Raw genomic sequence first — 237460 nt, forward strand, 5'->3', positions numbered from 1 at the left:
GATATCTCTAAAGTCTGCTCCGGTGAGTCCAAAAACATAAACACCTGTCGCCGAAACGACATAACCTGTTTCAACGCCGGGTGTTTGCAACCCAACGGAACAACCTTAATTGAGCTTGCAAACTTCCCAAAGCGCAATAACTCGCGCTCCAATAGCTCATTTGGAATAAACGGTGGTACATTTGAAATAGTTACCCTTGTTGACGGAGAAAAAAGCGGCGTAACTTGAATAAACATTCCTTTAAAAAGTACGCCCTGCTCAACCATACGATCAACAAGGCGCTCTTCTTTAAGAAATACCACCACCGCTTTGTTCATCCGTGACGCATAAGCAATATTCTCATAGCCTACCTTCTCTCCTACGGCGACCAGAAAATCCTCCACCGTGACAGTAGCTTCAGTAACACACCTAAAGCCGTGCCGAAGTGACAGGGACGGCATTCCAATTCGGGAAGCCATCCCCGCCAAAATCAAGGTAATTTCGATACGAAAAAACCTAAATACTTAATTCTACCACACAAAAAAATATATATATAATAATCTTAATCATGCACAGAAGAAACCAAAGAATGCCACCAAGAAAGAGAAAACCGAAAGAAAGTTCTGAAAATCTAACTCCACACAACACACGCACTCCCTCGATCATACACTTTCCAGCATGCACCAAACACTCCCAGCATGCAGAGAGAGAGAGAGTGAGAGAGAGAGAGTGAGAGTGAGAGAGAGAGAGAGAGAGAGAGAGAGAGAGAGAGAGAGAGAGAGAGAGAGTTTCTCACATAAACACAATAACATGTTGTTGAGAAGAGTTACGCTCTCTGCACATGGGGTGTGATCACTCGTAAGTTTCTCGGGCAGATTCCAAGCTCACATTTAAAGACATCTTTCCTCGTGCTAAGGCGTGTTTACATTTGAGTGTGTGCTTTTTCTCTCCCTTGAGTGTCTGTTCAATAGGCAACTAGCCACACTGCCTTTTAAGGATGGATCGTGATAGTGTATCGTTGAAATGTGTAGAGAATCTCACACTTTATTGTGAGGGGTTGAATGTACACTTTGAGATAACATCTTAACAAGGGATTATGTAATTTAGAGTGTACTGAGAGCTTTTTAGAATGGACAGATACGATACACCGTACAGCTAGAGGTAGGCTATAATCTACACGCTAGATCATATTTTACTCTGTACACTACACCCCATAGGTGCTGACTTTATTGTTCATAATATGGATTGATATCCTTTTTTCCTCCCCTTCATGCGTAGATAGCAGGCTTAAGATCTAGGACACTGTGTGTGTTGTACTGTCAGTGAAGTGCCTAGCCTTGAATTTGATAGATCCCTCACTGAGCCTGGCGCGGGAGGCTTTGTGGATTCCACCAGGCTTATTAGAGAGGCTGTCAGAAACTGAGACCCTCCACGGAGGTCAGGATGTGTGAAATCACATGTTCCTTTGGCAGCTGTCAAAAACGGAACAACATCGTTTCCCCCCTCTGGATTTCCCCCCTTGAAGACTGACTAATAGTATCTGGTTATTGATAAGAGACACATTTCTTGGTTGTTTAGGGAAAGTCAAAATGTGAAGAAAAAAAGGTTTGCAATATGGTAAAAATACATTTAAAAAAAGAGCAAGGTGCATGAGAGAATACACTTTTGACACAATTGTACTTGCTTTATGTCTGAGTATTGAAAGTGAACTAACCAATTATCTCTCTTAGGAAATTGATACTCTTAACTTGTATGGCTGGCCTCCTATCAGAATCCTCCAGAAGCCTCTTCTCCCCTCTGATATATAACAGTACCCTGGCTTACAGAATGATCTGGTATACAGCTAATCCCTGGCATAGAGGATAGACAAGCACATATGAATTCCTTTCCTGGTACCGTTATTGTATCTCATTGAGCTCTAGTTGACTTCAATGTTCCTGTTTATAAGTAATGATGCCAATGTAAGCATTCCAGAGAGAGACGTTGTACTTTGACTTGTAATACTTTGAGTCGCTACTAAAGATGCCTCAATAAAAAGTGCTCTCCTCACTGCCTATCATAATAAAAGAGCACATACGAGGTTAGCCAGATTAATTATAGTGTACTGAAAAATGAAAAAAATACTCAAATTTTAAATACCAGATACTCAAATACATACACATGTATTTGAACCCAGGTCTGGTATATGTGGTATATGTCAGTCTGGCCATTGGTTATGTATACATCCACGGATGGGCTAAAAGTACAAAATACAATTACGAAATTCCATTAAGATCAATGTATCAAAATTCATTACAAAATATTTGTATTTTGAAATGTATTTAATTAAAATACCTTTATTTTATATTTTGAAATATTATTCGCAAGTTGCCAGCCCGAACAGAAACAACATTATCAGTAATGGTTACTGGCTATGACTGTGATATATTGTTGTTTATCTAGTTGAATGCACTAGTTGACTGTAAATCACTCTGGAGCAAAGTGTCTGCTTAATGACAAATGTATTATTATTGGCCTTGTTTCTTTCACGTCTTGGCCATAGAGGGGCTTTTATTCTCTATTTTGATTAGGCCAGGGTGTGACTAGGGTGGGCATTCTAGTTTCTTTATTTCTATGTTTTCTGTTTCTATGTTTTGGCCGGGGATGGTTCTCAATCGGGGACAGCTGTCTATCGTTGTCTCTGATTGGGAATCATACATAGGCAGCCTGTTTTTCCACCTTAGTTGTGGGTAGTTGTCTGTGTTAGTGGCCTGTATAGCCCTAGTCAGCGTCACGTTCGATTCTGTTGTTTCTTGTTTTGTTGGTGACATTTACAAATAAAAAGAGAAATGTACGCTCAATACGCTGCAAAGTGCCTTCAGTGCACCTTAGTCTGGTCATTTCCACCCTGATGACATCATGACAGTTTCGGGCACATATCTACAGTAGATGGGATACAGCTTAACTGAATTATCCTAACCTGCTACGTTAATTCTTCTAACCTGCTGCGTTAAAATAATACTCTGCATGCTTTGCAATTGTCAATTTTTACATACACGTTTATATTTAGTTACAGTGCCTTCAATACATTTTATAAAAAGATTTATAAAAACATGTTTTCCCTCTGTCATTATGGGGTTTAGTGTGGAGAAGGATGAGAAAAAAAATATTTAATTCATTTTGAATTCAGGCTCACACAACAAAAGATGTGAAGTAAGTCAAGGGGTTTGAATACTTTCTGAAGGCACTGTAATTTAGCAGATGCTCTTATCATACCATAGTACCATTGGACTTCAGATACCAATGCAGGGTGAAAGGGGACCACCAAAATCGTGAGCCGCTGTTAAGAATATTATAGAAAATGTTTTGCATTTTGAAAATACAAATTACAGCTCTCAAAAGTATCTTGTTACAAAATATATTGGAGTGTAGTTCAGCCCTGTGTAATACAAATGACAAAATACTACAAATCCATGTTTCAAATACACGTAACAGAAATACTTTTACTTTTCCCATTTCTGTGTACAGCTAAGCGCTCTGATCAATACCATGATTGTACATACACTACTGTTCAAAAGTTTGCCTAGAAGGCCACCATCCCGGAGTCGCCTCTTCACTGTTGACGTTGAGACTGGTGTTTTGCGGGTACTATTTAATGAAGCTGCCAATTGAGGACTTGTGAGGCTTCTGTTTCTCAAACTACACACCCTAATGTACTTGTCCTCTTGCTCAGTGGTGCAACGGGGCCTCCCACTCCTCTTTCTATTCTGGTTAGAGACAGTTTGCGCTGTTCTGTGAAGGGAGTAGTACACAGTGTTGTACCAGATCTTCAGTTTCTTGGCAATTTCTTACATGGAATAGCCTTAATTTCTCAGAACAAGAATAGACTGACAAGTTTCAGAAGAAAGGTCTTTGTTTCTGGCCATTTTGAGCCTGTAATCGAACCCACAAATGCTGATGCTCCAGATACACAACTAGTCTAAATAAGGCCAGTTTTATTGCTTCTTTAATCAGAACAACAGTTTTCAGCTGTGCTAACAATTGCAAAAGCGTTTTCTAATGATCAATTTGCCTTTTTAAAATGATAATCTTCGATTAGCTAACACAATGTGCCATTGGAACACAGGAGTTAAGGTTGCTGATAATGGGCCTCTGTACGCCTATGTAGATATCCATTAAAAATCAACCGTTTCCAGCTACAATAGTCATTTACAACATTATCATCGTCTACACTGTATTTCTGTTTTCAATTTGATGTTATTTTAATGGACAAAAAATTAGCTTTTCTGTAAAAAAAACATGGACATTTCTAAGTGACCCTAATCATTTGAATGGTAGTGTATCTAAGACATGCTCCAGAATTCATTAGTAGTAGAGGCACACCCAGTAGGGACTGATTAGTGCTTATTCACACTGGCAGGATTAGTTGTACTGCCCACTCAGCTCATGTCTCACTCTGTCAAGACCAGCTCATATTTAGTACTGTATGTGCAAACGTGCGCCTTGGGCTGGTATAGTCATAGTTGGAATTCAAGGAAATTTCAATCAAGGTTTATTATTATAAACTGCTATGTAGTTTAGTGCAATTGTATGTCATATCTGGTTCATGGTTTGAAATGGTGCCATCATTTCTCCCTGCAGCATCTGTAATGTTCTACGCTTTGAAGTACAAAAAACCTGCTGCACATCAGCCATGTAGGCAGGTGTTATGCTTTGGTGGTGCTAGGTGAATTCCCCCATAAACATTATTTAGTCATTATCATATTTTTATTGTTTTCATTTTTCTGGAGTGTCTTAAATTTTTTTTTTTTTAAATCAAGTCATGTTTTGTGTCCTGTGTTGTGGTGTTCAATCTTTGGTCTGGATACGTTTCTGATGATAAAAACAGAAATGGGCCAGATTCATCCATTGGGCAGTCAAAAAAAAGGTTATTGGATTTTTGACTTAATGCCTCAAAATGTCAAATAACAGGTTGTGTAAGGATGTGAAAAAAACTGACATTTGTTTGATAAAAACAGTAGGATAAATACACATGTAGGTAGAGTCCATTCTCATTTTTCTTTCTCTAAAAATACATGCCTGGAGACAGTTCATAGCCGCAGCTATTTAAAAGAGCATTCTGCGATTGGTACATCCATTTAGGATTGTTTTATGAATACCCATTGATTCTTGAAGAATGTAACTACAAATGCCTCATAAGATTAGTTAAACTGTCGTTCTCCATCATAACCCAAAATATGAGCTTGTTTACTTAATTGTTCGTAAACAATGTAACTGTAAACACAGATACCATGGGTAAAACTATAAGATTTGTTGTGTGACAAAAAGACAACAGTTTTCTCATCACTGTTATTAAGTGTCCCTGTGTTGTATCACACTTTCAAATTCTGACATTTGAGGGCCTGTATCTCTGACCCCATGGGGTAATTGTTTGGTGTGGTGGTTGTCCCTTGTCATGTTAAAGTAGGAATAATTCCCTTGGGACTCTGGCTTAGATCAACCACATCCTGTGAGTATGGTACAGTAGCCCCAGGGAGTCACAATCTCCCTGGGGATTGTGACTCTCTTCCACTTCTCTTCTCTCTCTCTTTGTATTTCTCTCTCTCTGTATCTCTTCTCTCTCTCTCTGTATCTCTTCTCTCTCTCTGTATCTCTCTCTCTCTCTCTGTATCTCTCTCTGTATCTCTCTCTCTCTCTGCTGACTTTGCCAACAAGCGTCGCAGATTCTAAAATGATCAATTCAACTTTTTTACTTTTCAAACTGTACTATATTTTAAGTCTCGTTTCATAGATACTGGTCTTCTCTCTCTCTGTATCTCTTCTCTCTCTCTCTCTCTCTCTCTCTGTATCTCTTCTCTCTCTCTCTCTCTCTCTGTGTATCTCTTCTCTCTGTATCTCTTCTCTCTCTCTCTCTCTGTATCTCTTCTCTCTCTCCCTTGTATCTCTTCTCTCTCTCTCTCTGTATCTCTTCTCTCTCTCCCTTGTATCTCTTCTCTCTCTCTCTCTCTGTATCTCTTCTCTCTCTCTCTCTGTATCTCTTCTCTCTCTCTCTCTCTCTCTGTATCTCTTCTCTCGGTCTCTGTATCTCTTCTCTCTCTCTCTGTCTCTCTCTCTCTCTCTCTTTGTCTGTCTCTCTCTCTCCCTCTTTGTCTCTCTCTCTCTCTCTCTCTTTGTCTCTCTCTCTCTTTGTCTCTCTCTCTTTGTCTCTCTCTCTCTTTGTCTCTCTCTCTCTTTGTCTCTCTCTCTCTCTGTATCTCTTCTCTCTCTCTCTCTCTCTCTCTCTCTGTATCCCTCTCTCTCTTTCTCTCTTTGTCTCTCTCTCTCTTTGTATCCCTCTCTCTTCTCTCTCTCTCTTCCACTTCTCCTCTCCTCTCTCTTTCTCGTTGTTTGTGTTTTTACTTTTTAATGAGAAGTTTAAGATGAAAGCTAATTTCCTAATGTTCAATCTGTAATCTTCACAGAGACACATTTTCTCTCTCAGGACTTTTGCCAATTTAAAGATGTTTAGCCATCATTAGCGACACCTTATCTTTTCACACATTCAGCGGAATTCACTTTGTGAACATTTACGTGCCTTGTTTGAGGTAAAGGCTTTCTTCTTTGTTTTTATCTTGATGTGAGTGTTTGAGAGCTAGTGGGGCAGGTATGGTGTGTGTGTGTGTGAGCGCATGTTACTCTCCTTTCCCTTGTGCAGCTCGGGCCGTTGGGGTATAGCAGCAGTGCACTGTGGGATGTTTGGATTTCTGACAAGTGCGAGGCCTGGGATAAAAGGAGGAGCTCCAGGGGGTGCTGCTGAGGGGGACAGGTGTTCCCACTGGTGCCAGGTCACCTCTAGTGCCCCTCACCTAGTCTGGCTCAGGGTAGCAGCTGAGATAACCTGGTCTTAGAGCATTTTGTACTATTCTGTACATAAATCCGAGACTAGTATGGTGACCTTATTACCGCCACACCAGCGTTCACGAGTTATGACAGCAGTCAATTTCCATGTGAACTTTTAGTCACGGTAATTAGACTTCTCCAACCTCTGATGCTGCTGATGGTCATTAGTGGGCTACCAAACTTGCTAACTGCCTGGTACTCAGGACTCTATTGTCCCTCTAATCAATCTGATATTAATGCAAATGTAATCGAAAATCTAATCTAAATATTTTGTGAGAGCCCATGAGTTGATGTTGCGCAACAATTCTATAGGCTTTGCAAATACGTGAAAAAAAGAGTGATGGCCTCTATTAAAAAGAGGGGGATCCTATCAGCTTTCTGTAGGCTAGGCCTACTATATTTATTTCTCAACTTTCCAAATATTGAGCACATTGCTTATATTTACAACAGGAGTATAGCCTACCTGGCTGGCATGAAAATTAAGCATGGGAAAAGCTTCCTGCATTTGCTATTTAAATGCATAGATGACATGTGTTTTTTTAGAGACAGGTGGGGGATAATGGTCGATTCAAAAAAAAGAAATGGCAAACATAATTTATTTTGTATATCTAAAGAAAATATTAAAACAATAATAGGGTGATAATATTAGCCTATCACTCACTGAATGATATATTACCACTTGTGAATGATGCCCAGCAAGATACAGCACATGCTTTTATTCTCTCAACTTTTTCAAATCAGTCACACACCTCATGTAGCCTAGCCCATAGGCCTATATGTTTTGATAATTATATTTTTATTTTTTTACCTTTATTTAACAAGGCAAGTCAGTTAGGAACAAATTCTTATTTTCAATGACGGCCTAGGAACAGTGGGTTAATTGCCTTGTTCAGGGGCAGAACGACAGATTTTTACCTTGGGGATTTGATCTTGCAACCTTTCGGTTATTAGTCCAACGCTCTAACCACTAGGCTACCTGCCGCCCCAAGGTGGTTTGTATCACAACTAAGTGGACAAATAATTTCTTAAATGAAGGAAGTTAATCTCCTTTAAAATGGGTGTAAAGCCTAGCTGTCATGCATACGCATCATGTGAGTTTCAAGTTTGGGGAAGATAATTTTCACCATAAAAAATGCACCTTTTATAATAAACTCATTCCATGCATAATCGCATTTGTGGTCACTTTTGAGGATGGTGTTTTCCTGCTATAAACATTTTACGATAATATTCTCATCTGTTGCGTCAGGATCATTGCTTCAAACAGTTTTTTATGCTAGTGGTTGTATTCATTTGGGATCTATCGCATCCCACAAATGTACCAGACTATGTTTGGAATATTTATTTATCGCAGAGAATAGGTCAACTTTTGTACTATGAGGAACAGTAGATTGACATAGGCTAGTACTTTTTCTGTTCGTTAGACCGACTTATCCTGTTGGCTGATGAAAAGTAAATGTGCACAGTTCTTCCAATATCTTCAATATGTGCCTTGGAATTGGATAGACACGTGCAGTTGCCTCCCCGATGTGTCTGTCTTCACTTGTAGCCTGTGAGAAAGACATGATGAGTGAGAGGTGCTTCGGCACGCAGCCGGGAGAAGGGAATTATAATTATTACATTCAGCCCAACAGCACGTCGGCCACTGGCCGCAAAACACAATATTTTTTTAGGGGGCATTACGGCCACACGAAGGGCATGCAGCCGGGAAATTCGAGGCATTATCAAGTTCTTGTCAAATTGTGAATGAGAGACTGATGAAGTGTGTACAGCTTGCGCAAAAAAACAAAGCAGAGCTCATGCCTTTCATGTGACTTTTTTCAAATCATCATTAGTCGCATCATGCAGCCTTAGAATGTATTAAAAATCAAAACATATAGACAAACATTTGTATCACAACTAATGTTACTTAAATAACTCTAAATTAAGCATATAGGAGTACCTGTTTCTTTGTTAACCACTCAACACAGAATAGCCGCACGCGTGAACACTCCCTCAAATCGTTTGGAGAAAATGTTCAATTGTATTCTTCATACTATAAAACAATATAAAATAATGCCATGGAATTCTAAGCAAATATTGTCTGCTAAATTAACTAGTTTAGCCCAGAGACATTATGGCATAGCCAGATAAGAGCATAACATGAGGACAACTCAGAGTATGCTACTCTGTTCTTCTAAAATAGACTACATTTCTTAATTTCATGTTTCTTTAGACCTGTCTAAAATAAATAATGGATTTATTGTGATGGTGTAGGCTATATTCAAAGGATGTATTATACTATTATACTAAAATGTAGATGTTCCTCAGTGGCCTGTAGGCTATGCTTGGAAGCCAGGAGATACTAAATGTGTTTATGTTAATTAATGGTCAATTACCGTGAGACCGGCAGTTATTTGCTTAACAATCACTGGCTAACAACATTTCATGACCGCCACAGCCCTATCCGAGACACTCCATTTAGTGATGTGTTACATTTTGCATGGTATGCATTAATTTGTGGATGTCCATCACTCATTTTGTATGATATGTTATGAATTACAATTCCTATTATATGGTACGAATTAGCAAAACCTACGATATGTTACAAATGTGCTAAATTTATGATAGGTTACGAATTCTGGCTAGGTGGCTAATGTTAACTAGCTCGCTAACGTTAGCTAGGCCAGGGGTTAGGGGAAGGGTTAGCTAAAAGGGTTACATTATATGTAGGTTTAGGGGAAGGATTAGCTAACTTGCAAAGTAGATGCAAAGTAGCTAAAAAGTAAGTGGGAAGTTAATTAGCTAAAATGCTAACGCTGTACGTGATGAGATTCGAACTCGCAACCATTGAGCATCTGTCTTTTGTAACCATACCAAACATAACATACAGTATCATTCTAAATGGAGTGTCTTGGATTTACATCCAGAATAATATGAAATGCTCTGAGACCAGGTTGGCTGAAAGGCCAACATACAAAGCCTTGATCAGAAACATCATAGAAAGTTCTATACAGAGTTAAACAACTCAAAGTGAAATTTTTAATTGTAATGGGTACCATTTTAGTATGGCATGAAAATAGTTCACATTTAAACGTTAAACTATTTCCATCCCTCTCCCAGCTAATATAATTTGGCAATTTCTTATTGAAATGGTATTTATAGTTACACCATCAGGTTGTCTGCCTGCCAAAGGAAGAACTCTCCTCAATGGTTTCATATCCAGTGGGCCATCACAGCAGTAGAATCCATTTAGCAAACATCCTTGGGAAAAGAAACAGCTCTCTGTGTTTTCAGACACAGAGACAGTGATATTCAGACGCAGAGCCAAAGAGCTGGGAGTGGGAATGCTCCCTCCATCCGTTTTCCCCTCTTCAAGCCCGTACTTGGTTTGCCCAAGAGACCCAGATGTAGACATTGTTGTGAGAGTGTGAGCACATAATGTGATGGAGTTCAGAGTGCTCTAGCTAGCTAATAACTTCATTCTCACTTAGATTCAGTCCTTGGCATTGTAAGGCGATTTTAGCCTCTCATCTTCTCCTCTCTCGACTTCAGCCTCCTTGTCTCCGCTCATTTCTTTCCAAAAGTTACATCAAGCACAAAGTTTGTTGTATTAAACTTTAGTTTGGAGGCTGTTTGCTTGCCTCACTCTTTGACTATAATTATAATTTTTTTATTAGGCATGTGAAGGTCAAATTCGCATTATCTTTTAATATCTCTTGAAATACAATTGAAATGTTTCTCTATATTTCCCTGTATTATGTACGCGTGTATGTGTGTGCTTGTATTATTCTGTCTGGGCCGGATAGGTATCTCTTCTAACACTCGCTGGCCACGACTGTCCTTGGGAAAGAGCCAGTAACATTCTATTCTGTAAGCTATCAGTGAGATTAACAGACAGGCCATGAATTCAGGTCGGATGGGACTGTGATTTATTTCACTGAGACACAGGAGCTGAATTTACATAATAGCCACCACCTGCATGCTAAGTCACACCAGTAGTCTGACAGGAGACGTTTCCAAGCCTTGGTGTTGTTTACAGCATTAGTGTAATTGTGTTTTTAAATATGCTTCTTACAATCAGATTGAGGCTCCGGATGCATCACAGGATGACATGTTGTGCTGCGATGCTGTCTTGGCAATTTGCAAGATGTCATCACAGGAATATGTTTTTGTAATGGACCCTCCAACAAAACATTGTCTAGATGAATGTGTCAAAATGTATTATTGCTTGTATAGTGTAACTGGGGAAAAATGTGTGTGTCAATGCATTTACCTGCAAAGGTTAAACACAACCTATGAATACAAATTGTTTACAAACAAGATAGTTTGACTAGAAAAGTGGGTAAACTGTAAACACCTTAACTGCCAGTCTACTTACAGTAAACGTAAAAAATAATAAAAATGAGCAAAAATGTGCTGTTAGCATCACCTACTGGAGCGACTTCTCAGTACAATACAGTGTAGTAATATATCTCTATCTGTGTTCTCCTCAGAATATGCCAGGACTTCATAATGAGCTCCAACAGCACAAACCCTGGCCTCTACCTGACCGTCAGCTCCCCAGGAATGGGCATTGATGACCCAGACACCAACTCTCTCCACAAGGACATCTGGCAAGAGCTAACCAGCCCCGATGACAATGACTCCATCAGTGGCCTCTTCAATTTTACAGGCTCGCACAACGAGACAGTGACCTCTCTGACCTATGACCCTCTTGGGGGTCACACAGTGTGGCAGGTGGTCCTCATTGTCTTTTTCACCGGCCTCCTGTCCCTGGTCACTATAATCGGCAACATCCTGGTGGTGGTATCCTTTAAGGTAAACCGCCAGCTCAAGACTGTCAACAACTACTTCCTGCTCAGCCTGGCTGTGGCTGACCTCATCATCGGGGTCATCTCCATGAACCTTTACACCACCTACATCATCATGGGCCAATGGGCGCTAGGCAACTGGGCCTGTGATCTGTGGCTGGCTATTGACTATGTGGCCAGTAACGCATCCGTCATGAACCTGCTGGTCATCAGCTTTGACCGCTACTTCTCCATCACCCGGCCCCTCACCTACCGGGCCAAGCGGACCACACGGCGGGCTGGCTTGATGATTGGCCTGGCCTGGTTCGTGTCCCTGGTCCTGTGGGCCCCAGCCATTCTATTCTGGCAGTACTTTGTGGGGGAGCGCACAGTGCCCCCTGATAAGTGCTACATCCAGTTCCTCTCAGAGCCCATCATTACATTCTGCACGGCTATTGCTGCCTTTTACTTGCCTGTCACTATTATGAGTGTGCTCTACTGGCGTATCTACAGGGAGACGCAGAACCGCGCACGGGAACTGGCGGGCCTGCAGGGCTCAGGGAGCCAAGGGAGGGGTGGAGAAAGGGCTCACTTTGTCCACCACCAGGCTGGGAGCGCCAGGAGCTGCAGCAGCTATGAGCTAAGCCAAGTTTCCCAGAAGAAGAGCCCCATCCAGGCGCTGGCCGCACGCTTCCACTGTTGGCCCATGATGCACTCCTGGAGGCCTGGCAGCGCCCGGCCCGTAGAGGGGGATGCCGACCACAGCAGCAGCGACAGCTGGAACAACAACAACGCCAGGCTGTCAGTGGACCACTCGGGCTCGTCTGAGGATGAGGAGAGAAATGGTAGAAGGATGATGCCCCAGGACCACGCCATCTTCTCCATAGTGCTCAACCTGCCAGGGATGAAGGCAGCCGTCAACTCCCACCTCACCTCCTGCGAGGACCTGGACATAGCCTCAGAAGAAGACCCCCTGAGGGGGGAGGAGGACAGTCGGGACAGCCTCTCTACCATCACCACCACCACCACTACTACCACCCCTGATGGGGCCAACACAGACACCAACAGCTACCAACAACGCTTTCCCTCCCAGATCTCCAGATTCCAGTCCATGCCTGCCATCCAGGCCACCAGAGTGGGGCCGCTCTCTGGCTCCCCTGCCACCACCACCAAATTACCCTCGATGCCGATCTCCTTCAGAGAGGCAGCTCTAGCCAAGAGATTTGCCTCCAGGGCACGGACGCAGATCACCAAGCGCAAGCGCATGTCTCTGGTAAAGGAGAAGAAGGCGGCACAGACCCTTAGTGCCATTCTGTTTGCCTTCATCATCACATGGACACCCTACAACATCATGGTGCTGGTCAACACCTTCTGTAATGGCTGCATCCCAGAGGCTCTGTGGGCACTGGGATACTGGCTATGCTACGTCAACAGTACCGTCAACCCCATGTGCTATGCCCTGTGCAACAAGACCTTCCGTACCACCTTCAAGATGATACTGCTCTGCCACTGGGACCAGCGCAAGCGGCGGCGGAAGCAACAGTTCCAGGCACGGCAGTCCGTAGTGTTCCACAGGAGAATTCCTAAAAACTCAACGTAGTGAGATATAGACCCAGTGGGAATTGGGTGATGAAGATGATGAGTCTAGAATCTGACAGCTCAGTGGATGGATGAGGCATCCTAAAGATTCTGTCTGTGGTTTTTAACTGCACAGAGATTCACAAGGAGGCAGTCATGTTGTTGCTGTGATGGCTGATGTTCTCATTCTGTTTGCCTTCATCATCACATGGACACCCTACAACATCATGGTGCTGGTCGTTTGCTGTGATGGCTGATGTTCTCTGTGTAGCCACAACCTCCCAAGTGACATATTCCTCTGTTTCTTCAGGAGAGCTCCTGTGGTGAAAGGTTCCTCTAGATTGATCATTGCAGAGAAGTGCAGCTAAAAAGACTGACAGTGAAAACCAATAGAGCAAGGACTTTAAATGCATTGGGGGGACAATTCAAAGTGCAATTGATACTTAGGGAGATTATATGATGTAACATTGTTATGGATTTGGGGTTTTCCATTTCTTACCATTTATTTTGTGGTAGTCAAATCTGTAACGTACAGAGCAGTTTGGGTTTTCAAAGTCAACTGCATCTGTACTGTAATATAGTATATAAAGCAAAGGCCAAAACATTTTGTGTCAATAGACTGCACTGTATTGATTTTGAGCTCCCTTTTGGCTAACTGAATTTGATTTCTTTGTTATATATGGGGCTTTTTTACTCTGACTTCTGTACATTGCCTTCCACTTGGATATAGCTTTCTTGTGTCTTATAAAATGAGAAGATATTAAACAAAACAGTGTCCTATTTGTGACGACCAGTTTTTCAAAGTTTTTGGTTGTTTTTGTATAATAAATTGGTCTATAGTTTTTCCTCTATAGATTCTGAGCCAGTCTGAAAAAAGTAAATTTTGACTATTCTACGGCACTTCAATGAGCTGCTCGTGTTCAATGTGAGTTGTTTACATGGTGGAGACAATAAGCGAATCAACTTATTCAATTGTTGTTTATGTTGAGCGTAATGGTATATTGCTATTTCTAACTTGATACCTAATGATTGATTGTACACTAAATAGATCAGTCACTATGAATTGTAATGTTTTGATTTATTAGGTTATATTTGAAAAGGTTTCTCCATTTCTTCTCACTGGCTGTCCAAATGTAATTCCCTAACTAAGATATTTGTCTGTGGTCCCTAGATGAACCCTCTCTTTCTCCTAGAGGATTTAGCAGTGCCACAGCAGCATCTGCTGGATGGATAGAATTCTACACTAGTAACTTCCAGCTTACTTCCATCAGGGAAATGCTGTTGTGGGGCAATAAGTGGGAGATTGGGTGGGTTGGTCAATGTCTGTACTCTCCTCGACTCCTCCGTGCGCCTCTCCTCCGTTACCTGGAAACCGAAAAGTGGTAGCCATACAGTGCATCCGGAAAGTATTCAGACCCCTTACATTACATACTTATTCTAAAAAAGATTAAATTGTTTATTCCCTCATCAATCTACATGCAATACCCCATAATGACAAAAACTGGTTCAGACATTTTTGCAAATGTATAAAAAAAACTTAAATATCACATTTACATAAGTATTCAGACCCTTTACTCAGTACTTTGTTGAAGCACCTTTGACAGCGATTACAGCCTAGAGTCTTCTTGGGTATGACGCTACAAGCTTGGCACACCTGTATTTGGGAAGTTTCTCCCATTCTTCTCTGCAGATCCTCTCAAGCTCTGTCAGGTTGGATGGGGAGCGTCACTGCACAGCTATGTTCAGGTCTTAGAGATGTTCAAGTCCGGGATCTGGCTGGGACACTCAAATACATTCAGAGACTTGTCCCGAAGCCACTCCTGTGTTGTCTTGGCTGTGTGCTTCGGGTAGTTGTCCTGTTGGAAGGTGAACCGTCACTCCAGTCTGAGGTCCTGAGCACTCTGGAGCAGGTTTTTATCGAGTATCTCTCTGTACTTTGCTCCGTTCATCTTTCCCTCAATCCTGGCTAGTCTCCTAGTCCCAGCTGCTGAAAAACATACCCACAGGATGATGCTGCAACCACCATGATTCACCGTAGGGATGTTTTCAGGTTTCCTCCAGATGTGACACTTGGCATTCAGACCAAAGAGTTCAATCTTGGTTTCATCAGACCAGAGAATCTTGTTTCTTTAGGTGCTTTTTGGCAAACTCCAAGCGGGCTGTCATGTGCCTTTTACTGAGGAGTGGCTTCCATCTGGCCACTCTACCGTAAATGCCTGATTGGTGGAGTGCTGCAGAGATCGTTGTCCTTCTGTCATCTCCACAGAGGAGCTTTGGAGCGCTTTCAGAGTGACCATCAGGTTCTTGGTCACCTCCCTGACCAATGCCCTTCCCCTGGATTGCTCAGTTCGGCCGGGCAGCCAGCTTTAGGAAGAGTCTAGGTGGTTCCAAACTTCTTCCATTTAAGAATGATGTAGGCCACTGTGTTCTTGGGGACCTTCAGTGCTGCAGATTTTTTGGGGTACCCTTCCCCAGATATGTGCCTCGACATAATCCTGTCTCTGAGCTCTACAGACAAATTCTTCAAGCTCATGGCCTGGTTTTTGCTCTGACATGCACTGTCAACTGTGGGACCTTATATAGACAGGTGTGTGCCTTTCCAAATCATGTCCAATCATTTGAATTTACCACAGGTGGACTCCAAGTTGTAGAAACATCTCAAGGATGATCAATGGAAACAGGATGCACCTGAGCTCAATTTCGAGTCTCATAGCAAAGGGTCTGAATTCTTATGTAAATAAGGTATTTCTGTTTTAAATTTGTAAATGTCTAAAAACCTGTTTTTGCTTTGTCATTGTGGGGTATTGTGTGTAGATTGAGGATTTAAAAAAAAAAAAATTAAAATAAGGCTGTAACTTAACAAAATGTGGAAAAAGTCAGTGTTTGAACACTTTCTGAATTCACTGTATGTAGGAGAGTTTCAATTTGTTAATAGGCAAACGGAGGAGTTTGCTCCTCTCCTCTGGCCAGAAATCCAATTTGAGATTCTCCCATAAAATGCCATTGCTGAGAACAGATACAAAACTCAAAAGAGTCTGGTTAGACTAGCTTAAACCTGCTACATATGACACACGGAGCTGAATAGTGGTGCTTTTCATTTCAGTGATTTCCAAAATTGAACATTTCTATCAATTGTACATAAAGTTATTTGGCTGTGCAAACAGTGTTATTTATGGTGATTTCTCTACATGTTTTAATATCACACAGTGCTAAAATAATGTAATAGTTACATTTTAATGTATTGTTATTATGTGATGCACAATGGTTCAGGCCTAAATGTGATGAATACTGTTCAACATTTTTTTTGCTGTTTAAGTGTATGTATTACACTTAGGTTTGTAAAGGGATAGTGAAAGCAAATACCATACATGTACCACAGATATGTTGAGTATGTGATATCGAGTAGAATAGCAGAATGCTACCATGTGGGGTAACACTTTATAATAACGATCAGACAGGAACGTTATTATAAAGTGTTACCCAATGGGGTATGTAAGCCAGATAATGATGAAAGATAAGAGAAATTATTCAGTGTCTGAATTGCCAATGGATATTTTAACTGCTTTCAACACCATGTGCTACGGTGTTATTATACTCCTGATCAAGGGAGGTTTTATGTTTGAGATGTGAACTACCTGAAGTAAGATCAAATGAATAATAAAATATTACTTTTATTGTTTTATGTTACATTTCAAGTATGCTAATCGTATCCATGTTATGTCAATAAACACACATATATTTATTGACAGAAGATAAAAATTGTATCATGTTTACTGGCCAAAAAACATTTATTTGAATGTTTATAAAATTGTATTCCTCCAGTGTCTGAGTGATATTTGTAATCACAGAATATTGAAGAAGATGACAGTGCAGTACAGTCCCGTAGGTCTACAGTACAATTTGTACAGATGATGATTGAATTGTTCGGGAACAAGAATCTCTGTTTTAGCATATTAGAGCATTTCAGTTACCACCCCTTCCCCGTGGGCCTAAAAGCAAATAAAGTAACAAAAGTCTAAATAAATATATATAATTGGTTTGTATGTGTGGGGCTTTAGCTAAGATTGTTCTTTATGAGGCAGCAGCGACAGGGCGTGGTGCTTGCTGAACACAGGAGCTAGATCGTGAAACTCGGGAGGAACTGATGACAGGTCCGGAGGTATTGGAATGAACTGGGGCACAGACAAGGCAGGGAGAAAGGCAGAATGTAAACAATTAGTGTCAAAATGAACTCCACGTGGTTACCTTTCCGGCGGTCCAGCCAATCTGTGGGTTGTGTAGCTTTAACCAAGGATTGCCAAGAACCAGGGGAGAGTAAGGACAGTCGATTATGTGGAAACTAATCTTTTCCTGGTGATTTCCAGAGAGACGGAGGGAGGGAGAAGGAGGACAATGAATGAGTCGTTTAGCTGCATCCTTACCGCAGACCGGGTGGTTGAAGACTTTCTTCATCTACTCCTTGAATCTGGAGTGGGAGAAGCAGATCGGGGACTGTCTTTCCAACACAGCCGTGGCCGAGGAAAGCACTGCTCCACCGAGGCAGCCAATCAGACAGGAAATCTTGGCCTGTTCGCTAGCATAAGAGTAGGGCTGTTGCTCAAATACTAGTGAACATTGTACCAAAAAGGCTCTGTAAGCTCCGAGGTTGCCATCGTAATGCTCGGGAGTCGGAACAAACGGCTCCCGGAGCGGAGAAGAAAGGCTTGGGACTGGTTGTGAGCTCTGGGCGAAGGTTCGGCCCTGTGAGTCAGACAGGCTCCGTGAAAACTCCTTGATGTGCTCCAGAAGATTTTTCAGAGCTCGGTCATGTTGCTCGAGCAGGGTGCTTTGGCCGGCGAGGGTTTGGTAAAGAGTATTTAAGTCTGCTGGGTTCATCTCTTTGGCCAGATCATACTTTTATTCGGAGTGGAACAGGGGAACCCAACAGCAGACTCAGATGAGGAGACTAGGATGACGTAACCAAAGTATTTATTGAAAACACGTTGGGAAGATGGAGTGCAGGCCAGGGGAAGCTTGGGCGGTTTACAGGAAACCAGGTGTGGAGGCTGAGGCGAGAGGGGTTGGGACAGGATAAGCAGGTCCAGAGGGGAATCCAAGGGAGTAGTAGAGTGGGGAATCCAGGACAGAGTAGCAGGATGACGAGACGTGGGACTGGAGACAGGGACCAGAGTCAGAGCGGGCAGAACTGTAGCGGAGAGGAAAACAACATCAGGCAAGGGAAGACAGGCACAACAGGATCTAAACATGAACAAAAGGCTAGAAACAGACTGACTCAGCAGAGATTACGATCTGGCAGCGTGGAAGTGGGGGGCTGAGTATTTGTTAGAGGTCTTGATTATGGAACAGGTTGCAGCTGGTAGGGATCTGTTCCAACTCCAGCACACCTGTCTCCGTCCACATAATCACAATCACATCCACACACACACATACACAGAGAGGGAGAGATTACTGGGGGAGTGGCAGCAGGTCAAGGAGACACAGGATGAGCAGTAGAGGGGCGTTGCAGGAGCAGATGTAACATAGTCACCTCATAAAAGTACTTGGGAGTATGGTAAGACCGTACACTGTCCTTCTCTCAGCAAATATCAAAGCTGCTGGCTAAAGTTAAATCTAGACTTGGTTTCCTCTATCGTAATCACTCCTCTTTCACTCCAGCTGCCTAACTAACCCTGATTCAGATGACCATCCTACCCATGCTAGATTACGGAGACGTAATTTATAGCTCGGCAGGTAAGGGTGCTCTCGAGCAGCTAGATGTTCTTTACCATTCGGCCATCAGATTTGCCACCAATGCTCCTTATAGGACAGCCTTATTCTAAAAAAACATTCCCTCATCAATATACACACAATAACCCATAATTACAAAGTGAAAACAGGTTTTAATCCATTTTGCACATTTCTTATTTAGATAAGTATTCAGACCCTTCGCTGTGAGACACGGAATTGAGCTCAGGTTCTATAACTTGATTGTAGTCCACCTGTGGTATATTCAATTGATTGGACATGATTTGGAAAGGCACACATCTGTCTATATAAGGTCCCACAGTTGACAATGCATGTCAGAGCAAAAACCAAGCCATGAGGTCGAAGGAATTGTCTGTAGAGCGCTGAGACAGGATTGTGTCGAGGCACAGATCTGGGGAAAGGTACCAAGACATGTCTGCAGCATTGAAAGTGCCCAAGAACACAGTGGCCTCCATCATTCTTAAAAGGAAGAAGTTGCGAACCACTAAGACTCTTCCTAGAGTTGGCCGCCCAGGCAAACTGAGCAATCGGTGGAGAAGGGCCTTGGTCAGGGAGGTGACCAAGAACCCCATGGTCACTGACAAAGCTCGATTTCCTCTGTGGAGATGGAAGAACCTTCCAGAAGGACAACGATTTCTGCAGCAGTCCACCAATCAGGCCTTTATGGTAGAGTGGCCAGATGAAAGCCACTCCCTAGTAAAAGGCATATGACAGCTCGCTTGGAGTTTGCCAAAAGGCACCTAAAGACTCTCAGACCATGAGAAACAAGATTCTCTGGTCTGATGAAACCAAGGTTGAACTCTTTGGCCTGAATGCCAAACTTCACGTCTGTAGGAACCCTGGCACCATCCCTACGGTGAAGCATGTGTGTTGGCAGCATCATGCGGTGGGGATGTTTTTCAGCAGCAGGGACTGGGAGACTAGTTGGGATTGAGGGAAAGATGAACGAAGCAAAGTACAGAGAGATCCTTGATGAAAACCTGCTCCTTCTCGCTCAGGACCTCAGACTGGGGTGAAGATTCACCTTCCAACAGGACAACGAACCTAAGCAAACAGTCAAGACAACGCAGGAATGGCTTCAGGACATGTCTCTTGACAGGATCTGCAGAGAAGAATGGGAGAAACTTCCCAAATACAGGTGTGCCCAGCTTGTAGCGTCATATCCTTGAAGACTCGAGGCTGTAATCACTGCCAAAGGTGCTTCAACAAAGTACTGAGTGTAGGGTCTGAATACTTATGTAAATGTGATATTTCAGTTGTAGTTTTTTACAACATTTGCAAAAGTTTCTAAAAACCTGTTATTGCTTTGTCATTATGGGGTATTGTGTGTAGATTGATGAGGATAAAAACAATTTTATACCTTTTTGAAGAAGGCTGTAAATAACAAAATGTGGAAAAAGTCAATGGGTCTGAATTCTTTCCGAATGCACTGTACGTAGCATTTCTGGTTGTTTTTTGCCATTTTTAATACAGTGCATAGAAAAAGTCTGCACACCCCTTGCACAGTCTTCAACATTTGCTATCTTGAAATGTTATCTAAAAAGGGATACAACCTACAATGCATTCAGTAATTATTCATACCCCTTGACTTAATCCACATTTGGTTGTATTACAGCCTGAATTCAAAATTGATTTAATAGATGTTTTTCTCTCACCCATCTACACATTTTTTCACTCAAATTTATTGAAAATGAAATACAGAAATATCTCATTTACGTAAGTATTCTTCAACCTCTGTCAAGTTGGTTGCTGATTATTGACAGCCTAACCAGCCATTTTCAAGTCTTGCCACAGATTGTCAAGCCAATATTAGTCAAAACTGTAACCAGACCACTCAGGAACATTCAATGTCATCTTGGTAAGCAACTCCAGTGTATATTTGGCCTTATGGTTCACCTTATTGCCCTGCTGAAAGGTGAATTTGTCTCCCAGTGTCTGCTGGAAAGTAAACTGAAACAGATTTTCCTCTAGAATTTTGCCTGTGCTTACCTCTATTCCATTTCTTTTTATCCCCAAAAACTCCCTAGTCCTTGCCAATGACAAGCATACCCATAACATGATGCAGCCACAACCATGCTTAAAAAATGGTACTCAGTGGTGCGTTGTGTTGGCTTTGTCCCAAAAATAAAACTTTGTATTCAGGAAAAAAAGATAATTGCTTTGCAACCTTTTTTGCCGTTTTACTTTAGTGCGATATTTGTTTTGGAATATTTGTATTCTGTACAGGTTTGTCATTTAGGTTAGTATTTCGGAGTAACTACAATGGTGTTGATCCATCCTCAGTTTTCTCCTATCACAGCCATTTAACTCGGTAACTGTTTTAAAGTCATCCTTGGCCTCATGGTGAAATCCCTGAGCGGTTTCCTTCCTCTCTGTCACGATCGTCATTGTAAGCATACTCAGACCAAAGCGCAGTGTGAAATCGGTTCGACATCTTTTTATTTAAGTGAACTAAACCAAAAAACAATAAAGAATACACGACTAGTGAAGTCTATGCGGTGCTCACAGGCAACTACACAGAAACAAGATCCCACAAAACACAGTGGGGAAATGGCTGCCTAAATATGATCCCCAATCAGAGACAGCGATTAACAGCTGCATCTGATTGGGGACCATACCAGGCCAACATAGAAAATAAAACACCTAGATAAGAACATCCCCCCCTAGTCACACCCGGACCTAACCAAAATAGAGACTAAAAAGGCTCTCTATGGCCAAGGCGTGACAGTACCCCCCCCCCCCCCCCCAAGGTGCGGACTCCAGCCGCAAAACCTGAAACCAACTGGGGAGGGTGGGGGGGTGACTAGTGTCGGTGGCGGCTCCGGTGTGGGTCTCTGCCCCCGCCCAGACCACGGGTCCGGCCATGTAGCCGGGTAGAACGCCGTGCCCGGACTGGGCATCGGCGCAGAGGAGGGCCCCCGCCATGGAGCTGGGCTGGACGCCGCACTCGGACTGGGCACCGGCACCGAGGAAGGATCCGGCCATGGAGCTGAGTTGGCCGCCATGCCTCGACTGGGCATCGGCGCAGAGGAAGGCTCCAGCCTTGGCGCGAGACTGGACGCCGTGCCTGGACTGGGCACCGGCGCAGAGTAAGGCTCCGGCCATGGAGCGGGACTGGACGCCGTGCCTGGACTGGACGTCGGCACAGAGGAAGGCTCCTGCCATGGAGCGGGACTGGACACCGTGCCTGGACTGGGCATTGGCGCAGAGGGAGGCTCCAGCCTAGGAGCGGGAATGGACGCCGTGCCTGGACTGGACATCGGCGCAGAGGAAGGCTCCGGCCTTAGAGCTGGACGTTCTGGAACGTGGACCGTCGCAGGAGGTTCCAGACCGTGGACCGTCGCAGGAGGTTCCGGACCATGGACCGTCATAGGAGGTTCCGGACCGTGTACCGTCGTAGGAGGTTCCGGACTGTGGACCGTCGTAGGAGGTTCCGGACTGTGGACCCTCGGCGGAAGCTCTGGACTGTGAACCGTCGCTGGAAGCTCTGGGCAGTGAACCGTCGCCGGAAGCTCTGGACTGTGGACCGTCACCGGAAGCTCTGGACTGGGGACCTTAGTAGGAGGTCCCGGACTGGGGACCGTCGCCTGAAGCTCTGGAATGGGTACCGTTGCCGGAAGCCTGGTGTGTGGAGCCGGCACAGGTGGCACTGGACTGGTGACACGCACTTCAGGGCAAGTGCGAGGAGCAGGCACAGGACGTACCGGGAAGGCGCACTGGAGACCTAGTGTGTGGAGCCGGTACAGGTGGCACCGGACTGGTGACACGCACTTCAGGGCGAGTGCGAGGAGCTGGCACAGGACGATCTGGGCTGTGGAGGCGCACTGGAGACCTGGTGCGTAGAGGCGGCACACATTGTTCCGGAACGATGACACACTCCGCACAGTGAGTGCGGGGAGCTAGCACAGGACGTACTGGGCTGTGGAGGCGAACTGGAGACTTGGTGAGTAGAGCCGGCACAAATTGTATCGGAACGATGACACACTCTGCACGGTGAGTGTGGGGAGATAGCACAGGACGTACTGGGCTGTGGAGGCGCACTGGAGACCTGGTGCGTAGAGCCGGCACAAATTGTACCGGAACGATGACACACTTCGCACGGCGAGTGCGGGGAGCTGGCACAGGAAGTACTGGGCTGTGAAGGCGTACTGGAGACTTGGTGCGTATAGCCGGCACACATGGTAACGGACAAATGACACGCTCCTCAAGGCGAGTGCGGAGAGCCGACTCAGGTGGCAGCAAACTGATGACACGCTCCTTAGGGCGAATGTTGTGCATCATACACCAACCCAACAACTCTCTCATTTCTCTCTCCTCCAGTTTCTCCATCAGCTCACTGACAGTCTCTGACTCTCTCCGTTCACTCTCCTCCAGTTTCTCCCTCTTCTCCCAGACTGGCTCTGGCTCACTCCTCGGCTCCGCCGACCACCCCGTGTGCCTCCACCCCCAAAAAATGTTGGGCTGTCTTTTGGGCTTTCTATGTGGCCGCGAACCCCGGCGTCGTCGCTGTCCTCCCTTCTCTCCTTGCGTCTGCTTCCACGGAAAGGCTTTTGTCTCCTGCCATAATTTCCTCCCAAGTCCAGGATGTCTTCTCCTCCTTTATCTCCTCCCAAGCCCAGGATACCTTCTCCTCCCGGGCACGCTGCTTGGTCCTGTTGTGGTGGGATTGTCTGTCACGATCGTCGTTGTAAGCATACTCAGACCAAAGCGCAGCGTGAAATCGGTTCTACATCTTTTTATGTAAGTGAACCAAACCAAAAAATAATAAAGAATAGACGACCAGTGAAGTTCATGCAGTGCTCACAGGCAACTACACAGAAACAAGATCCCACAAAACACAGTGGGAAAATGGCTGCCTAAATATGATCCCCAATCAGAGACAGCGATAAACAGCTGCCTCTGACAAACACCTAGATAAGAACACCCCCCCTAGTCACACCCCGACCGAACCAAAATAGAGAATAAAAAGGCTCTCTATGGTCACGGCGTGACACTCTCTGGCAACTGAGTTAGTAAGGATGCCTTTATCTTTGTAGTGACTGGATGTTTTCATACACCATCCAAAGGGTAATTAATAACTTCAGCATGCTCAAAGGGATATTCAATGTCTGCTTTTTTTATTTTACCCATCTGGCAATAGGTGCCCTTCTTTGTGAGGCATTGGAAAACCTCCTGGTCTTTGTGATTGAGTCTGTGTTTGAAATGCACTGCACAATTGAGGGACCTTCCAGATAATTCTATGTGTAGTGCACAGAAATGAGGTAGTCATTCAAAAATAATGTTAAACTATTATTGAGCCACATGCAACTTATGTGAATTGTTAAGCACATTTTTACTCCTGAACTTATTTAGACTTGCCCTAACAAATGGGTTGAATACTTAATGACTCAAGACATTTCTGCTTTTCATTTTTAATTAATTTGTAAACATTTAGAAAAACATATTTCCACTTTGACATTATGGGGTATTGTGAGTAGGCCAGTGATAAAAACGTCCATTTTAAATGCAGGCTGTAACACAACAAAACGTGGGAAAAGTCAAGTGTGTGAATACTTTCTGAAGGTATGTTGTATGTTGCCCTAAAAGTTGTCCAAGGTTAGTAGAATCTTAATCATAATTACTCACAGCTGTAATGGCTGCCAAAGGTGCTTCCATCAAGTATTAACTCTGAGGTGTGAAGACACGGAATCAATACATCCTCATTTAGTATTTTTTGTCACTTGGAACATTTTCTATAATTTTCTTTCACTTTGATTCAGAATCAAAACATGTGATGATGAACCTCACTTCTTCATGTGACCAAGGAAAAGGAAAAGCCCAGTGGAGATCACAGACACTTGATTGTGTTCCACTCAATGCTGGAGAGAAACCGCTAAGGCAAGGACTTTCTTTCTCTTCTCTCCTCTGTGTGTAGCGGAACTTCTACTATATATTGAAGGTATCTATATCTAGTATATATTTCATGTAAACTGTATTGTATATTTTCATTTTGGCCCATTGTGATAATTGTGGCATACAGCAGGTCAGCCACCAGCGGGAGACTCGTGCATACATCACGAGGCGATGGCTCCATCTGCTGGACGTGCCAGGTCTCGACGGGTGCTCCAGGCCAGGACTAATTGGGGCTGATTGGGAGTTGGTGAGTAATCAAGGGCTGATTGCTCACCAGCTGTGCAAGGCCCATAAAGCTGCCAGAAGGGCAACACACAGGGACAGAGTGGGGGAAGAAAGGACTCCCGTATAGTTGGGGACGGTTACAGAGGTAACAGGAGTGAGTGCAGTTTTGATCCCAACAGGATACAGCAAGACCTGGAGCCCAGAAGACGGTATCCCGGAGAGGGTCTCATGGGGGAGACCTACCCTTTTCTTTTTGATTTATTATTTAAATAAACACCCTTGAAACCAAGCTAATCCTACTCTGTCCGTGTCTGATCTGTGTAAACGTCTTGACCAAACTCCCTGGTCTGCCACATAATGTATACAGATAAACAGTAGCCTACTGCAGACAGTTGCTTGGTGATGTTTACTGGGCAAGTATTTTATTGGTTGGACTATACTGTATGCATAATATACAGTAGACCTAATGTAGTTTTGGTTTATTACTATGTAGAGAACAATTAATATTCATGATCAGAAAAGTGAAACTTCAAGTAATTATTTTCATAATCAAAAGTGATAATTCTCAGGTAATTGAATGTGCATTTTACATCTGAGTGCAATGCTAACCATTGATAGTTGTATCATAGTGGGCATTTTCTGCTACCAATGAGCCACACCCAAAGTTCAATTAGTTATCATTGTTTGAATTAACTAGATGTATTGATAACAGTGAACCTAGTGTGTCTAACAAAAGTGTCTAACAAGAGTCAACAGAATGTCCATGTATAAATACCTTGCAGGTGTAAATGGTAACTACTTAGATAAAACACAAGTGATGTGTTTCCTTCCAGTTCAACCTACTGTACTGAAGATGGCACTGTGGTATGTGTTAGGTCAGGATCAAAGTAATATCAAGCTCACTGGGTTTGTACTAGAACAAAGACAGGCAGGCTGGACCTAACACCACAGCTATTAATAGATATACAGGCTGTAGAAATTGAATTACGTGAATCATATTCTCACTCAGACTATAGGCATGACACAAACAACTGCTGACATATTTGTTACAGTACAGGGAATACGCAGGAGAAAAAAACGTGGGAACGAACAAGGCAGGGTTAATAACCACAATGGATATTTGAAATGTTTATAATGCTGTTGTAGCACAAACCAAAGAGCTATTATTATATTGTATTATTTTTCCAGACGATGGATTAATAATAATGGCAATAGCAGACACTTTGAAAGCATACATTATGGTCCGACTATATTATGTGACTAAAAGTGATAGGGAGTTTGAACAGGAATTTTCCATTGCGGTTTGTTTAGTGTCTTAGCTATTGGCTTCTTTGAAAACAAAATCCATCTCATCTGATTGTAAATATGTTTAAATATAAACTGAATGATTCCACTCTCTCTGTTAATTTAGACTGTCCAGCTTGTACCCTCCTGCAGACAGAATGCAGACCATACAGACCGTAGAGACCTAGGTGCTTTTCCTGATGGAGATCTTCTTCACCAGAGCCTTTAAAGACAGGGTGAAAATTAGTGTGACCAACATGTTCCGCAGACAGCAGCAACAACAACATCAACCTCACCGGAGGCTTCCGCCATTCTCTGGACGGGGAGGAGCCTCGCATTGAACATGCTTGGGTGGGTCGCTCATCCAGCAGCCATTATGCAACAGAGCAGATAGGAGGTGGGAGAGAGTGAGCCTGTCAGCCTCCTCTCAGCAACAGAATCCTCATAGCTGCTCGCAACACCGCTGAGCAGGCATGGATTAGTGCTGAGCTCCCAAAGAGCCAGTTCAACAACCCAGGAGCAGCAGCCCCAGCCCCAGCAGCATGGCCTGATTGTCAAGGGGGTCTGCCTGTTTAGGAAGATGGAGAACCAGGAGGCCAAGCAGAGGAAGGCAGCAAGGGAAGATGCCCCCTGTGATGGGGGAGTTGAGGACAGGAACCTGAGAGCTCCAAGAAAGGCAAGTCCAAAGAGGGAGATGGTGGCAAGAAAGAAATCTCAATCGGAAGCCAAAACCTCTGTGTTTTTGGGCATGCGAATCAGGAAGAGTCTGTCAAAGGCAAAGGGGCTGTCCAAGGAGGATATCCTGGATGGCAAGGGGTCCCAGTTGGAGGGAGCTGGTGGGGTCAACCTTAGCCTCTCTGTAGACGAGCTGGGAATGATGTCGGAGGGTGACCCAGAGTATGGCCACTTGACAACGTCGGAGGCGGAGGACGAGGGCCGGAGAACGAGCTCAGAATCAGACGGGGACCTCTACAGCTTCCACTCTGCTATGGATGAGCATGTGGATCTGCTCTCTGACATCCAGCAAGGTATCAGGGAGAATCATGGGAACACTGATGTGGTCCTGGATAGAGTCACTGTCCCTTTGGCTGAGGGGGTCACCTCCCCCACCACAGATGGTGATTTTAAACACCTAGCCCTTGACCCCTCTGACCCACAGGAGGTAGGCTCCACTCTGGGGTCAGACCTGGAAAAGGGACAGGTTGATGAGACACCTGTTGGTACTGATACTGCAGGACCAGACCAAAGTGCTGAGCATAGACAATCAGAGGCAGAGGGAAGGGTTGCATCTGGGGGGAGTCAGATTTAGGTTCACTAAGCGACAGTGTTCCTTCCTCGGCGGACATGGAGGGGAGCAGCGACAGCCCCCTGCCCAAAACCACCAGCACCTACAGCTTCCCAGACACCAACTCCACCACCACGTCCTATGAGAGCGCTGAGGAGACCCAGGACGACCTGGAGAACCCGGTGCTGACCTCCCAGATAACTCAGAGCCAGCGCTTTGGTGGGGCAGGTAGCGCCATCGAGGGGTCCAGGTGCATCAGGTTGGGACCGGACGCAGGTTCATCCAGAAGTGTGAGTAACATGGAACTGACTGTGGAGAGGGAGGAGGAGGGGGACATGGGGAGAGTCTTCCGGTCTCTGAGCAGGAGGAAGAGTAGCTATTCTGTCTCTCTGCTGAAGAGTTACAGTTCCAAAATATCTCTTTCCAGAAGGACGTCCTCCACTAGCTCCACTGTCAAGCCCTGTCCTCCCATCCACCCTACCTACATGAAGATCACCACCAGGCAGCTGACCTCACCCATAGGCTCACCAAGCCAGAGCCCTCGTAGGACGGAGCCAGGCTCTGGGGCAGAATTTGGGGGCCACAAGCCCCAGGGATGGAGAACCCCCAGGCATAGGTCCTGCAGTATCGCCGGGCCTTTCAGTCATTCTGCAGACTGGACCAAGGATCTGGAAGGCCTCAGATTGAGGCATGAGGCCACCACTGACCTCCGGGAGCATGGGGGGTCAGAGAGAGGCTTTCCAGGGGCGAGTCTGACCCTATGCACCAGACAATGCCTCTCAGCTGTCCAGACCACTACCACAGGACCCTATCAAGATGTCTTCTCTGGTAAGTGACTGAGCATAGAGGTACTTCATGAGTTATAGAGTAACATTGGTGGAAAGGAGGTAAATATTGCGGCTAGATGCCTTTTTGCCCAACAGGGATTATGGGATTGTGTAATTATAATTATCATCATGTAAAATTACAATAACCATTAATAAATATTTAGATGTAAATATTAAACATCACGTCATGTAATGTAATAATAATACAGTATATTGAATTTGAAGATCGACCCCTGTAAGAACATACTGTGCTGTTCCTTATTAAGCAGTATGTTGACATGAATATCCTCCTATCTCAGTATTAGTAGGCTACAGAATGCTGATGGTCTGAGGCTCAGCTGTTTTTGGCTCTCAGCTCCTGCAGCAGAGCAGGAAGTGTGAAAATGATCACTCACCCATTGCAATGTCATTCTTTGCCTGACTGTCTGGGAGGGATACACACACCCACAATCACACTCCTTCACATTTGCACAGCACTACTATAGCTACCTATTCAGATCATTCCTTGATACAGTGGTAGGTTGCTATGTCTTGCCCAAGATTTGAGCTGTCAAGCTTGATGATTAGTTTATCACTCTATCCGGTCAGCCAGACCATCTTGTTATCCAGTGTGGCCCTGGTTTACCTCAGCTATTGGAGTAATCAGTCATGTGACATGGATATGTTTCAGAGGACATCAATAGCAGAGTTTAAATTGGACAGGTCACTAGCCTATAAACTGTTTTGCTGGTGCTGTTGTTGTTCTTTGTTCATGTGTGTCACTTTTATTCCTTTGGATAAGGTTGTTCATCATAATACTGTATGTGTATCTAAAAGAGTGGTGGCTATTGCATGAAATAGGAGCAACATCATATTTTAGCAATCATTTCGATTTCTTCATGTTCTTTTAATCACACTGCTAGATAGCTAAAATAGCTTTTCATTTTTACCTGATCATAATCCAACAAACATCCGCTGCGAGGACCAGAATTAGTTTTATATCGCTAAATGTTTTTTTGCTACCTCGCGAACAAGATCCAATTGTATTCACAGCGCGGTTAAAACCTAGTTTGCAGCGTCGCGACGGATAAAACTTTTATATTCCTTCATTGTTAGTGGTATGTAATTGAAATTTGCCTCTATTTTCATTAAGAAATGTGACATTTAAACCTATTTTTTTTCCTGTGGCTCACATGTTTTAGCGCTAATTCAAGTTATAACATGTTTATAATAGCATTAGAGAGGATTTATAGTATGACTGTTTTAAATGAATCACCTGCCAGTAGAACATGGATCAGTAGGGGAGTATTTCTGCTCACCAAAGGCTCCTCTGGTCACAATGCCATGACTTGTGAGCTCTCTGGATTACAAAATCAGGCCTTCCCTGTCTCTGTCTAGGACTGTTCACAGATTTTTAGATTATCACAGTGATTTCTATAATAATTCCACCATCTACGACTCTATAATAATCCCATCATCTATGACTTTCTCCATCACTTTCATACCACACACAGCTGAGCAATGTGGTATGACTATTCCTCCTCTCCTCCTAAGGCGGATTGACCAGGATGGTCCTGATAAATAGTGTTATTTTGATGGTTTGTACAGTACTGTTTAAATGCCAACTGTTAATGTGAAGGTTAAACCGTGGCATTTGCAGAAAGACATTTTCATCATGTGATTTCTAAGAAGGTGCCCTCTTTTGGCCTCCTCAGGACCAATACATGTTGTGCAGAGCAGTTGAAAATACAGTATATATAAAATAATAATACCAACACAATACTGTTTTACAATACTATATTTAAGTGTTAATGCCAGAGAAAGCCGGTGTTTGGAGGATATATTTCCACGGGTGTTGTTAGGCACGAGACGAAATAACACACAGTGATACATTAGCTACTTAGTGGGAGCTAAAACTATCCATACAAATTGTATCTGGTTTTGTTTCAGCATTTTGTAGGATAATCAGCACATGTCCTCCTCTCTCCCCATGTAATGATGCAGATCAAAAGCTCGTGGCTGAATCTGAATCTGACATCTGACATATCACCCTAAAAAAGCCCACTGCTCTATCATCAATATTCATGTCTTTATCTGCAGTATCTATATCTTCATAACAGTGTCATCCCTAGATATCTGTTGTCTGAATCTCGCTTTCTTTCTTTCTCTCTCTCTCTCTCCCCCCAGGTCTCGCCCTGTTGGAGCGTCTATGTCTGCAGGAGGGGGAGGGAGCGAACGATGAGGCGGAGAGATTGTGTTGTCGTATGATGGGCCTGGGGCTGCTGCAGCCCCTTAGTGACATTTTCAGAGAGCAGCATGAAGACATTGTCAGTCCAGTCACAGCCACCTTTAATGTGAGATCCAACTCTTTACTTAAGCACATCGTTTCACTGTTGCCATTTCAACAAATATCACACTGATCATAGTTAGTATTGTTCACTGAATGAGAGTACATGAAAAAAATGGGTTATGTATCAACTACAGTATCGACCATCTACCACCCTATCTACTCTACCTTTTAATCTTTTAGCATTCCATTATGTTGAGAACTGTTCTTATGGACAGGCTTACCATATGAAAGCTGATTTCATTAATGTAAAAATTATTTTCCAAGTAACACTTCACAGATGTAATCTCATGTGTGTGATTATAATAAATCCTGCATAGTTCGTCAGGCACGCACGCTGTCAGTGCCATTTTTATCACATGCCCGTGGCAGCTGAATCCACTCAGGTGTAAGGTTCTTAGGCTGAGGATTCAAATATAGATTTCGCGACTTATTATTTTTTCATGACTAGAAATAGATGTCATATATTTTCTGTTAGCATGCATGTGTGTGTATGCATGCGTGTATAAGTGTGTATGGGTATGTGTGTGCTCCCTGTTGCAGTATCTTCATAGGGACTGAAATTTGTGTCGTGCAGCAATGGGTTGTCATGTTTCCTTCATTGGTGTGCCATGTTATCAGAGCTGCTTTTCTTTTGCTCAGCCACCAAAGCAGAATTCGTATCTGAACAGTTGAGCATTTGTCTGTGTGTGTCTGTGTGTGTCGTGTGTGTGTGTTTCACAGAATGACTGTTTGTAAGGCGTGAGTGTGTGTGTGTGTGTCACAGAATGACTGTTTGTAAGGCGTGTGTGTGTGTGTGTGTGTCTTGAATGAAAGCATGTGTCAATTTGTGCCTGTTTATATTGTACTATATTGGTGTGTGTGCATACATTTCAGGGACGTTCTGTATTTCTATGTGAGTTCGTGTGCATGTTATGTCTGAGTGTTTGTGACAATGTGTTTATGTACAGTGCCAGTCAAAAGTTTGGACACACCTACTCATTCCAGCAACCGTTTTCCATGATGACAGCTTTGCACAGTCTTGGCATTCTCTCTACCAGCTTCATATCAAATGCTTTTCCAACAGTCTTGAACGAGTTCCCACATATGCTGAGCACTTGTTGGCTGCTTTTCCTTCACTATGCAGTCCAACTCATCCCAAACATCTCAATTGGGTTGAGGTCAGGTGATTGTGGAGGCCAGGTCATCTGATGCAGCACTCCATCACTCTCCTTCTTGGTCAAATAGCCCTTACACAGCCTGGAGGTGTGTTTTGGGTCATTGCGCTGTTGAAAAACAAATGACAGTCCCACTAAGCGCAAACCAGATGGGATGGCGTATCGCTGCAGAATGCTGTGGTAGCCATGCTGGATAAGTGCGCCTTGAATAATAAATAATTCCCACGACAATGTCACCAGCAAAACACCCCCACACATCACACCACCTCTTCCATTCTTCACGGTGGGAACCACACATGCAGAGATCATCCGTTCACCTACTCTGCATCTCACAAAGACACGCGGTTGGAACCAAAAATCTCACATTTGGACTCATCAGACCAACGGACAGACTCCCACCGGTCTAATGTCCATTGCTTGTGTTTCTTGGCCCAAGCAAGTCTCTTCTTATTCTTGTTGTCCTTTAATAATGGTTTCTTTGCAGCAATTAGACCATGAAGGCCTGATTGACGCAGTCTCCTCTGAACAGTTGATGTTGAGATGTGTCTGTTACATTTATTTGTGCTGCAATCTGAGGTACAGTTAACTATAATGAACTTATCCTCCGCAGCAGACGTAACTCAGGGTCTTCCTTTCCTGTGGCGGTCCTCAAGCTAGTGTCATCATAGCACTTGATGGTTTTTGCAACTGATCTTGAAGAAACTTTCAAAGTTATTGAAATGTTCTACATTGACGGACCTTCATGTCTTAAAGTAATGATGGACTGTTGTATTACTCTTTGCTTATTTGAGCTGTTCTTGACATAATATGGACTTGGTCTTTTACCAAATAGGGCTATCTTCTGTATACCACCCCTACCTGGTCACAACACAACTGATTGGCTCAAACGCATTAAGAAGGAAAGAAATTCCACAAATGAACTTTTAACAAGGCACACCTGTTAATTGAAATGCATTCCAGATGTGCAAAGCTGTCACCAAGGCAAAAAGTGGCTACTTTGAAGAATCTCAAATATAAAATATAATTGTATATTCATAGTTTTGATGTCTTCACTATTATTTTACAATGTAGAAAATAGTACAAATAATGAAAAACCCTGGAATGAGTTGGTGTTTCCAAACTTTTGACTGGCACTGTACATAAACACATTGTCACAAACACTCAGACATAACATGCACACAAACTCACATAGAAATACAGAACTTCCCTGAAACGTATGCACACTAACAAACAGGCACACACATGTTTTCATTCAGTACCTACACACACACGCATGCATGCCTTAAACTGTCATTATGTGACACACACACACACACACACACATACACTGCTTGCGTAGAACATCTGCTTACCGCGTTGCATAAGAGCCCCATGTTCCCAGGGCTCAGGCTGCACTTACCCAGCAGAATGCTCACTGTGCCTGGGTTGGTAAAAGCATTTTGTCCCCTCTCACTGTCTCTACCTGGTCCAGGGATTGGACCCCCAGCTCTGGATTATTCAACTTGACCAGAGTCAACATCTCCCCGTGTCTTTTGACAATGCTGCTCTCTCTCACCCATTGTTCTCCCTTCTCTCTCTTTTGTCTCTCTCTCTCACTCAATCTCTTGCCCTTTTTTCTTTCCTTTCTCCTGTTTTTGTAATGCTACTCTTTCATTCTCTCTCTCTCTCTCTCTCTCTCTCTCTCCCTCTCTCTCACACACACTGTCCTCTCCCCTGTAAAAAATAGACAGCCTTGAATGACTCCATGAGATATAATCCCTCTCTAGTGATCAGCAATGTCTCTAGGGAGAAAATATGGATACCTTTTATTAAGGTTGATGTTTTAGAGTAGGAGGCTATGACAGGTTTTGATCATGTTTTCATCTGGGTCTGTTCTGTAGTTGTGATTCTAGCTTCAGCTAAAGCTGGGGTTCTGGTTAATGTTTTGTTCTGGCAATAACTGCACAGAGAAAGTGATACCTAAGGTCAGCTCTCAGACTGGAACAAATTGCGTATTTGTCCCTAAAGTGTAGACACACACTCATAAACACACACACACTTGACATGCACAGGGTTGGAATGGCTTGAGATTCTTACATAGATGGATAGTCATTATGTAATGGTCTCTGAATTATGATTTGGAATACGTTCAGATTCATACTAAATTGGGCCCTTAGAATTGCCCAATTCTATGTGGTTATGTAGTCAATATCATATTACTGTGCCGTGCTGAAACTGCTTGCTACAGTGGAAACCATTCACAGCCATTTCCCAGGAAAATAATTTGTTCAGTTGTTAAGGAATACACTCTCATGCATTAAGAGGAACTAATAGAATATACAGTAACAAGAACACTTTTCATACCTCAGATGAATGTGATTGGCTTTGAAGGTGGTGTTAACTTTTAGCTTCTCGCAATTTGCCAGAGGTTGCATTCTACTATAGGGAGCCTTGTGCTTAGCAAACACTGTACCTTACCTCACTTTTTAAAAGTAGACATTTGTATTCGTGCAATTCGGAAAGTAAAAGCCCTCTCTATTTGTGTCATGTCCTGACCGTAGAGAGCTTTTTATGTCTCTATTTTGGTTTGGTCAGGGTGTGATTTGGGTGGGCATTCTATGTTCACTTTCTATGTTTTGTATTTCTTTGTTGTTTGGCCGGGTGTGGTTCTCAATCAGAGGCTGTCTATCGTTGTCTCTGATTGAGAACCATACTTAGGTAGCTTTTTCCCACATGGTTTTTGTGGGTAGTTGTTTTCTGTTTTTGTGTCTGCACCAGACAGAACTGTTTCGTGTTGTTACATTTTGTTATTTTGTCTCAGCGTTCAGTTTTTTTAAATAAATAATCATGAACACTTCCCACGCTGCGCTTTGGTCCACACCTTCTTCATACGACGACCGTTACAATTTGGCATTGTTGGTGAATGTCATCTGAACTGGAATCAACAGACATTGGTCATCTGGATTGCTTTATTGATTTATTCCTTGAAGATAAGTAAATTTGATTTCCTGTTTGTCTGTCAGCTATTGACTGTACATTAAATAGATATCTGCCCTTTTGTCTGTCCGCTGTCCTCTTTTGGACAATTTCTTTATTTGTGTGTATAAGTAAACCAAATCAATTTAAATTATGTTGGTAAAATGTTCCGGTTATGATCACCTGTAGTATTCACCTGGTTATTATATGGTGTTACTACAGTATATGGTACTGTGTTACTGTGAATAAAATATAGATCTAAAAGTAGATGCTGAAAAATGCATGTTCATTGCCTTCTCTCCCCCAGGAGGACCAGCTATATACCTGGGCTACTTTTGGCCTGCCCTTCCACCTCTGGGTGCCCCATGAAGGGCATACCCCAGGCCGCATCAAGGCCTTGTGGCCCCCTCCACAGCCAGCTCAGGTATGTTATCAACACTGTTTTTGTTGTGTACCACCTCAAGCAGAGCTCCAGATAAGAACATTTGTTCAAACAGCATGACATTGTAAATGTTTTGCCACATTCAACTGAATGGATAATTACTGTGAATGGCTCAGGAGGATAACAGATCTTTGTAGTTTGCTCTTACAACTGTAAGTGAACGAATACCCAGTCCCAGACAGGTTTTGATACAATACTGTCCTCTTGTGGTTATATTTTGTATAATGACAGAGCATGTAGATATCACTCCTGTTCTTCCAACAGAGGTCAGGCTTATCCTATAATAACTATACAGGTTTCATAAGTATTCACCCACCTTGAATTTTTTCACATTTCTGTGTAATTACAAAATGGGATTGCTATAGATTTAATTGTGTTTTCTTTTTGCAATTGATCTACACAAAATAATCCATGATGTCAAAGTAAAAAGAAAGTTCTACAAAGGTTTATAAATTAATGTAAATTAAATAAATAAAACATAGTTGTTGCATAAGTATTCACCCCCTTTGTTTAGGTAAGCCTAAATTAGTTCAGGAGTAAAATATGGCTGAACAAATCACATAATAAGTTACATGGACTCACTCTGTGTGAAATCATAGGGATCGACATGATTTTTTAATGACTACCCAATCCTCTGTCCCCCATACTTACAACATCTGTAAGGTCCCTCAGTCAAGTTTTGAATTTCAAGCACAGATTCAACTACAAAGTAAGGGGAGCTTTTCGAAAGCCTCATGTAAAGAAGGGCAGTGATTGGTAGACGGGTAACAATAACAAATCAGACATTGAATATCTCTTTAATATATGGTCAAGTTAATAATTATGCTGTGGATGAAACCACCTAGACACAACAAAGATACAGTTGTCCTTGTGAGCTGAGCTGCAAGATAGGAAGGACACTGATCAGGGGTTCATGAAATCAATAATTTGCTAGTAACAGACATTCATATTCTGGCAATCTCTGAAACTCACTTAGATAATACCTTTGATGAAACAGTGGTAGCAATACATGGTTATACGATCTACAGAAAATACAGAAATGCCAAAGGTGGAGGTGTGGCTGTTTATATTCAGAACCACATTCCTGTAAAGCTTAGACAGGATCTCATTAAATACTGTTGAAGTAATATGGCTACAGGTTAATCTGTCTCATCTAAAGCCCATTCTGGTGGGAAGCTGCTATAGACCACCAAATGCTAACAGTCAGTATCTGGATAACATGTGTGAAATGCTTGATAATGTATGTGATATAAATAGAGGTATATTTTCTGGGTGATTTAAATATTGACTGGCTTTCATCAGGCTGCTCACTCAAGAGAAAGCTTCAAACTAGTGCCTGCAACCTGGTTCAGGTTATCAATTTTTTTTTAACCTTTATATAACTAGGCAAGTCAGTTAAGAACAAATTCGTATTTTCAATGACAGCATAGGAACAGTGCCTTGTTCAAGGGCAGATTGACAGAACGACAGATTTGTACCTTGTTAGCTCGGGGATTTGATCTTGCAACCTTTCGGTTACTAGTCCAACGCTCTGACCACTAGGATACGCTGCCACCCCAATCAACCTACCAGGTTAGTTACAAAAAGCACAGGACTGAAATCATCAACATGTATTGATAACATCTTTACTAATGCTGCAGAAATTTGTTAGAAAGCAGTATCCAAATACATCGGATGTAGTGATCGCAATATAGTAGCAATATCTAGGAAAACCAAAGTTCCAAAGGCTGGGACTAATATCGTTTATAAGAGGCCATACAATACGATTTGTAGCGATTCTTATGTTGCTGATGAAAATAATATTTGTTGGTCCGTGGTGTGTTATGAGGAGCTACCAGACGCTGCACTTGACACTTCTATGAATTTGCTTATCCCAGTTAAATAATAAGCATGCACCCATTTAAGAAAATGACTGTAAAACCTGTTAAATTATTAAAAAGAAGAAGCTACACTATGAAACAAAGATAAATTACATAAATAATGATTGTAAAAAGCTTTGGAGCACCTACGCTCCGTCATTGATTGAATCAGATGGCTCCTTCATCACAAAACCCACTGATATTGCCAACTACTTTAATCATTTTTTCATTGACAAGATTATTAAACTTAGGCATGACATGCCAGCAACAAGGCCAAGTATCAGACCAAATTATGAAAGACAAGCATTGATATTTTGAATTCCATAAAGTGTGGAAGAGGTGAAAAAATGATTATTGTCTATGAACAATGACAAGCCACCAGGGTCTGACAACTTGGATTGAAAATTATTGAGGATAATAGCGGACGATATTGCCAGTCCTATTTGCCATATCTTCAATTTAAGCCTACTAGAAAGTGTGTGACCTCAGGCCTGGAGGGAAGCAAAAGTTATTCCCTTACCTAAGGATAGTAAAGCCCCCTTTACTGTCTCAAATAGTTGACCAATCAGCCTGTTAACAACCTTTGTAAACTATTGGGGAAAATTGTGTTTTACAGGATACATGCCCGGCCTCTAGTTCACCAGGCTTATGGGGGCACACCTGTCACCATCATTACACGCATCAGCGCATAATGACACTTACCTGGACTCATCACCTCCTTGATTACCTACCCTATATATGTCACTCCCTTTGGTTTCTTCCCCAGGCGTCATTGTTTCTGTTTCGTGTCTGTGTGTTCGGGTTTCTTTTGTATTATGTTTTGTTTATTGATTAAATTATTCACTCCCTGAACTTGATGACAAACTTTCAGCACACGTTATAGGGAAGGACATTGAACAAGCACAGCACTATGACTGATGATTGGCTGATAGAAATAGATAATAAAACGATTGTTGGGCTGTTTGCCTCAGCAGCAGCTAATGGGGATCCATAATAAATACCATGAGGGCATGGTGACAGAGTTCAATGGCTGTGATGGGAGAGAACTGAGAATGCATCAACAACATTGTAGTTACTCCACAATAATGACCTAAATGCCAGTGAAAAGTGTCTTGTAGGCACTAAAGTTGTACTGCAAGAAAATACTGCAAAGGAATACACTTAATGTCCTAAATGCAAAGCCTTATGTTTGGGGCAATCCAACACAACACTTCACTGACTAACTGCCTCCTTATTTCCAAGCATGGTGGTGGCTGCATCATGTTATGGGTATGCTTGACATTGGCATAGACAGGAGTTTTTCAGGATAAAAAGAAATGGAATGGAGTTAAGCACAAGTAAAATCCTAGAGTAAAACCTGCTTCAGTCTGCTTTACACCAGACACCGGGAGAGGAATTCACCTTTCAGCAGGACAATAACCTACAATACAAAGCCAAATCTATACTGGAGTTGTGTACCAAGAAGACAGTGAATGTTCCTGAGTGGCCAAGTTATCATTTTGACTTGAATCTGCTTGAAAATCTATGGCCAGACGTGAAAATTGCTATCTAGCCATGAACCCCAACACCATGACAGCCACATCTTCAAGTTCTTCAAGCTCTATCTAATGAAAGTATATTAGTGTTTCATTCATCACTTTGACATTACATAGTTTTTTGTGTAGACCGTTGACAAAATATATATATACATTTTAAACCCATTTAGTAACACAATAAAATGTGAAGAATTCCATGATACGTAGGTCATTGTCAGAAGAAGGTCTATTCTTGATGTCCTGTTGAGCTTTTTAGCTTGTAATGGTATCCTGAACTTCACTTAAAAATATTTGAACTGTAAGCTCAACACAAACTGTAGAGTAACTATAGACATGGCTGGAATATGTGCATCTAACTCTGGGCTCTGCACTCTTCACAAGGCCTCTTTGCAGCTCATTGAGACTTTGATCGCCTTGTGGGTTAAATCTTCGAAGAGTCTCCCCATCTCTGTTCTATCTACCCAGGAGCTACAAGAATGGAGTCTAGACATGTGGCCTTCCCTGATCCTGACCTTACCCTCAACTTACAATGGTCCATAACCCTGCAACCAAACGCGCTCAGTTGTGGGTGTTTACCCTTTTCACTCAGGGTGTGGCGTGTCACATCCACTAGGTTTTAAGTCTGAGAAATTATTCAAAATATAGCTTTTTTGTGAGCATGTGGTATACTAGGCCTAGAAGGCACATTCCTTAAAGTGTTAATGTAATCCTGCTTGACAGTTTACATCCTTCAAGAAGGGCTTCAAAACATCACTTCATGTAATATTAATATGTACAATGTTTTGTATTTTTTATTGCTGCTGCTGGAAGAGTGGGTCTGAAATAATTTTTTCCTGACAGAATTCATCAAAGTCAGGGAATCTGTCACAAGAGGATAATGGCAGTGATATTCCAGGGCTGGAGCAGATCATCAATGACTTGAGGATAAAGATTGCAGCACTGGAAATACAGCATGCATCTCTGGAGATGGAGGTCCACTCTAAGGAGAGTGGGGATAGGGACAATACTGTGGCCTTAGGGGGTGTCAACCACACATGGAAGAAGAGGATGGAGGTGTCCGTACAGACATCACCTGTGAAGGAGGGCTTTAGATTTGAAGTGCCTTTCAAGGGAGGGTCAATCCCCTCAGCCTCTGTCCCACTGATCTCCTCCTCCTCCCTCCCCAACCCTGGCTTTGTCTGTATCTGCCAACAGCAGCAGCAGAGTGGTACCCAGCCACCACCTCCCCCCACCCCAGATATACCCCCTCCTCTTCTTCCTCCTCCCCCTCATCCTTTACCTCAGCTCTCTGGAGGGCCAACACCACCCCCTCTCTCTGGTGGGGCTGGTCCTCCTCCTCCCCTTCCTCCTCCTTTACCTGGTATGTGCAGAACCTGTCCCCCACCTCCACCCCCTCCCCTGCAGAGCTTTGGACCTCCACCCCCTCTACCAGGTATGGGCCCCCCTCCTCCGCCCACACCCCCCAGCAGTGGACCTCCATCTACCCCAGGCTTTGGCCCTCCTCCCCCTCCCGGAGGTTTCATGGCCTCCATGGCCCAGGAGGCTGGACCCCAGAAGGCCCCCATCGAGCCCCCCAAGCCCATGAAGCCTCTCTACTGGACCAGGATCCAGCTGCATTCTAAAAAGTAATTACTAGTCCACTTTAGTCCAATCACTTTAGATATACACTGAGTGTACAAAATAGCCTCAATTCGTCAGGGAATGGCATTCCACAGGGATGCTGGCCCATGTTGACTCCAATGCTTCCCACAGTTGTGTCAAGTTGACTGGATGTCCTTTGGGTGGTGGGCCATTCTTGATACACACGGGAAACTGCTAAGCGTCAAAAACCCAGCAACGTTGCAGTTCTTGACACAAACCGGTGCGCATAGCACTTACTACGATAACCCGTTCAAAGGCACTTAAATCATTTGTCTTTCCTATTCACCCTCTGAATGGCACAGATATAGTACACAATCCATGTCTCAATTGTCTCAAGGCTTAAAAATCCTTCTTTAACCTGTCTCCTCCACTTCATTTACACTGATTGAAGTCTATTTAACAAGTGACATCAATAAGGGATCATAGCTTTCACCTGGATTCACCTAGTCAAGGAAAGAGGTGTTCTTAATGTTTTGTACAGCCAGTGTATATGTTTATCCATAGCTACCTGTTTAGCTATATGAGAAAACCATCAACATAACTCATGAATGAGAATACAAAAGATAGAGATGGATCATTGACATTTATGGAGGCTTTCCTTACCAAACTATAGAAGGGGTTTTCTGCTGAAGATAAAGATTAGCCATGTTATAAAGATGGGAACCCAGTGTAAAATGAGAGAAAGATGTGGGAAAAGAGTGTGATGAGATGGTGTTTGAGTTGAAACGGGTGTTGTGATGTGCTTTGGTACTGATGTACTTGGTCCGACTTCACACATAAAGATGTCATGCATGCTATAATACTGTAGTACTGTGACATGTCAGAAAATAAGTCCACCTTATAATAACTAGTGGACATAGTGGTGGGTTTATAGGAAGTTATTGGAATTCTAATGTACTGTACAGTAATTGTCTGAAGAGGTACTGTGGTACTGCTCTCTGCATTCTGGGGCTCGGTAAAGCACAACATGTCAGACATTTTGAATTGTAAGTTTGAGGTACGCTCTTAGAAAAAAGGGTTCCAAAATGATTCTTTGGTTGTCCCCATTGGAGAACCCATTTTGGTTCCAGGTAGAACCATTTTGGGTTCCATGTAGAACCCTCTGTGGAAATGGTTTTATATGGAAGCGAAAACTGTTCAACCTAGAACCAAAAGTGTTCTACCTGGAACCAAACAGGGTTCTTCAAAGGGTTCTCTTATGGGGACAGCCGAAGAACCCTTTTAGGTTCTAGATAGCACCTTTTTTCTAAGAGGGTATACATCAACAGGACAAAGATCCAATGATAGAGATATAATACAGATCTTTCTGTCTTCTACTTGAGGGATGCGAGTGGTTCTCTGGTCTGGGAGAAGATCGAGGAGCCATCAGTGGATTTTGATGAGTTTGTCGAGTTATTCTCCAAAAGTGCTATGAAGGAGAAGAAGAAGCCAATATCAGACACCATCACCAAGTCCAAGGCCAAACCGGTACTGTACATTGTGTGTGCGTGCGTTTGTCTGTCTACCCTTGCCTGTTTTTGGTCCCATCCCTGTCTCTGTCTCTTGGTGTCCCTCTCTCCGTCACTCTAATCCCTTGCCTGTGAATGACATGAGGAAGGGATGTACTGTAGCCAGACAGGGATTATGTGGTGTGAGGTCTGGCTCCCCCTGGCTTCCAGGCCCAGTGAGGTGCAGAGCCAGTGAGTGGCGTGTGGCGAATAAACCCACACTGATGACTGGGAGACACTGTGGTAGGCCAGTCTGTCATGTGGTTCCTCCCCTGAGACTGCTGCTCTGTGGCTCTGACCCAATAGTCTTACATAGCTTCCCATCCTAAGTTTCTACTGTCCTTTTCTGTCAGCCACTGATCGAAAAGAATTTGATAGATTTAAGTACCATGGTAGAGCACTAGCCGAGCACTTCAGCTCTAAGTGGTCACAGAGGAAGCGAGGATATTAAAGAGGGGTTAGTAGAGTATTGGGACAGAGCCTTGTGTGTGCTCTTCCCTCTAGAGGGACTACCTCTGTGTATTCAGAGGTATACAGACAAACTTGAATGAACGACGAAGAGCAGAACCCCATGCTGATTCACTTTTCATACTCGCTCAGTCAGAGCTGCAGTGAAGAACATACACTATATATACAAAGTACACTACCGGTAGAAAGTTTTAGAACACCTACTCATTCAAGGGTTTTCTTTATTTTTACTATTTTCTACATTGTTGAATAATAGTGAAGACATCAAAACTATGAAATAACACATATGGAATCATGTAGTAACCAAAAATGTGTTAAATCAAAATATATTCAAATAGCCACCCTTTGCCTTGATGACAACTTTGCACGCTCTTGGCATTCTCTCAACCAGCTTCACCTGCAATGCTTTTCCAACAGCTTTGAAGGAGTTCCACATATGCTGAGCACTTGTTGGCTGCTTTTCCTTCACTCTGCGGTCTGACTCATCCCAAACTATCTCAATTTTGTTGAGGTCGGGGAATTGTGGAGGCCAAGTCATCTGATGCAGCACTCCAGCACTATCCTTTTTGATAAAATAGCCCTTACACAGCCTGGAGGTGTGTCGCGTCATTGTCCAGTTGAAAAACAAATTGCAGTCCCATGAAGCCCAAACCAGATGGGATGGCATATCGCTGCAGAATGCTGTGGTAGCCATGCTGGTAATAATGCCTTTAATTCTAAATAAATCACAGACAGTGTGACCAGCAAAGCACCCCCACACCATAAAACCTCCTCCTCCATGCTTTACGGTGGGAAATACACCGTAATATGCGGAGATCATCCATTTACCCACACCAAATCTCACAAGGACACGGTGGTTGGAACCAAAAATCTCCAATTTGGACTCCAGACCAAAGGACACATTTCTATCGGTCTAATGTCCATTGCTCGTGTTTCTTGGCCCAAGCAAGTCTCTTATTTTTATTGGTGTCCTTTAGTAGTGGTTTCTTTGCAGCAATTCGACCACGAAAGCCTGATTCACAGTCTCCTCTGAAAAGTTGATGTTGAGACGTATCTGTTACTTGAACTCTGTGAAGCATTTATTTGGCCTGCAATTTCTGATGTGCAGTTAACTCTAATGAACTTATCCTCTGAAGCAGAAGTAACTCTGGGTCTTCCATTCCTGTGGCGGTCCTTAGAGCCAGTTTCATCATAGTGCTTTATGGATTTTGTGACTGCACTTGAAGAAACATTCAAAGTTCTTGAAATTTTCCAGATTGACTGACCTTCATGTCGTAAAGTGATGATGGACTGTCGTTTCTCTTTGCTTATTTGAGCTTTTCTTGCCAACGTATGAACTTGGTCTTTTACCAAATTGCGCTATCTTCTGTATACCCCCCTTACCTTGTCACAACACAACTGATTGGCTCAAACGCAATAAGAAAGAAATAAACTCCACTAATTCACTTTTAACGAGGCACATCTGTTAATTGAAATGCATTCCAGTTGACTACCTCATGAAGCTGGATGAGAGAATGCCAAGAGTGTGCAAAGTTGTCATCAAGGCAAAGTGGCTACTTTGAAGAATCTCAACTATAAAATATTTTTATTTGTTTTACACGTTTTTGGTTGCTACATGATTCCATATGTGTTATTTCGTAGTTTTGATGTCTTCACTATTATTCTACAATGTGAAAACAGTAAAGATAAAGAAAAACTCTTGAATGAGTAGGTGTTTTAAAACTTTTGACCGGTAGTGTATGTGTACACCCATTCAAAGTATTTCAGCCACACCCGTTGCTGACAGGTGTATAAAATTAAGCACACAGCCATTCAATCTCCATAGAAAAGCATTGGCAGTAGAAGGGCCTTACTGAAGATCTCAGTGACTTTCAATGTGACACTGTCATAGGATGCCACTTTTCCAATAAGTCTGTTTGGAAAGTTTCTGCCCAGCTTGAGCATCCCCGGTCAACTGTAAGTGCAGTTACTGTGAGGTGTAATGTCTAGGATCAACAACGGCTCAGCCATGAAGTGGTATGCCACACAAGCTCACAGAACGGGACTGCCAAGTGCTGAAGCGCATAACAAATTCTGTCCTCTGTTGCAACACTCACTATTGAGTTACAAACTGCCTCTGGAAGCAATGTCAGCACAAGAACTGTTCGTTCTTGTGCTGACGGAGCTTCATCAAATGGGTTTTCATGGTCTTGCAGCTGCATACAAGCCTACGATCACCATGCGCAATGCCAAACGTCGGCTGGAGTGGTGTAAAGCTCACCGCCATTGGACTCTGGAGCAGTGGAAACGTGTTCTCTGGAGTGATGAATCACGCTTCACCATCTGGCAGTCCGATGGACAAATTTGAGTTTGGCGGAAGCCAGGGGAACGCTACCTGCCCGAATGCATAGTGCCAACTGTAAAGTTTGGTGGAGGAGGAATAAGGGTCTGGGGCTGTTTTTTCATGGTTCGGGCTAGGCCCCTTAGTTCCAGTGAATGGTAATCTTAATACAGCATACAATGACATTCTAGATGATTCTTTCCTTCCAATTTTGTGGCAACAGTTTGGGGAAGGCCCTTTCCTGTTTCAGCATGACAATGCCTCCGTGCACATAGCGAGGTCCACTGTCACGACTGTCCTCTCCTTGTTCGGGCGGCGTTCGGCGATCGACGTCACCGGCTTTCTAGCCATCACCGCTCCATTTTTCATATATCCATTTGTCTTGTCTTGTTTCCATACACACCTGGTTTTCATTTCCCCAATCAATCTACTTGTATTTAACCCTCTGTTTAACCCTCATGTGTAATTGTTTCATGTGATGTTAGTTTACGCGCTTTACTTTTATGTTCCGTTTTTTGAGTGCATTTGATTTATGTAGTGCTGTCGTTTTTTGGAACTATAATAAAAGTGTGCCTGTTCATTATACTCTGCTCTCCTGCACCTGACTTCGCCTCCAATACACCATAGCCGATCATTCAGAGTATCTCTACCGCTCCTGCTAGAGAGTTGAAAACAGCAGGTCTGTGAAAGGTAGCACGTCCGGTGAACAGGTCAGGGTTCCATAGCCGCAGGCAGAACAGTTGATACTGGAGCAGGAGCAAGACCAGGTGGCCCAGGGACAGCAAGGTGTCATCAGGCCAGGTAGTCCTGAAGGCATGTTCCTAGGGCTCAGGTTCTCCGAGAGAAAGAAAGAAAGAAAGAAAGAAAGAAAGAAAGAAAGAAAGAAAGAAAGAAAGAAAGAAAGAAAGAAAGAGAAAAAATTAGAGAGAGCATACTTAAATTCACACAGGACACAGGATAGACAGGAGAAATACTCCAGATATAACAGACTGACCCTAGCCCCCCGACACACAAACTATTGCAGCATAAATACTGTAGACTGAGACAGGAGGGGTCGGGCGATACAGAAATGGTTTGTCAAGATTGTTGTGGAAGAGCTTGACTGGCCTGCACAGAGCCCTGACCTTAACGCCATCGAACACCTTTGGGATGAATTGGAACGGCGAAGTCAGGCCTAATCGCCCAACATCAGTGCCCAACCTCACCGATGCTCTTATGGCTGAATAGAAGCAAGTCCCCACAGCAATGTTCTAACATTTGGTGGGAAGCCTTCCCAGAGGAGTGGAGGCTGTTATAGCAACAAAGAGGGGACCAACTCCATATTAATGCCCAAGATTTTGGAATTAGATGTTCGACGAGCAGGTGTCCACATACTTTGGTCATGTAGTGTATGGGTGGATTCAATCAACCAACCGACCATACAACATTCATCACTTTGATATGAACAACAACGTTTATGGTAATAATGTGATAACATTTGTAAAGCATGTGTATGCATTACTCGAAAATGCTAAACGTGTCTCTTACAGTATATCTTCTCATATCCCAGATTGTACTGGATAAACAGCATGTCTTGGTCGACAAATATATGTGTTGTTATCATCTTTCTGCCCTTTCTGACCTTCTCCCTTTGTTGTGGGTGAATGTGGACTGGCGACTTTACACTAAATTAGCCCACATTGTTATACTTAATGTTAGATGTGAAACTGTAGAGAAAGAATACTGTACTCAGGCCTTAAGTTTTAGTTGCATTATCAGAAGTCTGCGTTTCTCTTCTGCCTCTGAGTACTTTTTCACATTAACAAATGTTGTTTTGTTATAATTTATTCTCTTTTATGGTCTAACGGAGACCAAATTTGCCCTCTGGCATGTTATGCAGAGCTTTGTGGGTTTCGTAGAAATCGGTGTTGACCAACGATGAAAACACCGTATTATTGGAATGATTGACTCATGACATAAATAAAATATCAAAGGATGATTGATGTAAATTAAAGATCTTTTTAAACCAGGGATTCAAATTCTGCACGTGGTTTGTATGAAAACTGAAATCCTTTTTATTTTTATTATTATCAATCGAACCATATTCACATCAGGAAAATGTTTTTGAATGGTCAATTTGCTGTAAATTAATAAAAGAGTTTATGATTAAAATGTTATTATATTCTCCAGGGAAAGAGTTATTCTGTAGATCCTGTAAAAAATTATATACAATGTGATATAATGATCTTCACTATGAACACATCAGACAATATTATCTGCAGTGTAGTACCACCATTATGCACCTATAATTGCTCATGCTGTGTGTCTTTTAGCATTGAAATTAAATTATATTATGTCCACAGTGTGTTTGGAAACCATTTAGCTAGATATATAGGCAGGAGTTCAGTGATGTAACTGACTCCATGTTCAATTATTATATTTTTATCTCCACTGTGGGTTGGGTGATCTGGAGCACATCAAAGTGGTATGCCTGAGGCTGGGGTTTACTATCTACACTCACCACACACCCTTATTACCCAGCAGTCACTCTGCATACTCAGCCTGACTCTGGTCACAGGGAGAACCTACAGTAAACCATACAGGGGTACAATCTTAATTTAATCACTCTGTTGTCACAGACAATTGTCCTGAAGAACAGGAAATGCACACTTGTAGTGTATTCTAGGTTATAAAGGCCTCTAAAGTTTGTAATTTCCACTTTAAAATGTCAGACTTGATTTGTCCTAACTAAAAATGTCCTAACTAAAAATCAACCCCTACAAAAATGTCAATGAATTATAATCCACATATTAATTCAGATGCACATGTCCTGTTGCGGCAGGATTATTTTCATGTTGTGATAAACTGGTCAAATTAAGATCGAACATCTGTACTGTACATGACTGTCCATGGCTGTTGGTTTATTAATATATATTTAAATATATATTGAAACTTCATCAGCAGTTGTAAATGTATGTATGATTTACTTGGCACAATATAGTGGCATATAGTAAAAGAGAGTGATGATGGATAATTATTGTACAAGATAAACAATATTTTGAGACTCCAAAATCTTAAGCAGCTAACTTAATATATTTGTGATCTGCCAATCTATTCTCACATTGTTGTTGTGACATTTGACTTTTAAATACTCAAATGTCTTGCCATTGATACCCAGCCTGCAATTTGTGGTTTGTGTAAAACGTAATTTGATGAACATCTAATCACAGAAAAAAGAGCACAATGAATGTATACTACTGTATATTTAGTGGGCAATATTTGGAAATGCTTTCCTACTTGTCAGAATAATAGTAGAGAATTATTTATTTCAGCTTTTATCATCACATTCCCAGTGGGTCAGAAGTTTACATACACTCAATGAGTATTTGGTAGCATTGCCTTTAAATTGTTTAACTTGGGTCAAACATTTCGGGTAGCGTTCCACTAGCTTCCCACAATAAGTTGGGTTAATTTTGGCCCATTCCTCCTGACAGAACTGGTGTAACTGAGTCAGGTTTGTAGGCCTCCTTGCTCGCACACACTTTTTCAGTTCTGCCCACAAATTGTCTATACAATTGAGGTCAAAGCTTTGTGATGGCCATTCCAATACCTTGACATTGTTGTCCTTAAGCCATTTTGCCATAACATTGGATGTATGCTTGGGGTCATTGTCCATTTGGAAGACCCATTTGCGACCAAGCTTTAACTTCCTGACTGATGTCTTGAGATGTTGCTTCAATATATCCACATAATTTTCCTACCTCATGATGCCATCTATTTTGTGAAGTTCACCAGTCTCTCCTGCAGCAAAGCACCCCCACAACAGGATGCTGCCACCCCCGTGCTTCACGGTTGGGATGATGTTCTTGGGCTTGCAAGGCTCTCCCTTTTTCCAAACATAACGATGGTCATTATGGCCAAACAGTTCTATTTTTGTTTCATCAGACCGGTGGACATTTCTCCAAAAAGTATTATCTTTGTCAGGCTTGATCTTAGTCTGGCTTTTTATGGCGGTTTTGGAGCAGTTGCTTCTTCCTTGCTGAGCGGCCTTTCAGGTTATGTCAATATAGGACTCGTTTTACTGTGGATATAAATACTTTTGTACCTGTTTACTCCAGCATCTTCACAAGGTCCTTTGCTGTTGTTCTGGGATTGATTTGCACTTTTCACCCTAAAGTACGTTCATCTCTAGGAGACAGAACGCGTCTCCTTCCTGAGCGGTATGACGGCTGCGTGGTCCCATGGTGTTTGTACTTGCATACTATTGTTTGTACAGATGAACGTGGTACCTTCAGGCGTTTGGAAATTTCTCCCAAGGATGAACCAGACTTGTGGAGGTCTACAATTTTGTTTCTGAGGTCTTGGCTGATTTCTTTTGACTTTCCCATGATGTCAAGCAAAGAGGCACTGAGTTTGAAGTTAGGCCTTGAAATACATCCACAGGTACACCTCCAATTGACTCAAATTATGTCAATTAGCCTATCAGAAGCTTCTAAAGCCATGACATCATTTTCTGGAATTTTCCAAGCCGTTTAAAGGCATAGTCAACTTAGTGTATGTAAACTTCTGACCCACTGGAATTGTGATACAGTGAATGATAAGTGAAATAATCTGTCTGTAAACAATTGTTGTAAAAATTACTTGTGTCATGCACAAAGTAGATGTCCTAACCAACTTGCCAAAACTATAGTTTGTTTACAAGAAATTTGTGGAGTGGTTGAAAAACAAGTTTTCATGACCCCAGCCTAAGTGTATGTAAATTTCCGACTTCAACTGTAGGTGCAAGTCAGCCAATATTTATCCATATAATGCAACACACTTTGAAAGGTGATGACCAATAATGGTAACAATGAAGTACATTACTGTCATTGTTTTCAAATAAAATTGTAAAAAAGGTTTAAAAAAATTGCTTCTTATCAAAGTGACATTTCTGAAGCAAGAATTTTGCTAAAACTGTCTGGGAGTGGTCTGAGTGGGAAACAGAAAGTGGAAAACAGAAAACGCTGTGTTATTTGCAGAGATGTTTGGAACTCTTTTTTTATTATTGGTCTCTTAACTAATTTACCGCCTGGTGATGTCTCCTGACAGGCCAAAACTCCATTCCACCAAAACAGGTTGAAATTCCAGCTATTACATTTTTTATTTAACTAGGCAGGTCAGTTAAGAACAAATTCTTATGTTCAATGACGGCCTACCCCGGCCAAACCCAGACGATGCTGGGCCAATTGTGCACCGCCCTATGGGACTCCAAATCATGGCCGGATGTGATACAGGCTGGATTTGGAACCAGGGACTGTGATGACAACTCTTGCACTGAGATGCAGTGCCTTAGACTACTGCGCCACTCGGGAACGCTCTTTTAGTGTGTAAATATATATAAAACACAGAAAAATCACGTTTTTGTCTGCACTGGGTCTTTAAACCTAACCTATGACCTGACCCATCACCTTATGCATTGCTGCCCCACAGTGGAAAGAAGGGACATCGCAAAAACGACACATCATAAATGGCTCCTAGTCTCCCACGCACAGGCTACAAACGAAATAGAAATCTAAAACAAATAGATTTTTTTAAATAAAACTTTAATTAAAATAACTAGTAAATCAGATCAGAAAACAAACTTAAACTAAACTTAATTAAAAATAATAATAATCTTAAAAAGAATAAAAATAAAAGCTAATATTAAAGCACAAAACTATAAGCTTGATGTGTTACCCTCAACTGAGAGGCCTCATTATTGGGTTATAACTAGACTTTTATTAAGGATGTATGATTATCTTTGTCTCTGTGTTTCCATCTTTCATTTAGTTTACTATATTCTCTTTAATCCTGCTCTCTCTCTTTCTTTCTCTAATCTATTGTCACTCTGCTCCTTAGTCTAAATGACCTTGTTAAAGCGGAACTACTCCAGACTTTAATGAGAATGGATTCTCCTCCTGTTATAGTCCTCTGATTGCCTCGCCATTCATCCCTCATCCGTGTGTCTAGACACTGCTTACAGGATCTACGCTGGGGACGGTATGTCTATCGTATAAGTCCTCTCTATAGGCTTATCTCAACGGGAGAATGTGTTGAAATAAATTTAGAGGATGAAAAAATACTTTCAGTGTAAACTTAAACGACAAAAATCAAATAGAAACTATGTAGAAAAGATAATGAACCTATATATTTTTTTTATAATAGCCTATAATCTTTTGTTGCGTTACAAAGTGGGTGTGAAATAGATTGAATTCTATTTTTTTGTCTTTGATCTACACAAAATACTACATAATGTCAAAGTGAAAAGAAAACACACACATTTTTACAAATTAATACGTTTTTTAAAATTAAATAGTAATTTCGTAAGTATTCACCCCCTTTGTTTAGGGGGTGAATTAGTTATTAGTTCAGAAGTCAAATGTGCCTTAACAAATTACATAAGTTATATAGACTCACTCTGTTGGAAATAATAGGGGTTGACATGACTACCCCTTCCTCTGTACCCATAAATACAACATCTATAAGGTACTTCAGTCAAGTATTGAATTTCAAGCACAGAATCAACTACAAAGACCAGGGAGTTTTTCTAAAGCCTTATAAAGGGCAGTGATTGGAAGATGGGTAACAATACACAATTGGTCTCATGAAGCCATACTCAAATCTACATTCAGTTAAATGTTTTGCAGAAGTGGGCATTATTAATATATTTTGTACTTACTCTTTGGTCTGTGTATGTTTTTTCACCTCTTAACCCTTATGATGGGTTGCGACTCAAAAGACACCTCAATTGGTGGGTAACAGAGCAAAAAGGTTTGGAAACCCCTGGATTAGAGGTTACAGTATATCATGGGGGATGATATTGGGATGTTCAGAATGATGTGGGAATCATCCAGACTGTCACGATCGTCGTAAGAACATTCGGACCAAAGCGCAGCGTGATATGGGTTCCACATATTTATTGAAGTGAAACACACAAAACAATAAAGAACAAACGAAACGTGATGTCAATGAAGTGCTCACAGGTAACTACACATAAACAAGATCCCACAAAACACAGTGGGGCAATGGCTGCCTAAATATGATCCCCAATCAGAGACAACGACAAAAAGCTGCCTCTGATTGGGAACCATACCAGGCCAACATAGAAATAAATAACCTAGATTACCCACCCTAGTCACACCCCAATCTAACCAAAATAGAGAATAAAAATGCTCTCTATGGTCAGGGCGTGACAGTAGTCCCCCCCCCCCCCCCAAAGGTGCGGACTCCGGCCACAAAACCTGACTCTATAGGGGAGGGTCAGGGTGGGCATCTAGCGTCGGTGACGGCTCTGGTGTGGGACGAAGAACCCTCTCATCCCGCGGATCCATCCATGGATCCGGGCTGTCCGCCGTGCCTGGACTGGGCATCGGCGCAGAAGAAGGCTCCGGCATTGGAGCTGGGCTGGCCGCCGTGCCTGGACTGGGCACCGGGTGGAGAGGAAGGCTCCCGCCTTGGAGCTGGGCTGGTCGCCGTGTCCGGACTGGATACCGGCGCTAAGGAAGGCTCCGGCCATGGAGCTGGACTGGACACCGTACCCGGACTGGGCACCGGCGCAGAGGAAGGTTCCTGCCCTGGAGCTGGACTGGACACCGTGCCTGGACTGGGCACCGGCGCAGAGGAAGGCTCCCGCATTGGAGCTGGGCTGGTCGCCGTGCCCGGACTGGATACCGGCGCTGAGGAAGGCTCCGGAAATGGAGCTGGACTGGACACCGTACCCGGACTGGGCACCGGCGCAGAGGAAGGCTCCTGCCATGGAGCGGGACTGGACGCCTTGCCTGGAAGCTCCGGACCGTTGACCATCGCAGGAGGTTCCGGACCGTGGACCGTCGCTGGAGGTTCCAGACCGTGGACCGTCGCAGGAGGTTCTGGACCGTCGCAGGAGGTTCCGGACCGTGGACCGTCGCAGGAGGTTCCGGACCGTGGACCGTCGCAGGAGGTTCCGGACCGTGGACCGTCGCAGGAGGTTCCGGACCGTGGACCGTCGCAGGAGGTTCCGGACTGTGGACCGTCGCCGGAAGCTCTGGACCGTGAATGCGCACTGGAGGCCTAGTGTGTGGAGCCGGTACAGGGGGCACCGGACTGGTGACACGCACCTCAGGGCAAGTGCGGGGAGCAGGCACAGGACGTACCGGACTGGGAAGGCGCACTGGAGGCCTAGTGCGTGGAGCCGGCACAGGTGGTACCGGACTGGTGACACACACTTTAGGGCAAGTGCGAGGAGCTTGCCCAGGACGTACAGGGCTGGGGAGGCGTACTGGAGACCTGGTGCGTGGAGCCGGCACTGATTTTACCAGACTGATAACACGCTCCTTAGGGCGAATGTCGTGCATCATACACCAACACAACAACTCTCTCATTTCTCTCTCCTCCAATTTCTCCGTCTTCTCCCAGACTGGCTCTGGTTCACTCCTCGGCTCCGCCGACCACCCCGTGTGCCCCCCCCCAAAAAAAATTGGGGCTGTTTTTGGGAATTTCTATGTGGCCGCGAACCTCTGCGTCGTCGCTGACCTCCCTTATCTCCTTGCGTCTGCTTCCAAGGAAGGCTTTCATGTCCTCCCATAATTTCCTGCCAAGTCCAGGATATCTTCTCCTCCTTGATCTCCTCCCAAGTCCAGGATACCTTCTCCTCCTGGGCACGCTGCTTGGTCCTGATTTCCTGATTTCTGTCACGATCGTCGTAAGAATATTCGGACCAAAGCCCAGCGTGATATGGGTTCCACATATTTATTGAAGTGAAACGCACAAAACAATAAAGAGGAAACGTAATGTCAATGAAGTGCTCACAGGCAACTACACACAAACAAGTTCCCACAAAACACAGTGGGGAAATGGCTGCCTAAATATGATCCCCAATCAGAGACAACAACAAACAGCTGACTCTGATTGGGAACCATACCAGGCCAACATAGAAATAAACAACCTAGATTACCCACCCTAGTCACACCCCGACCTAACCAAAATAGAGAATAAAAAGGCTCTCTATGGTCAGGGTGTGACACAGACACTGTTTGGGATTTGTTCTCTAAGCCCTGCATCTAAAGAGAGAAAGGAGAAATAAACTTTTTCTGAATCAAAGTTTTTGATTTTATTTTTTTTGACTGTGGCATGGTTTTATAGATAGTCATGTTAGCTCTCCATTTGTGGTTATTTGGTCTTCTATTTGGCTGAAACTTTCATAAAACACTTCTGTGCGATGTAACCTTCCAGTAACGTTTTAGAGTGCTAATATTCATGCTAGGGGCCAGGGTTGGCGCCTTGCTCAGTGCGGTATGGAGGATGCTGGCAGATGGTGCTGGGTTTGGTCATGAATGGGACGTCTGAGAGATATGAAACAGGCCTTATCTGCTCAACCCAGTTTGAGTCAGTAACTAGAACCTAATAAGTGAGTGTGAAAGAGCAGGCGGAGAGAAATAGAGAGCATGCGCAGAGAGCCTGGCCCTGTGATGACTATGGAGGGAGAGAGAGTGTGAAAAGGTTGAGGGTGAAGCAATAAGCAGAGAGAGAAACTGGCAGACAGTGTAGGGTGTGAGAGAGATAGACATGGAGTATGTGATGGAGTCACAGGGGGACTGTGAAGAAGAGAAAGGTGGGTGAATATTATAGAAGACAGCTTTTTTGAGGATTGTTTATCTTGTCTCACAGCAATTTTCTGTTGACAGACAGACATGGGAAAGCAGAATGAAATAAATAACTGACCGTTTTACTTGTTTCGCCAGTCTGACCACAGTATAGAAATACCTAAAGGCCTTTACACAGCAACAATCCTTCATGATTTACGGCAGATTAAGGCCAGCCATATGAATGCTTGGAAGAAGATCACTGGGTTGATGCTGTGACTGAGTTCGTCGAACGTATCTATTCTTCACACAGAGATTGTAAGGGGTAAGGTAGTGAACAGTAGCTGCAAAGAATTTCACAGAACACTCATTCAACTGATTTATCTACAGTTATATTACAGAAAGGATTACAGTTTGTTTCTATTTTATAGGCGGTTCTGTGGAAAAGTTTCAGTTAGGCATGCATGTATCATGCAAGTTCATTGGCCCTTCATAATCAGAAGTACTGCAGGAGAGTATGAAAATGTCATATTTATTATATCCTGTTCCTTTGAGATGAGCTTTGTTACCGTACTACATAGATCTAAACGGTGTGAAAAGCCGATATGCGTACATGGTCTCACTGTGCTCAATTCCAGTGCATAACTCAACACCTCAGATTAAACAAGGTAGACTCACAGGGTCTGTTCGTCTTTAAACTTTCAAAGTATTATACTTACAGGTGTACCGTGACAGAACCCATATTTATATTTTAGCTTAAGACTTCCAGTGTTAAAGGGGATTGCTGAAAACTTTGAGACTCAGAGCCAATTGTATCTGCGGTGTGAGAAAGTAGTCTGTACTGCAGTGTGTGAGACAGTGACGTGCGGTAGATAACAATGTAGCCAAGATAAACAAACGATAGCCTCCGATGGCCGCATATTTCATATCCTCCGACAAAATGACATACTCAACTCAGCTCACCTCAGCTCAGTCATAGACCGATGTAGCATCGACAGTTACAACCAATAGGTGGCACTAAAATAACAATAAATGTAAACATTTCATCCGAATAATTTGCAACGCAAACTCCGTAGCCTTTCACAATGGATTTACAATTCTTCCAATTCACCGCACAAACATACACACACACACAATAATATTATTATGTGAAATATTATTACACGCACATATATAATAAATAATGTTCTAACGAAAGGTCCATATCAACAATCAAAATGATTGAAAATGCAGATCAAAACGTTAAAAAAAGTGTCTAATCAAAACGAAATTCTATCTTGATAAATCAAATGCATCAAAGGGATTTTGTCTATTCTCATGTTCATTGAACCTGCAAATTGCAAAGTTAAATGCATTTAGGCCTACCTATCCTTGTAAATGAAGTCCATTCATCATCCTTCACGGTGAACCTCTCTGTGATCCAACCGATCTTAGAAAGTGTCAAACTCTTGTCTCCGGGCATCCACAACTTGCATTAGGTCACTGATACTGTATGTGCACAGCAGAACCCCATTCCATTATTTTATTCTGCATAACACGAGAGTGCATCAGTTTACCTGAAAATCTCCCAATAGACCATCAGCAGGAAGACGGTTGATGCCTTTGACAGCCTGATATCATATCCAGAGGCCATCAAGCAGCGTGTCGTCCAGAATAATACCAAGTTTGCCTTGAAAATCCAACTTGGAAAATTATTTGGGGTGCAGTATAGTGTCCATTTGTCAGGTTGTTATTTCTAGCTAGCTAGATATGTTCAGTTCAAGGTATGCGATTACCAAACGATGTAGAAACGCCCACCTGTGCAGAGCTTACCCCAGGCTTACCTACACAACATGTTTAGTCAAAACGTATGCGCAAAATATGAAATCAGCTCAATGCAACAAATGAAGCTAGGCAAAGCAGCGAGACCCATGCTGACCCTGTTCATCAACAGTGACTGGAGTCAGTAACACGTGTCAACGATTTGAATGGATGGGAATGAAGGCATGCATACTCTGACACCTGTCCTGAGGTTTTGTATGCAGTTTTAGCAAATAGATTTTGAGAATTAAAAACACTAGAATCATTGAGGAAAAAATATTAGATAACAAGAAAGATTGACCATTCTTTATATAATTGTGGCTTTTCATAAGAGCTTTTTTTTATAACGTTTTATTATCACTGGTGTCACCAGCTCATCAGATGGTCAGCAAGAACGGCCCTGGTACAAACAACCTTAAACCCAATGTACTTTAGATATGGGTATTTGTTTTTGTACTGTAGATTATTCATGTGTTGAAGGCACAGCAACAGGCCAAAGTCTGTTTCTCATATTTGTCATGGAAAAAATCCAGGATCAATTTCTCCACATATTTTAATATCAGTATTTAGTAGGGAAATGGGACTGTAATCAGTTCAGATATCTTGACATGAGTTATCTTTCAGTCCAGCATGAATGATAACTCAGGGGGCTTAAGGTATGAGTTTATGGCAGGTCTACCAAGGTTGAAATACATTAAGTTGTTTTACTTGTCATGACTGGTTAAGAGTTCTTCGTGAGATGGGACCAAAATAATTTGTCCAATAGGAACTTAGTATAGATTATCTTTAAACACGATATATTCTTTCCCTTCCTTTACAGCCATTCTCAACATGGACAACACTGTAGTGGACCTTGAGACCTTGCAATCGCTGTATAGCAATGTAAGTTGTTTGTAATGTATTCATGATTATATACTATGCTTTTTTGTTGTAAGTGTTTAATGACAAGAACTTTCACTGAGTGAAAATAGTTTTTGTCAGTGTTTATGACGTGGAATATGAAAGATCAATCAATGGACAAGGAAACATGTCTACATTACCACAAGTCAGGTAAGATACATCAATTACATGTATGCACAACAATATCAAATCAAATTTTATTAGTTACATGCGCCGGATACAACAGGTACAACAGGTAGACCTTACAGTGAAATGTTTACATACGAGCCCCTAACCAACAACGCAGTTTAAAAAAAATATGGATAAGAATAGGAAATAAAAGTAACAAGTAATTAAAGAGCAGCAGTAAAAGAACAATAGCGAGACGATATACAGGGGGGTGCCGGTACAGAGTCCATGTGCGGGGGCACCAGTTAGTTGAGGTTGACTGAACTTTATATTTCTAATAAGCGGTTAGGTATTAAACAATCATTGTTAAAATGTTTGCTCATGATTCATTATTTTAAGTTTCATGCCATATAAAGTGGGGTCTGGAATGATTGACACCATTTTTTGACACCCTTTTTTGTAAAAAAAAAAAGAATATAATATGTTTCTAAACACTTCTACATTAATGTGGATGCTACAATGATTACGGATACTATTGAATGAATAGTGAATAATGATGAGTGAGAAAATTACAGACACACAAATATCATACCCCCCCAAAAATTGTAGTGGTGAGAGGTTAGCATGTCTTGGGGGTATGATATTTGTGCCTCTGTAACTTTGTCACTCATAATTTTTCACGATTAATTCAGGACTATTACTGAGTACCGCTCTACATATTTTCAAGCAAAGTGGTGGCGGCATCATGTTATGGGTATACTTGTAATCGTTAAAGAATGGGGAGTTTTTCAGGATAAAATATAAACGGAATGGAGCTAAGCACAGGCAAAATCCTAGAGGAAAACCTGTTTCAGTCGGCTTTCCACCAGACATTGGGAGATTAATTCACCTTTAAGCAGGACAATAACCTAAAACACAAGGCTAAATCTACACTGGATTTGCTTACCAAGAAGACATTGAATGTTCCTGAACGGCTGAAAATTGTTGTTTAGCACAACAACCAATTTGACAGAGCTTGAAGAATTTGAAAAGAATAATGGGCAAATGTTGCACAATCCAGGTGTGGAATGCTCTTAGAGATTTGCCAAGAAAGACTCACAGCTGTAATCACTGCCAAATGTGGTTCTAACGTGTTGATTCAGGGGTTGAATACTTATCTAATCAAGATATATAGTGTTTTATTTTCATGTATGTTTCATAAATGCTAGACTTTTTCCTCCGCTTTGACATTACAGAGTATTTTGTGTAGATCGTTGACAAAAAATGATAATTAAATACATTTTAATCCAATTTTGTAACACAACAAAATGTGGAAAAAGTCAAAGGGTGTGAACTTTCTGAAGGCACTGTAGGTATCCGTCTTTCGACGCCATTCTCGCCACTGGTGTGAATGGGCAAAGAGCTATATGTTCATCTCATCTGGCCATAGCAACGGTTCCAATCCAAGTGCCATTTAGCAAACTCCAGACATATACATTTGTTGGTTGCTCTCAATAAAGGCTTTCTTCCTGGCAACCCTTCCCTTAAAGCCTATTGGAATGGGGGTGGCGTCTATTTGTAGATTTGGTGAACCGAAGATGCTACCAGGTTATGTAATTCTCCAACTTTGGCCGTTAGATTTTTCTTTGCCTCCCTAACATCTTCCTCACTGTGTGTTGGGACAATATATGCATGTGACCAGTACCAGGCAAGTTTACCACTTTTCCAGTGGTTTTAAACGTCTTAGTTGTTGCCATAATAGTGGTAAGTGGTATATAGTCATTTCATAGCTTTTTTTTACCCATTGCCTGATTTATGAAGTTCAACAACCATGTGTCTCTCTTCGTTCGTGAGTGCTTTGCCTTTTCCCATAGTGATGGATGACAAAGGGATTTTAAATGCATGTCACCTCATGAAACAGGAATCCATGGAAGGCCACAATGCAGTTCCTTAAGATTGCCAATGTGAGTAAGACATTTAAGCGTGTTAACCCTCGCAAGGCTGGAGTGTTTATTGACATATTCAATCTCTCCCTATCCCAGTCTGTCCCCACTTGCTTCAATATGTCCAACATTGTTCCTGTACCCAAGAAAGCTAAGGTAACTGAACTAAATTACTATCACCCTCTGGCACTCACTTCTGTCATCATGAAGTGCATTGAGAGGCTAGTTATATCACCTCCACCTTACCCAACACCCTAGACCAACTACAATTTGCATACTGCCCCAACGGATCCACGGATGACGCAATCGCAATTGCACTGCACACTGCCCTATCCCATCTGGACAAGAGGAATACCTATGTAAGAATGCTGTTCATCGACTACAGCTCAACTCAGCCCCACCCTGTGCAACTGGATCCTGGACTTCCTGAAGGGCCGACCCCAGGTGGTAAAGGTAGGCAACACACCTCCGCTATGCTGATCCTCAACACGGGGGCCCCTCAAGGGAGCATTCTCAGCCCCCATCTGTTAACCCATGACTGTGTGGCCACGAACATCTCCAACTCAATCACCAAGTTTGCAGACGACACATCAGTGGTAGGCCTGATAACCAACAACGTCGAGAATGCCTACAGTGAGTAGGGGGAGCCCTGGCGGAGTGGTGCCAGGAAAATAACCTCTACCTCAACGTCAAAAAAAAGAAGGAGCTGATCGTGGATTTCAGGAGAAAGCAGAGAGAGCAAGCCCCCATTCACATCAACAGGACCTCAGTGAAGAGGGTGAAAAGCTTCAAGTTCCTCGGCGTGCACATCACTGACAACCTGAAATGGTCCACCCACACAGACAGTGTGGTAAAAAAAAGGGGCAACGGTGCCTCTTCAACCTCAGGAGGCTGAAGAAATTTGGCTTGGCCTTTAAGACCCTCATGAAATTATACAGATGCACCATTGAGAGGATCCTGTCGGGCTGTTTCACTGCCTGGTAAGGCAATTGCACCATTCGCAACTGCAGGGCTCTCCAGAGGGTGGTGCGGTCTGCCCAACGCATCACCGGGAGCACACTGCCTGCCCTCCAGGACATCTACAGCACCCGGCATCACAGGAAGCAGGAAGGCCAAGAAGGATTAAGTACCTCAGCCACCTGAGCCGCAGCCTGTTCACCCTGCTACCATCTAGAAGGTGGAGACAGTACAGGTGCATCAAAGCTGGGACTGAAAAACAGCTTCTATCTCCAGGCCATCAGACAGTTAATTATTCACCACTAGCTGTCCTCTGCCCAGCACCCTGCCCTGAACTTAGTCACTGTTACTAGCCGGCTACCACCCGGTACTCTACCCCAGTGGCGCCCCCAGACATTTTTCATAGGGGTGTCCAGATGGGGCCACTGAAAATCTTGGGGTGGTACACCACAACCAAAAGCCATAACTGAATTTCAGGAATTCTATTATGTTGTAGTATATAGGCTAGTTGAAAACTATGTCAATATGAGAGTTAAGGAATCACACACTGATATACTTTGGTTTCTTATTTTACAGTTAATGTTTTAATGTTACTAATTATCTGATGTGCAAAGACTAATACTGGTACAGTTAACGTTTTGAGTTCCACAACAAGCTTGTTTTAATGTGTTGTGTATCTGTATATACATGTGTTAGGCGAGTCATTGTTCTTCAAATAGGCTAGTTGTCCTTTTCCTTAAAAAGACAAATATACAGCTTTAATTTGAAGGAGTACATTGATTGTAAGGAGCAAAACATTTACTGGGAACAAGCCTACTCAAGTTTAAAAACACCACACAGAAGCCTCCAATTCTTTTCAATACAGCTTTATTCGGCTGTTGCTGTGTCTTTTTGTAAACTAAAATATTTTATTATATATGTCCAAAAATGAAGAAAAAAAAAGAAAAAAGCATTATCATTGTACATTTTACTATAGCCAATGCACAACCTATTCATATCCCTGCTTTATTAGGCTACATTCTTTTCAATACAGCTTTATTCACCTTTTGCTGTGTGTTTTGGCAAACACATCCATTAAAATCATCAACATTTATGGCCCTAGCCCTTCTTGACTCTACACCTAACACCCCCAAATTCCTCAATCTCTTGTCACTCATTGTATTTCTCAAGACAGTCTTGATTAACTTTAGCACAGAAAAACTGCACTCACATGCTGCAGTGCTCACAGGTAATGCAAGTGCAATTTTGAAAGGTTTAAACATCTCGTGGAACACCTCCCTATATGGCTCAAGGAAGACTGTGAGCTCTATTAAACTGGTTGGTTCCAAGCCACTAGTTTGCTTCCTATCAAGAATTCGCTTAAGCTGAGGGAGCTCATATTCTAGATCCTCAATGCTGCAGTTGTATTGTGAGGCAAATAGAAACACTACATTAATTAAGGCGTGTATCCTTTGCATTATGACACAATTTTCTTCAGAAAATCTTCTCTTCACCTCAGAGAGAAGCACATCAACAATTGGAATGAATGAACCTGCCCGAAATGACCTCTTTTCTGGGATGACCTGTCTTTGAACTACTGGAGTAGAAATGTAGTACCCTACAAGCCTAGAGCTTGGTGTGACCTGACGCCCTGGAGGGCCTGGAGGTGCAACACCGATGTTGCATTGCTCGGCAAGGGTCACAGTATCAGTCGTGCCCAAATTGACAGGTGTTTTATCTCACCAAAAACATTGGTGAATGTTACAAGGAGGCCAACAAACTGTAGATCTATTTGGACTAATAGACCTCTTGCCTCTACAGCTCTGTCACCAATTCTCTCTTCAGATATACATCTACTGAAAGAAATGATGGCTGGCAGTCTGTCCCTCACTGTCTTGCAAGCATTGTACCTACATACCCACCGTGTCTCCATCAGCCTTTGTAACTCTCTCGGGGCTCGCTGAAACATCTCCCTTTGTACCTCTAGCCACCTTTGGTGCACATATGACCATGACACAACGACATAGAGTTTCTGCAAAAGAAAAAAGAAACAATAGGCTCCAGGGATGCATTTCACACTGTCAACTAATACTACATTTAAGCAATGTGCATTGCAGTGAACATAAAAAGCTAATTGGGCCTCTGATTTAATTTGTGCTTGCACACCTGTGTTCTTTCCACTCATGACAAATGCACCATCATATGCTTGCCCTACTAGGTGGTTTCTGTAGTCAAGGCTTCTGCAGTATTTGTACAATTTTCTGTGCTGCAGCACTCTGCGGCTTCAAAGGTGAGGAAACTTTTAAATATTGACCCATTGTAATAGTATCGAATTACAAAGGACATCTGTTCCTTCTTGCTAATGTCTTTGGTCTCATCGACCATAACGCTGAAAGCCTCACTTTGTGCAACTTCACAAATGATTGAGGTGCGGACCATTTCAGCCAGGCAATCAATTATTTTGTTTTGTGTACTATGCCCAAGGTATGTTGCATTTCTTAGACTTGTCATTTTCTTTAGAATGTGTGATCATGCTTGGCTAGCAGTTCCATAATAGAGAGGAAATGTCCTTTATTCCGACCTTCTGTTTCTTCATGTGTTTCTCATGTGCAATGTTTTGTGTAGCTGTGAGGAGCAGGGTTTCTCCAACAGTTTTAATGTACTCTCTATTTTCCCTCACAAATGTATTATATTCTGCATTTAAGGAGGCTGTGAGAGATTATTTGCTTGCAGTTGACTTTTCATATTCTGCCTGTGCTAACATAGCATTAGTATGTGATTCTGATTTGGCATGACCTACAAATCCCCCATCTTTGTAAGCTGCTTTTTTCCAATTTTGTAACCCCTCTTCAGGTGTAAACACTGAATCACCTGAGGAGGGGAGAATGAAGTGCCGGCAGACATATCAGTAGGCAGAGTCTTTACTCCGAGAGTATTCCAGCCATTTATGCGTACTTGTACCACTCTTTCATGAAGCCCCGTCTTCTATCCCCCTGAAGGGGGGACCCCTCTGCTCTTGACTGGGATATATCTAGGATGAAACAAGAGGCAAAATCAGTTATTCTGATTTTAAAATAATAAAAGTAATAATAATAATAACATGAGTAGCTAGCCCCTCTCCATAGTAATTACCGATTACATTCCTAATATCAGCCTATAAACAATTCTATTCAGACCGCTTGGTTGTCAACATCTGTGACTGTTGTTGCTGCCTGTTCCTCACTTTCGTGCCATGCTGCTGTCTGTTGTTCTTCACTGTGCTCTGTCACTGATGCTGCCTGTGCCTGTTTGTCGCTGTCATGTTCTGCCTCTGTTCTGTCATGCTCTCTCACTGCCTCTGCCTGTTCATTGGCTTGCTCAATGATGTTATAATCATCTTCGACTGCATCCTCACTAACGTCCTATCCTCTGATGCTGGTCCCCTGTCGACTGCGTCTCCACTGTACTACTTTTCTTCTTAAAGAAAGAAGAGATATCCATGGACGTTCTCTTCATTGTCTGAAAATTGGCATAGCTACAGTGACCAATCATAGCTAGTAAGCTAACACTATACCAGCTCATAACGTCAGCTAGCTAGATACTCTGGCAGTCCTAAATTCATCAAGTGGTTTGAAATCATTCAAGAAAGCTACGATAACTTTAACTATAGTTAGCTACCACTCTCTGTGCTGCAGAGTAACCTTAAGACATAAACTAGCTAGCTAGCTAAACCCCCCCCCCCCCCCCCCCCAATCCTGATTTAATTAGGCCCGAGAAGGCTTCGAGGACATTATCACTTTTATACAACGGGTTACCAACATATTCAAATAATGATTGATATATTTTCACTTTTTTTTTATGAACACTCTTGACATTCTCTCAACCAGCTTAACCTGGAATGCTTTTCCAAAAGTCTTGAAGGAGTTACCAAATATGCTGAGCACTTACTGGCTGCTTTTCCTTCCCCCTGCGGTCCAACTCATTCCAAACCATCTCAATTGGGTTGAGGTCAGGTGATTGTGGAGGCCAGGTCATCTGATACAGCACTCCATCACTCTCCTTCTTGGTCAAATATCCCTTACATAGTCAGGAGGTGTGTTGGGTTATTGTAGTAGTGTTTTCTTTGCAGCAATTTGACCATGAAGGCCTGATTCACGCAGTCTCCTCTGAACAGATGATGTTGAGATGTGTCTGTTACTTGAACTCTGTGAAGCATTTATTTGGGCCGCAACTTCTGAAGCTGGTACCTCTAATGAACTTATCCTCTGCTGCAGAGGTAACTCTGGGTTTTCATTTCCTGTGCCGGTCCTCATGAGAGCCAGTTTCATCATAGCGCTTGATGGTTTTTGCAACTGCAATTGAAGAAACTTTCAAAGTTCTTGATATTTCCGGATTGAATGACCTTCGAATCCCAGAGCTGACAACATAAAAATCTGTCGTTCTGCCCCTGAGCAAGGCAGTTAACCCACTGTTCCCCGGGCGCCGAAGAGGTGGATGTTGATTATGGCAGCCCCCCGCACCTCTCTGATTCAGAGGGGTTAGGTTAAATGCAGAAGACACATTGAATTGACATGAATCACATTGACATGACTATATTCAGTTGTACAATTGACTAGGTATCTCCCTTTCCCTTTCATGTCTTAAAGTGATAATGGACTGTCGTTTCTCTTTGCTTATTTGAGCTGTTCTTCCCATAATATGGACTTGGTCTTTTACCAAATAAGGCTATCTTCTGTATACCACCCCTACCTTGTCACAACACAACTGATCAGCTCAAACGCATTAAGAAGGAAATAAATTCCACAAATACATTTTTAACAAGGCACACCTGCTAATTGAAATGCATTCCAGGTGACTACCTCACGAATCTGGTTGAGAGAATGCCAAGAGTGTGCAAAGCGGTCATCAAGGCAAAGGGTGGTTAATTTGAAGAATCTTAAATATAAAATATATTTTGATTTGTTTATCATTTTTGTTATTTATTATTTCATAGTTTCGATGTCTTCACTATTATTCTACAATGTATAAAATAGTAAAAATATAGAAAAACACTGGAATTAGTGGGTGTGTCCAAACTTTTGACTGGTACTGTATATATACATATATTTCGGACTCTGACATTGCTCGATCTGATATTTCTTTATTTTTTTCTTAGTATTTTTGGGAGTTATGTGTATTGTTTTGTTTTGTTCGGTATTACTGCCCTGTTGGAGACAGAAACATAAGCCTTTCGCTGCACCTGCGATAACATCTGCAAACTATTTGTACACAACCAATCAAATTTGATTTAATGTAATTGATTCATTAAAAAAAGTTGAACGTTAATGCAGATTGTATTTTGTTTGTTTTTATTTAGATGAATCTTTAAGGGTGCCAATCACTTTGACATGTATCTTTTTTTTGAGAAAAAAAATATTACTTCTTAATCAGGTAGGCAGGTAGCCTAGTGGTTAGATCATTAGGCCAGTAACCAAAAGGTTGCTAGATCGAATCCCTGAGCTGACAAGGTAAAAATCTGTCTATCTGCCCCTGAACAAGGCAGTTTAAACCACTATTCCTACAGTAGGCTGTCATTGTAAGTAAGAATTTGCTCTTAACTGACTTGCCTAGTTAAAAAAATATTATTTATTTTTTCTGAGAAATTGTACAATATAATAATTTTAAATTTTTTGGGACCGTACAATTTAGCTCAGTATTTGTATGATTTATTTTATATATTTTTTTCTGCTCATCTTTATCAAGGGAGCCAATAATTTTAGACCTGACTGTAGTTACAGAAAGCTATTATTTTATTATATAATGAAATATGTAATAGTCAATCCCCAGTACTAGCAACTAGTTGAAAATCAGTCAGTAATTTATTTTATTTTATTTGAACTACCAAACAAAAACCACAATTCCCATAAATGAAGTGGTCCTTCCTTGGAACATGTAGGAAGGTGGCCTTTTCATAACAGTCTTTTAATCTTTAGTTATTAACAGTTTAATGAATTGGTTCTGGTTGTCAGTTCCACAGCGTCTGCTCTGAACATTACTCTGTATCTGGAGTTTATGTTCCATCTGGTCCACTTGAAAGGCAAACTAAAGAAAATGTGCATTAAATACCAAAACAAACATGGAAACCACAAGCCCTACTGGTATATGTGGTGTTTGGCCACAGAGTCAGCCCCAGTGTACAGTATGTCTGCTGGAAGGAGGTATACAGTACTATTTCTCTAGTAAACATATTTTTAAGCAATAATGCACGAGGGGGTGTGGTATATGGCCAATATACCACGGCTAAGGGCTGTTCTTATACACAGCGCGGAGTGCCTGGATACAGCCATTAGCCGTGGTATATTGGCCATATACCACAAACCCCCGAGGTGCCTTAATGCTATTATAAACTGGTTACCAACGTAATTAGAGCAATAAAAGTAAACGTTTTGTCATACACGTGGTATACAGTTTAAAGGAAGAACCTCGGTCTGATATATCACAACTGTCAGCCAATCAGAATTCAGGGCTCGAACCACCCAGTTTATGGGTTGAAAGGTGTTGTCTCCGCTCTTATAAGACATGCATCAACATACAAGGGGAGTAGAGACATATTATCTGTATCGGATTTTAATGTATCCCTCTCCAATGTTATAATGGGCACTTTTAGTAAGTACAATGAGATAACGGGATAATGTCATAAAGTTTGTTATTATTTAAATGCTTTAGAATAAGACTCCCTAGTACAACCTGCTGGTTGTGAAGGTTCCAATAGCTACAGCCAAGCATTGTCATCAATAGCCCTGCATGACATTAAACCTGTCTCTTTCAGCAGAACATTCAGAGCCCGATGCATTGTTATGTCAATAAAGAGAAAAGCATGAAAAGGGGCATGTTTTTTCAATTTCAACCGTGATACAGTTTTAAGACGCTATGACATTCCTGAGAAGCTTTTGGCTGGACAACACAAGAGGCCCGTCCTTTGACTGCTAGAGCCACATTAATAATATTGATCATGTTAAAATTACTGGGACTTGAGACATGGTGTATTTTTTAGGAAATGTGTCACAACGGAGGATCAAAAGAGTCTTTTAGCGCTTAACCCACCCTCATCTCTCGCACCCCGCTCCCCGCGCCCTTCTCTCTCCTGCCTGAGGCTATGCTATTGAGTTGTGGAGCCAAATTGTTTCTATTTTGTATTGTGAGACTCCATCCTGTCTCCCGGTCTCTAAACCCTAACCACAGTTGGCAGCATAGCCACCATGACTTAGGAATGATGGGTTCTAATGGTTACACCCTCACAGTTCTAGAACACACACACAAACACAGAGCCATGGAGAAGTTCACTCCTCACTTCACAGTAAGAAATGGAGTCACCCTGTCTGTGGGCTCTTACAATAAAACCACTTCTGCTCTCACAACACAAACCCACAGGCAGGAAGGGGTCACTGTGAGGTACCCGTCCCCGCAAATATCAGGAGTCGGAACCTTCTGACACGACTCTTAGAAGTTCAGGGAACCACTCCCAACACCACATTACTTTGCACATGATAAGCAACAACATGACAAACCACAACAGTTACACTCATGAAATCTACACATAGGCTGTGACCACAGAGGCTGAGGGACATTATAACAACACTGTCACTTTGTATGGATAAACACAGAATTGATGACAATGACATACAGCACCAGTCAGAAGATTGGACACAGCTACTCATTCAAGGGTTTTTCTTTATTTTACTATTTTCTACATTGTAGTATAATAGTGAATACATCATAACTTTGAAATAACACATATGGAATCATATAGTAACCAAAAAAAGTGTTAAACAAATCAAAATATATTTGATATTTGATATTCTTCAAAGTAGCCACCCTTTGCCTTGATGACAGCTTTGCACGCTCTTGGCATTCTCTCAACCAGCTTCATGAGGTAGTCACCTGGAATGCATTACAATTAACAGGTATGCCTTGTTAAAAATGTATTTGTGGATTTTATTTGCTTTTTAACCTCTCTAGGGTATGTGGGACGGTAGAATCTCACCTCGTCAACAGCCAGTGAAACTGCAGGGCGCCAAATTCAAAACAACAGAAATCCCATAATTAAAATTCCTGAAACATACATGTCTTTTACACCATTTTAAAGATACACTTGTTGTAAATCCAGCCACAGTGTCCGATTTCTAAAAGGCTTTACGACGAAAGTAAACCAAACGATAATGTTAGGTCAGAGCCAAGTCACAGAAAAACAGCCAAAGAGAGGAGTCACAAAAATAAGAAATATAGATAAAATTAATCACTAACCTTTGATGATCTTCATCAGATGACACTCATAGGACTTCATGTTACACAATACATGTATGTTTTGTTCGGTAGAGTTCATATTTATATCCAAAAATCTGAGTTTACATTGGCGCGTTATGTTCAGAAGTTCCAAAACATCCGGTGATTTTGCAGAGAGCCACATCAATTTACAGAAATAGTCATCATAAATGTTGATGAAAATACAAGTGTTATACATGGAATTTTAGATCCACTTCTCCTTAATGCAACCGCTGTGTCAGATTTTTTTTTAAAGACGACAAATCAACCCAAAGAGATATCCGCCATGTTGGAGTCAACAGAAGTCAGAAATAGCATTATAAATATTCACTTACCTTTGATGATCTTCATCAGAATGCACTCCCAGGAATCCCAGTTCCACAATAAATGTTTGTTTTGTTCGATAATGTCCATCATTTATGTTCAAATTCCTCCTTGTTGTTTACGCGTTCAGTACACAATCTAAACTCACGACGCACGGGCAGGTCCAGGCAAAAGTTCACACGAAAAGTCATATTACAGTCCGTAGAAACATGTCAAACGAAGTATAGAATCAATCTTTAGGGTGTTTTTAACATACATCTTCAATAATGTTCCAACTGGAGAATTCCTTTGTCTTCAGAAATGCGATGGAACTCAAGCTAACTCTCACATGAACGCGCATGGTCAGCGCATGGTCAGCTCATGGCAGACCTTACTTAATCCCCTCTCATTCGCCCGCACTTCACAGTAGAAGCATCATACAAGGTTCTAAAGACTGTTGACATCTAGTGGAAGCCTTAGGAAGTGCAACATGACCTCATTTCCACTGTATCTTGGATCAGCAGAGAGTTGAAAAACTAAAAACCTCAGATTTCACACTTCCTGGTTGGATTTTTTCTGCCATATGAGTTATGGTATACTCACAGACATCATTCAAACAGTTTTAGAAACTGCAGAGTGTTTTCCATCCAAATATACTAATAATATGCATTTCATAGCATCTGGGCCTGAGTAGCAGGCAGTTTACTCTGGGCACGCTTTTCATCCAGACGTGAAAATACTGCCCCCTACCCCAAAGAAGTTAATGCGTTTAAGCTGATCAGTTGTGTTTTGACATGGTAGGGGTGGTATACAGAAGATAGCCCTATTTGGTAAAGACCAAGTCCATATTATGGCAAGAACAGCTCCAATAAGCAAAGAGAAATGACAGTCCATCATTACTTTAAGACATGAAGGTCATTCAATCCGGAAATTTTCAAGAACTTTGAAAGTTTCTTCAAGTGCAGTGGCAAAAACCATCAAACTGGCTCTCATGAGGAACGCCACAGGAAAGGAAGACCCAGAGTTACCTCTGTTGCAGAGGATAAGTTCATTAGAGTTACCAGCCTCAGAAATTGCAGCCAAAATAAATCATTCACAGAGTTCAAGTAACAGACACATCTCAACATCAACTGTTCAGAGGAGACTGCATGAATCAGGCCTTCATGGTCGAATTGCAGCAAAGAAACCACTAATAAAGGACACAAATATGAAGAAGAGACTTGCATGGACTGGTGGAAATCTGACCTTTGGTCTGATGAGTCCAAATTTGAAATTTTTGCTTTCAACCGCCGTGTCTTTGTGAGACGCAGAGTAGGTGAACGGATGATCTCTGCATGTGTGGTTCCCACCGTGAAGCATAGAGGAGGAGGTGTGATGGTGAGGGGGTGCTTTCCTGGTGACACTGTCTGTGATTTATTTAGAATTCAAAGCAAACTTAACCAGCATGGCTACCATAGCATTCTGCAGAAATAAGCCATCCCATCTGGTTTGCGCTTAGTGGGACTATCATTTGTTTTTCAACAGGACAATGACCCAAAACACACCTCCAGGCTGTGTAAGAGCTATTTGACCAAGGAGAGTGATGGAGTGCTGCATCAGATGACCTGGCCTCCACAATCACCCAAACTCAACCCAATTGAGATGGTTTGGGATGAGTTGGAGTTAAGGAAAACCAGCCAACAAGTGCTCAGCATATACAGTATGTAGGAACTCCTTCAAGACTGTTGGAAAAACATTCCTCATGAAGATGGTTGAGAGAATGCCAAGAGTGTCCAAAGCTGTCATCAAGGCTAATGGTGGCTACTTTGAAGAATAAAACATAAAAAATGTTGGTTACTACATGATTCCATATGTATTATTTCATAGTTTTGATGTCTTCACTATTATTCTACAATGTAGAAATAGTTTTAAAAAATAAAGAAAAACTATTGAATGAGTAGGTGTGTCCAAAATGTTGACTTATACTGTATTTCAGTGGTACAATAATAGCACCTCAATCTACGTTCTCATAAAACTCATTCATCAGAAAACAACATTAACTTGAAGTTTAGTGCCATACATGGGAAGTTTAGAAAAAAACTGAGTTGACCAGAAATGTGGGGATTGCGGTGACATTTGGTCCAAGTCATTTTCCAACAGTGCACCTTCCTCTGTATTTGAAATGCCACATGCAACTTTCTTTCATGCTGTTGTCGTGTCTTTGGCTATGCTGGATTAAGTGATATGACATGCTATTCTATAAAATCCTTTCTCTGTAATTAATATTACCTGTGTCCGCCTACCACGCTGCACCTTGGTCCGGTCATTTCCACCGAGACGACGGCCGTGACAACCTGATTGAGCTAATCATGTAAATGTAATTAACTAGAAAGTCGGGACACCACGAAATAGTGTTTATAGAGCTGTTATCTTCTGAATAAACTCTTAAAGACTTATAGCAGTCAATATTAATCGTCACCTTCACGAACCCTGGCTAACAAGTTGAATCAGCAATACAAAATTGGGTTTAATTATTTATTTACTAAATACCTAACTAATCACACAGAATTACATATACACAGAATGCAAATTATGTCATACAGAAAACGTCCCTGGTGGACGGAGCCGACATGACGGCTGGTTACACAAAGGAAAGGGGGTTGGGTTTGAGTGAAAGAGCGGGAAGACTGAGGAACAAAGGGAGAAGCTCTGCTATCGTAAATACAGTATCTTATGCATTCTAAAATTACCGCCCATTTGGAAAAGGGAAATGCATTAAATATTTACTCTGAGCTGCGCTTCGGTAGGTTGGTCGTAGATGCTGGCCGTGTTGCCCAACAGAGATCTTGCTGTCCTCGGAAGAATGTCTCTGGTGGTAAATGGTATACGTTGTAGTATCGTCGTTGTGTGTTAGACTGGATACGTCGTCCGTCCTTTCCTAGCCCATGTTTACAATGGCCGCTGCTAACTCAACGGCTAGGAGGTATCACTTCTGTAGTGAATAAGCGTTCAAAGTTCATACCATTCGCAACCAAAGCTCACGCTGAGGTTGGCTTAGTTCTGTAGTTATTATCTGAATCCTTCTGACATCGGACAGTCGTCCTAATGTACCCGGAACAGAAAGTTATTCGCCCTTTTAACGCAGAGGCTGCAGGCCTCGCGTACTCGGAACAGAAGGTTACATTTTCGTCAAGGGCTTATATAGTGGAGGGAGAGAAGGGTGTGTTTCATAGTTTATAACCCATGTCTCTTCACAGGGGCAGGCCACTGATTGAGCAGAGCTCTAACCTTATGAAAACCCAATTCTCTCATTTGGAAGCTAAAATTACATTTAATCTTTTCACAAATAGTTTCATATTCAAACATTTAAATTGCACAACAATTCCATGTGAATCTGATAACTAGAATGTGTAGACTTTCCCAGGTACAGTTTATGTCGTCCTGTCATCAGTCATAATGTCTCAGATGACAACCGAACTGACATCATATTCATTAAGTACCAACGCATATTTTCAACTGGTTCTATTATCGAAATATGGTTCCTTTCCCCCCACTTGTTTGATGTTCCCAGACTCTCTATGTTTAACAAAGGCTATCCAAGAGTCCTTCAGTAGAGTCAGAGAGAGAGGGAAGGGAGAAAGGTATTTATGGGGGGGTCATAAACCTTACCCACAGGCCAACGTCATGACACTGTCATAGCCAAAGACAAATGCACCAATTCACAGATCTCACCATCATATCTTCTTGTCCCCAAATTACTCCTCACATTGGTACAACCACAAGTTGAAAAAGGATATGTTTTGTGTTAGATGTATTTAAACATGTCGTAAACCAGAACCAGAGCTTGCCCTCGCGGACCCAAGGCTGAGTGTGTTGAATACTAATTTGCCCCGTGTTTGATGCCAATATTTGATGTGCTGCTGCTGAGTTATGCCTGGGCCAGACCCTGGAGTCAACGTCGGCTCCCCTAACCTGCTTCTCAGACGAGCCGGAACTCATGAGAGACATACAGAGTTTACATTTCGCTTTGTCGGACGTTTTGTGGTTTTGCCAGCCTGCACCAGGTCTGTCAACCTCTATTGTCTTTGTCTTTGTGAAATGAGAGGGCATCTCTGGCCTGGTTCATTTTGTATAAAACTGTGGTTTTGTGTCTGGAAAGTGGAAAACATGTTGGAAATCGAAACAATACTGTAGGTTTCACCCTATAGTGTTTATAAAGTATCTACAATGGCTGTATTTGCCAACATTCACTGAAAGTGAAAGAACAGGGTTTGTGTGCATGCATGGTATATCTCAAGTACAAGGTATATTTTGAGTGCCACTTACTGTTTACCCAATATCACACTCCTTACTTATTTCAGAGAGCCCAGCAAGATGAGATGGAGAAGATTGAGAAGCACATCAAATCATCCAAAGGCAAGAATGACGCAAAGCCATTGGACAAGCCTGAACAGTAAGAGCAAATCTTTCCTCTGTGCCAAGTCTGTCCTGTTTCTGTTTCTCGCTCAATTGTTGGTGATAGGAAAGGTCAGGAAAATGGCAATTTCTAAATAGGCCCTGTTTAAGTATTTTAACACTACAATTTTGTTATTTTTCTTTCCAATTTTCTAAGGTTTCTCTTCCAGTTGTCCCAAATCCCCAATTTCTCAGGAAGGGTGTTTTGCATCCTCTTTCAATCAACCTTTGTTGAATGTATCTCCTCCATCCTCCGGAAAGTAGAAATCCTTCAGAGAGTGTGTATGGTAAGTCTCCTCTCCTCTACATCTTTCTGAGAACAGCATGTCGTGGACAATGTAATGTACAGCCATGCATCGAGAGTGTTGAGAACATATGGAATGAGAGCCATTTTCTCTGCAGATGGCAAATATACAGTATGCCTCATTGATACTAGAGGCACTGAACTGAACTATCTCTCTCTTCTTCTGTTTGTCTGTTTACACCTCTGTCTCCTCTTTCTCTTACCAATTCTCTTTTTTATTCTCCTTCTTTTTTTGCTCCCTCTTCTCTACCCCTCTCTTATATATTCTGTCCCTCATTTCTCTACATCTTTCTCCTTTCCTTTCTCCTTCTCTTCCCTCTCTCCCTCCCCTTCCTCTACCTCCATGTCTTTCCCCATGCTGTGTGTCAGACTCTGCAGAGTGCTCAGTGTGTGTTGCAGGTGCTAGGCCTCATCTTAGCTTTTGGGAACTTCATGAACGGAGGGAACCGATCGCGTGGGCAGGCTGACGGCTTCACTCTGGAAATCCTGCCAAAACTCAAGGACGTCAAGAGCAGTGTGAGTGTGTGTTGAGCTCTGACCATAACTGCTCTATTATGGTGCTTAGGCAATTCTTTGCCCCTAAATGAGTGAGTGACTGACTGTTTATTAGATTTTAGTGTATGACCAGTGCTGTCATGTAAGAACATAGTGCTCAGTGTTTACGGTATTGGAATCCTAGAGAGATGCCCATAAAGAACATAAGACACGTTACAAGCTCTAAGTTATGACATTCTCCCCAGCAGAGATTTCACTTGTGTTTGATCCATTGCTTTGAGGTGATGAACTTTTAAGTCCTCTTCAGATATGTTCTACATACCAATCGAAACATTCTGCTCTAAAATGATTAGATTAATGACAAAAAGTAAAAAAATATATATATATTTGGATCTTTTTCCCCCCTCTCTCTTTCAGGATAACTGTCAGAGTCTTTTGTCATACATCGTTGCTTACAATCTAAGGAACTTTGATGAGGTATGTTTTGGTTCCTGTTTATTTGAATCCCTTTCTGATTTACTTAGATATCTATTCAACCACCTTTTCATCTTCTCTCTCACCCGAGGATAGCATGGCTATTCTTATCAAATTATTTATTTTCCTTATTTACAAAAGAAATGAATGTCTCCTTCCCAGTTCGCCTGGACCTGTAGTACGTTAGCTTCCACAGGATCCAAAGGAGGCCTATTGTAAATAATTAGGTTAGCCAGATGAGATGAACTCAGCCAAAAGTATGTTGCCAAAATCAACATACACAACGTGGTTCTGGGCTCCTAATGGCTCCCTAGTAATACTGATGGACATGACGAACGTATGCTTTGATTACAATGGCTCCACTCTAGCTGATGGCCATTACCACCATGCAACATTATCTTACTGGAAATGTTTGGACTACTGATAAGAATGGCAGCGACATCCATCCCAATCTTACCTGAGATGTATGCTGGAGAGGGCTGCTCTGATCTTTGATGATGATTGCCTTTGACTGTGTGTGTGTGTGTGTGTGCTCAGGATGCCGGTAGAGAGACCTGTGTCTACCCTCTCCCTGAACCCCAGGATCTCTTCCAGGCCTCTCAAATGAAGTTTGACGACTTTCAGAGAGACCTACGCAAGCTAAGGAAAGATCTTAATGGTGAGACTGGCTCCCACAAATATATTCTGGTCCATTTGTAGCTCTATTTATAAACCTTGAGCTATATATGTTGAACAGTAGGTAGTAAACCTGAATCAACGTTGATTATGACAGGTGTCACATCATGTTTATGATACCGTTGTGTAGGATTTATGAAAGTATTACTTATTTTAAATGCATTCCTGTATCTCTATAACGGAAAATTCTTCAAAGTTTGCCGAGACATAGTGATGTTTTGATCACAAAACAGGGTCAACAGATAGCATCTGTTTGTCATACAAACCCCCAAACTAGAACCAGATGGAGAGTCAGGAGCAGGCTCCTCTAGAATCTGCTAGGCGCTCTTTTACTGTCCTCACAACACAGAGCTCCAAAAAAAATGAAGGTTCAGGGTGCTTCTTCTACCTGTGTTCCAGCTCATGTCCCTCAGAGAGAGTCAAGGGCCTGGAGAGGCTGCTATGTATGCAGCACCCGCATATGCACATCACAAACCATAAGATCTGAAGGTCCCATAATAAAAACCATCAGTGTACTGTATGGGTAGCAATAATGTTTGACTGCCTTCTAGTTGACCAGGGAACAGAATATTTTTTGTAAGTCTGTGTATCCTTTTCATAATACTTCAAACCAAATACTAGGTCACTTCGCATATAATATGAGTCCAGGTAGCACTTATAAACATGTTAGAGGTTTACAGGGAATTACCTCGATCAGACTAGGGTTAGGCTGAAAGCCTTTCAAGTTTTTTCCCATGGTAACATGAGTCAAAAAGTAGGAATTAGGGAACAACAAAAATCCCTGATGAAGTGTGGAAATCAGATTAAACATTTAAAGCCAAGCTCATGGTTAAACAAATTCCCTATGAGACTGATTGAATGACTGAATGGGGAAACACGTACATTCATTACTCAGTTCTAACTCATTAACACGTTATAGGGGTCAGGTGGGGAAACATTAACGCTAATGGAGTACAACTTTTTTGTATGTGTCGATCAAGAATAATCACCCAAATCTCCTATTCTCTATCAGGTATCTTACCGTTAAACTAATCATGGCTTGTATTTTGCCAACTATGTTTTTTACTGCACTGCAATCAATCTTGTGAAGCCTCTCATTATTTGTGGTGCGTGAAGATCGAGTTGACCAGGTCCATTGGGATACTGACTTGCTTACTCATTCCGCAGGTTGACATTTATTGTCATGAATCTTGTCCTGGAGGCAGAACTGAGTGATTTCTCCTTAGATAGGCAAGCTGCCAAAAAAATAGCTTAATTTAAGGTTAGGCATTAGGGTTAGCAGTGTGGTTAGGGTTAAAGTTAGGTTTAAAATTGTATGACAAATTGTATGACTTTGCACCTGTGCCAGCTAGAGACCACTCTGCAGAGCTGCCTCCAGAACAAGATTCATGACGAAATACACTAACCTGCATGGCAGAGTACCATGATGGCGCATATAAATGCTTCATCACAAACTGTATAGGGTTCACTTTACAGGGACCAGCTGAGTGCTGTAACAGATGTGGGCTTCAATGACAGTTGCCTGGGGGTTAGGTTGAGTAGGCGTCCCATAGCAGTGGGCTTCGATGGCCCTCAGGACAACAGCTAGCTAACTACCTCCACAGAGGGGGCCATGTGGTCGAACAATTAGCTTCGGGAACTCTAACATGCACTTTTTGGATTCATCATGGGCGCTGATGGACCATGACTCTGGAGTGCTCCAAGGGATGCTTAAGGGGTCTGCAGGTTCCAAGGGCATCACTCATTGTTTGGAGAAAAGTAGTAGGGTGAATGGGAATGCATCATGACTGGTTAGCTTAGCCCGTTCCATTATGTTTGGTAACTCTAATTACATAAACAGGTAGAATGTAATACTGCAATGTCAAAAATGGTCTTATGATTTACAAGCTCATTCTTTTTTGGACAGAAAAACTAATTAAAACATGTTTTTCTTTCTTCCTCCTCCACTCCAGTATGCTCGGCCGAGACAGAGATGGTCAACCAGGTCTCTTCTGAAGAGCACTTGCAACCCTTTAAGGAGAAGATGGAGGAATTTCTGAGTGAAGGTGTCCCAGTTGTGGTTACTTTACAAATGACTCAATCACGGAGGCCATTTTTGGTTGTGGGTGAGGCAAATGGACCATTGATCAATGACAAGGGAAGCCATTTTGGTTTTTCAACTGAGAGTCATTGATCCCCCTTATCCTTGGTTAGCTAAACTATAGCTGCCCCAAAGACGAAGGCCAATGACTAATGCCTCAGATATCTCCCTGGATTATGTTCAGTGTCAGAATACCTGAAATGAGGAAGCCATCTTGGCTATGTATATAGAATAGAACGTAGAGATGGGCCATTGATCATCATGCTAACCCTTGGTTAGACTGCACTGCATCTGTGTTGCCAAGACTGATGTCTCAGTTGCTCTCCTGGTTAATGTACAGTGTTTGGAAGGAAGATGTGTACAGACCATCATTCAACTCAGTTTCCATGGGGACCTCTGCTTATCCCAGACTGTATTGAATAACTCAAGGCTATTGTTTCAACTTTTTCCATCTGTTATGATGGGTTGCAGCAGCACTTGGTAGTTGAGCCTTTGACCTCTGTCTGAAAGATATTTCAAGAGCAGACCTACATTTTAGTCATTTAGCAGACGCTCTTATTCGAGAGTGACTTACATTAGTGAATTCATCATTAGACAACAACGTATCACAATCCTAGCAAGTACATTTTCCCTCAACAAAGTAGTTATCTGCAAAGTCAGTGCTAGTAGGAAAAGACAAGTGAATGTTAGTAGTTTTTTTGTGGGGGGGGTTATTTAAGATACTCTTTAAAGAGCTAGTGATTCAAACATTTTCAGAAGATGGGCAGGGACTTTCCTGTTCTGACATTAGGGGGAAGCTTGTTCCACCATTGGGTGCCAGGAAAGAAAATAGCTTTGACTGGGCTGAGCGGGAGCTGCCATCCCATAGGGGTGGGAGGTCCAAAAGACCAGAGATGGCAGAACGGAGTGCTCGGGTTGGGATATAGGGTTTGACCATAGCCTAAAGGTAGGGAGGGGCAGTTCCCCTTGTTGCTCCGTAGGCAAGCACCAAGGTATTGAAGATTATGTGAGCTTCGACTGGAAGCCAGTGTAGTGTGCGGAGGAGCAGGGTAGCATGGGAGAACTTGGGAAGGTTGAACACCAGGTGTGCTGTGGCGTACTGGATAAGTTGCAGGGGTTTGATGGCACAAGCGGGGAGCCCAGCCAACAGAGTTGCAGTAGTCTAGACGGGAGATGACAAGTGCATGGATTAGTACCTGCAGCGCTTCATGTGTGAGGAAAGGTCGTACTCTACGGATGTCAATGCAGGGTCACGCCAAGGTTCTTTGCACTCTGGGAAGGGGACACCATGGAGTTGTCAGCCATGATTGAGAGGTCTTGGAGCTGGCAGGCCTTCCCCGGGAGGAAGAGCAGCTACATCTTGTCGAGGTTAAGCTTGGGGTGGTGGGCCGACATCCAAGCTGAGATGTCTGCCAGGCAATCAGAGATGTGCGTCGCCAGCTGGGTGTCAGAAGGGGGGGGGGGGGGGGGTAGTTCAGTGTCATCCACAGAGCAATAATAGGAGAGACCATGTGAGGATATGACGGAGCCGAGTGACTTAAATAACCGAGGACTGAAGGACACCAGTAGTGAGAAGCAGTTGGAGCAGACACAGATCCTCTCCACGCCTGCTGGTAGGAGCGACCTGCCAGGTAGGACACAAGGCAGGAGTGAGCCGAGCCTGAGATGCCCAGCCCTGAGAGGGTGGAGAGGAGGATCTAATGATTCACAGTGTTGAAGGCAGCAGATAGTTCTCGGAGGATGAAAACAGAGGAGAGAGAGTCAGATTTGGCAGTGTGGAGAGCCACGGTGATGAGGAGAGCGGTCTCATTTGAGTAAGCCACCTTGAAGCCACCTTGAAGCCTGACTGGTTAGGCTTGTCCTAAGAGCGATAACGAGAGAGTAGGTCATAGACAGCATGCTCAAGTGTTTTGGAACTAAAACACAGAAGGGATACCGTTTTGTAGTTTTTGACTTTGGAGGGGTCAGGTGTTGGTTTCTTGAGGATGGGAGCGACTCTGGCCATCTTGAAGTCAGAGGATGCAGCAAGTAGTCAGGTATGAATTGACGAGAGAAGTGAGGAATGCTAGGTCTTCAGAGATGGTCTAGAGAAGGGAAGAGGGGATGGGGATAAGTCGGGAGGTTGTCGGGCTGCCAGACATCATTAGTCGCAGGATCTTATCTGGAGAGAGAGGGGAGAAAGAGGTCAAGGTGTAGGGTAGTTCTGTTAGAGTGGGACCAGTGGAGTCAGTAGGCTAAGTGAACAACGAACAGATGTCGTCAACCTTTTTTTGAAATTGGTTGACAAAGTCATCTGCAGAGGGATGAGCAAGGGTTAGGAGGTGGTAGGCGAACAGCTTCTAGTAAAGATTAGCTCAAGCATATTGCCTGCCTTGTGAGTGGGAAGGGACTGGGAAAGAGTGAGGTCAAAAGAGGAAAGGAGTGGAAAGAAATTAAGTAGCTTATCAAGGTGTCGAGCTCATTGAACTCTCCAAGAGCACCTGGTGGACGATAGATGACAACAATGTTAAGCTGGAGTGGACAAGTGACAGTAACAGTATGGAATTCAAATGAGGAGAGAGACATGTGAGATGGGGGGAAAGAAAAGATCTCCACTTAGGAGAAATAAGTAGCCTTGTGCCACCACCGCGATGACCAGATGCTCTCCGACTATGAGAGAACACATAGTCAGATGACCAGAGAGCAGCTAGAGTAGCAGTGTTCTCTGGGGTTATCCATGTCTCCGTCTGGGCCAAAAAGTGTAGCGACTGAAGAGCAACATAGGCTGAGATGAATTCCGCATGGATTGTGCGCGCAGGGTATACTAAATTAGAAGGGGATGTAGCCAAGGGGTGGGGAGCGTCTGTAAAACCTACAGGGAGAGAAGCGAACAGGGATAGGAAACACACACATACTTGACAAAGCTGCAAAAGAGCAAAATGAGATCATCAGAAGATAACTAGGTAAGATACTCAAGTGAGAGAGTGATGTCGAGCCTTCCTCCTCTTTCCTTCCTCAAACCGCTTGGCAGAAAATCTTTGTTTCAGCGACAACACCACCGCTTGACAAGACCGCCAGCTGCCACTGAAAAAACACTCGAGACTGAAGCACTAACACTAATCGCTTATTGCCCAGAAGAGGTGAAAGATGCAGCTCTCAGCACTAATTGCTGATTGCCTGGTAGAGTTGAAGAAAACACAGAAAACACCCCCTACAACACAAGACGATTACTCAAATATGCCTGAAACTAAGTCAACAGAAACTGTCACAAATAATGAGCAATCAGACAGTTCAAACAGCAATGATTAAGTAGGCTACTAGGTAGGACAGCACTTGAATTCAATTGCCCTAGCAAGACAATACCAACAGATACTTATTGAATAAAAAACAGATACTTTTTTCTCTTGTAGGAGCTGATATCCTTCCAAACTATAAATGAGGTACATCCAGGACAAATATGAACACATAATGAGGGCTGTAGGCAGAATTGGACCCTGACAAGGTAGATAGTGTAATCTAGAGGTGAAAGATACAAACACCTATTTAGGCGAGGTGCTACTTAGCGGAGTAGAACACTTGAAAATTTAAAGGAGAGCCACACACTCTAGGAGCTCAGATGTAATAATTGAATAACCTAATATCCAACGTTTCAACAGACAAGCTGTCTTCATCAGGGTATAATGACAAACACTGCAGGGTGACTAGTTTACAGTATATAGTGTAGTGTCAAAGGACACACAAAGGTGTTTGTAATCATGGCCTGGGGTGGCCTGATATCATTGGTTAATTCTCCGATATATAAAAAAATAAGATACCATGAATGGATAGCATACGATCATAGATACAATTTGGTTACAGAGGCCTACAGACATTTACAATAGCAAAATCACAATAATCACAAGAATGGCTTCAGATCAAAGTCTGCATTGAGAACGAAGTGAGCAAGGGTCTTTAAATTAAAGATCCAGGCAACCTCTCATTTTAACAATAAATGGTCGAGTTCACCCCCTCTACTAGGGAGGGTGACATGTTCGATGCCGATATAACTTAGGTACAAAATCGAGTAGGCCGCAACTGGATAAGTTAAGTTTTTGCACCTAATGATGCTACGATGCTTTGAGATTCATACTTTTAATTTGTGCTTTGTTTTACCCACATAATTTTTATCACAAGGGCAAGTTATAAGATAAATACTGCCTTAGTGGAGCACGTGATAACACCTTTAATTGGGATCTGTTTCCCTGTTTGGGGGTGTTTGAAGGATCTACATTTATAAGTGCCATTGCATTGAGCACAGCCATTACACTCGTAGTTTCCATCCAGTAGGTGTCACGTTCCTGACCTGTTTTCTGTTATTTTTGTATGTGTTTAGTTGGTCAGGGCGTGAATTGGGGTGGGCATTCTATGTTTTCTGTTTCTATGTTTAGGTCAGGTGTAATTAGCCTTATATGGTTCTCAATCAGGGACAGGTGTTTGACGTTTCCTCTGATTGAGAACCATATAAAGGTTGGCTGTTCACACTGTTTGTTTGTGGGTGATTATCTTCCGTGTCTGTGTATGTTTGCACCATATGGGACTGTTTCGGTTTGTTCGTTCGTTTGATGTAGTCTGTTCCTGTTCGTGAGTTCTTCGTATTTATGTAAGTTCTTAGTTCAGGTCTGTCTACGTTCGTTTTGTTATTTTGGTAATCATTTCAAGTGTTTTCGGTTTTCGTCTTTTCTTTAATAAAATCATTATGTCAAATTATCACGCTGCGCTTTGGTCCAATCCCTACTCCTCCTCTTCATCCGAAGAGGAGGTTGACAGCCGTTACAGAATCACCCACCAACCATGGAGCAAGCAGCGTGATAGGAACCAGCAACAGCGGCCAAAAAACCAGAACTCGTGGACTTGGGAGGAAATATTGGCTGGAGAAGGACCCTGGGCTCAGACAGGAGAGAATCGCCGCGCTCGGGAAGAGAGGGAGGCAGCTAAAGCCCAGGAGCGGTGGTATGAGGAGGCAGCAAGGAGACGTGGCTGGAAACCCGAAAAGAAACCCCAAAAATGTCTTGGGGGGGGGGGCTTAAAGGGAGAGTGGCGAAGTCAGGTAGGAGACCTGCGCCTACTCCCTGTACTTACCGTGGAGAGCGAGAGTACGGGCAGACACCGTGTTACGCAGTAGAGCGCATGGTGTCTCCTGTACGTGTGCATAGCCCGGTGCGGTACATACCAGCTCCTCGTATCGGCCGGGCCAGATTGAGCATTGAGCCAAGTGCCATGAAGCCGGCTCTACACATCTGGCGACCAGTGCGTCTCCTCGGGCCGGCTTACATGGCACCAGCCTTACGCATGGTGTCCCCGGTTCGCCTACATAGCCCGGTGCGGGTTATTCCACCTCCCCGCACTGGTCGGGTGACGGGGAGCATACAACCAGGTAAGGTTGGGCAGGCTCAGTGCTCAAGGGAGCCAGTACGCCTGCACGGTCCGGTATTTCCGGCGCCACCTCCCCGCTCCAGGCAAGTACCACCAGTGCCTACACCACGCACCAGGTTTCCAGTGCGTCTCCAGAGCCCTGTTCCTCCTCCACGCACTAGCCCTATGGTGCGTGTCTCCAGCCCAGTACCACCAGTGCCTACACCACGCACCAAGCCTCCTGTGTGTCTCCAGAGCCCTGTACGCACTGTTCCTTCTCCCCGTACTCGCCCTGAGGTGCGTGCCCTCAGCCCGGTACCACCAGTGCCGGTACCACGCACCAGGCCTATAGTACGCCTTGAGAGTCCAGTGTGCCCTGTTGTTGTTCCCCGCACTAGCCTGATGGTGCGTGTCCTTAGCCCGGTACCTCCAGTTCCGGTACCACGCACCAGGCCTACAGTGCGTCTCAGCCGGCCAGAGTCTGCCGTCTGCCCAGCGGCGCCTGAACGGCCCGTCTGCCCAGCGGCGCCTGAACTGCCCGTCTGCCCAGCGGCGCCTGAACTGCCCGTCTGCCCAACGCCGTCTGAACTGTCCGTCTGCCAAGCGTCGCATGAACTGCCCGTCGGTACTGAGCCTTCAAAGCCGCCCGTCTGCCATGAGCCTGAAAAGCCGCCCGTCTGCCATGAGCCTACAGAGCCGTCCGCCAGACAGGAGCCGCTAGAGCCTTCCGCCAGACAGGAGCCGCTAGAGCCTTCCGCCAGACAGGAGCAGCCAAAGCATTCCGCCAGACAGGATCAGCCAGAGCCTTCCGCCAGACAGGATCAGCCAGAGCCGTCATCCAGCCATGACCAGCCAGAGCCGTCATCCAGCCATGACCAGCCAGAGCCGTCATCCAGCCATGACCAGCCAGAGCCGTCATCCAGCCATGACCAGCCAGAGCCGTCATCCAGCCATGACCAGCCAGAGCCGTCATCCAGCCATGACCAGCCAGAGCCGTCATCCAGCCAGGATCCGCCAGAGCCAGCCAGCCAGGATCCGCCAGAGCCAGCCAGCCAGGATCCGCCATCCAATCCGGTGTTGCCCCTCATTCCGGTGTTGCCCCTCATTCCGGTGTTGCCCCTCATTCCGGTATTGCCCCTTAGTCCGGTGCTGCCCCTTAATCCGGTGGGTTTAATTTGGAGGGTGGTCATTGGGAGGAGGCTACAAAAGCGGGGATTTATTATGGTGGGATGGGGACCACGCCCAGAGCCTGAGCCGCCACCGTGGACAGATGCCCACCCAGACCCTCCCCTAGACTTTTGGTGGTGCGTCCGGAGTTCGCACCTTGAGGGGGGGGTTCTGTCACGTTCCTGACCTGTTTTCTGTTATTTTTGTATGTGTTTAGTTGGTCAGGGCGTGAATTGGGGTGGGCATTCTATGTTTTCTGTTTCTATGTTTAGGTCAGGTGTAATTAGCCTTATATGGTTCTCAATCAGGGACAGGTGTTTGACGTTTCCTCTGATTGAGAACCATATAAAGGTAGGCTGTTCACACTGTTTGTTTGTGGGTGATTATCTTCCGTGTCTGTGTATGTTTGCACCATACGGGACTGTTTCGGTTTGTTCGTTCGTTTGATGTAGTCTGTTCCTGTTCGTGAGTTCTTCGTATTTATGTAAGTTCTTAGTTCAGGTCTGTCTACGTTCGTTTTGTTATTTTGGTAATCATTTCAAGTGTTTTCGGTTTTCGTCTTTTCTTTAATAAAATCATTATGTCAAATTATCACGCTGCGCTTTGGTCCAATCCCTACTCCTCCTCTTCATCCGAAGAGGAGGTTGACAGCCGTTACAGAATCACCCACCAACCATGGAGCAAGCAGCGTGATAGGAACCAGCAACAGCGGCCAAAAAACCAGAACTCGTGGACTTGGGAGGAAATATTGGCTGGAGAAGGACCCTGGGCTCAGACAGGAGAGAATCGCCGCGCTCGGGAAGAGAGGGAGGCAGCTAAAGCCCAGGAGCGGTGGTATGAGGAGGCAGCAAGGAGACGTGGCTGGAAACCCGAAAAGAAACCCCAAAAATGTCTTGGGGGGGGGGCTTAAAGGGAGAGTGGCGAAGTCAGGTAGGAGACCTGCGCCTACTCCCTGTACTTACCGTGGAGAGCGAGAGTACGGGCAGACACCGTGTTACGCAGTAGAGCGCATGGTGTCTCCTGTACGTGTGCATAGCCCGGTGCGGTACATACCAGCTCCTCGTATCGGCCGGGCCAGATTGAGCATTGAGCCAAGTGCCATGAAGCCGGCTCTACACATCTGGCGACCAGTGCGTCTCCTCGGGCCGGCTTACATGGCACCAGCCTTACGCATGGTGTCCCCGGTTCGCCTACATAGCCCGGTGCGGGTTATTCCACCTCCCCGCACTGGTCGGGTGACGGGGAGCATACAACCAGGTAAGGTTGGGCAGGCTCAGTGCTCAAGGGAGCCAGTACGCCTGCACGGTCCGGTATTTCCGGCGCCACCTCCCCGCTCCAGGCAAGTACCACCAGTGCCTACACCACGCACCAGGTTTCCAGTGCGTCTCCAGAGCCCTGTTCCTCCTCCACGCACTAGCCCTATGGTGCGTGTCTCCAGCCCAGTACCACCAGTGCCTACACCACGCACCAAGCCTCCTGTGTGTCTCCAGAGCCCTGTACGCACTGTTCCTTCTCCCCGTACTCGCCCTGAGGTGCGTGCCCTCAGCCCGGTACCACCAGTGCCGGTACCACGCACCAGGCCTATAGTACGCCTTGAGAGTCCAGTGTGCCCTGTTGTTGTTCCCCGCACTAGCCTGATGGTGCGTGTCCTTAGCCCGGTACCTCCAGTTCCGGTACCACGCACCAGGCCTACAGTGCGTCTCAGCCGGCCAGAGTCTGCCGTCTGCCCAGCGGCGCCTGAACGGCCCGTCTGCCCAGCGGCGCCTGAACTGCCCGTCTGCCCAGCGGCGCCTGAACTGCCCGTCTGCCCAACGCCGTCTGAACTGTCCGTCTGCCAAGCGTCGCATGAACTGCCCGTCGGTACTGAGCCTTCAAAGCCGCCCGTCTGCCATGAGCCTGAAAAGCCGCCCGTCTGCCATGAGCCTACAGAGCCGTCCGCCAGACAGGAGCCGCTAGAGCCTTCCGCCAGACAGGAGCCGCTAGAGCCTTCCGCCAGACAGGAGCAGCCAAAGCCTTCCGCCAGACAGGATCAGCCAGAGCCTTCCGCCAGACAGGATCAGCCAGAGCCGTCATCCAGCCATGACCAGCCAGAGCCGTCATCCAGCCATGACCAGCCAGAGCCGTCATCCAGCCATGACCAGCCAGAGCCGTCATCCAGCCATGACCAGCCAGAGCCGTCATCCAGCCATGACCAGCCAGAGCCGTCATCCAGCCATGACCAGCCAGAGCCGTCATCCAGCCAGGATCCGCCAGAGCCAGCCAGCCAGGATCCGCCAGAGCCAGCCAGCCAGGATCCGCCATCCAATCCGGTGTTGCCCCTCATTCCGGTGTTGCCCCTCATTCCGGTGTTGCCCCTCATTCCGGTATTGCCCCTTAGTCCGGTGCTGCCCCTTAATCCGGTGGGTTTAATTTGGAGGGTGGTCATTGGGAGGAGGCTACAAAAGCGGGGATTTATTATGGTGGGATGGGGACCACGCCCAGAGCCTGAGCCGCCACCGTGGACAGATGCCCACCCAGACCCTCCCCTAGACTTTTGGTGGTGCGTCCGGAGTTCGCACCTTGAGGGGGGGGTTCTGTCACGTTCCTGACCTGTTTTCTGTTATTTTTGTATGTGTTTAGTTGGTCAGGGCGTGAATTGGGGTGGGCATTCTATGTTTTCTGTTTCTATGTTTAGGTCAGGTGTAATTAGCCTTATATGGTTCTCAATCAGGGACAGGTGTTTGACGTTTCCTCTGATTGAGAACCATATAAAGGTAGGCTGTTCACACTGTTTGTTTGTGGGTGATTATCTTCCGTGTCTGTGTATGTTTGCACCATACGGGACTGTTTCGGTTTGTTCGTTCGTTTGATGTAGTCTGTTCCTGTTCGTGAGTTCTTCGTATTTATGTAAGTTCTTAGTTCAGGTCTGTCTACGTTCGTTTTGTTATTTTGGTAATCATTTCAAGTGTTTTCGGTTTTCGTCTTTTCTTTAATAAAATCATTATGTCAAATTATCACGCTGCGCTTTGGTCCAATCCCTACTCCTCCTCTTCATCCGAAGAGGAGGTTGACAGCCGTTACAGAATCACCCACCAACCATGGAGCAAGCAGCGTGATAGGAACCAGCAACAGCGGCCAAAAAACCAGAACTCGTGGACTTGGGAGGAAATATTGGCTGGAGAAGGACCCTGGGCTCAGACAGGAGAGAATCGCCGCGCTCGGGAAGAGAGGGAGGCAGCTAAAGCCCAGGAGCGGTGGTATGAGGAGGCAGCAAGGAGACGTGGCTGGAAACCCGAAAAGAAACCCCAAAAATGTCTTGGGGGGGGGGCTTAAAGGGAGAGTGGCGAAGTCAGGTAGGAGACCTGCGCCTACTCCCTGTACTTACCGTGGAGAGCGAGAGTACGGGCAGACACCGTGTTACGCAGTAGAGCGCATGGTGTCTCCTGTACGTGTGCATAGCCCGGTGCGGTACATACCAGCTCCTCGTATCGGCCGGGCCAGATTGAGCATTGAGCCAAGTGCCATGAAGCCGGCTCTACACATCTGGCGACCAGTGCGTCTCCTCGGGCCGGCTTACATGGCACCAGCCTTACGCATGGTGTCCCCGGTTCGCCTACATAGCCCGGTGCGGGTTATTCCACCTCCCCGCACTGGTCGGGTGACGGGGAGCATACAACCAGGTAAGGTTGGGCAGGCTCAGTGCTCAAGGGAGCCAGTACGCCTGCACGGTCCGGTATTTCCGGCGCCACCTCCCCGCTCCAGGCAAGTACCACCAGTGCCTACACCACGCACCAGGTTTCCAGTGCGTCTCCAGAGCCCTGTTCCTCCTCCACGCACTAGCCCTATGGTGCGTGTCTCCAGCCCAGTACCACCAGTGCCTACACCACGCACCAAGCCTCCTGTGTGTCTCCAGAGCCCTGTACGCACTGTTCCTTCTCCCCGTACTCGCCCTGAGGTGCGTGCCCTCAGCCCGGTACCACCAGTGCCGGTACCACGCACCAGGCCTATAGTACGCCTTGAGAGTCCAGTGTGCCCTGTTGTTGTTCCCCGCACTAGCCTGATGGTGCGTGTCCTTAGCCCGGTACCTCCAGTTCCGGTACCACGCACCAGGCCTACAGTGCGTCTCAGCCGGCCAGAGTCTGCCGTCTGCCCAGCGGCGCCTGAACGGCCCGTCTGCCCAGCGGCGCCTGAACTGCCCGTCTGCCCAGCGGCGCCTGAACTGCCCGTCTGCCCAACGCCGTCTGAACTGTCCGTCTGCCAAGCGTCGCATGAACTGCCCGTCGGTACTGAGCCTTCAAAGCCGCCCGTCTGCCATGAGCCTGAAAAGCCGCCCGTCTGCCATGAGCCTACAGAGCCGTCCGCCAGACAGGAGCCGCTAGAGCCTTCCGCCAGACAGGAGCCGCTAGAGCCTTCCGCCAGACAGGAGCAGCCAAAGCCTTCCGCCAGACAGGATCAGCCAGAGCCTTCCGCCAGACAGGATCAGCCAGAGCCGTCATCCAGCCATGACCAGCCAGAGCCGTCATCCAGCCATGACCAGCCAGAGCCGTCATCCAGCCATGACCAGCCAGAGCCGTCATCCAGCCATGACCAGCCAGAGCCGTCATCCAGCCATGACCAGCCAGAGCCGTCATCCAGCCATGACCAGCCAGAGCCGTCATCCAGCCAGGATCCGCCAGAGCCAGCCAGCCAGGATCCGCCAGAGCCAGCCAGCCAGGATCCGCCATCCAATCCGGTGTTGCCCCTCATTCCGGTGTTGCCCCTCATTCCGGTGTTGCCCCTCATTCCGGTATTGCCCCTTAGTCCGGTGCTGCCCCTTAATCCGGTGGGTTTAATTTGGAGGGTGGTCATTGGGAGGAGGCTACAAAAGCGGGGATTTATTATGGTGGGATGGGGACCACGCCCAGAGCCTGAGCCGCCACCGTGGACAGATGCCCACCCAGACCCTCCCCTAGACTTTTGGTGGTGCGTCCGGAGTTCGCACCTTGAGGGGGGGGTTCTGTCACGTTCCTGACCTGTTTTCTGTTATTTTTGTATGTGTTTAGTTGGTCAGGGCGTGAATTGGGGTGGGCATTCTATGTTTTCTGTTTCTATGTTTAGGTCAGGTGTAATTAGCCTTATATGGTTCTCAATCAGGGACAGGTGTTTGACGTTTCCTCTGATTGAGAACCATATAAAGGTTGGCTGTTCACACTGTTTGTTTGTGGGTGATTATCTTCCGTGTCTGTGTATGTTTGCACCATATGGGACTGTTTCGGTTTGTTCGTTCGTTTGATGTAGTCTGTTCCTGTTCGTGAGTTCTTCGTATTTATGTAAGTTCTTAGTTCAGGTCTGTCTACGTTCGTTTTGTTATTTTGGTAATCATTTCAAGTGTTTTCGGTTTTCGTCTTTTCTTTAATAAAATCATTATGTCAAATTATCACGCTGCGCTTTGGTCCAATCCCTACTCCTCCTCTTCATCCGAAGAGGAGGTTGACAGCCGTTACAGAATCACCCACTAACCATGGAGCAAGCAGCGTGATAGGAACCAGCAACAGCGGCCAAAAAACCAGAACTCGTGGACTTGGGAGGAAATATTGGCTGGAGAAGGACCCTGGGCTCAGACAGGAGAGAATCGCCGCGCTCGGGAAGAGAGGGAGGCAGCTAAAGCCCAGGAGCGGTGGTATGAGGAGGCAGCAAGGAGACGTGGCTGGAAACCCGAAAAGAAACCCCAAAAATGTATTGGGGGGGGGGCTTAAAGGGAGAGTGGCGAAGTCAGGTAGGAGACCTGCGCCTACTCCCTGTACTTACCGTGGAGAGCGAGAGTACGGGCAGACACCGTGTTACGCAGTAGAGCGCATGGTGTCTCCTGTACGTGTGCATAGCCCGGTGCGGTACATACCAGCTCCTCGTATCGGCCGGGCCAGATTGAGCATTGAGCCAAGTGCCATGAAGCCGGCTCTACACATCTGGCGACCAGTGCGTCTCCTCGGGCCGGCTTACATGGCACCAGCCTTACGCATGGTGTTCCCGGTTCGCCTACATAGCCCGGTGCGGGTTATTCCACCTCCCCGCACTGGTCGGGTGACGGGGAGCATACAACCAGGTAAGGTTGGGCAGGCTCAGTGCTCAAGGGAGCCAGTACGCCTGCACGGTCCGGTATTTCCGGCGCCACCTCCCCGCTCCAGGCAAGTACCACCAGTGCCTACACCACGCACCAGGTTTCCAGTGCGTCTCCAGAGCCCTGTTCCTCCTCCACGCACTAGCCCTATGGTGCGTGTCTCCAGCCCAGTACCACCAGTGCCTACACCACGCACCAAGCCTCCTGTGTGTCTCCAGAGCCCTGTACGCACTGTTCCTTCTCCCCGTACTCGCCCTGAGGTGCGTGCCCTCAGCCCGGTACCACCAGTGCCGGTACCACGCACCAGGCCTATAGTACGCCTTGAGAGTCCAGTGTGCCCTGTTGTTGTTCCCCGCACTAGCCTGATGGTGCGTGTCCTTAGCCCGGTACCTCCAGTTCCGGTACCACGCACCAGGCCTACAGTGCGTCTCAGCCGGCCAGAGTCTGCCGTCTGCCCAGCGGCGCCTGAACGGCCCGTCTGCCCAGCGGCGCCTGAACTGCCCGTCTGCCCAGCGGCGCCTGAACTGCCCGTCTGCCCAACGCCGTCTGAACTGTCCGTCTGCCAAGCGTCGCATGAACTGCCCGTCGGTACTGAGCCTTCAAAGCCGCCCGTCTGCCATGAGCCTGAAAAGCCGCCCGTCTGCCATGAGCCTACAGAGCCGTCCGCCAGACAGGAGCCACTAGAGCCTTCCGCCAGACAGGAGCCGCTAGAGCCTTCCGCCAGACAGGAGCAGCCAAAGCATTCCGCCAGACAGGATCAGCCAGAGCCTTCCGCCAGACAGGATCAGCCAGAGCCGTCATCCAGCCATGACCAGCCAGAGCCGTCATCCAGCCATGACCAGCCAGAGCCGTCATCCAGCCATGACCAGCCAGAGCCGTCATCCAGCCATGACCAGCCAGAGCCGTCATCCAGCCATGACCAGCCAGAGCCGTCATCCAGCCATGACCAGCCAGAGCCGTCATCCAGCCATGACCAGCCAGAGCCGTCATCCAGCCAGGATCCGCCAGAGCCAGCCAGCCAGGATCCGCCAGAGCCAGCCAGCCAGGATCCGCCATCCAATCCGGTGTTGCCCCTCATTCCGGTGTTGCCCCTCATTCCGGTGTTGCCCCTCATTCCGGTATTGCCCCTTAGTCCGGTGCTGCCCCTTAATCCGGTGGGTTTAATTTGGAGGGTGGTCATTGGGAGGAGGCTACAAAAGCGGGGATTTATTATGGTGGGATGGGGACCACGCCCAGAGCCTGAGCCGCCACCGTGGACAGATGCCCACCCAGACCCTCCCCTAGACTTTTGGTGGTGCGTCCGGAGTTCGCACCTTGAGGGGGGGGTTCTGTCACGTTCCTGACCTGTTTTCTGTTATTTTTGTATGTGTTTAGTTGGTCAGGGCGTGAATTGGGGTGGGCATTCTATGTTTTCTGTTTCTATGTTTAGGTCAGGTGTAATTAGCCTTATATGGTTCTCAATCAGGGACAGGTGTTTGACGTTTCCTCTGATTGAGAACCATATAAAGGTAGGCTGTTCACACTGTTTGTTTGTGGGTGATTATCTTCCGTGTCTGTGTATGTTTGCACCATACGGGACTGTTTCGGTTTGTTCGTTCGTTTGATGTAGTCTGTTCCTGTTCGTGAGTTCTTCGTATTTATGTAAGTTCTTAGTTCAGGTCTGTCTACGTTCGTTTTGTTATTTTGGTAATCATTTCAAGTGTTTTCGGTTTTCGTCTTTTCTTTAATAAAATCATTATGTCAAATTATCACGCTGCGCTTTGGTCCAATCCCTACTCCTCCTCTTCATCCGAAGAGGAGGTTGACAGCCGTTACAGAATCACCCACCAACCATGGAGCAAGCAGCGTGATAGGAACCAGCAACAGCGGCCAAAAAACCAGAACTCGTGGACTTGGGAGGAAATATTGGCTGGAGAAGGACCCTGGGCTCAGACAGGAGAGAATCGCCGCGCTCGGGAAGAGAGGGAGGCAGCTAAAGCCCAGGAGCGGTGGTATGAGGAGGCAGCAAGGAGACGTGGCTGGAAACCCGAAAAGAAACCCCAAAAATGTCTTGGGGGGGGGGGGCTTAAAGGGAGAGTGGCGAAGTCAGGTAGGAGACCTGCGCCTACTCCCTGTACTTACCGTGGAGAGCGAGAGTACGGGCAGACACCGTGTTACGCAGTAGAGCGCATGGTGTCTCCTGTACGTGTGCATAGCCCGGTGCGGTACATACCAGCTCCTCGTATCGGCCGGGCCAGATTGAGCATTGAGCCAAGTGCCATGAAGCCGGCTCTACACATCTGGCGACCAGTGCGTCTCCTCGGGCCGGCTTACATGGCACCAGCCTTACGCATGGTGTCCCCGGTTCGCCTACATAGCCCGGTGCGGGTTATTCCACCTCCCCGCACTGGTCGGGTGACGGGGAGCATACAACCAGGTAAGGTTGGGCAGGCTCAGTGCTCAAGGGAGCCAGTACGCCTGCACGGTCCGGTATTTCCGGCGCCACCTCCCCGCTCCAGGCAAGTACCACCAGTGCCTACACCACGCACCAGGTTTCCAGTGCGTCTCCAGAGCCCTGTTCCTCCTCCACGCACTAGCCCTATGGTGCGTGTCTCCAGCCCAGTACCACCAGTGCCTACACCACGCACCAAGCCTCCTGTGTGTCTCCAGAGCCCTGTACGCACTGTTCCTTCTCCCCGTACTCGCCCTGAGGTGCGTGCCCTCAGCCCGGTACCACCAGTGCCGGTACCACGCACCAGGCCTATAGTACGCCTTGAGAGTCCAGTGTGCCCTGTTGTTGTTCCCCGCACTAGCCTGATGGTGCGTGTCCTTAGCCCGGTACCTCCAGTTCCGGTACCACGCACCAGGCCTACAGTGCGTCTCAGCCGGCCAGAGTCTGCCGTCTGCCCAGCGGCGCCTGAACGGCCCGTCTGCCCAGCGGCGCCTGAACTGCCCGTCTGCCCAGCGGCGCCTGAACTGCCCGTCTGCCCAACGCCGTCTGAACTGTCCGTCTGCCAAGCGTCGCATGAACTGCCCGTCGGTACTGAGCCTTCAAAGCCGCCCGTCTGCCATGAGCCTGAAAAGCCGCCCGTCTGCCATGAGCCTACAGAGCCGTCCGCCAGACAGGAGCCGCTAGAGCCTTCCGCCAGACAGGAGCCGCTAGAGCCTTCCGCCAGACAGGAGCAGCCAAAGCATTCCGCCAGACAGGATCAGCCAGAGCCTTCCGCCAGACAGGATCAGCCAGAGCCGTCATCCAGCCATGACCAGCCAGAGCCGTCATCCAGCCATGACCAGCCAGAGCCGTCATCCAGCCATGACCAGCCAGAGCCGTCATCCAGCCATGACCAGCCAGAGCCGTCATCCAGCCATGACCAGCCAGAGCCGTCATCCAGCCATGACCAGCCAGAGCCGTCATCCAGCCAGGATCCGCCAGAGCCAGCCAGCCAGGATCCGCCAGAGCCAGCCAGCCAGGATCCGCCATCCAATCCGGTGTTGCCCCTCATTCCGGTGTTGCCCCTCATTCCGGTGTTGCCCCTCATTCCGGTATTGCCCCTTAGTCCGGTGCTGCCCCTTAATCCGGTGGGTTTAATTTGGAGGGTGGTCATTGGGAGGAGGCTACAAAAGCGGGGATTTATTATGGTGGGATGGGGACCACGCCCAGAGCCTGAGCCGCCACCGTGGACAGATGCCCACCCAGACCCTCCCCTAGACTTTTGGTGGTGCGTCCGGAGTTCGCACCTTGAGGGGGGGGTTCTGTCACGTTCCTGACCTGTTTTCTGTTATTTTTGTATGTGTTTAGTTGGTCAGGGCGTGAATTGGGGTGGGCATTCTATGTTTTCTGTTTCTATGTTTAGGTCAGGTGTAATTAGCCTTATATGGTTCTCAATCAGGGACAGGTGTTTGACGTTTCCTCTGATTGAGAACCATATAAAGGTAGGCTGTTCACACTGTTTGTTTGTGGGTGATTATCTTCCGTGTCTGTGTATGTTTGCACCATACGGGACTGTTTCGGTTTGTTCGTTCGTTTGATGTAGTCTGTTCCTGTTCGTGAGTTCTTCGTATTTATGTAAGTTCTTAGTTCAGGTCTGTCTACGTTCGTTTTGTTATTTTGGTAATCATTTCAAGTGTTTTCGGTTTTCGTCTTTTCTTTAATAAAATCATTATGTCAAATTATCACGCTGCGCTTTGGTCCAATCCCTACTCCTCCTCTTCATCCGAAGAGGAGGTTGACAGCCGTTACAGAATCACCCACCAACCATGGAGCAAGCAGCGTGATAGGAACCAGCAACAGCGGCCAAAAAACCAGAACTCGTGGACTTGGGAGGAAATATTGGCTGGAGAAGGACCCTGGGCTCAGACAGGAGAGAATCGCCGCGCTCGGGAAGAGAGGGAGGCAGCTAAAGCCCAGGAGCGGTGGTATGAGGAGGCAGCAAGGAGACGTGGCTGGAAACCCGAAAAGAAACCCCAAAAATGTCTTGGGGGGGGGGGCTTAAAGGGAGAGTGGCGAAGTCAGGTAGGAGACCTGCGCCTACTCCCTGTACTTACCGTGGAGAGCGAGAGTACGGGCAGACACCGTGTTACGCAGTAGAGCGCATGGTGTCTCCTGTACGTGTGCATAGCCCGGTGCGGTACATACCAGCTCCTCGTATCGGCCGGGCCAGATTGAGCATTGAGCCAAGTGCCATGAAGCCGGCTCTACACATCTGGCGACCAGTGCGTCTCCTCGGGCCGGCTTACATGGCACCAGCCTTACGCATGGTGTCCCCGGTTCGCCTACATAGCCCGGTGCGGGTTATTCCACCTCCCCGCACTGGTCGGGTGACGGGGAGCATACAACCAGGTAAGGTTGGGCAGGCTCAGTGCTCAAGGGAGCCAGTACGCCTGCACGGTCCGGTATTTCCGGCGCCACCTCCCCGCTCCAGGCAAGTACCACCAGTGCCTACACCACGCACCAGGTTTCCAGTGCGTCTCCAGAGCCCTGTTCCTCCTCCACGCACTAGCCCTATGGTGCGTGTCTCCAGCCCAGTACCACCAGTGCCTACACCACGCACCAAGCCTCCTGTGTGTCTCCAGAGCCCTGTACGCACTGTTCCTTCTCCCCGTACTCGCCCTGAGGTGCGTGCCCTCAGCCCGGTACCACCAGTGCCGGTACCACGCACCAGGCCTATAGTACGCCTTGAGAGTCCAGTGTGCCCTGTTGTTGTTCCCCGCACTAGCCTGATGGTGCGTGTCCTTAGCCCGGTACCTCCAGTTCCGGTACCACGCACCAGGCCTACAGTGCGTCTCAGCCGGCCAGAGTCTGCCGTCTGCCCAGCGGCGCCTGAACGGCCCGTCTGCCCAGCGGCGCCTGAACTGCCCGTCTGCCCAGCGGCGCCTGAACTGCCCGTCTGCCCAACGCCGTCTGAACTGTCCGTCTGCCAAGCGTCGCATGAACTGCCCGTCGGTACTGAGCCTTCAAAGCCGCCCGTCTGCCATGAGCCTGAAAAGCCGCCCGTCTGCCATGAGCCTACAGAGCCATCCGCCAGACAGGAGCCGCTAGAGCCTTCCGCCAGACAGGAGCCGCTAGAGCCTTCCGCCAGACAGGAGCAGCCAAAGCATTCCGCCAGACAGGATCAGCCAGAGCCTTCCGCCAGACAGGATCAGCCAGAGCCGTCATCCAGCCATGACCAGCCAGAGCCGTCATCCAGCCATGACCAGCCAGAGCCGTCATCCAGCCATGACCAGCCAGAGCCGTCATCCAGCCATGACCAGCCAGAGCCGTCATCCAGCCATGACCAGCCAGAGCCGTCATCCAGCCATGACCAGCCAGAGCCGTCATCCAGCCAGGATCCGCCAGAGCCAGCCAGCCAGGATCCGCCAGAGCCAGCCAGCCAGGATCCGCCATCCAATCCGGTGTTGCCCCTCATTCCGGTGTTGCCCCTCATTCCGGTGTTGCCCCTCATTCCGGTATTGCCCCTTAGTCCGGTGCTGCCCCTTAATCCGGTGGGTTTAATTTGGAGGGTGGTCATTGGGAGGAGGCTACAAAAGCGGGGATTTATTATGGTGGGATGGGGACCACGCCCAGAGCCTGAGCCGCCACCGTGGACAGATGCCCACCCAGACCCTCCCCTAGACTTTTGGTGGTGCGTCCGGAGTTCGCACCTTGAGGGGGGGGTTCTGTCACGTTCCTGACCTGTTTTCTGTTATTTTTGTATGTGTTTAGTTGGTCAGGGCGTGAATTGGGGTGGGCATTCTATGTTTTCTGTTTCTATGTTTAGGTCAGGTGTAATTAGCCTTATATGGTTCTCAATCAGGGACAGGTGTTTGACGTTTCCTCTGATTGAGAACCATATAAAGGTAGGCTGGTCACACTGTTTGTTTGTGGGTGATTATCTTCCGTGTCTGTGTATGTTTGCACCATACGGGACTGTTTCGGTTTGTTCGTTCGTTTGATGTAGTCTGTTCCTGTTCGTGAGTTCTTCGTATTTATGTAAGTTCTTAGTTCAGGTCTGTCTACGTTCGTTTTGTTATTTTGGTAATCATTTCAAGTGTTTTCGGTTTTCGTCTTTTCTTTAATAAAATCATTATGTCAAATGATCACGCTGCGCTTTGGTCCAATCCCTACTCCTCCTCTTCATCCGAAGAGGAGGAGGACAGCCGTTACAGTAGGGGTGTAAGTAGACGTTGTGCAGGGATATCTTGGGGTGGTAAATCAGAGTTTACCAATTGATCTCTGAGATTTCTGCCCCGCGAGAATATGACCAAGGAAGGGTCCGAAAACACATTGTCATCGGATCTTAGAATGTGCCAATGTTTGTGAACGATTCCCTTAATTTGTTCAGAGCACTTTGAATAGCGAGTAGTTAGAACATAAGAATGCTTCTTTTTGCGAGACTGTCCTTGAAAAAGATAATGTCTCGGTTTGCTTTGAATTTTCTCAATGGCAGTATTAATCTGTCAATTTTTGTACCCCTCTCTTATACCTTGATGAAGACAGCTTGTCTGTCGAAACGTTGGATATTAGGTTATTCAATTATTGCATCTGAGCTCGTAGAGTGTGTGGCTCTCCTTTAATTTTTCAAGGTAGATAGTGTAACCATAATGGTAACCTGGTTTGTCTTTGTTTTCCTCCTCCTGTTCATTCTTCACCTCTTTCACTCCCTCTGCTCTTACTATTCCCTATCCGGTCCTTGACCTCTACCCCAGTTTCACCTCTTTTTTATCCTCCTTCCTCAGCACTATCTGTCTCTCTCGATCTACCTTCTGAAGAAGCCCCTCTCTCACCGTCACTTGTTTACTCTCTGTTTATCTCCATTCCTCCCTCTATCATATCAGGAAATCAAATAAACACTTGGAGGGAGCTGTTTACCCTGGGAGCAGTTAAAACAGAGGTGATGAATTAGCAGTGGAATGAGGGTTGATGATGAATCCACCTTCCCTCTGCGATCGGCCATGTTTGTTTTCAATTGACCACAGTGTGTTTGTTATCGCCTTCCCACGAAGACCCAATCAACAACCTCCCGTGAAAGAGTACCTTTCGCCCCTGCATATCAGACCATTTAACTAACTTAACTCTGAAGTAAAGCCTCCAAAACTCTGTTAAAATAATGGGACTATTTTCATCATAACAGACAAAGTATTGTGTAAAGCCAAGATTCAAATGTTTATTGATGAATGTTTCACAACTCTTAAGTGTAAGGTTTGGTTGTCATGTCTATTAAAACATGTGGGATGTCTTTCTAGGCAGTTTTACATAGGCTTTGCGGCAGGCTATTTCTAGCTAACTGTTCCCATTCTTGTTGTAAGACTGAGCTCACTGACCCCTTCTCAAGTGCTTTTGTATTCAAATGAGAGTTGGTAATTTGTAACACATGTTCTTCCGCTTTGTCGCTCTCTGTCCTTGAGTCCAAGTTTAAAGGAAGCCTGGATGAAAGTGTCTCTCTGAAATAAATATTGGGTTTTCCCTTGAGGCAAATGACGAGGTTGTCCACAGAGAGAGGAATGTTCGATGTAACACTGACATGTGACTTGGAAGGCTCCAGACGAAATTCACTGGGTGCCTCCACTGCAGAAAAAAAGCAACAACAGCAATGTCTTATTTGTGTTATTTCTATCATTTCAGACCCCGGGGTTAAACAGTTTCTGGCTCCACAGTTTCGACCACTCTTGTTTATTTTCTGACCATGAAACTAACCACAGAATAACAGTGGAAGCGGACTCGTAGGAACGGCACTGTTTGGTCTAGCTCGATTTTCCCCACTCGTTTCACAGATTCTCATGCGTGCGATGCCTTTGATGGAGCCTCTATGCCTCTGAACAGAACATTGGCCATGTGATAATCTGTTTCTGATGTAAATAACGATTAGTTATACTCTCTTCAGGGGACTGACTACTGCCTTGGCTAGTAGAGTTGTCTCCAGGAGTAGGCCTAATCTACACGTAACATCATGTCAGATAAGATCTATTCATTGTTGTCCAAAATGTATTTTGAAACCTCTAGACTAGTACTGTAAAACTCAAATGGGTCACTATATCAGGCCGGTATCGATTCACAGCATCATGGATTCCATACTCCTTTGGTGACTGTTGTTGCATTGATCTGATGACATCTATCCTGTTCTGATTTCTGATTGGTTATTGATGAGCAATAGAAAGCATATGTAAAAATGGGGATCAGTTATAGGATGATTTAGTATGGGGAGCCGTGGACAAAAGTCATCGTCCCATTGGACATGTCAGGGTTCCTTAGATGTGGCTCTGGCTTCAATTACACACAGCGATTTGATATTCCCTGAATAAAGGCAGGCCAGAGATCCATGCCAGGAAAGATTCCTGATCGTCTGCTTTAGTGGATGTCTTGGAAAGCTATGAAGAGGTTATGGGTAATTTCAGACCAATAAACGCTTTTAGGCTGCTATGGATTTGGAATATGATCTTGAAAGCTACTAAGACATTTCTTAGAATTGTGTGTGAAAGCAAAACCAATATAACTGGAGAGACATGCACATGCGATAGGCTGGGTTTGAACCCGGGTCGTCTGCACACCAAAATACTGGGTTTTTAGCCCAAGCGCCATTGTGGTTCACTGAACCAACTCTCTTACACTTCACCTTAGCTTTAAAATGTTCTGCACACTACAAGACTGTTAGCCTGCTAGGCATTATCTCTGGGAGCTAATGCAAGTCAGGTCTCAAACAAAATTGGTTCACCGGACCACCTTGGCTACAGTAGCACAGACTTCCTCGATATCTCTATGAAGTTAGCTGGAAGGAGAGAGAGTTATGAAAAAATCCCTCCTAAGGCTAATGATATCCCCTGGAATTCCTCTGCCTATTTGAGGCTTTGCAAAATGTGATGTTGCTCTCTAATATCAAGTAATTTTTTTGATGAGTTTGAGGACATTTCACGATAATTTACTGAACTCAATAAAACTAAATGTACACAAAGAATACTTGCCCAGAAAACCATGGTGTTCATTTATCAGTGGTGCGACCACAATCATTTCAACACTCAATTACATGAACTAACCCTGAAAATGACAGCAAGTGTTATTAATGTTGATGTGTGAAATCCTGTGTAATCTTTCTGTATATGCAAAATCAATAATTCTTCCTTTATTAGAAATTGTTTAATCTATTCAGTACTGATAATAAAACCTTGTTCTATGCCTTATGTGTAACCACATTGTTATCATCACTGCAATGTAGCTTTATGTTTTCCATAATGACTTAACTAGTAACTAGCTCATGGGTTGGAGTGCCACATGTTTCTATAATGATCCATTACTGCTGTACTTGTCGTTACACAGCCTACTACTTAACTTTCTGATGTTGTCCTGTTGAGTGGTGTCACGTTCCTGACCTGTTTTCTGTTGTTTTGTATGTGTTTAGTTGGTCAGGACGTGAGCTGGGTGGGAATTCTATGTTGTGTGTCTAGTTTGTCTGTTTCTATGTCCAGCCTAATATGGTTCTCAATCAGAGGCAGATGGTAATCGTTGTCCCTGATTGAGAATCATATATAGGAGGCTTGTTTTGTGTTGGGATGTTGTGGGTGTTTGTTTCCTGTCTCTGTGATTGTCTGCACCAGATAGGTCTGTGTCGGTTTTTGCACATTTGTTATTTTGTATTGTTTGTAGTGTTTTACTTGTTCTTTATTAAACATGTTTAACACTAGCCGCGCTGCACTTTGGTCCTCTCCTTCACCCCTGGAAGAAAACAGTTACAAGTGGCTTGTTATCTACAGTATGCCTATATTCTGACTATGTTTTCTCTTATAGCAAAAACTGATCTGGAGGCACAAGAAACACAACTAGAGAACACTCATAAAATGTAAGAATAAACCTGATATGATTTTATCAGCTCACCGTATGATAACATTGGCTCAAAGGATAATGTTGTGTCAGAACAATTTTCAATACGGTGAGCTGAGTTCACTCACTTCTATTCTCTACTACTGCATGCCAGTACGTATCGGTCCTGTGTCGATGTTTAGATCCCGAGGCTACATGGAACCTCTACCTCTAGATGGCCTTGACTGCGGGTCCTATGATAGACTGAAGGCCTCCAGTGTCTGTGTTGTTTATCTAAGCAAAGCCAGAGTAGACAGCGTTGGCTCCAGGCTTCTGTTAACACTAGGCAGGAATGTTCCCTCCAAACAAAGGGTCCCCAACCTGTCCAGAGTATTGATCAAGCACAACACCAGGGCATTTGTCACTTTCACGTGTGCTCTCTCTTCCTCTATTTACCTTTCTCTCCTTTCTCTCTCTCTCTCTCCCTTTCTTTGTGTTTGTCCCTCTTGAGACTTGAGCACAGCAAGATTAATTTCCTTTTAAGGGTTTATAACCTGTACGCCTAGAATTGTATCTGTGGAGGGAAAATATTTATGTTATCAATTTAGGAAAGAATGCCATTGTGGCAGCTAATACATTCTAATATTTTTTATTACGAAATGGCCAGTTGCCTCCATTTAGTATACTTCCATATCAAGTTTAATGCATGAAATGGTCTTAAGATTAACTTTCACATTTCGCATATTTATTATAAGCATACAGGTTTCATAATGACTTAGTCTTTCTGTAATCTATTGCTGTGATTTTGGTATTTTAGGTTTGATTTCATGTTTTTGTTCTATCTATCCTCAGTTTCTTGGAGCTGAGCGTGTTCTTTTCAGCCAAGGCTAAGGCAGGTGAGAAGGAAGTGTCTCCCAACACGCTGTTCTCAGTGTGGCATGAGTTCTCCACTGATGTCAAAGACCTTTGGAAGAAGGAAAACAAACTGATGTTACAGGAACGGTAAGGACTGGTGTAAAATATGTTTTGCAGTCCTTTCATGTGTGTTGAGTCTATCCTATTCAATGAAAGCCACTCTTTCTTTGGGGATTGTTGTACTATGTATGTTCTGACCTTCTACAGACCTACCACAGAATGACTGTACATGTCAAAATGACATGTCTACTGCACCACTATATCCCCCTGCGCATGAACACAATGAACATACTGTTTCACATTCACCTTCAAGCACATTACCTTGACAAGCCAATTGAAGTCATCTGTCAGCTTAATGTGTAGAATAAAGCACCTTGACTGAGGTCAAATGTAGTACACGTTGAGCTCTTCAACTCCCTTTGAAACAATACAGAAGGGTGTGTTGTAACAACCACGGATGCTGTAGCAACCGAACACCATTAATCCCAGTATGTAATCATTTCGTAGCAGGGAGAAGCATAAGACAAACTAACATTTTGCTTCCTAAAGAAGTTAAAGATGGAATCTGCAGTAGGGGAAACAGCGCCACTGTCTGTCACACCGCCATTGTTATGGTTTTATTTTGTTGACGAAGTGGAGGTGTACTGCAACAAAAAATTGCAGTGCATATTCTGCTGTTCTGTCACGTGTGCAATGATGTCAGAGGGAAGAAAACAGTGTTTGTTGTTTGCAGTAACTTATTTGTTGTAATATCTTAAACGGATATGTCAGTTTCACAATTAAGGATTCCAGCTTCATATTGCTGAAAAGTTAAACCCACCCTGTTAGGTCAATATCAAGCAGAAAGTCAGGAGTTGTCATAGATGAGTGTTGAATCTTCAGTGTTGGAATGATCCCCAAACATGAGTTTCCAATAGCAGGCATCACATGTTCACTATTAGATCCTATCAGAGTCATTCAAATTCATAGATAAGATGAGAGAGAGAAGGGTTGAAATGACCCAGATCGGTTTCTTAACCCCACTAATAAAAAGAACACATGAGTGATTCTGTTAGCTTCCAGTGGTTTGTTGGGTTTAGAGATAGCATTTGAAATGCAAATTGTTTTGTTCTGCTGGATGTAGATTATAATTGTGATATGTATTTGCTCATTTGCTGGATAAGTAATAAAAACACATTTGTAATCATTAACTATTTGGCCTACAGTGTAACACCATCTATAAAATTGAGAGCTTTAAAATGATCCCTCCCGACTTACTATGAAGGCATACCAAATTTGGACAAACACGCACACACATTTGAATTTACTGGTCTAGAATTGGGATGGGCAACTGGCGGCCCAAGGCCTCCCTTTTATAGGCTCGTGGATACATTTCTGAAGACAAAAAAAAGTATATTGACAGTGTAATTTCAAAATTTGGTTGTGCATCAGATGTTTTTCTGTTGTTGTTAGTCACTAACAGTCACTTAATTAGCACGCCAGCAAAAATTGTTTAGATTGGTATGTTAGTCTAGTAGCCACCTATCTAAACTTGTAGAAATCGTGGTCAATTTACCGACTGGGGGGCCCCCATTGATTTCATTAGTCACTCTCAGTCAGATATCATATTTAAAACAGTTCTCTCTGCCCCATGGCAAAATGGGTAGAATTGCAGGAAATTAGTTGTAAAATTGCAAAATCTTCTCTCCGCCCCATGGCAAAACGTGTAGAATGGATGGGGGCGGACAAACTAAATTTCGCTTAGGGCCCCGAAAAGGCTAGGGCCGGCTGTATGTATGGGTAAGGATGTGGGTACGCAGAACTGCGAGCAACTGCGGCCTCCCATGATGAGTTTAGATTTTTTTTATAGCCCCCACCCCCATCAAAGTTGCCCATCACTGGTCTAGAATGTATCTTTTACCTCGTGCAGTGTGGAAAGTTGTGCCACTGAATGGTTTAGAGCTTGCACTATCGTTACAGTAGATCAGAAAGCAGTTTCTTAAAACAGTGAAACTGGTCACCCAAATCTTTCTTGTGTGTAAACAGCACAGACCCAAATCTTGCCTGGAGAACCTCATTGCTGAATTGCCTGACCTTTTACTACTGCAAACATACCCTATCTCCATTTCTAGGAGAAGATACATTTTAAATGGCTGAAACTATTGGTGTCTTTTCAGACTGAAAATGGCAGAGGTCTTCAATCAAGCCAGAGAGAAGGCCTCGTACAGCATCAAACCCAAACAGTCTTCTGGAATAGTGAGTTCTCTTTTTGTGTCTTTTGCCTTTGTCCTAACCCCTTTCCGTCTTTCTTTTGTCTTCTTATTCCTCGTATATTTCTCCCGTTCTCACTCGTTTTGAAAATCTCCGTATAAATTTCCCCCCACCCGTCACCACTTTGAGTGCATAGGATTCTCACATACGTTATTTTTGTTTGAAAATGCACGGATGAATTCATTTACGTGCACCATTGTAATGTCTGTAACTCACTTTCATCTGTTTTGTGTTCCACAGAAAGCCAAACTGGGTCAGAAGATCTGAGCCAATGGACTGGCCTTATCCAGGATCAGTTTGCACAAGTGAGATCAACACAACCTGAAATAGCTTTTTAGCTATTGTATTGTGTTTAAAAATATATTTATTATGTTATTTTCTTTTTTAATTGCTTCTTTCGGTCACCCAACTGGGTATATGTATGCCTGACAGGTTGTTACCTTGTTGGAAAGTGTGATATTAACACAGTACCATACTTTGTCGTAATCTGTCAATGATACATTTCCCCCAGTTCCAAACAGCGCATTCTGCTGTCCAAAGTAAGTATGTAGATTTAATTAAACAGCTAATCATTTTTGGACAGGTGCCATTGTAAAGAGAAATACATTGTTTTACAGTGAGACATGTGTTGTGGTATCAGCCTATCCCCTGTAGCTATAGATAAGACACCAGTTAAGACAATCATGTTTTACAGAGAAAATAAGCTATTTTTATCAATCTCTGCACTGCCTTCAAGTATAAAGAGGAGCACAAAAGTGGGCTTGTATATATTTGCCTACCAGACAGCAAGTGCCTAGTTAAAGACAAATGAGCCAATGAAATTCAACTAAATTACTCTGACAATACAACCTGTATGGAAACCAGTCCTGCTTAGTGAAAACCTGCATTGTGACAATCATCAGTTTATCATACACCATAGTTCAAGAATGATACGTGATGTACAGTTGTGGTTTATGCAATAAATCATGAAATGAACCGTGACTTGAGCTTAGCTGCTAAGGTATTTAGTATGTCATCAGGACTTCTCATCAGCCTGTATTTTTTTATTAGCTACAGCGCCTCACTGTTTCTACATTTTGTTGTGTTACAGAATGGGATTAAAATGGATTTAACTGCCATGTTTTTGTCAACGACCTACACAAAATACTCTGTAATGTCAAAGTGGCTTTTTTTTGGAACATTTGTAAAAGATTAATGAAAAATAAAACACTAATATCTTTATTAGATAAGTATTCACCCCCCTGAGTCAATACACCTTTGGCAGTGATTACAGCTGTGTGTCTTTTTGGGTATGTTTCTAAGAGTTTTCCACACCTGGATTGTACAACATTTGCCCATTATAATTTGTTTAATTCTTCAAGTTATGTCAAATTGGTTGTTGATTATTGCTAGACAACCATGTTCAGATCTTGACATAGATTATCAAGCAGATTTAAGTCAATACTGAAACTCGGCCACTCAGGAAGATTCACTGACTTCTTGGTAAGCAACTCCAGTGTAGATTTGGCCTTGTGTTTTAGGTTATTGTCCTGCTGAAAGGTGAATTCATCTCCCAGTGTCTGGTGGAAAGCAGACTGAACCAGGTTTTCCTTTTTTGCATGTGCTTTGCAACATTCCGTTTCCTTTTTATCCTAAAAAAACTCCCCAGTCCTTAACGATTACAAGCACACCCATAACATGATGCAGCCACCACTATGATTGAAAATATGGAGAGTGGTACTTAGTAATGTGTTATGTTAGGGACAAATCCAATAAAACACTTTGTATTCAGGACAAAATGTGAATTGCTTTGCCACATGTTTTGCAGTATTACTTTAGTGCCATGTTGTACCATGTTTTGTAATATTTTTATTCTGTACAGGCCTTCTTTTCACTCTGTCAATTAGGTTAGTATTATGTAGTAACTACAATGTCGTTGATCCATCCTCAGTGTTCTCCTATCACAGCCATTAAACTGTAACTGTTTTAAAGTCACCATTGGCCTCATGGTGAAATCCCTGAGCGTTTTTCTTCCTCTCTGGCAACTGAGTTAGGAAGGACGCCTGTATCTTTGTAGTGACTGGGTGTTTCGGTACACCATCCAAAGTGTCATTAGTAACTTCACCATGCTCAAAGGGATATTGGGGTTGATTACTTACTGACTCAATACATTTCAGCTTTTCATTTTTTATTATTTTGTAAAAACATAATTCCACTTTGACATTATGCAGCATTGTGTGTAGGCCAGTGAAAAAAATCTCAGTTTAATACATTTTAAATTAAGGCTGTAACACAACAAAATGTGGGAAAAGTCAGGTGGTGTAAAGGCTTTCTGAAGGCACTGTACATATTTAAATAATATTATATAGTGAGTAATACTGATGTAAAATAATTGAGCAATTTTTGTATCTATGTTACATGTCTAGTGATATGCAATCTGTATGTGACATATCCTGTTTGATTTGTATGTTTGAATTGCTCTCCTGATCTATGTTCTGTTGGAGCCTTGTAGAGCTGTTGGTGACTGTGTCCCCATGTCCAATAACTCCTTGGTTCCTGATAAAATACTATTAATTTAATATAAATCAGTTCGAAAGTCTTTATCTGAATACAACATAGCAACATAGCTCAAGCAGTAGGAAGCTCTCTCATCCATTTATATGCAGATGATACAGTCTTATACTCAGCTGGCCCCTCCACGGATTTTGTGTTAAACGCTCTACAACAAAGCTTTCTCAGTGTCCAGCAAGCTTTCTCTGCCCTTAATCTTGTTCTGAACACCTCCAAAACAAAGGTCATGTGGTTTGGTAAGAAGAATGCCCCTCCTCCCACCGGTGTGATTACTACCTGTGAAGGTTTACAGCTTGAGGTAGTCACCTCATACAAGTACTTGGGAGTATGGCTAGACGGTACACTGTCCTTCTCTCAGCACATATCAAAGCTGCAGGCTAAGGTTACATCTAGACTTGGTTTCCTCTATCGTAATCGCTCCTCTTTCACCATAGCTGCCAATCTAACCCTGAATCAGATGACCATCCTACCCATGCTAGATTACGGAGACATAATTTATAGATCGGCAGGTAAGGGTGCTCTCGAGCAGCTAGATGTTCTTTACCAGTCGGCCATCAGATTTGCCACGCTCCTTATAGGACACATCACTGCACTCTATTCTCCTCTGTAAACTGGTCGTCTCTGTATACCTGTCACAAGACCCACTGGTTGATGCTTATTTGTAAAACCCTCTTAGGCCTCACTCCCCCCTATCTGAGATACCTACTGCAGCCCTCATCCTCCACATACAACACCCGTTCTGCCAGTCACATTCTTTCTTTAGTCCCCCAAAGCACACACATCCCTGGGTTGCTCGTCTTTTATATTCGCTGCAGCTAGCGACTGGAACGAGCTGTAAAAAACACTCAAACTGGACCGTTTTATCTCCATCTCTTCATTCAAAGACTCAATCATGGACACTCTTACTGCTTCGCGTGATGTATTGCTGTCTCTACCTTCTTGTCCTTTGTGCTGTTGTCTGTGCCCAATAATGTTTGTACCATGTTTTGTGCTTCTACCATGTTGTGCTGCTGCCATGTTGTGTTGCTACCATGTTGTTGTCATCTTGTGTTTTCATATGTTGCTGCCATGCTATGTTGTTGTCTTAGGTCTCTCTTCATGTCGTGTTGTGGTGTCTCTGGTCGTGATGTGTGTTTTGTCCTATATTTTTATTTAATTTCTAATCCCAGCCCCCGCAAAAGGAGGCCTTTTGCCTTCTGGTAAATAAGAATTTGTTCTTAACTGACTTGCCTAGTCAAAATGTAAAGTAAAATGTAAAGTTGTTGAGCCTATTCTTATCAACCATCGTTAGTCAACCATATTCTTCAATGCCACAACATTGTTTGCATTCAGACCACACAGATGTTTCACATGAAATAGATTGTGTATATATTTATAGTGTCTTATCTTTTGACATATACTTATACAGTACCACAGTTATACAAAATATAATAATATAATTTCTTTACTGGTTAGCTTGATGTTTGTCTGAATTATTTCACAGGCGGCTCTTGAATCCAAAGGCAGATACTTAGACAGGCTAGGGGGCTTTCTCTCAGTCCGTAGCCTTATTGGCTGGAGAGTTCCCCCAGGTAAACCCAGTAAAACATGACACAGCCAGCTTAAGAGCTCCACTTTCAGTCTAGAACTTGATGCTTTGTTTGTGGTTTTATATGTATGTTCCTTCTAGAGCCAACAGCCAGATGAGAGGGGCCATCAGTCCATGGCCCTAGGTAAGGTAAAAAAAAAATATTTGATTTGATCACAACCTGTATGAGCTTATAGAGAGTCGAAGGACCCAGTTGCTTCATATGATTGACTGTGTTGAACTGAAACATGTCTGTGCTTCAGTTGGTGTTGTGCTATGCATCCATCCATTTATGTCTGCACATTGTAGTTTTCACCATAGCTGTCCATATAGTCAAAGGTCTTATAGCTGGGCCACTCTGTACTATCAGTACCTGTCAGGTTCATTTTGTGTGACCAATCAAAGTGATTATGCAGAATAATCCAATATAAGGGAGAAGTACTAGCATGTCCCCTGTCATATCTACGCTATTCATGTTCATGTTATTGTTCACTTTCACTGTCACATTAGTATCCATGGTGACTGTCATGGTATGATTCCAAAGAACTCCTCACAGTTTCCCGTTACCAGTCACGTCCACCGACATACAGCGACACTGTTTGACACGCTGTACCTTGCGATGGCGAAAGGTAGGTTGCAGGCCCGGACATTCCAGCTGAACAGTGAGCTGGGTAAAACGGTGTGGCCTGCAGAAGGAACAGGACTGGAAGGGCTCCTGGACCTTGTTGTGGTTTTTCCGGCTGGACCCTGGGCCTCGATTTGAGCTGGGGCCCATGAGGTGGGGGATGTAGAAGGAATTACACTGGCCGTAGCAGAAGCGGTTGACCACCGTACGACTTCGGCAGCCCTCCTCGCTCACCGTCTGGCGGAGGGGTTGCGTCTTGCACCAGTCACGTCGGAGGTACCGGCGCTCGGTGACCACCAGGGCCTCCCGACTTGACGAAAGGACTTCGGGTTTCCGCGGCAACAGGCGCTGACGATCTGACAGGTTGCCTTTGGTCTTGAAAGGTGAGGGGATGGAGCCTTGGGGGCGGGGCTTCCTTGTATCTGTGGCTACGCAGAGTACCCCAGCCAGTAGGACTGGAAGAGTGATTCTCCAAAACATTCTGGGAAAGAGAAGACAGAAAGATTAGTAACAATGCTACTAAACCAAGATTGAGCCTTGTACCTTTACAGTATAAGCAGTGAATGTACCGTGAGTAGTATCTATTGGTTTAAGAATGTAGCGAGGTTAGGTCTACTAGGTATCTATCAATCCTTAAGCTATTCCAGTGTAATAGCACTCCGTCAGTGTGTGTATGTTTTGGTGTTTAGCCGATGTATGTGTGTGAACGTGCCCTTTTCAGTCTCGCCTTTCAGGCATCATTGAGGATATCAATCTATCATCTGCAACTCCATTTGTCAATGTGTCTTTGTCATTACTTCTATGTGCTTTCTTCTCAGCTATAGAACTTTATCCAAAAATAAACACTGGATAAAATAATTAGGCGTTATTAATAAAATAATTAGGCGATGCTTACTCTAGTTATAAACTATGCCGCAGATATGTAAACATGCATTAGCAGGCCAATCTTAATGCTATTAGGGGAGTGAAACATTACCCTGTGGGTCCAGATCCCCACTCTGTGACCAAGCCCTATAGAGCACAATGAACTGAGAGTGACCTAGCAAGTCTATGTCTCTCTCCACACTGCCGATTGACAGATGTGAGACTGAGATGAAACCCTCCGTAAACACACACACACACAGACATACATATACATATACACACACAAAAACATACATACACAACCACACACACAATTCACAATGTCATCTGAAAAGTTCTTTAGAATTTGACTTTCTGATTTGTGTTGAGAAAAGTATGCTTTAAGTTGAATATCTTTGTTGGGACTCAGAGGATTACTGGTATGCACGTATCTGTACATAACTGTCAGTGTTAATGCCAGTACAATTTGTCAATCACTCAAGAATCTTTGCAACAGATGTTGTTCTTGAATTGCATATATAGTATAAAGTAACAATTCTGAATGTGGACCAAAACGCCCCAAGGTCATTGGCCGTTCCTATTCCCTATAAGACTTTTACATCCCTTCTCCATTTCCTGGACTTGCACACATTTTGACGGTGGACAATGACTTTATCATAATCCACTTTGGGTTTCTGTCTCTGTTTAGTTTCTGCTCTTGACCCTGGGTCATGGCGCTCTACCCTGTTAAGCTCTCTCAGTCTCAATGAAACTGTTCTAATGTTCACAGTAATCTATTGAGCAGCTGGGTCTACTGGGTCTTTGACCAGAGAGTAATTAAGTATGGAACAGTATACACAGGAACCATGAGGCTGGTGGAGGGCTAGGTACAGTATACCCAGGAACCATGAGGCTGGTGGAGGGCTAGGTACAGTATACCCAGGAGCCATGAGGCTGGTGGAGGGCTAGGTACAGTATACCCAGGAGCCATGAGGCTGGTGGAGGGCTAGGTACAGTATACCCAGGAACCAGGATGGTAGTGGCAGGTTTAGAGAAGACTGAATGAAAGGTGTATTGTGGATAACGGTGGTCATGAGAAGGACAAGGGAAGTCGAACCTCACCTATTCAGTGTCATCCAGAGAAGAATGCTTTTTTTAACGTAATTTATGCGTTGATGTCAGTAAGATATTTATGTTACGCACGACTGAGTCTGGCTCAACTCTAGCATGAAGACAAACCTCCTACATACACATACACACTCGACCACACAGTGTCAAACCTAATCATGATTTTTCCTTCTGTCCCCACTGCATCTCGTTGTCTTAACCCCCATCCATAATTCTGTAATTTATTCACCAGTTAAACAAATGCAATTTGCCCTAAAAATGTTGAGTGAATACTGATCATAATGTATGAACTCAGTCCTGGAAGGTGTTGTCTCTCTATATCCCCTTCATTAGTTAAGACTATCCCAGGTCTAGTGAGTTACAAGGCCCTGGGGGTTGGAGGGATATCCTGACTGTGTACACAGCAGATGACATATGTTATACAGTCACGGCTTCAGTCCCTCTCCCACTTCCAAACTTTGCCTATGTATGATACAGCCGACCCTGCCAGCTATCGTCATCATTCTCCCAGCTAGACAAATTGTGGTTTGGAAGTTGGGGTGGAAGTAGGGGGGTTAATGATAGTGTACAGAGAGACTGTTGGAAAACAAAACAAACTCTTTAGCCCTGACTTTAGTACTTGAGGCCTCCCTCATCCACCCCCCTGACTCTCTCTCTCTCTCTCTCTTACTAATCATCATGGAGACTGAGCCGGAGGGAGACTATTGCTTTTGTTTTTATCAGTGAGACAGAGCTAAACTGGACCACGCTATTATTGCACAATTACAAATACTAGGGTCTATATGCTTGAATGAACAGTCTCAGTCCTCGGGTCTACAAATACTGGACTTCAAAAACAAAACTGGGATAGCCATCTCCCAGAGTAAGAATTGCCAATGGCAACTTGAGCTTTACTGACTCCAGTGGGCAGCAACACTTGGATGGACATTCCGTCTGCACCACAGTACCTAGTTCCTTTATTGGAGCAGATCAACCATGTCAGGTCAAGGGTCCTTCAATAATCCAATCCGCTAATTATTCCGTCAATAAGTTAAAAGCAGTAACTTACACATGGGCCCTGAAATAAAGTGCTACCAATGACAAGAACCGGCCTAAAAAGACAGGCCAAAACAAAGCCTGAGCCAGACTATAATTATAGCTAGGTGCGCCAGGAAGTTTCATAGACAGATAACTCACGTCAATTATTGTATTCAATTCAACAGGCCAAAGCTCACACACAGACAACAAAACTCTGTGTTTTTACATGAAAGCAATTACATTAGGGGCAAGCATGTCATTATCTTAATTTGTGGCTTGTATTTCCCAAAACTGGCCTCTTCCGGCTCATTAAAAGTGAAAACTTCCATTTTGAAGAAATTTGGGTGAATGTGTCGAATGCCAACATGCCATGAGGGGCCCTGAGCTGTTTGGACAGCCATTTGTCACCACAATCCATCTTCATAATTTCTACCAGCTGAGAGATGCTATACTGGTCTATTACAGTTAGGAGAAGCAGTTTGGACTCCATAACCCTCAGTATTGGTGGAGATATTTACCCTACTCTGTACAGTACACACACACAGAATGAGAACAACATATCGTAGCAAACAGCAGGGCAGAGAAGTGAACCTGGGTCACTGGCATGAAAGACAAACAACCAGAGGCATTGCACCAATAGGGTTTAACCCACATTGTGGGAATTGTAATGTGGCTCATATAGCGAGGATCGCTACAATATCATTGAAAGGGTGTTCCCCACCTAGAGGGAGTTAATCACGGCATAACATAACCAACCCTAAATTGGAGCTGAACACACAACGACAGGCCTGTACAGTCCCTACCAGTGTCTGTTTGGATAACTTAAATCTGTCAAGTGAGCACAGGAGGTTGATGGCACCTTAATTGGGGAGGATGGGCTCGTGGTAATGGCTGGAGCGGAATAGGTGGAATGGTATCAAATACATCTCAAACATGTTTTGATGCCATTCCATTTGCTCCGTTCCAGACATTATTATGAGCCATCCTCCCCTAAGCAGCCTCCACTGCAAGTGAAAAAAACAGTGTAAAAAAATATACTGATTACTAGTCTAGAGAAGGTGGTATTTAAATAAATTAAACTTGGGAGATTCAGTGAGAATCAATTGCTCTACTCCAACAAGGCAAGGCATTGTTTAAATATTACAAACAGAGAGTGTTTGGAAATGTATATTTAATATGTATTTTAAATCTGGTTGTTTGGATCCTGGATACTGATTGGACAAGCAGCATTCCCCAACCGTGCTGTATTGGAAGTCACAGTCACACTACGGCTGCTAACAGTTCCATCTGAAAATGATCGCTGCGCCTCCATAAGAATATCATGTTCACGTTGCCATCCAAATCATTTCTTGTATTTATCACTACTCGCACATTATTTCACCTTGCCTCCAGCCTAGCATTTAGTTTGGTAGAGCGGGCTTAATATAAGACTTACAATACATAGGGTAAACAGTGCCCAGACTAGACGAGACAACTTCTTATGAACCAGGTGAAATCACACATCAATGTCATTATCATGGACATATCCAAGTAAATGACAATAGAAAAAAAGCTCAAACAAACAAAATATACAGCTAACGTCAGTGTACTGTCAGTGTACTGTCACTCCAGGTTCAATGTTTGACGTGACTGAGTTAGGTGAATTTGGCTTGCTAGCTAAAACATGACAATAACATTATCCAGCCTGCACAGCAAACATTCTGTTTAGAGCTGATGACCAGTCCTTTTGCATAGCAACTATGCAAAAATAATTTGTAGCAACATGACCAAAATAACTAACAACCAGATTTTCGTCTGGACTATCTCTTCTCGTGGAAGAATGACATTATATGAATTTACTTATCAAAATGACGTTTTAATGAAAATATGTAATTCATTGTTATTTGTATATGTTGGTAACAGTTTTATAAAAGCAATAAGGCACGAGAGGCAGTGCTGCATCATGAATATCGCGCCGGGCCGAACAACGCCATTTACCTGTGACTGTATTCATGATACAGCACTGCCTCTTGGGCCTTATTGCTTAATTAACAAAGAGCTTGTTGGATTAAATTGGATATAATAAGAGTGTGGGAAGGGTTTATATCAGGACAAAGATGTGTGTCCTGCCTAAAAATCCTCTTTGGAATTGACATTTCAGCAGACACTCTTATCCAGAACAACTTACAGTAGTGAGTGGATACATTTTCACCCTGGTCCCCCATGGGAATCAAACCCACAACCCTGGCATTGCAAGCACCATGCTCTACCAACTGAGCCACATGGGAATCAGAGTCTTTGACGCAAGGTGGAGCAGTAACCAGAGCGGTGAGTCAGATCAGAAGCCATGCTCGCTACTCACACAACATTCACTCATGTCACACACATTATTAATGTCTCTCACATATTCACACTCTCTCTAATAGACACATGCACAGTGTTGGATTTACACTTTGACACAAAGTTACATTCTCACCTTAATGCTACCACACATCTCACACCTACCCACATCAAATCATTGCTTACTAATAGTCTTTAATTCATTAGCCAAATCAGCAATCACCCACACACCCATTAACTCACTGACAGCTCTCACGTCCATTAACATTCAGGAAAATGCTTCCTATGATTGAATCGCACCCTCTGTACTTGTCTCTCTCCAGCCTGAATAACTGACCAGCCACCAAGGACCACTGCATGTCCTGAAGGAGAAAGACAGTGACTGTACCTCTTGCCAGTGTCCTGGGACAGTGGGGTGATCCTGTCTCCGTTAGGGGTAGCTGTCCACCCTTACCAGTCCTGGAGAGTGAATCCTGGTGTTGGTTTCCATGGGAACAGCAGTGGTTGCTGAGGTGGATTGTCAGTTGAGTGTCCCAAGGTCTGTGGTCCTGTTTCTCTCCACTGAGTCTGTATTTTTGAGTTTATTAATAATCCATGTCTATCTCATATCCATCTCAAATATATATGATCTAATAATCCATGTATTTATCTCTTTCTCCTTTCTCTGTAATCTTTCTTTCCATGCCAATGGGTTTCTATGTCTGTGTATCCTAGTTCTGTGTCTGTAGGTCTGTGCGTCTCTGTATGTCTCCTGCTGGGTTTGGACTCTCACTTCTGCTTCCTCCTAGACATAGACGGGGGCTTTCTATTGGCTCTGATCACAACATGAATTAAACCAAGCCTCACCTCTCTCCCTTCCCTACCTCTTTTTCTCAATACTTATCCCCCCTCCTCTTTCCACAAACATACTAACTGCTGACTCTCCAGTCTTGAAATCCCCTGTCAGTCTTTTGCTCTCTCCCTCCCGGTTCCCTTCTTCCCTCTATTACTCCCTCTCTTAGTCTGATACCCCAAATCCCTCTTGCTCTCCCACCATCTCCCCTTCACGCAATTTCCTCCCTGGCTTATCCTTCGTCTCTAGCTCACTTTCATACTCATCTCTCTCTCTCTCTCTCTTTCCATCTATCCACCTTTCTTCTCACCTGAACATGAGGTGGGTTCAATGATTAGGGGTGTTCCAGTGCCACTGGAAAGCCTTCAATACAGCTCTCTTTGGGTGTGTGAAATCACATAATCCATAAATCATTCTTACTCCTGCATCGACTCCATACTCCATATGTCGACACGACTCTTTGAAATTGCCATTCCCAATCCTTTGGTTTAGGCATACAGAAGTAAGACAATTATGTGTGTGGTTCTGATTTCTGACCACTGGAACTAAGACAAAAAACACTGTCTGTCATTCACCATCAAAGATCTGAAACGTCTACAAAAAAATACAAAAAAACATCAGACTCGCCAAACAATAACTATTTCATCATACCAGTAGAGAATGGCACGACACTACAGCAGCAGAATTCGGGCCTCAGTCTTTGTCCATACTTTGACTAATGTCTTTAGTCATGGTTTCTCATTGCTTAAATATACTGAGTGGCCTAAAATATACTGAGTGGCCTAAAGGTTATGGTTCGTGAAACTCTGAATATGGTATTAGAATTAAGCCTTACTTTTTGTACAGTATAGGAAATGTCTACATTTTTGACAACAAATTTGAACAAAATCAAGCAAAGCATTATTTGTTGTAAACATAAAACGTATTCCCTTAAGTTATAGTAAAATAATAGAAAACGAGCTACTGCTCTGTTAAATCTACCACCATCTAGCTGTAACAACTAAAACTGCAGATGACAGTCTGTCACCTCAGCAGACAGAGCAGAGAGAGATTAATAATGATCTATTACAATGACCCCAGATCAGTATGTCCATCTACTCTTTGCTGGCCAGTACAAAATGTATTGATTCATTACCAGGACAGTAAAAACAGATAAAGGGACAACTTTAATACATTTTTAAGTGTCTTTAAATATGGTATAAAAATAAATGCAGGAGAGAGTAACAAAGAATTACGTTTTACATAAGACAGAAAACACCTTTTCTTACAGCTCAAATGTGACTTTACAAGTGTAATGAAAACTGTGCTAATTATTGTAGTGCAATAAAATCAATGCAAAATGAACATAATAATTTACATTTATGCATACCGCACAACACTTCCCTTAGCGTGACCAAAGTATCTGTGATTACAGATCGAGTACTGTATAGTGATGATATTTTGAATAGATTTTACTGTTAAGCTAACGTTTCCTTCATTTTTTATTTCTGACATTATTAGATCAGCTGGAGAGGGACATACGTGTCCATCAGATATGGTGTAAGTAACTGGACACTGACTTTCTGTAAAGGCATTATCCAGCCCCAATATTTGTAAAAGTCTCCAAATGCCTCTCCTTTCCAATAGTAGACATAGATCAGGTAAAAGGAATAACAAGTCTTCTCCTTGGACATGCAACATCTGATGTACTGTCCAGCTCATCGTCTGAGTGGAAAGCAAACGGCGATGACGTAGAAATGATATGGTCCTCCTCTATATCCGAGAGTGGCTATGTTTTAGCATGATGGCACAAGACTGGTCAGCCTCTTTGATGTAAGGGATTTCCCCTGTCAGAAGAAGAAGAAAATAGGGATTGAGAAAGAGAATGAGAGAGGATAAGATACAGTAGAAAATGTAATCATAGATCCATCCTGACACCATCCTATAATCTAGCGTGTGGAAAAGTCATACTGTATGTCAGCAGAGGGTGTGAGAGTTCTACCAGTTTGGAATATGGAAGTGTGTGTGAGGTAATGTCTGGGTTATACTGACATCCTATGGGCATCAAGTGTACAACTTGATATTGCATCATACTGTGTTATGTGATGTCAGACATGCTGTAGGTTCCTGAATCTGAGTAAAGTTCATTCAATTAATACAGTTTACATCAAGAGCTATCAAGAGCTTTATTAATGCACTAATGTGAGGGAAAACACAGGATGACAGTAAGTGAGGTGAGCAACCACATGCAATTTACTGTAACACTCGGCACTGAGCTTTGGCATTATTACCTGGAAGCAAAAATCCTTCAAAACAAGTTCTTACTTTTCTGTGGGGACAAGGAGAGAACACAGAATGAGGGAGGACATTTTGGCAGGTTGGTTTCAGAGGCCAAAATGTGAGACATGCAGGAGAGGTCACATGCCTCTGTCCTGAAACAGCTCAGCTGACACATCTAACTCTCAGAAGAGTTAACTCATCAAATGCAGCATTCTGTAGCAAACTACATTAATTAATAAAACGTGATTTCACAAGAATAGACGGGTTGGTTGTTCACCACAAAACCGACATTTGCGCAACTATGGGGCCAAACAGACGGGGTTGGTTTAGACTGTTGACAACATGTAAACTATGTTTAATCTCCAAATTAGCACTTGTTTGCACAATGAGCACTTTATGTCTCTCAAATACATCGTTACAGTTGTTGGTTAGTTAGCTTCTGAATTTTTGCCAAATTAGCATAGACATGACATCAGTCAAAACACCTTAAAACAAGACATGGTATCAATAACAAGATACGAGCTGAAACGAGCTACATATGATACCCCACATGGCAGCTTCTTGTAATTGTTGCTAGCTATCTGACGGTTCAGAATCATATCAATGCACGCCTTCCAGCCACAGCGATGCGCGTGCATCATTTTCGTGACGTTGCCTGCCATCCCCTCTACTGTATAAAAAACAATATCATGTCCAAATATACACTGCCGTTCAAAAGTTTAGGGTCACTTAGAAATGTCCTTGTTTTTGAAAGAAAAGCACATTTCTTGTCCATTAAAATAACATCAAATTGATCAAAATACAGTGTAGACATTGTTCATGTTGTAAATGACTATTGTAGCTGGAAACGGCAGATTTTTTATGGAATATTTACATAGGCGTACAGAGGCCCATTATCGGAAACCATCACTCCTGTGTTCCAATTCTGATTAGCGCTAGTTTGTGCTGTTCTGTGAAGGGAGTAGTACACAGCGTTGTACGAGATCTTCAGTTTCCTGGCAATTTCTCGCATGATAATGGGCCTCTGTACGCCTACGTAAATATTCCATTAAAAAATCTGCCGTTTCCAGCTACAATAGTCATTTACAACATTAACAATGTCTACATTGTATTTCTGATCAATTTGATGTTATTTTAATGGACAAGAAATGTGCTTTTCTTTCAAAAACAAGGACATTTCTAAGTGACCCTAAACTTTTGAACGGTAGTGTACTTGTGCTCCTATTGCATCTAGCTCTTGAAATGTAATGGTGAATGTCTAACTACCATTGTTGCAAAATTATTGTTTTCAATATTAAATGTCTTATCAATCAGTTAATCATGAAATATATAGGCACTTTTCTCAAATGAAACACAATAATTGTGTTCAAAGGAACAAATCTCTTAGGGCCGGATTCAATTAGATCCGCTTAAGCCGACATCCGCATAGCTGATGTTTCGATGGTGTTGGAGGTGGAACTGCTTTAGAGCTGTCAAATCCACAAGCAGCTCCCGCCATTATACACTGGAATGTGAGATATAATTTACACATTGATTAGGCTGATAGAAATCCTCATTATTTAGTTTAATGATTTTCAATTTGAGCATCATTATTATAATTTTTATTTTGGGTGGGATTTTGTTTCTCCAATTATTCAACAGAACAATACAATACAGCAAGAGTAGGTACTACTACAAAAGGTAATTCAATCCTCTCCACCCCACAAAATATAAAATAAATTAAAACAAATTACAAAATTGAATTAGAATAGTAATAATAATAATAATGACTAAATATGACAAATGACAAGAGAGACCAACATATTCACAAAGCAATACAAACAGTAAATTACAAAGAGACAATAGCTACATCGATCTACAAGCTCACATCCACCAACCCCATTGGAAGTGTTTCCATATAGTCCAGGAAGGGCTGTCATATTTTCAGGAAGTTGTTGAATTTATTTCTTAAAGCATAGGTAATCTTCTCCATAGGAATACTCTTATTCATTTCAGAGAGACATCTTGTAATTGGGAGGGGAATCTGATTTCCATGTCAATGCAACATATTTTCTTGCAGTGACAGGGCGATTTCTGTACATTTGATGTTGAAGTTATTCCTCATCTTAGGCAGAACGTTCATCTTAATTCAGCTAATTCTCCCAAATAATGTAAGAGGCAGATCTATCCACCTATTCAATCCACCTATCCACCTAGACTTTGTAACCTGACATAGAGCTGTATGTACCCAAAAACTTTTGTAGTTTTGAGAGTTTTGAACAATAAGATCTTGTGCGTTATCTGGCCTACCTGAAAGCCCTTTAGGCCAGGATCTGTTCTTATGGCCTCTGCAAGGGGTTCTATGGTTAGCACAAAAAGGAGTGGGGAAAGTGAACAGCCCTGTCTACTACCTTTAAAGAGTGGGAATGTGGCTGACATCATGCCATTAGTGGTGATCTTAGCTTGCGGTTTTTGGTATAAAGTCATAACCCAGTTGACAAACGAAGGACCAAAGTTAAATTTACCAAGGACCTTGAATAGGTATGGCCACTCCAGCCTTTTCAGTGTCTAGAGATACTGTTATACTATGATCACTCCTCACACTGTGAATTACGTTGAATAACCTGCACAAATGATTGGTGGAGGATCTTTTCTGTATAAAGCCTGTTTGATCGGTTGTAATCAGGTTTGGCAAATATTGTCCTAATCTGTTAGCCAACATCTTAGAAATCGATTTATAGTCGGCATTGAGGAACAAGATCGGCCTATAGGAAGAGCATTGTAGAGGATCTACATTTTTTTATGTATCTTTTATAAAAGCCGTGGAAGGGTCTGCGTCTCAGCATTTAGAACATCCATCAAGAGAGCAATAAGCAAATCCTTCAACTCCCTATAAAACGATTTCTGTTTTTGTAAAGGGCAGATCTAGTTCGTTTTGGTCTTCAATTGTAGACAGAAATGTGTATATCATTGCTGTTTCCGTTCCATCAGAAGTGTCTAACTTAGAATAGTATTGTTTAAATTAATCATGAATCTCTTCCAGGTTGTGAGACACTTGACTGTTATGTGTTTAATAGAGTTGATGGTTCTCGAATTCTCCTCAGCTTTTATCTGCAAGGCTAAGACTTTATGTGTTTTCTGCCCCAAAAATATCTTTACCACGTTCTAAGAATAGTCTTTTCAGTTTTGTATTCACCAATGAGTGGTCCGTTTCTTTACAGACAGATTTTTGGTGTTCTTTTTGTAGTAATAGGATTTAATTCACCAATTAATTCAATTCAGCAGTGCATTTCTTTTTGAGACCTTTGGTATAGGAAACTATTTGACCCCTAAGACAGGCCTTCAATGTATCCCAGAATACAAAACTATTGGGAGTGGACAGGTAGTTTGTTTCACAGAAAAATATAATTTGGTCTCTGATAAATTGACAAAATTCTGCATGTTTCAAAAGAACTGGGTTTAGGCACCATCCGGCATCCAAACAGAAAGTGTGAGGGAAGAATTATCTGAGATAGTTCTGAATAAATACTCAGTTTCCACAACTCTATGGGTTACCTGTGCTGAAAGGAGAAAATAATCAATCCGGGTTTGAGAGTTATGCGAACAAGAGTAGAATAGTAATCCCTATCTTGGGGACGGAGCTGTCTCCATGTGTCTTTCAAATGTAAGTCTTTCATAAATGATAGAGTGCATTTGGGTAACTTTAATTGAGGATCTATCCATAATCGGATCCAGACAAAAATGTAAGTTGCCCCCAACTAAGAGTGAAATTCCTCTACCTTGAGGAATCAGACCTTACCGTGAAATGCTTACTTACAAACCCTTAACCAACAGTTCAAGAAGAGTTAAGAAAATATTTACCAAATAAACTAAAGTAAAAAATTAAATAAAACATTTATAAAAAGTAACACAATAACATAACAATAACGAGGCTATATACAGGGGGTACCGGTACCGAGTCAGTGTGCCGGGTTACAGGTTAGTTGAGGTAATTTGTACATGTAGGTAGGGGTGAAGTGACTATGCATAGATAAACAGCGAGTAGCAGCAGTGTACAGTACAAAACAAATGGAGGGAGGGGGGTTCAATGTAATAGTCCGGTGGCATTTGAGTCTTATGGCTTGGGGGTAGAAGCTGTTAAGGAGGCTTTTAGTCCTAGACTTGGTGCTCCGGTACCACTTGCCGTGTGGTAGCAGAGAAAACAGTCTATGACTTGGGTGACTGGAGTCTCTGACAATTTTATGGGCTTTTCTCTGACACCGCCTATTATATAGGTCCTAGATGGCAGGAAGCTTGGCCTCAGTGATGTACTGTGCCGTATGCACTACCCTCTGTAGCGCCTTACGGTCAGATGCCAAGCAGTTGCCATACCAGGCGGTGATGCAACCGGTCAGGATGCTCTCAATGGTGCAGCTGAAGAACTTTGAGGATCTGGGGACCCATGCCAAATATTTTCAGTCTCCTGAGGGGGAAAAGGTTTTGTCGTGCACTCTTCATGACTGTCTTGGTGTGTTTGGACCATGATAGTTTGTTGGTGATGTGGACACAAAGGAACTTGAAACTCTCGACCCGCTCCCCTACAGCCCCGTTGATGTTCAGCCCTAAAATGTCCTGTTGTCCACGATCAGCTCCTTTGTCTTGCTCACATTGAGGGAGAGGTTGTTGTCCTGGCACCACAACTGCCAGTTCTCTGACCTCCTCCCTATAGGCTGTCTCATCATTGTCGGTGATCAGGCCTACTACTGTTGAGTCATCAGCAAACTTAATGATAGTGTTGGAGTCGTGTTTGGCCACGCAGTCATGAGTGAACAGGGAGTACAGGAGTGGACTAAGTACACACCCCTCAGGGTCCCAGTGTTGAGGATCAGCGTGGCAGAGGTGTTGTTGCCTACCCTTACCACCTTGGGGCGGCCCGTCAGGAAGTCCAGGTACCAGTTGCAGAGGAAGGTGTTAAGTCCCAGGGTCCTTAGCTTAGTGATGAGCTTCGTGGGCACTATGGTTTTGAACGCTGAGCTGTCGTCAATGAACAGCATTGTTAAATAGGTGTTCCTTTTGTCCAGGTGGGAAAGGGCAGTGTGGAGTGCGATTGAGATTGCGTCATCTGTGGATCTGTTGGGGTGGTATACGAATTGGAGTGGGTCTAGGGTATCAGGGAGGATGCTGTTTATGTGAGCCATGACCAGCCTTTCAAAGCACTTCATGTCTACCAACGTGAGTGCTCCGGGGCGGTAATCATTTAGACAGGTTACCTTCGCTTCCTTGGGCACAGGGACTACGGTGGTCTGCTACATAACGTCCCAGGGATCAATAATTGTTTTCATTGCACAGAAGGGTAAATTCTTATTAGTCTTTGTGTTTTATGAAGAGGCAAAGACCTGTCCTACCCATTGCCTCCAACTTTTTATGTTCTGCCCCTGCTGTGTTTCTTGTAGAAATGCAACATCAGTCTTTAGCTTTTTCAAGTACATAAGGACTTGTTTTCGTTTAACAGGTCTGTTCAGTCCATTAACGTTTAATGATGTATGATTTACTATCTTAACCATATTGTTCACTCAAAAAAATAATGCAAATGTCAGGAGTTAGTGTAAAATATTCTATTGCCTATTTTGGGTGAGCCTGTAGTCAAACACATATTATAAAGTGAAGGTCTCTCACAAAACAATTCCCCTCCTCCCCACAGTGCTGTTCTTGAATACTCCCTGCACAAACCCCCTAAATGAAATTTCTAACATGAAGACAAACGTGAAGGTGAACCTGGAGCTCGAGCCCAGTAAATTAACAAAAATTTAGAATTCTTCACCCATCCTTATATGATGCAAGTCAAAAACCAAACCAATAACGGGAGTACTGATCGCAACACACCTACTATGACAGAATGCAAAATACAAATGTAAGCCATCATGGCTTAGCCATATAAAATAGTCTCACAAATCATTTTGATGCCTCTGAGGACCATGACTGTCCCAAATAACAACTTAAAAACAATGTCACTCTGGTAAAAACAAATAGTTTGTTTCCATGGATATTGGGATCTTAGCTCATTGATCTGTCAGTAAACTATAGTATAATCCAGCAAAGCAGTCTGAACCAGTTATGCAAGTAATAAGGCAGGCTAGTGGGACACAGCCCAGCTAGAAGTGAAATTAACCCAGTCCACTAACCAATCAACCATGTCCTGAGCCAGTCGCCTGCAGTCAACAGAGAAATGTTGCGACTTCTTTGGGCGTTTTGAAGAATCTTCTCTGTCCGCCATGGATGATTCTCATTGTTGCATGTTGAAGCAGTGCAAAGGGAATGTTCTTGGAGGTAAGTTATTTTTTCACCTGGTCAAATTCCTTCCTGTGTTTGACCATCATGGGACTCATGTCTGGAAATAATTTAATTGCCTCCTTGTTGTGCAGCATCACTCCTTTCTCCTTGAAGTGTTTGGCTGCGGGATTGTGGTTTCTGATTAGGTGATGGGCGAGTGACCTGTGTGCCCATTCGACAACCAGGGATCAGCGAATTGTTCTTTGCCCAGTAGGGTGGGAATAATGGCAGCGGAGAAATCAATGGGGTCTGTCCCCTCACAGCCCTCAAGGAGGCCGATAATTCTAATGTTGCTTCGCCTACTGTAGTTTTCCAAATGGTCGACCTTATTCATCAGGTATTCGTTGTTTTTGTTTCGCAGTTTCTGTAGTTCCGTCCCCATTCCGTCTAGCCTGTCCTCAGCATTGCTGATGCACTCTTCAGCTTCTTCCATTCGTGATCCTAGCGTGCTGATGGACGTTGCCAAACCTGAGATGGAGTTTTTGATTTCAGCCAACTGTGCTGAGATGGAGCAACTGAACTCAGTTGTTTACAAGTTATATTGTGTTGTAAGGGAGTCATTGCCTTCTTTGATCACTTTGAGGATGTGAGCTAGCCTAGCTTCTTCCTGAGATGTCATGATGCCATCTTGGGTTTCCGAGGAGGCCATGGTTATGGGTTCTTTCTCCATCGTTTCTTGGTCTGTTTCAGTGCTTCCCTTGCCTTTTTTTGTCTTGTAGGCATATCACCACTCTTGGCTACAGTGTGGTAATCAGTATGGGTGAAGTTATCAAGTTTTAGGATAAGTTTGTTAAAGATTTTTCGGGAGCTCTTGGTCACGCTTCTTCCTTGCTTCGCTGCATCACGTGACCCGAGCATCATTATTTCTAAATAGCTTACACTTTCTCACTCTGAACTTCTAACGTGAGTGGAACGTGTGGCTGGTGCCAATGATCAAGAGCATTTGCCAAACCATCAGATAAGCGGGTGTTGGCTATTGCCGGTTAACGCTTGACCTGATTGAATCTAGGCGAACTTGGCGACATAATTGCAACATAAAAGTACAAAGGGATGGAAAGGAGAGGTAAATATTGACAAGGTCCTGAAAAAGATGGTCATGAAACGTCAATATGTCAGTGTCCATGACAGGGCCCAGAGGTGAAGGAGGGAAGGAGGGAGCTTTATCTGAACAGGCCCGTTGGTCGACCAGAAAAAGCCATGTCCTCTTACCACATTTTGAGTGAATTTCTCAAATGAACGGTCCTGAATGCCTCCCTACTTAACCAAAAAAATTGGAGAAAAGAAACAAAAATAAAGGGAAAGACAGAAAAGAAAGACAGAGCTGAAACTGAAAAGTGAAGGAAACGAACTAATCTGTGAGGAGAGTCCCTTTGAGAAATAATAGCGAATATAAGGAAATGCTGATGTATTTACGATGAGAATTATACAATGATACTTAACATAACACAAACCATAAGCCCAGCCTGGTCTCAGAGCAAAACGTATATTATTTTACAGAAATCCGTGCCGCTCCATTTTAGTATGATATATTACGTTACGTTAGGTAAAATTGCATTGGCCTACCTTAATCTGGGATATTCAAATTGGTATGATCTGTTACTTTTGGGTTGACAGTAGATTACTTAAGGAAAAACAAAAGGAGGGTGGTTGGTCAGGGTGGATGGGTAGGCATATAATGCAAACAACTAGCAACCTAAAGGTTGTGTGTTCAAATCTCATCACGGACAATTTTAGCAACTTTGCAACTACTTAGTACTTTTTTGTTATTTAAAACTACTTAGCATGTTAGCTAACCCTTCCACTAACCCTAACCCTTTAACTTAACTCTTAACCCGAACCTTAACCCCTAACCTAACGTAGCACATCATACTAAGGCAGTCAAATGTAATATAAAATACTAAAGCAGTCGAAAGTAATATATCATACTAAACAGGTCAAGACATAGGATACTATACTTCCTACAATTCGTATTATATTGTATGACTGCTATTACATTGGTAGGCCAATGTTATGTAACCTAAAGTAAAGTAACATATCATACTACATGGCGTGGCACAGATTTTTTTTTACATATAATATGCTTGGCTCTGAGACCATGTTGATAAGCCATATTTTGCAAATCATGAAGGAACTATAATTTGAATTTCCCCATCATCACAACCAACCTTACAGGCTTATGAGGCATTTTCATGGCATGTGCAAATGCTGCTAGTAATTCCTTCACTGCTGGAGGCACTAATGTCATTATTCCAGGCCCCAGGCAGAGAAGAGCAGGGCAGACAGCCTGGCAGGTTAAGGCTTTGAAGACCTTACCTTCTTCTTGGCCTGTAACAGCTCCTGATAGGCACTGGAACGGATGAAGCGGCTATAGGAGTCACTCTTCATCAGCTTGAAGATGTGATCCTGTCAACCACAAGGAAATGGTTCAACCACAGGTCACGTAGTAAGAACCCTTGATACGATTCAACGTTCCAGAATACTTTCTGTTCTGATGAATGTACTGAACAGTATAGTAGCTTATTCAGCTGATACATAAGTCAGTAACTTGCCTATGTAAAGTTCACTGACATATTATTATAGCGTTACCTGTGCGTCTTCAAAGGCATAGCGTCCAGGGTCCTTGACATTCTGGGTGGTCTTGTCGTAGCTCTTAGAATCAACGTTGATGGCACTGGGAGCTCCAGAGGCCAGGAACTCCTGCCAGATCTCCTGAACCCGGGTCGGGACCTCCCGAATCGGCCTCTTCTTCACCTCCTGAACCGCCAGCCAGAACCTGCAAGACACAACACAGGGAGTGTGTAAAAAAAAAATATATATATAATTTATATACAGTAACAGTCAGAAGTTTGGACACTCATTCAAGGGTTTTTCTTTATTTTGACTATTTTCTACATTGTAGAATAATAGTGAAGACATCAACACTATGAAATAACACATATGAAATCATGTAGTATGACTTGATGACAGCTGTGCACACTCTTGGCATTCTCTCAGCATCAGCATCATGAGGTAGTCACCTGGAATGCATTTCAATTAACAGGTATGTCTCGTTAAAAGTACATTTGTGGAATTTCTTTCCTTGTTAATGCGTTTGAGCCAATCAGTTGTTTAATGACAAGGTAGGAGTGGTATACAGAAGATAGCCCTATTTGGTAAAAGACTAAGTCCATATTATGGCAAGAACAGCTCAAATAAGCAAAGAGGAACGACAGCACATCATTACTTTCAGACATAGTCAGTCAATCTGGAAAGTTTCAAGAACTTTGAAAGTTTCTTCAAGTGCAGTTGCAAAAACCATCAAGCATTATGATGAAACTGGCTCTCATGAGGACCGCCACAGGAAAGAACGGCCCAGAGGTACCTCTGCTGCAGAGGTTAAGTTAGAGTTACCAGCCTCAGAAATTGCTGCCCAAATAAATATTTCACAGAGTTCAAGTAACAGACATACAGTTGAAGTCGGAAATATACATACACTTAGGTTGGAGTCATTACAACTCGTTCTTCAACCACTCCACACATTTCTTGTAAACAAACTATAGTTTTGACAAGTCGGTTAGGACATCTACTTTGTGCATGACACAAGTAATAATTCCAACAATTGATTACAGACAGATTATTTCACTTATAATTCACTGTATCACAATACCAGTGGGTCAGAAGTTTACATACACTATGTTGACTGTGCCTTTAAACAGCTTGGAAAATTCCAGAAAATAATTTCATGGCTTTAGAAGCTTCTGAAAGGCTAATTGACATAATTTCAGTCATTTTGAGGTTTACCTGTAGATGTAACATCTCAAGACATCAGTCAGGAAGTTAAAGCTTGGTCGCAAATGGGTCTTCCAAATGGACAATGACCCCAAGCAAACTTCCAAAGTTGTGGCAAAATGGCTTAAGGACAACAAAGTCAAGGTATTGGAGTGGCCATCACAAAGCCCAGACCTCAATCCTATAGAAAATTTGTGGGCAGAACTGAATGTGTGTGCGAGCAAGGAGGCCTACAAACCTGACTCAGTTACACCAGCTCTGTCAGGAGGAATGGGCCAAAATGCACACAACTTATTGTGGGAAGCTTGTGGAAGGCTACCCAAAACATTTGACCCAAGTTAAAAAATTTAAAGGCAATGCTACCAAATACTAATTGAGTGTATGTAAACTTCTGACCCACTGGGAATGTGATGAAAGAAATAAAAGCTGAAATCAATCAATCCCTCTCTCTACTATCATTCTGACATTTCACATTCTTAAAACAAAGTGGTGATCCTAACTGACCTAAGACAGGGAATTTTACTAGGATTAAATGTCAGGAATTGTGAAAAACTGAGTTTAAATGTATTTGGCTAAGGTGTATGTAAACTTTCGACTTCAACTGTATCTCAACATCAACTGTTCAGAAGAGGCTGCGTGAATCAGGCCTTCATGGTCGAATTGCTGCAAAGAATCCACTACTAAAGGACACCAATAAGAAGAAGGGACTTGTGTCATGACTGTCCTGATCAGGTCAGGTTACAGGAGACCACAACCCTACAGATTATCTCTCACCCCCAACAGAGGAGGAGAGATCTAGGGGTATGAAGATGTAGGGGTTTTATGACCCCTCACGGCCATTGTAAATCTTAGGCAACAGACAAAATTCCTTTGTCCTCTCACTATGGAGAACCGGCCTCAGAACATTAAACATTCAATAAATGGACTTTGGAACAATGGTTTCCGTCAGCCACAATGGTGGTAATGACGATAGATGTAATATGAAAATGTATGTCATTTTTGTTTTGGTATTAAAGGTTAAAGGACGACGTTATTACGAAAACATTGAAACTTCAAGAGTTTTCCTAGTATATGCTTGATGTTTATACATTGTACAGTGTGTTGAAAATGTCCAAATCAAAGAGAATGTTTTGGTAAAGATGAAATGTTTAGTTAGTTGTCTAAAATTGGATTTGAGTCAAATCTAGACTTTGCCTCTTAACTTGGTACACCCAGAGAATTGTCCCAAAGGCGGTTACGCCCACTTCCGACCCGAGGGTATAAGACATGTGAGTTAAGAATTAACATACCAGACTAAGTGACCCAAGCTGCAGCAAAGGTCTGAGTAGTCAACGAACCCAAAACGCAACACGAGGTTGAAGACAAAGGAATCCCTTTCTACCCATGCTACGGATGAATAGCTGCGTCTAAGCGGGTGAATTCAAACCATACCACCCCCCATCGAATCGTGGTATCTACACTGTTTTCATTCCTACGCTGTGAGCCCTGAGCTACAGGGCTGGCTGTCCTCAGAAGAACCCTTTCAGAATAAGGGCGAGGAATCAGACCACTAAGCAAAAAGGACACTGACATCGTGAGGACAACCAGAGAAGTGCGCCATCCGAGAAGACGAAACGGTCCACGCAGAGACCCACAGCGGAGACCTTCAACACGTATTTACATCATTATATTCTGACCCATAAGAGCGGCAGTTCGGGGCAAGGTTAGGGTTAAAATAAGCATAGCTGACAATTGCACCCAACTGTATATTTCTCTCGCATACTTTCTCTTTTCTCTCTCTTTTAAATCCCCATTTTGGGTAACACGTGCCAGAGTGTGTTGGCCCGTTGTACTAAGTTCTAATCAATAGCCTAGACTGTGTTTTTGTGTATGTGTATCTTTTATTTTCATTTTAGCTTTCTAGTAAATAAATAATCAACTAAAATTGGTGTGGTACGGACTCATTGGTGGGACTCGGGTTTGTGCAGATTCCCGGATTATGCGACGTTCAGAATGTGACTGTAGAGGAAATTGATAAATTAGCAACTATTGTATAATCGATATTCTGATCGATATTCTAAAACTAATTTTCACATGGTGCCCCAGGTTAATGAGTTCATATTTGCCTGATTAATTTAATCACGCAATTATAAACCGCTAATCATTTGATGAGCAGCAGTCGTCACATTAACTAATACAATGTCACGACACTTGCTTGGGCCAAGAAACACAAGCAATGGACAGACAGTATGAAACATTTCTGGGATCTTTCATTTCAGCTAAACATGTTGCGTTTATTTGCGTTTATCATTTTAACTCCTCTATTTTGCCTTTCTCTATCACTCTTGAGGCTAATATAGGACTACCAACATATTACATGTGTGCATGCTTGTGCATGTCTAGTCTAGGAAAAGCCGTTTTCTCACCATGGATTCTTAAAGGAATTTCTGTATATTATTAGAGATTTTCTCTGGAAATATTTGTCTGATATACAGTTGAAGTCGGAGGTTTACATACACCTTAGCCAAATACATTTAAACTCAGTTTTTCACAATTCCTGACATTTAATCCTAGTAAAAATTCCCTGTCTTAGGTCAGTTAGGATCACCACTTTATTTTAAAAATATGAAATGTCAGAATAATAGTAGAGAGAATGATTTATTTCAGCTTTTAATTATTTGATCACATTCCCAGTGGGTCAGAAGTTTACATACACTCAATTAGTATTTGGTAGCATTGCCTTTAAATTGTTTAACTTGGGTCAAATGTTTCGGGTAGCCTTCCACAAGTTTCCCACAATAAGTTGGGTGAATTTTGACCCATTCCTCCTGACAGAGCTGGTGTAACTGAGTCAGGTTTGTAGTCCTCCTTGCTCGCACATGCTTTTTCAGTTCTGCCCACACATGTTCTATAGGATTGAGGTCAGGACTTTGTGATGGCCACTCCAATACCTTGATTTTGTTGTTCTTAAGCCAATTTGCCACAACTTTGGAAGTATGCTTGGGGTCATTGTCCATTTGGAAGACCCTTTTGCGATCATGCTTTAACTTCCTGACTGATGCCTTGAGATGTTGCTTCAATATATCCACTTAATTTTCCTGCCTCATGATTCCATGTATTTTGTGAAGTGCACCAGTCCCTCCTGCAGCAAAGCACCCCACAACATGCTTCACGGTTGGGATGGTGTTCTTCGCCTTGCAAGCGTCCCCCTTTTTCCTCCAAACATAACGATGGTCATTATGGCCAAACAGTTCCATTTTTGTTTCATCAGACCAGAGGACATTTCCCCAAAAAGGATGATCTTTGTCCCCATGTGCAGTTGCAAACCGTAGTCTGGCTTTTTTTATGGGGGTTTGGAGCAGTGGCTTCTTCTTTTCTGAGCAGCCTTTCAGGTTATGTTGATATAGGACTTGTTTTACTGTGGATATTTATACTTTTGTACCTGTTTCCTCCAGCATCTTGACAAGGTTCTTTGCTGTTGTTCTGGAATTGATTTGAACTTTTCACACCAAAGTACGTTCATCTCTAGGAGACAGAACACGTCTCCTTCCTGAGCGGTATGACGGCTGCGTGGTCCCATGGTGTTTATACTTGCGTACTATTGTTTGTACAGATGAACGTGGTACCTTCAGGCATTTGGAAAGTGCTCCCCAGAATGAACCAGACATGTGAAGGTCTACAATTTTGTTTCTGAGGTCTTAGCTGATTTCTTTTGATTTTCCCATGATGTCAAGCAAAGAGGCACTGAGTTTGAAGTTAGGCCTTGAAATACATCCACAGTTAAACACCTCCAATTGACTCAAATGATGTCAATTAGCCTATCAGAAGCTTCTAAAGCCATTACATCATTTTCTGGAATTTTCCAAGCTGTTTAAAAGCACATTCAATTTAGCGCATGTAAACTTCTAACCTACTGGAATTGTGATACTGTGAATTATATGTGAAATAATCTGTCTGTAAACAATTGTTGGAAAAATTACTTGCGTCATGCACAACGTAGATGTCCTAACCGACTTGCCAAAACTATAGTTTGTTTGCAAGAAATGTGTGGAGTGGTTGAAAAACAAGTTTTAATGACTCCATCCTAAGTGTATGTAAACTTCCGACTTCAACTGTATTTTAATTCATTTTCAGTACTCAGTTATGTCTTTTGCTGGTGATAACATCACATCTATCTAATTATAGGGTAATTCATGTGACGTATTAGGTGTAAAATTTCACCTCTGACTCTCACTCAGTTAGATAATATCAACTCTCACTTAGTTACATTACCAGATGGACCTAAAGATTACCCCTGGGCAAAACAGTTCAGAGAAGTACCAGCAGAGGGAGTACAGGAAACGTGAAAGTTTATGCAAGGATACGTTATGATTGTGTGAGAGAAAGGAAGTGAGTGTATGCATGTGGGGGTGTACGTGCATACATGTGTGTTATGTGTATATGTATGCACTGTATCCCCTACCTCAGGTTCTCTGAGCTAAACTCAGACTCCAGGAACTTGAGGAACTGCTCCCTCCCCACCTGATCCTTGAGAACCTCATTGATTCCGAACGCCCACCTCTTCACCCTCTGCTGACCTGGCTCCTTACTGGGAAGAGACACACGCAGTCAGACACCACAGTGTATAGAGGGAAACCTCAGTGAACAGTACACACTACACAGCTACAAATCATTATATTATTACCTGACATCCCTCAGGAGATGGTTTTCAGCAGTGCAACTTACAAAGCATTTTCTGGTACCACACACTATACTTGTACCAGTGTAAAACAACACAGATTAAAAAAAAGTAAAAAGTAAAAAAGACAGTCCAAGAAGACAAACCTGGCCTCCAGCTCCCACACAGTGGTGTCGTCTGAGATCCAGGGGTTGGAGGGGTCGGTTGGTGTGATGAAGGGGTCATATTCCACATATTGCTCTGTATAGGCCAACAAACTGGGAGAAAGAAAACAAACTATTCAGTTCAGTCAGGTAAAGTGGACAGAAAAGGGAACAATGTATCATGCCGCCTGGGGAACTCAGGATATGACTAAGAGCAGTGCTATTCGAAGATAGCAGGAAGTGAAGTAATGTAGCATATTTACTCTAACACAATAGTGAGTAACCCAGGACACTAAGGATGGGAATCTACACTCTGTTCAGTGTTACGGCACAGGAAATGACAAAAAGCCTTAGTGCTGATGATACACATCCGGGTATTGTTTGGACTAAACACTTTAAGGTTGTCTAAATTCTTAATTACTGGCTACAATAAACATTAAAGAGTTCAACAATGGATCAATGGGGGGGGGGGGGGGGTGAAGAGAAGGAGAACTTAGCTCACCTCTCGGCCACTTTGGACATTTTCAGTCGATGTCTGTCTAATTGCCCTCCCCAATAAGTGATCTGGAACAACAAGGGGAAATAATATTTTGTGAATTTCGGGGAACTAGTCAAACTGACAAGACAGTAACAGTGTTGCCATCATAAGTGTATGTTTTGAAAGAACATTTTCCTTCCAAACATGCATTCTTGCAATGCAAAAGAAAAGCAACCAGGCAGTCCAGCACCCCCTACATTACCTGGTCCTGTAGCTCCTCCTCTGTGGCCGGCTTGGCCTCTGGGGCAGGGGTGTGGGTGGGGCTGTGGGTGCGCACATCATTCTGAGGCCCATATACAGACTGAGGCAGAGAGACAATCAAACAGAACCCACCAAAGTCAAACTCGAACAACAGTGTTTTCAAGTGACCTGTTTTTCAGAAGTAATGGATTTATCAGACACTCTAACCTTTCTTGTCTTGTGGGGGTTTTTCATTCTGGAGGACTTCTTTATGTCAACTTCTGTTGTGTTTACACATCCGGGCTGGAGAGCAACAAAAATTAGCAGTATAAATTAATAAAATAAAGACTTTCAGAGAGCATTCTCTGCTTGTTCTTATTGATTCACTAGCAGCTCAGGTAGGACTGTTTAGTGAACCCAGCAAACCATAGCCTACTTCTTCTATTGCAATTTGCTACATGCGTAGTCAAACATGGTCTTGTGAAATATGAATGTAAAAATTCGAACAAAAATTCTAAACAATCAATGTATCACTGAGAAATAAAACATATTGTCGGTACATCCTGCATGGGTAAACAAAGGGTACAATCAAGGCATCCTCCAGGATCACGGTGGTTAAGTGGTTTGACGAGGCTGCTGTGAAATCAGAAAGGAACCTGATTATAATGCTCCGAGAATGCATAAATTAATCCTGTTATTTTCCAATTAAGCTCATGGCTAGAGAAGCAGATCCATTCCCGAGTGTAAGCTAATGCTAAGAAGGATATGTGTCTGAATGGATGATGAGGTCAAACAGACCACTGGAGAGCTCTACGTTCATTTTTTTTTGGGGGGGGGGGATTGACAGTACAGTAATAACATTTAGATATTACGGCAGACAAAGAAGAAAGAAAAAATCTTTGCCTTTACCAAGCTCTGAAAATGTGACTATTATCCAAACCCATTACATTATTCACACTGAACGGTGAAGGAAATTGCTTTGTAGACTGAAAAAAGCACAGGTTACGTTCTTTGTCATTTTATAAAAAAACATCTAATAAAAAATCCATGCCAATTACTACAATTTCTAAGATAAGAACAACTTAGGTTTTTGACAATTAATATTTCTAAACATGTATGCATGACAAACGACAACAATATTGCACAAAGGAATACTAAGTTTACTCGATTGAATACCTATCGTGGAAGTTCAGCGCTATAGCGCGATTTAAATTTAAAGGCAATGTTCCCGTGTTCGCGGAGACTGCATTCACAGTAAACGCTGCATATGTCAGCTCAATCGGAAATTAACTTAAAATTTTAATTATGCTACAAAGCTGAACTTCAGCGATATGGATTTAATTTGAGCACAGCCTCCAGGTAACTGAATACTGCAGTGGAAACTTTGCCCAAATACTGTAGCTAAATGTTATGTTATGAAAATAATGTGACTCTTGTAGCATGAGATTTTAAAAGCACAATAAACTCACCACAGGTCTGTGCACATCCCAAAATGCTCTTTCTTGACTATCGAGAATTTTCCTCTCAATCTTATCCCTTTTCTTGTCAACTCTGAGGAGATACACAGTACAGGCAATTACTTTTTTGGTATTTTACATAAACATATTTTGTGTAATTATTACTGTTTTTTCTTTGCCACTTCCCCTGGCCTAAAATATGGTGTTATTAGGAAACTGATGAGAAGTGGTAGTTAGAGATGAGGGCATATCAACGCATACAGTACTACATTTGTTTCATTTGGAAACTTACTTTGCTTGGGCTTCTGCTTGCATAAATATGAACTCCCATTTTCTGGCAAATGCTCTCTGTAGCCTCGCTAAGCTCTCCTGAATCAACAATAAGCATAAAAAATCCAGGCAGTTATCCCATGACATACAGTGGCTTGCGAAAGTATTCACCTGCCCTTGGCATTTTTCCTATTTTGTTGCCTTACAACTTGGAATTAAAATTGATTTTGGGGGGGTTTGTATCATTTTATTTACACAACATGCCTACCACTTTGAAGATGCAAAATATTTTTTATTGTGAAACAAACAAGAAACAAGACAAAAAAACAGAAAACTTGAGAGTACATAACTATTCACCCACCAAAGTCAATACTTTGTAGAGCCACCTTCTGCAGCAATTACAGCTGCAAGTCTCTTGGGGTATGTCTCTATAAGCTTGGCACATCTAGCCACTGGGATTTTTGCCCATTCTTCAAGGCAAAACTGCTCCAGCTTCTTCAAGTTGGATGGATCCCGCTGGTGTATAGCAATCTTTAAGTCATACCACAGATTCTCAATTGGATTGAGGTCGGGGCTTTGACTAGGCCATTCCAAGAGATTTAAATGTTTCCCCTTAAACCACTCGAGTGTTGCTTTAGCAGTATGCTAAGGGTCATTGTCCTGTTGGACGGGGAACCTCCGTCCCAGTCTCAAATCTATGGAAGACTGAAACAGGTTTCCCTCAAGAATGTCCCTGTATTTAGCGCCATCCATCATTCCTTCAATTCTGACCAGTTTCCCAGTCCCTGCCGATGAAAAATATCCCCACAGCATGATGCTGCCACCACCAGGCTTCACTGTGGGGATGGTATTCTCGGGTTGATGAGAGGTGTTGGGTTTGCGCCAGACATAGCGTTTTCCTTGATGGCCAAAAAGCTCAATTTTAGTCTCATCTGACCAGAGTACCCTCTTCCATATGTTTGGGGAGTCTCCCACATGCCTTTTGGTGAACAGCAAACGTGTTTGCTTATTTTTTTATTTAAACAATGGCTTTTTTCTGGACACTCTTCCATAAAGCCCTGCTCTGTGGCGTGTACGGCTTAAAGTGGTCCTATGGACAGATACTCCAGTCTCCGCTGTGGAGCTTTGCAGATCCTTCAGGGTTATTTTTGGTCTCTTTGTTGCCTCTCTGATTAATGCCCCCCTTTCCTGGTCCGTGAGTTTTAGTGGGAGGCCCTCTCTCTGCAGGTTTGTTGGGGTGCCATATTCTTTCCATTTTTTAAATAATGGATTTAATGGAGCTCTGTGGGATGTTCAAAGTTTCTGATATTTTTTTATAACCTAACCCTGATATGTACTTCTCCACAACTTTGTCCCTGACCTGTTTGGAGAGCTCCTTGGTCTTCGTGGTGCCGCTTGCTTGGTGGTGCCCCTTGCTTAGTGGTGTTGCAGACTCTGGGTGTAACGAATGTCGTCGGGAGAAGGAGAAGAGGACCAAGGTGCAGCGTGGTAAGTGTTCATATTTTTTATCACTAAACTGAACAAAACAACAAAAGACGACAAACGAACAGTTCTGTAAGGTGACGACACACACAAAACAGAAAATAATCACCCACAACTCAGTGGGAAAACAGGTTACCTAAATATGGTTCTCAATCAGAGACAACGATAGACAGCTGCCTCTGATTGAGAACCACACACGGCCAAACACAAAGAAATAGACAACATAGAACACCAGACATAGAATGCCCACCCAAACTCATGCCCTGACCAACCAAAATAGAGACATAAAAAGGATCTCTACGGTCAGGGCGTGACAGTACCCACCCCCCAAAGGTGCGGACTCCGGCCGCAAAACCTGAACCTATAGGGGAGGGTCTGGGTGGGCATTTCACCGCGGTGGCGGCTCTGGTGCGGGACGTGGACCCCGCTCCACCTTAGTCTTGACCCACTTAGGTGGCGCCTCTGGACCGGGGACCCTTACCGCCGACCCCGGACCGGGGACCCTCGCAGCGGGCCCCGGACAGGAGGGCGACTCTGGCTGCCCCGGACAGGAGGGCGACTCTGGCTACCCCGGACAGGAGGGCGACTCTGGCTGCCCCGGACAGGAGGGCGACTCTGGCTGCCCCGGACAGGAGGGCGACTCTGGCTGCCCCGGACAGGAGGGCGACTCTGGCTGCCCCGGACAGGAGGGCGACTCTGGCTGCCCCGGACAGGAGGGCGACTCTGGCTGCCCCGGACAGGAGGGCGACTCTGGCTGCTCCGGACAGGTGGGAGACTCTGGCTGCTCCGGACAGGAGGGAGACTCTGGCTGCTCCGGACAGGAGGGAGACTCTGGCTGCTCCGGACAGGAGGGAGACTCTGGCTGCTCCGGACAGGAGGGAGACTCTGGCTGCTCCGGACAGGAGGGAGACTCTGGCTGCTCCGGACAGGAGGGAGACTCTGCCTGCTCCGGACAGGAGGGAGACTCTGGCTGCTCCAGACTAGAGGGCGTCGCTGGAGGCTCCGGACTAGAGGGCGACGCTGGAGGCTCCGGACTAGAGGGCGTCGCTGGAGGCTCCGGACTAGAGTCTGACGCTGGAGGCTCCGGACTAGAGGGCAACGCTGGAGGCTCCGGACTAGAGGGCGTCGCTGGAGGCTCCGGACTAGAGTCCTTCGTTGGAGGCCTCGTGCCGTAACTCCTCACTGGAGGCATCGTGCCATGGATCACCACTGGAGGCTTCTTGCCATGGATCATCACTGGAGGCTTCGTGCCATGGATCATCACTGGAGGCTTCGTGCCATGGATCACCACTGGAGGCTTCGTGCCATGGATCACCACTGGAGGCTTCTTGCCATGGATCATCACAGGAGGCTTCGTGCCATGGATCATCACTGGAGGCTTCTTGCCATGGATCATCACAGGAGGCTTCTTGCCATGGATCATCACTGGAGGCTTCGTGCCATGGATCACCACTGGAGGCTTCTTGCCATGGATCATCACTAGAGGCTTCGTGCCATGGATCATCACTGGAGGCTTCTTGCCATGGATCATCACTTGAGGCTTCTTGCCATGGATCATCACTGGAGGCTTCGTGCCATGGATCACCACTGGAGGCTTCTTGCCATGGATCATCACTGGAGGCTTCGTGCCATGGATCATCACTGGAGGCTTCGTGCCATGGATCATCACTGGAGGCTTCGTGCCATGGATCCTCACTGGACTGGAGAGACACACAGGAGGCCTGGGTCTGGGAGAAGGCACAGGACTCACCAGGCTGGGGAGACATGCAGGAGGGCTTAGCACAGGCACAGAACTCACCAGGCTGGGGAGACATGTAGGAGGCCTTGTCCTTGGCCGAGGCACCGGATGCACTGGACCGGGGAGGCGCACTGGCGGTCTCGAGCGCAGAGCTAGCACCACTCGTCCTGGCTGGATCCCCCCTGTAGCCCGGCAAGTGCGGGGAGTTGGAACAGGCCGCACTGGGCTGTGCTGGCGAACTGGGAACACCGTGCGTAGGGCTGGTGCAGTATACCCCGGGCCGAGGAGACGCACTGGAGACCAGATGCGCTGAGCCGGCATCATCCCTCCTGGCTCGATGCCCACTCTAGCCCGGCCGATTCGAGGAGCTGCGATGTAGTGCACCGGGCTATGCGTGCGCACTGGGGACACCTTGCGCTTCCCCGCATAACACGGTGCCTGCCCAGTCACTCTCTCGCCACGGTAAGCACGGGGAGTTGGCTCAGGTCTCCTACCTGAGTCCGCCAATTTCCCCGTGTTCCCCCCCACCCCCCCCCCCCCACCCAAGAAAAAAGAAAAATATTCTGGGGCTGCCTCTTGTGCACTTTTCCTCGAGCCAACTCCTCATAGCGTCGCCGCTCCGCCTTAGCTGCCTCCAGCTCCCTTTTCGGAAGGCAATACTCTCCCGGCTGTGCCCATGGTCCTTTGCCGTCCAAGATTTCCTCCCATGTCCAGGAGTTCATTCCACCACGCTGCTTGGTCCCTTGTTGGTGGGGGGTTCTGTAACGAATGTCGTCAGGAGAAGGAGAGGAGGACCAAAGTGCAGCGTGGTACGTATCCATAATTACTTTTAATCAAGATGAATACACGAACAAAAACAACAAAACGACCAACGAACAGTTCTGACAGGTGCAACAACCACTAACCAGAAAATAACCACCCACAAACAAAAGTGGGAAAACAGGGTACCTAAGTATGGCTCTCAATCAGAGACAACGATAGTCAGCTGCCTCTGATTGAGAACCATACCAGGCCAAACCCATAGAAATAGAAAACCTAGACCTACAACATAGAATACCCACCAACATCACACCCTGACCAAACTAAAAATAGAAACATACAAAGCAATCTACGGTCAGGGCATGACACTGGGGCCATACAGAACATGTTTATACATACTTAGATCATGAGACATGTAGTGTCTTAGCTCTTATTACTTATTTATATAATAAGAAAGACTCTGAATACAAGAAATGGTACTGGAGCTTCACATTTTACTGGAATCAGTTAGTACCAGAATAACATAGAACAACACTGCGCATGACCAAGGATGCTCCATTCTTAAAGGGGACATCAGTAATTAACAGAACATAACATTCCCTCTCTTATACAATCAGAGTTACTTTTACCAAACCACAACTGAAACACTTCCCAGAACTTGTTGTGGTTATTTTGCATCTTTTAATTTGAACAGTTAGTTTTTGTTTGTTTGTTTATAAGTCCAGTCTGTCTGGTGGACGGTGCCTTCGTTCTGGGTAGCGCCTAGGATTGTCTGGAGGCTCCTGAACATCCTCAGTGTGTGCTTGCTCCCTTATAGGTTCTGCTATAGCAGCACCTTCATCAACACGTTCCCTTCTTTCAGCCTGGGGTCTCTTTACTGCTCCACCGCCCTCTACAGTTCCCTGTGTGTCACTCTCAGGAGCTCTCTGTGCCTGTTCTCTCTCGATTGTTGTGCTGTTTTCCGTGGAATGCATTTGGTTAATGTGACGCCGCCACATTATGTCTGGGCTCACTTGAACCTGGTAAGTTCTGGGTCCCGTTTGTGTATGTACGGTCCCTCTTGTCCATTTCCCTCCTCTTCTGTAGTCTCGCACCATCACTTCCTGTCCTGTTTGGAGATGGCGCTCCCGGCCACCGGAGAGCATCTTGGCTTGTTTGTTCAGCACTTCATTACGCCTGTTAGGCTTCATGATGTCCAGCCGTGTGCGGAGAGGCCTCCCGAACATCAATGCGGCTGGGCTTTCATTTGTCGTGGCATGTGGGGTGTTTCGGTAGGAGACCAGGAACTTGGCCAGTTTTGTTTGCAAAGTCCCTTCGTCTCGTTTTGCTGCCCGGAGTCCTTGCTTTAGGGTTTGCACAAAGCGTTCTGCCAGCCCATTGGTGGCAGGGTGGTACGGAGCTGAGGTTGAGTGTTTGATTCCATTTACTGACATGAATCTTGTAAACTCGTCACTTACAAAAGCTTGCGCGTTGTCACTTACTAGCTGCAGCGGCAATCCGAAGCGTGCAAACGTTGTTCTGAGACACTCTATCGTCTGAGCTGAGGTGGAGGAGTCAGTGCAAAACACCTCTGGCCATTTGGAATGGGCATCAACTATAACCAGAAACATGTGCTTTTCAAAAGGACCAGCGTAGTCCACATGAATTCTCTGCCATGGCTCTGTGGGCCATTCCCAAGGGTGGACTGGGACAGGAGCAGGCATGTGAAGGGTTTCCAAACATCCGCTACAGTTCTTTGCCATATTTTCTATCTGTTGATCCAGACCTGGCCACCAGAAGTGGCTCCTTGCGAGCAGCTTCATTTTGACAATTCCAACATGACCTTCATGTAGTTGCTGCAAAACCTGATGTTGGCATTTCTGGGGTATCATGACTCTCATTCCCCACATCAAACATCCTTGGTATGTTGTAATTTCATTTCTCCGCTGGAAATACGGAGTCAGCTCCTTTCTGCCAGTAGCTGGCCATCCTGACATGGTGTAGGTGTACACTTTTGACAAGGTCACATCTTTCCTTGTCTCCTGTTTGATAACTGTGCTTGTGACCGGTAGTGCCTCGAGCTGAGCGGTATGGAAAATGTCCACTGCATCCACACTCCTTTGTCTTTCTCTTGTACACGGCAGTCTGGATAATCCATCTGCATTTGTGTGGAGGGACGACGGCTTAAACTCAATGTCATACATATGACTGGCAAGGAACAAGGCGTATCGCTGTAACCTGGCTGCTGTCATTGCCGGAATGCCTTTCTTTGGACTGAAAATGGAAAGCAACGGCTGGTGATCCGTAACCAGTGTGAAACGCTTGCCATATAGGTATGCGTGGAATTTCTTGACGCCCCACACTAGCGCCAGTGCTTCTTTGTCGATTTGTGAGTAGTTTTTCTCTGCATCGTTCAATGTTCGTGACGCGAATGCAACTGGCCTCTCTGACCCATCTTTCAGTGTGTGTGAAAGGACGGCCCCTAAGCCATAAGGGGACGCATCACAAGCCAACTTCACTGGCAGTTCAGGGTCGTAATGCATCAGGACCTGTTCAGATGTGATGAGCCGTTTTGCCTCCAGAAATGCATTTTCACACTGTTCTGTCCACCGCCATGTCCTATTCTTTTCCAGGAGCTGATTTAGAGGCTGGAGTACTGCTGAAAGGTTTGGAAGGAATCTTCTGTAGTAATTGATCAGTCCCGCAAAAGATCGCACTTCTGTGATATTTTGTGGTCGTGGTGCCTGTACCACTGCCTCGATTTTGTCCTGTGTTTTGTGCAATCCATTGCGGTCAATTTCATGTCCACAGAAGACAATCTTGTCTTTGAAGAACTCACACTTCTGTAAGTTTGCCTGTAGACCATACTCTTTCAGTCTTTTCAGGACCTCTTCCAGGTTAGCTAGGTGTTCTTTGTCGGTGCGTCCTGTTATGATCATGTCATCCAGGATACACTGGGTTCCTGGGATTCCTTGCAAAATCTGGTCAATAGTTCGTTGCCAAATGGCTGGGGCCGATGCGATGCCAAAAACCAGGCGGTTATACCTGTATAGACCTTTGTGTGTGTTTATTGTCAGGTACTGTTTGGAGCTCTCTTCAACCGGTAGCTGCAGGTAAGCCTGTTTCAGATCGATTTTACTGAAGTGTTTCCCACCAGCTAGTGCAGCAAAGATGTCCTCCAGACGTGGCAAGGGGTATTGGTCCACATGCAACATTGAATTCACAGTTACCTTGAAGTCCCCACACATTCTAACAGACCCGTCTTTCTTCACAATAGGAACTATGGGTGTGGCCCATTCGCTTCTGTCCACTTTCGTCAGGATCCCTGTATCCTGCAAGCGATCGATTTCCGCTTCCACCTTTGGTCTCAGGGAGTATGGAACCGATCTGGCTTTGCAGAATTTTGGGGTTGCGTCATCTCTCAGTACAAGTTTTGCTGTGAAGCCTTTTACTGTTCCCATCTGATCACTGAAAACTGTGTTGTATTTCTTCCGCAAGTGTTCCAGTGTTTGTTCTGTGTCTTTCTCTTTGGACTGGAACGTGTGGAGCATTTTCAAATCACACCAGTTCAGCTTTATTTTTGAAAGCCATTCCCTGCCAAATAATGGGGGGCCAGTTCCAGGCACCACATACAGCTGTAACTGCTGTGTTTGCCCCCCATAGCTCACTCTGACCTGCAACGCCCCCATTGGGCTCAATCTCTCTCCTGAGTAGGTCTTCAGCAACACATTTGTGTTCTTCAGCTTGATAGCCTTGAAGTGCTCATTGTAGACAGTAGTGGAAATTATAGACACTGCAGATCCTGTGTCCAGCTCCATTTTGAGGGGTTTGCCTTCGATATCTGGTGTCACCCATATTATGCTACTGCTGGGAGAAGTCACTGTGTTTAACTCCATTGTACCAATTAATCGTTCATCTGAATCACTGCCACTGTTCTCTGCTAGTGCATTCACAGACCCTTTAATTTTCTCAGTTTTCCTGTTGTGACTGAATTTTGCTCTGCATGCTCTTTGAATGTGCCCCCTTCTACTGCATTTGTGACAAATTTCGTCTTTGAAACGGCAGTCCTCTGCTCTGTGACCATCTCTGTCACACCTGTTGCATTTTTCGGCCAAACGGGGGCGCTGTCGGCTGCGCGAAAACTTGTGCAGGGAAGTTTGTGATAGGTCAGTATTTCTTTTACTTTGCAACTCAAATGCATCTTTCGTCGCGATTTCCATAGTCACAGCAATTTCAACAGCCTTTGCAAACGTGAGATCTGATTCTGTGAGCAAACGTTTTTGAATGTGTTCATGTTTCAGTCCACAAACAAATCTATCCCTTAATGTGTCATTTAGGTTCTCTCTAAACTGGCAATGTTCAGACAGTTTCTTCAACTCTGCTACATATGTACTAACACCCTCACCCTCATTCTGATCTCTCTTGTGGAAACGAAAACGTTCCGCGATGAGGAGTGGTTTAGGTGATAGGTGATTTTGCAATATCTCCACAATCTCTGTGAACGTTTTATTTGAGGGCTTCAGAGGGGCAGTCAGATCTCTTAGCAAACTGTACGTTTTTGGGCCAATTAAACTCAACAACGCTGGTACTCTCTTGTTATCAGCAATGTCGTTTGCAATGAAGTACTGTTCCAGTCGTTCAATGTAAGTTGCCCAGTTTTCTTGCGTGTCCTCAAACACATCTATTTTCCCGATGCTAGCCATTCTCTTTACCTCCGGCTCCACGGGTCTTTGATCTGCCGCCTCGTTCTCGTTAGCTCTCCCCTCGTCGTCACTGCTTGCTAGCTGTTGTGCTACAGGGTCAAAATCTTCCTCTCTTCCTACGAGCTCCATCTGCATTCGTGATGCACACTGCAGGTATCCCATCCTCGTCGCCATTGTAGTGTCTTAGCTCTTATTACTTATTTATATAATAAGAAAGACTCTGAATACAAGAAATGGTACTGGAGCTTCACATTTTACTGGAATCAGTTAGTACCAGAATAACATAGAACAACACTGCGCATGACCAAGGATGCTCCATTCTTAAAGGGGACATCAGTAATTAACAGAACATAACAAGACAGATCATGTGACACTTAGATTGCACACAGGTGGACTTTATTTAACTAATTATGTGAATTTCGAAGGTAATTGGTTGAACCAGATCATCTTTAGGGGCTTCATAGCAAAAAAAATACATTTGCACAAACCACTTTTCGTTTTTTTTTTTTAAACAAGTTATTTTTTCCATTTCACTTCACCAATTTGGACTATTTTGTGTATGTCCATTACATGAAATCCAAATAAAAATCAATTTAAATTACAGGTTGTGATGCAACAAAATAGGGAAAACGCCAAGGGGGATGAATACTTTTGCAAGGCACTGTAATACAATAACACCAACAGAACAAAAGGCTTTCGCTGTGAGGATACAAATCAGGCTGATATCAATATTAATTACTCTACTGCTAACATAATAAAGAGAGAATTACGATATGAACCAGAGAAGACCTCTTACCGCCTCATAATCTGCTAGCTCCAGACGAGCTTTGTTTTGCATTGTTCTTTTGCACAGGTAAACAGCTGAGAGACAGAACAAACGTATCAGAAAACAGAGAAAACTACTGTTGACAGATGCTGGCTGATCAAGTTTTACTTTGCCAAACCCTTCCTGCAACAGCTGCAGACTAGGCCACAACATTGAGATGCCTGTGGAAAAGTAATTCCCTATGACCAGAGTACAATGTGGATTGTTAATGCGCCTTAACAAAATCCTTAACTGGTCCTAACCTGTTTACCGAAACCACTCAATGGCCAATCTAAACTAGCCTGTAAATTACACAGGTCAATAACCATAGCACGTCTGTGAAATTGAACAGGGACTTGGATGGAAACACCTTCCCTCCCATTCCATCACTATTACTCCAACCCTCTATCCCTCTCTACACTGACCATCTGTAGAGATTCCATTATTCCATTACCCCTGTACGTGTATTCATTAGAAAGTGTCAATCATGCCAGTCTGTTGTCTACTACAAAGTAATTAGAGGTTCCCTAATGCTATGGCTATTCCCGTTTCATTCATTAGTCTTCCTACCCCAACACAAAAGGAGAGGAAATGAATGTGCTTGGTGTTAGCTATGTGCTACAGGTGTTTAATAAACTCAGCTTTATTTCCTCTTTTATCGGTTTACACAATCAAACATCTCCCTCGGCTGGTCAATCCCTTCCCCCCCATCTCCATTTCCCTCCATGTAATCAGCACTTCAACAACACAATAGGGATTAATCAAAGAGCTGCATTGGGGATGCAAATGGCTATATGGCTGGTGTGGTTCTTGCAACTCACATACAAAATAAGACTCAAATTAACATAACCCTATCTTTTCCATTAAACCCCCATTTATGGTTCTGTTTTCATCTGCTAAGCCGGAGCATTGGGCTACAATGTACAGCATGTCAGATGCTATACAAATGTGTGCCTAGATTCAATCCAAAGGTTTGTAGATCCGTGCTAAAGCGCAATTGAAATTTAAAAGCAATGTTCCTGCGTTTGCGGGGACTGACTGCATTGATGGTAAACGACGGCTCAATATGACGGCTCAATCAAAAATACTATTTTAATTCCAATCACGCTTTAAGGCGTATCTTCCGTGCTACGGATTGAAAGTAGCCCAAAATCTATTTTATCTATATATGGTTACATTCAATGCACCATCCAGCCTTCCATTGTGTAATACTATTCACTTTTGCTAAGGCTCTTACCATAGTCTGTATTTTCTGGCTCCCAGCAGTTTGATGGCCAGAAGTAGGGAGTCTGAGAAGAGCGATTGTAAGAAGAAAAGAGTGAGGGACGAGGCAGCTAAAGAACTGACACACCTTTATCTAAGAACTGTTCTAAGAACTGAGACACATTAATCTAAGAACTGTTCTAAGAACTGAGTCACCTTGATCTAAGAACTGATCTAAGAACTGAGACACCTTTATCTAAGAACTGATCTAAGAACTGAGACACATTGATCTAAGAACTGTTCTAAGAACTGAGACACATTGATCTAAGAACTGATCCAAGAATTGAGACGCCTTGATCTAAGAACTGAGACACCTTTATCTAAGAACTGATCTAAGAACTGAGACACCTTGATCTAAGAACTGATCTAAGAATTGAGACACCTTTATCTAAGAACTGATCTAAGAACTGAGACGCCTGGCTAAAATTCACATTAGGCCCTTGAGCGAGGCACTTTAGTTGCCTCGGTAAAACATCTAGCAATATAAATGGATTAAGTGTAAAAGATATAGCACTCAACAAAGACGTATGGATTGAGTCCTCCCTGTGTGGTCTGATATGGATTGGATGAGATAAAGAAGGAGTACATTATAGAACATATAAGAGCCATACAGCCTATGAATTCACTGTACCTGAAACCTGTAGAAAGTGCCGTCGTCTTTGAGTGTGAGTACGTGGTCTGAGATAGGGAAGAAGTAGCCATGGGCAGCCATCAGGGTCCCTAGGTGAAGGGCCTCCACTGGACAACACAAACAACATCATATAATTTTCCACCACAGCACCCCTAATATTCCCATTGTCCCCTTTTAAACATCCCGCTTCCCCCCTCCACCGGGGTATGGCATATGAGGTCAGCATAGTACCTTTAGGGACAGCCTGAAAGGCAAATCTGACCTCATATGCCAAATCCGCTACCCCTCCTAATGTAAAATGAAACACATTATATTTTTATCACTATTTCCACCTTGTCTCTCTGTATCTAGAATGTGTACGACTCAGCTATGCATTAATAAATGATCACTCATTAATGTTTAAAGATACACTATCCATACAAAATGGGCACCCTTTCAAATTAGTGGATTCTGCTATTTCAGCCACACCCGTTGCTGACAGGTGTATAAAAAAATTGAGTACACAGCCATGCAATCACCATAGACAAACATTGGCAGTAAATTGGCCTTACTGAAGAGCTCAGTGACTTTCAACGTGGCACCTTCAGTTCGTAAAATGTCTGCCCTGCTAGAGCTGCCCCGGTCAACTGTACGAGCTGTTATTGGGAAGTGGAAACGTCTAGAAGCAGCAACGGCTCAGTCACGAAGTGGTAAGCCAGACAAGATCACAGAACGGGACCACAGAGTGCTGAAGCGTGTAGTGCGTAAAAATAGTCTGTCCTCGGTTGCAACACTGACTACCGAGTTCCAAACTACCTCTGGAAGCAACGTCAGCACAAGAACTGTTCGTCGGGAGCTTCATGAAATTGGTTTCAATAGCTGAGCAGCCGCACACAAGCCTAAGATCACCATGTACAATGCCAAGCGTCAGCTGGAGTGGTGTAACGCTCGCCGCCATTGAACTCTGGAGCAGTGGAAACGCATACTCTGGAGTGATGAATCACGCTTCACCATCTGGCAGTCCGACGGACAAATCTGAGTTTGACAGATGCCAGGAAAACGCTACCTGCCCCAATGCATAGTGCTAACCGTAAAGTTTGGTGGAGGAGGAATAATGATCTGGGGCTGTTTGTCATGGTTCGGGCTAGGCCCCTTAGTTCCAGTGAAGGGAAATCTTAACACTACAGCGTACAATGACATCCTAGACAATTCTGTGCTTCCGACTATGTGGCAAAAGTTTGGGGAAGGCCCTTTCCTGTTTCAGCATGACAATGCCCCAGTGCACAAAGCGAGGTCCATACAGAAATGGTTTGTTGAGATCCGTGTGAAGAAACTTGACTGGCCTGCACAGAGCACTGACCTCAACCCCATCGAACACCTTTGGGATGAATTGGAATGCCGACTGCAAGCCAGGCCTAATCGCCCAACATCGGTGCCCGACCTCACGAATGCCCTTGTAGCTGAATGGAAGCAAGTCCCCGGCAGCAATGTTCCAACATATAGTGGAAAGCCTTCCCAGAAGAGTGATTATAGCAGCATAGGGGAGACCAACTCCATATTAATACCGATGATTTTGGAATGACATGTTCAACGAGCAAGTCTCCACATACTTTTGGTCATGTAGTGTATGTTTAGCTTACTCATAAATGTGAGTGCCCTTTCAGTGTATTTGTGTGTGGATGTGTGTGATATGTTTTATGCATTGTATGCTTGTGTGAGATTCTTAGTCTGCAATTTGCATACAGTGTTTTGAACCAAAACAGCAAAATTGTTATAGATAAAGCAATTACAGAAAGAAAGAGACAGATATTCTCTTCTGTTGGGAAGCTACACAGATTGCATAGTGTATATTCAGGAATTCTGAAAGAGGATTTGCACATTCATCTATATTACTGTCTGGTTAGAGCTTCAGACACAGTGGATATCAAACAGGCTTAAAGACGAATCCAGTCACCCCCGAAAATAACTTTTAACAACTTTATGGATTGTTAGCACATAGCCCTAAGTGCTAAAGTATGCATTTATATCCACCAACTGTGGTTAAAAGTGTCTAGAACCAAGAGGTACATAGCTGCTTTGTAGGCTAATCGGATTCATATCCTAAACTCCAGAAGAAAAAAGATGGAGCAGGAGAATAAAAAACATCCTTTCTTAAACTGAAAAAGAAATGAGTGTCTGGCTTGGGGAGTGTCCTCAAATTGTTATTCCCTAGCTAATGTAAAGCTATCTGACTTTTTGACCCCCCGACTCCACTCGTATGCCCTGTAATCACCTTTACAGTGACTCAGCCATTAGCTAGGGAATAACAATTTGAGGACACTCCCCGTGTACTGTCCTCGTGAATACCCTGGCCTGCAGATTATAATTAATTTGAGGTCATTTCTGTACTAGAATGTTCTAATGAGCGTATTGGGACTTTTGTGTTCTATAACATTTGTAATCAAATTTTTCTCACAGGACCATTGGGACCTCAAACAAGATTCTCTCAAGCTTAAATGTGTTTCTGTGCAATTTCCTGCTCTTGTCAGACCTTGTGAGTGACGACACAGTGCAATGAGATTCCTCAATCTTGAAGTAAAGGAAACAGAGATTCAGTCTGAACCTGTTTTCTGCTGAAGCATAGGCGCAGGTATTTCAGCCTGACTGCAGTGCTTTTGAGAGTTCTCCAGTGCTCCATGCGCACTTTGTGGAGTGCTGTTGAGTCAGCTTTGTTTTAAAAAGTGAAAATAAAATTACTAATGCGGGTGAATCGACCTTTCCATACCAACGCATGCACCAGAATGTACCCATAGGATAACACACACACACAGCAAGGGCTCTTTGTGCTTGTCTTATTGAACAGGCCTTGTGTGGAGCTGTTAACTGAGTGCTTTGAAAACAGGTAGGTAGACGAGGAAATACAATAGAGTCTCAACAGACTTTTGCCGGTATGGAGCCTGAGGGAGAGAAGACAGGCCGATTCTTTTTCTGTCCAGCACTCAAAGGCTTCCCCTCTCCTCTAAATCAGTGACATGGGTTATGCCTTTTGCCTCCCTCTGTCCGCCATTGAAAACCTTCCGCCTTCCTCTCACTCCATGGCAAAGTGATAATGACCAACCTTTTGAAACATGTTGTTCCCTTCGAGTGACGTGACCTAACATGCACCTACTAGGTTATATAATCAAATCAATTGCTTTAGAAAAGCACTGCTACCGAATGCATTGAGGTTTTAGAGAAACAAAGTCTGACTTTGGGCTACTTTTCAACTAATGTTACAATGATTCTAATTAGCCATGGACATGTTAAACATGGAAGGAACTTCTCAAGAATAAGGGTGTTGTATGTAACATAACTGTAAATGACTCACTCTTTCACATGTCTAGTGTCACATAAGTAAAGACATAAGAGGACACTAATGAGCATACATTACCTTGATCATCAATGTTTAGGTTTTTGATCATCCACTGTACAATGTCAGAACCTGGAATGGAAAACAACATACATAAATACACCCAAAGCATACTGTACAGCACCTTTTAGCACAGTGATGTAAATTATAGTCTCTTTATTACATGCAAATTCCTCTCAGGTAGAACAATTGTGAGTGGGTAATTGTCAATCCAAAAAAATATGCTTTTATTACAGCCATTCGAGAGCTTGGGACTATAAGGTTTTATCTGCATTTTTGTCCAAATGTAGTCATTGACATAGCCTTGTTCTGTTCAATGTTCTCTACCTATATAGTACTCTAAATATCCCAATGCATGTTGTTAAATTCAAAAGAATACCAGATAAAAATTGCTGACACCATTCAAATCAGAACGTTAAAGCCAATTATCTCAGAATCATCTTTTTGCAGATAGAACCTTAGAGTCCCAAGCTCTCTCACTAGAAACCACCTAACTCTGTTCCCATTAATACAAATTACACCCCTGATAAGAGTGGCTGGAACAGTCATGGCATAACCTGTCTAACTAACGCTAAGGAGGACACCTTAATACATATACACTGATTATACCAAACATTAGGTGCCCTCAGAACAGCCTCAATTCATCGGGGGATGGACTCTACAAGGTGTCGAAAGCGTTCCACCAGGATGCGGGATCATTTTGACTCCAATGCTTCCCACAGTTGTGTCAAGTTGGCTGGATGTCCTTTGGGTGGTGGACCATTCTTGATACGCACGGGAAACTGTTGAGCTCGAAAAACCCAGCAGCGTTGCAGTTCTTGACACAAACCGATGCGCCTGGCACCTACTACCATACCCTGTTAAAAGGCAGTTAAATATTTTGTTTGCCCATTCACCCTCTGAATGGCACACATACACAATACATGTCTCAATTGTCTCAAGTCTTAAAAATCCTTCGTTAACCTGTCTCCTCTCCTTCATCTACACTGATTGAAGTGTTTTGTCACATACAAGTGACATCAATAAGGGAGCACAGCTTTCACCTGGTCAGTCTATGGTTATGGAATGAGCAGGTGTTCTTAATGTTTTGTATACTCAGTGTATAGTGTAATGCTGAAGAGTCACCTACACTCAATGAGACATCTTATCTGCAGTACATCAGTGTTACCGAACAACAAGGCAATATATGTAAGTTAAGTAATTGATGTCCTTCAGTACTTTTTGCAGAGTTTTTTTTTGTCACGAAATTGGTCTGCCATCTCCAAAGTACACTCAAAAAGGCAATAGTTCTGAACTGGACTTGATTTCATTTTTGTTTTAATTATTAACATTTTGTTAATTATCTTTTAAACTTCCATTGGTTAATCTATTGCTCAGTAATCACTTGGCTCGTGTAAATAATTCTGTAGTTGTCCCTTTAAACATCCGAAGATGTTTAAATTGTTCACATTTCTCTCAAGTAAATGTTGTAGTTATATAAAAAATCATAAAAAGATTCAACACAAAAAACACAACAAAGCGCATATGCAAAGCCATAATTCTGTCACTCAAAAACGTATTCCAGTGTCTGCCTGCCAGCTGAAGATCTATTCACATTAGATTTATTAACTACAACAAAGTAAGACATTTTTATTTTATTTATTTCCAGGTGAAGCTGGTTGAGAGAATGCCAAGAGTGTGCAAAGCTGTCATCAAGGCAAAGGGTGGCTACTTTGAAGAATCTCAAATATATTTTGATTTGTTTAACACTTTTTTGGTTACATGATTCTTACTATATGTGATATTTCATAGTTTTGATGTCTTCACTATTATACTACAATGTAGAAAATAGTAAAAATAAAGAAAAACCCTGGAATGAGTAGGTGTGTCCAAACTTTTGATTGATACTGTATGTACATAGCTTCCTCAATTACATCATACCCTGTACATCGACTTGGTATTGGTACTCCCTGTATATACTGTAGCTATGTTATTTTGACTCGTTATTGTTACTCTTTATTCATTTTGTATTTATTCCTCGTGTCACTATTTCAATGTTATTGTTTTTTATATTGAACTCTGCATTAGACCCAAGCCACCCCCTGTACCCAGACTTGGAACTACTCCCCTCTGGGTGCAGGTATAGGGCACCCCTCGGCAGGAAAAACACAATTAGACAATCATTTGTGCCAGGTGTGAAATCCCTCCTAAATAACTCGGGCTAATGTTCCTATCGACTCAGTAAGGCCAGCAGGCTAGTCTTTTTTAAAAATGTTTTATTGGTATGTAACTGTTATGAAAGTTATATTGTCAATTTTGTTTTGTATTTAAACGCCACTTTAAGTGTGTACATGACACTGCAACAAAATTTCCCCATGGGGCAATAAAGTCAGTAAGTAAGTATTGTTGGAAAATTACCTGTAAGTAAGCATTTCAGTGTGAGTTTACAAAGCATGTGACAAATAACATTTGATTTGATTTGCTCCTTTGAGACCCCTCTTTCAAAGTCACTGATATCTCTTCTTCTGGCCATGGTAGCCAAAATAATGGCCAACTGGGAATTTTTATACATGACAATAAGCAAGATGGGATGTTAATTGCTTAATTAACTCAGGAACCACACCTGTGTGGAAGCAGCTGCTTTCAACATACTTTGTATCCCTCATTTACACAAGTATTTGCTTTATTTTGGCAGTTACCCGTATGTATGAAAATACCCTCAAATAAAAGGTGACATTCTGTACTTAAATCCAAAATGCTGGAGTATAGAGCCATGTTTAAAATATGTAGCTTCACTGTCCAAATAAATCTGGAGGAGAGTATGTGTGTCTCAATTAACACACTATTGAACTGTGGCTATTACTAAATAGAGGGCACTTCATTTTAACCGAATGCTGAGCAACACTGAATAAGAATGAACAGAACAGCTCATCCATTCATCATGTGGCTGTGCTATTCATTTAGTCATCTTGGCCCCGGAGTACTTTACTGTTCCAGGAACCCTACTCGCATTACATCAACTGTTCTGTTTGTATACTCTGGGGAAAGTCACTAGTGACATACTTAATTTATAATGCCTGAGAAGCCGCTGTTTGGAGGATATATTGGCACGGGTGTTGTTAGGCCTGAGATGAAGTCGAGGGCCGCCAAACCGTGCCAATATATCCTCCAAACACCGCCTTTGAGGGCATTATCATTTTGTTACAACGGGTTACCAACATATTCAAATAATGGTTGACAGATGTTCATTAAAAACATTATTTTTATGAATTAATTCATACTATTTCATCCTTCCACAAGATATAATCCCGAAACAAATCTAGGTTTGCTACCCAAGCCGGCTGGTTGTTCGTTCTATTTGTTCGTTTGCCAGAGACGCAACCCAGTCATTCAGTCTTTTTGTTCTGTATCTATTGACACGACTCAGTTGTTCATTCTAAATGTTTCATTGCCATTCTGGCTGGCAACTTTCTTTTCCTTGCTAGCCAACTACGGCTAACTTAGTCACGTCAAACAGTGCAGACAGAATAACAACAGTAGCTGCATTTGTTTTCTAGTGACATTTATTTGGATACATCCATAACAATGAGCTAATGAGGCACAATTTCGCCTGGCATAGAGAATGTGCTCTCTCATTAGGACAGTGTTGTTCAGAGGAGCTAGCCAACAACACAGCTAACACAATAAATTCAAACTGACGCCGGAAGGACTGCAAACTAGCTGCACATGTTTCGTTTGACACTTTTTCAATTTACATTTCTTTGTATATATCCATAAAAATGATGCCAGCTGATTCATGATTTCGACTGGCTGAGAAACACTGCCTGCTTCTCTGTCTCATCCCGACATCCGACTCCTACACGTGCATTACAATGGGACACTTGGAGATCGAATTTGAATATTGAAACAATGTGACAAATGTCGGAGAGCCAGACAACAAAGTTTATACAAATCTCCGCTGTTGAAAACTAAATGTTATTCTGAAAGAAATGTGAGATAATGTCTCGATGCATTTTATAGTGGAGATCAAGTTTATAACTTGATCTCAGCCTGACTGGGCTGATGAAACAGTGGATTGCGCAGTCAGATTGACAAAGTAAATAAGCATTTTAACGTCATAGATTTAGCCGGTGGTAACTTGTGAAATAGACACCGGCTGGAATGCGCTTTCAACCAATCAGCATTCAGGATTAGACCCACCCGTTGTATAATGAATAATGACAACTAAGAGAGACCCTGGCCGATTCCAGATCATATCTGTTGTTTGCAGTACTGCAAAGGGAATAAGCATACCACTTTTGAATAAGGTGTTATAGAGAACAAGCCACATTTATAATGCTATCTAGCCTTTCAAATTTCCATAAGCATTGTTTTTAGTTTTGAGTTTTTGTTGCTCAACCTTTTCAGAACTCTGGACAGTTCCCTGCAACATTATTCTGTCTACTCTCTGGTTTACGTAAATTAGTTTTCAGAACCACCGACGGCTCTCCAAGTCAGTCAGAATCCAAAAGTCCTTATTACCTGGCATTACCATTTCAATATACACTGAGTATACAAAACATTAAGAACACCTGCTCTTTCTATGACATCGACTGACTAGGTGAGTCCAGGTGAAAGCTATGATCCCTTATTGATGTCACTTGTTAAAGCCACTTCAATCAGTGTAGATGACGGGGAGGAGACAGGTTAAAGGACTTTTAAGCCTTGAGACAAGTGAGACATGGATGTGTATGTGTGCCATTCAGAGGGTGAATGGGATAAGACAATCGAAGTGCCCTTGAACAGGGTATGGTAGTAGGTGCCATGTGCACCAGTTTGTGTCAAGAACTGCAGCGCTGCTGGATTATTCAACCTCAACAGCTTCCCTTGTGTATCAAGAATGGTCCACCATGCAACTCAAGGTGTTCCTAATGTTTGGTATACTCCATGTATTTGCACAAAAGCTAGTTAAATCAAGACTTTTACCTGAAAAAACACTTGGAATCTTGGATAAAAAACTTTTCACAGTGCGGATAGGAATTCCATTCTTCTCATCCTGCATGCGCGCTATTACGTCCTCCATCTGGAAGAAATGAGAGAAGACATTATTTAAGATAACATAGCATTATTATTGTCTGGAGGAGAGACTGAGGAAAGAGGCTGAAAAAGAGGGAGTGGTGTCTTACTGAGTTCTGAATGGCCTCTGTGACACAGATCTGGGTTGGATATTTGCAGCAGAGACACTTCTCATATCAATGTCAGTCTATGTTATTGGATTAGTGCTAATTGAGTTTATCAACTCTTACAGCAAAGTTTCTGCCTAATGTTTCCCCATCCTACGTGTCTTAAAACAAACAGGACAGAACCAAATGTCACAAAAACGGTGATGAATAAAATCACACCTTTGAGCTAAAACCTAAAAGAAATGTGACATCAAATCAAAGTGTATTTGCCGCGTGCGCCCCGAATACAACAGGTGTAGACCTTACAGTGAAATGCTTACTTACAGGCTCTAACCAACAGTGCAATTTGTAAGTAAAAAAAAAAAGGTATTAGATGAGTAAAGAAATAAAAACAGTTAAAAAAGACAGTGAAAAATAACAGTAGCGAGGCTATATAGAGCACCGGTTAGTCGAGCTGATTGAGGTAGTATGTACATGTAGGCATGGTTAATGTGACTATGCATATATGATAAACAGAGAGTAGCAGTAGCGTAAAAGAGGGGTTGGCGGGTGGTGGGTGGCGGGACACAATGCAGATAGTCCGGGTAGCCAATAGTCCGGTTGTGTCACGCCCTGGCCTTAGTTATCTTTGTTTTCTTTATTATTTTAGTTAGGTCAGGGTGTGACATGGGGGATGTATGTGTTTTGTATTGTCTAGGGGTTTTGTATGTTTATGGGGCAGTGTCTAGTATAGGTGTTTGTATGTCTATGGCTGCCTAGATTGATTCTCAATTAGGGGCAGCTGTTGATCATTGTCTCTGATTGGGAACCATATTTAGGCAGCCATATTCATTGGGTATTTCGTGGGTTATTGTCTATGTCTATGTTGCATGTTAGCACATTGTTTATATAGCTTCACGTTCGTCGGTTTGTTGTTTTGTTTAGTTTGTAAAGTGTTCTTCGTTTCGTGTCATTAAACGAGAAGAATGTATTCTAACCACGCTGCGCTTTGGTCCTCCTCTCTTCCACCATACGACGATCGTGACAGGTTGGTCGGGCTAATTGAGGTAGTACGTACATGAATGTATAGTTAAAGTGACTATGCATATATGATACACAGAGAGTAGCAGCAGTGTAAAAGAGGGGTTGGGGGGGGCACACAATGCAAATAGTCCGGGTAGCCATTTGATTACCTGTTCAGGAGTCTTATGGCTTGGGGGTAAAAACTGTTGAGAAACCTTTTGGTCCTAGACTTGGCACTCCGGTACCGCTTGCCATGCGGTAAAAGAGAGAACAGTCTATGACTGGGGTGGCTGGGGTCTTTGACCATTTGTATTGCCTTCCTCTGACACCGCCTGGTGTAGAGGTCCTGGATGGCAGGCAGCTTAGCCCCAGTGATGTACTGGGCCGTGCGCACTACCCTCTGTAGTGCCTTGCAGTCGGAGGCCAAGCAGTTGCCGTACCAGAAAGTGATGCAACCAGTCAGGATGCTCTCGATGATGCATCTGTTGAACCTTTTGAGGATCTGAGGACCCATGCCAAATCTTTTTAGTTTCCTGAGGGAAAATAGGCTTTGTTGTGCCCTCTTCACGACTGTCTTGGTGTGTTTGGACATGACAACCTGGCTCAAAACAGACATGCCACAGAAAGACAGATCTGCATTACAACTCTCCAAGACAGGAGCACTGCTCTGCACCATGGCTCAGCTGCCCTGGCAGATGGCCCTATTTCCAGGAACAGACAGGACGGAGTGGAGCAGAGCATGGCCCGAATTTGTCAGCCTTCACGGATGGATGCCAAGAGATATCCCAAACCAGCCCTGTGGCATGAATAAATACAGGCTAACAATGTGACACATACACACACAATGCAAGGCCTGCTGCTCTATTTCTTCTCCATAGACTACAATGCACTGCCCATATACTGTATCATATTGGATAGTAATTGGGAACCATTAAGGTTTATTGGTTAGTGTTGGTTACAAAAGCTCATTGTCTATCCTCGTAGAATGCATTTTGCTAATTTGACGGGCTTCCCTGTGCCTCATCAACTTTCCCCCTAAGTCTGTACAGTATCTTGACAACTACACTCTGTAAAGATTTTCTCCTGGCAGCTCTGGAAGGGATTGTGTAGGCAACATAACCATAAAACTGTTTTCTATGGTAACTTGCAAAAATGCTGTGGCTGTACTCTTAGCCTGAGTACCTGAAGTTGCCATGTAAGTCTCAGTTACCTAAGCACTGGGTCTTTGTACCATAGAGTCTAAAATAGAGGTACTTACTGCAAAATGCTGTTCAATCATCAGATATGTTGTATTTCATTTAAGATCTTAAGTGAAGGTCAGGATTTTATATTTTAGTTCTAATCGACTATTGTGATGTCCTAAGAATTTGCTGACGAGAACACATAATTGCAAATGCTAGATACTGTACCATAGCAATTTAGGATGTACCAATGTATCAACTGAAATATATTTAATATGGAACAGTGGAGAGCAGACTCCACTGTAATCAATAATAATCAACTATAGATAAGTAAACATACAAGGCCTAAAAATCAATTAAATATTTTTAGAAAATGGGACCGGCATCTTACAAAAAGAGTTTGCCCTATTTCAAGTACACTGAAGCCAAAACCTATTGAGTAATTGGTTTGTAATGGACTGATAGAACACGGACATAGAACATAAAGAGCTGTAGGCAGAGTATGGGGTTACAGAGATGCCTATCTAACATGAGATCAGATTTATAAATATGTATGTCCTCCCCACTTAACAGGTGAAATTGGTGCCAGACAGAGGATTGAGAGCAGTGCTGGACAGCTCTCATCAGATCATTTTGAGTAGTCGAACAAAGCACTGTCACTATGACAAACAGATATCCTTAGGTCAAAGACAGCCACTTCCAGTATTCACATTGCCAATAGATCAGCCATAGCTAAATGACAGCTGGCAGATTGACATCACATTGGCTGACACTTTTTAGAACTTAGTTACGTAATTCACTGAGCTAACCAGCAGGATAACAGAGTGATGATCGATACTTAACACTGTCTCTCCCTCCCACTCAGTGTAAAACGCCATCAGCCTGAATATTTTGAATTTAAGATATTCATGCGTGTACATGTCATGAAGAAGAAGTGTTTGTCTCTTAGACAGACTATAACTAGATCCTGCTGCCTTTCTACAGCAGAGGGTATGTTTTCTGAACAGTGATTTATTAAATATTGTAACGTCTGCTTCCAACTCACACCCTCAAACACGTAGATCCCCTGAACGCAGCTCACTTTCCAGCTCACACTCTCAAACACCTAGATCCCCTGAACGCAGCTCACTCTCCAGATCCCAATCACCTGAACTCTAATAACCTGTTCACACACCTGTGTCATTATCACACACTATTTAGTTCAGTTCTTTGCACCCCATCACTGTGAGGTCTGATCACTCAGACATGCTCGCTGGGCACTCACCTTCACCGTCACCTATCTGTCTGGAAAGAAAAATGTGAAGGCTGATTCCTTATCCCGTCTATTTGACCCCCCTTCCTCTAAGCCAGCTCCTGAGCCCATGCTGTCTCCGGCTTGTGTCGTGGGACCCATACAGTGGGCAATCCAAGCAGCCGTCCAAGTGGCCCTATGCCACGACCCAGCACCCCCTGACACCCCTGCAGGCAAGACCTACGTTCCTGCATCCATCAGACCCCAACTAATGCAGTGGTGCCATACCTCTCTGAGTTCTGGCCATCCCGGAATCACCCGGACCACGGAGTACTGACACGTGAGTTCTGGTGGTCATCCCTAACAGAAGACACCCGAGATTACGTTCTTTCCTGTCCCGTCTGTGCTTGGGCAAGGAGCCCTCGCCAACTACCTACCGGTAAGCTTGAGCCTTTACCTACACCACACAGACCATTGTCCCACATCGCCATGGATTTCCTCACGGATCTGCCGGACTATTCGGGCTTCACAACTATTTTAGTTCTAGTGGACCGCTTCTCCAAGATGTGCCGACTCATCCCCCTTCCGCATCTACCTAATGCATGGAAATGGCCGAGTGCATGTTCCAACATGTGTTTAGTCTGTATGGGATCCCGAAAGACATCGTTCCAGATCGGGGACCCCAGTTCATCTCCAAGGTGTGGTGAGCCTTCCTTGACCGACTGGGGGTCTCCATCAGCCTATCCTCTGAATATCATCCCCAAACCGATGGGCAGACGGAACGCCTGAATCAGGAAACAGGGAATTACCTTCGCCAACACTGCACCCACCAACCCCTTGAGAGGCGTCACTATCTAACCTGGGCCGAATACGCACAGAACTCCCTGGTGCAAACCTCACTCCATCTCACTCCTTTTCAATGTGTGTCCTCGGATACCCCCCGCGTTCCCATGGGAGACAGAGCCCGGAACTGTGCCTGCCGTCGATGAGTGGTTTCGACGGAGCGAGCATGTTTGGGAGACCACACATCGGTACCTCCATCAAGTTTCCCTCTCCCAGAAACGGTTCGCTGACCGGCGTCGCCGACCTACTCCACTCTTCCACCCTGGGCAATGTGTGTGGCTCTCTACCCGGGACATCCGGCTTCGTGACACCTGCAAAAAGTTCAGTCCTCGGTTCATTGGTCCCTTCAAAATAAAACACTGCATCAATCCTGTCACCTACCGTCTCCAGTTGGCCCGCCATTACCGGATCTCCTCATCCTTCTCAAGCCTGTGAGGTACAGCCCTCCATCCTCCTGTGGTGCACCCCTCCATTTGACGTCGGCGGTGCACCGGCTTATTCTGTCCAAGCCCCCCTTGACTTCAAGCGCCTGGGTGGTCGCATCCACTACCTGGTGGATTGGGAGGGGTACAGACCTGAAGAACGGTCCTGGGTCCCTGCCCAGGACATCCTTGACCCAGCCATGATCCTTGTTTTCCACCGTAACCGTCCTGACCGCCCAGCTCCACGCCCCCGGGGGAGGCCCCCTGCTCAGCTTCCTAGGCTGTCAAGAGCCGCCCATGGGGGGGGGGGGGGTACTGTAATGTCTGCTTCCAACTCACACCCTCAAACATGTAGATCCCCTGAACGCAGCTCACTTTCCAGCCCACTTTCCAGCTCACACTCTCAAACACCTAGATCCCCTGATTTCCTTATATCTACCTATTGCCTGATCTCCCGGACTAGCCTTTCCCTGCCTGTACTGTTGCCCTTTTGGACCCCCTGTGTATGACCTTCTGCCTGCCCCTGGACCCAGCTACCTGCCTCCTCCTGTGGTCCTTTTCAATAAACACCTGCTGCGTCCTGCGCTTGAAACCAGCTCTCTGTCTCCCCTCGTGTTCATTACAAACATGACTAAACACAAGTCTACAAATATGGCATGACCAACAAAAGCTCCAAATATAACAGAGGCATCCATGGTGCTATACCAACTACTTCGTAATGTGTCTCAGAATTTTCAGGGAGCCCCAATGAGCATTTGAGACAAAAGAACAAACGTTCACTTTTTAATGGACTACTAGACTTCTTACTCTGCTTCAGTCATCTAAGTGCTTCATACATCTATCTACTCACTTGAACTGCTTGCTACCAGGAAAAAGACAGAGAAAGTAAAGAATAATACATTCGAAGAAATATTGATCCAATTCCATTATGAATGTCTAATAAGCCGTTCAGGTCTGTTTGTGGTTTACACAGAGAATAAAGCCCTAGCAGCAGGCCCACTGTAATGAAATGAACAGCCCTTCCATTATTCTCCTACTCTGTGATAGATAATTGTCCAACTGCAATGCTGAAACAAAGGTGGGTGAATGGAATTATCCAGCTGCTGTTATCTGAGTACACAAGCGTATAGAATTTCACACAGCTAGAGACCCCACAAACACTCCACACAGAGACTGACACCTTACACACTATAGAAAAGCAACATTTTGGAGTACCACACAGTACACCCCACATTATGGAGCATAAAGGCAGATGTAATGCAGATTTGAGTGGGAGTTGGTCAAGTACACTTCTTCTTCCCATAACATTTTTAAATCATCCACTGCATTCAGAAACAGAGGATTGTTCATAATACTTTGGCAAAATTAGTGATGTTATGATTTAGAACACAGTATTTTGACAAGCAATAGTAAACACAATGTTGAATAGTGTGATGCATTTGCGTATTGACTCATTCCAAAAACAATTCTCACCATACCTTAGGGCAGGGGTCATCAACTAGATTCAGCCGTGGGCCGATGTCTTTCTTATGCGGATGGTCAGGGGGCCGGAACATGATTACAAATCATTCGTAGACTGTAAATTGTCCGCAAGAATCCCAAACAGATATAATATTTGACTAAAACATAATAATTTCAAACCTTGCTGACATTTGTATACGGTCACAATTATCTCTCTATTATGCGTGGGAATACTTTGGAACATACTTTCAAATTAAAATCACTTGGAGATGATTTTCTGGTGTTTTTACAGTCTTTAATGTCCCAAAAATGTAAGAAACAAATTAAACAAGTAGTATTTTTTGCTCAGAAAAGCTGGGGGGCCCACGGGCTGCCAGTTGGGGGACCCTGCCTTACGGCATATGAGAAAGTCACATCTTCACTGGCAAAACAGAACATAGGCTTGTTTGTGATCCTCATTCAAATGTACAGGCCATATGAATAGATCTAAAGAATAGAGTTAAATATGAATAGATCAAATATCTGATTTGGTGGCTATAGCTAAATCCATCCAAGACTGTGCCCTTTAAAATAAACATTCAAGCTCATATAGTGTAAAATATATGGAGAAATAAATTATATATTTACTAGCCAGTGTTATAGAGGTGTTTTAATACTTTAAGCACAGCTTTCATGATAATCATGCAATATTAGCTTGTTTGGTTTTCATAAAATTCCTTTCTATTCATCAAAGTTTAAGTGAATCTGTCCCCCACATTTTAACCAAGCAACCATTTTCTCCTCATTTTAACAGGATAATTCACTTTCAAACATATCAGGCTTGAAGCTGTCCTTCTCTGAGAGAACAGTCAGACAGTGGTATGAGCTCACTGTTTTGGGGAGAGACATCATATCAAACCCCAAATTATGAATTATATAAACTCAGCAAAAAAAAGAAACGTCCCTTTTTCAGGACCCTGTCTTTCAAAGATAATTTGTAAAAATCAAAATAACTTCACAGATCTTCATTGTAAAGGGTTTCAACACTGTTTCCCATGCTTGTTCAATGAACCATAAACAATTAATGAACATGCACCCGTGGAACGGTTGTTAAGACACTAACAGCTTACAGACGGTAGGCAATTAAGATCACAGTTATGAAAACTTAGGACATTAAAGAGGTCTTTCTACTAACTCTAAAAAACACCAAAAGAAAGATGCCCAGGGTCCCTGCTCATCTGCGTGAACATGTCTTAGGCATGCTGCAAGGAGGCATGAGGACTGCGGATGTGGCCAGGACAATAAATTGCAATGTCCATACTGTGAGACGCGCTACAGGGAGACAGGACAGACAGCTGATCGTCCTCGCAGTGGCAGACCACGTGTAACAACACCTGCACAGGATCAGTACATCCGAACATCACACCTGCGGGACAGGTACAGGATGGCAACAACAACTGCCTGAGTTACACCAGGAACGCACAATCCCTCCATCAGTGCTCAGACTGTCTGCAATAGGCTGAGAGAGGCTGGACTGAGGGCTTTAGGCCTGTTGTAAGGCAGGTCCTCACCAGACATCACCGGCAACAATGTTGCCTATGGGCACAAACCCACCGTCGCTGGACCAGACAGGACTGGCAAAAAGTGCTCTTCTCTGACGAGTCGTGGTTTTGTCTCACCAGGGGTGATGGTTGGATTTGCGTTTATTGTTGAGGGAATGAGCGTTACACCGAGGCCTGTACTCTGGAGCTGGATCGATTTGGAGGTGGAGGGTCCGTCATGGTCTGGGGCGGTGTGTCACAGCATCATCAGACTGAGTTTGTTGTCATTGCAGGCAATCTCAACGCTGTGTGTTACAGAGAAGACATCCTCCTCCCTCATGTGGTACGCTTCCTGCAAACTCATCCTGACAATGCCACCAGCCATGACAATGCCACCAGCCATACTGCTCGTTCTGTGCAGGATTTCCTGCAAGACAGGAATGTCAGTGTTCTGCCATGGCCAGCGAAGAGCCCGGATCTCAATCCCATTGAGCACGTCTGGTACCTGTTGGATCGGAGGTTGAGGGCTAGGGCCATTCCCCCCAGAAATGTCCGGGAACTTGCAGGTGCCTTGGTGGAAGAGTGGGGTAACATCTCACAGCAAGAACTGGCAAATCTGGTGCAGTCCATGAGGAGGAGATGCACTGTAGTACTTAATGCAGCTGGTGGCCACACCAGATACTGAATGTTACTTTTGATTTTGACCCCCCCTTTGTTCAGGGACAAATTGTTCCATTTCTGTAAGTCACATGTCTGTGGAACTTGTTCAGTTTATGTCTCAGTTGTTGAATTTTGTAATGTTCATACAAATATTTACACATGTTAAGTTTGCTGAAAATACACGCAGTTGACAGTGAGAGGATGTTTTTTTTGCTGAGTCTATATTTAAAAAAATAATCAACTACTTTGATCCTAATATTGTCCAAATCAAATCAAATTTGTATTGGTCACATATACATGGTTAGCAGATGTTATTGCGAGTGCAGTGAAATGCTTGTGCTTCTAGTTCCGACAGTGCAGCAATATCTAATAAGTAATGTCTAAGAATTCCACAACAAATACCTAATACACACAAATCTAAGTAAATTGGAATAAGAATATCTAAATATATAGATGAGCAATGTCAGAGCGGCATAGGCTAAGATGCAATAGATAGTATAGATTAAAGTATATACACTACCGTTCAAAAGTTTAGGGTCACTTAGAAATGTCCTTGTTTTTTAAAGAAAAGCTAATTTTTTGTTCAATAAAATTACATCAAATTGATCAGAAATACAGTGCAGACAGACATTGTTAATGTTGTAAATTACTATTGCAGCTGGAAATGGCAGATTTTTTATGGAATATCTACATAGGCGTACTGAGGCCCATTATCAGCAACCATCACTCCTGTGTTCCAATGGCACGTTGTGTTAGCTAATCCAAGTTTATCATTTTAAAAGGCTAATTGATCACTAGAAAACCCTTTTGCAAATATGTTAGCACAGCTGAAAACTGTTGTTAAAGAAGCAATAAAACGGGCCTTCTTTAGACTAGTTGAGTATCTGGAGCATCAGCATTTGCGGGTTTGATTACAGGCTCAAAATGGCCAGAAACAAATAACTTTCTTCTGAAACTCGTCAGTCTATTCTTGTTCTGAGAAATAAAGGCTATTCCATGCAAGAAATTGCCAAGAAACTGAAGATCTGGTACAACACTGTGTACTACTCCCTTCACAGAACAGCGCAAACTGTCTCTAACCAGAATAGAACGAGGAGTGGGAGCCCCCGGTGCACAACTGAGCAAGAGGACAAGTACATTAGAGTGTCTAGTTTGAGAAACAGACGCCTCACAAGTCCTCAACTGGCTGCTTCATTAAAAAGTACCCGCAAAACACCAGTCTCAACGTGAACAGTGAAGAGGCAACTCCGGGATGCTGGCCTTCTAGGCAGAGTTGCAAAGAAAAAGCCATATCTCAGACTGGCCAATAAAAATAAAAGATTAAAATGGGCAAAAGCACACAGACCCTGGACAGAGGAACTCCTATACACTTCTTGATAAACTCAGTGACCATCTCGGTGAACACGTCCATATTATTCTCAGAAGCTACCCAGAACATATCCCAGTCTGCATGATCAACCCAATCTTGAAGTGTGGGTTCTGATTGGTCAGACCAGCATTAAACTGTCCTTTACACGTGTGCTTCCTGTTTAAGTGGTAAGCCAGACAAGGTCACAGAACGGGACCACCGAGTGCTGATGCGCATAGCGTGTAAAAATCATCTGTCCTCAGTTGCACCACTCACTACCCAGTTCCAAACAAGCCTAAGATCACCATACGCAATGCCAATCATCAGCTGGAAAGGTGTAAAGCTCGTCGCCATTGGACTTTGGATCAGTGGAAACGCATACTCTGGAGTGATGAATCACGCTTCACCATCTGGCAGTCCGACGGACGAATCTGGGTTTGGCGGATGCCAGGAGAATGCTACCTGCTCCAATGCATGCCAACTGTAAAGTTTGGTGGAGGAGGAATAATGGTACGTGGCTGTTTTTCATGATTCAGGCTAGGGATGAATTGGAACGCCGACTGCAAGCCAGACCTAACATCAGTGCCAACCTCACTAATGCTCTTGTGGCTGAATGGAAGCAACTCCCCGCAGCAATGTTCCACGATCTAGTGGAAAGCCTTCTCAGAAGAGTGGAGGCTGTTATAGTAGCAAAGGGGGGACCAACTACTTATTAATGGCCATAATTATGGAATGAAATGTTCGAGCAAGTGTCCACATGGTTTTGGTATTGTAGTGTAGTACCTTCCAACCCATACGGCAAAGCAATTCAGCAATTCAAAATAATCTTTCTTTCCTATCTTTCTTTTCTTTTTTTGTCTCTTTTTGTAACTCTCCTTCATTGGACACAACATTTCCCCTCTGGCTGAGAAATAATTACATTTTAACTGACAACATGAACTCACACAACACCCTGAAAAGTTGGCATAAAATGTGCAACAGGGTGAGAGAGCTAGAAACATTTTGCTTCACCTGCCACAATAAACAATAACCTTTGATTTTGATTTGAAAGTTCTACCCCAGTTCACAGTTAATAATATATTATTGTGATTTCTACGAGGGTTTTGACAGATGGCATTCTCACTTTCTGTATTCCATTTAGCTTGTGCCCCAGATGGTTGTCGACAGACTGACACCAACGTTCCTATTTGGCTTTGAAGCTTTCCCAGAAGTATCACTGATGATCTGTTGGCAACTTTAACTGATCTAATCAAACACAGTGTATTAGCCATGCTAAAGTAAATTGAGATGAGAGAATAATATGAAAGTAATGCTGGGTTATTTTTTATGTGAGTAGAGGTATAGATAGATAGATGTAAGTTGTTAGAGATTGTTCACCCTCCACCTCAGCCAATCACCCATCTCTTTGAATTGTCAAACCAGTGTATTTTCATCAAAGGCAAGCATTTGGAACATGTTGCCCCCATTTTCACATCTCTCCTACGTATGAGCTTTCAGAGACACAGAGAGAGAGAGACAAAGAGAGAGGAGAGAGAGTGAGAGAGGAGACTCCCTGGGGCTACTAACAAAGCTCACAAGATGTGGTTGATCTAAGAGTCCAGAGGGAATAAGCCAAATGTCTGGATACCTACAGGGAAATGTTGAATTCTCTCTCACCCGTCCCCAGGGAATTCCATGTATTGGAAGCTGAGCTGTGGCGCATGGATGAGAGGTAAGCCTGCTGCCTGGAAAAACGGCAGCATTTATCCTCATTTGACATTTTTTGGGGTTAACACAGTTCACAGGTGAGATACACTGCCTTCAGAAAGTATTCATACCCCTTGACTTATTCCACATTTTGTTGTGTTACAGCCTGAATTCAAAATGGATTAAATACTTTTTTTATCACCCATCTACACACAATACCCCATAATGACAAAGTGAAAACATGTTTTAACATTTTTGGCCAAATTTATTGAAAATGAAATACAGAAAATGTAATTTACATAAGTATTCACACCCCTGAGTTAATACATGTTAGAATCCCCTTTGGCAGCAATTATAGCTGTGAGTCTTTCTGGGTGAGTATCAAAGAGCTTTGCACACCTGGATTGTACAATATTTGCCCATTATTGTTTTCAAAATTCTTCAAACTTGCTAGACAACCATAGATTTTCAAACAGATTTAAGTCAAAAAATGTACTGTCTTCTTGGTAAGCAACTCCAGTGTAGATTTGGCCTTGTGTTTTAGGCTATTGTCCTGCCGAAAGGTGAATTAATCTCCCAGTGTCCGGTGGAAAGCAGACTGAACCAGGTTTTCTTTTAGGATTTTGCCTGTGCTTAGCTCCATTCCATTTATTTTTTATCCTGAAAAACTCCCCAGTCCTTAACGATTACAAGCATACCCATAACATGATGCAGTCACCACTATGCTTGAAAATATGAAGAGTGGTACAAAGCAATGTGTTGTATTGGCTTTTCCCCAAACATAACACTTTGTATTCAAGACAAAAAAAGTTCATTGCTTTGCCACATTTGCAGCTGTATTACTTTAGTGCCTTATTGCAAACAGGATGCAGGATTTGGAATATTGTCATCATCTATAGCAGGTATTCCCAAAAGTATGCGGTATGCCGCCGGGGGTACGCCAAATAAAAATGTGATTCACTTTTTTTTTTTATCGTTCTCCACATTTTCAAACAGTCCATTTATATTTTCCCAACGGGGCTATACATTTGAGTGAGTTTTTTTTCTCACTTGAATACCCTTGTTTCACTGCCAAATATAAAATTCAACCATCTAGTGTTCAGCGAAATAACAACACAATGTCAAATACAGGTAGCCTAGTCAAATAATTAACATCCAATCATATTAACCGTTACTCTCTCGCGGGAATTCCACTAACGGTCCATATGTAGCCAAATGTAGCTCATTCCGTTTGCTCAAAAATTGATAAATGGTTAAAAAAAAAGTAGGGCCCGCGTCCATAGAGACACATACCAGCTCTAGTGGTAGTACTGCTATTACCAGCAGTACTACACCTGCACCTGTCGACGACACAAGTTGTTCTGCTTCCATGAGCACATCCAATGCTAGCATCAGTAATTCTACATTTGTTAGCCATGCTAGCATGGACACTGACAGTTGTGAATCTGATGCAGCCAAAGAGATACTACCCCCTTACCCGGGAAAACACCGAACAACAGACAGGGACGTTGGACCATCAAAGAGGCCAAATATGATGAGAACTACATCGATTTGGGGTTAATTTATATTGGGAGTAGTGCCTTTCCCTAGCCACAGTGTGTTATATGTGCAAAAGTACTATCTCACAACTCAATGAAACCTTCACTCTTGCGCAGACATTTAGAAACAAAACATGCCAGTATTTTGAGCGAGAATTAAGACGACTTTCGAGTAGTAAGACATGTATAAAAGTAACAGATACCATTAATAAGAAGGGGCTAGAAGCACCTTATATAGTATGGGGTTTGCCTGCTAGGACAGGCAAACCCCATACTATTGCAGAGGACTTAATTCTTCCTGCTTTCGTGGATATGGCTGGGACAATGCTGGGGGGAAAGGCCAAAAAAACTATACAGACAATTCCTTCATTAAACAAGACTGTTTCACGACGCATCAGTGACATGGCAGGAGATGTTTTGAAACAATTATTGCATCGCATACCAGCCAGTGAATTCTATGCGTTACAGCTGGATGAGTCAACAGACGTGGCGGGCCTTGCACAGCTCCTGGTATATGTCCGTTACGTTTATGGGGGGTCAATTAAGGAAGACATCCTTTTTTGCAATCCACTGGAAACCAGGAAATACATTTTTTAGGTACTGGACAGCTTTGTGACATCAAATGGACTTTGGTGGTCAGGGTGTGTTGGTATCTGTACTGTTGGCGCAAAAGCCATGACAGGGAGACATAGTGGTGGTAACGCGCATCAAGCAGTTGCTCCCGACGCCACTTGGGTACACTGCAGCCTCCACCGAGAGGCTCTTGCTGCCAAGGGAATGCCTGATGGCTTCAAAGACGTTTTGGACACTACAGTGAAAATGGTTAAGTTTGTCAAAGTAAGGCCCCTGAACTGTCGTGTATTTTCTGCACTATGCAATGATATGGGCAGTGACCATGCAATGCTTTTACAACATACAGTATTGACAAAAACATTTTTATTGACAGAGGAGCTTAAAGTTTTCTTTACTGACCATAATTTTCACTTGTCTCACCGCTTGCATGATGACGCGTTTCTCACACGACTGGCCTATCTGGGTGATGTTTTTTCTTGCCTGAATGATCTGAATCTAGGATTACAGGGACTCTCCACAACTATTTTCAATGTGTGGGACAAAATTGAGGCTATGATTAAGAGGTTGGAGATCTTCTCTGGACAACACACAGGTCTTTCCACCATTGTAAGATTTTTTGTGTGCAAATGAACTCAAGCTTACGGACAATGTCAAATGTGATATAGTCAAGCACCTGAGTGAGCTGGGTGCACAATTACGCAGGTACTTTCCCGAAACGGATGACACAAACAACTGGATTCGTTATCCCTTTCATGCCCTGCCTTCAGTCCACTTACCGATATCTGAACGAGAGCCTCATCGAAATTGTAACAAGCGGTTCTGTGAAAATTTTATTTAATCAGAAGCCACTGCCAAATTTATGGATCTGGATTGGGCTGCGACTCAAGATATTTCAGATTTTATTTTTTAATTAATTTGTTAAAATTTCAAAAAACATTATTCCACTTTGATATTATGGGGTATTGTGTGTAGGCCAGTGATGAAAAAAAATACATTCAATACATTTTACATTCAGGATGTAACACAACAAAATGTGGAAAAAGTCAAGGGGTGTGGTATATCATGGCTCTGCGGTTTCTCTTCCTGACACTACTATTTCAGTTACGGTCCCAATACTCAATTTTGCTGATTCTAATGCATTTTTTTGTAACCATAGTAATTGCTTCTATAGCCAAGTCTGCCTTTACAACCACTGTTTATAACTCCAATGCTGTCTCTATTGTTTTCTGTTGTTCTTTATACGCTGTCGTACATTATTGCGTATAGGTTCAGTGTTGTTGTTTTCTATTGTTTGGCTTGCTGTCTGTATAATGCCTCTGGCTGGGTCTGTGCTCTCTGTTGTTGTTTCTACTGTTTGGATGGCTATCTCCCTGGTTGATGGTGGGATAGAGATCCTGGGGCAAGGCCTATCTCTCTCGATGTGTTTCATAGTGGGCGGACGGTGGGCGAAATGACTAAGCCAAGGTTGGTCGTGTGCTGGAACAAATTCTACTGAGAGCATATATCGCTGCCCACCTACTGTGGTTTAATCACTCAAACACACGGCTGAAAATAAAAAAAATAAAGTAAAAATAAAAGCTGCATATTTTTGGGATCCAGGCAACATTTTCTGCAGTGACTAATTAAGCGGGCTGATTTGCACTGTTGAAGAATCAGCCACAAGAGATAATGATGATTAAGAAATCCGAGAAAAGGAAAATACCTACCGTGACCATGTTTATAAGGGTATTTACAAAACAAATATAAACCCTGGCCTGTCCTGTAAATGTATTTTATATTATTGCTGCTACTGTACGTGTTCATCTACAATGTATTCTATCAATCAATTCATCAAAAGTCGTTTTATAATGATGTAGCAGCATGGGGCATTAGCTATGTACAGTGCATTCGGATAGTATTCAGACACATTTACTTTTTCCACATTTTGTTAAGTTACAGTATATTAACTTTCAAAGTTTACCTGTAAACTACCAGCATTTTGGTAACTTTCAAGGATTTCATGGCATTTTATCTCCAGCGAATCTCACGGGGATCGGGACATGGTCGGGTGTCTGCAATATATCCCTGGCGTCCGACTCATTGAAGAAGAACTCCTCGTCCAATCTGAGGTGAGTAATCCCAGTTCTGATGTCCAGAAACTCTTTTCGGTCATAAGAGACGGTAGCAGCAACATTATGTACAAAACAAGTTACGAACAACGCGAAAAAACAAACAAAATAGCATGATTGGTTGAGAGCCAATAAGACGGCAGCCCTACCCTCCGGCGCCAGGAGTCTGTAATTATCTATGGCCCTCTGTGTGGCCTTATCACCTGGAAACGAAAAAAAATCATCAAATATAATTTATTTAAAAAAATGAATGACAAAGCTGTAAAACATTATCCTAAATATAAACCATCAATTTAGTGAATACCATTGGTGTTTAATATGAGGGTTTCAGCATGGATTATCCTTTGTATATTTGTTTACATACTTGTATTTATTTTCCTATGTCAATATGTCTTTGTTGTAAATGTTTTGGCACCAAACTGGTGGCAGTAGTGAAGAAAGGTTAATAGTTGGAAGAGTTAAAGCGTTAATTGAAAAGAATGGCATTGTTGATTAGATGCTTTTTTCATTAATAAGCATATTTTCTCTTGAACCATATGGTCTATCCAATAGAAACTCATGGACAATATGGACACAGATATAAAAAATGAAAACTATATATGAATTTTAAAAAACAAGTTATTCAAGTATAAATTACTAAAATTACCATAGATTGCCTTAGATTACCTGTTTATTATCAAAATTACAGAAAATTATATTAACTTTGGTAAATTACTGGTAGTTTTGGGGGAGGGGGGGTGGGGGTCATCAACCCCAGTTTAAAGATTCAGAGATGGTTGCATTTTAACAGTTGCTGATAATTTGAAACAAGGAAATGTAACACAGCAGTGGGTTTTAATGAATACCCAGCTAGCAGTGAGGAATCGGCCCAGAAGCGGCCCACTTCTGGGGGGGCCGGAACTGATTGAATCGGTCCGGAATCGGGTGTCGAACTCAGCCTGGAATCTAAATGAATGACTGCCCAGAATCGGCTCAAGTACATCGGGCAGTTTCCATCTACCGGAATTCAGCCGACTTTGCCGGCATCTTACCAGAATCCCCCCAGAAGAAGCCTGATGTAAATTTAATAAATACAAATTATACCCATCCACAAAAAAAACATTTTGTGTCGGAGGAAACTCCATACACCTGGTGACCATGTCAGCGTGCTTGCGCCTAGCCCGCCACAGGAGTCGCTACAGCACGATGGCACAAGGACATCCCAGCCGGCCAAACCCTCCCCTAACTTGGACGATGCTGGGCCAATTGTGGGTCGAGTCGTGGGTCTCCCGGTCGCGGCCGGCACGGGTCTCAAACCAGCATCTGTAGCAACGCAGTTTGCACTGCGATGCAGTGTCTTAGACCGCTGCGCCTTAGGTTCTAGCCACAAAGTTTTTAATGCTTATCAATTGCCTTGCACAAAGTATCAAAATACTCAAATACTACACAGAACTCTTAAATAATTGTATTTAAATGTTGATTGTATTTTTTGATCACAGAAACAATGAGGAAAATATGGAAAAATAAATAAATAATGAAATGTTAATTATATAAAGCAGCCCATGTAATCATCTGCCAGAGTGTAGCCCCAATCGGCCCGAGCCCCAAGTAATACATTCGGGCCAGATAACTCATACCGGAATCGGCCCGAGCTCAATCCCCGCATCCTAGTCATAAGTAATACTGCCGAAGACGGCCCAGACTCAGGCCACATGATGTCGGCCGAGTCTGACTCTCAGCCGAGTGTCCCGACTCTCAGCTGGAATCGGCCCAGATCCACTGTGCTAGCTGAGTATGGCTTCACCCAAATTGGGGCAAGTGCGTAACTACAGTCTAAATAGTCTGGGTATAGATGTGAAGAGTCTTATCTGTGAACACCAGCCATGTTTACTGAGACAAAACAGACAAAGAAGGAGAAGGAGGGAAGTAGTAGAGGAAAACAGAGATGCATTGGGATTGGAGGGAGAGGGGGGATGGCTTCTATTTTTAGATCCTAATAACATGAGGGAGAGGGAGAGAGGGAGAGAGGGAGAGAGGGAGAGAGGGAGAGAGAGAGAGAGAGAGAGAGAGAGAGAGAGAGAGAGAGAGAGAGCATCTCTAGCCCAGCCAAGCACCTCCTTGACACGTGTAACAGACGCTCGGGAATGCGCTGTCTCCCGAATACCAATGAGTTGGAAGCAGCTGGATCCCGATTGGCATTCCAGGCCACATCCCTGTCTCTGGAGAGAGAGACGGGACTGAGAGTCAGATTGGACAGACACACAGCCACTAATGTTATACTGACAGGAAAAATAATGCATAAACTGTGAAGCAACTGTATAGAGATCATAAGCTTTTTGATACATACTATTGATACATCTACACTGAGGATACAAAACATTAAAAACACCTGCTCATTCCATGACATAGACTAACCAGGTGAATCCAGTTGATGTCACTTGTTAAATCCACTTCAATCAAACTGTAGGTATGAATCACGCTTCACCATCTGGCAGTCCGACGGATTAATCTGAGTTTGGTAGATACCAGGAGAACGCTACCTGCCCCAATATATAGTGCCAACTGTAAAGTTTGGTGGAGGAGGAATAATGGTCTGGGGCTGTTTTCATGGTTCGGGCTAGGCCCCTTTCTTCCAGTGAAGGGAAATCTTAACGCTCCTGCATACAATGACATTCTAGACGATTCTGTGCTTCCGACTTTGTGGCAACAGTTTGGGGAAGGCCGTTTTCTGTTTCAGCATGACAATGCCCCCATGCACAATCCGAGGTCCATACAGAAATGGTTTGTCGAGATTGGTGTGGAAGAACTTGACAGGCCTGCACAGAGCCCTGACCTCAACACCATCAAACATCTTTGGAATGCATTGGACCACCGTCTACGAGCCAGGCCTAATGGCCTAACATCAGTGCCCGACCTCACTAATGCTCTTGTGGCAGAATGGAAGCAAGTCCCCGCAGCAACGTTCCAACTTCTAGTGAAAAGCCTTCCCAGAAGAGTGGAGGCTGTTATAGCAGCAATGGGGGGACCAACTCCATACTAATGCCGATGGACCCCAGTTAGCTGTTGAAATTGGCGTTGGGTAATGGGAATCCTAATAAATCAAATCAATTTCAATCAAAATGTCCATGATTGTGGAATGAGATGTTCGACGAGCAGGTATTCACATACTTTTGGTCATGTAGTTTACGTATTCATATATATACAGCTCTGTAAAAAATGTAGAGACAACTGCAAAATTATCAGTTTCTCTGGTTTTACTATTTATAGGTATGTGTTTGAGAAAAATGAACATTTTTGTTTTATTCTTTAAACTACTGACAACATTTCTCCCAAATTCCAAATAAAAATATTGTCATTTAGAGCATTTATTTGCAGAAAACTACAACTTGTTAAAATAACAAAAAAGATGCAGTGTTGTCAGACCTCAAATAATGCAAAGAAAATACGTTCAAAATGAACACACACACACACAAACCCTGACACATTGCTCACTCCCTCAGTTAGCCAGGGATCTGTCGGACATCCTGTGTTGGAGTGTTGGAGATAATAGCGTTTGACTGAGTGCTGGTAGTCATGGGAATTCTATCCATCAGTAACCCCAGTGGAGCGTGGAGCAGAGTGAAAAAGCACAACTTTCCCAGACACTAGTATAGTCCACTGGAATGTCACTTTCCAATCAGTAGATAACCAAGACAAGGAGACTGAAACACTATGTGAAACAAATAATGACAAGACATGTCACATGGAAGAATGACTTGCATTTTCCTATGGTGGTTCCATTTTGTGAAATCTTGAAAACTTCCTAAAGCATTTCTGCAACTGTTTAACCATCCTGAATGGAGCCCCTGTCATTAGCTTCAGGAGAATTTCCAGGGATTTATACAGAGTTGCACACTGCCATCTACTTTAACTATGGAGGCTGTAATTAATTGCACCATGTTAACTGAATGAAAAGACAAATTATTTTGATTCCAATTATAATGGTTCATGTTTAACAGAGTTGTTCATTAATTTAATCACATTGCAAGTATGATTGCATCTTCAAACTTATTCAGGAATTTACTTGCATGATTTGAGTATACAGTGGGGAGAACAAGTATTTGATACACTGCCGATTTTGCAGGTTTTCCTACTTACAAAGCATGTAGAGGTCTGTAATTTTTATCATAGGTACACTTCAACTGTGAGAGACGGAATCTAAAACAAAAATCCATAAAATCACATTGTATGATTTTTAAGTAATTCATTTGCATTTTATTGCATGACATAAGTATTTGATCACCTACCAACCAGTAAGAATTCCGGCTCTCACAGACCTGTAAGTTTTTCTTTAAGAAGCCCTCCTGTTCTCCACTCATTACCTGTATTAACTGCACCTGTTTGAACTCGTTACCTGTATAAAAGACACCTGTCCACACACTCAATCAAACAGACTCCAACCTCTCCACAATGGCCAAGACCATGGAGCTGTGTAAGGACATCAGGGATAAAATTGTAGACCTGCACAAGGCTGGGATGGGCTACAGGACAATAGGCAAGCAGCTTGGTGAGAAGGCAACAACTGTTGGCGCAATTATTAGAAAATGGAAGAAGTTCAAGATGACGGTCAATCAGCCTCGGTCTGGGGCTCCATGCAAGATCTCACCTCATGGGGCATCAATGATCATGAGGAAGGTGAGGGATCAGCCCAGAACTACACGGCAGGACCTGGTCAATGACCTGAAGAGAGCTGGGACCACAGTCTCAAAGAAAACCATTAGTAACACACTACGCCGTCATGGATTAAAATCCTGCAGCGCACGCAAGGTCCCCCTGCTCAAGCCAGTGCATGTCCAGGCCTATCTGAAGTTTGCCAATGACCATCTGGATGATCCAGAGGAGGAATGGGAGAAGGTCATGTGGTCTGATGAGACAAAAATAGAGCTTTTTGGTCTAAACTCCACTCGCCGTGTTTGGAGGAAGAAGAAGGATGAGTACCCCAAGAACACCATCCCAACCGTGAAGCATGGAGGTGGAAACATCATTCTTTGGGGATGCTTTTCTGCAAAGGGGACAGGACGACTGCACCGTATTGAGGGGAGGATGGATGGGGCCATGTATCGCGAGATCTTGGCCAACAACCTCCTTCCCTCAGTAAGAGCATTGAAGATGTGTCGTGGCTGGGTCTTCCAGCATGACAACGACCCGAAACACACAGCCAGGGCAACTAAGGAGTGGCTCTGTAAGAAGCATCTCAAGGTCCTGGAGTGGCCTAGCCAGTCTCCAGACCTGAACCCAATAGAAAATCTTTGGAGGGAGCTGAAAGTCCGTATTGCCCAGCGACAGCCCCAAAACCTGAAGGATCTGGAGAAGGTCTGTATGGAGGAGTGGGCCAAAATCCCTGCTGCAGTGTGTGCAAACCTGGTCAAGAACTACAGGAAACGTATGATCTCTGTAATTGCAAACAAAGGTTTCTGTACCAAATATTAAGTTCTGCTTTTCTGATGTATCAAATACTTATGTCATGCAATAAAATGCAAATTAATTACTTAAAAATCATACAATGTGATTTTCTGGATTTTTGTTTTAGATTCCGTCTCTCACAGTTGAAGTGTACCTATGATACAAATTACAGACCTCTACATGCTTTGTATGTAGGAAAACCTGCAAAATCGTAAGTGTGTCAAAGTTCTCCCCACTGTATATTGTAGACTGGAGACTGAAAATCCCTACATAAATGAAAGTTTATCAAAGTAGTTTGCTTTTGTAGTAATAATATTGTCATCAATATCAAAACCATGGTATATATACGAACACGAAACACAAATAATATTACAGGAAGACATTCTATGGGTGAACAGAGACAAAGCAGAGAGCTTGGATGGAGAATGGGTAGTTGAGGTGAGCTAGGGCTGCCAAACTGAACTAATGGCATGAAGCTGTGAGCTGGGTTGCTAGTGCTGTGACCGCTGGCCCATGAATAATGTGACTTTCCATATTGAGGTCTCAAATATTTTACAGCATTCAACACTGCACTGGAATTTGTATGGTGAATAAGTATACTGAACAAAAACATAAACTCAACATGCAACAATTTCAAAGATTTTACTGAGTTACAGTTCATCGGTCAATCAGGAAATCAGTCACATGACTGGGCATACCGATATGCATCTGTTGGTCACAGATACCTTTAAAAAAATCGGCCTCACAATGGGCCTCAGGATCTCGTCACGGTATTTCTGTGCATTAAAATTGGCATCAATAAAATGCATTTGTGTTTGTTGTCCGTAGCTTATGCCTGCCCTTATCATAACCCCACAGCCATCATGGGGCACTCTGTTCACAAAGTTGACATCAGCAAACCCGCTCGACCACAGCTTTGGAGGTGGCTTTTTGGTAGAGAAATTAAGATTAAAATCTATTGCATCAGCTCTGGTGGACATTCCTGCAGTCTGCATGCCAATTGCATGCTTCCTCAAAACTTGAGACATCTGTGGCATTGTGATGTGTGACAAAACTGCACATTTTAGAGTGGCCTTTTATTGTCCCCAGCACAAGGTGCACCTGTGTAAGGATCATGCTGTTTAATCAGCTTCTTGATATGCCACACCTGTCAGGTGGATGGATTATCTTGGCAAAGGAGAAATGCTCACTAACATGGATGTAAACAAATTTGTGCACAAAATTTGAGAGAAATTATATTTTTGGAAAATTTCTGGGATCTTTAATTTCAGCTCATGATCCATGGGACCAACACTTTACATGTTGCACTCATATTTTGGTTCAGTGTAATATAATTGTCATAGGCATGATGCAATACAGTATTTATTCAAATTTGACTGTTAGTTATTCCATTTGGTTGGAGGACTGACATGTTAAAAAAAGACATCATAGAACAGAAGTAAGACCCTCAAATAACAGTTTTGATGAAACTGCAACAAAAAAGGTAGTTTAGTGTTCCTACCAAAAAAAGCTGTTACTCATGAGCGAATCAACATTTCATATAGGCGGAAAAATAATTGTGCTACGCAACACCTAAATACAATCTCTCTCTTTCTCTTTCTCTTGACTTCACACTTGGGTAAGAGAGAGAGAGAGGGTAGAAAGAATGAAAGAAAGGAGAGCAAGAGGGAGAGAGAGAGTGAGGGGGGGAGAAGAGGTGGTACCAGAAAGAGGAGCATGAGTGAAAGTGAAAGAAATAAAAGGCAAGAGATGGAGAGAAAGAAAATCAAGTCATGGTACCGATATTAGCATTTGTCATGAATCATGTTCAAACCACATCTATAAGTGACTATGTTATTCACAAATCAATTTTTGATTTTTTCAACTTTATTTAACCAGGTAGGCAAGTTGAGAACAAGTTCTCATTTACAATTGCGACCTGGCCAAGATAAAGCAAAGCATTTCGACACATACAACAACACAGAGTTACACATGGAGTAAAACAAACATACAGTCAATAATACAGTAGAAAAATAAGTCTATATACAATGTGAGATACTTTTGGATGATTTGGACAAGATGCACAAAAAATGCTTATGTTGGTACCATGACTTGAATAGGATTTGTGCCCCAAATGCTAAAATGTTAGCATTTAAAAACAGTGCCAGTCATACGGTGTCCATAGACTGCTTACAGGGTAAGGAAACCAATGTGTCATTTTGTAATTTGAGTGAACTATCCATTTAAGCCAATCCGTGAACTTTTCTCCCTCTGTGCAGTTGTTAAGAGCTGACCATCTACAAGCTCATTAAAGATGGAATCCGCAGTAGGGGAAGCAGTGCCACTGTCTGCCTCATGGCATTGTTATTGTTTTGTTGACAAAGCAGAGGCAGAGCGGAGATGGGGAGCACTGTAAGAAAAAATATGTACATATTCTGCTGTTCCATCGCACTTGCAATGCTGTCTCACGTATAAAAAATAATAATTGTGGTTTGCAGTAACTTCTTTGTTGTAGTAATATTGCAAACGGACATGGCAGTTTCACCATTAAAAAGGAACTGCACCTGCTGATTTGACTTTTTTTTGGCTTGCTCCTCGAGAAATGCTGGCGGCCATGACAGAAGCCAAATGTGAGTTGGCTCGGGGGTGTGGTTTGATGTGGGTGTTTCTTGGGTGTGTTCTTGCCACCACCGACACACACTCATCTGTCAGAATATTGCCCACTGCTGTTTCCCCCCACTCAATCACAACAAACAAACCTCCTGCAGGTTGAGTTCAATAACTACAGGCAGATGTACAGTGAGATGCCAGAGGAAGCTTTGAATAGGTCAGTAGCCTACAGAGTCATATGATTACTGAATTACTGAATTTATGTATTCTAAACCAAGTGTTTTGATAACTTTCAAATGTAGCAACAAGTCCATATAGAATAAACAAACCTTTACATAATAACGTAGAAACAGTTTCTGCTAATATAACAATGTGCACCTTTCACCTTTCATTTTCATTCCCAGCCGATACAGATACTGTGCCTATCTGCATTTTGTCTATTGCTAATGGTGCTACCTTGTGGTCATACCTTCTGAGTGGTCATACCTTCCTGTGTGGTGTCTCGTTAAATACCTTCTATTCTCACTTCAAGGCTAGCAACACTGAGCCATGCATGAGAGCACCAGCCCGACGGACGACTGTGTGATCACGCTCTCCATAGCTGATGTGGGTAAAAACTTGTTCTCAACTGGCCTACCTGGTTAAATAAAGGTGAAATCAAAAAATAATCAAAAATAATATTTTTTTTAAACATTCACAAGGCCGCAGGCCCAGACAAATTACCAAGACGCGTACTCAGAGCATGCACTGACCAGGTGGCAAGTGTCTTCACTGACATGTTCAACCTCCCTTGACCCAGTCTGTAATACCAAAAATGTTCAAGCAGACCAGCATAGTCCCTGTGCCCAAGAATGCCAAGGTAACCTGTCTAAATGACTATCGCCCCATAGCACTCACATCTGTAGCCATGAAATGTCAATGGCTGTCAATGGCTCACATCAACACCATCATCCCAGACACCCTGGACCCCTCCAAGCTCATCACTAAGCTAAGGACCCTGAGATTAAACATCTCCCTCTGCAACTGGATCCTGGACTTCCTGACGGGCTACCCCTGGTGGTGAGGGTGGTGCATGCTTAGTCCCTTCCTGTACTCCCTGTTCACCCACAACTGCATGGCCGGCACGATGCCAACTCCATCATTAAGTTTGCCCACAACACGACGGTGGTATGCCTGATCACCACCGACGATGAGACAGCCTACCGGGAGAAGGTTGGAGACCTGGCAGTGTGGTGCCAGGAAAACAACCTCTCCCTCAACATCAGCAAGACAAAGGAGCTGATCGTGGACTACAGGAAATGGGCCGATCACGCCCCCACCCACATCAGCGGGGCTGTAGTGGAGCAAGTCGAGTGTCCACATCACTAAGAAATTATCATAGTCTACACACACCAACACAGTCTATAAGAGGGCACGACAACACTTCTTCCCCCTCAGGAGAAGAGCCGAGCTCCCTGCCATCCAGGACCTCTATACCAGGCAATGTCCAGAGGAAGGCCCTACAAATGTTCAAAGACTCCAGCCACCCAAGTTATAGACTGTTATCTCTGCTACCGCACGAAAAGCAGTACCGATGCACCAAATCTAGAACCAATAGGACCCTGAACAGATTCTATCCCCAAGCTATAAGTCATGTTTTAATGTGCTCCTTCTCTGGTGCAGGCTGTTGAAGAGCTCCAGACTGTTTTTCAGTCACTGCAGGCCTCCCTTTATAGTCTCAAAATGGTCTTGAATGTACAAAAAAACTAAAATCATGACCTTTATCAGAGCTAGAACTCTGTCAGAGAACTTTAGCATTGTCACATCTGGTGGCTTATCCATTGAAAAAGTGTCATCCTACAAATGCCTAGGTATTTGGTTGGATGACAAGTTGTCCTTTAAAGTTCATGTGGATAATCTTGTGACAAAGCTTAAATTGAAATTGGGTTTTATTTTCGTAATAAGGCTTGCTTCCCGCTTATGGCTAGAAAGAAGCTTGTTCAGGCTACTTTTCTCTCTGTAATTGATTATGGTGACTTGTTGTATATGCATGCAACCTCCTCCGTCTTAAAGAAACTGGACTCTGTTCATCATGCATCCTTGCGCTTTATTACAAATGCCAAGTCACTCCCCCACCATTGCACATTGTACTAAATGGTAGGTTGGACCTCACTTTATATGCGCAGAAAGATACATTTGTATGTGTTCATCTACAAAGCCCGTTTGTGTAAACTCCCTCTTTACCTCTGTAGTCTGGTCTCCTTCACCACCAGCAGTTACCATACCCACTCTGATAGGTGGTTGCTACTTAAAGTCCCCAGGACATTCACAGTATTAGGCAAGACTGCCTTCTCTTCTTGTGCACCAAACGCATGGAATAGTTTACAATTCATGATTCATCTAGATATGTTAGTGTCACTGAATTAATAAAACATATTGATGGGAGACTCTGTTACAGAGGAGCGTAAATGCTTTTTTAGTCTGGATCATGTTGTTGTATTGTATTGTTGTATGTTTTAATTATGTAATGTATTGATTGTTGCTGCCTTCTTGGCCTGGTCTCCCTTGAAAAAGAGACTCTGGGTCTCAATGGGCTTTTTACCTGGTTAAATAAAGGTTAAGTAAATGTAAAAAAATAAGACCGCTAAATAGTTAAATAGGTAACCAATAGCTACCCAGACTATCTGCATTGACACTTTTTGCACTAACTCTTTTGGCTTATCACATTTGCTGTTGTTACTGTTACTATTATGTTGCCTATTCACTTTATCCCTACCTGTATGTACATATCTACCTCAATTACCTCATACCCCTGCACATCGACTCGGTACTGGTATAGCCAAGTTATCGTTACTCATTGTGTATTTATTCTATTATAATTTGTCTATTTTTCTGTTATTTCTATTTTCTTATCTCTGCATTGTTGGGAAGGGCCTGTAAGTAAGCATTTCACTGTTAGTCTACACCTATTGTTTACAAAGCATGTGACAAATACCATTTGATTTAATTTGTATACAACAGGAGTTCCCTGATCCGGGTGTAGAATGCACAGGGTTCTCCCTCCCCATATTGACTGATACCATTCAATTCAATAATTGAAAAAAGACAATACAAGTAAAAGTTGTGTCTAGTAAAATTTTAATGCCGAGTGCCAGGTCTCTTTCCATTTACATACATCAGTATCAAGCCCGTCTGTCAGTCTGGACTTCATCACATCATCAAGTCTCTATGTGCTGGTTCCATACATGTTTCTGTGAACACATACACATATAGTCACTGTTCTATTACCAATGGCAGTTAGTATAGGTCATATCTGACACACAAACAGGTACTATGTTGAAGTTTGAATAGGTCAGATAAAACCTATCTGTCTCCCCATCAAACAACCGAGGATGGCGTCTGGCAAAAGCATCTACAGCCCTCTCCATCTGTAGAAATAGGCAGAGTTGAGGCAGAGTTCAACAGTGACACAAGGAATGGAAAAGGTGTTGCAAATACTGGACATTTCTGATGTACTGTATTATTAGTAATCACCTTCAGTCCCACATTGGGGATGTGTTGAGTGCAAGGCCTTTCTCCATTCAGAGACATCAGCATCAAGCCTGTCTGTCGGTCAGGACTCCATCACATCATCTTGCAAGTATCCAAGTGCTGGCTCCATTGACGCATCTGTGAACACATATACAGTCAATGTTGTAATACCAATGGCAATTAGGATAGGTGATATCTGACTAATGAACATATACTATCTTGATGTTTGAACAGGTCAGACTAAACCTACCTAATTCTGGTCTCCCCATCGACGACCGTTGGTGAGTAGGCAAGAGGTGAGGATGGTGGTAAGGTCTTTGCCAGCACCCCATTGATGGGCATAGCAGCGTAGATCATCTTCTGTGCCCTCATCAAAGATACTGGTCGGTCACACACAAACACACACACAGAGTACTGATTACATTATCAATGGTGGCTATGATTAGCATGGTGGAACCAACCTGATCGATGCATTCACTTTTTTATTTCACTTCTCTGTGCTGCTGTGCTGTTTGTTGCTACTTTGTTGATACTTGGCTACCTGCCAACTTTATGGTTTTTACTTTCTATAACCGTTTAATCAAAATCTTAATTTTATACATTTACCAACGTTACGTTTTTTCCTCGCTCTACTTTTTTCATGCAACTTTTTCACCCGGGACGCTTAATCTGGACATGGTTCTACAGGACCTCCACCAGCCAAAGCTAAGTAGTAACATTAACACTATGCCATCTAATTGCAGTCGCTGTACTCATAATATACAGAAAAACTGTCACCTTATGGTGAGGATAGCCGTGCTACAAGCCCAGCTTCAGATGCAATCATTAGGCAACGGTAATTTAAGTGTAGGAAAGTATGAAACTGAGTCTGTGCCGCCAGTAAGTACAGATAGCAGTATAAATCCCCTCACACAGTCCCCACAGCCAGACAATTTTCTCAAGGCTTCTGGAAGGAAATACTGTCGGCATGCTCAACCGGTGTCGCTCATTCAGCCGACAGAAACTTTCAACCAGTTCTCCCCATTAAGCAATGAGTCGGAGTCAGAGGCCGAGCCTTCTCTGGTCTCTCCTCCACCCATTACAGGGTCTGAGCCGCCCAAGCCTCCCGCTCCTTGAGAGCGGGTTAGAGTCCCGCTCCTTGAAAGCGGCAGCTCTACCCTTTAGCTCAGTGCGGACGTTGACTGTAATCTATGGCTTCTGGTTGGGGTATGTGCATACAGTCACTGAGGGGACAACGTCATTGATGCACTTATTGATGAAGCCAGTGACTGATGTGGTGTACTCCTCAATGCCATCGGAAGAATCCCGGGAACATATTCCACTCTGTGCTAGCAAAACAGCCCTGTACCTTAGCATCTGCTTCATCTGACCCCTTTTTTATTGACCGAGTCACTAGTGCTTCCTGCTTTAGTTTTTGCTTGTAAGCAGGAATCAGGATAGAATTATGGTCAGATTTGCTAAATGGAGGGCAAGGGAGAGCTTTGTTCGCGTCTCTGTGTGTGAAGTAAAGGTGGTCCAAAGTTTTTTTCCCTCTGGTTGCAAATTTAACATGCTGGTTGAAATGAGGTAAAACGGATTTAAGTTTCCCTGCAATAAAGTCCCCGGCCACTAGGAGAGCCACCTCTAGATGAGTGTTTTCCTGTTTGATTATGGCCGTATACAGCTTATTGAGTGTGGCCTTAGTGCCAACATCAGTTTGTGGTGGTAAATAGAAGAATACAGATGAAAACTCTCTTGGTAGATCTATAGCTTATGGTTCCTCTCTAGGTTTCTTCCTAGGTTCCTACCTTTCTAGGGAGATTTTCCTTGCCACCGTGCTTCTACATCTGCATTTCTTGCTGTTTGGGTTTTAGACTGGGTTTCTGTATAGCACTTTGTGACATCGGCTGATGTAAAAAGGGCTTTATAAATACATTTGATTGATTATCATGAGATACTCTACCTCAGGCAAGCAAAACCTTGAGACTTTCTTAGATATCATGCACCAGCTGTTGTCTTACCAGAGGCTGCTGTTCTATCCTGCTGACACAGTGTATAACCCGCCAGCTAAATGTTATTCATGTCGTCGTTCAGCCACGACTCGTGAAACATAAGATATTACAGTTTTTAATGTCCCGTTTGTAGGATATATTGTAGTTTGTTCACTTTATTATCCAGCGATTGTACGTTGGCCAATATAACTGATGGCAAAGGCAGATTAGCCACTCGTCGCCGGCTCCTTACCAGGCACCCCGATCTCCTTCCGCGATATTTCGGTCTCTTTCTCCTGCGAATTACGAGGATGAGGGCCTTGTTGGGTGTCTGGAATAAATCCCTCTCGTCCGACTCATTAAAGACAAATTCTCCGTCCAATTCAAGGTGAGTAATTGCTGTCCTGTTGTCCAGAAGCTCTTTTCGGTCATAAGAGACAGTAGTTGCAAACACTGTGAAAAAAACAGTGATGAATTCAACAGTGATGAATTCATTAACTTCCTGAAAAAAAAGATCATGATCAATAGAAAGCAAATTACGGACTCTTTGAATCTGCGTATTTCTCCAAAGCTCAGTTGTCCTGAGTCTGCACAACACTGCCAGGACCTAGGATCAATGGAGACACTCAAGTTTATCCTATTTCTCTTGACACATTCATGAAAATAGTCATGGCCTCTAAACCTTCAAGCTGCATACTGGACCCTATTCGTGATAGAGCCCGACAGGATGCTCTCAATTGTGTATCTGTAAAGGTTTGTGAGGGATTTAGGTGCCAAGCCACATTTCTTCAGCCTCCTGAGGTTGAAGAGGCACTGTTGCGCCTTCTACACCACACTGTCTGTGTGGGTGGACCATTTCAGTTTGTCAGTGATATGTACGCCGAGGAACTTGAAGCTTTCCACCTTCTTCACTGAGGTCCCGTTGATGTGGATAGGGGGGTGCTCACTCTGCTCTTTCCTGAAGTCCACGATCAGCTCCTTTGTTTTGTTGACGTTGGGTGAGAGGTTATTTTCCTGGCACCATACTCCCAGGGCCCTCACCTTCTCCCTGTAGGCTGTCTCGTAATTTTTTGTAATCAGGCCTACACCTGTTGTGTCGTCTGCAAACTCGATGATTGAGTTGGACGCCTGCGTGGCCACACAGTCATGGGTGAACAAGGAGTACAGGAGGGGGCTGAGCACGCATCCTTGTGGGGCCCCAGTGTTGAGGATCAGCGAAGTGGAGGTTCTGTCTTACCTTCACCACCTGGGGGCGGCCCGTCAGGAAGTCCAGGACCCAGTTGCACAGGGCGGGGTTCAGACGCAGTCAGTATCTGGTGTGGCCACCAGCTGCATTAAGTACTGCAGTACATATCCTCCTCATGGACTGCACCAAATTTGCCAGTTCTTGCTGTGAGATGTTACCCCACTCTTCCATCAAGGCACCTGCAAGTTCCCGGACATTTCTGGGGGGAATGGCCCTAGCCCTCAACCTCCAATCCAACAGGTACCAGACGTGCTCAATGGGATTGAGATCCGGGCTCTTCGCTGGCCATGGCAGAACACTGACATTCCTGTCTTGCAGGAAATCACGCACAGTACGAGCGGTATGGCTGGTGGCATTGTCATGCTGGATGGTCATGTCAGGATGAGCCTGCAGGAAGGGTACCACATGAGGGAGGAGGATGTCTTCCCTGTAACGCACAGCGTTGAGATTACCTGCAATGACAACAAGCTCAGTCCGATGACTCTGTGACACAACGCCCAAGACCATGACGGACCCTCCACCTCCAAATCGATCCCGCTCCAGAGTACAGGCCTCGGTGTAACGCTCATTCCCTCAACAATAAACGCAAATCCGACCATCACCCCTGGTGAGACAAAACCGCGACTCGTCAGAGAAGAGCACTTTTTGCCAGTCATGTCTGGTCCAGCGACGGTAGGTTTGTGCCCATAGGCGACATTGTTGCCAATGATGTCTGGTGAGGACCTGCCTTACAACAGGCCTAAAGCCCTCAGTCCAGCCTCTCTCAGCCTATTGCGGACAGTCTGAGCACTGATGGAGGGATTGTGCATTCCTGGTGTTGTTGCCATCCTGTACCTGTCCCACAGGTGTGATGTTCGGATGTACCGATCCTGTGCAGGTGTTGTTACACGTGGTCTGCCACTGCGAGGACGATCAGCTGTCCACCCTGTCTCCCTGTAGCGCTGTCTTAGGTGTCTCATAGTACGGACATTGCAATTTATTGCCCTGGCCACATCTGCAGTCCTCATGCCTCCTTGCAGCATGCCTAAGGCACGTTCACGCAGATGAGCAGGGACCCTGGGTATCATTCTTTTGGTGTTTTTCAGAGTCAGTAGAAAGGCCTCTTTAGTGTCTTAAGTTTTCATAACTGTGACCTTAATTGCCTACCGTCTGTAAGCTGTTAGTGTCTTAACGACCGATCCACAGGTGCATGTTCATTAATTGTTTATGGTTCATTGAACAAGCATGGGAAAAGTGTTTAAACCCTTTACAATGAAGATCTGTGAGGTTATTTGGATTTTTACAAATTATCTTTGAAAGACAGGGTCCTGAAAAAGAGATGTTTCTTTTTTTGCTGAGTTCATTTCCTGTGTAAAGGCTCTCCATACCTGTTTTCTTTTATTATTTATAATGATGATGAAACTATCCAAGCAGTCGATACATCTCCTTTTAATGTTAATATTTGGTTGCATTGTCAATCAAAAACAATTCAATATTGCTTTTGTAATAGAGTAAATAGCCTAAAGTTAAGGCTATTTTACAAACTAATGTAACATTCAAACTTAAAATGAGTAAGACGTCCATGGCCACATTTTGAAGTTACCGTAACTATAAATGTCTTCTTATGTAATCATATAAAGTGTGCATGTTCAAGATATAATACATAGGTTGTTGCAGGTCTGTGGAGATCTTTAAAATATCTCAATAATCTGTGCAGAGTGTTGAACAGCATTGATCACTTGTACCATGTACATTTAATGTAATCTCAACTGCAATCCAGGTCATTTGGTTCTGCTATTAGATTAAGCACAGAGATAACACTTTAATCTGTCGTATAAATAAACAAAATATCTGACATTATATTCCCATTTGAACTTTGCTGTGCTTTTAAATGGTTCAAAGCACAGGGATAGACATTTGAGTGACAACTAAATAAAAAATGAGACATTGTTTTTCCATTGGAAAATTGTGCTTTTAAATGGTTGAAAGCATAGTGATAACACATTGGAAATTGAACTCATTTTTGGCTGTCTTTTTGAGTGGGTGAATACAGGTTGTAATCTCATCGATCAATGTCTCAACCAAATATTACCCAATTACCCACGTTGAAATGACATGGTGTGCCCAGTTGGTAGTCATTTCCGCTGGCCTACATAACACACAAAGGGCTTCACACAAAGGTTCCTCTGATCTTCCAATTAATGAGCCTCTCACTGATTGCTGCTTGGGGAGCTTGGCACTTCACAGCTCTTCACTCGGTTTCATATGTACAACTGCAAGGGCCTGAATAGACCTGATAACCAGCTGATGATTCACTGTAGTATCTGTAGACAAGATACATTTTCCACAGCTGTATTAGTGTGACGAAGACAAACCTAGGCTTGTTCCTACATAATGACCTGCTTACACATTATGCCCTCATCAATCAACAAATCAATAACATAGTGTACAATTAATTAACACATGGGTCATTCTATAAATAATGGTGTAAATGTCTGACATTGGGATTAACGTTTCAAAATGGTTTTAAACAAAAGGATTTTCATGCAGTTCCACATGTGTACTTACAGGAATAGAAGTATAAATATTTGCAAATTGACCCATAACTCCAGCTATACAACAACATAGGCCTAGGACTATACATCCTTCAGGCAGGGTTCATACAGACATTGGCAAGTCAAATTCAAGGACTGTCAGGGACTTTTTCAAGCACTTAATTTTGGTCTTACTTTAAATGCCATTCAGCTTATAAAGGCTTCATAAAGCCTTCATAATAACTACATGCATGTCTTAGAAATATGTATGTCATGGTTTATAAAGCGTGCATAAATGTGGCATAACTGTGACATAATCGCCAATGTAAAATGTGACATAACCCTCTATGTCAAATATGATATAAACATGTGCTTTATAAAGGGTGAGATGTTGTGCTGAAGGACGGCACACATTCTAAATTGAAGTCATGTTAGTCACATTACACCTAATCTTGTTCCCAGACATGTTAGGGTTAGGTTTAAAATAAAATGACAGATGAGAAATTGTGGAAATAGGCAGGGTTCAGCCATAATGATGACTTTGTGGCTGTGTTAACTAGTGATGACCAGGGAGAATGTTTTTGCTAACAAAGGACATAGCCTGATGACAAATAATTCACTTAGTAAGGTCACTCCCATAGAATTCTATGGTCACTCCCACTAAGGCCAACTATGAATGGTTGATATCCCAGGCTTTTATGTGCTGTGTGAGCAATAGCCTGGGGATGACATTACACCAAGAAACACTTACCTTGATGAAAGTCCCCAACATAAGGAAATTGAATGTGGCTTTCTTCTGAAAACAAGTTACATGTTCCTCAATGATTTTATGACTTAACGACCGGTCCTAAACTCTCTCTCTCTTGCACTGCAGTATGGAGAAGTAAAAAAATCCTTTGTGTGTAGAGAGAGACTCTGCCAAAACTTTAACATCAAAAGATTGGACATTGAAACAATATTTCTAACATAAAGAATGTGTGAAATGGTCGGTGGGGATCTAAACAATAAATGCTGTCAAATGTTTATTGTTTTGCAATATGATTACTGCTTACGCGCCTCAGCGAGGCCAGGCACTAAAATATAAATATGTTCTATTTGTGACGCTCAACACGCTGCGGGTCCGGCCTCTGCCATCTCCTCATTGTTTTTTTAGGAGCATATACACATGTGGGTGATTGATAGATAAACTGACGGTTGTAGTAATGCACCGTAAAGTTGGTTGCCAACCACCATATAAAGTCCAAAGAAGTAAAAAAGAAGTCTGAGGAAGGACGAGAGATGACGAGAAAGGAATTCGGTTTACCATTTTATCTGTGGATTAATTGTCGGAGTAGAGGACCTTGTGCATTTCAGGTACAACCCAATGTTTATATCCCAGGACAAATTAGCTAGCAACAGCAAGCTAGCTAGCTAAATCACCATAAATGTTTAATGCTTTTTGACCTTTCGTCAAATTAATATAATTGGTTCAGAGTTTGTTTTGATATTTCAACCTGTGTGTCAACATGCATGCGATGGGGTGCGTGTCTGGTTTGGTCAGCATGTTACAGTCACGCCTGCTTACATTTGTATGTATGGGTGGTCCCGGCAATCTAACCCACTATCCTGGCATTGCAATGCTCTACCAGGATGCATGACAAGGTTAAAAATGTTTTGTGAAGCCTCAATTTAATCTGATTTATGTTTGAGGCTTTATGAAGGCTTTATGAAGGCTTTATAAGCTGCACATAATTTAAAGTGGGACCATGATTTTCAAGGACATCATTGTTATACAATTGCATAATTGTGACCCGTTCCAAAAAGCTAGGCGTATGTCACATTTCATTACTTCACAGGAGAGGTATTGGAAATATTCTTTTTTTTGGTTTATCCAAACGTGTTTTTTGGCAGAAATGCCTTCTGGAACATGTGAACTTTCATGTGCCTTCATAACAAAAGTATATGCCATCTGTAAATACGAATAACATTGTTAAATTATGAGCCTAGTTGGTTTAGCCACGGAAAAATACAGGAACCTTCTCGATAGCCATGATTGGCTGAGCTAACGGACAGGCTGGATATGCCGAGAGATGAGTTCGGATTGGTCTGCCATGTAGCATGCTCCTGTCTATAATATGAGCTGCTCAGTATGTGTGGACAATTCTTTCTACCGTCACTTTTTTTTAAGATATCATGAAGAAATTAAAAAGTTTTGCTGGGCTACTTTTTTTTTCTAAAAATGAATCAGACAATGAGGAAATCCCTGATTTAGGTAAAAACATTTTCATTGAACCAAACATTGTAGAGTCTTCTGATGACAGTAGTGGGGAAGAAATGGTGTCGTTGTCACGGAAGAAGTTTACCAAGTTTTGAAATCAATAGAATGCACGTTGGAAGCAGAGATGATTGCCAAATGTGGAGAGAGTCCAAAAGAGAACACAGAAGGCTGTTGTATAAAACACCTTCTCCGGATTACATCTTCAAACTAAGGGCAACCAAGCGTTCATCCATGTATACAGGTAAGAGTCTAGCTACATTTTCAGATATTATACGTTTCTAATTTTGGCAGAAAGTTGTTTTCATTGCAAGTTAAAGCGTACTGTTAGCTCGCTAGCTAATGTTATGTGTATGATCTGTGTAGTAATATCATTTTATACCCCCTTTTTCTCCCCAGTTTCGTGATATTCAATTGCGATCCAATTACAATCTTGTCTCATCGCTCCAACTCCCCAACAGGCTCGGGAGAGGCGAAGGGTGAGTCATTCGTCCTCCAAAACATGGCCCGTCAAAGCCCGCTTCTTAACATCCACTCGTTTAACCTGGAAGCCAGCTGCACCAATGTGTCGGAGGAAACACCGTTCAACTGACTACCGAAGTCAGCCTGCAAGTGCCCGGTCCGCCACAAGTAGTCATTAGAGCACGATCAGCCTTGTTTCAGGCTTCTACTGTGAAGGGGGAGAGAATAAGAGCTGTTTCAATCAGGTGTCTGGCAGAAGGCCATGAGCTGGTCATGCGCGTTACCGTGAGAGCGACCTGCGTTCCATTGCATTTCTAAAGACAAAGGAATTGTCATTATTGAAACATTATTGAAGATTTATGTTAACAACATCCTAAAGATTGATTCTATACATCGTTTGACATGTTTCTACGAACTGTAATATAACTTTTTGGACTATTCGTCGGAACTTTCGCCTGGACTTGCCCGTGCCTCATGAGTTTGGATTTGTGAACTAAACGCGCTAAAAAAAGGAGGTATTTGGACATAAATTATTGACTTTATCGAACAAAACAAACATTTATTGTGGAACTGGGATTCCTGGGAGTGCATTCTGATGAAGATCATCAAAGGTAAGTGAATATTTATAACGCTATTTCTGACTTTTACTGACTCCACAACATGGCGGGTATCTGTATGGCTTGTTTTTGTGTCTGAGCGCTGTACTCAGATTATTGCATGGTGTGCTTTTTCCGTAAAGCTTTTTTGAAATCAGACACAGCGGTTGCATTAAGGAGAAGTATAGCTTTAATTCTGTGCATAACACTTGTACCTTTTATCAAAGTTTATGTTGAGTATTTCTGTAAATTGATGTGGCTCTGCAAATTCGCCGGATGTTTTCGAGGCACAACATTACTGAACATGAGATTTTTGGATATAAATATGAACTTTATCGAACAAAACATACATGTATTGTGTAACATGAAGTCCTATGAGTGCCATCTGATGAAGATCATCAAAGGTTAATGATTAATTCTATCTCTATTTCTGCTTTTTGTGACTCCTGTCTTTGGCTGGAAAATGGCTGTATGTTTTTTGTGACTAGGCTCTGACCTAACATAATAATATGGTGTGCTTTCGCTGTAAAGCCTTTTTGAAATCGGACGCGATGGGTAGATTAACAAGAAGTTAAGCTTTAATTTTGTGTATTGCACTTGTGAATGTATGAAAGTTAAATATTTCAAAAAAATATTTTTTTATTTCGCGCTCTGCCTTTTCAGCGGATGTTGTCGAGCGGAACCCCTAGCCTTAAGAAGTTTTTAATGACAGTATCGATATATGTTTTAAGTATCAAGGTACGGTGACTCTTTCGGTTAGAAGCATTCGATTTTGCAAAGCATTTATTCTTTTGGATTTGTGTGCCCATGAGGCACACACACAGACACACACACACACACACACACACACACACACACTCACACTCACACTCACACTCACACTCACACTCACACTCACACACACACATATGGCTGTGGCCTGGCTCTGGCTACTGGGGGAGGATGTTGTTCTCTCCTCCGTGTGACTCTGTACTGAGTGCCTCGCCAGGGCTGTTTTTGGCCCACATGAAAAATTCAATACTCTCTCTTTGCATCATTCGGCCTAGATACAGAACACAGCAGAGCATTATTCATCATAGCACATGTGACCAAGCTTAGAGAACCACACTCACAACCGTGATATATGATATAGCCATATGTTTTATATATGATTGGGAAGAATACATCAGAGGGAGTAGACAATGATTGGGCTGTGACTGGAAACACCACAAATTGAAGTACCAATGTAGTACCGGTCTTCATTTGAGCAGTTTGTTACATCAGGAAAATAATCCTGCAACAACAGGAAATGTAAATTATTATGAGGATTATAATGAATGGACATTTTTATAGTGGTCCATACAAAATCAATTGTGAAATTTCAAAGTAGAAATTACAAACATCAGAAGCCTTTTTAAACCTCAAAGTTCTCCTGCAACAGGGTGATCAAATGAAGGTCCTACATCTATCTGTATGTGCATCTACCAAGCATCATAAAGGAGATGTTGTATCGGATACTGTAGCGTTCTCCTTGTTGAAACCTACTGGACAAAATATTCAAAGAGCAAATGTTCCATAACCTGGAGGTAGAAAAGATTGAGTTTTGCTCTTTTCTATAACCTACGGGGTTATATGTATGGTCTAATTAATACAAAAATAGTTTTAAGTCAAATATTAGCTTTTGTCTGAAGCTGAACAATACAGAAATGTCCAAATTTAAAGTAAATAGCTTTAGCTAATTTAACAGTGAAGGGATGCTGGCCTTCTAGGCAGAGTTCCTATGTCCAGTGTCTGTGCACTTTTGCCCATCTTAATTTTTTCTTTTTATTGGCCAGTCTGAGAGAAGGCGTTTTCTTTGCAACTCTGCCTAGAAGGCCAGCATCCCGGAGTTGCCTCTTCACTGTTGACGTTGAGACTGGTGTTTTGCGGGTACTATTTAATGAAGCTGCCAGTTGAGGACTTGTGAGGCGTCTGTTTCTGAAACTAGACACTCTAATGCACTTGTCCTCTTGCTCAGTTGTGCACCGGGGGCTCCCACTCATCTTTCTATTCTGGTTAGTGCCAGTTTGCTCTGTTTTGAGAAAGGAGTAGTACACAGCGTTGTACGAGATCTTCAGTTTCTTGGCAATTTCTTGCATGCAATAGCCTTCATTTCTCAGAAGAAGAATAAACTGACGAGTCACAGAATAAAGTTAATTGTTTCTAGCCATTTTGAGCCTGTAATCGAGCCCACAAATGCTGATGCTCCAGATACTCAACTAGTCTAAAGAAGGCCAGTTTTCAGCTGTGCTAACATATTTGCAAAAGGGTTTTCTAATGATCAATTATCCTTTTACAATGATAAACTTGGATAAACTAACACAACATGCCATTGGAACACAGGAGTGATGGTTGCTGATCATGGGCCACTGTATGCCTACGTAAATATTCCATTAAAAATCAGCCGTTTCCAGCTACAATAGTCATTTACAACATGAACAATGTCTACACTGTATTTCTGATCAATTTAATGGACAAAAAAAAAATGCTTTTCTTTCAAAAACAAGGACATTTGTAAGTGACCCCAAATTTTTTACGGTAGTGTACATTTTACAGACAGTATATTTTACATGTTATCTTGTTGTTATTAGTCCCACCCTTCAGCTTCATTCAACCCCTCCCATCTATCTCTTAACACCATCCGTATTGGATTTCTATTTGCCATATATTTTTCAACTGTGCTGTGATGTTTCACAAAAGTGGTAGCAAGATCTTATCTATTTTTGCTAACTTTATATTAAAATGGATTGGAGTGAGATCATTTCTTTCTTTCGGGATATGTATACCAAGTATGTCCACATCCCCGTCAGACCATTTTATTGATAAACTACACGGTAATGTAAAAGTTGTATTTTTTAGTGATCCAATACGTAATATACACACATCATCATTTGGTTTAATCCAGAGAGGTGAGATAAAGTATTTAGATCCTCTATGAGGCTGTGGAGGGATTCTAATTGTGGATTTAAAAGAAAACATGAATCATCAGCATACAATAACACCTTTGTTTTTAAGCCCTGGATTTCTAATCCCTTAATATTATTGTTGGATCTGATTTTAACAGCTAACATTGATGGCAATAATAAATAGATATGCCGATAGTGGACAACCTTGTTTTACTCCTCTTGACAGTTTAAAACTTTCTGAGATGTAGCCATTATTTACTATTTTACACCTAGGGTTACTGTACATAACTTTAACCCATTTTATAAGAGATTCTCCAAAATTGAAATATTCCAGGCCTTTTTATATAAACTTCAGTCGTACTTTATCAAAGGCCTTTTCAAAGTCCGCTATGAATACCAGGCCTGGTTTCCCAAATATGTCATAGTGTTCTATTGTTTCCAGTACTTGTCTTATATTATCTCCAATGTATCGTCCATGTAAAAACCTGTCTGATTAGGATGCATAATATCCGACAATACCTTTTTAATTCAATGCACTAAGCATTTAGCTATAATTTTTGCATCACAACACTGAAGAGTAAGAGGAATTTTCTTTTTATGGACTGGATCTTTTATATTTACCACTTGGATCCTGTATCAGTAATAATGAAATCAGACCTCGTTTGGTGTCCGATAATCTACCATTTATATAGGAGTGGTTAAAACATGCTAATGACGGTCTTCTGAGAATATTTAAAAAAAGTTTGGTATACCTCCACTGGTATACCATCCAGCCCTGGAGTTTTCCCAGCTTAAAGGCTTTAATTGCATCAAGAAGTTTCTCCTCTGTATTTTGGCCTTTACATGAGTCTTTCTGTACAGATGTTCATTTTACATTATTAATCGGGGGGGGGGGGGGGGGGGGGAAACATACAATTAGCTTCGGTTAGTGGAGATGGAGGAGACTGAAACGACAATATTTGCTTAAAGTACTTTACTTCCTCTTTCAAAATATTGTTTGGTGAATCATGGGTTACTCCATCATTTGTAACAAGATTCAGTAAATTATTTTTGGTAGCATTTCTATGTTGATTATTAAAAAAGATTTTTGGTGCATTTTCCCCATATTCTATCCAGTTCGCTTTATTTTTCTGATCTATTATACTGGATCTTTCTTGAATAAGTTCCCCCCTTTTCATTTTGTTTTTCTTCTAACTTATTCTGAGCCTCTATGGTACAGTTTTACTGCTATATACCTGTACTGTTAGTCCTTCCATTTCCTTTGTTAATATGGACTCTTTTGACCTAAATTGCTTTTGTTTTATAGATGAGTACTGAATTGGATGGCCTCTAAAGGCTTATTTAAAAGCGTCCCATACAATAAGGGGATCTGCTGTACCTATGTTATGTTGGAAAAAAACAGTTATCAATTCTTCTGTCCTTGTTCAAAACAAGTTATCATCCAATAGACTTTGATTAAATTTCCAATATCCTCGCCCAAGTGGAAATTCTGTAAAAGTAATATACACTGCTCAAAAAAATAAAGGGAACACTAAAATAACACATCCTAGATCTGAATGAATTAAATATTCTTATTAAATACTTTTTTCTTTACATAGTTGAATGTGCTGACAACAAAATCACACAAAAATGATCAATGGAAATCAAATTTATCAACCCATGGAGGTCTGGATTTGGAGTCACACTCAAAATTAAAGTGGAAAACCACACTACAGGCTGATCCAACTTTGATGTAATGTCCTTAAAACAAGTCAAAATGAGGCTCAGTAGTGTGTGTGGCCTCCACGTGCCTGTAGGACCTCCCTACAACACCTGGGCATGCTCCTGATGAGGTGGCGGATGGTCTCCTGAGGGATCTCCTCCCAGACCTGGACAAAAGCGACCGCCAACTCCTGGACAGTCTGTGGTGCAACGTGGCGTTGGTGGATGGAGCGAGACATGATGTCCCAGATGTGCTCAATTGGATTCAGGTCTGAGGAACGGGCGGGCCAGTCCATAGCATCAATGCCTTCCTCTTGCAGGAACTGCTGACACACTCCAGCCACATGAGGTCTAGCATTGTCTTGCATTAGGAGGAACCCAGGGCCAACCGCACCAGCATATGGTCTCACAAGGGGTCTGAGGATCTCATCTCGGTACCTAATGGCAGGCAGGCTACCTCTGGCGAGCACATGGAGGGCTGTGCGGCCCTCCAAAGAAATGCCACCCCACACCATGACTGACCCACCGCCAAACCGGTCATGCTGGAGGATGTTGCAGGCAGCAGAACGTTCTCCACGGCGTCTCCAGACTCTGTCACGTCTGTCACGTGCTCAGTGTGAACCTGCTTTCATCTGTGAAGAGCACAGGGCGCCAATGGCGAATTTGCCAATCTTGGTGTTCTCTGGCAAATGCCAAACGTCCTGCACGGTGTTGGGCTCTAAGCACAACCCCCACCTGTGGACGTCGGGCCCTCATACCACCCTCATGGAGTCTGTTTCTGACCGTTTGAGCAGACACATGCACATTTGTGGCCTGCTGGAGGTCATTTTGCAGGGCTCTGGCAGTGCTCCTCCTGCTCCTCCTTGCACAAAGGCGGAGGTAGCGGTCCTGCTGCTGGGTTGTTGCCCTCCTACGGCCTCCTCCACGTCTCCTGATGTACTGGCCTGTCTCCTGGTAGCGCCTCCATGCTCTGGACACTACGCTGACAGACACAGCAAACCTTCTTGCCACAGCTCGCATTGATGTGCCATCCTGGATGAGCTGCACTACCTGAGCCACTTGTGTGGGTTGTAGACTCCGTCTCATGCTACCACTAGAGTGAAAGCACCGCCAGCATTCAAAAGTGACCAAAACATCAGCCAGGAAGCATAGGAACTGAGAAGTGGTCTGTGGTCACCACCTGCAGAACCACTCCTTTATTGGGGGTGTCTTGCTAATTGCCTATAATTTCCACCTGTTGTCTATTCCATTTGCACAACAGCATGTGAAATTTATTGTCAATCAGTGTTGCTTCCTAAGTGGACAGTTTGATTTCACAGAAGTGTGATTGACTTGGAGTTACATTGTGTTGTTTAAGTGTTCCCTTTATTTTTTTGAGCAGTGTATATATATATATATGCCAATGATCAAAATCAAATCACATGGTATTAGTCACATGCGCCGAATACAACAGGTGTAGACCTTACAGTGAAATGCTTACTTACGAGCCCTTAACCACCAATGCAGTTTTTAAAAATACGGATAAGAATAAGAAATAAAAGTAACAAGTAATTAAAGAGCAGCAGCAAAATAACAATAGCAAGACTATATACAGGGGGGTACTGGTACAGAGTCAATGTGCGGGGGCACCGGTTAGTTGAGGTAATATGTACATGAAGGTAGAGTTATTAAAGTGACTATGCAGACTATGCAGCGGTGTAAAAGAGGGGGAGAGAGGGGGGGGGGGCAATGCAAATAGTCTTGGTAGCCATTTGATTAGGTGTTCAGGAGTCTTATGGCTTGGGGGTAGAAGCTGTTTAGAAGCCTCTTGGACCTAGACTTGGCGCTCCGGTACCGCTTGCCGTGCGGTAGCAGAGAGAACAGTCTATGACTAGAGAGGCTGGAGTCTTTGACAATTTTTAGGGCCTTCCTCTGACACCGCCTGGTTTAGAGGTCCTGGATTGTAGGAATCTTGGCCCCAGTGATAAACTGTGCCTTACGCACTACCCTCTGTAGTGCCTTGCGGTCGGAGGCCGAGCAGTTGCCATACCAAGCAGTGATGTAACCAGTCAGGATGCTATCGATGGTGCAGCTGTAAAACCTTTTGAGGATCTGAGGACCCATGCTAAATCATTTCCGTCTCCGTAGGGGGAAGTCTCCATAGGTTTTTTCGTGCCCTTTCCAACTGTCTTGGTGTGCTTGGACCATGTCAGTTTGTTGATGATGTGGACACCAAGGAACTTGAAGCTCTCAACCTGCTCCACTGCAGCCCTGTCAATGAGAATGGGGGTGTGCTCGGTCCTCTTTTTCCTGTAGTCCACAATCATCTCCTTTGTCTTGATCACGTTGGAGGAGAGGTTGTTGTCCTGGCACCACACGGCCAGGTCTCTGACCTACTCCCTATAGCCTGTCTCGTTGCTGTCGGTAATCAGGCCTACCACTGTTGTGTCATCTGCAAACTTAATGATGATGTTGGAGTCGTGCCTGGCCATGCAGTCATGAGCGAACAGGGACTACAGGAGGGGACTGAGCACGCACCCCTGAGGGGCCCCTGTGTTGAGGATCAGCATGGCGGATGTGTTGCTACCTACCCTTATCACCTGGGGGCAGCCCGTCAGGAAGTCCAGGGTCCTTAGCTTATTGATGAGCTTTGAGGGCACTATGGTGCTGAACGCTGAGCTGTAGTCAATGAATAGCATTCTCACATAGGTGTTCCTTTTGTCCAGGTGGGAAAGGGCAGTGTGGAGTGCAATAGAGATTGCATCATCTGTGGATCTGTTGGGGCGGTATGCAAATTGGAGTGGGTCTAGGATTTATGGGATAATGATGTTGATGTGAGCCATGACCAGCCTTTCAAAGTACTTCATGGCTACAGACATGAGTGCTACGGGTCGGTAGTCATTTAGGCAGGTTACCTTAGTGTTCCTGGGCACAGGCACTATGGTGGTCTGCTTAAAACATGTTGGTATTACAGACTCGGACAGGGAGAGGTTGAAAATGTCAGTGAAGACACTTGCCAGTTGGTCAGCGCATGCTCGCAGTACACATCCCGGTAATTCATCTGGCCCTGCGGCCTTGTGAATGTTGACCTGTTTAAAGGTCTTACTCACATCGGCTGTGGAGAGCGTGATCACACAGTCTTCCGGAACAGCTGGTGCTCTCATGCATGTTTCGGTGTTATTTGCCTCAAAGTGAACATAGAAGTAGTTTAGCTCATCTGGTAGGCTCGTGTCACTGGGCAGCTCTTGGCTATGCTTCCCTTTGTAGTCTGTAATACTTGGCAAGCCCTGCCACATCCGACGAGCGTCAGAGCTGGTGTAGTATGATTCGATCTTAGTCCTGCATTGAAGCTTTGCCTGTTTGATGGTTCATCGGAGGGCATAGTGGGATTTCTTATAAGCTTCATTGAAAGTGGCAGCTCCACCGTTTAGCTCAGTGCGGATGTTGCCTGTAATCCATGGCTTCTGGTTGGAGTATGTATGTACGGTCACAGTGGGGACGACGTCATTGATGCACTTATTGATGAAGCCAATGACTGATGTGATGTACTCCTTAATGCCATTGGAGTAATCTCGGCACATATTCCAGTCTGTGCTTGCAAAACAGTCCTGTAGCTTAGCATCTGTTTCATCTGACCAATTTTTCATTGATCTAGTCACTGGTGCTTGCTGCCTTACATTTTCCCTGTAAGCAGGAATCAGGAGGATAGAATTATGGTCAGATTTGCCAAATGGAGGGCGAGGGACAGCTTTGTATGTGTCTCTGTGTGTGGAGTAAAGGTGGTCCAGAGTTTTTTTTTCCTCTGGTTGCACATTTAACATGCTGATAGAAATTTGGTAAAACGGATTTAACCCTTTCATGCGTGAGTTCCAAATATTTCTAACAGTCGTCCCAGCGTGAGTTTCTTTATGCAGTGATGTTAGAACGTTCTCTCCATTCCAGAATGTGATTGTTATGCAACAGTACATTTAATTCCATGCTGCCCTCAAACCAAGGCACGCAGCCTGTTTTTATTTATAGGCTATTTTCAACTTGTTAATTTCAAATTATTTTCGAACAAGTTTTTTTTTCTAAGAACAGTTTGAATTGAGATGTGTTCCACCTCATGCATTCACATAAAAGTAGTAATTTTTACTTTTGCGGAACAATACATTTTTTGGACATTTCTGACCCTGACAAAATTCCCCAAACACTTCCCAATTGTTTGTGCAGTTCAAGTCTGCAGAAATTTGCTCATCTCTCGTCCTGCACACACATGTTCACATTTTCCGTCTGTTGCATCGCAGTCATAGTTGTTTTTGTTACCAATAATAACTTTGAAAATGTGTGAGTTTCTAACAAAGTAAATGCCTTATTACGTTATAATAGTTTCTGCATGTCGTGTTATGTCATTTCTACTGTAGCATAATATTTTGTGTATATTCATTATAACCGCGGACACGCGAGGTAACGCTACTCATTTCATAACCTTTATGGTGTTATACTCAATGCTTAGGTAGCTAGCTACATTCTTCTATTAGCTCTGGAAAACAATGCTAATTGCGTCAGAGAAGTATTGGCTTGTTGTATTTTGAAGCTACCCTGGAAAAAAAATTATATATCTTCTTATACCACTTGGTCGTTTTCTGAGTGCATTCCACAAAGCTGTTTATCATGTCCGCAATATCCACTGTCCCCATTTTGAGGTTATAGTCAAGTACGCAGTCTGGTTTAATTTTTCTCTCTCCCGTCAGGTGATCCACCTTCCCTGTGGCCGACATGGTTGCTGTATGGACAGTGGAGAGGACATGGATGTCTCGTTTGTCATGCCACTTTCCTGCCAGCTGTTAACATTTCTTATTTTGTATAACGGGTCATTTAGGATGGCAGTAGCATTGTTGATGAAATGCAGTCATTGCAGCAGAACTAGGAAGCAGTCTTGGGAAAAGATGGTGGCAAAGAAGGGAGTTGCAAACATAGGATCTGTGCCCCAGTATTCTCTTAGGGAGTTCTTCTTTACTATCCCCATGAGAAGGACTGTCACCAGGAATGTATACATTTCACTAATTGTGGTTGTCCCCCCACTCCTGGCTCTCTCTTCTCCTGTAGCTCCAAGGCATAACGATTGGTCTCTGATATGTCTCCCACCAGCTCCTCTGTCAAAAACAACTTAAAGCACTCTCCCTCAGATGGAAATGGCAAGGGGAATGGCACTCCAGACTGGGACTCATCAAAGCAAACAGCAGGGTCAGGAGGGGTGAAATGGCCGGCAGCCTTCCAGCTACCACAGAACTCCTGTACTTCATCCACTGTCGGTCTGCCTCCATCACCACCAGCATCTTCAAAGGGAACTGGGACTTTGTCAGTGGACAAGGAGTCTTCAGATTCAGGGTTCTCAATGGCTGGGGGGAAGCTCCCCACTGTCACTGGCAGAATCTGATTCCTGACTTTCAGACTCATTGTCAGATTTTTTTTAATTCTTCAGAATTTCCGCATTTGTGAGCTGTCTCCTTTTGAAAGACATTGCTAATGCTACAGCTTAGCTCACTAGCTACATACATAAACAACAACACTAAATGGCTCAGTGAGAGGGAGTGAGAGGTTACGTGATTGACTGCCTGCAAGCGCCATTTGTATCATTAAATCACTATCAGAGAATATTTTGTGTGGTAATTATTGATATATTTACTGTTTTATTCACATGTTTTTCAAGTCCTGGTGATAAATCATGCATTCCGATTCTTGTATAGATTGTAATGGCATATAATATGTGTGTAAAATACTTTTTTGAAGGTTGTACTGATTATGATGAGCTAAGCTAATTCCAGCTATGTGTGGAGCCATGTTTGTTGACATACAATGCATTCTGGGTTTCACGTAATCGTCTGTCAGACCAAAGATGCTATAACAAAATAAAATGAGGTGAGTAAGGGTTTACTCATTTTTTGAGAACTTCAGGAAGTGAATGGTGGAATGTGAACGATGGTAGACGACACACCCCTTCAACATGCATACTATAAACAGACCAAACTCATCTAGTCTTCTCTTATTATCTTTGGTTTCTGTGAGGAAAAAAAGCATGGCGGCACGCTGAAACTAATCAGCGTCGGATTACTTTCGATTTCTAGAAAGTGTTTTACTCAATTATTTTGACAATGGTGAGCTCACCCGTGATGTGATTAATTATAGTCATTTCTATTAGCTAATTCATATTGTAGTTTATGTCAGCCGAGAGTTATAAAATATGACCGCTTGTGTTGCATCAATCTTTCCTCAGTTAGCCTACATTTTTCCGGTTTGGATAATTCTGTTATGCTATATGTGAATATATGAATATGTGAATATCTGAACATTGCATCCAAAAATAAACTGCTCACATTCTGGACATAACTTTGTAAGGACTGTGTTTGTGTAAATAGTTTCTGAAAAAAGTGTGGCCAGCACAAATGCTGATTGTTGCGTCATTCGAAACTGGCCGTTCTAAATAAGCATTCTAATCACACGGGTGTGATCGTACGCTTCAGGGACCACTGTAGCACGATCACACCCATGTGATGGTACGTGTGAAAGGGTTAAGTTTCCCTGCATTAAAGTCTCCGGCTACTAGGAGCGCCGCCTCTGGGTGAGCGTTTTCTTGTTTGCTTATTGCGGAATACAGCTCATTCAATGCTGTCTTAGTGCCAGCCTCTGACTGTGGTGGTATGTAAACAACTATGAAAAATACAAATGAAAACTCTCTCGGTAGATAGTGGGGTCTACAGCTTATCATGAGATACTCTACCTCAGGCGAGCAATAGCTCAAGACTTCCTTAGATATCGTGCACCAGCGGACATAGTCCGCCGCCCCTTGTCTTACCAGACGCCGCTGTTCTATCCTGCTGGTGCAGCGTATAACCAGCCAGCTGTATGTTGATTGTGTCGTCGTTCAGCTACGACTCCGTGAAGCATAAGATGTTACAGTTTTGAATGTCCTGTTGGTAGTTTAATTTTCAGCGTAGGTCATATATTTATTGTCTAAAGATTGTATGTTAGCCGGCAGAATGGAAGGAAGTGGGGATTTATTTGATCGCCTACAAATTCTCAGAAGGCAGCCCGCCCTCCGGACCCTTTTTCTCCGCCTCCACTTCACACAAATCACAGGGATCTGAGCCTGTTCCCGAGAAAACAGTATATCGTTCACGTGGGGCTCGTCAGACTTGTTAAAGGGAAAAAAGGATTCTGCCAGTCCGAGGTGAGTAATCACAGTCCTGATGTCCAGAAGTTATTTTCGTTCATAAGAGACGGTAGCAGCAACATTATGTACCAAATAAGTTAAAAAATAAGTTACAAACAACGCAAATAAACAAACAAAAAACACAATCGGTTGTGGGCCCGTAAAATGTCTGCCTTCTTCTCCGACGCCATTATGTGATGGTCCGACCGCATTCTGTCCCCTATCAACACTTTTTAAAACTTTTGGTGCCAGAGAGAATGACTTAAGAAAGTAATCAAGATGTATATCTCACTAAGTCAGGGTTTTAAGCCTCCATATATCCGCTAATTCCAATATATCCATGACATTCATGATTTCCTTAAGTGCATGATGGTGATAGTTTGTAGTGTGATTTCCTTTATGGTCTGTAGAGGTATTTAAACCATATTAAAATATCCCACTTCATCTAAAATTGTTGAATGAATTTCCTGTAAACAATATACATTATATTCCTTCTATTTTAGCCAGGTAAATACTGACCGTCTTTTCTTATTATCTGCTAAGCCGTTACAATTATAACTGGCTATAGTTATTTCACCATTTACCATAATGAAATACAAGTTTCAAATCTATAGATCATAATATATGTTTGTAAACTCACCATTAAAAGTACTATAGTGATTGAGTGTCCATATAGCTATACCATGATATTTGCATTGCTACTAAGTAAACCTCCAATTTGTCCCCACTATTCCACATGCTAAAACCCCTCCCCATCCCGAGTTGGGTTGTCCTCCCAGTGACCGGCAGACCACCCTTGTACCCCCGGATCCCAGGGCCCCCAAGAGACCGGGACACATCCTTCGAAAAGAGCACACAGTGCCACCCACAGAACAGAAGCAGATCAGCCGCCAAAAGCATTTCCATCGCCCTCACCTCGATTTGTATTATATATAGCTATTAGAAAATATGTATAAATAAAAAATCCTGCTTTTCTTAATTTTCATAATTAACAATTCATATTTGTAATAATGTAGGTAGTTCATGCAAATGATTGTTACCTCTTTCCAGGATTGCCGTTACAAAAATTACATTTTGGCAAGCAATTATTATTTTAGCAAACAATTATTGTGATTCATCCTATATTGTCCCTAACTTCTTTACTCCCTAGCAACAGTTGTGGGATACACACACACACACACATATACACACTCAACCCCGTCCCCCACAAACAACCATGAACTCAGATGCGCAACAGCTGTTCCATCCCAGAGCTCAACTCAAGAAAGGCCTTGATTTAGAAATTCATATACAGTTGCAGCTGTATGAGAAGGCCTGCAAAATTGAGCAAAAACTGCAAAAATGGGGAGATTTGATTAACCATTGTCAAGTCCTAGGTGATTGAGATCAGATACACCCCCTTCCCCTGAAACACCCATGTTGGTAGTTAAATACTTTCTCTAATCTCTATGGAGGACCTTGATGAAGAAGGAAAGGGTCAGTTATTATCTTTACAACTAGAAATGGACCGAATGTATGAAGAGAGAGCAAAAGGGGCATTTGTAAGATCAAGAAGGAGATGGTTGGAGGAAGGTGAAAAAATACAAAATACTTTTACAATTTAGAAAGAAATAATTCTGAATTTAATCTATTCATAAGCTTAATATAGATGGCAAAGAAAATGAAAACTCCAAAGATATTTCAAAATATGTTTCAGAATTCTATGGTAACCTTTATACCAGTAATGCCTGTCCTACTAGTGACATATTGTCACGACTCCGACCGAGGGTGACTCCCCTTCCCGTTCGGGCGGGGCTCGGCGGTCGTCGTCACCGGCCTACTAGCTGCCACTGACTCTTTTTCCTCCCCCTCCTTATGTGTTTATTTGGTACACCTGTGTTGAGGTGATTTATAATTAGTGGGGCTTTATTAGTCAGCCAGCCCGTACGGTTCTTTGTGCGGGATTGTTCAGCTGTATGTTAGATTCGGGAGTAGATGAACGTTTGTTTGTTTCGTTTCATCAATTGTATTTTGGACTGGGTTTTTTGTCCTCCGTGTAGGGGACATTTGTTTGTTGCACCCAGTGTTTATTCGTGTGGACATTGTTTGCCAGTTGTGCATTAAAAGCACCATATTTGAACTGTCTGTTGTTCCTGCGCTTGACTTCACACCCCCCGACACCCAGAGCGTTACAGAATCCCGCACCTGCAGAAATAGAGTCAGCAGGAGCAGCAGCCAACCCTCTCCCCTCGATGGAGGAACGGGTTCTCCACCACACCACCGTCCTCCATCGGATCGGATCAGCCATGGACCAAATGATGGAGAGAATGGACCGATGGGAGAGGAGTGGGTTCCTCTCTCCACCTTCGGTTTCCCCTCCTCAGGACTCTCCATCTCCCGGCTCCAGCGCGCTCCGTCTTACGCTCCCGAGGGATTATGATGGAGCGGCGGCGGGGTGTCAGGGGTTCTTACTCCAACTGGAACTATACCTGGCCACCGTTAGCCCCACTCCCTCGGGAGCGGAGAGGGTGAGTGTCCTCGTCTCCTGCCTAACGGGTCGTGCTCTGGAGTGGGCAAACGCAGTCTGGAATGGCCCAGACTCAGCGAAGGAGCACTACCCAGAGTTTACCCGCCGTTTTCGTGCACCAGCTGTGGTCGGAGAGGACACACGGCCGATCGGTGCTGGGGGGGTCCCGTCTGGGAGTCGAGATGGCAGGCGGAACGCTTCTCGATCACCCCAGGTGAGTCAGCACCAGACTCACCAAAAACCCCCTGTTGGTCACATGTTTGTCTTGATTTTTTTTCTTAAATTTTTTCCCTCTTCCCAGCATAGGGCGCTAGTCGATTCAGGTGCAGCTGGGAACTTTATGGATCGCGGACTCGCCCGTAAGTTGGGCATTCCGCTTGTGCCGATAGATTCTCCCTTTCCCGTGCACTCCCTAGATAGCCGGCCATTAGGGTCAGGGTTGGTCAGGGAGGCCACAGTTCCACTGAACATGGTGACGCAGGGGAATCATAGGGAACGGATCAGTCTCTATATTATTGATTCGCCTGCGTTTCCAGTGGTGCTGGGAATTCCCTGGCTGGCCCGGCACAATCCCAGTATTTCGTGGAGACAGGGGGTTCTCCAGGGGTGGTCAGAGGAGTGTTCTAGAAGGTGTCTGGGAGTTTCCATCGGTGCTACGTCGGTGGAGAGTCCAGACCAGGTTTCCCCGGTGTGCATTCCCCCCGAGTATGCCGATTTGGCAATCGCTTTCTGTAAAAAGAAAGCGACGAAATTACCACCCCATCGACCGGGAAGGGATTGTGCGATAGATCTCCAGGTAAACGCTGCGCTTCCCAAGAGTCACGTGTACCCCTTGTCCCAAGAGGAGACGTTGGCTATGGAGACATATGTCACGGAGTCTCTGGGACAGGGGTACATTCGGCCCTCCATCTCACCCTTCTCCTCGAGTTTCTTTTTTGTGAAGAAAAAGGGGGGAGGTTTGCGTCCGTGTATTGATTATAGAGGTCTAAATGCCATCACAGTGGGGTTTAGTTACCCACTACCTCTCATCGCTTCGGCGGTGGAATCATTTCACGGAGCACAGTTCTTTACAAAACTGGACCTCAGGAGCGCGTACAGTCTGGTGCGTATTCGGAAAGGAGACGAGTGGAAAAACGCATTTAGTACCACATCGGGCCACTATGAGTACTGCTTCATGCCGTATGGGTTAAAGAATGCTCCAGCCGTTTTTCAATCCTTTGTAGACGAGATTCTCAGGGACCTGCACGTGCAGGGGGTGGTTGTGTATATCGATGACATTCTGATCTACTCAGCTACTCACGCCGCGCATGTATCTCTGGTACGCAAGGTGCTTGGCAGACTGCTGGAGCATGACCTATACGTCAAGGCTGAGAAGTGTGTGTTCTCCAAACGAGCCGTCTCCTTCCTGGGTTATCGCATTTCCACCTCGGGGGTGGTGGTGGAGAGTGACCGCATTAAGGCCGTGCGTAATTGGCCGACTCCGACCACGGTAAAGGAGGTGCAGAGGTTTTTGGGTTTTGCCAACTACTACCGGAGATTTATCCGGGGTTTTGGCCAGGTAGCGGCTCCCATTACCTCACTGCTAAAGGGGGGCCCGGTGCGGTTGCGGTGGTCAGCAGCGGCGGATGGAGCTTTCAACAGGTTGAAGGTTCTGTTCATGGATGCGCCCGTGTTGGCGCATCCGGACCCCTCTTTAGCATTCATAGTGGAGGTGGACGCGTCCGAGGCTGGGGTGGGTGCCGTGCTATCACAGCGCTCGGGTACGCCACCAAAACTCCGCCCCTGCGCTTTCTTCTCTAGGAAGCTCAGCCCAGCGGAGCGTAACTATGATGTGGGGGACCGGGAGTTGTTAGCGGTGGTCAGGGCTCTGAAGGTGTGGAGACACTGGCTTGAGGGGGCTAAGCACCCCTTTCTCATCTGGACCGACCACCAGAATCTGGAGTATATTCGGGCAGCTAGGAGACTGAACCCACGTCAGGCAAGGTGGGCCATGTTCTTCACCCGGTTCCGGTTTACCTTATCCTATAGACCAGGCTCCCAAAACGTAAAGGCTGACGCACTGTCCCGCCTTTACGACACGGAGGATAGGTCCACCGAACCCACTCCTATCCTTCCCGCCTCGAGGCTGATAGCGCCAGTGGTATGGGAGGTGGACTCGGACATCGAGCGGGCGCTACGGGCGGAACCCGCGCCTCCTCAGTGTCCGGCGGGGCGGAAGTACGTGCCGCTTGGTGTTCGGGACCAACTGATTCGGTGGGCTCACGTCCTACCCTCCTCGGGACACCCTGGGGTGGCGAGGACAGTGGGGAGCCTTCGGGGGAGGTATTGGTGGCCTACCTTAGCTCGGGACGTTAGGGTTTATGTCTCCTCCTGTTCGGTATGCGCCCAGAGTAAGGCTCCTAGGCACCTTCCTAGAGGGAAGTTGCAACCCCTCCCCGTTCCACAACGGCCATGGTCTCATCTGTCCATAGATTTCCTGACCGATCTTCCCCCGTCTCAGGGAAACACTACGGTTCTGGTGATTGTGGATCGGTTTTCTAAGTCCTGCCGTCTCCTCCCGTTGCCCAGTATCCCTACAGCCCTACAGACTGCGGAGGCCTTATTCACCCACGTCTTCCGGCACTACGGGGTGCCGGAGGACATCGTTTCTGATCGGGGCCCCCAGTTCACGTCCCGAGTATGGAGGGCGTTCATGGAGCGTCTGGGGGTCTCGGTCAGCCTGACTTCCGGGTATCACCCCGAAAGTAATGGGCAGGTGGAGAGAGTGAACCAGGAGGTGGGTAGGTTTCTGCGGTCGTATTGCCAGGACCGGCCAGGGGAGTGGGCGAGATACATTCCCTGGGCCGAGACGGCCCAGAACTCACTACGCCACTCCTCTACTAACGTATCCCCCTTTCAGTGCGTGTTGGGGTACCAGCCGGTCCTGGCACCATGGCATTCGAGCCAGACCGAGGCTCCTGCGGTGGAGGAATGGGTACAGCGCTCTAAGGAGACCTGGAGGGCCGTCCAGGAGTCCCTCCAACAAGCTGGGAGAAGGCAGAAGAGGAGTGCTGACCGCCACCGCAGTGAGGCCCCCGTGTTTGTACCGGGGGACAGGGTCTGGCTCTCGACCCGAAACCTGCCCCTCCGCTTGCCCTGCCGGAAGCTGGGTCCGCAGTGTGTAGGGCCCTTCAAAGTCCTGAGGAGAATAAACGAGGTGTGTTATCGATTACAACTCCCTTCCTATTATCGTATTAACCCCTCGTTTCATGTGTCTCTCCTCAGGCCGGTGGTAGCTGGTCCCCTGCAGGACGGTGAGGTGCCAGAGGCCCCTCCTCCCCCTCTGGACATCGAGGGGTCCCCGGCGTATACGATACGGGCCATTCTGGACTCGAGACGCCGGGTGAGGGGCCTGCAGTACCTCGTGGACTGGGAGGGGTACGGTCCGGAGGAGAGGTGCTGGGTACCGGTGGGGGACATTTTGGATCCGTCAATGTTGAGGGATTTCCATCGCCTCCATCCGGATCGCCCTGCGCCTCGCCCTCCGGGTCGACCTCGAGGCCGGTGTCGGCGCGCTGCGGGAGCCGCGCGTCAGAGGGGGGGTACTGTCACGACTCCGACCGAGGGTGACTCCCCTTCCCGTTCGGGCGGGGCTCGGCGGTCGTCGTCACCGGCCTACTAGCTGCCACTGACTCTTTTTCCTCCCCCTCCTTATGTGTTTATTTGGTACACCTGTGTTGAGGTGATTTATAATTAGTGGGGCTTTATTAGTCAGCCAGCCCGTACGGTTCTTTGTGCGGGATTGTTCAGCTGTATGTTAGATTCGGGAGTAGATGAACGTTTGTTTGTTTCGTTTCATCAATTGTATTTTGGACTGGGTTTTTTGTCCTCCGTGTAGGGGACATTTGTTTGTTGCACCCAGTGTTTATTCGTGTGGACATTGTTTGCCAGTTGTGCATTAAAAGCACCATATTTGAACTGTCTGTTGTTCCTGCGCTTGACTTCACACCCCCCGACACCCAGAGCGTTACACATATCTGCCTTTCTAGACTCTGTCAAAGACTGTGTAAAATTCATAGATGAAGACTTCCAAAAGTCTTGTGATGAAATGATTTCTATCAATGAAATAAAAAAATGTATCAGCAAGTTAAAAGAGAACAAATCTCCAGGGAATGATGGCATTATCAGTGAATTCTATAAATATTTTCAGGAGGATATTATTGAATTTATATTTTAAGCAATCAGGCCCGAGGGGGTGTGGTATATGGGGCCAATATACCCCGGTTAAGGGCTGTTCTTACGCACGACGCAACGCAGAGTGCTTGGATACAGCCCTTAGCCGTGGTATATTGGCCATATACCGCAAACCCAGAGGTGCCTTATTGCTATTATAAACTGGTTACCAATGTAATTAGAGCAGTAAAAATACATGTTTTGTAATACCCATGGTCTGATATACCACAGCTGTCACCCAATCAGCATTCAGGGCTCGAACCACCCAGTTTATAATGTAGTATTTAGTGTATTCTACAATATACTAAACAATTCTATAGCAAGTAGTAGACATGATCAAGGGATACTACAGTGTGTAGTATAGTATTCTACAGTATTGAAAGATTATTGGGATCTCTGTGTGTGTAGCCAGACAGGTAAGATGGCTGACAATGGTGAAGGTGAACAGATGGTCACGGGTCAGGTGACTGAGAGGAATGGAGGAGACTGAGGCAGAAATTAATTTAACCACAAAGTGGTATATTTAGTTGATTCATGGACGCACACAATGTCTGGATTAGACGGAGTTAAGGGAGAGAAAGCAGTAAGGTCGGGCGTTGGCGATTTCCTCCTTTTAATGAGTTGAGATCTGTCGGACATTCCCACCTGACCTAATTAAAGTGCTCTGGCCCAGCTGCTTAAGTGGCTATGAATTAAAGGGCGATTCCACCGACTCCATGGGCCTTTTCCATAAGTACACTGCAGTTTACTACAGAATTCTATAGTAAGCACTATAGTATTCTATAGTAAACTGTGGTATTTTCTTCATGTGGGATATTCTATGCAATTAACATCAGTGTCAACCAAGAGTATTGTCAATAAATCAGGTAATCACAGTGCATGCTATTCATATGTGTGTGAAGGAAAAGCTGCACACAGCTCCCCAGTAATCAGGTCAGCACCTCTACCCCTTTTCCATCCATTTTCATTAGAGGTAAACAACTAGAGCTGAGAGAGGATATGGAGTGTTACTCCGAAATATAGTCCCTGTAAAACCTCCATTCACTATCAGAAAGTGTATCTTTATTTGATGCCTAGTGAGCAGAGACCAATATCTCATGAAACTCTTTGCATGAATGGAATTTGACGATGACCTACAATACATTTTGAAAAAGGCAATTCAGACAACTGAGAAATGGCATGATTGTGCAAATATTGTGCAAGGAATGGATTACGTAAGGAATTATGAGAATAGTGACTAGTTGGGTTCTCTGACAACATTGTAGAGCTTACCAAGCTTACTCATAAAAGTTATTGCACATGAAAGTAAGTGCATCTTAGCCACTTGAAAATATTCCTTCCTATTGAGGGCCAGACTACCAATACATGTCCATGTGAAAGCACTTGGGTCATCAGTTCACCCAAACACACTCCACAGTACTTTTCTAATTTGAGTTAGCTCTCTTAGAAATGTCTTCAGATGTGGGTCATCCAGTATTTCGTGGCTGTGTAGTGGCCACATGTGGTCAAGAAGTGACCGAATGGAAAAGTATATGAGATCAGGAAAGATCACAGTCATAGAACAGAAATAGATCTGATAATACATTGATATCGAAGCCAAGTGAAAGGAGGTTGCTTAGACATATATTTTACAGACGCTACTCATTTATTCACATTACCATACCAATTTTATACCCTGACGAAAATTAAGGTTCAATTTCATAGTCGTGAGGATGAGATGTGTGGAAGCCTGAGGTGTGGGGGCTAAATGTTGATATAGAAGGACAAAAAGGAGACCAGAGATTTGCACTTAAACAATTGGCCAGAACTGCACAGGATGAAATATTTTGTAGAATTGCATTTTTACATTATTATATCCCATGACCAATCATTAAGTGATTAAAAAGGGTTTGAGATCAATAGTGGGAGGAAGGAAGAGACATCATGTGTGTAATTGAGTAGCCAAAAAGACCACAAATCAATAGGAATGCTCTTAGAGGATGCTATGGTTTTCTGCCTGGGAGTCTTTGATACTGTTTCTCCAAACTGCTTCCTTTGTTTAATCAAATAAGTAACAAAATGTCCCTCCCACACTCCGGCTAAAACAAATGTAGATTTGTAACAAATATACCCACCCAACCCTCCAACCCTTAATATTTTCCCTACTTTTCAAACAGTCAAACGTTGAATGCCATTCTCTTCCAGTGGAGTAGGAGGCTGCTGTAGGAGGAGGATATAAAGTACTGTACCATTGTTTTTCACTAGCTACAGCATGAAAGGAGACACTTTGAAAAATACTAAACAGCTGATCCAGGAGGACCATGCAAAACGGGCACTAGAGAGCTATAGGTGCCAGCGGATAAGGTTCAGCCACCACAATTTAGATGTCTTCAGAACAGGTTTATTAATGATAAAGGTTCACCCACACCACACTGAGTCCTCTGTATTGACAGCTCACAGAAGTGACAGTTTTCTATGGAAAGATAGAATAAAATAATACCCATAAGTAGAGGTTGAGGGTAGAGGAAGGACAGGACTAAAAACAAACCAAATATAACTATTGTAAAATAGATTGTCTCCGTAAAATGTATATAGTGTGTATAAGCTGGAAGTAGAAGCCTAAGTGTTGTTGTTCATTAGTTTACTCTAATTAGCGGAGGAGTGGTGGGGTTAGTGGAAAATAATGAAGGAAAATATATTTTTAAAAGATATGTATATATATATATATGTGTATGTGTATATGTATATGTTTGTGTATATGTATATATATTTATATGTATGTACAGTGCATTCGGGAAGTATTACGACCCCTTGACTTTTTCCACATTTTGTTATGTTACAGCCTTATTCTAAAATTGATTAAATCGTTTTTTTCACCTCATCAATCTAAACACAATACCACATAATGACAAAGCAAAAACAGGTTTTTAGACATTTTGGCAAATGTCATAAAAATAAAAAACGGAAATTTCAAATTTACATGTAAGTATTCAGACCCTTTACTCAATACTTTGTTGAAGCACCTTTGACAGCCTGAAGTCTTCTTGGGTATGACGCTACAAGCTGGGCACACCAGTATTTGGGGGGTTTCTCCCATTCTTCTCTGCAGATCCTCTCAAGCTCTGTCAGGTTGAATGAGGAGAGTTGCTGCACAGCTATTTTCAGGTCTCTCCAGAGATGTTCGATAGGGTTCAAATCCGGGCTCTGGCTGGGCCACTCAAGGACATTTAGAGACTTGTCCCGAAGGCAGTCCTGCATTGTCTTGGCTGTGTGTGAAGGGTCGTTGTCCTGTTGGAAGGTGAACCTTCACCCCAGTCTGAGGTCCTGACTGCTCTGGAGTAGGTTTTCATCAATGACCTCTCTGTACTTTGCTCCGTTCATCTTTCCCTTGATCCTGACTAGTCTCCCAGTCCCTGCCGCTGAAAAACATCCCCACAGCATGATGCTGCCACCACCATGCTTCACCGTAGGGATGGTGCCATGTGTCCTCCAGACGTGACACTTGACATTCAGGCCAAAGAGTTCAATATTGATTTAATCAGACCAGAGAGTCTTGTTTCGCATGTTCTGAAAGTCCTTTAGGTGCCTTTTGGCAAACTCCAAGGGAGCTGTCATATGCCTGTTACTGAGGAGTGAATTCCGTCTGGCCACTGTACCATATAGGCCTGATTGGTGGAGTGATGCAGAGATGGTTGTCCTTCTGGAAGGTTCTCCCATCTCCACAGAGGAACTCTGGAGCTCTGTGTGAGTGACCATCAGGTTCTTGGTCACCTCCCTGACCAAGGCTATTCTCCCCATATGGCTCAGTTTGGCCGGGCGGCCAACTCTAGGAAGAGTCTTGGTGGTTCCAAACTTCTTCCATTTAAGAAGGATGGAAGCAACTGTTTTCTTGGGGACCTTCAATGCTGTAGACATTTTTTGGTAGCCTACCCCAGATCTGTGCCTCAACACAATCCTGTCTCGGAGCTCTACGGACAATTTCTTCGACCTCATGGCTTGGTTTTTGCTCTGACATGCACTGTCAACTGTGGACCTTATATAGACAGGTGTGTGCATTCCCAAATCATGTCCAATCAATTGAATTTACCACAAGTTGACACCAATCAAGTTGTAGAAACATCTCAAGGATGATCAATGGAAACAGAATGCACTTTAGCTCAATTTCGAGTGTCAGAGCAAATGGTTTGAATACTTATGTAAATAAGATATATATTTTTATTTATTTATTAAATTTTCAAAAATGTATAAAAACCTATTTTCGCTTTGTCATTATGGGTTATAGACTGATGTGTAGACTGATGAGGGAAAAAAGTAATTTAATCAATTTTAGAAAAAGGCTGTAACGTAACAAAATGTGGAAAATGTCAAGGGGTCTGAATACTTTCCGAATGCACTATATTTTAGTCCAAGTCAAGCACAGATAAGAAGTAATCAGGTAGGCCTATTTTATGATGTTTCCACTGGATCAGAGCATGACATTTTTCCCTTTCACGCTGAGTGGTTATCGAAAGGGAGAGAGCTGGAAAGATTTTTCAAATACATTGAGGAACTATTGTAATTCTTAATGGAAGTAAAAACAGACTTTGTTTGCCTTTGCTGTTTGAGGTTAAGAAAACATTTTACTTTGAGAAGCTCCACAGGTCATTAGTGGTGGTGCGTTAAGCCAATCAGAAATACTATCAGATCCCAAAATGGGCACATTGATATGCCTATATTTACGAGCAGGCCAAGGAGCCTATAGGCCTACTTCTATGTGTGCATGTCCTTACTAAACATTGACAGGAGCGCTCCAAACAAAAGACAATGACTAAATAGACAAAACTCCAAAATGGAATGGACTTAACCTAAAACTTGTTTCTCACAAGCTTAGCATAGGTTGTGAACTCTGCAAACAATGTCCACTCCAACAATGATAACGGGAAGACTACAATAATAATAATATTGAATGCATTAACTGAAATTACCATAACCAATGTAACAAACATTGTAGATTATAAATTATAGGAATTAACGGTAAATGTACTACTGATACTGTAATGGGGAATTGACATACACCAACAATCAAACACAAACAATTCACACAATGAAGTTATGAAACAATGAATGTGCACAAATTGGCGAGAGAGAGCGCATTCTGGAGAGAAGTGCATTGTCCATCTGGGCGCATGGTCAATCCGATGTCTGCATTGGCCATCCAGCATTTACGATGATACGGCCACAGCAGGAATCAGGGCATTCATACTTCTTGCACTTCGCGGAGCAGTACAATTGCATCACACCCTCCATATTGAGCCAATGACCACATTTTGGCTATTAGTCTAGGGCTCCGCAATGGATTTGTTCACTGAGAAGGCCGCAAATACAGACAGATTATTTAACTTATCATTCACTGTATCACAATTCCAGTGGGTCAGAAGTTTACATACACTAAGTTGACTGTGCCTTTAAACAGCTTCTGATAGGCTAATTGACATCATTTGAGTCAATTGGAGGTGTACCTATGGATGTATTTCAAGGCCTACATTCAAACTCAGTGCCTCTTTGCTTGACATCATGGGAAAATCAAAAGAAATCAGCCAAGACCTCAAACAAAATGTTGTAGACCTCCACAAGTCTGGTTCATCCTTGGGAGCAATTTCCAAACGCCTGAAGGTACCACGTTCATCTGTACAAACAATAGTACGCAAGTATAAACACCATGGGACCATGCAGCCGTCATACCGCTCAGGAAGGAGATGCGTTCTGTCTCCTAGAGATGAACGTACTTAGGTGCGAGAAGTGCAAATCAATCCCAGAACAACAGCAAAGGACCTTGTGAAGATGCTGGAGGAAACAGGTACAAAAGTATATTCACAGTAAAACGAGTCCTATATTGACGTAACCTGAAAGCCGCTCAGCAAGGAAGAAGCCACTGCTCCAAACCGCCATAAAAAAGCCAGAATACGGTTTGCAACTGCACATAGGGACAAAGATCGTACTTTTTGGAGAAATGTGGCCAAACAGAAATGTGGCCATAATGACCATCGTTATGTTTGGAGGGGGAGGCTTGCAAGCTGAAGAACACCATCCAAACAGTGAAGCACGGGGTGGCAGCATCATGTTGTGGGGGTGCTTTGCTGCAGGAGGGACTGGTGCACTTCACAAAATAGATGGCATCATGAAGCAGGAAAATTATGTGGATATATTGAAGCAACATCTCAAGACATCAGTCAGGAAGTTAAAGCTTGGTCACAAATGGGTCTTCCAAATGGACAATGACCCCAAGCATACTTCCAAAGTTGTGGCAAAATGGCTTAAGGACAACAAAGTCAAGCTATTGGAGTGGCCATCACAAAGCCCTGACCTCAATCCCATAGAAAATTTGTGGGCAGAACTGAAAAAAGTGTGTGCGAGCAAGGAGGCCTACAAACCTAACTCAGTTACACCAGCTCTGTCAGGAGGAATGGGCCAACATTCACCCAACTTATTGTGGGAAGCTTGTGGAAGGCTACCCAAAACGTTTGACCCAAGTCAAACAATTTAAAGGCAATGCTACCAAATACTTATTGAGTGTATGTAAACTTTTGTCCCACTGGGAATGTGATGAAAGAAATAAAAGCTGAAATAAATCATTCTCTCTACTATTATTCTGACATATCACATTCTTTAAATAAAGTGGCGATCCCAACTGACCTAAGACAGGGAATTTTTATTAGGATTAAATGTCAGGAATTGTGAAACACTGAGTTTAAATGTATTTGGCTAAGGTGTATGTAAACTTCCGACTTCAACTGTATATTTGTTACTGCTCGACTAAAACAATCTCGGTCGACCAACAGCCTAACGACCAAACAATCGACCAGTTGACTAATTGGGGTCAGCCCTACACACAAGTCATAGACTGTTCCCTCTGCTACCCACAGCATGCGGTACCAGAATGCCAAGTCTGGGACCAAAAGGTTCTTGAACAGCTTCTACCCCCAAGGCATAAGACGGCTCAACAGTTACTCAAATGGCTACCCTGACTATTTGCATTGACCCCCTTTTGATTTGCACTGACTCTTTGCACCGACTCTATGCACACTCACTGGACTTTACCCACACACTCACACATACAACACTGACACTCCCACACACTACATATGCTCACACACACAAAACACACACACAAATGCATATTGACGCCACACACACTCACAAATAGACACTCTTTCACACTCTTCACATACGCTGCTGCTACTCTGTTTATTCTCTATCCTGTTTGCCTAGTCACATTTACCCCTACCTACATGTACACAGTACCTCAATTACCTCAACTACCTCGTACCCCTGCACATACTCCATGTATATAGTCTCGTTATTGTTCTTTTATTGTGTTACTGTTTGTTTCAGTATTATATGCAAATGTTTCTATTTTTTTTACTTTGCATTGTTGGGAAAGAGCTCGTTACTTTTCATTACGTTTTTCAAGCTATTTTGAAGCTTGAAGTAAGAATATATTCCAGTAAGACGATATCTTGACAGAACATCAATACATTTATCTTTCTCAGGGGGGAGTTGCATTGATGGACTAGATTCCACAGCTGAATCTAAAGAAATACTGCACTGACAACATACTAGACATTCTAATCCCATTTCCTTTCTTTTGCTCCAAAATATGTAACTCAATTGGTTCAAAATGGCTGAATGTCATACATATAGAACCAGAGCAACTAGAACAAACCAGAGCATGTGACCTGAGTGTGTCGGCATGCAAGCACAAGTGTCTGTCTATGCATGTTTGCAACTGTGCACCCGGTGACAGTCATTTGCAACTGTGCACCCGGTGACACCCCTGTCACACGCTCATTCGAAGCACACATAGCTAGCTCACGCTACAACACCAAATCAAGGACATAATTCCAGTACAGTCAAAGCCTTTTAGTTCTACATGTGTAGACTTTAGCATTTCATTTGTATCAACCTATAAGGTGTCACCACTAAAGTACAGCACACCAAAGTGCACTGAGGTTGAATGGATTTTCACCCAATTTAACCCTTTACACTCGTATATGTATACAGGTTGAAAATGGCTGATTTGGGCACTGATACACGCCTATATTGGAATGCAGTGGCTGTACAGTAACGAGCTATACATGATGTCAGAGCCCTGTCTCTGCGCTTCACAGCGCTGTGTGGGTTTTGACTGACAGCCGTTCTGAACTTGAGCACCTTGTGCGACAAGAAGTTGCCCCTATCCCTTCTCCTAATTTTTTGTTGTCTGAGTGAGGGAAATACTGTAAATTAAGAGGACAATGTATTTTCGAAGAGGAGACGTTGAGGATTATAATAAATACAGCTTTGATGTCATACAAGCAAGACAAACACCTTTGAGTCCAAATGTGCACTTCACATTTCCATAGCATAAAATGCATGTCATTTAGAGTGTCAACGTTTATGATCACTATGTTTGATATGCAAGATGACATGACTTCATACACTGGGTTGTTCTGAACAGAATGAGCCTATGTTTGTCTATTGTGAAGAAATTTGGACTAACGGCTCCTTTCTATGCACACAGAAATTATGATTTGTTTCCCTGAATTGCATTCTGAAAGCCTAACACTGCAATATTGAATTGTATAACTTAGCTAGTCATGTTGGCAATAGAACAAGCTTTCAAATGATGCCCACCTGACCCAGATTACAATTTATAATGGACCATTTTTGGACTTCGTAAACAACAACAGTAATTGTTTGATGGTGGGGATCCAGTGTTCTGTTCCAAACAAAACAACTTCAAGTGTGCTTCCTCTAGTTCCTCAACAGCACAGCTAGGAGAGCTCAAAAAAGCACCTTATAGTTGAAGACTCTTCTTTGAGTCATAAAAGTGCATTGAAATTACTTAGGAACGGTGCAAACTTGGAGACACCAGTTAGTCCTCTCACTCAAACCCTTTTAATTGTTTTGTCTTGTTGCACCTACCCCATCTTTTCCAGGAATATTCTTATCATGTTACTGAATGTATCCAGAATATTTTCAGATATCAACAAATTCAAGAAAAAGTACAATAAATGTAAAATGCACACAAAATCAACAGTGCAATGTTTGGATTCAGTCTTGGTCAGGTCGACTGTTGTGTTCTCACCTTTGGTCTAATCATTTTCCCATAATATACAAACTGTTCCCTTTCATTTGCTACCATGGTTATGCATTTCATACTTCTTCTGTAAGAAACATTTCAGTTTTGCCCTATCCATATAGGCCAATTCCCACGAGTGTAAAGGGTTAAGCACTGTTCTGCACATCTTACCTTTCTGTATACAATCATGTTCGGCGATTCATCGGCTACTCCATTGCTCCCCTGCCCCACGCTGTTGGTCTGTGCCATGATCCAGAAGGGTGAACAGTGTCAGCAATGATCAGGTGCTGAAGCAGAGAGATTGGACAGTGGAGAACATTATAACATGGATACATTATAGAAGAATCCGCAAAAAAACTAAATGCCCAATGCAACTCTCTCCTTTGCATGACTATGCACATTTAAATAACCTATCAGTTGTGAGTCTGTTTTTAATCATAGGCTAACATGGTAGAAATGTTAATGGTGATCAACTAATTGATGTATTAACGACATGTTATGGCTGGTTCATTTTAGTACAAATGGTAGTAATTACAGTGATGTGACCGTCATCATTATTATTCTTGTCTTCTGTCATTATTAATTCCTTCAGTATTCCACCTTATTAAACAAATGCATAATGTCTAGCTTAAATGAAAGCTTATACAAAGACATTATTGATTTCTGTATTCATTATCATATGTAGCCTAAGATGACTGCTATAGGATAGTGCTTATTGACATTGGAGAATTCAATAGCCTGGGATCCGAGAAGGCAGCACACACCGTGGCAAGATAACATGCACCCAAGCTCTAAATCGAAAATAGGCCCGAGTTGTTACACAATTATTTCATTTAGTGTCATTGTAAGATAAAACGTATATATAAAGGATACAAAAGACCGTTTAATTACAGACCGTGAGAAATGTTCGATGGTATTCTGTGTGCATCCGAGGTTCAGCATCTTAATCGTCACCCCCAAAGACACCCACAACATCCTTTCAAGGATGCTTCCGATAAAGACAAAGCTCTCATCATCACATAGCTAATAGTCAATGAAATGTCTCCTTCAAGACAAGACCCCTATGATATCAGGAACATGGACAGATACTGCAAAAATGCCCGCTCCCTTTATCGACCGTTAATCTATGGCGAATAAAATGAAAATAAATACATAAGAAATCGTTCTTTGATGATTTACCTGAAAATCACACAGCCTGCGAATATCCTGTTTCTTTGCAGAACTGGTGTGCCGTGCGTGCAGTATGTCAACTGGAAGACATAGGAATGCGAGGACAATTCATTGGTGATGTGAAAAGGCAGGCATACGATGCAGACTTGGTTGTTACTTTTACCGCTTCCCTCCTCTCCACAATGACGCTGAAGCATGGACGCGCAGAATAACGTGAACGTGCATCGATCCATGACCAATCATGTGCAAGAAATCCAAACCCCTATCGGGCAAATTTACAGGGGACCATCAGCTTGAAGTAGGATAGCGCTATGTTGTTATAAAACAGTAATGATGATGATGACGATGATGATGATGATTGGGAATACACATTTAGTAAATTGCATTTAATAGTGTAATGAGTACCGACAAAAACCAATAAATAAATGTATCCCTGTAGACTTTATGTATTGATTATATTTCTGTACACACTGTAACATTTTACATATTCAAGAGTCATTTTAATTTGTCTTTTCTAAGCATACATTGCTAGAATGTTAATCATATTGACATAGCCTAGAGTTAATAGTGTAATGAGTACCGACCAAAACCAATAAATAAATGTATTCCTGTAGACTTTATGTATTGATTATATTTCTGTACACACTGTTACATTTTACATATTCAAGAGTAATTTTAAGTTGTCTTTTCTAAGCATACATTGCTAGAATGTTAATCATATTGACATAGCCTAGAGATATCTGATTAGCATTTAGGTCGTTAAATCTAAAAAAAATTCACCTTTATTTAACCAGGTAGGCCAGTTGAGAACAAGTTCTCATTTACAACTGCGACCTGGCCAAGATAAAGCAAAGCAGTGCGACACAAACAACACAGAGTTACACATGGGATAAACAAACGTACAGTCAATAACACTATAGAAAAATCTATATACAGTGTGTGCAAATGTAGTAAGATTAGGGAGGTAAGGAAATAAATAGGCCATAGTGGTGAAATAATTACAATTTAGCAATTAAACACTGGAGTGATAGATGTGCAGAAGATGAATGTGCAAGTAGAGATACTGTAGAGATGCAAAGGAGCAAAAAAAACAAAAACAATATGGGGATGTGGTAGTTGGGTGGGCTATTTTCAGAGGGGCTGTGTACAGGTGCAATGATCGGTAAGCTGTATATGGGGCTTTGGTGACAAAACGGATGGCACTGTGATAGACTGCATCCAATTTGCTGAGTAGAGTGTTGGAGGCTATTTTGTAATTGACATCGCCGAAGTCAAGGATCGGTAGGATAGTCAGTTTTACGAGGGTATGTTTCGCAGCAAGAGTGAAGGAGGCTTTGTTGCAAAATAGGAAGCCGATTCTAGATTACATTTTGGATTGGAGATGCTTAATGTGAGTCTGGAAGGAAAGTTTACAGTCTAGCCAGACACCTAGGTATTTGTAGTTGTCCACATACTCTATGTTAGAACTGTCCAGAGTGGTGATGCTAGGCGGGCGGGTGCGGGCAGTGATCGGTTGAAGAGCATGCATTTAGTTTTACTAGCATTTAAGAACAGTTTGAGGCCACGGAAGGAGTGTTGTATGGCATTGAAGCTCATCTGGAGGAATGTTAACACAATGTCCAAAGAAGGGCCAGAAGTATACAGAATGGTGTCGTCTGCGTAGAGGTGGATCAGAGAATCAGTAGCAGCAAGAGCAACATCATTGATGTATACAGAGAAAAGAGTCGGCCTGAGAATTGAACCCTGTGGCACCCCAAAAGAGACTGTCAGAGGTCCGGACAACAGGCCCTCCAATTTGACACACTGAACTCTATCTGAGAAGTAGTTGGTGAACCAGGCGAGGCAGTCATTTGAGAAACCAAGGCTGTTGAGTCTGCCGATAAGAATGCAGTGATTGACAGAGTCGAAAGCCTTGGCCAGGTCGATGAATACGGCTGCACAGTAATATCTCTTATCGATGGCGGTTATGATATTGTTTAGGACCTTGAGCGTGGCTGAGGTGCACCCATGACCAGCTCGGAAACTAGATTGCATAGCGGAGAAGGTACGGTGGGATTCAAAATGGTCGGTGATCTGTTTGTTAACTTGTCTTTCGAAGCCTTTGAAAGGCAGGGTAGGATAGATATGTCTGTAACAGTTTGGATCAAGAGTGTCTCCCCCTTTGAAGAGGGTGATGACTGCGGCAGCTTTCCAATCTTTAGGGATCTGAGACGATACAAAAGAGAGGTTGAACAAGCTAGTAATAGGGGTTGCAACAATTGCGACAGATAATTTTAGAAAGAGAGGGTCCAGATTGTCTAGCCCAGCTGATTTGTAGGGGTCCAGATTTTGCAGCTCTTTCAGAACATCAACTATCTGGATTTGGGTGAAGGAGAAATGAGGGAGGCTTGGGCAAGTTGCTGTGGGGGGTCCAGAGCTGTTGACCGGGGTAGGGGTAGCCAGGTGGAAAGCATGGCCAGCCATAGAAAAATGCTTATTGAAATTCTCGATTATCGTAGATTTATCGGTGGTGAAATTGTTTCCTAGCCTCAGTGCAGTGGGCAGCTGGGAGGAGGTGCTCATTTTCTCCATGTACTTTACAGTGTCCCAGAACTTGGTTGCCTACAATACATCTCCATTTACTTCATTATGCATGCACAGTATGTATAGCTTTCGGGTTTAGCTGACACTGGGTCCAAACTTTTTTTTTTGTCTTCCATCCTGTTTGCTGCTATGGTCAAATAAATACATTGTACTCAGTCCTGAATATCCAGAAATATTGAACAACCTCTTTCACTGCAGCATCTTTGACTGGGAGGCACACCACTGTCAGAGCACAAGGATTTGCACAGAAATGAGCTTCAAGACTCATGTGTCTCATCCCAACCCACACCCTGTTCCTCAATCTCACTTTCATATTTCCCCTAAACTTCATATAATGAAACATTTTGTTCAAAGGATCATAATTATTCAATAAGATGGTCCTTGAAGACTGTGAGTACACCTTGCACAGTGTCATACATTTGTTGGCATGTATAAATCGACTGATACTTTGTATTTCCATAGACATTATGTTTAGGGTGCATGCAGTTAACCCAGGATGCCTAGAACTGGCAATCTATCACCAACAGTTTGTCTACAATCATATCTAGGGGCCTCTCACTTCATCAAGCAGAACTGTCTTTTAAAACCCTTTCTCCCTCTCCCATCATTCCTTATCTATTCGAGGTGCCATACTCAGTTCCGGTGAGCTCCTACCCAAGTCAGGCACTGCCTCTATGCAGTATTGACTGCATGTTACTGGGGATCTCCCTATATTGAACACCTCTGTATAATTAACTACAGAGTCATGCCTGGTCAACTGGGCCACCTGGGTACCTTCTGAGAACTGCAGCCCATCCTGTGAGAGAACCCTGTGGGTTTAACATATGTCACATTCCCTGCATCCTTCTTACCCACTTGCCAAGACTGATCTATCCACAAAAGTCAGATACAACTGAGTGCAGCAGTCCTAGGGGGACCATATGGAGCTCTGGAGGTAGATGCTATCACTGTTCGCTGCAAAATGTATGCAAGTATTTATCGTATGACCAAGATGAAAGCAAAGTATTTGCTCATTATAATAGAAAATAGAAATAGAAAAACAAATGCAATAAATGTTTCCTCAAAATTTGATGAAACAGTGGAGGATGTACTTTAAGCTTATGTTCTTTTATTTCAGATGTCTGCGTTTTTTCACAGGATCATACACAGTTCAGGGAATTCACACAGTAAAGAACATTAGAGCCATCTGGTGGTTCAAGACAGAACACTTCCCAAACTAGTGCAATGATAATAGAATAGTGATTACGGCTAGCCAACAACCAGACATAGTTTTAGAATATGCCAGACGTGCCTTATTTGACTTATCTTTACACATTTAGATCTACAGTTGAAGTCGGAAGTTGACATACACTTAGGTTGGAGTCATTAAAACTCATTTTCAACCACTCCACAAATGTCTTGTTAACAAACTATAGTTTTGGCAAGTCGGTTAGGACATCTACTTTGTGCATGACACAAGTAATTTTTCCAACAATTGATTACAGACAGATTATTTCACTTATAATTCACTGTATCACAATTCCAGTGGGTCAGAAGTTTACATACACTTCCAGTCCTTCCAGTTCTCTGCTGCCAATGACTGGAACGAACTGCAAAAATCTCTGAAGCTGGAGACTCTTACCTCCCTCACTAGCTTTAAGCAGCAGCTGTCAGAGCAGCTCACAGATCACTGCACCTGTACATAGCTCATCTGTAATTAGCCCATCCAATCTACCTCATATTGCTTCTAGGTTAGATTACTGCAATGCTCTACTTCCCGGCTACCCGGATAAAGCACTAAATAAACTTCAGTTAGTGCTAAATACGGCTGCTAGAATCCTGACTAGAACCCAAAAATTTGATCATATTACTCCAGTGCTAGCCTCCCTACACTGGCTTCCTGTTAAGGCAAGGGCTGATTTCAAGGTTTTACTGTTAACCTACAAAGCGTTACATGGGCTTGCTCCTACCTATCTTTCCGAGTTGGTCCTGCCGTACATACCTACACGTACGCTACGGTCACAAGACGCAGGCCTCCTAATTGTCCCTAGAATTTCTAAGCAAACAGCTGGAGGCAGGGCTTTCTCCTATAGATCTCAATTTTTATGGAATGGTCTGCCTACCCATGTGAGAGACGCAGACTCTGTCTCAACCTTTAAGTCTTTATTGAAGACTCATCTCTTCAGTAGGTCCTATGATTGAGTGTAGTCTGACCCAGGAGTGTGAAGGTGAACGGAAAGGCTCTGGAGCAACGAACCGCCCTGTCTCTGCCTGGCCAGTTCCCCTCTCTCCACTGGGATTCTCTGCCTCTAACCCTATTACAAGGGCTGAGTCACTGGCTTACTGGTGCTCTTCCATGCCGTCCCTAGGAGGGGTGCGTCACTTGAGTGGGTTGAGTCACTGACGTGATCTGCCTGTCTGGGTTGGCGCCCCCCCTTGGGTTGTGCCGTGGCGGAGATCTTTGTGGGCTATACTCGGCCTTGTCTCAGGATGGTAAGTTGGTGGTTGAAGATATCCCTCTAGTGGTGTGGGGGCTGTGCCTTGGCAAAGTGGGTGGGGTTATATCTTTCCTGTTTGGCCCTGTCCGGGGGTATCATCGGATGGGGCCACAGTGTCTCCTGACCCCTCCTGTCTCAGCCTCCAGTATTTATGCCGCATTAGTTTATGTGTCGGGGGGCTAGGGTCAGTTTGTTATATCTGGAGTACTTGTCCTGTCTTATCCGGTGTCCTGTGTGAATTTAAGTATGCTCTCTCTAATTCTCTCTTTCTCTCTTTCTTTCTCTCTCTCGGAGGACCTGAGGCCTAGGACCATGCCTCAGGACGACCTGACATGATGACTCCTTGCTGTCCCCAGTCCACCTGTCCCCAGTCCACCTGGCCAACTGTTCTGCCTGCGGCTATGGAACCCTGACCTGTTCACCGGATGTGCTACCTGTCCCAGACCTGCTGTTTTCAACTATCTAGAGACCGCAGGAGCGGTAGAGATACTCTTAATGATCGGCTATGAAAAGCCAACTGACATTTACTCCTGAGGTGCTGCACCCTCGACAACTACTGTGATTATTATTATTTGACCATGCTGGTCATTTATGAACATTTCAACATCTTGGCCATGTTATAATCTCCACCCGGCACAGCCAGAAGAGGACTGGCCACCCCTCATAGCCTGGTTCCTCTCTAGGTTTCTTCCTAGGTTTTGGCCTTTCTAGGGAGTTTTTCCTAGCCACCGTGCTTCTACACCTGCATTGCTTGCTGTTTGGGGTTTTAGGCTGGGTTTCTGTACAGCACTTTGAGATATCAGCTGATGTACGAAGGGCTATATAAATACATTTGATTTGATTTGATCCCCATACTGTATTTATTTATTTATCTTGCTCCTTTGCACCCCAGTATCTCTACTTGCACATTCATCTTCTGTACATCCTACCATTCCAGTGTTTAATTGCTATATTGTAATTACTTCGCCACCATGGCCTATTTATTGCCTCACCTCTCTTATCCTACCACATTTGCACATGCTGTATATAGATTTTTCTGCAGTATTTTGATTGTATGTTTGTTTATTCCATGTGTAACTCTGTGTTATTGTATGTGTCGAACTGCTTTTCTTTATCTTGGCCAGGTCGCAGTTGCAAATGAGAACTTGTTCTCAACTAGCCTACCTGATTAAAGAAAGGAGAAATAAAAAATAAAATAAAAAACACTAAGTTGACTGTGCCTTTAAACAGCTTGGAAAATTCCAGAAAATTATGTCATGGCTTTAGAAGCTTCTGATAGGCTAATTGACATAATTTGAGTCAATTGGAGGTGTACCTGTGGATGTATTTCAAGGCCTACCTTCAAACTTAGTGCCTCTTTGCTTGACATCCTGGGAAAATCAAAAGACATCAGCCAAGACCTCAGAAAAAAGTTGTAGACCTCCACAAGTCTGGTTCATCCTTGGGAGCAATTTCAAAATGCCTGAAGGTACCACGTTCATCTGTACAAACAGTAGTATGCAAGTATAAACACCATGGGACCATGCAGCCATCATACCGCTCAGGAAGGAGACGCGTTCTGTCTCCTAGAGATGAACGTACTTTGGTGTGAAAGGTGCATATCAATCCCAGAACAGCAAAGGAACTTGTGAAGATGCTGGAGGAAACAGGTACAAAAGTATCTATATCCACAGTAAAACAAGTCCTATATGGACATAACCTGAAAGGCCGCTCAGCAAGGAAGAAGCCACTGCTCCAAAACTGCCATAAAAAAGCCAGACTATGGTTTGCAACTGCACATGGGGACAAAGATTGTACTTTTTGGAGAAATGTCCTCTGGTCTGATGAAACAAAAATAGAACTGTTTGTCCATAATAACCATCGTTATGTTTGGAGGAAAAAGGGGGAGGCTTGTAAGCCGAAGAACACCATCCCAAACGTGAAGCACGGGGGTGGCAACATCATATTGTGGGGGTGCTTTGCTGCAGGAGGGACTGGTGCACTTCACAAAATAGATGGCATCATGAGGCAGGAAAATTATGTGGATATATTGAAGCAACATCTAAAGACATCAGTCAGGAAGTTAAAGCTTGGTCGCAAATGGGTCTTCCAAATGGACAATGACCTCAAGCAAACTTTCAAAGTTGTGGCAAAATGGCTTAAGGACAACAAAGTCAAGGAATTGGAGTGGCCATCACAAAGCCCTGACATCAATCCCATAGAAAATGTGTGGGCAGAACTGAAAAACTCATGTGTGAGCAAGGAGGTCTACAAACCTCACTCAGTTACACCAGCTCTGTCAGGAGGAATGGGCCAAAATTCACCCAACTTATTGTGGGAACCTTGTGGAAGGCTACCCGAAACATTTGACCCAAGTTAAACAATTGAAAGGCAATGCTACCAAATACTAATTGAGTGTATGTAAACTTCTGACCCACTGGGAACGTGATGAAAGAAATAAAAGCTGAAATAAATCATTCTCTCTACTATTATTCTGACATTTCACATTCTTAAAATAAAGTGGTGATCGTAACTGACCTAAAACAGGGAATTTTTACTAGGATTAAATGTCAGGAATTGTGAAAAACTGAGTTTAAATGTATTTGGCTAAGGTGTATGTAAAGTTCCGACTTCAACTGTATGTAGTAGGTCCGCTCAGTCACGAAAGATCAATGAGAGAAAGTTTTTTTCTAACTGTGTAGAAAAGCATGATCTGGGCCTCCCGAGTGGTGCAGCGGTCTAAGGCACTGTATCGCAGTGCTAGAGTCGTCACTACAGACTAGGGTTCGATCCTAGGCTGTGTCGCAGCCGGCTGCGACCTTGAGACCCATGAGGTGGCACACAATTGGCCAAGTGTCATCCGGGTTAGGGGAGGGTTTGGCTGTCCTTGTCCCATCGTGCTCTAGTGACTCCTTGTGGCGTGCCAGGCGCATGCACGCTGATTTTGGTCACAAGCTGTATGGTGTTTCCTCCAACACATTGGTCCGGCTGGCTTCCGGCTTAAGCTAGCAGTGTGTAAAGAAGCAGTGCGGCTTTGTGAATATTCACTCTTTTGAGAGTTTTCCTCATGTCAGCCTTGGAGAGAAAAAGCACCTGGTAATCCAGAGCAGCGAGAGTTTTCCTGGATGACTCGTTATCGTCTGCCTCAAAGCAAGCATAGAATGTGTTAAGCTCCTCTGGGAGGGAGGCTTAGGTGGGCACCACACAGCTGGATTTGTCTTTGTAGTCCGTGATAACCATGCGTCGCGAGTCTGAGTTGTCGAACATCGATTCATGTTTGAGTTTGTATTGTCTTTTTGCGTCCTTAATGGATTTGCGGAGCTCATCCCTGTTTGCCTTGTACGCGTCTCGCTCCATCGAATTTTCACATACACATATTTAGCAGATGTTATTGCGGGTGCAGTGAAATGCTTGTGTTCCAAGCTCCAACAGTGAGGGTAATATCTAACATATTACAACAATACACACAAATCTAAAAGTAAAATAATGGAATGAAGAACTATAAATATTAGGACAAGCAATGTCGGAGAGGAATTGACTAAAACACAGTAGAATAGAATACAGTTTCACAGGGAGGGGTTCAGACCCAGGGCCACATTCTTACATAGGTATTCCTCTTGTCCAGATGGGATAGGGCAGTGTGCAGTGTGATGGCGATTGCATCGTCTGTGGACCTATTGGGGTGGTAAGCAAATTGAAGCGGGTCTCTCGGGTGACAGGTAAGGTGGAGCTGATATGATCCTTGACTAGTCTCTCAAAGCACTTCATGATGAGAGAAGTGAGTGCTACGGAGCGATAGTCATTTAGTTCAGTTACCTTTGCATTCTTGGGTACACTATTACATGGTTTGCTGATTCTTCAAATACCTATCCAGGCCTTGTAATATCTGGCATACATCAGGAACGCCTGTGCTGAGGCCGCGCCCAATATATTACTTGCAGCTGTCTAGAGTGTACTGTCACTTTAACAGGCTGATGTTAGAAGTAAAAACTATAATCCCCAGAATGCACCGCGGTTTGCTTCCTCGAACAAAAAGCGGAAACAAAATAAATTATACATATCTCAAAACTAATTTTTGTGAGCTGAGCCGAGAAACGGGTATACCACTGACAGTGTCCCGTCGTTACACCATACATCTGAAGCAGGGGGCTGACATGGCTTTGAAAAGAATACAGAAGGTAAGTGTGTCCATATATGTTTTTACGTCGTCATGCTAATAAACGGTTGGTCGATGTCCTAACACAAAATCCAACGATAGCATAACGTTAGCTAGTGGCTATTGGTCTGTATGCTCTGTGCTACAACTAGCTAGCCTAGTTAACGTTAGCTAGCTAGTTACGTTAACTACCAGCATCAGTCAATCAGTAACTAATTTAGCCAGTTACTGATTTGATAATTCATTAACTAGCTTTCGGTGTAACTTTAGTTAGCTAGATAAATTAGCTAGCTTTCGGTAGTTATGTCGATGTTCTGGTTATTTCTGTCTATGATGAGCAATGTGGGCCTGAATAAAAACGCTTCTGGAACTGCGATCATCACGAGTGGCCTATTGTATATCTGCTTGGTTTACTTTCAGTGTATATTTCAACATAACATATCAGCAATGCGCCTTAAATGATGTCATTCATTACATTTTGCAGTAAGTTATTGATATGGGGATCAATTCCAATCTACAGATATAAGCTAGCTATAGCAAGGCCTCCTTGAATCTGTATAAAGTCATAGACCACAAGACTGGCTTGTCAAAGTAACAACATTGTTAAGTAGTCAATGCACATGTATGGAATTTCCCCCCTATACAGAATTCATTGTGCTACCATACTTTTTTTTGTTGCTTTTTTTTTTAACAGGAGTTGCATGACTTGCAAAGGGACCCTCCTGCTCAATGCTCAGCCGGACCAGTTGGAGAGGACTGTAAGTTCCAGTACAGTTGTTGTGGCCACCCCAAATAAAATCAAAAGTTATGCAGAAATAAAATTGGATGAATACGAACTTTGTATGTGACTCAGTTAATAGGAAATGAGGGGGAGTTTACCTGGTCAACTCATTCCTTTTAGATTACTATTTGCGTTGTATTATTGTCAATAATTATGATTTATTCTGTCTCATCTTTATTTTAGTGTTTCATTGGCAAGCCACCATCATGGGACCTGTAAGCCCTTTTCTAAATTCACATTTTTTTCTAGTATAATTGTCAACATTATGTTGATTGCTGGTAGAAGTTCTTTATTCTGCATTGATCCCATTTGTTATAAGCTCAACCTTTTTGCACCACCAAAGGAACAAGCGTTAATGGTCTCCTTGTCTTACTGTATAGCCTTCTGTAACTGAGTTACTTACATGATATGCTTGGATGTGTATCGTCTCCAGTAAACCCCCATCACAGTCTTGTTGCTGTAAATAATGACACGTAAAGTGAGGTTGACTGTGGGCTTTAACATTATATGGAGTATTGGATGTTACTTTATGGTTCACATCACTGGTTTAACAATTCACCTTTCATCTCTCTTTTAGACTGACAGCCCATATCAGGGAGGAGTGTTCTTCCTCACCATCCACTTCCCTACAGACTATCCCTTCAAACCACCAAAGGTTAGAAACACCTCACAGCTCCTGTTATTACTCAATATTCCCCTGGGTGTGGAGTACCCTCAACCACATATTTAGGCCTGACATTTTTTCTCTGCATGTATTGTCTTTCCATAGGTAGCCTTCACAACGAAAATCTATCACCCAAACATAAACAGTAATGGTAGCATCTGTCTGGACATTCTGAGGTCACAGTGGTCCCCAGCACTTACAGTTTCGAAAGGTAAGACAAACTGGCTTACATTCACAGTTTGTAAACCAACTTTGTTTTGTCTCGTTTCCACCCAATTGCACAATATAAAATAATTAAAGCAAAATGCATCTCAAATGTTTTCCTAATTTGTTCAACTGTTGCCCTTGACAATATTGTGATGGTGTAATTGCAAAATAAACTCATCCTGGTTATCCTCACTTTTTGTTCTTCCAGTTTTATTGTCCATATGTTCTTTGCTATGTGACCCAAACCCAGATGACCCGCTAGTCCCAGACATAGCACACATCTACAAGCAGGACAAAGAAAAGTAAGTTAACTCTCACACACACACACCATCCCTCTTTTAGCAGGAAAATGTGTGTATATTTATTTTACCTTTATTTAACTAGGCAAGTCAGTTAATAAGAACAAATTCTTATTTTCAATGACAGCCTAGGAACAGTGGGTTAACTGAATTTCTTTCATGTTTACAGCTTCTAGTCAGTTAAAGAATAAACATATATTCTGAAAGTAGACACTCCTACCAGGATATGTACTGTATAATGATATGGCTGCTGAAACAACAAGACTTGCTGAATGTACGTTTTGGCTGTAGATTGCGCAATAAATCTTTGTTAAACCTGGTTTTAATTTTCTTTTGTTTTTACAGGTACAACAGATTAGCAAGAGATTGGACTCAAAAGTATGCAATGTAAAGGACTGAAGTTTGAGACAACGGAAAAAGCTTAAGCCATTTCATTTCCTGGACACCTCTGAAAACAAAGTACTGTTGCCACCCCTCATCCACACTGGTTCAAGAAAGTGTTTTATAGGGGAAGCACTTTCTATGCCCAAATTAACTGTTTTTATGCTTTGAACTCATTATTTTCTTTGACATTCCCAATGTTATATAAATTATTATTCAGTTATTGCTGAGATGGCCATAAAGATTTAAAAAATATATATATATGAATCCAGTCCCCCCCATCCCTCATCTTATAGGTAATTCTTTCTTTCTTTTAGATATTTTTATTGTATAGTATCAAGCTATACTTAATCTATTTTTATTATTTTGCATTAAAAAGTAAAACAAATGGATCTTGTCTTTATTGTGATACTAGAGATGCGTTGTATTGTGATTTCTAGTTCTGGGCCTTGGTGTTTAGAGAAGTGTAGTATTTCTTTCCCATTGTGCATCAACCCTTTAACTGAAGTGATTGAAAAGGAAGCTACATTATGGCAACATCAAAAAGCACCCATTTATCATATCAGAGGGGGAATTGGGGCTTCTACCACATTGCTTTTTATACCTGTCCATTTCTTTCAGATCTAAGGCTTTTTCTGGTCAGGGCAGCAGATTTCAGAAATTGTCCCCATGCCATTTTTTTACTTCACCACTAGATGACAGCATTTACCTGTTCTCACCTGCTATGCTCGGTTTAATGGCAAATTACACCAATCAATTAGTTACCTTGTTTTTCCTAATCAATACCTCCACAGTTAATGGCATGGTATGTTTGCTTACTTCTGCAACTCTCAGGTTTAGTTATTTGACAGGGACTTCTGTCTTTACAGAGGCTCTCTAGGCCTAGGTGAGGATAAAAGTTGACATTGTGAACTTAACCATTGAATTATAATAAAATGTTCAGTCCCCTTGATGTAGCCTATGCACTACCTGAATTGCTGTGGAATAGAGCTGTAAAATGTAAACCTAAATTAAATTGCGCATAAATGTTTCAATTTCAGAGGTAATTCAGCTCTTTACTGGTATCGACAATGTTATCTCACGGTATCAACTTGTACAGAAGCAGTTGAAAGATTAAGGCACTTGTTCCTGTATTGCAGGGTTCCAATAGGTGGCCGTGGGTGATTTTATTTGGCCCCCAAAGTTTTCTGAGCAAAAAATATATTTTTTTATTGTTGGCCAAAGGACTATAAAATTACCAGGAAATCGGCTCAGCGATTTTCATTTATTTAGGAAATCTGTTCCTAAGTATTCCCATGGATAAATAGAGGCATATGTGCTCATATCCCAATGTAATCAAGCTTTGAAATGATTGTTTTCAAGTACTATATCTGTTTGGGCTTCTTGCGGTTATTTTGCAGTGTATATATTATTTATGTTCTGGCCTCCCGACATACCACTCAAGAAAAAAATGTGCCTTGGCTGAATGTAATTTGTGCCCACTGCCTCAGGATGCTTTAGAATGTGAATTGCTTCTTAAATGTTTCATGAATAGAAGACATAAGCTGAAGCCTGCATTGTTGGGACACTTTTTGGTAGATAAATCACTCTACCACAAATCAAGTTATGTTTAGTTCAATTAAGGTAATATCTACATTTTTTTTATGAAACAAGAATTTATTATTCAGTGGAAGCTACAATCCCTAAAACATAACCCTACTTTTGCTGAAGTGTGTCTTTCAGTGTTAGTGGCACACTTAAGTACATGAAGCGGACACTTTTCTCATTAGAAATACATTTGTGTCCCACTTTACCTGGCACTTGTGAAATCGTCAATAAGACTTTGTAGAGGCTTAGATAAACTGTCTGTTTAAAAATGACAACCTTTCACTAGACCCTCTCCATGTCCTTGTAAAATTGATTTGGGGACATTCCAAGCTCTTGGTGAAAATCTAATTAAAGGAGTCTGCACAGCTTTTAATTGATACTGAAACACCTCTATTACCCCCCCAAATGCTGTCCACTTTCATAAATGTAGCCTCTTTTCTATCCTCCCTTATATGTAATTGAGAGAATCCCAATTGCATAGGCCTACTCCTTGAGTTCTCTTTTCTTGCCTCCTTCTCAAACCCCATTGGATCAGATAGCTAGAGGTCCCACCAATCTGAGCTTCTTCTCCAATGGTTCTGAGAAGGTGAGGGACTACATGAGGACCATGCAATTGATATTCTCCAATTGTTCTTTCCTTTCCGACTCTTATTTCCTTCTAATTCCTTCCAATGTCATCCTATGCTTTTTATGTGCCTTCAAAAAGTATTCATACCCCTTATTACACGTTTTGTTGTGTTACAGACTTAATTCAAAATGGATTACATATTTCTCTCACCCATCTACACACAATACTCCATAATTACATGTTTTAGAAATGTTTGCTAATTTATTGAAAATTAAATACAGAAATATCTAATTTACATCTCAATTTAATCAATTCACACCACTGAGTCAATACTTTGTAGAATAACCTTTGGTGGAGATTACAGCTGTGAGTCTTTTTGGGTAAGTCTGTAAGAGCTTTGCACACCTGGATTGTACAATATTTGCCCATTATTCTTTTTACAATTCTTCAAGCTACGTCAAGTTGTTTTTTGATCATTGCTAGACAGCCATTTTCAAGACTTGCCATAGATTTTCAAGCCGATTTAAGTCAAAACTAACTAGGCCACTCAGGAACATTCAATGTCATATTGGTAAGCAACTCCAGTGTAGATTTGGCCTTGTGTTTAAGGTTATTGTCCTGCTGTAAGGTGAATGTGTCTCCCAGTGTTTGTTGGAAAGTAGACTGAAGCAGGTTTTCCTCTAGGATTTTTCGTGTGCTTATAGCTGTACTCAGTTTCTTCTATCCTAAAAAACTCCCCAGTCCTTGCTGATGACAAGCACACCCACAACATGATACAGCCACCACCATGCTTGAAAATTATGGGATTATAATGATGACAGAACAAGGTGAGTTAGTATTTTGAATTTTGTGGTCTCATATTGAGATGTGGTTGCAAGTACGTTTCGCTAATGTGTAATTTAATTTTGCAAGCTTGTATCATGACGTGTGAAAGATTTAACAACTTGTTGCTCAAATCAAATCAAAGTTTATTTGTCACGTGTGCTGAATACAACAGGTGTAGACCTTACAGTGAAATGCTTACCTACAGGCTCTAACCAATAGTGCAAAAAAGGTATTAGGTGAACAATAGGTAGGTAAAGAAATAAAACAACAGTAAAAAGACAGGCTATATACAGTAGCGAGGCTATAGAAGTAGCGAGGCTACATAAAAGACACCGGTTAGTCAGGCTGATTGAGGTAGTATGTACATGTAGATATGGTTAAAGTGACTATGCATATATGATGAACAAAGAGTAGTAGTAGCATAAAAGAGTGGTTGGCGGGTGGTGGGTGGGACACAATGCAGATAGCCCGGTTAGCCGATGTGCGGGAGCACTGGTTGGTCGGCCCAATTGAGGTAGTATGTACATGAATGTATATTTAAAGTGACTATGCATATATGATAAACAGAGAGTAGCAGCAGCGTAAAGAGAGGGGTTGGGGGGGAGGCACACAATGCAAATAGTCCGGGTAGCCATTTGATTACCTGTTCAGGAGTCTTATGGCTTGGGGGTAAAAACTGTTGAGAAGCCTTTTTGTCCTAGACACTCCGGTACCGCTTGCCATGTGGTAAAAGAGAGAACAGTCTATGACTGGGGTGGCTGGGGTCTTTGACAATTTTTCGGGCCTTCCTCTGACACCGCCTGGTGTAGAGGTCCTGGATGGCAGGCAGCTTAGCCCCAGTGATGTACTGGGCCGTACGCACTAGCCTCTGTAGTGCCTTGCGGTCAGAGGCCGAGCAATTGCCGTACCAGGCAGTGATGCAACCAGTCAGGATGCTCTCGATGTTGCAGCTGTAGTACCTTTTGAGGATCTCAGGACCCATGCCAAATCTTTTTTGTTTCCTGAGGGGGAATAGGCTTTGTCGTGCCCTCTTCATGACTGTCTTGGTGTGTTTGGACCATTCTAGTTTGTTGTTGATGTGAACACCAAGGAACTTGCTAAACTTGTAATTTGACATTTGAATACATTCAATAAGTTTAGCAAGTATAAGATATTTTATGAGTATGAATATTCTGCTGTGAATAAAAAATACACTTGCAGATTTTGAATCTGTGCACGTTCTGAGTTCTGTGACTGTTATCACATTACCAAGAGATTCGTAAGCTTGTAAAACGTTTTGTATGTTTGTAGAAATTTATTTGGAAGTGAAAATGTGATTTGCGCTCTGGGTGCAGGACCTTTTACTCCTGGCAACCAGTTCCCTCTGCCAAAACTACAACCGCCTAAACATTGGCTGGATTGTTCCATCAATCAAATCTCAGGAAGTAGCTCCCCACATGAGCAATAGAGGATGAGGGCAATTAAATGAAAACAATCTACTTGAAAGTAATAGTCTCTTTTATCTGTGTTCATCTTTCTTTTGGTGTGTGAAAAGGCATGACAGCAGTTTGCTTATCATATGAATATAATGGTACATTTCAGACAAACTCCAGACCAGGGGAAAACAAATATATTTTCTAGTTAGTTAACCATCTGATTGTTGAAGTAGATTATAAATGCCATTAGCTAGCTAGATAGCTAAATTGAAACTGCTGGGGTAAATGTAGCTAGCTAGCTAACTCCCGCCATCATCACTGCAGTGTAGTTAATGTTAACTAGGTTTGTAGAGAATATATATTTGAAGCTTTATTTTAAAGACTTGTTACTGACTTTTGAACACTTGTCAAAATACATCTTTCCACTGCTTGTTTATTGAATAATTAGTGACTAGAAAAGTTGAGAAGAAAAATGCCCTTCCCTATTTCACTTTAAATAGACTTTTAGGCTGGTTGGGTATCATTTGGCTGATGTGCTTTAATTAGCCTAGTTAGCCAAGTTACTGACTGACTAGGATTATTGTTATTCATGTTTTTCATTATTGCATTTCAGGTGGAGATGGAGTAAGGCTTTGGTGATGAAACATACATAATGTATTTATTGTCATCTCCCTATCAGGCCACTGCATGCTGTGACAAGGGCCTTGATGGTGACACACATCTACGTCAAGCTGCCTGCATACTGGGGCCTTCAGTGGTACCTTTCCTTTGATTATAGCAAGAGTCTCATTATCTCTGTCTCGTAGCCATTTAACATGTAGTGTATGTAACCACTCAATTCATAGAAACGGACTTAAATGAACTTGTCCCTGGCTGCTTTTAGACAGGCAGCCCATTCTGATATTTTCTCTACTAATTACATCAGATCTTTTCACATCAGCTCTTTTTCATAGCTGATCTGATTGGTCAAAAGAACAATTTGTGAAAAAAATATCAGACTTTGGATGGCCAACTAAACACAGCCTATTTGTCCTATTCTTCAGTCTCGTCTGGGATATATATTTAGTTGGCACACCTGTGTTTATACATGAATAAAAATTTATTGACCCTGTATATGAGACTTGCATTGATTTTAGATATTTTTGAATCATAAGCGCTAAGTGTTGTCTTGATGTTTAAGTTACCATCGTAGATAGTGAAAATGAGAAGAGGCTAAGAAACAGTTATTGTTTTGTGATCTATTAAACAAATTAATGAGTAGTTCATACAAAACTTTATTGCGTTTGATGTTCATCCCCCAAATTTGACTATTTAAAGTCTTGATAGTTGCATCATTCCTCAAGGAACTGTCGATAGCAGACAACATTGTGACAGATTTTTTTAATGTTCTGATCTAGAGTTCCATGGCCCAGCAGACTCACCTGGGAATAGAGGGATGGACACATTCATTTTTATAAAAGTATGGGAGACTTTTAGTGGGAGGAGATCGCATGAGTTTGAGTGAGTACAGTAAATCCAATCCAACCAGTGGCCCTGGATAATATGCAAATATGGCCCTGGATAATATGTCATCACACAGACAACCACATTGAAGGTTACATAAAGTATATTACCAACAGCAGAGATTACTTCTCTGTGCTCTGGAGAGATCGCAGGTAGTTGGTCTGAAGGCTCTGGTGAATATTCTGTCTCTAGCACCTGTAGAGAGATGGATAGAGGTACTGAATGCGCTTGAAAGAGAGCGAGCAAGAGAGTTCACATTTACATTGTTGATGATTGTGGACTTCCTTCCAATCAGTCAAATTGATGAGTAAAAGACGCAGCAACTCAATGGCTTTCAATAGGAGGAGTGTGTTGGGGGGAGGCTTGTGTTGTGCTGTCCGTTAGAAAAGTTGCAAAGACTATCCAATCATTTAAAAACATAAAACAGTGTTTTCCCCACCAAACAGCTGTGTTGGACATGTGCTTCATGCATTTTGGTTTGAAGGTAGCTTTACTCTGAGATTCAAGTTGTATCTTCATGTCTGTAACTTTGCTCTCACTCCCTTTGACCCAAAAGCCCTCACCCCTGACCTCCCATTGGCCCAGGGCCTCGGCAAAACCCTCTAATCAGTCTCTCTGACAGGCAGTTACTCCAGGAGTAGACAGGTTTATGGTGCATAGGGCTTCTCCACACTCATATGAGTGGAGTATTAGCTATACTGTATTTAAACAAAATACAGTATGCATGACTTACATGGAGTGCTCCATGTTCGTGCTGGTAGCAGGCCTCAACCTGGATGCAGGGAAATGTCCTGCCTTGGATTATGGTTGTATCCATCTCCACTAGGCTCCTGGAAATCATATGACAAACCTGCATAGATTAACAAAAGAAAATGGTAACTGTATTTAGTAAATTGAAGTCCTGACAGCCATAGGTTCTTTATACAGGAGTGTACAGGATTTTGTTCCTGCACTTCACTAACACCTCATTCAACTAATTGTAGTTTAAATTTAACAAAAATGTACAAAGTTCAGTCTGTTGTGACAGAAATCACTCACTTCTGTATTATTGAATGAGCATCCCGAGTTACAAGTTTAGCGACAATTCTGCATGATAGAGAATAACATGTGTGGATCTATTTCTATCTAACCTTGTGAATAAACTCCAAGAACAAGATTATTTTTCTGGTGGCTGGGAGGTTCCCAAGTTCTTTAGATCTGGCTGGGTGTTAGGGATGTGCTTCAACCTGAGGAAAAGAGCAGAGAGGGGGAAGAAATGAACCTCACTGCTCAAATTTCACTGCTGGAACCCCAACTACCTTTAATGTGCCATAATTTCGTAAAAGGTTTTACATATTCATAAGTTTGATCAAGTTGTCACCAGTTTACTATTAGCTAGCTAATCTATTTACAGGGAAATTGAGAGGGTCATTTTTATTGCTAACTTTTTCAGTCACCAATGAATCAATAAACAGGCAGTGGAATGTAATTTGACAAGTGTTCAAAAGACAGTAACAAGAAGTGTGTCACCCTCCAAGCCCAAAGGGAAGGTACCACTGAAGGCCCCAGTATGCAGGCAGCTTGACGTAGATGTGTGTCACCATCAAGGCCCTTGTCACAACATGCAGTGGCCTGATAGGGAGATGACAATAAATACATTATGTACGTTTCACCACCAAAGCCGTTAGCATTTACTGCACATTGCTGAACAATCCAACGATTTTGTTAGTGTCATTAATATAAATGGGCAATTCAAAAACAATATCCAGTTCATAAGCATTTTACTGTAATACCTCCAGGGTCCTTTGGTGGTCTGGCAGCATGCTGCTTTCTAGTGATCTTACTCCATCTCCACCTGAAATGCAATAACGAAAAACATGAATAACAATAATCCTAGTCAGTCAGTAACTTGGCTAACTAGGCTAA

General features: G+C 43.3%; 5 protein-coding genes across 6 annotated transcripts; 3 read left to right on the forward strand and 2 right to left on the reverse strand.

Annotated features, from left to right (window-relative positions):
• The first annotated feature begins 11328 nt into the window (after nucleotides 1-11328).
• On the forward strand, nucleotides 11329-13206 carry chrm3a (cholinergic receptor, muscarinic 3a). Its single transcript, XM_038990832.1, has one exon. It carries the CDS (start codon nucleotides 11329-11331, stop codon nucleotides 13204-13206), a length of 1878 nt encoding a protein of 625 aa, XP_038846760.1.
• Nucleotides 13207-27674: 14468 nt separating this feature from the next.
• On the forward strand, nucleotides 27675-103191 carry LOC120045904 (formin-2-like). Its single transcript, XM_038990833.1, has 16 exons — nucleotides 27675-28443; nucleotides 30609-30775; nucleotides 35188-35304; nucleotides 39557-40341; nucleotides 41680-41840; nucleotides 56810-56871; nucleotides 72779-72870; nucleotides 73030-73159; nucleotides 73546-73692; nucleotides 74089-74148; nucleotides 74683-74803; nucleotides 76773-76865; nucleotides 99748-99799; nucleotides 100612-100761; nucleotides 102831-102909; nucleotides 103165-103191. Exons 1-16 carry the CDS (start codon nucleotides 27675-27677, stop codon nucleotides 103189-103191), a joined length of 3012 nt encoding a protein of 1003 aa, XP_038846761.1.
• A 4400-nt stretch (nucleotides 103192-107591) lies between these two features.
• LOC120045905 (gremlin-2-like) lies at nucleotides 107592-108146 on the reverse strand. Its single transcript, XM_038990834.1, has one exon. The coding sequence runs from the start codon at nucleotides 108144-108146 to the stop codon at nucleotides 107592-107594; it is 555 nt and encodes a 184-aa protein (XP_038846762.1).
• Nucleotides 108147-116092: 7946 nt separating this feature from the next.
• rgs7a (regulator of G protein signaling 7a) lies at nucleotides 116093-217209 on the reverse strand. Of its 2 annotated transcripts, none has more exons than XM_038991948.1 (16): nucleotides 217132-217209; nucleotides 153037-153133; nucleotides 148114-148164; nucleotides 144726-144832; nucleotides 144069-144120; nucleotides 142823-142887; nucleotides 133388-133464; nucleotides 133108-133189; nucleotides 131867-131941; nucleotides 131661-131759; nucleotides 131423-131484; nucleotides 130924-131034; nucleotides 130562-130687; nucleotides 124939-125125; nucleotides 124666-124755; nucleotides 116093-116113 (listed from the first exon to the last, which is right to left on the reverse strand). In XM_038991948.1, the coding sequence occupies exons 1-16, from the start codon at nucleotides 217207-217209 to the stop codon at nucleotides 116093-116095; spliced, it is 1380 nt and encodes a 459-aa protein (XP_038847876.1). The 2 variants fall into 2 exon arrangements, with proteins under 2 accessions (XP_038847876.1, XP_038847877.1); XM_038991949.1 differs by lacking the exon at nucleotides 116093-116113 and adding an exon at nucleotides 123607-123609.
• Nucleotides 217210-227180: 9971 nt separating this feature from the next.
• On the forward strand, nucleotides 227181-230049 carry LOC120046584 (ubiquitin-conjugating enzyme E2 D4-like). The gene is made up of 7 exons (XM_038991950.1): nucleotides 227181-227347; nucleotides 228020-228083; nucleotides 228290-228321; nucleotides 228684-228761; nucleotides 228876-228981; nucleotides 229186-229279; nucleotides 229622-230049. The coding sequence occupies exons 1-7, from the start codon at nucleotides 227324-227326 to the stop codon at nucleotides 229665-229667; spliced, it is 444 nt and encodes a 147-aa protein (XP_038847878.1). The 5' UTR covers nucleotides 227181-227323; the 3' UTR covers nucleotides 229668-230049.
• Nucleotides 230050-237460: the final 7411 nt, after the last annotated feature.

This window comes from Salvelinus namaycush, chromosome 4, assembly GCF_016432855.1.
Source record: "Salvelinus namaycush isolate Seneca chromosome 4, SaNama_1.0, whole genome shotgun sequence".
Lineage (NCBI taxonomy): Eukaryota > Metazoa > Chordata > Actinopteri > Salmoniformes > Salmonidae > Salvelinus > Salvelinus namaycush.

Coding starts and splice junctions, on each gene's coding strand:
- rgs7a (XM_038991948.1), bottom strand. CDS start 217,209: ATGGCACAGACCAACAGCGTGGGGCAGGGGAGCAATGGAGTAGCCGAT. Junction 148,165..153,036: donor GATTCCAAGTGTTTTTTCAG/GTAAAAGTCTTG, acceptor TTTCCATTCCAG/GTTCTGACATTGTACAGTGG. Junction 131,035..131,422: donor ATGTCCAAAGTGGCCGAGAG/GTGAGCTAAGTT, acceptor TCTTTCTCCCAG/TTTGTTGGCCTATACAGAGC.
- chrm3a (XM_038990832.1), top strand. CDS start 11,329: ATGAGCTCCAACAGCACAAACCCTGGCCTCTACCTGACCGTCAGCTCC.
- LOC120046584 (XM_038991950.1), top strand. CDS start 227,324: ATGGCTTTGAAAAGAATACAGAAG. Junction 228,762..228,875: donor ATCCCTTCAAACCACCAAAG/GTTAGAAACACC, acceptor GTCTTTCCATAG/GTAGCCTTCACAACGAAAAT. Junction 229,280..229,621: donor TACAAGCAGGACAAAGAAAA/GTAAGTTAACTC, acceptor TTGTTTTTACAG/GTACAACAGATTAGCAAGAG.
- LOC120045905 (XM_038990834.1), bottom strand. CDS start 108,146: ATGTTTTGGAGAATCACTCTTCCAGTCCTACTGGCTGGGGTACTCTGC.
- LOC120045904 (XM_038990833.1), top strand. CDS start 27,675: ATGGAGGGGAGCAGCGACAGCCCCCTGCCCAAAACCACCAGCACCTAC. Junction 41,841..56,809: donor ACCGGTACTGTACATTGTGT/GTGCGTGCGTTT, acceptor CTTCCTTTACAG/CCATTCTCAACATGGACAAC. Junction 73,693..74,088: donor TCAAGGACGTCAAGAGCAGT/GTGAGTGTGTGT, acceptor TCTCTCTTTCAG/GATAACTGTCAGAGTCTTTT.